Here is a 288,358-nt window from a genome sequence, read left to right on the forward strand (position 1 = left end):
TTTTTGATCATAAGGCAAGTCAGCCCATTTTGACAGAGGTTTAACCGGAAGTGTGATATAGCCAGGTGTTACTGTCTGTGGTTCATGTTGCGTTAGCTTGGCATGCTGTTCCCGTTCTGAGTTGCGTGAACTTTGACTGCCCCACAGCAAAAATGCCTGAGCATCCACGCTTACTTTAATATGTACTTTCTCAAAACGTAACATTTTTATGACATGCTAGGTTTCGTTTGTAGTTAGCACGTGACGTCACATAGCATCTGACAAATTGCTACAGAAACCTGGGATTTGTATTTACAGTTGTCTTGCACTCTGAAATAGTAATCTGGTAGTCTGGTTAGCCATGCAGCTAACCAGACTACCGGAGTAAAGTTGGTGTTTATGGCGTTAGCACAGGAGCTTTTCAGGCCTGGGGCTAGCTGGTTAGCATGCTTTGAGTAGATATCTTTTCAACATAATACATAGACGTCTTTCGCATCACGTCAGAGCTGCTTTTTCTTCACACTCTACTCATAATTTTAGTTAAGTTTTGAATGTTTTAAACTAATATTTTTTTACATATTGCACCTTTAAGGTAACAATAGAGTGAAATCCTTTATGAACCCTGAGGTTATAATCCTATGACCCAAACTCTAACCCATTCTAATTTCCCCCCAACTGTCAGGTTTATATTAAATAAGATAAAACAAGATAACGAGAACTAGAAGATGAAGAAAATTGAGGACAAGAAGGCGACTAATCAACAACAGCAAAAAACAAAAAGCCCTGAGCCAGCTGGCCCAAATCATGTGATCTGCCATTAATCAGGCTGCCTGTTGAGCGTGAACAGATTCGACTGACGCCGGTCCACCTGAACTTCAGTGGGTGACTCAGTCCCACCAGCAGGGGAGTTGATAGAGAACAGATACCATGGACTCTTCCTCGGTGGAGTCAGTTAAGCTGTCAGCGTGTGTGTAATTGGAGCGAGAGCCGCAGTCTTGTGACTCAGGATGCTGCCTGTGAACCAAATGGAAAACCAGCATCATTTCGGGGTTTCGGTCTGTTTTTTGGGGGGCCTCTGTCTGGACTGATGGGAGGAGACGGAAAGATGAAAAGAAAGAGAGAAGGAGGGTTTATTCCCACAACGATGCTGTTTTGCAATTTGACTTTACAGTAAAAAATCTTTTCCTGGCATCGTAGTGGGGGAAAAAAACCTGATAGAGATTTATTACAAACACTCTGCTGTGATTAAACCTGTGGCTTTCTTGATGGGTTTATACATTATGTGTGATTATGTGTGTCACTGTGTGGTTGTGTGTTAAATGTTTAAATGTTCTGACCATTAAAAACAATAATAAAGATAAAACAAAGTATTAAAAGAGTGGTCTCTTCCAGAGCTGACACTACCTATGTGACCTGCAGTTGAACTTAGCAGAAAAAAGAGACGATCACTTTCAAACGAGCCACAGTCAGCGAATGAGTTGTTTAATCAGTGACTGAACAAATAGCAGGGGGTGGGATGAAGGAGGGAGAGCGGCACCATCAACAACATTCGACCGAGGGGACCCACGGAGGTTTAAAGCTCCACGTGGAGACATTCAAAGACGACGCGTCTGAAACTAAAAAGGGCCCGTTTCAAACTGCTCCAGTGACTCACCGCTCCTTCTCCCGGTTTTACGGGAAGTGGAATGTGTTTTTAATTCTTTTTTTCTCTCTCCCCTCCTCCTCCCCCCTCCTTCTCCTTTGGTGGAGTAGAGGAGGGTCAATGTTTGTCTGTCTGTGTGCATGTTGTGGTGTGTCTGTTTGTTCATGTGTTTGTCTCAAGTCTATACTTTGGCAGAGAGCCCAAATGATCTCATTGGTGTCTAGAGAGAGAGTGAGCAAAGCCACTCAGACTGAAAGTGAGGCTTCTGTGGGCCTGCTCCGTCCAAAACAGCAAGCTTAACCAACACTGATAGAAAGGAATATTGTAGTGAATCGGATAATTGATCACAGATAAAAAAAAAAAAAAATACAGGAAGGAAGAAAAGGAAACATTTGCTTTCTTCCAGAGAGTTAGCTGATAAGATCAATATCACTCTTGTGTCTGTCGGTCGGATACAAAGCTCCAGACAAACCTAATTGCTGTTGCGTCGCCTCATGTCGCCTGCGCCTGAGTCAAAAAACTGCACTTGATCACACCGCAAAGTAGCACCTACGTTCGACACCTGAGAATGACGGTTGTCTGTTTATTGTAATTCAAAAGGGAAACCAAAAGGCCTCTCCTGAATCACGCCCGTGCGTTGGTCTTCAGTGGCTTCATCCTGTGTTGGTGTGAAAATATTTGTGTGTGCTCTCATGACATAAGTCTTTTGAATGCTTTCCTCACTATTGTTTCTCTTTACATGCACTGAACAGCCAGTCAGAGCGATTTCTCTCAGCGACGGTCTCTGTCGCCGATTCAACATGCTCAGTCAACTGAAAATGGCTGACTAGTGCCAACAGTGCGGTGCGGGACACACTGCAAAAGCAAGGGCCACAGACGCTCACTGATGGCCACCGATGGGGAACATTAGCCTGGCTCTGTCCAACGGAAACCAAATCCACCTATAAAGCTCACCAATTATATCTCGATTGTTAAATCTGTACAAAAACTTTAGTGTAAAAATGTTTTTTTGTGTTTTTACGGGGGTGTTGTTGTGTGGGACTAATTCTTGGTCTGGATCACTGACTTTCTGAAGTTTTTGCTGGCTCCCTGCAACCTCACAGTGACGACTCAACTTTTACTTTCAGCAAAAACAGTGAGCAAGTAAAGCAGAGGTTTAAAACCACAGCACAAGCAATTAAAAACTTTTTTTTTTTCTGTTATGGCCTTCAGTCCCATCTATCTGTCTCAAGGTCTCGAATTAGCCTCAAATATGGTAAATGGAATATGGAAATTATGGATTCAAATTGGGAAGAGACGATAACAGATTTAAATTGCGGATCGCAATAAAAAAACACTCACAATAACTTGATTGTGGTGAATTTCATTAGCAGGATAATCATGAATATCCTCACATGAGTGACTTGAAAAAGCTGCTTCGCTCGCTGAGGTACAGTCCTACATTGGTTTTCTGATTTATTTCGAATTGGTGAGCATGGCTGAAGGCTCGGCTTGCCTGTTGTATCCCCCACAAAAACAAGTTTAATGTGTGTAAATACGACCTTATCCTTCACTCGTGCAGGAAGAAGTACCCAGGGATCTTTAGAAATGAAGAAATGTTTGATGTGAATAGTTTCATTAAAGAGCGATGAATTATATAAAGGTTTAGTTTTGCCTTGAAAAATTTAATTACAAAAAAGGCTTTTCTCTGAATCAGAAAATGAATCCATCTGAATGAAATCTGTGGTCTTATAACAGCCTCATCATTTAAAAGAGCAAACAAAAAAGAAACAAACATATCGATACGGTGCAACAACAAACACTCAGATTTAACTCCAGTCGAACCATGAGACCAACTGTGTGAATGTGAACGGAATCAAAAGGCCAAAATCAAAGCTGTGAATTTGGGCTGAAATACAAATGCCTCAACTGGACTTATTTCCTCTAATGATCCCTATTATACTATTGTAAATATTGATTATAATAATTTTAAGTTAGGATTACCAGCCTTTAGTCGATGTTACAAATCATCTGACATTACAGGGGATGCACATGAAAAGAAACATCTGTATAATTAGAGTCAATCAAATACATCAGCCCTCCATCAAGAGCTCAAATTGTTCTGTTTTTCTCCTTTAAGTTGCACTGTACAGGTGTACTTTTATTGTTCTTCAGAAGAAGCTCAAGAATAATACGAGCTTTTATTATATCTGCCTCTAACCGTCACCTTGCAGCAGTAAATGCAGTCTCTTGTTCTGTTGCCCCGTGGCTGTTGTCAGTCAAAAGCATCACCTCCGGCCCAGACTGGCTTCCTTGGAAACTCTTGGCCTATTTCTGTTTGGGTTTTTCCAGCCTGAGGTGGCTATTTTGGTCAGATAAATACAATGTTGTTTTGGGAGCGGGGGTTGAGGAGCGAGGTGCAGATGAGATCACCTCTCCTGGCTCCCGAGCTGCAAAACAACAGGCAGCAAGACAAGACAAGAACTGCCACGAACGGAGGCGGAAAATAAAGGCTTGGGAAATTATTGACATCCCGTCCTGGATTCAGGCTGGCCTGAGGCGAGGAATCGAGAGAGAACCTGTCCCGCTGTCTCTCAGAAATATGGGGAGAAAGATCTGGAAAAAATGTTAGAAAAAAGTCCACGGAGAAATACTTGTGATCATAAGACGAGCTGCTTTGTGCAGCTGAAGAGAAGGAAACAGGTTAAATAGCTGCTGAGTGTATTTTAAGGCCTAAACCACAGGGCAGACCAGACACGTCTGAGCTTTGTTAGATGATTAGTTTTGTTTGTGTGTGGCTATGAGGCCATGGGAAAATGAAGCTCACCACTTTTTTTCCTCGATGAGGAGAAAACTCAAACTCTTATTTGTATGGTGAGAGCGTCTGTCGAACTTGCTGCCTCACTGTCTGTCTGTCTGTTCTGTCTGTGTTTTGACAATGGGAATGACTTGTGCCACAGTTATCTTCTGATCAGTGGCTACGAGTGAGTGAGTGACTGACTGTGTGGGTGTGTGTTGCCATGTACACTCATGTCTGTTTGCGTGTGTGTGAGAGAGAAACAGAGAGAGAGAGAGAGAGAGAGAGAGAGAGAGAGAGAGTTTATTGCCATGTGGTTGTCTGCGGTTCCAGCCAGGTGTGGTGGTGGTGGGACGGGTGTTTGGCCTCGCTGCCAGGTACAACACCTGCATGCTCTCAGACAGCAACAGCTGAAAACAGTGTGCCGTGTGTGTGTGCATGTGACCGTGTGCAGCAGTGGAAAGTACATTTAGTGCTGTAGTCAGGTATTTTGAGGTACTTGTGCTTCATTTGAATATCCCATTATTTGTCACTTTTCAGATTATTATTTTAAATGAACACCAAGAATAAGCATACAATACATTGTGTATGTGTGTATTAAACTAGTAATTACCAGTCCTTTAGGCTTGTGACCCCCCAAAATAAGCAGTGAGCTGTTGGGACACTTCTCAGGTTCAGAGAGGAGTGAACACAGATTTGTGTCACAGAAGCTTGTTTTTTCTTCATTACTACCCTGATATTATCTCATGACCTCTTAAATTTACCTTCCTCATGAGCTACATCTCCACCAGTGAAAAAAGGACAATGCCAATAACACATCAATACAATGTAATAATGGAATATGTGATGGTATAGTAGTGTTAGGGGTCTTTTTTTTTTTCAAATTTGGCGATTTACGTCTTCTTCATGAAGTTGTGTAGCCTTGTTTTTTCATCGTTTCCCCCTTTTTTTGGCCTTTTCATGCTTTATTTTGACAGCACATCTTAAGAGGAACAGGGCCACAGGTCAGATCTGAACCCTGGGCCGCTGTGGTGAGGACACAGCATCCAATCATGGAGGACGCGCTCTACCACTTGAGCTGCTGGGGCACCCTTGTCACCTTGTTTCCATTTCATGGGTACTGACTCTCAGCTCTCGCATTACCATGTGATGTATCTGATGTGTGAGGTTGTTGTTTGATCAACCTACTGTACCGGCCACAGCTTCACAACAACTGGTACATTGTATCTTGTTTATTTTATTCGGACAAAAACCAAACAAAAATTACAAAAAAAAGTGCTAAAATGACCAGTTGGAGTGCCTCTGTAGCCGAATGGTTACAGGTCTGCCATATAACTGCAACGTCTCCGGTTTGACTCCAGCTGAAGACATTTGTTGCATGTTATGCCCCTCTCTCTCTCTCTCCACCCATTTCCTGTCTGCTTCTTCATCTCACTCTGCCCAGTAAAGGCGAAAAATGCCCTCCGATAAAATGACAAGTTGGGGTTTTCTTGACTGCGCACAGTCAAAGACATAGTCTGGACCGTAGCCCCCCTGTTGTCATTTTTACTGTTTTTGTGAAGACTATCAAGCAAGATATAACATTGACTTTATGCTAAGCAAAGCTAAGACAACTAGGTGCTGACGGTAGCATCATATCTACTGTAGAGACAAGAGTGGTATAAATTTTCTCATCTAAATCTTGGCAGGAAACCAAAATAAACGTATTTTCCCAAAGTGTCAAGCTAATCCTTTAAGTAAGATTTTGAATGCTTAACTTGCAGTATTTTTACTCTGTTGTGGTGCTACTTAAGTAGAGGAGGGCAAAGATGGCCCTGGTGTAATGCTTGGATTAAAAAGTGTAAAGGGCCACTCCCTGCTATTCATATATTTTATCTGCACTGTCATTTTTACTTGTTTATTCAGATAATGCTCTGAGAGGGAGAGAGAGAGCAGAAGACAAACAGGAGTGTGCACATGTTTCTAAGGTGTGTGTGTGTGTGTGTGTGTGTGTGTGTGTGCGCGTGTAAACCCTCATGCATCTGGAGCTCCTTAAAGAGTGTGTGGGTGGAGGGAGTTATGCGGTAAAATGAGGTCATCATTGCTGTTGATTTATATGACACACGCGATTACTTACACTCCTGTGACTTCACCAACGTCTCCGCTGACAGCATGAATAATACATGTCCCCACCGAAAGATGACATCCTCCACTTTCTCCTCTCTCATCTGCTGCTTTATAAAGTTTACTTCATCATTACTGACCCATGTCAGCACGGACTGTGTGTGTGTGTTTGTCCCAGTTTCATTTCCACGTCTGCTGCTGCGCTGATTACCTGCCATCTTCCATCCAGTTCAACAAGTTCAGCTGCCACATCGGTAGTTTATGAAATTGCACAACAGGAAGCGGGAAGGAGTGTATACGTGTGCGTGTGTGTGTGTGTGTTGTGTTTCATAAACGATGCCACACCTTGGTTTAAAAGAATTGATTGACATGCGGTCATCATTTTACTTGTTTGTGTAACCGATGTCTTAATCCAGGTGTCAAACTGACTCATCCTCGCGCTTGATTTCTTTTGAGTCACGAGACAAGTATTGATACTTGAAAACTCTTTACAGAGACATGCAGAGGTTTGCCTCCAGCAGAGAAACACAACAGAGAGTAATAGTCATGGATGGGTGGTAGATCACGTCCTGGATGTGCTTTTGACAGCCGAGCTCAGACATTTTGCCCCCCAAGAAGCTCTGAGCCGGGCCGCAGGACGACAACTTCCAAAGCGAGGTCACCAGGGTCAGGGCTGAGAAAGGGGGCAGAGCGAAGGAGAGAGGAGGAACGGGGGCGGAGGGGGAGGAGGGGTGTGGGTGATGTGTAGGGGGACGGAGGACAGCCGTTACTGTCAGCATCCATCAGGGAGCCCAGGGGTGACATGGGAGAAGGCAAGACAGAAGGAATAAAGGGATGAGGAAGAGGAGAGGTCAAGGCGAAGAGTCGGCCCTTGACTAGTCACCCCTCAGCCCTTGTTTGCTGTCCCACCACTCCCCTCCCCTCTCCATCTGTTCTCCATGCAGATGTGACACCCTGCAGCTGCTGGATTTCACAACATGTCCTTCTTCTGGGCCGTGCCAGTTGGTTGGCATGTTTTAACTACAAGTTATGAGCCTTCTATATCACTGATGATGACTATTTGCCAAAACATATCATTATGGATGGGAGGAAGAAAAGGAAAAACTTGAATAAATGAGTGGAGGAACACAATGGATACAGATGCTTTCATTCAGGGCCTGGAAGGTCACTGAAGGACACGAACATTTTTGCAATGTTAAAGTGCTCTTTAAATGAAGTTACCTAATTATTTCTCATAATCTGAGCACGGTGGGAGTGAATTTTGCACAGGAAGTCAGTCAGTTAAAGGAAGTTGGGATCCTAGTACCATTTTGCATCCCAACAATACACTCAAATAGATATTTTTTGGCCTGTGGCCCACAGTTTTGTTTTGCCACCCCTGCTTTAAAGGAATTGTTTGACATTTTGGGAAGTAGCCTTGCTCTGCACCATAAAGCTCACTTATTAACAAACGATCTCTAAGCAGGAAGAGTCTCCACTGGTTGCTTGTGTAATCAACCGATCATATATAACTTGCTTATCAGTGAGCTTTAGAGGTGCTGGTAGGTGGATTTCGTTACCGCTGACTGTAGCTTCATATCCACTGCACGGATGTGACAGTGGTATCAATTTCCTCCTCTACGTCTTGGCCTAGTGTATCTTTAGACAATAAGATAAAATATATTGTCTCCTGGGTGCTTTAATGACACAATTATAGTCAATTTAGACAAACACACACTTAATGAGCCTTCAAAACAAGTCTTTTTACTGTCTTCTGTCTTGATAACATTACACTGTAAGATGGTTTGACTTAATTTCTGACATTTCTGTCTAAATGTTCATTTTAATATAATTTAGCTGAAACCAGCTCCTAAAATCTAACACAGTCTAAAACTTACAGCAGTAATGTAGTCAATTTGGAATAAATGTTTTTTAAATGTGATCATAATATCACAAATGATCCTTATTCAACTCTACTTCACTCAGTCGGTGTGGTAGAAATCCTCCCGTCCCTACAGTCTGCTCCACCTTGCCCTCAGAAATAATAACATCTTCAGGTTGACTGAGATAATAACCTGCAGTCTGCCTGTGGAGTCTGCCCAGTTTTCAGATCCTCAGAGGGAAAAAACATGTTTTGCTGCTGTTGGGCACTGCTGAGGGCTGCAGCCCAGACATAAACAGTGTTGTGGCTGGGCAAAGGAGTCTCGTGCTGCAGGTGGCAGCTGGCACTGAAAGAGCCAACATACCCACCACTGCACTGTCACACTCAGGCATAAACTACTTTTCAACTTACTTTTTAGCACATGGCAAACAGAGACACCAGAGGATCCAGCATTTATTTGGCTAATCTGAACTGCTTCTACAATGAGCATGCTGTGTGTCGGGGCTTTCATGCCTTTTCATATCAAAGACTCTTCACCTCCGCCCCCGGCTCACCCCTGCCAAATAAATATCTACGCATTAAACCGTGGAGCCCATTTAATTAGATTTAAATAATGTTATCCTTTGGAACGACATCTGAGGAGACTGTTGTTGGTAAATATAACTTTATAATTATATAACTGTGAATTAATGCCAGCAAAGTAAAGAGTGAACCTATGAGCGGATAAGTCCTAAATTCTACATATTGTGCTGATGATTAGGGAGTTAAACAGAGTTACTTTTAAGCTTTATCCCTAATATTTAACCTGGAGTGGTCCTGGGGCCTCGTTCATAAAACTGTTCTTAGATTTACACTTGAACTTAGTCTTAAGATCGTGGTTTTGGTTCAAGGATTTACAAATAACTACTTATACATAGTTTTCTGCTTAAAGGTGCAACATATAAGAATTTTGTTTGGAAAAATTAAAGACTTTCACCAAAATTATCAAAAGAATGTAGAGGAATAACAGTTTTGACCTAATGATGTCTATGTAGGCCCATTGTGTTGCATTGTTTAACATGCTAACCAGTTAGCCCCAGCCTGTGCGGGTTTAAACACCAACTCTGAGCTCCCAGGCCAGACTGCTAGTTACAGCTACAGCTAACCGAGCTAACTAGCTAATGGCAGCTTCAGTTGGCAGCAGTAAGCCGTTCCTCTGGTGATATGCTGCCCCCTATTTGTTGTGAGTATGTGGCCGATTCTTACATATTGCACCTTTAGGTCACGTTGAACATCGAACATTGATTGTAAGTCTGTCTTGTAAATGAGGTCCCTCGACCTCACTTTGGCAACAACTGTGGAGAACCAGACAGAGACAGGAAATACTGAACACATGTTGAAGTAACTGAGTTTTTTTTTAATGTAAAATGACAAAGGAGACAACTTAGTCGTGAAAAGACAGTTAATTGAACAGTTTTATATTTTGAGAAATACACTGTCAACTCAACATGAGCCTCTGAGCCAGGAGAGGGTTAGCATAGCTTAGCATAAAGAGTGGAAACAGTTAGCCCGGCTCTCTCTGAAGGTAACAAATCCTGCAAACCAGCACCTGATGTTATATATTGCTTCTTTAATTTGTACAAAAATGGAGTAAACAGGGGTTATGTGCTGGACTATTTCTTGGCTGGAGGCGGTGACTTCCCCCCGGACCTATCCCAGCTCACTTCCCACCCCGCAAAACTACAAACGGTTGTTTTTACTCTTTTGTACTGATTAAACAAACAAAATATAATCTGTTAATCAGCGAACTTTAGTTAGCCGACTTTTGTACCTTTGGACAGAGCCAGGCTAACTGTTTCCCCTTGTTTTCAGTCTTAATGCTAAGCTAAGCTACAGTAACCACCTGCTCATGGTAGCTTCATATTTAGAACACAGACATAAGGGTGGTAATGATCTTCTTCTCGTTTTACTTCGGCATGATGTTGAACTTCCTTGAGATAAACATGAAAAGGACAGTACCAAAATATGTTATCTACACAAACACACACACACACACACACACACACACACACACACACACACACACACACACACACTTAAACAGCGCTCATTAAACAAGTCTTTGTTACTGCCATCTATCTTGATAACATAATCTGTCAGACAGACCATTAACAAACAGCTGATTCATTCTGGATCAGACCATACTGATAAGGTGGTCTTGTTTAAACAAAGTCAGAACAGCAGACAGTCAAAGAGGTACTGTATGTGTGTGTGGCAGAGAGGGAGACAGCCAGCCTGTAACAGACACAGCTGACAGACCGACAGATACACACACACACACACACACACATACACACGCACAAAACCGGGAAGAACCAGACAGACGGGTCCTTGTACACAGAGAGTACTTCTTGACGAAGCTGGGTGTGTAAGACAGGGAGTGCCCGAAACACACACACACCAGCACACACACGCACACCAGACAAAAACAAATGTGAAAGTACAGGGTTAGGATTGGTACAATAAACACTGAGTGGAGTCGTGTGTGTGTTTACTCAGTTGAAAAAGCATGTTATTTTTCATGTTTTCGCATGATGTTGAGGTTGTAAACAGTGTGCGTGAGCATGCATTTCACTTCACATTCAAAACAAATATTGTTGCGGTCACATTAATGACTTGTTTTTATGTGTGAGCGTACTGTAAACTGGCATAACTGTGTGTGAGAGCTTCGATTTTTTCCTTCAGGACTCAGGAGACATTTTTTCTTTCCATTTTTAGAAACATAAGATAACAGAAGATAAGACAGGACAGCTATTTGTTTTTTTAATGTTTTTAACAGAGATGTACATTTTTCTGTTTGTCTTTTTGTGCTGTTTTCACTTTTAACTGACCATGTTTGTTTTGGTGTAATTTCCCCTTCCAGTGTTTGTTTCTATCGTATCTAATGTCTATTTTTAACAATCCAACCCTCTTTCAATTTCAAAGTGACCAACTGACACATCATGGTTAAAACATGTATGTCCCTTTTTATAGTACATTTAAGTTAGTTTTAAACCATAATATTACAAGTTATGTGATTAAATGTTTTTAACTGTCTTTTATGTAGCTATATTCTCTGTTATTCTCTGTTATTCTCCATATTATGTGTTTTCCATCAGCACTGATTATCTGTTCGTCTCGACGTCACACTGACAAAGTGACGATTTCAAGGGAAATTCCGGTTTTATACAATAAAATAGGTTTGGCCCTTTTTCCTACTGGTAATAATGACAATTCTCTCACATAGTTAATCGCTCAGGCTTCCGTGACGTCACTAAAGAGTCAGCGATGACCATCCGACAGGTTTTAAACAACCCCTTCAGGTAAGTCTCGGAAGTTGAAGGAGGAAACAGAGAAGAACAATGTTATCACACAAACTGTCTGATCTAATCTACCACAATTTAAAGTCCAACTTCCTGGCTCAACTTTGACCTACTGTACTTACAGCACATGTACACGCACAAGGTTTTACTGTGCCATGAAAGGTTATTACTGATGTTGGGAGTGTGCTCACTTTCAGCTTTACCTCAGAACAAAATGGTTTAGATGATCTTTCTGTCCCTGTTGGACTAGAAAGTTTGCAGTGATCCTGGATCTCAGCAGTTTCTTTTGTAAGTTCAGCATCGTCACAACCTCTAAAAATGATCGTCAAAACTATAAAAGAAGCAAGAAGAAGACCTAAATCTATCTTCCGAGCAAATCTTGCGAGCAAACAGACTGTGATGAAGTGTAAATCTTTAGAATCTGTGAGACTGCAGCTCAGAAACTACAGCAGTAGGAGGAAGCTTTCACAACAGATGTTCAGGCCCTGCGAGCTAACAGGAATCTGCGACGCCTCGAGTGTCTGTGATGTGCGTCTCTTTCATAACAGAGTAAACATTTGCAGGTTTCAGATGAGGCAGATTCCAAGAACCTTCAAAGTTTCTTTCCTTCCCACATTTCCGTCTCTCTGTTTTGTTTCTTTCACTTTTTTTCCGTTTCAGGAGTGAGTGCGTTTCCTTTACACAAAGTCCCGCAAACTGAAAGTACGCACTCGGCACAAGCATACAGGGTGATAAGTGGATTGTGCAAACACATATGTGCACACACTTGCAAACACAGGTGAGCATGTGGTAAATATGGTTAGATCATTTGTGAGGAGCTGCACAGTCGATCTGAGTCTTAAATTAGACAGTTTCGGTAAGCTTGCCTGCTGACCTTAGATCTCCTGGTTCCAGAGAAAAACGTACACAAACACAGTTCTATGAAATCCTCCCCCGCACTTGTGCTTTCACACTTAATGACAAAAACATAAACCACATTTCCCCTGAAGCTGGCGCAAAGACTGGAATGGGTTGACCTTTGTAAAAACTGACTCTGGGAGACAGGAAACAGAGATCCTCAGTAGACAACTGTCCACGTGTGGCCTCACATCTTCTCTGCTGCTTGATCTTGCCTGATATGGCAGCACTGCAGACGCTTTGATGCTGGTCAAGTGACAAGTAGGGGAACTACAGTATTTCTGGGTCACTGAAACTGGTAGTGATTCAGCTAAACAGACAAACAAACATGCAAACTAACTCACAGATCTTTGTGCAAACATCCGTTTTGTGACACAACTGACAGAGGAATTAACAAAAAATTTCATTCTTGCTTTATGGTTTCCTGATTTCTAAATATGATTCTGAGATACGAAACTTTAGGTACTAAATTTCAAAACAGGCTAACTCTACTGTCAAGCTAATTGCATTGTGTTTTGGTGATTACCTTCTAATCCCCAGCCCGATGAATGACTGCCCGACAGCGAATGTGCCCGAGTCAGCAGGATGGCATCTTTGACTGTGGCGAGGATCCAGAGCACTTAAGCCTGCAGCACCTCTCCATATTGTTCTGTCTGCCACACAACAAAACCAGGGCCTCCGCTGCAAAATACAGCCGAGAGCAGCAGCACTGAGCCGCAGACAGACGGGGCAGGTCAGGGGGCTGATGGTGGACAAGCTGGTCAGTCACGCAAACATTCCTTTGGTGATATTCGGGTTGCATTTGTCTCTGTTGTGATATATCTGGAATAATGACCAGCGACCAGGAGGCCAGACCGTTTGATACCATGACCACAGCTGCTCCAGAGGTGAGTTAAGAGTGCATCCAGACCGTAACTTCTCTGAAGTACTTGTATTGTGTTAAAGTGATTTGATAAAAAACTTCATGACTCCAGGACACACAGGATGATAACACAAGGTCCAGAGAGGAACAAGAGGAGAAACTGATCCTGACAGCCTGGCAGAAGATGGTGGGTACACCAGGATCCCTTAACACATTCAGTCGATTAAAGTTAAGTAATGTTTTTATCATTATGACATTAAGGTTAAAAAGATTTGGAGGTGGGAAATAATATCCTGCGTTGTGTCCTTCACTGTAGTGCACAAGTTCAAGATCTGTTTTTGTCACATTACAACTCACCAAACTGTGAGTATTTCACAGGGTTGGCCTGTTTGTTATTGCTACCATCATGATGAAGGTCACCTGACTTTCTCCTTTCCTGCATTCCATATATACGAAGATATGAAGGGCAAAAAACTTCAGGGACAGTGAGAGAGTGTAATTTTGGAACGGGCCTGAGGAGCAGCAGGCTTTTGTTTTCGGGATAACGAGCTGTTGGACAAATGGGCTTTGGGTCCAATGGGACATTCTTTGGACTATTGGGGCATTAAGATAATGGGCCGTCAGAATAATGGGCAGTCCCCTATAAATAAATAAGATAAGTAAGATTTTTTTTTAACCTTTTTAGGCTTACTTTTTGCAAGCCACGTTTTCTCCCTAGTTCAGTATGCTATGGCCAGTCCCTGCATACTGCAGTCTTTGTCCACTTTTGACCACAGGGAAGATGTCAACAGCTTTCTCTGATACGCAAAGTATCCTCTTTTAATCTACAAGCAGACAGCTTCACAGGGAGGTTGGATTGTACACATGATTCACATGATCCCTCACTGGCTTCCCACAAGCAAGCCACATACAGGGATTGTGTAGCGTCTTAAACTGACATTTTATTAGCCGTTTACAAATGCTATTTGTTAAATCCTGGAGCTGATATTGCTGTAAGGGAAGTGTTAGGTGCTGTCTAAACGTTTATGCTGGTATTGTATAGTAATAGTAGCAGTAGTATTCATTGATATTAGTGACAGCAGGTGTCAGGTCTGGTTAAATTGCCTACATTTTAGTACGAACAGCTGACATTTGTTTTTGCCTCTTGCAGTCCTCGGCTCTGCAGCAGCACAGTCTGTGTGAGCACTCCAGAACCCCCGGCCCGGCTCAGTCTTTCCTGTCCAAGCAGAGGCAGTCCACCCAGGCCAGGAGGGCCCTCTCCCCCCGGCTGCAGCCCAGGTAGGAGCCTCCATCTACAGGGAGAAATGGAGGAGTGCAGTCCCTTCATGGGCAGGATGGAAAGCAAGACTGTGGAAGGAGTTTATTTTCTGTCCTTTTTCTTTCTTTGACTGAGGTCTTCACTTTCTGTGCTCAATTTGGTTTGCTGCTATCTCCCCCTGCTGGACAATGTTGGTACTGGAATGATATTTAATGTAAATACTAAATAGTCAGTGTCATAGTTTATATAGTCTATATCTGTATAATACCTAAATGTGTTTTTGCCCATAATCACCACATTGTCTGCTCCATCCCTCGTTGTACAATATCTATACATTTATTTCTGCAGGTAAGATACAACTTCCATTAGAAATGATGCATAACAATGATGTCAATGATGTAGAACTGTAATCTCATTCATTTCAATGTTTAAATTATGTTTTGGAAAATATACAATAAAATTCATTAGAAATGATCTATTTACAGGGATATTTTACTAATCAAAGAAATAAAGTGAACAAAGAAAATTATCACCCATTTTGTCTTAATTTTAGCACCAGTTTCTGCCCAAAATTTGATAAATGCTACAGTACCAGCACCGACATAAGCAGTATAGCATATAACTGGAAAACAAAACAAACAAAAAAAAAATTCATAAAACGCCCAGGTTCACTTCTCTCGTACACAGGTAGCTTTGACATGTCGAGCCTATCTTAACACGAACACTGAAAGTAGAGGAAAACATTTTGCCAAGCTCTGCCAGTGGTATCTTACAACAAGTCTAAAGCTCATTAAGTTGTATCTTCTGAATTTAGGGGAACAAAAAAACACACTGGACTTGTTGTTTGACGAGCAGCTAGCTTAGCCTCATGAAGAAGCTAGCTTAATTACTAGTGAAGTCAGCTCTGTTTTGAAAGCAGGTGATTCTTGAACGCACCGGTGAGTAGTTTGTTAGCATCTATACAACATGTGAAAAGTCCCTTCGTCTTTTTTTATGGAGGTCAATCTCCCCCGTCTCCAGTCTCTGTTCCAAGATGTAGGCTACATATGATGAAACCTGTTTAGCCTAGCTTAGCACAAACATGTAATTCCTGTATTCTCTACTTTCACATTGTTGTGTGACTGATTTTTTTTACAAAAGGCAAGGTAACCTTCACTTCTGACTGTTGTGATTACAGTGATTTTACATCCTTAGACTGGCTTTTTGGCATCTACTTATCATTCTGAAGTGAAAACTGATTGCACAGTGTAATGGCTGTAGAGAAATGACACCACCCACGCATGGATTGGTCCACTATAAACCTGTCTTTCATTATGGTTGACCACCAGGCTAAATGCTCAACCAAAACAGAAAGAGGCATCGTTATCCCCGGTCACTATCCCAGGGTAACGTTGGAACAACTGGAATAACTGGAGACGATACGCTGTAAAGATAAAGAACCCCGCTGATGGAGTAGGAGAGAGCGAAGAGGGAGACTGATAGAAACCGAGTGAAAGATGGCCATTCACTCGATGGTGAGCGTTGATGTGTTTTTTCTCCTCACCAGCAGGACTAAGAGATGGTTCAAAACTGCCATTCTTTCTACTAGATCAGTAGGTCACAAAACCTGTCCACTTTAAATACAACCAGGTGTTTTTATTCTGATTTTCATGCTCGAAAATCAGATTTTTTCTTTTTTTTCTTTCAGATTTGACTTTTTATGGGGTGGTAGCCATGTTGCTGATGCTGTGTAAGAGTCAACAGTTATACCACGGGGAAAGTTGAAAAGTCTATTTCCACTTAAAGTTAGTTACTTCATATTTACAGTTAGCTTTGGCGAACGTTGGTGCTAAACAGTGACTAGCAAACGTTCCTAACGATTATCTGAGACATAACACTATATACAAAAATGAACGCTGATAATATTTGAACAGAGCCGACTGTGAAAAGTGAAGTAACAATCTTAAAGATGAAAAAATCTGTTGGGAGCAATGGATGGGCAAGTTCATTTGTTTGTTAGTTTTTGGTACTCCAGGCAATACCAGTCAAACTGGTGTATTCCTGTCAATCTTTCACAATCTTTTTTTTTGGTTTCAAAAACTGATAACTCTCCAAAAGTGCTGCAGATTCAAAGTAATAGTGGAAGCACAGTTCCACATCTATGACTAATCTCACTCATGACAACGTGCACTGAATCGAGCATTATGGTTTCATACAGTCAAAAGTTCATGGGAACATCACAGCCCATTATCCACCTAAGACCCTGTGAGCTCTGATCCCATGCTCACGCTGCGAAAACGCTGAGGTTCGTTGTAAGATGGTACAGTGAGGAAGGACATTTTGTTTCCACCAAAGGGAGGTTTGAGAATGGAGGGCACAGCTCTGTTCTGGTTGATCGCTGGCTGGGAGCTGCAGTGCTCCAGACTGGAATGGGCAGCCGGGTGAAACAGGAAGGCAGAGGGATGACGAGAGGCGGTGGGGATGGTGGAGGCTGGTCGGGTGGACGTTTCCCTTGAGAACTGGGGGGGAGGAGGAAGCAGAGACACAGCTTGGGTCTCCTCTATCTCTGTTTCCCCTCTTTCCTCGCTCATCTGCCACTCTTCATGGCTTGTCCCCTCCACTCCACTCACCTCCTTGTCATTAACATGCTGCCCACCTCGCCTCTCCTGCTCAGCGGCAAACTGAATCTCCAGCAGAGGTGTCCTGGCGCTCTTCTCCTCCCTGAAACTGCACACGGTGCTCTGCGTTTCCTGCCCCAGCCCTGACGGCAGAGACCCACCTTTACCTATTTTACAACTGTCATCGTCTTCATCATCGCTGGTGCATCGGTCAATGCTGGGGGAATGGCGTAGCCTCTGGAGTTGTGCTGAGGTGCGGCGAAGAGCCCCTCCCATTAGGCCAGTTGGAGAAGGGGCAGCGTTGAGTAGGCGGTTGAAGAGGGCCATGTTGGGGTGACGACTGCCTGACTCCTCCAGGTTCTCAGCAATGTCCTCCAGGGGCTGGAAGTGCATCTCCTCTTTAGGGATCCTGTCAAGAGATGTTGTGGAAAGATATATTATATTGTTCTGAAAATACCATACTTGGACATTTTTACTCTTTCTCAGCCTTGATTTCATCACACTACTTCTTGAATTAAGGCAGAATACTTTCACATTTATTTCACCCAGAATTTCCCACTCAGCAGGGGGATTCAAACTGAAAGTGTCACAGTCAGAATCCAAGCACATGTAGAATGAGAAAGTAAAACCCCGACACTCACGCCATGTCAAAAGTGGACCCTTGGAAGGAGGGTTTGCGGAGGACAAAGAGAGTGGCTGCGGTGTAGGGGGGTCTGGGGTTGGAGTCGTTCCAGTAGCGATCTCTCTCCATTATCGGCAGATCTCCATACATCTCGTCCACCGCCATCATGGACACCTGCAGAGCCAAATGCAGACAATATGGGAAAGCATCGTAACACGGCCTACGATTTCCTATATAGGATTGCGAAATGTCAGTCGAAACAGATGTTTTGAAAAGATTTTTAACACAGACAAACCTGGAAATTTCTGTCAATCAGCCAGTTGGTTTCAAAGTCATCATCATCTTCTCCGAAAGGGTTGATCAGCTGTTCTGCAACCTTCAGGACAAAACAGAAAACATAACAAGCTACATGAATCACTGATATTGTTTGAGCTTTATATTGTGCTACAGTTTTAAATGTGTGACCCTCTTTCTGACCTTCAGCCACCCAGCATAAAAGAAGAACTGCAGCAGGGTGAAGATGGGCACGTAGAGGTCGAGGTCATGACCTGGGTAGCCTTGGGTCGGGTCCAGGAACTGGCGACCGATTAGACAGACGAGGAAAAAACTGTAAACTGCCAAAGTCACCACCTGTGGGAAGGATGGAAGTCATGTTATGCTTGTCCTTCAATGCTTCCTCTGAAATAACTATTTTTCTATATATGTATTTATCTATTCCACAAATTCAGACAAAATAGAAAGTCCCACAGCAGTTTGTGCAGACAGAAAGCAGTCTGATTTCCTTTAATCTAGATGAGACTGACTCATTGTTTTTCAAGCTCAGAACAACCATCATGCGTTGCAGATAAGTTTCAATGTCTAATTTATAACATTTAAAGATAACCCAAGTAAAACGTCTTTCTCACTTTCTGTCCTGCAAACAAACACAAGTGCAAAGGAATAAGATAAATAAGAGCTGTTTTTAGGCGTGCCAGTATCGGGGCTTAGGGGTGTGCAAGCTGTCTCTCGCTGGGACAACTACACAGGAACTGTCGTTATGTCATTAATTACGTCTGTGCCTTTTCCTGCTAGGACAAGTCCAATGCCTGCTGTGATAAAGGTCTATAAATGTGAGAGTCAGCTTTATTAAGTTGATCTGTTGGACAGGAATGCGAAAGGACCGAGACATTAACAGATTTTTCTTAAAGACAATGTGAGTTAGATGAAAAACAATAACTATTTTATTATTTACACCTGCTCTTTTCTTACTGTGACATGTCAAAAAGTCTGTCTCTGAGACTAACATTCAACAGAATTTAAGATATTTGAAGCAGGTAACTTTTTAGCTCTGATATGTACTATACTTTGGGTTAAGGCTCATGGGAACTGTAGTCTAAGTATACATAGATGTATACTTTCATTAAACGATTCAGAAGACGCTTTCTGTGCTTAAAGGTGCAGTATGTAAGATTTTTAGTTGAAAGCGTTGTGAAGCAAGAGAATGTGAAGAGATAACAGTTTTGACATTTTGATATCTTTGTATTGTGTTGCAGAGATATCTACTGAAGCTCGCATGCTAACCAGCGGCTTGCTGGCAGGTCCCGATCCCAAGCTCCTTTGCTAGCGGTGTAAACACCAACACAGATCCTAGAGTTCAGAGTTCACGGTCTTGACTGCTAGCTACACTGCTAACTGAGCCAGCTAGCTAATGGCAAGCTACTGTTAGCAGCAGTTAGCGGCTACTCTGGTCGTATGCTGCCCCCTGTTTGTTTTGGGTATGAATTTGACATGTGGCCAGTTTTTACCTACTGCACCTTTTAGTTTAAGTCATTAACAATTATCACTATCACTGCATAGTCACAAAAAATATAAATTCAAAGGGAATTTATATTTTTTGTGACTATGCAGTGATAATGTCCAACAGCTCCACCCTCTTTACTATGAAACAGTTTCACATTAATGGTGTACATGTTAGTACTAACACTTTTCAGAAGTGTATATCAAAGAGAATCTCCATCACCTGCAAGTTCACGTCTATTTCAATTGTAAATACAAAAACAAGTCACTTCTTTAGGACTGATGTAACAAAAAATGACAAAATGTTCCACAAAAGCCTCAAGAAAAGAGATTTCAACTGAAGTTCTTATCAAAGCAACAAAAAGATTCAAAGCAGCAGAGCAGGTACCTGAGTGTAGACCAGGGGAACACTGATCATGTCGTAATGAAACAGCATGCTGCACTTCCCTCTGAACGCATTCAGCTCCTGCTCACATACAGAGAGTGTTGTAAACATTACTCAAAACTCTTGCTCGAGTAAAAGTATAAATATCATGCTGAAATATTACTTTGGTAAAAGTGAAAGTCGCCCGTGATGAGTATGATATGTGAGTAAAAGTGTGAAAGTAGCTGACATTAAATGTACTTAAGTATCAAGAGTCATTTTCTGGCAATAATTGTATTAAAGTATCAAAAATACAAATAAAAGTAAATTATACATATATCGACATGCATGTATACTGTATAGTGTATACTATGGGTCCACTGGCTGATTATGGGATCCAATATCCAGCATTTTTTGATCATCAGAATCACTGTTTGTTTGTTTCAACCAATTTCTGATCAAATACATTAATTTTAAAATGCACTTCTTTGGCTCTGATACAGCATGTTATCTGCAAAGTAAGTAGTAACTAAAGTTATCAAATAAATGGAATGGAATGGAAGTATAAAGTAGCAGAAAATGGAAATACTCAGGTAAAGTACAAGTGCCTCAAAGTTGTACTTCAAGTGGCAACAGACACCCCCCAGTGTTTCCATGTGGTATTATTGTTGGTGCCACCGTTGTGCAAATAAAACTGGATCATTCTGATTTTCCTCAAAGTCACGAATACATTATTAAAACATTAAATCATTAAGTCTATAATAGAAATGGAACGCCTGTTGACCTTCCTCTTCCTGGGTGACAGTGGCAGACATTGGCAGGCAAAATTGTACAGTGATAGCTAGTTTATAGGGAACCAATGTAAAAGCAGATGGTTTCATTATTCTGTATCCATTAAATTGTGCAATCAATGTTTACTTCATAATGAAACATTGAGGCACAAAATGTGACTGTTGCCACTTTCAATACAGAACCTGAGTGAATGTACTTAGTTACATTCCATCACTGCATTCAAACACTGTGGTCATTGTGCAGCATTTATCCTGATCGCTTTCTTTACGTCTGCGTGAATATACATCTCCAACTGAATCTCTGTCAAAACACTAGAACTGAAGCCTCGTATCATCAGTGGGCCTGTGTAATGATGTGTGTGTGTGTGTGTGTGTGTGTGTTATGCTGCACCTCCAGCAGTAGTTTGAGCGTGTGATCGTCTTTGATTCGGCCCTCGCAGCGGGCCACAGCCGCCAGGTTGGTGAACCAAACACAGGGGATCCAGTATTTGTTATAAGGAGAGTGGAGACCCTCGAACTTCTTCCGTTCATCTCTTGACATGAATCCTGCACAAGCAGCAAGCCAAAAGTCACGGATTAAATTCCTTTATTTCCAGTGCAGTATGTGGCAGAATGAGGGATATACAGTATATTCTGTATGATTTAGCTTGAACTTTAACAGGCTAGTGAGTGAGGAGGAAAAGTGAGGATTGCTACACCAACGTCTCATGATCTTATAACAAACATATGATAAACCTTTTTTTATCACAAGGGAATTTCAGGATGTGCTTGTCCTTGTGATTTCTCCTGCTCTCACTGCTGTAGAGAATGTACAGGAGAGGAAACAAGGCACACTCATGACGTGTGTCTGATCACATCACTCCATCTACAACACTTCCTGAGTGCAGCGTGGGAAAAGTTTCATTCATTTCAAACCTCTTTGGGTTATTGTACAAGATCATCTCTGATTCTCTGCAAACTCATAGTGGGAGTTGTTTGATGAGGATGATTCTTGTGCCCACTCACCAGCCTCCACCACATGGTCCATGGTTGGGAAACGTTTGAACACGGCTGTGCTGACGGAGCGCAGGATGAGCAGGGCTGACAGACTGGCGTAGCGCATCATGGTCCGTCGCAGCAGGCGGCCTCGCTCGTCGCTCCCCTGGAGGCCCCCCGACAGGACGCACATGAGCCTGTCAGGGAGCGGGATGCTGGTGTACTGGCTCCACCACCGGTTCACCACCAGGGTCACGTAGAAACCTGCGAATGGCAGATTAGAGGGGCAGAGACACAGAGGGGGGTTAGTGTGGAAACACAGATCAGACCTGGAAGAGAGCATAAGGTCACCTTAACTGTGACCTCAGGGGCCGCTGGTAAAACAAAAAGGTGTGTTGCATAATGTCTGCCTGGAGCCTGGATAATACGTTGTAATACAGTGGAAATATTTTGATTTATCACATACTGTATATATTAGCATTAGCAACTGTTTTAGCGGATTTACATGCATGAAGAAAAAGAAAAAAATATATAGGAAGAGATAGAATTTCTAAACTTACAATAGTACCTACATAGTAAATAAAATAGTCTTTAAGAATGGTAAGTCGATGTCAAATCTCTTTTGAAATATACTTGTTTAAAGGCATATTCATAGAAATGAAACTTCAGTATTGGCATGAACCCTGTCCACAATCTTTCGCCCAAAAAGTGTCAAAGTCAGATAATAAATATTCTATTAATTCAATCAGAAAGTTACCATCACCTCCATCGCCTACAGTAGATATATCTACATCTACAATGCAGTAACGGTCATGCTTGTTCAGTGGTTCCCAACCTTTCCAAGTTGGGGCCCCCAGAAATATCAGGTTGGCGCTCACAACCCCCACTCCCCCCTCTCTCTCTCTCTCCGGCACTGGGACTTTTAACTTATGACATCCTGAAAGTGCCAAAATTAAAAAAGAGCACACCCACTTAGACTCATATACACACTCAGTAAAATCTGTTTTGAGGCAAATCATTTCACTGATACAGCCAGTGTTATGTAAACCATCTGGCGACCCCTGGAAATGAACTCACAGCCCTCTTGGGGGTCCCAACTCCCAGGTTGAGAACATATGATTTAGCTAACTGTACCCATTTAGAGTCCCAAAACAAAAGATGCAAACATCACACATAACAGAGGTCTGGAACATACAGTAGCTTAATTTCTGCCCCTCTTCTGTTGTCCAAAAGCTGATGAGAACGTCATTAAAGCTTACCCAGTACGAAGGACATGGGGATGAGACTGGCGTAGTGGTTGCAGTAAATTGCCAGCTTTTCAAAATACCTCTTCTGGTCATCATACAGGAAAAATCTAAAGGGATGAAAGTGATACACAAGAATGAGTGAATCAAAGCACAGATGATTATGTCAGCGGCCAACACTCTCCTGAAGCTGTCCACTCTGTCTCACCTGTAAGTGATGCTGATGGCCGTGTACATGGCAAAGAAAGCCAGGAACTCTTTATACAACACCTTGTAGATGCTGCCTTTCCAGGCCAGAAGCAGTTTGGAAAAGCCACAGAAACGGGCATTGGCAACTCTGGCTGTGTAGGTGACAGTCATTGGTGACAGGCAGATTATAGGTCCTCGATGAAAGAGCTGCGTGAGGGAGACAAGCACCTTGGTGATGTTACACCTGCAGCGAGAACAAACGTGCTCATGTAACAAGTTTGCCCAAAAATCTGAACAACTCGACAGCTCATTTTAAACTTCTCTTAATTCACAGATAAGGTGATGTTGTCTTTATCTAATGAAACTAAACAAACACAAATTATTTCTAATGTGTTTTTTTTTATTTCAGAGCATATCTCCTTACCTTTTGTAGTGTTTTTTCTTGATGAACGCGCCAATTGCTCAGCGCATCTCTGTGCGTAATTGGCACCACTGGAGAAGTGAATTCATATTTTCACCTCTGTGTAGTATAGTCCTCTCTGGGCTGCGCTCATAACCCTGATGTCCCCTGGCGTCAGCTCGGTTAACTCGAGGATCGGTCGGCTGCATGGCAGTAATCCTCGGAGCCTCCACGTTGCGTCCAGTGGTCAGTGCGCCCCGGGGTAAATCCCCAAAACGAGGAGGAGGAGCTCGTTAGCGCGGCCCCCGACCGGGAGAGCGCAGCTCGGTGATGGACCACAAGCGACAGGCCGCAGCGCCGGGGCACAAGGAGCGCACAGGACCGTACAGTGCAGTGGGCACTTATGAAACAAGAGCAAGTGGAGCATGGCAAACTGTCGTGTTAAGTGATATGAAAACAACAACCAATTTCCCCTGTTACGGGTTTATAATTATTCTGGTTTCACAACAAAAATAAATATATATTTGTTCCTGCAATATACCAATACAGTGGCACGAAAATGCGTATTGTGCCATTTGGTCACCCATTTCATTTGGGGTGAAATAATCCCACTACACAATTTCCCACCAGGATTTTATTTTGAAAGGAAATCATTTTTAAGACTCAGCAACAATAAACTTAATGACTTGGTGGATAGTTCAGGCAGTGACACTCACTGTGCCTGTGATGCTCATGCAGTGGTGGAAAGTAACTAAGTTACTCAAATACTGTAGATAAGTACAGTTAAGGGTACTTTACAGAGGAAAATATTGTACTTTTCACATACTTCACTACATTTAACAGTTTTAGTTGTCAGCTACTTTGAAAATAAGGATTATGTATAAAAATAAAATACATAATAAAATATAAAATCTGTTATAAATTAACACTGTGGATCCCAGGCTTTTTGAGCAGATGACCATGAGCAGTTATCAGTTTAATTTAAAGATGTGTTGGATAAAAGTGGTTCAAAGAGTAAAATTCTTTAATATTTCACAATAAAAGCCAAGATTCGAGTTCAGTAACAGAAAAAATGGTAACACTTCATAACCTTTATTAATAAATGATACATTTATAGTTAATTAGACTTAGTATACTATAGAATACAACATTCTAATGAATATGTAGTGCAGTTTATCATTTCCCCTCATGAATTTCTTGTCAATAAAAGTCCATTTTGTCCTGTTTGTTGCTCCTAAACTGTCGTGTTGAAGGTTAACTGGTGCTTTATGCTCTGTCAGAGGGAATCTGCAGTCTGGTCAGTTTTTGTCCGTGTGCTTCTGCTTCAGTCTACTTCAATTAACAGAAGCGTTAAATAAACAGTACACAGATCAGAAGAATGACAGAAGTCTCTCGTCTGAGGCAAGTTTGTTTTAATTAACACTCGCAACATAATTTATATAGAAAACAGACTCTTATAGACTCAAAAGCATTCGAGACAGAGAGGGGGTAATTATGCTTTCTCTTGAGTGTTAACCTGTCGTCTATATCCGTCTGTTGGAAAACAATGAAGCATCAGGAGAGCCAATCAGAGTCCAGTATTTGATTACTTTAACAACTCCATTCATTTGTTCAACATTTGATCAAGCAACATTCAATATATTTTAATTAACAATGCACTAAATAAGGCTACTAATGTATCTCAATAGTGTTCCCATATAGTTCTCAGTAAACAGGGTGGACACAAAATGATTGACAGAGAGGAGTGTTGGATGAGCTTTATGAGCACTCTATGGGAACCTGGTACTGGGAGTTCATCCGCATCATAATTAACTCTTTCAGCTGCTCATCACATCACACATTTTGCCTTTGAATCTCATAAACCTGGTGCCGTCTTCAACCACCTGAAGCAACTACAGCGGCCTAAAATATTTAACACAGGCCATTAAGACCGTCTAGTTCAAACAATCACAGCCATATGTGGATATAAAGCTTCCTCAGTAACATTAGATAACTGCTTTAACACCAGGATCGCATGGTGAGGTGAGGTCTGATGATTGGACAAACGGTGAGAGACACTACAGACTGCTCTGGGTTGCTTTATTGCGGTAAGGATGGCCTTGTCCGAGAACAAAAAAAAGACTAAAAAAAACGCAGACCATGTTGGATTTTTTGTTTCGTTTTTTTAAAAGTATGTCTTGTTTCATTGCCCTGCCGTCACACCCTGAATCTGTAGAGATTTTGATGTAAATTCCCGATGTGAGAGATGAATTCGCGTGAAATTTTAGTCAAAGTCAAACTGGAGAACGGACACAGCCACCAAACCACACAAAATTAACAAGGCATAAACATCAACCATCTGAAAGCTGTTTTATCCTGGAATACATAGCACCGTCACTGGAAACACTTTGTTTTCACAACTGAGGCTGGACACTGCACAGGATGGAGGAGGAGGAGGTTTTTGTAGAGAAAAAGTTAAATGCTTTGATTAAGAATAGTACAACTGCCACATAGAGGAAACGAAGGGAAGAGGAGGTGAATGGAGAGTCAGGCAGGACAAATGTGTACCGTCTTATCTCTCTAACAATAAAGCATGTATGTACGTGTGTGATATCATCAGCTCCACTTCAGTAAGGGCGTGTGTCTTGTTGTAGCAGTGCTCTGCTTTGACTGGATGACGGGCTGAGGACTGAGTGGATCAACTTGAGGCTGTTACTGCAGGGTTTAAGGGGGAGAGCTCAGAGGAGGTGAGTTCAGACTGTATGGGTGTGGTCTGTAGGAGGGAGACGGGAGGTCCTGCATGGAGGGAGATCACTTATTTGGGGGTTTGTACGGTTCCAGAAGTTGCTTAGAGAACGTGTTGACCTTGTCGGCACCTCGTACTTCATGGGGCAGCAGCGGTAACTTGACTATGTGGAAATCTTCATACAGGTCCTCCATCTGTACAGAGAAGACAGGTTATTCATGAAAACGATGCGAACAACGCAGCTGGATTGTTACAACCCGAAAACAAACCCCGATCTCTTACCTGGTCTAGATACTTGGACTGAATTTTATGGCGGGCTTCACACATTTTACACGGCCTCTCTGAGTCGGGGAAAACAAGTTGGTTGACGATGATGTTGTGCGTGTCGATGCGGCACTTGGCCAGCTCCTGGATCAGCCGCTCCGTCTCATACAGGGAGAGGAACTCAGCGATGCACACGCAGATGAAGGTGGTCTGTTCCTGATGGATGTGAGGAAGGAAGAAGAGTTACAACACATAAAAAGCTTTCAATACGACTTCTCCAAGTGGTGAGTTGTTCCAAAAGCTAATTTTTTTTTAATTTTATTACCGACAGAATACCTATGTAAAATCATTGGAACATACAGTGCAGTGGAGTCGCATCAGAGGACAAGATGCAACAGAGAATAGGACGTCTGCATAACGCCACAAGTACTCTACTCCAACAGTGCAGTTATTGAAATGCCAACATTTTACAGTGTACTGAAAATTCAAACTGTTGATTCTCTTCAGTCAAAATTAATTGATTAACTGCTTCATGTGATCTTCACTATCAACAACCACAAATGGTACCCAAAGTCTTTCATGAAGGAGCACATAAAGAGCAACAGAGCCTCTGCATGTAGATACAGACACAAACTAAGTACCCTTTGATAAACCTGCATTGCACAAAGCATGTAGTAAGGGTAATGTGCTTGGTTTATAACTGCAACTTACAGGATCTTTGAACTGCTCACTGACGGAGCGGATGACTGGCAGGGTCTCCTCGAGCTTAGAGGCCAGCTGGTCTGCGTTCATGTCACCCAGACCGAGCATGTTACACATCTACAAATAGTGAACGAGAAGAGGAGAGAATATATACATATACGTTTCTGTGAACTTGAACAGAGGAGCAATAGAAAACAACCCTGACTGGAAACATCACAAACTGGTCCAGAATAGGTGGGGTCTCAACGGGTAGGCCTGAACGATATGAGGAAAATCTGCAATGTGTGATTGTTCAGTATTGCAGTGAAAATATGACTTGCATTAAATAAACAGATGTTTGAGTTCCCATATTAGCTCTTCTCTCCTACCTCAGCCATTGTGCTTGCTAACCTCACAGTCACCACCAAACTGATTAACCTGAGGATAGCTGATGGCCAGCTGGGGAGAGGGTTGTGGAGATATACCAGGTTGAAGGTATACTGGCATAAAAACTTATGGTCATCGCACTTTGTACATTTGCTTATATATGGTATTGAGCACTCTACTGTATTGGTGTTATACTGTATGAAAACAATATTGTTCAACCACAACACTTTTGTTTTCATTCTTTTAAGACCAAGTCGTTGTAACTAAATAAAATGATTATATCTTATTTTTGGCAGTCCTTTGCAATACGTTTATCGTGCATGTTCTCATCATCATGACGATGAAAATACAATTTATTAGTCAGCATAGCAACAGGTGATTAAAACCACACATAATACTATTGGTACCCATCTAGGGAGCATCAGTAATATCGCGGAGGTGAGCTGTCTGCAGAGAGCCCAGACAATACTAAAAGACTAACCCAGCCCAGCCACAGCCCGCCCAACCTGCTGCCATCTGGCAAAAGATACAGAAGTATCTGCTGCTGTACCCCCAACAGAGCAGCTTCTTTCCTCAGGCTGTGAGACTTCTTCGACCATAAAATACATATTATTTATTCATATATTAAATAATTAAATAATAAAAGGGGACAACAACTTGCATTCTGTTATACAACCCTGTGTTATGCATGTAAGATTTATTTTATAAAACCAAAAAAGTACTCTGAATGTAAAATATGAACTATTTGCCAGTTGGCTTTATTGCCCTTCTACTATGCATCATCTTTCTAGTTCAGTTTCAACATCAGCTTCGTTGAGCTTTTGTAGACATAAAAATTGACAGAGGACGACTATCAATGAGTGACTGGATCTGCTCGTCCCTCCTCACCTGAGAGATGAAAGGGCTGATCTGGTTCTTTATCTGCATGAGGCGGCCCAGGCCACGCTCCACAATGGTGGGAAAGTTGAGCAGCCGCAGTGTGTGACCGGTGGGGGCAGTGTCAAAGACCACCACTGAGAAGTTCATTCCTTTCACTAACCTGAGGGACAGTAGTGCTGAGTTAGTCAAACACTGGCTACCATTTAAATGCAAATGCAATGCTGGGTCAGAAATACCTTTGTGATCTGTTTATTTATTTTTTTTTAGAGACTACTTCGTCTTACCTCATGACCTCCGCATAGCTCATGGCCTCGTCAATACCAGGGAAAGCGCTCATGGCCTCCTGCATCATCTTCTTACCCATGCTGAGCATGTTGTCCTCCTCGAAGAACTCATCAGGCAGCTCTGCCACACCCAGGCTTGGGTCAATCTCCTGCAAACCCACAAACACAAATAATCAGCACATTACAAACCGAGAGCCTAACTAACTGCAAATGTTTTTAAGGCCTCCAGCTATTCACCCAGATGTGGAACTAACTATCCTCATGACACCGAGGAAATGGTGACCTCATTTACTTTGTGAACAAATGTGGCTGTGTTTCTAAGTTACATCCACACATTTTAGGAGGCATTTTAAATGACCTTTAGTGTTTTCCTGTGCAGGGTTGCTCACGGTTTCTTAATGCAGTGCGACTTACCATTGCAAAGAGGTTGTCATAGCCCTTGACCTTAGTAGGGACCTTTGAGAACTTCTGGTCAAAGGCATCAGAGATATTGTGAGCAGGATCGGTGGAGATGATGAGGACACTCTCCCTGACAGCAGCAAGCTGGACAGCCAAACTACAGCTGGACAAAAGACACAGGACAGGTTTGTACAGCAGGAGGCGACAACCAGGACAGTGTGTTTAAGTGTTAAGTGTTCTGTCCGAGTGTTTGAACAGATGCTTTGGCAACATTGTTGTTAAACTTTCAAGCCAATAAAGCACCTTTGAATTGAATTGAATTGAAAATTGTGTTTAAGTGCTTGACAACAGCACCTCATATCAACAACACTTCTTCCACGTTGGGCTGAGCAGGATGTTTGATTTCTAGTTTGTGTAACAAGAAAAAACATCTGACTGGAACCCACTGAAAGTATGGCTGATGGATCTTGAATGCTCTCTGGTCCTGATCTTAAATGCCACGTTATGTAAACTGTAGTGAGCAAGCTAAGTGAGACATTTTATGGACTTAGACGGTTTTAGTTGCATGTATCGAATGGGTCTGTGATGCTTTACGGTTATATATCTACAGTATTGTATATTCCCTTTGATATCGTAACGTTAAGCATCAATCAATGGCTTCAATGATCGCTACAAGAAGTGTGAGATATCTATCATGCAGATCTGACAGCTAACGCTAGCTAGCCAGTGTATTTGTCGATTAGCTTAATTACAAGCTAACACAAAGTTACCTGTTGAATAAACACACGGAAGAAGGTTCTCCTGTTGATCGAGGGAAACGTGAAAAGAAGCAGTCTGTCGGTGACATCCTGCACCACTTGAGAAAGTCATGAATCCATGTGTCAGCTGGCTAACGTTAGCTGGTGACAGTGCTTGACAGCATTCAACTACCCGGCAAATTGACAACTAGCTTAGCCTAACTGACTTAAAAATGTCACGGTAAAGACATTTTAATGCTAGCGCATCTCAAGCTAACAAGCTAACGCTCATTAGATGAGCTTGTCACGGAATGGGCACATCTTATTCGATAACTGAGATTGACCCACGTCAACTTATGGCTGGTGGCTAATATAAGCTAGCTATGTTAGCTAGCGACGTAGGCTGACTCAATAGCACGGGGCTACTGAGCGTTTCCCTTTAACTTACCTACATGTCGTTTTACCAACACCACCCTTTCCACCCACAAATATCCACTTCAACGACTTCTGCTCGATGATATTCTTCAGTGTCGGTTCTAATGGCTCCACATCAGGAGCATCTTCAAATTCGTCTTCCAATGAAGCTGCCATCTTGTCTGTGTACAATGTAACGCACAGCTCAGGTGGGATGTACCGACACTGCTGCCTTCACGGCCCCTCGGACAAAGTCGATAGCTTTATCAGTATGAATATTGCGCAATTGAAATAGGCCTACTGACAAAAACCGAAAAGTACAGAAAATGGGCAGCTAAGTTAAAAAATGTAAAAGTTGGATGGCAGTAAAATGTGTTATTCTCGAAGAGTATAAGCACAGAAGTACAAACACAAGGGAAAAAGAGTTAAAACTTCAATTAAGTAATTTATTCCAAACACAACTCACACAAGACAAGAATTTTAAACTGTTTTAATAGGACGTCATGCTGATGAAACGTGTATCATCTTTGCTTACTTGAATGATAATATCATAGACACAAAAGAAACCATCCCTGTTGCAAAAATAGTTTTGAAAAAGTCACAGAATGGCCCGCCAGGCAGCAGTTTATCTTGGGAGGTTGCCACTGTGATGTTTCTTTGATGCAAAACATGAAATTGCATGTCAAACTCTAAGTAAACTCATACTGTTGTGAAAAAACAGGTAAAACTTGAGCAGTGTACTGAAACCACTGTTGAAAACACACTGAAACCACTGATCCATGAATTTCCCACATTACGTGAATGTAACACAACCCACAGAGACTATGAGCTGCACCAACAAACAGTTTATTATTACTGACACCAGACATTTACTGGACTTTTAGAGAGGCAGGCCTTTAAAGGGTAAACTAAAGGATTTACACACTGAAGAAAGTGAATAAGCAGCCTATTCAGTAGCCTACTTTATCACTGCACAGGAACCTAACCCTGTAGCTCCTTCCTTCGAGGTGTAACTAGTAAAATATGGACAGAATTCAAAGGTAGCTCCAAAAAAATGTATTAAAGTCAGCCAGTAGCATTAAAGTTATATGAAGTATCTTACTGAGTGATTAATGGTGGCTGTGATTAGGTTTGTAAAATCAGCTGACACAATTTTGATTTCATCAATGACGTCAGCTCAATAACAGTATCATATCTGTAGATGAAGACAGAACATCTCAACATTCATTTACATGAACATGCACATGCTGTGACCACAGGATAAGGCACTTTCTTCCATGTACACCTTTTCACGACTTCACCTGTCCCCATCTCAGTGCGGCCATCAGGCCTGTCAGCTTTATTCCCTCTTGACCCCTCGCCTCCGTCTCTGACTTCCAAGCAGAGCCAAGCCAGAATCTTAATGTAAGTTGTCTCAGCTCGCACACACTCCATCCCACCAGGAAAGGAGCAACTTTGCTCCCCATCTGATTTTTCACAATCAGTGTGCCGCAGCCAACGTGGCCAGAGCCCAGGACCCACATCCACCCACTGGTAGGTCAATCCGCATGTGGCAGAGCGAACTAACCAGTCTCTGACCAAATTGGCAACGTGTGATGGCAAAGAACTGAGGTCCAGATCTGAAGCTTCCTTCTCCAGCTTCTGGCGATGGTTTACCGCAGCCTCTCTCAGCTCTGGAGAGGCGCTCAGGTTAAACTCCTCTCTGGCTGTGGTGTATTCAGGCATTTTTGCAGGCAGTGTGTCACCACGCAACAAAGGTTGACCATCGTTGTGACCCTTAGAGGCTTCAGATGGCTGCTCTATGGACATCCAAAACGGGTCAAAAGAGGATCCCAGAAGACGCAGGAGGCGAGAAGGGCGTTGATGTCTGGGTTTGGGCATGTAGTTGTAGTCCTCAGGGTTTGTCAGCAGGGTGTATGGGTGCATTGGCTGTGAGAAGGACAGCATATTGGCTCTTAGCTGAAGTAAATCCCAGTCTGTGTCCTCCTCCTCAACGGCAGTCACATTTGGAGGCTGATTCTGGGTTGAAATGTTAAATGCTGCAGATCCATAAAGAAGGACTGACACAGGAATGAACAGTCTCAGCATGGTCTCAGATGTGGATGGTAAAAGAGAAGAATGAGAAAATGTCCCTCTTGTCTTCCTTTTCGACTGTTCAGTCCTCCTCTGGGTGCTTCAGGGACTCAGTGTTCCCAACTCCAGACATCCTTGAGCTCTTAATCAATAACATACTGAAATTACTGCCTTATCACACAAACAGTAGGCATATTATTGAGTATGGCCAGAGCACACCTGAGCTCTGGCTTCTTATTCAAGGCTCAGATGTTTTGGCGAACTTCAATGCAAACACACAAGACATTTCTGAGAAGCTTAAGTTTGCTCTCGTGTTTTTATTATCGGAATTACTAGAATTTTAACAGATTCCCATGTGTGCTAAATTCAAGTTAAGACAGGAACTGAGCTGTCATCACGGAGGTATCGGCATGAAAAGAAAAAGTTGCTGTACAGAAAGCATGAAACAAGAATTAAGTATCATTTGACCTCGATTTGGTTGAGCCGTTTCAGAGACCTCAGACACAACATACTCCATACAAAGACTGCACTTAGATCAGTTATAAAACAAATTTCCGGGTAAGTCCTGTCATGGTAGCTTAGATAATGACACAGCGCACAATATTTAAAAAAGGGGACGGATGCAGCATGTTTGTAGGACAATGCAGCATTTATTCTCATCTACACAAAATCAGCTCTCTTGGGTCAAAGGCACATTAAGGCGTAATATCAAATACATTTTTAACATTATACCGAACTGTAAACGTCTTGTTCTCATTTAAGTTTTTGCTTATATCAACATTATAGTAATACAGGTCATAAATATAGTCACAGAAAGTTGCTTATACTTACATAAAGATAACAAACAGCAGAATTAACTAAGATATACAGCAGTTATGCAATGAGTTGATTAGACAGCAGCTCTGTAGTGTCAGGTGTTCCTGTGTGTGTGTGCTTTCAGAGAACACCTGACTTGGCACAGCATGTGAGAGATTGTAGGCATATTTTAATGTGATGTGATGACATGTGTATATTGAACTTTACATCCACGTATTTCTTGTTTGTCCAAAAACTCAAAGTGAAAAAAGCTGGTCATGTGATTTGTCCTGTTGTCGGGTAGATTGAGCCGGCGGTCTGGATGCGGAGGGTTGCGCGCTGCGAACCGGCCCGCTGCTGTGGTCTGCCGCCTTTGCCCGATCTTCCAGAAACTTATCGAACTCTGAAAGAGGCAGGTGGCAGTAGTAGTCAGAACAACAAGGAGCTCACCAAGAAGTATGAACAACTATTTTTTACAGTAAAATGGCAGCAATGAGAGAAGAACATACCTTCACTGGACACTCCCTCACTAACTGAAGACTGCTCTTCCTACATTTCCAAATACAGTAAAAACAAAACTTACTACAAAATAGTTTTTACCTCAAAGAACATCATATGTAGAGAGACATGAGTCCTCTTACCATATCACAAGATAACCATTTGTCAATATTGTTCTGCAGAGAGTTTTTCGATGGTGGCATCTAAGGGGAAAACAAATCAAGAGCGGGAAAAGGTGACAGTGTTTTAGTTATATTTACAAAACCAGCAAACAACTTCTAATTTCACAGGGCATATTTTGCATCAGATATAGTTGGTGTGATAGACATACCCCTCCTGTGACCTGCAACCTCGTATCCAGAGCTCCAGCAAGGCCCTCCACGGCTCCTGGGTCCTCATACCTGACACTGGAAATAGGATGTATTTTAACTAGGGGTGCCATGATTCTCCAAATCATCCACTGAAGTTGATTTTTGATTTTTAAAGTGACAATTCATTTCAATTTTCAATTACAACATTTTTTCCCCCAGCACTTATTTTTATGCTTTTGTTAGACTATCACGTGGTATCAGGTTGATGCTGGTTTTATGCCCTGACAAATCGCATTTACATTTTCAAATTTGTCTTTAAAAAGAAGTAGTGGTATCAAATGTGATATAAATGGCTTTTTTTTTTATGTACCGCTCTGAGGTTATTCAGTCATATTTAAATAATGACTGAATAACCTTAGACAAGAGGTTACTTTACAACAACAGTCTGAGTTTCTGGACCTGTGAAAATCCACCAAGATTAGAAATTATAATCCTGATGGGGTTTTGCTGCAAGTGTTGTTTTTGTACAAGAGAGGGTAGAGAGAAAAAATGTAACGGGAGAATCACTGATCCTGCTTTTGATTATGATACGTGAAAACTTCACTAAGTGAAAGCTTTATTTCCAGCTCTCACAGAGCACACAGAGACATAGTTTAATGAAGATGAAGCGTGTATAAACTGTTAACTATAGATATTCAATTATAGCAGATGTGCAGAGGGACGAGCAGCTGAACTTTCTCTTAAAGATCTTTTTTTGTGTGTGTTTTTTGACTTATTTGACCATCAGAGTTTCATGCACATTAGGCCAAAATGAAACTATAACAAAAGTAACTTGAGGATTGCCACTCAGATTCTAAATTCATTTCACCAAATTCATCTAAACCAGTTACAGCTTGCCCTAGGGCTACTACAGCAGGATAAAGTCCCCACAAGTGACGAGGCACTTTTACTGCTTCGAGTCAGTGCCGCACACACAACAACACATTTTCTAAGATCATCATCTCACCTTTTCCTCTGGTCAGCCAGGGAGCTGCCTCTCGTCTGGGCAAACATGTCAAACTCCTCCTCCTCCTCTGCAAGACAGAGGGTTAACTCACTGAGTCACAACTGAATGAAAAACAAGTTATCTCATCTTGATGTCTAAATTCCTGTGGCATCCCAAATTGGTTATAAAACCACAATCATCAACAAAATACTACTTTTCTGTTTTCATACCAAAATGTCATTACTTGTGATTTATGGAAACCGCGTCTTATTTATTTTTACCAGCAGATTATTAATCACATTAATCTCCACATGATCCAGTGTTCTTAACGTGCATTTTGGGGAATTTCCTCACTTGGTAATGTTTCCTATTCTGAACCCCCTGTTTTTTTTAATCATTTCCTGCCCATGTGCTGTCCACCCACAACATCCTTTTTTCTGCCGCAAATACAAAATCACAAAAACAACACTTCCGTTTTAAGCATGTCATACGTGTGGATTTGGTGTTTCAACACAGTGCAGATATGATGCAGAAGTTATACAAAGTTCACTCACTGTGGTTGGGAGCTGGCTGTTGATTGGCCCAGGCGCTGACTGCTGGTTGGCTGGTTGCTGTGATGACAGCAGGTTGACTGAGAGTTGAAGGCTCGGGGCTGAGGTTGATGAGGCTTGAACTCTGCTGGAGTAAGAATAAATAATTAGTGAAGATAAATAACCTTTGCACCTCACAGTTTCCTGACCCACACAGTACTCAAGATCGTTCTTACCTGCGGAGTATTTGTCGTTTGTGCCTTGTTCAGTCTGTCAAACCTAAAACACAGTTACAACACAATGAATATTAATTACCACACACTGAAAAATAAAATTTTCTTATGAACTTTATCCAGAACACAGAGGTGGGCTTCAGCACACCTCTCATAGCGAATGAAGGAATTGTTGAGGTCATCGTTGACCACGAGCAGCTCCTCAATAAACCCTTCATCTATCAGTTGGGGGATGAGCTCCACCACTCGAGTCTGCATGCTCTTACACACCGAGTACAGCTGCTGCTTGGACACACGAGGAGAAAGAGATTAATTCATTCTCATCACTAATGACACGGATGAAAGGAAAATTGAGAGTAACCAAGAATTATTTCATTATCAAATGTTAATTTACTTTTTTGGTATACCAAAATCTTGGTATGGTGCTTCATCTACTTTTATGTCAATCACTGGTTTCCTTCATTTCACAGAATTTCCTTGACGACAACAGGATACCTGAACTTGCTTTGAGTACACGCAGTACAGTGAAGTCATACAGGCATCTCTGCCTCTTCTGTAACATTTATATCCATGTGAGATGAATTAACATCACTGAACATTATGCACAGCGCATATAGCAAGCTTTCAAAATCAATCAACATACGTTACCAATGTAGCCGATACAGTTAAATATAAAGTCTCATCTCCCAACATTTCCAACAAGGCACAGAGGTCAGTGGTGATATATTTCCATACTTTTGACTTGCCATGTATGACCATAAAAGAATGCAAAATCAGAATAAAACACTCACAAAAACAAGATGGGATCAGACAGATGTGGTGCAACTTCTCACAAGTAATTATTTTAAATAATTTTGAAAATGATGGGGTGATGACACGATTGCTTTATGACTTTGATAATCACAAAAGACAATTGTAGAAAATGCACGCACACACACACACACACACACGCACACACACACACGCACACATACACACACAATAACACCTGAAAAAACTGAGCTGATGAGTTAGACCCTTTTTTTTATTTTTGTTTTTTCACTTGAGTCACACTTAATGTTCAAGGATATCCACTGTTACATTCAATTCCCGGAGGCTTAACCTAACCGTAACCACTATATGCCTCATCTTGCATAGCCAGACCCATTGCCACAGCACTGTGTCAGCACTGGATAAAGGTTGGGCTGCACCACTACTCATTCTGGTACAGGGGAAAAAAACACTCTGGCTTGTTTGGATGTCCTTAAACCAATCACAATCGTCTTGGGCATTTAACCCAGGATGCAGCGACCGTGCCCCTGCAAAATAGTGTTGGGGATTCTTGGTTTGCACGTGTGTTTACTGTTAGTTACAGGTTAATGTTAGAGTAACTTGCCAGTTTCAGCGTGCAGGTTGCTAGCTCAGAGACTGTTGTTGTTGTTTCATGTAGCAATGGGGATGAAAATAGTACACGCAGATAGCAGAAGGATTCTTGGGAATAGGCCCCCAATGACATTTATATCGACAGTCCTTACCCTTCATCTAAGTCTTTACCCTAAAATATAAGGATTTAACTAATGGGAACTTTTTTGTGGGTGTTTTGTCCCCAAAAAGAAAGGAAAGTCCCCACAATGTGCTGTATAAACAGATTTATGTCCCCACAACAGGAGAAATACATGTCTACATACACACACACACACACACACGCACACACAACATACACACCTGTAGCAGCTCTGTATCATCTTGCTGGCTCTGTCCAGGTGTTAGCTCGTTCAGCATTTCTGACATCACAGTGAGATTTCCCTTCACCAGCGCCAGCTCGCTACGTAGCTTCTGTTCCTGGATTAGAGATACATTTGTTACAAAATCAAAAGCAGTTGATAAAACCACAACACAATGAACTTTATTCTTAGTAATTTTGTTGCTAACCGCTTCACATTTTAGTGCGTGTGATACATTGCTGTAATTCTGTATGACGATGCAGACATAGCCTCGAACTCCTGCAGTACCGTTGCCACAGGTCACAGTTAGAACTTATAACATTAATGATGTTGTGTTACTTTATCTCCTTATTTCACCTTATTTGAACTGTACTAGTTTACCTGTTTATCCTTTGTATCTTTTGTCTGTACTTAAATTGTAAATCTTTTACCTTTACAGTATTTCAATGACTCTGTAAACCACTTTGAATTGGCTATAAAACTATTAAAGACCTCTGACCTTTTTGCATTTTATTGTTTTTCAGCACTGAATGGTAATTAGGGGTTTTGACACTGGAGTCTACAAATATCACTAACTTTGAAACATCCATATCATTCAGTCCTTGCTTTTTTTAACAGCTCTATGCAGTCATGGGTTTTTAGGCAGTGTTACCTGTTCTGCAGAGAGGGAGGCTGGTCCCTCACTGGATGGGACTGGAGGTGAAGTATTCTCAGTGGGAACACTGGCGGGAGCTTGTGGTTGTGACTGTTGTGTGGGAGTGACAACAGGGGTCGCCTCAGGAGTCCCGTTTTCGGGAATACTCTACAAGAAAAAACAGCAGTGACATCTGTCACAGAAGTACAGTGTAGAGGTAGATATTTACACGTGCATTTTATATGGCGTGTTACTTTCACTTTGTAGACGGTCTCACCCTATTTGGAGTGTGGATGGGGGACAGAGCATCCAGGTCTGTCATGGGGAACTCCAGACCTCGTCTCCTCAGGTCGTCATATACGTACACCACCCCCGACAGAGAGGGAGAGCTACGAAATGCATCAGCCCATGACTGTGTGCGGGAGAAGGAACATATGATGAGAATGACTTATTCAGAAAACAGTGTTTTGTAACACATTGCACAGGCCAAAACAAAGATTACATGTGAAAAGAACAAGACGACCAGAAAAGCCACATGCCTGACTCCAATGTTATTGTTCCTGCAAGGTATTTAAATCACAAAGAAGTCTAAAGATAACACTATTGAATGAGTCTGTAGCCATAATAGAGTCCAACTTGAGTAAACTTTAAAAGTCATAGGATGTCAATACACCACTGAAGTCTCTCACCATACACCTGTATAAGAATCCCAATGACATAAGAATAAGAAGAAAGAATCCCAATGACATAAGAATAAGAAGAAAGAATCCCAATAAAATAAAAATAGAATTCAGTGCAAAAAGGCCAAAATGTATTGGTCAGACAAAACAAGCAATTGGACATCCTCTTTGGTTTTGGTAAAATATGATGGGTTGATGATTAATTAATTATTTAAGAAAATAACCAGCAGATTAATTGATAATATCTATAATCAGGTATATTTGTATATAAAAGTAAAATCTGAAAGGGACAAGATTTTGGTATCAGATGGGTTCTGGTTTCTATTTAGAGTCCAAGTAGTATTGGCCAATCACATTAGGCAGGCTTTGGTTGCATGCAGGTAAACAGCCTGGTGGAGAGCAAAAGAGGCAGAACTTACTGTGTTAGGAAAAATCCAATCTTGGAACCGATTAGCTTTCTAACCCTATCTATCTGACATAGATTGAGCTTTTCATTAGCTTTTTTAAAAAAAACGTGTTTGCATTCAGATGCAGAAATCTGTTTATAGAGATTAGCCCAAATGTTGTCTCATGTCTGAAGTTATACTAATTGGTTTGTAAACAATGACCTGCACATGCCAGAGGAAGTCTAGGGCTGTAAATCTGTTATACATTATCCAGATTACACATTGGCCGTTGACCCCAGAGGCTAAATCGCTGTCAGACGACAGGCAATGGATTCTGAGATTGAGTAATCGAAAACGTAGATACTTATTTGCAGCACATACCTGTATGAGGCTGAGCACCCTGTCATGAAGGGCAGTGGGGGGATTGTTTTTGGGCAGAATGGAACGAACCAAAACTCCTTCAACAAACTCCTGCGACGCCACCAGAACGTGGAAGCGATGGCCACAGTTCTTCACACAGGCCTCAAGAACCTGTGAGACAGTGAGATGGTCCACAGTATGAAAAAGGTGCAAATGTGATTGAATGCCTGTGATGCAAGTTGCTCCAAAAAAATGCTTTTTTATTCCTTATGCTGTCTCCATACAAATGTTGGTTTAGCCACTTGCGTAAGCATACACAATGAAAACCATCTCCTCTAGGCCAACAGCCAATCGGGACAAGGGTCATTCTGGCCTTCACATTTCACTCTCACACCCAACAATCCTCAACTCATGAAAGAATGAAAACAACTATTACATACAATCTCCTACAGATGATTACTCACAGTGAGAGCCAACATGATCTCTCTGAAGTTCTTGTTTCCTACGATTCTCTTCTTAATAGCTTTGACTGAATCTCTGGGCCTGGAAATACAAAAACACATTTGCATCACATGATCAGTTAGCTTGTTTGTCCATCTTGATATTTAAACATGAAAACAAGCAATGATCATTTATTTTTTTAAAAAGAAAAGAGATGCAGAAGCATTAATGAAGGTAGTTCAGTCAAGATTTCATTTATGGCTCATGTGAGTTACTATAAAGACCTTTTCAGCTTTTCACAATATACTGTACATTGAACTACTACAAACTGCATTTGAGGCATGCGGTGACATTCCTCATAGATTTACAAACCACACACTGCACATCCAATTAAGATAAGTAGGTCATTCAGTCGCATGCAACCAGTTGCATGGAAATGAGAAAACAAAACAACAAAACCAAGGAAGTGACACAGTGAAAAGAAATACAAAAATAAAACATGGAGGCCAACATACAGCACAGTTGACTATTTAAACAGACACCCTACCCCTCATCTGTCTCATTGATGATGTCACATATCTCCATGTTGAGCCCCCAGTCTTCTGACTGCAGACCGCCGCTGGTCGCTCGCTCTGCCAACAGAAAAGGAAGCAGGTGAAGTTTCAGTTATACAGTAAAGCTGATATGGGAATAGATACATTTCTAAGACTGTTTTCCACTCTAATTTCTGCATGAAGTCACAAAAACATCCTTAGTCAGTCAAACACAATTGATTTTGCTCTTCGGGGAAGAGCAATAAGCTGTAATTAACACATTTCCATCTTATATAGTTGTTGTGTCGAACACGTTAGCAAACCGTTGCCTGTTCACGCCTCCAGCCAACATGGAGCATCAGACAAATTTAAAGTCTTTATTTACTCTTTTGGCTCTGGCTTGGTCTCACTCCTAGGAAAACTATTTGAATGTTTAGCTGCTAAATGCTTTACCATGTTCACAAGAAAATAGCATATTCTGGGGCAGCCAAAAATGACATACATTAAATAAGTGACCGTGAATCAAAACAATGAGCTAAAAGATGCTAAAATGCGGCGAAGAGCTGAGGGAACTGTAGAGTTGATCCGTTACTAAAAGGCTTAAGGCAGGCTGTTAAAAATGTGCCCCTTTAATGATTGAATAGCTACTTGAGGACAGTGTGGATGCAGTTGGATTGGATTCACCTGAAAAAGGCACACACCCATAATGTCAGCAGATAACACTTGTGATTGGCTGGTGGAATAACCTGCCATCACCTTTATCAAACAAGGCCTCACTACACTTCAAACCAGCCAGAAGAGAGCAGTGTGAGGTAAGTGGTATCCTCCAGGTGACGGTGTCTCTATAGAAACTCATTGTTTACAGCATTAAGCTGATTGAGAAAATGGGTTTTTTGCTCCAACATGTATTTCCCTCCAAACTATTTAGCAATCAAAGCCAGCTTTCTTTGCACTCCAGCACTCACGGCCTCCTCATCATAAGTCTCTAAATCCCCTTCATTCCTTTCCACCAACACCCCCCACATACACACATCGCCAAACCCTCACCACTGCCTCTCTCAATCCCCTTCTTTTCCTCCCTCCCTCCCTCCCTCCCCATCTCCCACCACTTCATGTGACTGTCAGCTGCTTCTGTTCTCATCCGCCTCAGAAGTGGCTGAAGCCTCTCTGACATTTAATGTGTGAGAAAGTGAGTGGATGAGATAAGAGGAAGGAAGGCTTTGAGATGGGTGTGGGACATTTTCTCAATACTTATGACTGTCCTGATTATTACACATCTTTTCCAGGCATCAGCAGCTGGCCTCAAGCCTTTTTTGTTGGATGTGTTGGCTTTACAGTATTAAGAGTGGTGAACTGCAGCCATTGTGAGGAAATGCAGCTGCCTTATGAGTTGTGCAACATGACATCGGCTCGTTTACGAGCACAAATAACGCTTACGCACAAGGTGTGAAACTGTAACTCGAACAACACATCAGTGATTAAGGAAGTGAGAGCTAACACTCACTGCCTGTTTAGTTCGCCAGATGAGTTGTCGCTTTACTTGCAACAACCAATCACGTGGAAGATGGAGAGGACCAAGTCCCGCCTCTGACGCGTCATTGGCCCCAGACTTCTTTTTATGTTTCTGTCAAATTTGGAGTTCAATATTGAACATTTTAGAAAAAGTAAAGCAAAATTAAAAGTGCTGTGAAGTAGTTTTACATCCCGGGTAGTGCGGTTATGAAATGCAGCAACGTGTTACTGACTATTTCTATTAAATGATGTCAAACTGAATCAAACGGCGAACAAACCCTAGCATAAATAGTTTGAAAAGCAGCGGCGACTTACCGATTCTCTGACCGACGGGCGTTGAAAAGGGGTTACCCATAAGAAACTCCATCTTCTCCCCGAGTGAAAACATCCTCGAAATTATTACAAGCTCCCTCTCTATGCTAAAAGAAATTGTCAACTACAGTGAGCTCAAAACTGCGGTGTTTCCTTTAGCTTTCTGTGTCTGCCGCTGCCTCAGAGGCGCACGGGCTCCAGAGGTCACGTGAAAACACACAGAGGCAGGAAACAGCAGATATCAACAGAGCAGACAGACGATGGTTGATCACATTCTCAGCATTACAGTAAAAACTTTTTAATATTTAACTAAAGACACCCAAGTGGTTCAGCTGCAGCTCCCAGCCCATTAAACATGAGACAAGTCAGGTAGCCTACATTAAGTGGACCACAAGCATCAAGTGGTGGAAGATGGTTACCACTTTTACCAAAAAAAAAAACAACCTTAAAAAAAATTAGGACTGTACAATTAATCGCAAAATAATCAAAATTGCAATATGACTGAGTGCAATATCCAAATCGCAAGAACTGCAGTTATTCTATAAACATAAAATGTGTCACAAAACAGTGTTTTAGTGAAATTGTGAATTGTTCAATATCTGTCAAAAATAATCACAATATCACTTTTTGACCATATTGTGCAGCCCCCCAAAAATGAACTACAATTATTAACAGAATGAGAAGAAATAACAGTTTTTACATTATGACGTCTATCTGAAGTTAGCGTGCTAACCAGCTAGCTCCAGCTAGTCCAAAGATATGTGCCATCATGTAAACCACATAAGCACCAACACTCCCTCAGTGCTCCAAGCTCTCAGCCCTGACCGCTATCTGCACAGCTAACTGAGCTAACTAGCTAACGGTAGCTACAGTAGGCAGCAGTTAGTGGTTATTCAGGTGATACGCTGCTCCATATTTGTTTTGAGAATTATTTCGACAAGGTGCCAATTCTTACTTACTGGTCCTTTAAATAAAGGAGGTAATCACACACTGAAAAGAAATATCTTAGAAGTCCTGCATTCAAAATTTGCATGTATAAAGACTGTATTATGTATATTATACATATATATATATATATATATATATATATATATATATATACACACACACATATATATGTATATTATGTATTATGTATATATATATATATATATATATATATATATATATATATATATATATATATATATATATATATATATATATGTATTATGTATGTATTCACTGTCAGGTAAATGTGTATTCTATAAACTGATCACAATTTTACCTTTGAAATTATGATCTGAAAAGTTACTATGCCTGTGTGTCAGATAAATGTAATGGAGTAAAAAGTACATTTCCCTCTTAAAGTAGAGAAAATAGAAATGCCTCTTGTTAAATTGATGATGAAACTGGGTGTCTCAGTGGAATTATTTTTAAATTGTAAAACTTTAAATCTCTAGCTTAGCTTGGCGGGCCAGGGAACATATGGAAAAGATATTGATAAATAATGAAAGGCATTTGCCTTTATGAACAAAGAACAACCCTGAGTAATAGAACCTAATGGGCCTAATATGGGCCATGAAACACACTGTCTGTAAACATTACCCATTTTATTATCTTACACACTTACACACTTTGATCCTTTTAATTCTCATTAATCTCAATTGAATTCCCCTGTGAATTTGAGGAGGATAAACTCCAGATAATTATTAACACATTTATGTATTTTGGGTCACATATAGCTTCAGGACAGACCCTCTCTGTGAATCAATGTGAGAATAACAGCCCCTGTACACACAGAAGTAGAGGTCAGTATGACTAATATGCATATGAGGGGTATTTGCTGTGGTTAGTATGTTGGAATTCCACCACCACCTTAAATGAATTGTAGGTGAATTGAAGGTCTAGTTTAGTTTCGTCAGACACTCTTATGTCTCCAGCACCACCTGGTGACTTAAATGTAGCCTGCAGCTCAACAGAGAGGAAAACTAGAAATCCCAATTTCAGTAAAAGCTACTTACTTATGTCTTACGACTCTTGTTGACAAAGTGCTTCCCATTTGTTTGTTTCTCATCAACCATGTATCTGTTTCTCTGATGTTCTCGAGACATAGTGTCCTATAAAGATTGTTTATCTTCATCTTGTCCATTTTAATCTGACTCCACAGTAAATATCATAACAGTTATCTGTCACTAGCACTGCTTTCCGTAAAAAATCAGAATAACATTTCCCCACACAAAATGTAGTGGGTGTGGGAACTGACATGAAATCAACCTGTTTTTACTTGAGATGACAAGAAAATGTGCTTAAGTAGCATAAGGAAAAAGAAAAACCTCGATGCAGAAAAATGCTGCTTGTATAACTAATCCTGTATATCTAATGATATATATCATAAAACTGAGTTGTTATTATTACTCATGTATTATTGTTTAAGCATTTTACTGTTGTAATTGGTGGCATAACACAAAGCTACTATCTGCATCTATCTGTTTATGTCATAAAAAATCTGTATTTGTATCTGTATTTGGATTTTACTGGAACTAGAGATACATACTGTAAATCTATGTTTAGCTGTCAAGAAAATGATACAATATGATACAATGTGCCTGAATTAACCTAATGATAAAATAAATGTAAAGTTGATTGTCAAAAAAATTATAGGAAATTAAGGCTAAACTGAGTCTAAATAACAGCTGTGTAGCTTTACCGACATCAGGGATCTGTTGACATCGCTGTAAAGAGTGAATTCTGCTGATAGTAACATGGCATGGATGAAGTCTGCATGTTTTTATTTTTTTTAAAAATGTGAGAAATGCTGTCACAATTACCCAGAGCCCAAAGTGCCACCTTAACAATGCTTGTTTTGTCCAAGCATTAGTCCAAACTGACAAAACTTTTTTTTCAAGGAAACCATTATCAAAACAGCTGGTTAATGATTTTCTGTCAGTTGAAGTCAAACAAAATGTATTATTAGTATTATTAGTATTATTATTGTTATTAATTGCCTGCCTCAGTTCTACTGGCATTAAAAGAAAACTTTCAAGTAAAGTACAAGCACTTCAAGTTTGTACTTAAGTACAGTATTCTAGTAAATGTACTTAGTTATATTCCACCATTATGCTCCACTTGACCATGTTTAGTGATGGTGACACGTTATAGTTTAATTTACACAACACAGGACTGACTTGAAAACTACATTTAATGCAAACGGTATGCTAATGAAATAAAACATATATCCTTGTTGTTATATACTTACATATGAGGATACTTTTTTCAAAACCTTTCAAAAAGATTTGAACATAAAGGCTTTCTGTAGGACTGATGTTTGTCATGTTCTTTTGTATTTATGTATTATCACCACTAGGTGGCAGCATTGACTCTACAGTTGTCAGATCATCTATGATACTATCTACACATGGAACAAAATTGGTTCAGCCCAGTGATGGTCCACACAGAATACTTACACTCAGCCCAAATACAGCACTGAAATACAGTCCACAGGTGATCCAGGTCTGGTAGCCAGAACCAGAAGACCAGCTGTCCTTTAGTCGATCATTCAGTAGAAGGATTGTTGGATGTGTTTGACTGCTGGTTTGGTGACACCTCTACAGAGCTGTCCATTTTAAAGTTGATGTCTCTGTTCTTGTCTTTCTGGTCCAACATATGGCCTGAACAAGACCAACTACAGTCATACAGTTGGCTGAGATATGCCATGTCATAGGCCAAATGTTGCCCGTGTTCTGGCTACCAGACCTGGACCACCTGTGGACTGTAACTTACTGCTGTGTTTGGGCCGACTGTAAGTGTCCTGTCACTGGGCCAGACCAATTTGGCAATGTGGGAAGGTTTTGTTGTTGTTGTTTCAGACAAACACGCCCACAATGACAATGAAGAAAGCATGTACTGGTAGACCATAGACAGTGGTGTAATATTGAAGTGGTGAAACAGTTACAGTCAAGTTGATATATGGTCTCTGTCTCTTTCTTTGGAAATGACCATGATGTAATGAGGAGTTATAGTCAGAGTTATAGCACCTGCTTGTCTAAACTATACATACAAAAAGTGCTTGAATAAAAGTCTTTAAGTATCTGATATTAAATGTAGTTAAGTAAATAAAGCAATGAATGGACACAAGTATCAAAAGTAGGACTAAAAGTAAATTATACATGTATGTATGTAGGTACTTTAAACTATGGGTCACCTGATTACCTGCCTGTTCGGTTATTGGATCTGATATTCAGCATTGTTCTAATTATCAGAATCAATATATATTTATTTATTTTTATCTGATTGTAGAAAACAGATTTGGATTTATTAGTTATTAATTAACACACACAATAAACAATTTGACTCTGATGCAGCATGGAACCTGCAAAGCAACTAGTAACTGCACTTATCAAATAAATGAAGAGTAAAAAGTACAACATTTGCCTCAAGAACCTCAAAATTGCATTTAAGTACAGTACTCAAGTAGATGTACTTAGTTACATTCCATCACTGAGGGTGGTGTGAGAACTGCTGCCAATATTGATTTCATGGCATAGGACACACACACACCTGTTCACAAAAAGTCTTTGTCATTTGTTTAATTCTAATTTCATTTTACAGAACACATATCCAACAGCAAGCATGTATAAGATATTGATTGTTTTTATTGATAAGTAACTCTACACATTATGTGCTAATAAAATCAGCAAAAAGAAGAAAGTTGCTGAACTTTGACCTCAGAGGTCCTCAGCTCCCTGGTCCACAGACACCCTCAGGCCTCGCTCATAATGCGTTTATGACCGTTGTAACAAAGTGAAACTTATTTATTCTCAGTTACTGCATTTAATCTCCGAACCTTTGCAAGAGCAAATTTTACACATAAAGTAACAACAACTACATCATCTCAGCTGGCACCAGACCCTCTCCTTGCAGACTGACACAAGGCTCTTGTCAAAGCACTGTGGGCACACCTGATCCAAAAGCAAGATTAGAAAGCCCAGAGGGTCACAGTGTGGCTGTGAAGATGAGAAAAACCAATGCGTTATCTCTTGTCTCCAGGCTGTGCGACCTGGCATAATGCAACAACTTAAAACCACCACACCATTGTTCACACAATGAGAGCTCTGTCAGGCCTCTGTGGCAAATGGCATTCATGTTTCCTTACAACACATGAGCCAGCAGCACATGAAACAGCTGTAAAGCAGGAAATCATGGAGAGGAAAAGTTTACTTATTAGTACATCCACTCATGTGTGGATATAGAGCAATTTGAGAATGAGTATTTAAAGGAAACATCTCTCTTTCTTTTCTAGATGTTTCCAGTGGGCTTTCTCTTCCTGTGGTTCGGGAGAATATCATGCCTGAGGGGAAACTTGTAGAAAACCACACACATAAGCACGTTTTTTAATCCGACACCGCCACACAATAAATGGCGTAACCGTCCGTAATTTCAGGAGACTAAGCCGAGGAAATGACATGCATGTATGTATGAATGCGCTTGTGTGTGAATGTGTGTGTGGTTGCGCTGGTTGTAAATTGATCCCTCCTACTCTCGCTGCTTCGTTGTGCAGAGGAGGGGCGAGGAGGAGGAGGCGGAGGAGGAGGAGGGAGCCGAAGCAGGAAGGAAGGCAGGCAGAGAGGGAAGGGAGGCAGGCTGTGAATGCTAACAAGCCCCGTCGTAATCATACAGCTCCGTAGGTAGGGTTTGATACAAGAAAAAAAAAACCCCGTCTTGCAATGGAGAGGAACGACGACCACTATTAAACACCTACTATGCGCCAGTGCCGCGTTCGCCCTGTGCGCGTGCAGCAGCCTGACCGTCGTCGGCACGTTTGATCAGAAAAACCGTCTTTTTCCGCTGAGTGAAATGTATCGCGACTGCTCGGGATTCACATTCTGACAATGGAGATTGAAAATATCGTGGCCAACACGGTTCTCCTGAAGGCGAGGGAAGGTAAGCACAGCTGAATGTATTTTTTATTTTTATTTTATTTTTATTATTAAATGAGAAGGAATTAAAATGTATTTTTCTCTCTCTCCCACCTCAATGACTCGGTCATGGACGAGCCTGAGCTCTCGGCTGGCTGTCCTCCTTGGGATTTTCTGCCTTCTCTCTGTCTCCCATCCCTGCGCAGCGCTTTGTCTCCGGGCAAACGCCGAACATATTCCGTTGAAATCAGCTGTTTGTACACTAACAACACACACATTCACCGGGCAGGTTAACATAAGGCCCGAGCAGCGGGCTCCAGATGAACAACGCAGGGAGTGTTTGCAGCATCGCGGCTTTCAGACGGCAGCGTTGCATTAGAGGCTGTCGAGCAAATTTTTTCACACACCGAGCGCCAGTGGTTTAGTGGATAATTACAATTTACTGTGACATAACGAATATTTAATGGTATTCACGTTACATGATATTGAGTGTGGAGCAAAATATAGCTGCGCAGTGGGGCTCTGGGGCTCAGCACGATCGTCTTACCTGTCATTGTAGGTTTCGGTGTGTTTTAGAAACCAATTAGGAATGTAAAGCGAACGTGTGGTATTATTTGACGCAGATAATTGTCACTGCATTGCCGTTTGACTGTTTATTAGGAGCTGCTGGGAGGGAGGAATAACATTACAGTGAAGCTGTTTAGATGCAGTGGGAGGCTGGAAGAAGGCCCAGCATGTACCCCGGCGGCCCAAGCGCTGTAGCCCCGGGTGTGCACGCTGCTCTGTGGGCTCCCGCAGCAGCTCACCTGGAGGTGGCAAAGAGGCGAGTATCCATCTGTTTTCCAGGAGATGGCAGAGCAGAGAGGCTACTTTGTAGCCAGTGTGTGGGCGCAGGGTGGGTGTACAACACTGTATCAGCTGCCAGAGGAGGGTAGAAAGGTGTTATTACTGCTCAACCATTTCCACTTGTGTGTTTTCTCTCTCTCTCTCTCTCTCTCTCTCTCTCTCTCTCTCTCTCTCTCTCTCTCTCTCTCTCGTCCAATCGGATTGGACACCAGCAGAAAGGGCCTGTGGCCTCGGAGGTTGTTGTGCAAGTTGATCCATTTTATTCGACAGCAAAGTCGCTCTCGGTGCGTATGGATGGCTCGGGGGGGTCGCGGTTCAGTGTGCGTATGCAGTGGCCTTCCCGAGCTGCTCATGGTTTGCATTATATTCGGACTGCGTTTCAGTTCAAGACTAAACGCCAACACTGCTGTGAAATGGATTATTCACAGCAGCGGTGAATCCATTTCATAGCAGCAGTTGCTCCTGACGAGGCATCTGGCTTTCCTTTACCTGCCGTTAAATGGTGCTTGGCTTTGCCGTGAGTTACCCCCGTGAGGTTATTGTACACTGATCGGATCTACAGGCTCAGTACCTGTCAGTGTTTCATCCAAAGGAGGCTGGCGTGTCTATATATGTGGTCCATGATATAGGCTACTGGTGGCACATTTGTTGATTTACCAGTGGGTCATTTGGCAGAAAACTAATTTATAACTCTGTAATCATTGTAGTTGTTCATCAAATTCAAAAACCAACCAGATTTTTGGTCTCATAACTTGTGAGAGCAAATAGGTTTTATACAATTAATGGCATCATATGAGTAGACTTTTAATTGCAGTCTTCATCAGGATTTTTGACATGGTATGGACACTCCTTCATCACGTCAAACATGTTGAGTATACAGTCAGTATTTTTTTTGTTTTGTTATATTTCTCCCTGCTATACCATTCAAGGTGTTAATTAGCGCCTAATTAACACAGATTAAAACAGCTAATGGCTCCCAATTTATCCCCTTAAGGTGCATGGGAGACTAATTTGATTTCAATTAGCCTTTCCAGAGGTGGGTGTTTGCAGCTGTCAGAAGTGTTTCAGTATGTCACAACACTGGCAGTGTCACAGGCTGTGGAGCGAACCCCATCTTTTTAAAAACGGCTCTCGTGGATCAGAGGTCGGCGGCCTTTTCGTTCTGGAGTCCCGTCCCCCGATCACCTTCATGCTGCATGGTATCAAAGCCTCTGCACGCAGCAGACAGGGTGCAGGAAGGCAGTCCACCAGCTCCATGAGCTGCAGCCACTGAGTCAGCAAGAGTTTGCCCTGCTGATGTGTCCTTGAGCAAGACATTAAAGCAGTTGCTGTGTAACTCTCTGACCCGACTGTGGAGACGGGAATTGACAAGCAGATTCTGAACATAATGCATAAACAATTGTGTTTAATTTGCCAGTATGGAGCTTTCTTCATTCCAGGTCTGACTCTTTAAAACAATAAGATCCGACATTTGTATGTTTGAAGGTGGTCACAAGATGCTACGTTTGGCATTTTATTCAACTTTCACACACCTGTTGATGTGAAACTGGGTGGCCAGAGTGAGAAGTGTTATGGCAGGGTGTGTCCAGTCTGCCTCAGTTGAAATGACACGTCAAGGGAAGTGGTTTGGTGTTGTAGAGATGACACTGCTCCCGCCTCAGCCTCTGTAAAAATGTATATATACATTCGGTACAAATGTGTGGAAAGGAAATCCAACGTCATTTACAGAATTCAGATGTTTCCCTTTGACTTTAGGGCCGCTCAGACTATGGGAGGTGACAGTTGCATGAGGTGAACGTCTTCTACTTTCAGAGGAAGTCATTGCTACAGCTCCCGTGAGAATATTTTAGATGGTTTTGGAAAGAGTGAAGATGCATCCAACAGTTTACGTTGAGAGAGTTATTTACAACACATGGTCTTATACAGTAAAACATCACGAGTATCTCATCAGTAATTTTATTGACAGTCTAAACTCTTTTCACATCAACTGTCACCCATATTCAGTATTTAAGTACAAGTATTTTACAATCTGATATATTGGAGGGCCTTCGTTGGCAGCTAGTACAGTATTTATCACAGAATATATTGGTGCATACATTAGCTGATAGTCACAGAGAACTTGTCGTACATAATGCAGTTAAAAGCACTTGAGATAATTTAGAAACAGTGTTATCGTAGTTTGTCCCGCAGACTGCACTGTTTACAATACTGTGCAGCACCTGAGTTGGCAGAGCACCCTATCATAGCGGAACAGATGGCGGTGTGAAGTCTGTGGAGAAAAATAATGTTTACTCTTCGGCTGTAACATTACATGAATGTGTCAGAGCTCTTTAATAACCAAATTGAAGAGTCCTTTTGATCAATTTTCACATAACATGACGGTTTGTATAAAATGGGAAGGAATAGTTGATACAAACTGATAAGTCACTTGTAGTTGAATATACACTTGTATCTCAATTAGGAGGTAAGCTGCACTGAATAGCTCCTGAAGACTTAATATGTGACATATTTTCCTCTATCAGACCTGAAAAGTCAACAGATGCAAACCCTAATCTCAACCATCACACCGTAAACACTTGCTGAAGTTGTACTTTTCTTCAAGAAAAATCCACCCCAGTATTCTCTGACATCGTCAGATGTTATATTACATATTTTGTGAAACTGTTGCAGTTTTTTTCTCTGATCAGGCTTGACAGATGTATGTTGTATTTTTTTAACTTGACATTGAGGCTTTTGTAAAACATGTTTGTACTACATGATTTGCTGAAATATAATGCCTGAAACTATCAAAGCATTAGTTCTCACACTGCTTTGTTTTGAGTAAAAATGTACCACATAGTCAAGAGGACAATCTGGGTCTTGTAGTTTTTTATTCTACTGCCCTAGAGCACTGGGATGATTCTTAAATTCGACATACCAATGAAATCAGGTCAGTTGTTTACACTGATTAATGAAATATGATATCTGAGGTTGACTACATTTCCCAGAATGCCTTCTGAGAGCCAGTGTTTACTTGTTGCATTCAGCTGTGAGTTATAAATATAGTGGTTGCAGAGAGCAGTGGTGGGTGCATGCATTGTTGGAGCACGACAGAGAGAGCTTCTCCAGTTGAGGAGAGTTGCTGCACCCTGCATGATCTGATATCACCGTGTTGGTGTTGTTCCTACATCTAACATCAAAATTAATGTTGCTCCAGGACCATCATTGCAACTGACCAATCACACTTCTTTGGTGTCATAGTTTAATCGGAAAGATAAGCACACAGAAGAAGTTATCCTTTCTAACACATTGTGAAAGGGTTTATTTTAACCTAAAACACGATCTTTTCCTAAACCTAACTAAGTAGGCCTAGTTGTTGTTGTTTTAACCGAATCACACTACAACAGAAAACTTGAAATAGAAAAAACAAAACTGAAAATAATAAGTCAACAATATAACAGTCAGTTCCTCCCAGGACAATAACCCTGCTCCTGTGGTGAAAGCCCCGTGCTTAACCCATTCATCCGTCACAACCTACTCCTAATATGGACTTTGTCGCTCTTTGGTCAGTTGCAGTGACGGTCCTGGAGCAACATTAATTATGATGTTCCAGGAACAACACCAGCATTACAATATCTGATAAATTTTGCACCCCTTAGTTAAAATTAGGATTTCAGTGGTAAACAGATTTTAAGGCACACGGTACTATTAAAACAAGCTATTATATTTCAAATTTATATCAAGATCCATGTCTGTTAGGACATAATATTTGGTCAAATTCTATTAAAGCATTTTTTCAACCAAAAAACCCTTCTGCTTTCATTCCTTTAAACGTTACTGTAACTGATGACAAGAGTCAAAATAATGCTCTACCGTGATACCGTTAAACCATGATATTTTATGAAATGGAAAACCTCATAATGTTGCAACCCTTCTTAAAACGCAAAGTGTTCGATGTCTGCAATGTATTCTGCTCTATTGTGGTTTACTGTCACTGAAGAACCTGGCCTCTGCTCGAAGTATATATAAGGGGGAAATCAAAACCTGATGACTGCGCACGTTTCCTTAGTTTAGCCAGTTAAGCTTTATTGTATCTGTACTAGTCAAGTATTGATATTTCTTTAAGTTTTCTACATTTGTGTATAAGGAACATGCGCTATACAAAAGTTCACCATTGTGACAAAAGTGTTGTGGGATGAAATCAAGATTTTTCAAATTCATTAAAAATGGTCAACTATTCAGCAAAATAAACTGGTGTTTCATTGTTTTACAGCCGTCACTGACAGATACTAACTTTGTTAATAAAAAAAGTACGTCTTTGCTAAGATGCAATGGAGATATCCATAAGTCGTGCAGCTGAGTGTCTCTTTAAGGCCAACTTTTATGCAGGAGGAACAAGAACATACGATGTTCACCACATATTTCATTTCAACCCATATTTTCATATTCAAACGTACAGAGTGGCTGAACATAGAAGCATTTTGCCTCTTCCCTCTTCGCTCTCTTCCTGGAATCAGATTTCTCCAAATCTGTGTCTGCTGTGTTTCTTTCATCATTCCTCCTGTCTTCATAAAAAGGAAGGAATGTGGACAGTCCGGTGCTAACTGAAGAGACTTTAATCCTGTTTATGTAACTCATTTCCACCTTACAAGCAAGACACTTTGAAATTTTTTCATCATAGAACATTACAGATGTAACTGGATATATACCTCTGCTGTTGGTGTCACTAACCTCTCTCTGCCCCCTCTCCACCACCCTTCAGACTGTAGGCCTGCAGCAGGTCCTCTCAGACGACTTGTGAGGGTTTTCCTGTGACGTTAGCCAGTGTAGCTTTATTAGTTTTGTGGTCATAGCTGGGCTAACACTTGTTGTCATCACTCTGGGGTGTTTCCTCCAGCTGAGCCTCATAAAACACATTGCTTTGTGACTGTCCCTTGATGTGGGATCCATTTTACAGTTATTACACCCACAAATGGGTTGTGCGGAGAACGAGACGCAGTGTGTTGCGTACACAGGCACTAGTAGCGACACTTAGCTGGGTGGCTACTGGGATGTTCATTAGCACAGTTTCTTGGCAAGCTGACTAAGCATGAACAGGCACTTTTTCAGGTACTTTGTGAACATCATAGGGACGTTGTTCCCGCTGCCTTAAAAAATGTTAAACTGGTGTTCTTTCAATGAGAACCCAGCTGTCAGTCTGATCGTAACAATGTGTACGACTGAGTATATTTACAAGTTCTTACAGTTCAAATAAAGATTTTTTTTTCTAAAAAGAGATTTTAGAGGTCTGGCTAAGTCCTTGGACAAGTGTATTAAATGCCAAAGGTCCTTCACACTTTATCAGTTTGCCTTTTTAAAACTTTTTGGTGTCTTCCCTTGATTACATTTTATATCGTTCCTGCCTTCATATACCTTGAAGGTGTTGTCCTATCAGAGATAATCTTCAAGGAGTAACATGTGTTCCACACCCAAGGACTCAGAGGTGTTTTTGTGTGTGTTCCTGCTCTTTCAGCGTGGCCGTGAAATAAGTCAGTGGGCCCTTCATCTGAGAGACAGCTGGAGATAACATATATGATGATTGACCTTTCAGTTTGTCCTCTTACGCACTAGAACTCTGCGCGTCTGTCTCAAGTTTAGTCTCACCATGTTCCTGCGCTGTCCTTCCCTCCCTCCCTCCCCTCAAGACACTGTGAAAACAAGGGTCAGTTTTCAAGCACGTCTCGGCTCGATTTAATGGAATATCTTGAATGCAGAGAGATGGGAAGGAGGAAGGAAAGGTCTTGCAAAACACCACAGCGTGCTGCTGGAATGAGCGAGATGGCATGTTTGTGTGCAGCGCGTGGACGTGTGTGTATGTGTGTGTCTCTTCTCTGCTCATGTGAATAATGGCATGTCCTACCTCGTGTAGCCCCCCCCCCCCTTTTTTTTTTTGCTGCTTTGCCGTTTGTTGTCATGTCCTGGAATTCACTCTGATGTTGTAATGTTGTTCAGATTATTACACGTGACCCAGGCCTTCTCTCAGGGCCATGTGGAGGGGGAGAGGAAGGTCTGGCCATAAAGAATTAACGAAGGCATAACAAGAGAAGAAAACTGTTTATATGGGGGAGGGGAGGAAGAGGCTGGAGTCAGAGGAAAAAGGGAAGGGGGCATGTGATAGAGGTGAGTGCTGCCTGATGTTCACATGTTTCTCTTTTTTTCCTCCCTCTCTCAGCTGATGTGTGTCTTTCAGTGCGAGTATACAGACGGATTACCTTATGCAAACACTGGGCCTTTGCTTTGAATAGGCAACACAGATACTCGCAGCTAATGTTTTCCTTATCAGGGGCTACTCCAGCCAATCGCACACTGTACGGGAGAGTGACTGGGAAAGCAACCGGCCATTCATTTATCATGACCAGGCCTCCATTGTGCCCATGTGCATGCTCTTGTTACAATGGGCCTAAACTGAGCGTGACCCTCTCTCGTTTCCTACCATTTAAGTCATGTTTTTTGGGAAGGCACTGAAGGCCGTCCGATCCAAACCTCCACCTGTGCTACTGCGGCAGGGTGGGGGTCAGATTTGACAAGGTGTGAGCTGGTACCAAATATTTAGGGTACGATTTCTATGGCCAAAAATATCTTGGTAAACAGTGTTATCAGTGTTTTGAAAGGTAGGAAAAAAGCTTTCGGTGCCAAAATGTAGTGGAGTTACTTCACAGCATGTTTGGATATTGACATTTTCTCCCTTGTTTTTCTTTAACTTCTCTCTTCATTTTAAGCCCAGAGGATTTTTTTTAAGTGCACACTGACCCTGATCTTTGACCCCCATGCTGCATTTTTGATGTCCGTTCAAGGAGTTAAACCTTCTTGTACTGATTATAGGGCCCTAGCCAAACTGCGAGAGGCACATCGTGTGAAGATGTAAATACTAGCTGCTTGCTGCCGCCGTCGGTCTGTCACTGTCACAGACGAGCTGGATTTTCTGGCCTTGTGGCTGTTATTCTGAGTGTCAGCATGTGACATGTGTTCATCAGATGGGCGAGTGGCTTCTCCCATATGGCGATGCAAAATAAAGACGGATTGCGAAGACAGCAGCGCCGCACGGCTCTGTGTTTCACAGTAACATCTGAAAAAGCTGGGAATCACAGCAGAGGAAGTTGCCAGTGATGCTGTTTCCCCTTCCAAGTTTTTCTTTATCCTCTCACCAGTTCTTTCATTTTCGACTGTATTCATTGATTGTGGGAGCAAATAATAGCTTCATATATTCGTATATATGCCCCATATACCACTTTGTTTTCTCAATTAAAACAGAGTAGATTGTAATGTCTCACTTTGAAGAATATCTACATAGTAATTAAGGGTTATAACTGATGATCCTTCTCTCTATTAATTGGTTAATTGTCAATCATGATCATAATCGTGGTGCCTTTTAAAAATGTTTTGTATTGTTTGACCATCAGTCCAAATCCCATTCAGTTTATTATCATGCAGAAGTGTGAGAACCAGAAAATGTTCACATTGTGAAGCTGGAACCATTTCTGGCTGAGCTAGAAAAAAAAACTACTTTAATTTTAAGTCACTTTTCAAGTGCAAGGAGTTGCTGCTTTTCTCTTTATCTCATGTAAAGGTTAACTGAATGTCAAAACAAGACACTTTAGGGGTGGCGATCTACCCTACTACTACGTCCATACAATTTGGTGTTATAATAGACACTAGCCACATTAGCTACAGATTGTGCTTATGTCAAGTTCAACAGGCCAACCTGCAAAGTAAACAGTAAAGCAACATAAAAAATGGCCAAATTTACAGCTTCCAAATTTGAACTTTGTAACGCTGCATCCTTGAGGTTGAGTTTTGAAGCGAGTCCTGCTTTTTATGTTGCTGGCCCTCGTTGAAAAAGCAATCCCAAGTAAAATGGTTACGCAAACATAAAAGAGTTTTCCAGTTGTTGTGGGGACATTTGCATCAAAAATAAAGATAATCTACTGTGTATTCACTTCCTCGGTTGGTGGGAGTAGTTGAAGACACTTGGGTTGGTTCTTTCAGAGCAGACAGCAGAGAAATTGGGGTGCTTCGTTTTTATCTTCCACATGTTTGTGTTACCAACACCAGCATTAGCAGGGAAAACGGTAGTTACTGGGTGTTACTGCAGATCTATAAGTACACGGATGGCCCTCTAGCTGTATGTTATTGCACCCACAAAAACGCGCAGGACTTTTAATACGCTAAAACATTTTAGTATTGCAAAATCCATGTCATATGCCACCGTCTCATAACTGCATAACGCATGCATTTTTTATAAGAATTTATTCCTAGTCATTACCATGTATGTGTGAAAGATTTTACAGTTAGAAATTGGCTTCTCAAACTATGTAAACTATGTAATCACCTCAAACATACAGTACATTTAATGTTTCTGTGTTGCGTATTCTTGTGACTTGTAAACCAATCTGTTTGCTGGTATATCTTTAATGGGCTAATATTGACACAGAAGTTTCCTCTGTCAATTCTATCTTTAAGTCCACATTAACTTTTGGATGCAAAATAAGTTATGAGCTCTATTTGAACTGGCTTCTTAAAAAAATAACAACTCCAGTTTAAATTTAGGATAGCTGCATGAACTCTCAAATGGTGAGGCAGGGTTAACATCTCGCCCTACTTCCACAGTCTACTGTGTTACCTCCAGTCTGGCTCCTTCTTGAGATGAGAGAGGAATGGGAAGACGGGGAGAGGAGCATATTTGGGATGGTGTTGGCCCATTAAGAGCATGTGAAATCTGCAACCGATCACAGGGGAGGAAAGAGGGACAGAAGAGAGTGTACATCCATTAATGCATGGACAGACGTAGACAAACAAACTCTGCATGAAAACGGTTTACTCCCTCTCTTTGTCTTCGTTTTCCATACTCCCCTATGATACGTTAAACCGGTCAGACTTGAAAATGAAAGGAACATACCAAAATTCACCTCAGACACAAAGTAAATGACAATGCTGTTGCTGTCACGATCCCAACTGTAAAATGTGCTCCAAGTTAGATAAAAGTGATGGATGGTGATCGCCAGGGGGCTTTTTGATATGTTGTAATAAGACAGAAATGCTCCATCAGATGTGTTGCATTGATGCCACTTGGCATTAAGTGTCTCCTTAAAGAAATAACAGACTGTTGGATTTTAACAATGAGGAAGACGACAACTTTAGCTAGCTTCAGTTGTTTTAAAGGGGCCGAGTGTGGTGTTTGGTCATCCATTCATTTGTGGCCAGAGCTGTCTGCCAGTTTCTTTTATGGCACTTTTTGTGGTATTTTGCTTTTGTTAGATAGTTCACTACAGAGAGCGACAGGAAACATGTGGAGGTAGATAAACAGGGATGATGTGAGGTAATGTCGGCCAGTCGCTGGTACACGTTTTGGACTGTTGCGTGACCAGGATGACCCCACTGTCTTCAGATCTTTTCAGGAAAAGGAATGTGCATCCTTGTAGTCGAGCACACGCGTCACAAGATTCAAGTCTTTTTCAACATGTTCCAGCTTTTGAATCTTGTCACAGTGGCACATGCGCAGGCCTGTCTCGAGATCCTGCGCGATGATCTCAGCGCTGGCCGCAGCTCGGCTATGAATGAGCGAAACTGCTCTGAAGTCGGTGTTTATGGAGGGCCCCGTTCTCTCGGAGGGGAGAACCAAAGTTAAATAAATACTTGCTCCATCCTGTCTGCATTAAGGGCCTGCACACATGGCTTTGACGTCAGAGTGACATTAAACAGGGTGGGGTGGCCCAGCCAGCTCTGACAGGCACGTGCATACGTGCACGCTCTTCCGTAGCTTGCTATTAAAATCCCTGTCTTTCTTTTCATGTCACATTCTTTGTCTGTTTCCCTCTTTCCGTAAGATTAGGTGACATTTCTCACCCTTGTGTCCTTTGAAAAGTATACCAGCATTGCCATTTTGATTTCTTATTAGTGCTTCATGTCTCAACACTCAAAATTTCCCTCTAACAATATCAGCGTCTTACAGGGATAAAGTAAATCTCTGACAATTTGTTACTTTTTGTTGAGCTGGTTTGACTTTGTTCATCAATCATTCTGTGTTTTTGGCTCGAGTGTGTGTGCAAGGATTTCTCCTGCAAAATAACCAGCCAGGTGCAACTGGTTATCATCAGACAGTGTGTATGATAGCCTATCCAACTTTTAACTCCAACATTAGTCTTTCCTGCTCTTCCTTTTATTTTCATTTTTTCCTTTTCCTGCAATGGAGAGAGTACATTTTTGTGCATGGGCTTGTCCGTCCATATCAGTGTGCGCCCTGCAGCTCTACAACAGGTCTATCAACATGCCTGTCAACATGCCTGTCAACATGTACAACCCGAGAGCTGTGGGATCTTCTTAGCTTGGTAAACATCAACATGTAACTCTCCTTTCAAGCCATGTGACAAAGTAAAGAGATTTATCCCCGTCTTGAATGTGTGTGTTATTACTGCTTGTTTAAATAAATGATGACAGCTTGTAGTGCTGTTATATGACTTGTAAGTGTGTTTTTGGTTGTTATTGTTCACGGGACAAGACTACAAAGTATGATTGTGTAACAAAAGTGACGTGTTGCAGATGAAGTGGAATGGGGATGTTTTTGCAGAGCTGAGAGCATGCACACTGTACAGTACAGACAGTATGTTTGTGTGTGTTGGTGTTTTGCAGGTGTTTGACCATAGTGACCTGCTGTATGCGTTAATGTTGCAGCTGTCACATGTCACTGCCGGACCAGCCGGTGTCTCGTGAACTTGGGGGCAGAGGATTTCCCTCCCTGTCATCCTCAAGCTGTCACAGTCTACATAATTCACTTGAGTTTATTTACTCAGTGTTTTAAAACATGGAATTGAAGTGATGGGATGAAGGGTGAGGGTTTAAATCTACTGACTTTGAAACCAGGTGTGTGCCTGCAGCAGGTGTGTCCCTCAATAATTTTTCTGCAAACCGAAAAAAAAATCACGACTACTGAAGAGGTCAACTTCCTGTCTATTGTGTTCATTTTAAAGGAGCAATTTGTAGGTCTATAGTTTAAAACATTCAAAAAACTAACTGTGAAGAAACAACGTGTATGCCGTGTCTATGTGCTGTGTTGCAGTAGACACTGTAGTTAGCATGCTAACCAGCTAGCCCCAGCCAAATCCAGTTGAGCTGGGCTCCGTCGCTTGTGGCGACTCCCTTTGTGATCCAGAACTCTAGGTCTGCTGGTGCACCAACTAAGTGAGCCATGAGCTAAATAGCTAGCGGTAGCCCGCTACAGCGGAGCTAGCAAAAAGCAGCAGTTGTTGTTTACTCTGGTGACATGCTGCTTGCAATGATTTTGGAGCTACCTTCAAATTCTGGCTGCATTATAATATACCTTTTTTAATGTATTTTTACCTTTTGATTTACAAATTATACTTTTTTGTAATGATAGAAACCAGAAAGAATAGATGCCCTGTGTTATTTTAAAAGGGAAATATGTAGCTTTGACATCAACTGAATACCAAAGATTGGCTTTGAATGCTTTGTATTCATTACTTTCAAATTGAATTAAGATATTGGTATGAATGTGAATGATAATTTTGTCAGCATAAATTGGAATCGCAAGACACCTTACTTTGATCAGACAATCTGTAAATTAAATCATAGGTTTGCCTTGAAACGTATTACAAATCAAAAACTACTACACTATTAAGTGCAATATTGAACTTTTGATTTTGAAAATGGGGTTTGTAGAAAATACTTTTTATTTTGTTCATATCGGACATAAAATAACTGCTTATACTTACTGTTAGCAGTGCAGCAAATCAGATAAAAGCAATGGAAAGGGATGGCATGGTAACATTCATAAATATTCTTACATGATGGTAAGAGTTGACAGCTCCATCAAAGGTGTTGCATTGTGCCATTTGGCACTTTATGTCCCCTATATTGGTTTCAGATTGAGTTTTTGAAAAATGTAAAACAGCCAAATTATATATAGCAACTTTAAGTTTAATATTGTTATCTTTTTAATTAATTATTTAGTCCAAAGTGATTTAATAATTATAAAACTTCCAGAGCCTAATGTTAAATAGTGTGAAATAGTTTTAAACCCCCCCCAAAGGAATTAAAGTTAGTGAGTTTTTAGGAATTACAGTATGAAATAACCATCTCAGTTAAGGCTTTTAACCCTTTTCGACAGAAGACTGCCTTGGATCCTTCTTGTTTGAACTTCCGAGCACACTTTTTCTTACAGATAATGTTTATTGTGTCTTTACCAGAAAAATGATGATCATCAGTTTTGATCATGAGTGCACCAACACACATGCACATTGACACTAGTCAAGCTCTCCTCTTGTCTCTTTAAATGTCTACTGTGTGTGTGTGTGTGTGTGTGTGTGTGTAAAGCTCCTAGTTTGCTAATCAAAGCAGCATCTCTCAGAACACTCCACTCCATGTTCATTACCCTGTCTGTCCTCAAGGAGTAAAATACCTCAGTTCACCCCTGATGAGACTATTTCAAACACACACACACACACACACACACACACACACACACACACACACACACACCCCTGCTGATCCTGGGATGAGCATTTCAGTAAAATATATGGAGTGACCCCAGTCCTCTGAATAGCGCTGTTGTGCCTAGAGATTGTTCACCCCTCACATCAGGGTCATTTGATGTGTCCAGAACCACTGTGTGTGTGTGTGTGTGTATGACATAACTGATAAAATGTCTAAGCTATGTTTGGTTAATGTTTGACAGTGCTTTGGGGAAAGAGCCAACTTTGTGCGTGTGTGTGATGTGATGTGTGTATGCCCCATGATCTTTGAAGCTGTCAACATTCCTCACCACATGCTCTGTCATGATGCATAGAGGCGACTGGTGAAATGAACCAGCTGTCCCTGCCTCTGGTCACTGCAAGGTCAACACACTTGCGCGCGCATGCACTCTGCTGGATGTCTTCCTCTTCATGTGCTGAAAATGCCAACGGATGGATGCGGTTAAGTACTCCGTGCACAACAACAGTGACTTGATTGATGGGCTGATTTGAATCTCTCTCTGTGTGTCTCAGGTGGAGGAGGGAAGAGGAACGGTCGCAGCAAGAAATGGAAGGAGATGCTAAAACTCCCCCACATCAGCCAGTGTGAGGAGCTACGCCGCACTATCGGTAAGAAACTGGGAGTGTGCCTGTGTGTTTGTGTGAGTGAGGCAGAAAGATAACATGCCATGCTGTGTCGTTGGGGTGGGTCTGACTGCGGGAGGAAGTTCAGATTGGACTTCCTTCCTGTTTCTACCCGTCTCCACCCGCAGTTACAGGCAGGGGACAGGAAACCGTGTGTTTATAAGTGTGTGTGTGTGTGTGTCTGACTTAGGGAATCCATTTGAACAGCCGTTTCTTAATCTCAAAGTCTCTCTTAACAACACATGTGTGTCTCACAGACTATCTGTCGCTCACACACCAAATCAAAACGTCTTCACTCCTGCTTCCTTCCTGTTCTCCACATCCAGGTTTGACTTGAAACAGGGACAGGATTCTGTCTTCGTGGCCCAGACGAAGACAGACTCCTAGGCTACACTATCCCCCCCTGGTCCTCTGAATGCCACAGCACTGTGTGTGTGTGTGTGTGTGTGTGTGTGTGTGTGTGTGTGTGTGTGTGATAGTGCGTCACAGCTATCTCTGCCAGAGATTGCAGTGCTACCCTCCCCCACATACTCTCCCTCCCTCTATTCTGTCTCCATGCCTCCCCCTCCCACTATCTCTATCTCTATCTCTCTCCCCTCTTTCCACCACTTCAGAGCAACATAAGAGTGGCAGAACAGGAGAGTTATGGTGAAAGCAAGTGAAAAACAGAAACAAAGAGAAAGAGAGAGGCTTTTACAATGGGAGGACAGGTGAGAGTAAGAGAAAAGTCGGGAGTGAAACATATAGATGAACTCCCTAAAGTGAAATCTCTTACTCGCGTTGATTTTGTACCTTGACGTTTTGTCTTCATATAAGAAATTGTTGCTCACAGTTCTAATTATCATAAACTTGAATGCATCTGTCGTCAACGGTGATGACTTGCCTGCCTAAAAACAGCACATGAACGCCACCTGAAGTGTGAAAAAAAAAAAAAATGCACACGTCATGTCTTGCATATCTATTGTCATTTGAATTATAACTTTGCAGAGGATTCTGAAAATCAGCTACAGTATATGTGCGTGTATGTGTGCACGTACATTCAGCAGCTGTTGAGGGTCACATACGTCACTATTACGTAGACGCTATTGCGTAATTTCCCTATCACACAGAGCGGTGGATTAAAATAATCCCCTTTGCCTACTTAAACACACAGACGTGTAGGCATGTATGTCCATGTACGTACACACACACACCGCCGCTTGAAGAGATGCACACGCATGCCCCGCACACGGTGTAGCTGCAGCAGATAGAAGGACACAGTATAGCGACTGATAGCAGTGTCTTTGTTGTGTCTTGATAATGTCAGGCATTTGACCTTAGCCTTGACAAGTGTGCAGTACTTCTAGGAAGCACAGATTACATTATGTGGGCTGCAGCCACTTTGTCTGCCAGCCTTAGGCCACTCTCCCTCTCTCTTCCTCCCCCCTCTATCTCCCCTTCCCTTTTTCTCTCCTCTGATATCCATCCAATACATACAGGACATGTGCACCCATTACATTTGATCACTGTGGGCTCTTCATTGCACATACTTAAACTTGTGCACCATTCACTGTCTCGCTAACTCACTCAGTGTCTGCCTAAATTGGAGTTTTAATTAAGTTGTAATTGCAGCTTACTTCACTGGCACAGACAGTTACTAGTCCAGGCTAGTCAAGCCTCACAGCTCTCCCTTCAGCCCTTTCATTTTCCTGTCCCATTTTTCAGTGACACCTTGCCGTCGTGTACGTTCTTACTCCGTCTCTCTCTCTGTCGTCTTACTTTCAGAGTTGTTTTCCTTCAGGACACAGGAGAGGCTTCTCTTACGCAAAGAGGAAATTTTTCATTGGTGGAATGCTGGCAGACGCTCTCATATTTAAATGATTTAGAGCCTGGAATCGGCTTGGACACACATACATGCTCTTGCACACTGACCCAGAGCCAGGCCAAAGAAACTGTTTTTTTTTTTTGTTTGTTTTTTCAGGTCTTTGCTCAGCTGCAAAACTCTGGATACTGTTCCCAAATGTGGACTGTGAACATAAAACCATCAATCTGTAAACTTTATCCAAGAAATAGGCAAGATAAAGAGAAGGAATGTGCAAAGACACACATGTGGTTAAGCATTCTTCTATCTTGACATTTGGACTTTACTGTAGTTAATGTTGTTACTCCAACTCACTAAGGCTGCAAAAATGACAAGCATCTCAGGACTAAAGTATTTATTTAGGTGCCACTAGACTCTGCTGTTTTATTTTAAAAAGTGCACATTTATCTTAATTTTACCGATTTTTCTCAGTAGTTTGGCACAAATAGCTTCTGCAGTAGTTGTTGTTCCTACAGAAATATGCTGTGTTTTGAGAACTTTGACTTGTTTAGCATTATGTTACGAAAACATAGATACTAAAATCATTTGTGTGTCCCTGGTTAAAGATTGTTGCCAAGTCCCAGTCCTCTGCGTACCGTTAAATCGTAACAAACTATAACAGAAAATAGCACAGTATGGACCAAACTGCTGAGACAACTCCCCTCTATTTAAAAACCAAGTTAAGGCCTCCCACCACAGTGGACAAAAAATGACCATAGATTGTGTTTTTTGTGTGTCCGGAGTACAGAGACACTCCTCTACCCCTTTTATAAACACCTATTTGTTGTGTGTTTAAAACCTGTGGCCAAACGGAACAAAAAGGGTTCAGTTACATTCATTATTTTAGATTATGCTTGTTGCCAACCGGAGACACATGGATCATTTTGCTGTCACATATGTTGCTCAATAGGTCATTTACTTAAACACATTGAAATCCTTTCAAGAACATTGCTCAATAGTAACTGTGTGATTGTTGTTACGCAAACTGGTGTGTGTCACCTCAGAGCGTGACCATTTGTGTTCCGTGTGTTAGTTCTAATGGCCTCTGAAGTCGCAGGAAACATGAGAATTAGAATAAAACTGCAGCAAAACCTGTTCTCAAGCAAGACGCTGAAACCTTATCAGGAGGCTCATTGTATCGCAATGTATTTAAACCTGCTGATGTAATGATATGTAGGTGATAAGCCAAATTCCCATGAGAAAAAAATGTCGACTGAAATGAAGAATCTGTAATCACCAGCTTTTTGGTTGCTGATGAGCAGCCGCCAATGATTCAAACTAAGAGAGCTAAACTGAGTTCATTTTCTACGGAACCACAGTGGAAAAATTGACTTTGTTGCATTTGGTTTGTTTAGGTTCACGCTGCCCATTTGCAAACAAACCAGCTCATAAACAGAAGTCACGTGTACTCACAAGAAGCTTCTTTATTGAACAGAGTGTCGATAACCTGTCCAGCCAACACATTTATTTGCATGTAACGGAAAAAGTAGTCATTGTGGCGCAGTTATTTCATCATACACAACACAATTGGCATTGTTCTCACCTGGCCAGGTGAATCAGACTAAAGGAGCAAATAAACATTTTTGCTGTACAGATGCCTGAACATTGCCTTTGTGAGGGGCTTTCCCAGCTCCAGCTCACAGCTGAACACAGCTGATAGGGAAACACCAAAGCAGGCGTCTACATACTTGGTGATCAAAGATGAAAGGCAATGTCTGAAGGCTAGTGCAACAGCACAACACAGTTATAGATCTCTCCGTGAGATTTTCTGAAAGGGCTTTTGTTCTTCCGATTTAAAACCCAGCAGTCACACAGTGGAAAGGGAAGCAATAAAAATATCATATCCCTACACTCCACTGTTTGCTCACCAAAGTGATAACTTTGTTTTTGTGGTCGTATAAGTGGTGAGTTTGAATGAGGAGCGCCGGGCTGCAGAGCGGAGGGGAATGCTGTGTAATAAACAGTGCAGCTGGGAGGGCTGTTGTGAAGATTTGATTTACTGTTGGAGGTTGTCCTGTAGCTGTCACCACTCAGAAATGTTCATCCCATGCATCCCTCCTCCTCCTCCTCCTCCTCCTCCTCCTCCTCCTCCCCCCCCCCCCCCCCCCCCCTTCCTCCTCTATTCATAGTGTGCATGTGTACATGAATGTGTGTGGCCTATTTTTGTTTGTATGTTTATCTTGTGTATGTGTGTGTCCGTGCTGTCAACCAGTGATGGAAAACGTCCTGGGTCTTCTTCCTCATTTGGTACCAGAGGAAATATGACTCAAATGGACGCCATTAGTCCTAATAGGCAGGGGCCAGCTGCACAGGAGACGCATACACACACACAGTTTACAGTCATTGAGCAGACAGAGACATGCAATGTGTTGTGTTTTTAGTCTTAGTTGGTAATTTTGCCATCTATACATATGAGATTCAAAGTTTTGGCTTGCTTCTATTCTACTTACGTTAGCTTTTTTAACTGTCTTGGTTTTTATCATTATCATCAATATCATTATAACCATTAATATATACATTTTCAGTTGCAAGAGTATCTTTCATTGTCATGGATAGTAAAAGTTTAGCCCTCGTCTGTTTTGCAATGATTAAACAACTTATTTTGTTAGCATCCACAACTCCAGCTCCCATTAAAAGCTATGGGAAAAGCTTAGTTTTTTGATGGTTTGAACAACAAGTTGTACAAATTTACTGTTGGGTACAGCTGTAAGTATTAATTTAGCTTTAAATAAGGATATAAAATCACATTTTTCAGCTTAAAAAAAAAAAAAAAAACTCCTAGAAAATACTGTGAGGATACTGTGTGAGGCTAACATTAGCTAGTAGAGGTTGAGGACTGTAGCTTGTAATTTTTGTGAAAGCAATATTACAGTTTTTAGGACACAAACTTTTAAAATGATTAATAATCATTCTGATGTGTTTTAGTATTTTAATTTGAAAAGTCAGCGTTAGTAAGAACTAAAGAAGCCTCTTGGATGTGAGGTGAAACGTCTTCAAGAAACTGAAAGTCCAGTTGCCTACAATACAGCACTTAGAATTAACATGACCTGGATGACTGAGAACCTTCATCAACAAACATAAAGATTATTTATGTAGAAGAATTTTTTTTTCATTATTTCTTCAAAGACTTTTAAGACTCATCCTGTGACTGTTTGACATCACTGTTATAGTGTATTTTTGTGTACTGAAGTGTAGTGTATTTTTCTATTTTAATGACCTTTCTCCATCTGTCTCCCCCCTTGTCTCCTCTCCCCTTGTGCTCTCAGAGAGGGACTACACCAGTCTATGTGAGAAGCAGCCCATTGGTCGGCTGTTATTCCGTCAGTACTGTGACACCAGGCCAGAGCTGAAGCGCTGCATCGAGTTTATGGATGCTGTGGTAAGACTTTGAATGGAACTTCACTCTGCTTATTGTCTGATGTTCTATAGTAAACATTCTTCTCGCTGTCTGTCCCTCTGTCTCAGTCTCTCTTACCTGATTTGACTCTCTGGGATTTGTTCCATACGGCTGATCTGAATCAGGCCCCGCAGAGCACAGAGTAGGAGAGGAAAGTCAGTGCTTGGTCCTTTGCCTGCTCTTGGCAGTAGCATGGGGTGGGCGTCGAGGGTGATTAGCGACTTAGACAGGCTGTCAGAGCAGACCCCTCCCCTTCTCCCTGCACTCCTCCATGAGGTCAAGCCCACGTCAGAGGCAGGTCCCCTGGGTGAGCAGGCAAACACAGGCCTGAGCTTGTGTCTTGGCCCCTGGAGGTATGTGAGAAAGAAAAACGGGGGAATCATGCTGGTTCTTTGATAAGAACCTACATTAGTTCTTTTAAATTTAGGCCGACAGGCACGTAGGTACAAGCGCTTGGATTGACACATACTCACACTTACTGACAGAAATGCAAGAAATGAAGCAAAGCAGCATTTTAGTGCGTAACGTGTACTGCTAGTCCCACTGAGGACTTCATGCCTTGGCTGTGATGTGTAGTCGCACGGCTCTATACCATTCCTTTCTGCTGAACATGTTTTCAAACAAAACACAAGGCTTGAACCAGTCAAACTCCAGACCTTCCCCCTGCTTACAGCAATATTTGACTAACAACACAATCTGTGATGGTGCGAAGGGGTAAAAACTGAGGCCTTGTCGGTGACAGATGTAACGGACAAAGCGTGAAGAAGAACATGGATGCCTGTTTGCTGCCTTGAAGATGAGATGTTGTGTCACCAGTAAAATCTCAATCTCTATTTGTCTGCCATCCCAAACTCGCCCTACATTTCTGCTTTAATTTCTTCCTCGCTTTTGTTCATCATTAACCCCTCTACCCCTTTCTCTATATCTCTCCCCCCTGTCCCCGTCCCAACCCTCCTCTCTGCTGTCTGGGGCCCATCTCTTTCTCTCTGACCTTATTTGGAGCGATATTAAAGATGGCTGAATGAGTATGGCTTCCTACGCTGCTGTGGTTGTTCACACTTCTGCTCTTCTCTGACAGGCCATGTACCAGCTCGCTCCTGACGAGAAGAGGAGGGACTGTGGACTGAATGTTTTAGACACATACTTTAATAATGGGGTAAGACGCTGACTTAATAACAGAGCAGGCCAATGTGGACATAGGAAATGATTGTGATATTAGATTAAGATAATATTTGCTCACATTTGCAGAAGTACATCTTGCAGTAAATTTTCCAGTTCATCTCATTGAACAGACTGATTTTATTACAATACAATTGCCATTTTGAAACACTGTTGTATATTTGATCTCTGTATCATTGTATTGCTTTGTTTAATTACAACCCCCGTCTCAAAATGTGGTAATCCAAAGATGGGTAACAACCCCTTGATATTGATGGCTTGTGTACTCTGTGCATCTCTATCTGTAGCAGCATCAGCAGTGTTTACATCTCTGTTTTGGTTCTCTTGGTTGGTTAATTAGCAGTATTGGTTGAGACGAACTAGACTTAATTTCTCATTAAAAAAATAGTGGCGCTCAACTCAAAATGCAGTGAAGGAAATAGGTCATTCTAAAGTGCGAGTATGAGGAAATGGATTGGGTGGATGTACAGTATAGAGTTTAGCTTTTAAATGTATAGGTGTGTTACATATCACACAGTCATGTGGTTTTCCCTTGTTGTCTTCTCACCACAACTACACCACAAGACATTTATTTTTAAACTTGGTGCTCTATTACACTGTCCCCACCCTACATGAACTGGACCAAACTGTAAAAACAAACTGCAGTTTGTTTGAACCTGGACCCAACAGGTGAGGTGTGACCACAGCCGTGATGTCATGCCCCACCAGCCAGACTGTGCACGTTCACACACAGCAATAGAAGAGCCGGTTATATGATAACCTTTTGATCCGTTTCTTAGGCAAGACAGACTGTAGTCATATCACACCATCATCTCACTTTGTTTATGTCCCTGACTGTCTGCTTGTCTCACCCTATGTCTTTCTCTCTGTGACCCTCAAGTCGGCAGCCCATCTGCCAGACATACCCCAGGATGTGGTGGCTGGGTGTCGGGAGAGGCTGGAGCAGAGTCCGTGTAAGGAGCTCTTCAATGACTGCACCAAGTAAGTCTGGGTTATCAGGTCCTCTTTATACTCTTTGTGATGATGATCTGACATGCAGCTCTTCGCTGTGATCAGTCTGTTAATGAAGTGCTTGTTTGGTTGAAGCGTACAGACTGTGTGCATTTGTTTTTATTAATTAATCGAGTCTGGCCGTCAAAGTGAATAGAATCCTGTTCCTTCAGAAAGCGTGTGTGTGCATGTGTGTTTGTACACTGTGCGGACCAGTGCACTCTGTCACTAGTGATGATGAGGCAGCTGGCACCTGGACGCAGTATTACACACACAAAGACACACACGCAGACTTGCAAACACACTCACAGTGGAGGCGAATGAAAAAGAGCAGTGGGCAGAGAGAGCATCCGGATGGCTGGCATGAAAACAACAGCCACCTCAGTGTTCCCCGTACACACACACACACTCTCTCTCCCTCTCTCCCTCTCTCTCTCTCTCTCTCTCTCTCACTCTCACACACACACACACACACACACACACACACACACACACACACACACACACACACACACACACACACACACACACACACTCTTGCAGGTGTTTCTGCTTCCTGCTCCAAGAGCCAGGAGAAGCAAACAGACCAGGGACTATTACCCTGAATGTGTTTCTCATTGCATGCTCACACACACATTCACACACCTCAGCGTAACTTTGTATTAGCCAAATAATTAAACTCAGTCACAGATTCTGCTGCTCACGTCATCAGCTGAGTGATATATTTTGGAATATATATCATGATAAGTTGTCACATTTACCTTGGTAATGATAAACATAATAATTACTAGTATGTATGTCAGTGCATTATATTGTATTTTATTTCCACATTTCCTGTCTCATTTGGGTTTAACTCTGATGCGTTTGTGTTGATTTATTACATTATTAGATGTCATATTATTGATTGCTGAACTGAACTGTGTGCTGATTGGTTGGCTGAAGTTCTGGTTAGATATAATTGGTTGTTGTAGCTTCTCTCAGTTTACAATCTTGTGACTTTACAGAAGATTATATGCAAATTACATTAAAACGAGGTCCTCTGCTACACAACACATTTTATTTTGTCAAAGGAGACATATTACGCTCATTTTCAGGTTAACAGTTTTATTTTGGTTTACTACTAGAATAGGTGTACATGTTTTTATGCTGAAAAAAATCATCAGTTTTCTTATATTGTCTAGTGCAGCAGCCCCATATTTCATCCTGCTGTCTGAGATGCTCTGTTTTTAGCTCCTTTCTCTTTAAGGCCCCCCTCGCGAATACCTTGCTCTGATTGGTCAGCTCACACAAACCTGGGCCAGCACCGCTCACAGTGTCAACGGTTGGCTCTGTTGTGTTTTCAGCATCCAGTTAGCTTCACTTCTACTGTGAATATAGGCATACATTATGCAAATGTGTGACAAGGTGACATATGTGATGTCAAAAAGTCATGGAATTAAAGGCGGGACTACCAATGAGGCGCTTCAGGAACGTCAGGAACAGTATTTTCTTTGGAAGAGAGGAGCTCCTGTTGTCATGGACTTGGTCTTTGTAGCTTTCAAGACCTTTCACATGCACAAGAACCTATATAACACACTGAAGGAAAGGGAAAAAAAGGAAAAAGCAAAATAGGTCTCCGCATAACGCATAAATATGGTGTACGGTACAGTACAGTACAGTCCATCCCTCTACAAGTCGGTAGACTTCAGTAAAACAGACCCATGTTTCCTCAGTCGAGCCAGGAGCTGAGTTGCTGTGAAGTCCTGTATATTAGCCACACAGGAAGACCGACTGGGTTGGAAATGCTGCGTCCAGCCTCTGATTCACTTGAGCCTTCCCTCGGGGGAATACCGGAATCTGCTAGAAGGAACTCAGGAGAAGTGGGAATCATGGTTGGGAAAATACTCAGCTGTGTTCTCAGCCTGCGCTCCTGTTTTGACAAAACACATGTAGAGAACTGTTCAAGAGCTGTTGGATTTATAAAATCAATAATCACATATGGTTCAGAAGCTGGTCACTGGCTGTGGAGGACAGATAATGACGGCGTGATGAATTTGTTTCCCGGGCATGGATAGTTTAGTGAAATGTAGTTATGTGGGTGTGACATCAGTCTGTTAATTTTGTCTGATTAACTTAAAAATGTCTCTTCATTGTTGTGTGTGTTGCTACGGTTTCCTTCAGAGTTTGGAAGGTGATAAAATGAGCAGTGTGCAAACATGGTAAGGGGTTTCTGTGTGTGTGAGAACGAAAGCAAACAATCTGGTAGGGGGAGTTTGAGGTGGGCAAGGTGGTGACTTGTATGTGACTGAAACTGGAAAACATCAGTGGTTGAGGTTAAGATGAACACAACACACACACACACACACACACACACACACACACACACACACACACACACACACACACACACCTGTCTTCTCTCTTTGGCATCTCAGGTCATGGTCTGTTGGCCCTGTTTCCTTCCCTCCTACACGTATCTCTATTTTAACACCTCTGAGTAGTCGAAGGGCCACCGAAGAGGGCAGAGAAATAGTGCGAGAAAGTGAGACGCCACTGAATTATAAAATGAAGTTGCACACTTTGTGCTGTGGGAAGAGCAGCATCCACTCCATTCAAACTTGCCGACCGGACTGAAAACAAACTGAGTGAGGAAGTGATAGGCTGGCAGAAATAAGTTAGAAAAGAGAGTAATCAAAGGAGAGCAAAAGGAAAAGTGTGGAGGAATGGAAAGAAAGTGTTAAGGAGAGCAGAGTGTACAAACACAGAACAACACAGGCACGTGTTTGTGTTACTGAAAGCAGCAACAGCGCTTCAGATGTTTTTGAATGGGATTCCTGTTCAAGTTCGGTCTTCACTTCTTCCACTATCATTATTATTTATATTCCCTTGTGGAATTTTTATTTTCTTTAATTTTCTTATTCCGATATGTAATTCTGACCCTGGGGCTTATTCAGTTTTTCTTCTCGGAGGGAGAGCCTGTAGGAAAGCGTGGTGCTGCACGTGGAAACGTGACTTTTGGCAGAGCCACACACCCACTAGCAGAAATGCATTAGCTCACTCATGGATTTTCTTGTGCTGCAGTGGAACATACGGGTTATGTCATACCAAGAGTAAAGCATGGCCTTCAATGCATGTGTATCATTGGGTTTTGTTTTTCACCCGGCTTGACAACGGTCTGTGTGCTGATCTTTCTCCCCTTTTTCTTTTCTTCTCCCTCTCCCTTCATGTAACAAAAGCCATATTGTAGCTGTGTTTATTTCTACTCCCAGTGGTGTCTGTCTGAGGCTCGACTCCAAGCCAGGCACGGCTAGGCTCCTGCCTTTCTGGAGCCCCTTTCTTAAAGTGTCCCGGACCACTTTTCTGATAAGTGAACATGGATGACAGTCTGAGCTGAAAAGTACTTAAAGGATTAGCTCACCCAAAAAAAGAAAATTCAGTCTTTATCTACTCACCCTCATGCTCGATGGGGAGTCAGGTGAGGATTTGTAGTCCACAAATTATTTCCAGAGCTTCACAGCAAAACAGCATTGTAGCATTCTCCTAAGCAACTGAAGTAGATGGGAAACTCAATAAAGAGGCTCGAAACGGCTCGTCCAGCGTTCTCCAAGTCCCTGGAAGCCCCAAGATCCCAAATTGATTTAAAAAGACAATATTTACAGCCTGAACATGCTGTTGAGCTTGTGCAAAATGCTTCAGTTGGGTTGTGCGCTCATGCTTTTGGCATAGCAGCTGAAGATTTCAGCTTAAAAAAGGGTGTTAAAAAAAACTCAACATATTCTCACATTATTTTGATTTTGTGGCTTCCAGAAAACTTGGATTGCACCAGACGAGCTGTATAGAGCCATATTTTTTTTTGTTTTTTACATTTTAAAACAAGTCACCATCTACAATGGGGACTTGTAAAAACGCTGTTTTGCTGTGAAGCTCCAGAAATGTTTTGTGGGCTATGAAACTTCATGCGACTTTTCATCTGCATGGGGGTGAGTAGATAATTACTGAATTTTCATTTTCTAGGAACTTGTCCTTTAAGTCTTTTAGGAAATGGTTTGATGGAAGATTTGAGACAGAACTTGATACTAGGAAAAATGTGTGCTGTCATTAACATTGTATTGAAAACATGGCATGTTATCTGTCGAGGTTATAGGGCACATCACCACTTTGAGTTTTGATGTACATGCTTTTAATACAAACCCTTTGAACTCAGGAATCGGCAGAGAACAGACTAATAAAATAGTAACGACACTGCACTTTTTCTGTGAATGATAGATGGACGTTCAGCTCATGTACAAGGCAACTGGGTCCCACGATGACATAATTCAGTTTTCTTTTACACAGCCGAGGGTGCTCCCCTTGTGGAAACTCGCTACTCTCGAGCCTTTTGCCAAGAACAGCCACCCCAGGGCTGCTGCAAACCACAGGCAGCTTTCCTCATCCTCCTTAGTGATGAAGTAATTTTAAAATATGGTCAAGGAAAATCTCCTGGCCAAATATGAGCATCTCTTCAACATTTGGGTGGTGGAGGAGGGATGTGTGCTGTAACTTTGGTTTGCAGTCATGTGTTGTAGGCTGGAGTTTGATCACATTGGTCAGTAGGAGAGCAACAGCCTGTCAGCCATGGTTCAGTTGTAGTACAGCTCACATTTACATGTACACTTATAAAGTAATAAATATATAATATAAGTATAAATTGAACAAAATTCCAGACTAATAATATTGTTTTGTTCTTCTAAACCAATATTTCAGTCAACGTTTGGCCTGATATCTTTTTTTTTTTAGAATTCATTTAACTATTGAAGGCTTTAAATCTGTCACAAAAAGTGGTATTATGATTTCAGGAATCTTAGGAATCTTTTGAATCTTAATATCACATGTTGCATCTTAACTAGACATTTCTGTTACACTGAAATGTGCTGAATCACTTGTTTCGTCACTTAATCATCCCTCTTCTTCACCTGGCTCATGAAATGGATGTGTGAGGTATTTTTCTGGCATAGAAAATACCAAAAAAGGGCCAAAATCCAGACCATAAAGAGTCGGACCCACCACTGTGGTGTGATATTCTCAAAGTTTTCCTCTGACATTCCTTGCTCCATTTAAATATGTTGTCTGTCGACAACACTGACAGCAACAACAGTAGATTTTCAAGGCGCTATAATAGTCACAACATTTTTGCTAGCCTGTATTATTTTTTTGTCAAAGCCTTTGAAGTAACTGTAAACCTGCCTCAGTACAGTTCAGTTCATGTATGTTTGGTACGACCGCGTGAAAGAGGACATTTTGTTTAAGTCAAACAACATCTGTAGTCAAAGCAGTGAAAAAAGACACTAATATGAGAGAGGCTGGCAGGGTCATGTCAAAGAGTCATGTTCTTACAACTCTCAGAGGAGTGACTGTTGATGTATGGTCAGGAGACGGTGAGCCTGTGACCTTTCACGACCCACTCTTTTACTCAAAGAACTTTATTTTTGTGTCATCAAGGATGTCGGTTCTCTCAATCCTTCAGCTTACAGCAGGTTTTTCAGTGATTATGTCTGGATGTATGACATAATCGCTTAGATTCGGAGAGACTCGCACGTGAATTTCATGTGTGAGGTGAGGTTAGATGTTCCGCTCATTCTCTTGCTCAGTAAAGACCCGGTTTCCCCCAAAATCCCCCTGTTTCCTGGTCGAGTTGAGTGGAATGTCTCTGTTCAAAGGCATTTTTCATTTTTCATGGTGGTGTATCAGCTTTTTCAGTCTTTCCACTGAGAACGGCTTTGAAACGCAACACAGCCGGCGATGCCTAAACACACACGCAAACACACAGACCCACACAAACATGCACACATGTGTGATTCAGGGGTTAGTCAGATAAAGAGGATGTGTGTGTGTGTTTGTAGTCATTGTGAAGGTTAAAAAGCATTCTCTTGGGAACGCAGGCCAGCTGTGTGTTTGTCTGAAAGATTTGGCAAGAAATCTTGCATACACTTGTGTTTTTTTCTACATTGTTATATCTTTATTATCTTGTTATTAAATGATCATCAACCCTGTTTCTCCCTCCCTCCCTACAGAATAGTTCGTGATTATCTGAGTGGAGCTCCATTTTCCTCCTACCAGGAGTCCATGTACTTCTCTCGCTTCCTGCAGTGGAAATGGTTGGAGAGGTGGGTAGTCACTGCAGATTACACACTAAGTGAAGCAGACATGCAAACCGTCTCTTTGTCTTACATAGAAATGACACCTGCAATCTTATATACAGTACATTCATTCCACTTCTTTGTTTTCTAAGAATAGCAAGGGTTTTTTTGGATGGATCATTATCTCTACAGGAGAGAAACTACAGATAATTAATTATCAATGAATATAGTTAAACAAAGGATCAGGATAACCTAATGTTAATAAATGGCAGAAGAAATGCTTACAACAAAGAAAAAAGTTTGAGAGACTTAGGTGCATGTATGTGGCAGGTGGTTCAGAGGTACCCCTTCAAGAAAAAAGGCAATTTCACATCATTTTGGACTGTTATTAGTACTACCATATCTGTGTACAAACGGATAGTAAATAAACTAAACCCAACAAGCTTAAATTCAAAACTTGCACACTGATGATAATAATCATCATTGATAAATAGTAAATTTAAAGTTAAGTAACATTATGTAGAAATTGGCATATTGTGCAATTTGGCACCCCCCACATTTTCTATCACTGTCATAAATATAAATCCCAGGTCTGTAACAATTTGTCAGATGTTATGTAGGTGCTGACTACAAACAAAACTCATTACGTCATGTTTTGAAAACTTGTATGTTGAAGTTAATATGTATGTAACGCTGTGATCCTACCCTCTCACTGAAGTTACATGCAGTGCAGAAACAAGTGACATTATTTGTTAACAGTTAAATAACTATTAACTAAAGTCTAATTAACAATAAATGTACCATTTATTGATGATGGTTATTATAAAGTGTTACAAACCTGGTTAACGTCGTTTAGCTTTTATGCTCTAAACATTGATACATTGATGTATTACATTCAGGCTAAGGTGGTGCCCAAAATAGCTTGGGTGCTGCGCCCAAGCCGTATAATGGTGGGGAAAACCTAGCAAAAGCACAAAGTGAAAACAAATATTTCTGTATACACTATATACAGACCAGAAGCAGGGAAGGTGCACCGAAACCCAAAGGTGGTACCGCCAACCAGAGTTTGTGTGCGAGTGGTAAATAATTGATGATCCTTTGCATAATGGCTGGGTAACCGAAGCAGGGTGGGAACAGCAGTCATCAGGGTGGATTAATAATATATTAGGGCATTACTCTGTCTGCAACATCACATGGTCTGAGAGAATGGCATAGCAGCTATTTAATGTCTCTTTTTGTCTCTCTCTCTTATCATTTCTCTCTTTCTCTTTCTTCTTTCCATCCCTGCAGGCAACCAGTAACCAAAAATACCTTCAGACATTATAGAGTACTAGGAAAAGGTGGATTTGGCGAGGTGAGTGTCACTGCAGTCCAGATGTAAAGTAGAAATAACTGACGGTGTAGTGTGGTGTTGTGTTTATTAAAGTTTTTATGATGGATACTGACCCAGCATTATGTTCCTTTACATTACAACTTTGGAAATGAGATGTTAGTGTTAATGATTTAAGCTGCTACAGAGGAGCCTTTAACAGTCAGCTAATGCAGCACTGTTAATGTCCCCACTCCTGTAATGTTGGGTGGAGAAATCTGTGGTGTGACACATTAACTACCATTAGATGTACTTTTAAAAGTGTGTGTTTTATGTGCATGTGTGTGTGATCATGTTTCCTTGCTGCTTGTTTTCCAGGTTTGTGCCTGCCAAGTACGTGCCACCGGTAAGATGTACGCCTGTAAAAAGCTGGAAAAGAAACGAGTGAAGAAAAGAAAAGGTGAAGCAATGGCACTAAACGAAAAACGCATTTTAGAAAAAGTTAACAGTAGTTTTGTAGTAAGTACTACCTTTTTCTTATTCAACCTTTCAAGAGAAATGTACCTGTTTTGTGTGTGTGTGTGTGTGTGTGTGTGTGTGTGTGTGTGTGTGTGTGTGTGTGTGTGTGTGTGTGTGTGTGTGTGTGTGTGTGTGTGTGTGTGTGTGTGTGTGTGTGTGTGTGTGTGTGTGTGTGTGGCGTACGTCCTGTGTGCGAGAGAGCGTTGTTTGTTTCGGCTCCAGGATCCTGCAAAAGAAATTGAATGGCGTGTTTGCAAAGGCTGTCGATCAGCTGGTAAAGACAGTTGCTGTGACTCGAGTTCTGTTTGTTTAATGACGTCCGCGCCAGGTGGACGAGCTTGTGAGTCGCAGTGGAAAGAAACGTGATGGGATAAAACCACAAAGGGGATAGAAAAAAATAAGTCACATGATAGTATTAAGCAGCTGCAGGTGACATTTGGACAATCCAAACTCATTTTGTTAATAAATCTAGTTTGCCATGCAAACATGCAAATTTGATTTCATTTGGAGTGTGCTGTAAGCCTTTGATCATCTGTGAATGTATTCTGAAATGTGTTTTGCTGCCATACAATGTTTTTGATGAAGTTATGTGTTTTTGACTCAAATATACAGATTGTTTGTTATATTTGTGTGCTTTTTGACAGGTGCGTGTCATAGGTTGTAAGGAAAAATAGCACACACACCCACACACGTGCCTCTGTGCCTACTTTGGTTTAAAAAAAAAAACTCTGTTTGATTTGACTTGCCTGATTTTATCTTTTTGCTGTAGCCTGAATACTATGATGCATAAATTACTTTTAATTGTCAATCTGAGTCACAGCTCATGTAGATTCCTTTAAGTGTTAAAAAAGACCTTACAACTTGACTGGGGTTCATTTGAGGCCAAATCTAATGTTTAGACATTAATTAGACAAAGGACATCTGTAATCAACTGAGAAGTTGACAGTAGTTTGAGGAAGTGTCAGATTTCAGATACGATTCTGAGAAGCACTGCTCTGTAGAGCATGATGAAAATGTTTTCCAAAGAAATTCATTAAACATCACAGGTTCCATCATGAGGTAACAGTTTAAACCTGCTCTCCCTGTTTTCTTATAGTGCAGTATTAGTAAAATACTGCATGGTGCTTTGGCTAGACACCACAAAATCATCAGTACCTCAATATCTTTATCACTCATTCCTTTAGGTCATTGTCTTGTCTCTTGCATTGAATTGTGTGTCTCAATTCAAGCTATATAATATAGCAACAGCATGTAGAAGAGAGTAGTACAGTGTCCTGCTCAGAGCATGTGTGCTAGTCCAAAAAAAAAAATCATTACCCTGCCACCGTACCACCATGCTTCAAGCTCTTAATGGTGGCGTTGCTCTTGGCTGATTTTCCTATGGAGGATTTTCATAAATCGAGCCATAGTCATGAGTAAGCGGTGGTTTTTGGCCGGCGCTGTAATGCCAAGCTTGAACGCTTTTTAGGGAGTCACCTAGCTTTTCATTTCTTCCATGTTGTACCAAAGTACTGAAGGGCAGAAATTTACAGTTGACAGTCCATTAACATGTAAGATGATACATTATAGGAAGAGTTCAAGACCTTAAAGGGAGATATCATTATGGTCTATGTATGAATATAAAGGAAATATAAGAGAGATGTGACAAGAATGACCTTGAATATGTGACTTCTTTCCATTTAATTTCTATGATAGCAGTGCTTTAATTACACCTGAAATAAGGAAGATTGGCCGTATTAGATGTATTATTACCTTAAAGATGTAGTATTTGTTTAAATAAAATATAGCAAGATAAGAAACATGTAAGTCGCATTTTAGAATATGAACCTACATGTTCCTGGTCTCTGTTTTTTTAATTCTGTAAAAAAGCTTGAATTTTAATCCTGCTTGGCGACACATGTTAACATCAGGAGTCAAACGCAGCTGGAAAACTAGTAAACTGTGCTTCTCTTTCCATTTCATCCAACTGTACGCTCAAAAAACATCTCAGGTGCTCCGGCAGGAAAAGAAAACTTAGCTTTGGCTCACGCTTTTGCTCCTCTAAAAAAAATGATTGTTCCAAAGACAAGAAAATTACAGCAAGTGCTCGTTTAACATTCTTGGAGTGTGGCGAGGAACGGCAGGAGGGATAAGCATGTTAATTTCTGGTCTGAGGTCTGTGTGCAATGTGTACTTTGTATATGTGTACATACTGTAGAACACGGTGTTCTACTGTTAAACTGTACAGAGCTGTGATATTGATCTGCAGTACAGTGAGCCGGACTGTAAGAGAGCAGATCCTCTTGTTCTCCGTTTGAAGCTAATGGTTGTGTTTGAGTTGTACTACGTGTTGGATTAGTCGGTTTCTGATGCAGAGTGAGCTATATTGCGCGTCCTTGTTTTTGAGTGAGTCACGGCAGGAACATGTGTATGGGCATGCATGCATACACGCGCACACATGCGCGCGCGCGCGCACGCACACACACACACACACACACACACACACACACACACACACACACACACACACACACACACACACACACACACACACACACACAGAGGCTGGAGTGGGCTTGTTCCTGAACCTCAGACTTGCAGCTCTTGTCACCTGGGATTGGCACATGATTGTGTGTGTGTGTGTGTGTGTTCGTTCTCTGTGCTGCAGGCAGAACTGATGACTCTTCATGTGCCTCTCTACCTACGAGAGCAGCTCTGTTGCTTAGCAACACTGACCAAACAGCAGTAGCAAGGAGAAGAGTCAAGTGCTCTCTCAAACCCCTCATTTCTCTCTCTCGCTATTCTTCTTTACCTTTTTTTTGATCAGTGCATCATACTATTAGTCAATACATACTGCTCGCTCACTGTATGTTTTAACCAATAAACCGTCCACATATTCAGTGTGTGGGTGTGTGTATATGTGTGAGACACAGGGCAGGGTGACCCTGTTCTAGCAGGTGAGACTGAGGTAGAGCTACCTCTAAGCTCTAATGCAGATTTGGCTGCCTATCATTTGAAATGTTTGAATATAAAGGATTTAAACACAAGAAGAGCTGCAACAATTAATCGATTAGGTGTCAGCTATTAAATTAATTGCCATCTATTTTGAGAATCAGTTTTTTCAGTTTGAGTAATTAAAAAAAAAAAAAAAAGTAAAAAGTCTTTGATTCCCTCTTTTTAAATGAGAATATGTCTTTTTTGGTTTCTTAACTCATCTGTGATGGTTAACTGAATATCTTTGGGCTGTAGACAAAACACGATGTTGGAGGATGTCTTCTTGGATCAACATTTTATGCCACTTTCCGACAATTTATTGACAAAACAACTAAGCGAGAAAATAATCAACAGATCAGTCTGACTTCTCATTTAATATTCTGTTAATACGAATTAAATACGCAATATGTAAGAAGTTTGTTTAAAAACATCCAAAACTAAAATCACCAGCAGAATGTGAAAGAATAACAGTTGTGTATGTAGTCATGTTTAGCATGCTAACCAGCTAGCCCCATCCAGTCCCTGTCCAAATATCCTGTGCTAGCAGTATAAACACCAAAACTCCTCTGGTGCTTGAGCTCCCTGTCTGGATTGCTAGCTGCATGGCCAGCTGAGCCAACTAGCTAATGGCAGCTACAGTTTGCAGCAGTTAGCGCCTATTTTGATATGTTGCCCTCTATTTGTTTTGAATATGAATTCAACAGGTGGCCAATTCTTACATATTGTACCTTTTTTAAAGGTTAATCATGGGATCAAAGATTTTACATAAATAGAGATTTAAATTAGATTTAAATATCTGATAAAAGTTCAAATGAACACCAACTTTCACTGACTCTCCTGTCTGCCACCTGAGCAGACTTAACTCCAGTGGGAGGCATAGCGGATGTGGTGATGTTACGATTCACCTCCTTTGAGTCATTTCCTGTCAACCAACTGCCTTTGGTTTTCTTCATTTCTGTGACTTTTTGCATTATCATATCATTTGACTGCACAATTGAAATACTTTGAGCTTCTTTCATTGTTGGGAGGCTTTTGGATATATTTTTTTAACAATGTTTTATACATTTTTTACATTTATACAGTAAAATAAAATCTGTCTAAGTCTAAGTCTATTTTAAAGAAGATACTGACAGAGAGCCCGGTGTGAGAGGCATTGTTTTGTGATGCCAAGATTTGTCCATTGCTAATGAAAAAACATGGTTTTGGAAGTGTGCGTAAGACTGTTTGCCCTGGCTTTTAGTGCATATTTGTTTAAGTACAGTATGTATATATACGTGTGTGTGTGTGTGTGTGTGTGTGTGTGTGTGTGTGTGTGTGTTTTCACTTGGCCCATACGATTTTTCCCATCCCCTCTTGTGGTCTGTCTCTGACAACATAGTCCAGAGCAGATGGGATTCCTCCTGATGGCAGTAACATCCTGCTTGTACACAACGGCACATGCACACACACCATACCCTGCGTGTCACTGACCCACCAGGGGAGAGAGCAGAGGGGAGGCTGGTGGGAATGAAGGGAGAAAAGAGAGATAGATGGTGGGATTAGAGGGAAGGGACATGAAGCAATGGAGTCAGGAGTGGAGAAGAAGCTTCTGGTTTTCCATGTCTGTGATATATCTCTCTTTTGTTTCTCTGTGTATACATTCCTGACATTCCATCGGGGATAATGGATGATTATTTGGGGCATTGAACAAACCAAATGAAACCATCATGTTCTTCTAGCCATCCTGTCTCTTACCGCTCCTCTTCCCTCTTCCTCCTCCTCCCCCCATGCCCTCCTCTTCACCAACTCCTTGACTGGTCCCTCACCTCCCTCATTACCACTTCCCCAAAATTTGCCTCCCTCTCCAGGTTAGTCTAGCATATGCCTATGAGACCAAGGATGCGCTGTGCCTGGTGTTGACCATAATGAATGGCGGTGACTTAAAGTTCCACATCTACAACATGGGCAACTCGGGCTTCGACGAGCAGAGGGCCATCTTCTACGCTGCTGAGATCTGCTGTGGCCTTGAGGACCTGCATCGTGAGAGGATAGTCTACAGGTTAGGTCACATGAGGGTTGGACACAATGAAGGAGCTAGAACATAGAAAAAGATACTGTAGGCAAGCCATCCTCACTGTAATATCACTGGGTATTTTGAGGATCTTTGTCCCTGAAGACTATTATTGTGAGCTTTACATCCCTGAACCACATTATGTAAGCTTGTTGTACAAGAGAATTTGCCTACAACTGGCTAAATGTCCCTCACTGCAAAAACTAGAAGTCTTAACAAGTTTATTTGTCTAATTTCTAGTCAAAAATATCTCAATTATCTTAATATAAGACAAAATCACCTAGAAAGTAGCATTTCAGTGAGATAAAAGGATTGTATTTATTGTTTTTTTTTGTAAACTTATTTTAGAAATGTCATTTTTTCCAGTGTTTAAAGGGACACTCCACTGATTTTGCACTTGAAGTTCGGTTTACTTGTCATGACACGCACTACCAGTAAAAACAGTTGTCTGATGTCTTTTTGTGGCTTTGAAGGGAGCTCTTTAAAACAACTTTGATGATGTCGTAGTGATGTCATCAGGGTTATCTCAGATTAGGCTTTGGAAATAAGGCTTTGGAGGAAAAAAATAGATTAGGCTTGGGATGTGACGTTTTATTGACAGAAAGCCTGTGCTACATACGGGAGTTGTGGAGTGGGGTTTTTTAGGGTCTAATGAAAGATGCTTCCCAGTTACATAATGGAAAATGTGAGATTTTGAAGCTACAAGTCAAGATTTCTCAGCCACTGCTCCTTTTTTAATCTGTCTCTCCCAAGTTCTCAAATTTATTTACTAACTGTATGCCTGATTATTTGTCCCAGCTCTGGTGTTATGTTCAATCGGAGTGTTTGCAGTCATGTAAAATTGGAACAAGTACAAGTAGAAAGTTCTAGATGATGAATAGTTGCTATTTGAATGTTGTGCGGGTTTCACTGAGGCGCCATATACCTGTCACACTCAATTAAGCCTTAGAGTAATGCTAACATAAACACTGATGCACCCACATACACATGGCCCATGTAGTCATATAAACACAGTGTTCCTTGATCGCTGCATGTGTTACAGTAGAGTCCACAATTGTGTTTGAGCTTTCCGTTGGTTAGTATAGTTCCATGTAAAGCTTTTACTATAAATAATACACTTTCTGGGGTATTACACTTATAAAGTTGAGTAAGACAATGATTTGGCTTGAAAGAAGGTTGACAATAAGCCATCTATTTATTCACGTGAAATATTGTCGAGGCTCAAGAACAGAAAACACAGGGGCAATAAACGATGTTCAATTTTCATACAAGCACAGTATCAACAGAATGGCTCCATAATGTATTATTTTTTCCTCCCAGGGATTTGAAACCTGAAAACATCCTCCTGGATGATCGCGGTATGTTCACATTTTTTTCTTTCTTCTTATTATTCGATTTATGTCAGAGTGGGCTAATATGTGGGCACACTTCTTGGCTGCAGAATATTACTTGTTTTCCACAGTTCTTTTGATGTAACCCATACCACAGAGACAAACAGGCAGTTTGTAACTAGTCCATTTTGTAATGTGCAAGCACATTATCTCCTCGTTTTTCTAAATGTGTACATTCTGCAGGATCTCAGTCAGGTAATTAATCTGTGGTTCTTGTTTAGGACACATCCGAATTTCAGACCTGGGTCTTGCTGTTCAAATCCCTGAAGGAGAGACGATACGAGGGCGAGTGGGCACTGTTGGATACATGGGTAAGAGTTTGGGTACTCCTCTTCTACCTCTGCAACCATTCCTTTTCCTTCTCTGTACAAATCCCAGCTCTCTACCCCTCCGTATAAACTTCACTAAATGTCTCTGATTCACTTGATTCAAGTTGTAACTCCTTTGAACCTGACCTCTCCTTTCTCACTTCTCAGCTCCCGAGGTGATCCAGAATGAGAGCTACACTGTCAGCCCGGACTGGTGGGGGCTTGGCTGCCTGATCTTTGAGATGATACAGGGCCAGTCGCCTTTCCGCAAGCGCAAGGAGCGCGTCAAGCGGGAGGAGGTGGACCGAAGAGTGCGCGAGGACCAGGAGGAGTATTCTGATAAGTTCTCAGAGGAGGCGAAGGATATCTGCAGACAGGTGAGAGACAATAGATGGAGGTGACAGGTGGCTGTGGCTTTAGGAAAAGGGTGGAAGAGGAGAAAAAAGGGGGATATAAAGAAGAAAAAATTAACAAGGTTCTTTGAGGTTATTGGCAAATGAGGACATGGATGGATAAGGCTTATGGGATGGTGGATTGAGAGGCCTTCAACAGCTATTTCAAGATTAGATTAGAAATACTGTATTGGGGAGTTAATCCCAGTTTGCACTGGGTGAGAGGCAGTCTAAGATTAATCATACAGCAGTATACATGTTTTGCATTTATTTGGAGTTGGAATATTTGTGACCTAATGAATGCAATTCCAATTATACCTTCCCGTTGCTCTGATTTTGATCTGTTTATCAGCTAAATGCTCTGCTATATCCACCAGCTAGTTGCTAACTTGGTCTGTCTGTCATTTGGTGCTGGACATGTACCATACGGTGGATTTATCAGAGGCTTTTTTGCGGAAAACAGCTGCCTGTTGTGGCTGAAAACAACAATGATTAGTGCAATGAGAGTGAATCCAAACAGTACATTTTCACGTCATAAAACCAAAAAAATGAGCTGAAAGATGCTACATTGCTCTGAGGGGACGTGCAGAGCTGGCTGATCATTCTGTGAACTCATTACGGTTAGCGACTCCTTTTAAAGGATAGTTATTTCACCCAATGTTAACATAAAAATATTGGTATGTGCAAGATTAAAGGTGTAATATGTAAAAAAAAATTGTATTGAAAACATTAAAAAATTAACGAACATTATCAACAGAATGTAAAGAAACAATAGTGAATACTGACGTTAGCATGCTAACCAGTTAGCCTCGGGCCTTTCTCCCAGCAGTCTAAAGCTAGCACCATAAACACTAACGCTCCCCTGGTAGTTACAGTCATGGATGTATAAACAGAATACAGTTTGTTGGGAGTATGAACTCAAGGTGGCCAATTCTTATGTATTGCACCTTTAAGGAGATCAGTTAGCTAACTTTAACTAGCTTGAAACATTCTCATCTGCCTGAGGGAGCCACCGAGCTGCTCTGCCTCTGAGCAGGACTGGACGGGACGGGACTGGACGGGACGGGACGTTTATTTGCGTGACGTGGTGGAACATTCTGACCCGAGGTTCAGCGGATTCAAAGACTCCCCAGGGAGAGGAGGAGTGGGGGGATGGGAGAAAGAAAGGTTTCAGCAAGAAATGGGAGAAAGATAATAAGGAAGGAGGGAGGGAAACAGAGAGAGATGGCTTCTACCACAGCCCGAAATAGACAAGTGATCTGAGTTGTCAAGAGCAGAAAGTGAGAGTCTGCTTTGAACCCTGCGTGTAAATTGGGCAAGAGTTGTGAAAGGAAGAGAGAAACATAGGGAAATGAAGTGAGAGTGGGTGATGTGGTGAAACAAAAAGCAAGAAGCCATTGCTTTGTTGATTGTGAAAGCCACCAGCTTTCGGGTGACAACAGGGCCAGTGAGAGTGTCCGCTAGTAAGCCAAACCACTAAACAGCACTCATCCACTTCATAAGCCTGCTGTACTGTAGGTGGTGTGGTGGTAATATTATCCAGAGGCTCTCATAGAGACAGCAGCAGAGCTCTCTAATTCTGTCCATGATGGTGGTGGTGCATTAACCCCTCAGTGTATGGATATGTATTGGTCTTTATTAGATTACACAGGGTCATATACATAAGTCAAGAGGATTAAATGTAAACTACATCCATGTGTGTGCTTTGTAGAAATTGAACTAGAGGGATTAGTCATAAAACTGTCAGCGGAGGAGCCCCCTCCTCTCCATCTTTGTGTGTTTGATTCATGATAGAGAACCGGGCTCAAATAGAAATTTGTTTGAGGAGAAATTTGTAACATGTTAAGCTATAATTTACCTGCCAAAGCCATTTGGGCTAACAGTGTTTAAATCTCCTCTCCCTCTTCCTCTTCCTCTTCCTCCTGCTGCGTGTCAGCTCCTGGCCAAGGACCCCAAGGAGCGACTGGGTTGCCAGGGTCGAGGGGCCATTGAGGTCAAGCAGCATCCCATCTTCAGAAACATCAACTTCAAACGGCTGGAAGCCAACATGCTGGACCCTCCCTTCAGCCCAGATGTAAGAACAGCACACACACACACAAACTCGAACGGGACATACAGGCTCTGTTCACAGCTTGCAGCCTGAGCCTGGCGAGCAGCAAATCAGCATACAGGAAATACCATTGTCACAAGTAAACAAACACATCCAGTATAAGCTAGTTATCATGGTAGGAGCTGGCGTGTGATTTCAGTGTCATCGTTCAAAATTCCAAACTGGCTGATAAAATGGAGACCTTGCTATTTATAACAGAGTTGTCCTGTTTTATGGTAATCATCACTAACACATCCAGTGTAGCTTTAATGGTGGACAGTAAATGTCATATTAGAAACTCTCAGGTGTGAATATGTGTAACTATGGACTGTAAATACAAACCACTACCTTGCCTGGATAAATACTCTGTATGCTTTTATTGTTTGCTGCACTCATAGATTGTTTCCCTCTACGATTAAACAAAGCTGTTCACAGAGAGAATCGTGACATTTTCAGTGTCATAAATAGAGCGAGTGAGGCAGAGTGACTGACCCGTGAGGTTAAATCAATAGCTGAAAGCAGATAGTGTTATCTGTGTTTTCTATTTGGGGTTATTCAGGTCACTAGGGCCTCGCTGCAGAAAACAAGGCAGCAAGGAGTCCTCAGGCGTGTTAAGATTTCCATGTCAAGTATTTCAGCTTTAGTATTCCCACTTTCTCCCAAAATACACAGATTTTTCACAGTGGCCTCCTTTCTCTCTGTTCTTCTTTCTTTCTCTCTCTCTCAGCCTCGCGCCGTGTACTGTAAAGACGTCCTGGACATCGAGCAGTTCTCTACAGTCAAAGGCGTGAACCTTGACCCCACAGACGATGACTTCTACCACAAGTTTGTCACAGGCAGTGTCTCCATCCCGTGGCAGAACGAGGTACTGCACGCTCAGTCTGCTGAGATGATGTCATTGTTCAGTCCCACAACAGGCAGAAACAACGCAGTTCACCACTGGTGACATAGTAATACCTCTGTTAATGGAGAAAACCTCCTTTTAGTATAATGCAAAGAGATTTATTGTGTTTTAAATGTGAATATACCATTGTCTGCTCCCTGTAGAGAGGTTTGTGCTAAAATAAATGGCACCCACCTTATGTTGACCCAGAGGCCTTTTGTAAATCTAGACCCCTAAAGAACTAATAAGTGGACCTGTCCTCCTTTGCAGATGATTGAGATGGAGTGCTTCAAAGAAATCAACGTCTACGAGACTGACGGGACGCTGTGCTCGGACCTGGACGTGAACCGACCGAACCCTCCACCAAAGAGAGGCTTCTTCTACCGCCTGTTCAGAAGAGAGGCAAGTGCTAGTGCTCCGCCAACTGTCCGAGGGGGTGGGGGCTAAGGTACTTCCTCTCTTCCTTCTTTTCCTTCCTTCCTTTTTTTTCTCCCCAGGCCTTGTCCAAACGCAACATGTGAAAACTTCACTCCTGTGAAATTTGTTGTTTCCAGTTATGTCATTCATAGTTTAAGTTGCTTGGAATAAGGCCTCCCTTTTCCTTTTCTCTGGGGTGAAACATTCAGACCCTTGTTAATCTCTTTGCATATTGTTTGCTGTATTTGTTGCTCTGCTACTTTGTCTCAGAAGGTCTAATATGAGGAATCTTTTCTTGAGCTGGTGTGTGGGAAGATAAAGTGACACATCAGTAAATGTTTGTCAGTTTGTCAGTCATCTTTTATTTGTTGCAGGATCTACTCAACTCACAGACTATTTCCACTATCTTTCACCTGTTCTGTATAACAGAGGACCTTTAATTTTGTTCTACACTTCTCTGAACTGCCACTGGGGGCAGCAGTGGACATTTCACTCTCACTTTACAAAAACCTGCCGTTTGTCTGCTGCATTTCTTGTAGTTTGACTTTATTTTTCTTATTAAAAGAAAGGGGATTCCTTACTTACAAAATGCAGATAAGATTAGCGAGGAGTTGATTCAAATTCAAAGTATTCAGCTCACCACTGCCTCTGCATCTTTTTAAGGTAATGTTTTATATTTGCTCAGCTGGGTTATATAGGAGGCCAAGTCTTCTTACAGAGGATTCTTTTTGGCACAATTAAATCTGATACAATGTGATGTTTTGAGTATATAAATATGTATTTTACCACAGATGTAAGTTGCCAGAAAATCTTGAAAATGCACCTTCAAAAGGCTTGAAAAGTGCTTGAATGAAAAAGGAACATGAATCAACGATAAAGCATAAAGCTCTTCGCAGTAAAGAAGCAAATACAACATTAGAACGTCTCTCTCAAGAATGTTTAACATAATTTGTAGGTTTTTTTGTCATGCTTATGACAAATTATTGAAAGTACAATAACCAATTTCACTACAGTGTGCTGTTTTCTACCAAAGCTACACCTTTGCTTGTCTTGTGTTTTCTTCAAACTTCGAAGGTCAGTGTTTCAGCAGAGTGTGACATCCTCTTGCACATGCGAGCTGGTGTAGTGATGAAAGTTGCTAATGTCAGTGATATATCCTCATTTTCTGGTCCTCCCCAGGTCTGTTTTAAGAGCGGTTACAGTGACGACGAGATCGAAGAGCCCTCACGACTTTAAACCACTCCCTCCACCTGCCTCCTCCTCCCCGCCCTTCGCCGCTGAACTTCACCACAAACTCCAACCGAGCGCAAATCTTAGGAACTCAGTGAATGTTGACCTGTATTTATGAGCTGTATTAAAAGTGTATTATAATTAAAGAAAAAAGTATGAGTTTAAAGATTTTGTACATTTGTACTTGAATTTATGTCTAGATGTATATTTTCACTAAAGGTTGTATTGTACAAAAAGCCATAAAAGTACCACTTGAATGCATACATTACATTTTTATTTCCTGTTTATTTTTCTTTTGGAATGAGTATGGATAATGTGTCTTGGGGAGTTTTTTTAAGAAGCACAGTACCAGTAGTCTTTTTATTTTTCTCAATGTAGCATAAGGCCTTTTTTGTTTTTATATGTGCTGTATGTTTGTCATTGATTTGGCCAATGTGACGTGTTGTTAGCACATCAGATCCACCCGGTCCCAAATTAACCCTTAGCCTCCGCACCCCTCAAGGCTCAGGTAGATCTGAACAAAGCGTGTAGATCCAAATGACATGGGGGAAAATAAATCCAGTCTAATTTTGCTATGTTGATGCCATGCTGCTAAAGCCTTCCCATTTGTTTTCCCACCTGCCCCCTTTTGACTTAAGTTGGTTTTGGAAGTGATAATCCACGTCCCTCCCTGAGCCCCTGACTAGATGGCATGTGTAGTAAATGGTATTCTTGGTGCCTGTACCAACTCGATTCTAGCAGAGATGGCATGGATTTGTTTCTGACAATCTTTTAGTCAGCATGTGCAACAATAAGAATCTTTTAGAATAAGATGGAAATATTACAGAGGCTTTTTCCCCATTTAAAAAAAAAAAAGGCCTGATAATTATCATTCCTAGAGCTCTCCAAAAATCTCTCATTAGCTTTCAAAAGGCTCAGAACATTAATTTCAAATGCCAGACTGCGTTTCCTACTGGAGCACAGCTGGTAAGTCTGTTACATTATTTACTCAGGCAAATTTTGGTGATTTATCTCTATTTCTCATCTCCTTTTCCTGCTTTTTTGTTCTACTACCTGGCTTTTCTTTGTTTTATTTTTCCCTGATGTGTCCAGTTATTATATCATGTGCTGAGCTTAAATCCTTTCCTTTTAAATACCCAAATGATTTACCACCCATGTTTTTTAGTAAACCAGAAAGCCTAGGACAGGTTGACTGGAAAATTATTTGGAACATAGAGACTGATGATGATAATGATGATGGGACTGTATCAGAGATCTGACCTGCAGCTGACAAGGGCTTCATCTAGATAACAAATTGCTGTTGCATCGAGCTAACTTCCATTGATTCAGCTGTCAGCAGTTATTAGCCTCTGCGCTGAGTCAAGATACAGCCTGCTTTGGCCTCTGTGCCTGTTGATCATAGATAGTGCGGTGCCTGACGGCCACACAGTCTGCTAGTAGACCTTCAGTTTAGATCCCGTGGCTTTAGCTGTTTGTACTAGATGAAAATAACATTTCTTAATCGTATCAGCGCCCAACTTTAACTCTGACTTGAGACAATTGCTTGTGTGTGTGTGTAGACGGGGAGAAATGTGAGGAATTGTGATTAAAATTCCCGCCTGCAGAGTTCCCATCATCTGTGTACGGTCTGTGTACAGCGTACACTCGACCATTTTCAGAACCGCAGTTGTTGTGCACTTTTTGTTTCATCGTAGAAGTGTTTCCTTCCAAGTTAACCGATCATGAACAAATACATTTTCTGTTACGTGTTCTCATCAGAATTCATCATGTTCAATGTTTGTTTGTTCTCATGAGCATTCAGAGGCATTTGAAGCCATTTTGCTTTTGAGGCAGTTGCTGTTTACTCCCCAACACCTGTTTTAATGCTGTGAATACCCAATCTGGACATGTTAGCTTTGTGTGTGTGTGCGTGTATATTACACTGTATGCAAATGCAGCTTTTGTTCAACCTAATGCATTGAAGTACAATAATACAGTAGTTCTAAATCATGTCAGGACTTGAATGTCAACTGAATTTCAAACTTATTTGAGACATTTGAAATGGTACGCATTAATATAATTCCCCATCTCGTTAACTAACCCTCTCTTGGAGAGGAGGCTTGTTTAAAAAATGTTGTCCCCTTTTGCACATTCCATTATCAAAAATCAGGAATCGAGCGTGTGCATCTTGCTGTTGCTGGCTTGTCGTCACTTGAGTTTCTGAGTGTCTTTGTTTTTTTTAGATTTTTTTTTTTGTTGCTCTCAGGCACATTTTGAAGCTGATTTCTCTTGCCTATGTAGATTTTAGCCTTTTAGCTCTTTAGCCTCAAAAAACCTTGTAAATGATGTATTTCTAACATGTAACTAAGCTCTAACACACATTCACTCACTCTCACAGGGAAACTAAACTGTGTTTGCCACCCATGCCTCTGTCATTGTTTGAACTTTACTCTTATACCATCCATATAGCAGTAAAGAAAATTCTGTTTAGTTTCATTGCACTATGGTGTGTTTTGACAATGACTAAAGGAAGTGTCTTTAACTTTTTTGCCAATGATACCAAAAGCAACATTAAGTAAATCCAACTTGTTTTGTTATCCAAACAATTTACTGAAGAAAGACTGTCAGCCTTTATCGTATGTGCCAATTACCAACTTAAGTTGTGACATCCCGCCTTTTTTCAACCTCTTTATCATTCCGTCCATTCTGAGAGAAATTCCTTCACATAAAGGAACTTTAAACAGCTCAACAGTTTTGAATGTCCGCACTAAGTGCATTGTAATGCCTGTTTTAAAAAGAAATACATATGTTTTATTACTCAAGCATGTATCGGTTTGTAATACTTCAGGTTCCTTGTATATGTAAATGATGACCTTCTAGTGCCAACATATCTCACTGGTATCTGAGGACAACTTTATAAATGGCAAGGTGACCAGCTGAGTTGGCCCCGTCTGAATACACGACAAGCATTCCTTCTCTCCTGCCTTCCTCCAAGGCGGTGATGGTGAGTCCTCCCCTGAAAAGTGGGATGGCGCTCACCAGCAACGTTTAGAAGTGAGAGATCCTCAGTTCCTTGATGTCACTTGAGTTTTGTTTGGGAATAAATGACTGGAGGTTCTCCGGGGTTTCACGCTCCTCAGTCCAGATGTGTCAGATAGGTGATATTTTCAAGGAAGGGAGGAATGACAAATGCATTATTGGTATTCAAACGGTGCCTGGGACTTCTTGATTTTTCTTCTTTTTTGTATCTGTACAGTCATGTCGTTCAACCACTGCAGTCATTGTTAATTCTTGTACAAGTTGTATCACTGGTTGTTGTACCATATCTGACATTTGTAATTATGAAATAATACACTGCCATTTGTATAAAAATACTTGTGTCTTGAATTATTTGTGTCATATTAATTGTGTTTGTTATAAATAAATGGGCATGGAAGGGAGAAAATACATCGGAAAACAAAAATAGAAAATAGTGTCATGCTGCTAAGACCTATAACATGACCAAGCCATAATATGTATCTGCACTGGTGGCATTTGAGGATATTTGCTGCAGGTAGGACTTTATTAAAGTTCTCATCACTGCCTCCTGCACCCATCATGAAGGAATATATTACAAAAAGTTATAGATTTCTTCCTATTAGACGGTTGTCTTTTTCCCCATTCATTCTCTGCCTCCCCCACCGAGTCAGAGATGATGGATATTATAAACTACAGTGTAATTGTGCATGTCAGGGTGATAACCCGATAAATTAGATCTCCAACCACGTGTTTTTATTTTTGATTTGACTCACAGGAAGCTCTCTTATCCTCCCCGCTGTCACACCTCCCCTTCATCTTCCGTGGCGCATGCTAAAAAGGCACAGCTACAGCATCGGTGTTGCTCAAATATGTTTTTACAATCTGGATTTCAGAGGTCCCGTGACAGCAACAATAACAACAAAAGAAAAAAAGCCGCAGCCACTCATTGGATCTTTCTCGTGTCACTCAACATGAACCCGCCATCTGATTGGCCGCTGACTTCGCACCCCTGCCCTTTCTGTCAAGCTCTCACATATGCCACTTCCTGGTTTGATTTGTCGGGGGAACGCAACGCTGCATCAAAGATGGCTTATTATCAACCGACAATTTCTTCATTTAGTAATAGCATTGTGAAAGACTAGGAGATATCTTGCACGAAAAGAAGGCGGAGAGCCGGTGGTAGTTGTCGCGAGCAGTGTTAGCACTCTCGTCGCACTACGCACCGCTTGCTCTCTCCGTGCGCTAACTTGTCCCCACTGTGCTAGCTAGTTAGCTCCTATAGTAAATATTAGCTAGCAAAGCTAGCTTGCTTACTGTTGATTGCTAAAATGGCCACCATGGAGAAACTGATGAAGGCCTTTGAGTCTCTGAAGTCATTCCAGCAGCAACAGGGACCACCGACCGCCGAGGAGCTTGTCCAGAGGCAGTAAGTAGATTTCTGTCTAATGTAGATTGCACGGCAGGCTAACAGGCGCTGAGCTAAACGGGTAGCTAAGCTAGCCAGCTAACGTTCGTGCCCGTTAAGGTGACCAAGGTTTAATAGCTGGCTTGAAGCTAATAACGCTAACATGCGAGCCAGGAGGGTCTAAGCTGTTATTTAAACTTCTCTGCTATTGTACATTTATTACGACATTGCACCAATGCTCGGCGAGGCTTGTTCGCCTGACATTATCCATATTTGAGTGTCAGCCAGGAATATTTTTTAGGGTCAGTCAAGCTGAATGATGGCTAACGTTCAAGACATCCGCAATTGAAGCCCACGCACCTGCTAAAGGGGTCAGGGAGCAATTAAGGGGTTCAGAGAGATAAATAAAGATGATCTCGAAAGAGCAATTCTTCGTGGAAAGCCAGGTCGCCATTTAAGCATAACATTATGTAGTTATTTGCACAAACAAGTAGACATCACAACTACTTTTGCTGATGACCAGGTGCATTAGTGTAGTAGCCTCCTGGACTGACGTAGTTTACACCTGTCCTTCGCACCCCATCCTGATCCATGGAGCAAGAGGTGCTGTTGCGACTGGGGCTCTGCATACATGCCTCGTTTTTATGTGCTCCTGCGCAAGGAACCGAGCTTTGTCATTTAAGAAACACCTTCACCAATGACAGTGCCATCTTTTCAGATGTATTATTCAGCCTAGTCAATCATTTACAAAAAAAAGATCAGTCAAGTTCTATAGTTATTATGGTGTTAAAATGTTTCAGAGGTCCCTAAAAATGTCTGTGTTTTCACCTGTTGTCAGCAATAGACTCTGTAATGGATTGTTTCTTCTGATTAACATACATTATAACCAATTGATAAGGTCTTTATATTGTAAGGCAGGTTACTCTAATGTCAAAAATAAAAATGTCATTAATCATGTTTTTATTGTATCTAATGAGTATCAACTTCTAGTCCATGAAACCATTGAAACCTCTAGATGTTGAAACGCTATGTTTAAGTTTGGTGAGCCAATAAGGACTTAAAGTAGCTTAGGGGAAAGCCAGCTCTCTCCCAGAATGCTCCTGGAAAGCAGCTGAGGTGCCTGGCTCCAAAAACTGAACCTGCTTTGCTCTGATATAATTATCAGGCTTAATATATACAGAAAGTCATGTGAAAGTTGGATAAAATCCTAACTGGCATGCACTGTGTTATGATCACAGGAGATCGTTATATTTCTGAGGAGTGTGCCATGTTAAGAACTTGCGCTGTTATGCTTGCATGATGTTTGTAATGTTAAGAAGGTTCATACAAGGAGGTCACAAGTTTTTTTATCAATTATGTAGCATAGAGAACATTGCTACTTATCTTAAAGGACATAATTTGAGTAAGCTACACAACAAGTACTGATCTTTCGACTCTCCGTCCTCTGCTTGTTATGATGGCATAATGGTGATTACATATGTTTTGCAAATGTCATCACTGATGGAGTAAATGATGGAATATATATGCAGTCCCCCTGAGGTATTTCATAAAGATGCAGAGAAAATAGGCCTGAAGTTGTGGTCTTGTGAGTCTCCATTGAAGTGCCATGACACTTGAAATGGACATTTCTCTTTCCCTTTTGATCAAGAAAGATTTATCTGGACTTTAAGTTTACACTGTCATTCTTTTCATGTCCTCATGGAGATCTTTTTAGTTGATGTCTTTTAAGTGATATCTACAGAAGTGACCAGTGTTGCAGTGTTTTATGTGGTGGCACTATTATTAAGTCTTCCATCCACTGTGCTGTTTGGCTATTAAGAGATTTAACATAATTGAGATCCTGTTTGGAGATAGAATGAAATCAGGCAGTTGAATTTGACAGAGGTGCTACCTCAGTGTCTGAACACAATTGTCTGTCCGTCTCTTTTCTTTTATTTTGCTGCTTCTTGCCATCTGTCCCTTCTCTTAATCATCATCTTTCCTCTTTCACAGGAAAAAGGAACAGGCTACCACAAAGAAGGACAGGGTCACCCACTGCCTGACAATATGTGAAAACATTGTGGCTCAGTCTCTAAGGTAGGCCTTGCTGATAACTTCACATTTAGCAAAGTGTGTGATAAAATGACCAGTGATTAATACCGTTTGACTTGGGTTGCATTGAGAGGGCATAACATTTAACCAGTTCTGATTTATTTATTTATTTTTGTATTGCCTAGGCTGAACAGCAGGTTTTTGTTATCAAACATGATAGAGTGGATGCCATATTTTAATAGTTTATAATTGGAATTGTGCATATTTTGCTAGAATAGCCTGATCTCGTGCATTCATTCTGTTCCACGACAAGCTATTATAAAGTCTAGCCACTCCAGGACTAATCTCTGTGTGTGAGTGAGTGTGTGTGTATGTTTGCGTGAGAGAGCGAGAGGGAAATGCAGGAGTTCAGGATAGCCTGTGGAAAGCGTGTAATACAGCTGAACGGAAGAATGTCAGTTCTGTGGGCATGTTCCTTTCAGTGTTTCATGTCCAAACAATTCAGAATAATGTGATTAAAATATTTTAAAATAATAATAATAATACAAATAATCTGTTGAATTTAATATTTATATGTGTAATGACATTTGCCTCATTTTCTTCTCTATGGTCCTGGGAATAGAACATCTCCAGAGTTTCAGAAACTGCTTGGCATCGCCATGGAGATGTTCCTGCTCTGCAGTGATGACAGCGAATCAGATGTCCGGATGGTGGCGGACGAGTGCCTGAACAAAATCATCAAAGTGAGCAGGACCCTGTATTCCTCATGTTGTCCTTCCTTCGGCTTAAATGATAGGCCAAGGAGTTGATCATCAGTTAACTTTCAGTTGGTACACAATGAGCATATGGTACATTTACAGAATAATGAGCATAGATTTGGGTTTGCTTGATGTGACCAGATGTGTTCTCACCTTATCAACAAAAATCCAAGATTATAAGTAAGCTTATAAAAATATACTGTGCATCAAACCATTATTTCTGTTGTTTAATTTTAAATCAGTTTTAGTTCTTGAATCAGCCACGTTGTCCAGCATGATGATGAAATAAGCCAATATTTATTTTCAGGCGCTGATGGACTCCAACCTGCCCAGACTTCAGCTGGAGCTGTACAAAGAAATTAAAAAGGTAATTACATATACAGTACACCTGTATTGATAGTGTCTTATGGTAGTACAAATGGTGATGTTAATGAGTGTGTGTGTGTGTGTGTGTGTGTGTGTGTGTGTATCTCTGTAGAACGGTGCCTCTCGGAGTCTAAGGGCAGCTTTGTGGAGGTTTGCTGAGCTTGCCCACCTCATCAGACCACAGAAATGCAGGTATACACACTAAAGCCTGAACATTCTGGTGTGCATTGTAAACGTACTGACTAAGAAGCAGTTAAACTTATCCACATATAGTTGCTTCCAAAATATGATTAATAATTTTTGAAGTATTTAACATTGCATGCTTTATAGTCAGGAATGTTTTTTTTAAGTGCCTCTTCCTAATTTGTTCTGTTTGCATTCTTATACTTCCCTCCACAACTTGTGGTCCAGACCCTACCTGGTCAACCTGTTACCATGCCTCGCCAGAATAACCAAGCGACAGGAGGAGACCGTACAGGAGACGCTGGCCGCTGCAATGCCCAAAATCATGGCCGCCTTGGGACACTTTGCCAATGACGGCGAGATCAAGGTACCCATACAGGGCAGAAACATTGAAATTGTGGAGTATGTTAATTTGGGCTCAGATAATTTTTGTATTCAAATAGTTGTTTTGCCTTTTGTCTTTTGTCTTGGGGAATCTGATGTTTCTTCTCCTAAGTTTGAGTTAGTTTACCTGGAAGTCATTACTAGAACAAGCTGAAGGGAGGTTTCCTTTTTCAAATGTTTGTAATTCCCATCTTGGCTCCATAAGCATTTCATTCTCGAGGCCTGCTCCTTTTCAGCACTGTCAGTAATCTGCACAGGATACCACTTGTACGAGTTTGCTTTCATTGTAGTCCAACTGTTTCGGTCCCAGGTGCTGCTGAAGTCATTTGTGGCCAACCTGAAGTCCAGCTCCCCCACCATCAGACGGACAGCAGCCAGCTCAGCCGTCAGCGTGTGCCAACACTCGAGACGCACCAGCTACTTCTACACCTGGCTACTTAATGTGCTGCTGGGTAGGACACACAAAGACCCACACATACTGGATATGCACCTTCTTACCTTTGTATTTTTTAACTAGCATTAATGTAACAGTTAAAATGCTAGTTTGGTATCAAACTGCCTTTAGCTCCAGTACCCTGAACAAAGGAACATACACCCTGACCTTCTGCCCTTCCTTTAGGTCTGCTGGTTCCAGTGGATGAGGAGCACCCCAGCCACCTAATTCTGGGGGTGCTATTAACCCTCCGCTATCTGATGCCTCTGCTGCAGCAGCAAGTCAACACCACCAGCCTCAAAGGAAGCTTTGGAGTCATGAGGAAGGAGGCTGACGTACAGCCAACACCTGAGCAACTGCTACAGGTGGAGAGAAGAAAGGGACTTTTCATGGGTGTTTTGTATATTAATTAAAGATCTTGCGCTAAATTGTTTTTATGTGTGTGTCTGAAGGTGTACGAGCTGACCCTACACTACACTCAGCATTGGGATCACAATGTGGTCACAGCAGCTCTGGAGCTCCTGCAGCAGATGTTCAGGACTCCCCCTCCAGAGCTCCTGCACATGCTCATCACTGCTGGCAGCATTCAGCACGCCGCAGTTTTTCGCCAGGACACTGAGAGCCGCGCACGCTCCAGTAGCATCCTCGAGCTAATCGGTAAACATCCCTTTTGTACCATGTACAGTGAGCTCTACAGTGCTGTAAATAGTCACTTGGCACTTAGGATGCCAGTCTATGTTCTTCAGGTAGCTTTTTAACTCATTAACCCTTACTGACTGACTTTGCCAGGTTAGTAGTCGACCAAACTGTCGTTGCTCTGCTCTAGTTTCTGCTTTGGTCTGTGTTTGTGGCCTTTTTCTTTGCTTGCTAACTCATTCTCTGTGTGTAAATTACCGTTGCGTTTCCTACGAGTCTTTCTGAGCTTTTGCGGCTTTTCTCCGCCTCACCTCCTGTTTCTACTTCCTGTTTCCTGCCATTTGCAGCGGGGGGAGGGTCTTCCTGCAGTCCACTCCTTCTCAGGAAACAGAGAGGTGACTAGTCTATTTATCTCCTCTGCTCACCTCTACCCTCTTACTGACGTTGTCAGGGTTTGGGCAAATGTACCTCCGACTGAGTCACTCTTGGTGATTGATTATCTTCTAAATGTATAATATATCATTAAGAATGCACAGTATTTAGTATTGAATATACATATTAAAGAAAATAATCTGTTGTCTTTTATGCACTCAGTTAGAGGTGAATTTGCACCACCCAGGTTTAAATCTCTTTCCCTCTCTTTAGTTAGTGTTAGTGCTGATGGTTGTTGACACTAAACCTGTTGTTTCCAGGTAAAATGCTTTCTGGGGAGGAAGATGGGTTAGAGGATGATGCTGAGAGAACAGAGGTCACTACTGGTGCTTTCACAGGTGAGATGCGACCCACCAGAAGGCAGAATGTAATGTGTGGCAGATTTGCGACGATACTTCGCTTTTAAAACTACATAGCAAAGCCTGATTCAGGCGTATTAAAATCTGCTTTTCATCAGCGTCTGTGGTTGGTGCAGATGGCTCCACTGCAGCCCAGGTGGACATCATCACCGAGCAGCCCCGCTCCTCCCAGCACACCCTGCAACCCGGCGACTCTGTGGACCTCAGTGCCTCCTCAGAGCAGGGCGCTGGTGGAGGTGGGACATCTGCATCAGACACTCCCGAGTCACCCAACGACAACGAGGAGGAAATGCTGAGTCGGAGCTCCAGTGGCGGGGCCAACATTACTCCAGAGACGGCTGACTACACCACGCCTGAGAACGCCACGCCGGAGGGAGGGCCCTTAGGAGAAGGCGGGACTCTGCTCAGCACTAATGATCGCTCGTTTCCACCGAGTGACTCCTCCCAGACCACCACTGAGGGACCGGACTCAGCTGTCACCCCTTCGGACGTAGCAGAACTGGTCAGTGTGTCTGTGTGGGCATGCGAGTGAGATTTAATTTGGTTGGAGAGCTTGAACATACAGTATTTTACTATGTGTATGTGTGTTGGTGTGAAATACAGTGTGCTTCCCTAGACACTGAAAGACTTAATTACTACGTAATGCTTTAATTAACTATGAACCCTAACGTCCCTAATGGCATAGTTCCTGGTTTGTGAATGATGCTACACTTCGTAGAACTAGGATTTGAAGAATCGGCAGCATTTTCATTCGTGCTTCCATTATCCACATTTTGAAAGGGACAGATCCCCCCCCAAAATCCAAAATACTTATTATGGTTAGTGTCGTCTTTTGGATATATCGGTCGCAGAGATGTCTGCCTTCTCTGGAATATAATGGAACTAGATGGCACTTGCTTTGTGGTGCTCAAAGCTGCAAAACAAATACATTTGAAAAACTCAACGGCAATGTCTCTTTACAGAAATTGTGACCCAGATACTCAAGATAATCAGCAGACCTTGTTGTTAGCAGTTTCATGTAAGAACTATTGTATTTCTTCTGAACTACACCCAACAACCAAATCACCATGCAGATGGACGTGCATCTACTTATGAATGAGAGGCTCGTGCTCGTGTCAGCGTGGGATGTAACATGAATGCCGTCTGTGCATGGATACAGTTGGTGGGTGTAGTTCGGCAGAAAGAAAATAGCTCACAAACATTTTGTGACAGTAGGGTGCTTTAGAAAAAGAATGACGGTCCCTTTTGGGTATAATATGAAATGAAAATATAGTGCTCATATCAGAACTTGTACATCGATGAATATTATATGTAAGTATCAGCATTCACAGAGAGAGGTTACTTGTCTTGTTATGGCTGTTCACTACAGGCCCAGTGTACCGTGTGATCCAAAAAGCTTTGGGAACTTGTTGGCAATTGATGTTTAATATTCAATATATTAATTCAAACCGTAATTAATGGAGTACACAATACTGATATGGGCAGTGTTCACATCTTGCATGTGTTGATGAATTTCTGTTCATCTGATTACCCCAGGTGAGATAGGTGATTCAGCATACGTGATGCATAGCTCAACGGTACATGTAGTAACACAGTGCAATGCTGCCAGTTCTGAATGACACTTCCCGGTCTGTGATTATTCAACCTGCCACGGAATACTCTGTGGAAACATGCTTACCTAAGTCATGTTGCATTTGATGGGAGAATATGGAGTTTGGTCTATCTCGTGTCTCTCCTATGAAGGTTTAGATGCTGGAGGAACAGAATGTGACCTTGGTTGTCTGGGAGGCAGTACCTTATCTCTACAGCTGCTCAAAACAATCTTCCAGTCTGCACACACAAAAGCCTAAAGCCAGAAGCCTTAATAATTATAAAATGTATAGACACAATTATGACTAGGAGTCTATGAGACATAACATATGGAAATTCCTTGACAGTGTGGTGCACATGCAGTGTATTATCTGCTCATTGAATTACATTAGAAAAGATGTGATATCACTGACGATATCATTTCGGTTTTGGGGAGGCAGCTCATGTTATCCTGCTCAGCTCCAGAGACCTTTTGGTGCGAGTCTGTCCATTCTAATAGTTCTACCTCTATGGTCTCGCCCCCTCTCCTTCATCCTTCTCCTCACTTCATCACAGTCACGCACTCCATTGACGCGGGTGATTGAGCTGCCCCCACCCTCGCCAACACCCACTGAGGGTCCCGATGCCACAGACAGCGACTACACCGCTTCTTCTTCGTCCTCTTCTTTCTCTTTCTCCTCTTCTTCCTCTTTCTATGCCACCTCCTCCTCTAGCACTAGTGAAAAGGTCAGCCAATTGGAGACTTTGAACAGAGTGGGGGAGGGGCTTGCTTGTCTGGAAACGTTTGGCTTTCCTCATTCTTTCTCCTTTCGTTCGCTTGTTCATCACAACCCAGAATGCACAGAATTTGCCCTGCTTCTGCTACTTTGCCCCTCTTGTTGTCATTGAAAGTACATTATGCTCCTTCCTCTTTTCCTCATTTCCAGTGATTCCCTCTCAAAAATAAGATGTTTTTGAAAGACCTTTGTAACAACAAGCAACCCCAACATCCCTTGTTGATGGCTTGAAGTGAAGAGTTCAAAGTAGAAGCATGAAGGAGATCTGTACCTTCAGATTTGGTTCCGTCTACCTTTGAAAAGGGAATTTGACAGGCTTTTGTTCCAGCAGAGGCCAAACCTGGAGAAATCATTATTTCAGATTCCTGGTTTAATAGTTTTCATCTGTTGAGAAGAAACTAGTTCTTTATAAAATGTTGTGTGTATCTAATATAGATAACTAGTGACAAATTACTTCAAAGATGAGTGATTTGGATCAAAAGCTTGCTCTTCCCCTGGTGGATTATGGCATCCACAGTTGTTGAGTTCTCAAGCCTGTGCTTTTTCTTGTGTATGTGTGTAGTTGATTTGCTGTAAATTGCGTAGACCCAAGCATGCAAAATGGGTAGAGCTCAAAGGGGAATGTTTGTTTGACTTGCAGTTTTAGTCGTGGTTGTTATGCTCTCTGTTTGTCCTTGATCCAGCAAATCTAACTAAAAAATGAATGAGTCGGGACTCTTCAGGTATCCTTTGCATGCAGATTGTTGCACTTAGTGTTTCTGCTCAGTCCGTTTAGTTCCCCTCTTGAGATGTTTGCTCTGTGTTTCTGTGCATAAGGTGCTGGATGGCAGTGAGAGCCAGTACTCTGGGATGCAGATCGGAACACTACAGGATGAGGAAGATGAAGGAGCAGCACCTCCCTCCCAAGAAGAACCCCCAGAACCATTCCTGCAGTCAGCACTGGGTATGTTTGTGTACACACAAGCACATAAACACTGGTTTAGACTGGAGACAGTGCTCTGTTTATTGATATAAAACTTTGATCATGCGCATTGTTTCTGTGTGCAGCTCTGAGCAAGCCTCATCTCTTTGAAGGCCGAGGTCACAACCGGCAGGGTTCAGACAGCAGTGTGGACCGCTTCATACCAAAGGACGAACCTGCTGAACCCGAACCTGACAACAAGGTAAAGACACTTACATGCAAAAACAGCCATGCTGGTATTTTGGACCTGAAGCTAAAGGGAGCAAAATATAGCATGTTTCTGTGTCTAACTCAACTGCCTGCATTTTAGCCATCGCGGATAAAGGGTCCAATTGGACACTACACAGACCAGGGGGTGGAGCCGCTGGTGCACTGTGTACGGCTTCTTGCTGCTTCCTTCCTGCTGACAGGACAAAAGCATGGTGAGTATTACCAAATGATCATAATATACCAAAGATGTGGTTAAAAATATGTTATCCTACTAGACACAAGACCAGTGTCTGAGATGCCAATATTTCAGTAGTTACAGATGCTTATTGGTTGGTTTGATCCATGCAAGAAACTTTTAAGTTAATTTAAGTTAATTTATCTAACACTTTCATCATGAAAGTGTTAGATAAATTAACTTAAAAGTGACAGATGTTCATAAGGGTAACTCCATGGTTATAACCTTGATCTTTGTTGATCTTGTGACATTTTTTTTTTACAAGATTTAGAGGCACAACCTCAATACAATATTTTTAATTGTTTATCTGGTGTCTTTCTTGTTGTAGCTGACATCATTATATAGTATATCAATCTTTCCTATGCTATTTTTTTCCAGGTCTGATCCCTGACAAAGAGGTGCGAGTGAGTGTGAAGGCTCTGGCGGTCAGCTGTGTTGGGGCGGCAGCAGCGCTGCATCCAGAAGCCTTCTTTAATTCCCTCTACCTGGAGCCGCTGGACGGCATTCCAGTAGAAGGTAGCGACATGAAAGAAAAAGGGGTCATTCTATTCCAACTTACCTCAGACCTCCCAGTTCTTGTCATTGGATTTACAAGTTTTTACAATAATTTTTTCAAGAAAATCCGTGACACAAACTGGGAGAAGTTCTGAATGATGGGTGAGAGGATTGTGTTTTATCTTTGAGTCAGTCAATAACTATTTAGATGCGAAAAGAGGTCAGTACTTACAAAGGGGCTTATATGAAGGAAGGCTTTATTAACAAAACTAATATTGCAATAATCATCACTCACATCACTTCATGCCACTGAGTTAAATGGTTTTATAAGAAGTGTAATGTAACAGTGCTCCAACACACCTGATTCAAATGATAAGCTTGTCATTAAGCTCTGCTTAAGCCTGATAATGACCCCTTCATTTGAATCAGGTGTGTAGGGGCAGGGAAACATTGGAAACATGCAGGGCAGGGGGCCACCAGGACCAGGATTTAAAAACACTGTTCTGGAGCAACAAAAAAAGTTTCAGAGGGGATAAACCATCAACCCTTCACACCCACACAGGTGTTTCTGCTTAGTGTGCTAATTAAACTTCTGCTCAGGTTAAAGGTGAGTGGAGCCATGTTGAGATTCATGGGACGTCAGTTGACTGGATCATCAGTGAACTAAGAGGAGAATGAGAGAGTTATCCTGAGAGGAGGTTGAATTAGACAATAATTGAAAACACCTGTGTGGGTATACAGAAGCTCTGTAAGATCTCACATAGTGACTTACATTTAAATGTGAACCATTGTAGTAAGAATTTGTCATGATATGACACTATGTATAGATGATAATACTGAAGGTTGAAGCCTGAGGGCTAACAGACTGTAGCTGTTGAGTACTGCAGTGGAATTACCAGTCCGTTCCAAAATGCATTAATTGACGACTTTGACCGTGCTGTCTTTGTTTGTCCCCTTGCAGAGCAGCAGTATATCAGTGACATTCTGGGCCTCATCGAACATGGGGACCCCCAGATTAGAGGGGCCACAGCCATCCTCTGTGGAGCCATCATACAGGCAGCACTCACCAAAACGCGTTTCAACATACACACCTGGCTGGCCAGTGTGCAGAGTGCAACAGGTTGGTGTACAGGTGCTAGTCCCAGTGCTGACTTGTAGAAAGCTTGGATCGTATTTAATGGTTGTCTAATCTGTCTGCCCTGCTGCTCTTCAGGTAATCCTCTGTCCCTGGTGGACTTGGTGCCTTTGCTCCGGAAAACTCTGAAAGATGAATCCTCTGTCACCTGTAAGATGGCCTGCTCTGCAGTGAGGGTAAGACAGATCTGGACGAGTGTGTCAGTAATCTGTGCTCCATGTGGGTTTGTGAGTCTGACTTTTTTGTGTGTTTCAGCACTGTATCATGACGGTGTGCAGCAGCACCCTGAGTGAGCTTGGCCTGCAGTTGGTGATAGACCTGCTTGCTCTGAGGGACTCCTCCTATTGGCTTGTCCGTACTGAGCTCTTGGAGACCCTGGCTGAGATGGACTTCCGGTAGGATTACTTTTCACTTTTTCTTGTCTCCTTTTTTTTTCTTTTTACTAGAGCTAATTTTTTTAGAGTGCAGTTGTAGGTGGACATGAATGCAACATAACTCAACTTAATGTTTTACCCGTGATTGCCAATAAAGAGATTAACTCTTTTCAACTCTTAGGTTAGTTAATTTTCTGGAGAGGAAAACGGAGGCTTTGCACAAAGGGGATCATCACTACACTGGGGTAAGTTCTCCGTGCTGTGGCAATGTCAGTCTTTGTTTTCAGCTGGAGTTGCTGAGACTGTGGTACCTAATTCTTCCAAAATCCTCTCTATCTAGCGACTGCGGCTGCAGGAACGAGTCCTGAATGATGTGGTCATCCAGCTGTTGGGAGATGATGACCCCAGAGTCCGCCACGTGGCAGCCTCTGCAGTCAGCAGGTACACTTTCTCTTCTCATACACTGTTGTCAGTGTCACATCTTGTGTATATACTTGACTTTACTGTAGAAAAGCACACTTGGATTAAATTTAAGTGAAATTTATTAAAACGGTATTTTCATTCTCAAACTATCTACTTTCTAATGTCTCCCTTCTCACTGGCCCCTAACCTGTCCCTGTGCCTCTCTCACAGGCTGGTTTCCAGGTTGTTCTTTGACTGTGACCAGGGTCAAGTGGACCCAGTAGTGGCTATTGCCAGGGACCAGAGCTCAGTGTACTTGCAGCTGCTGATGCATGAGACACAACCCCCCTCCCAGTTCACAGTCAGCACAATCACAAGGTACAGACACACTCTTTTGATGTTGCATACCATTTGTTCTCAGTTCCATTCTTTTGCAAAGAAATCATGCTGAAGATCAATGGTCAGCTCTTACCTACCTACTGTATGTTGTATTGTACATACTTTTGTATCAGAGCTTTGGTGCTGGCCATCTTAGCCTTGCTACCAAGACTTCTTTTCCATCTGATCAAAACTTTTTTATTTTAAAGTTCAAGTGGTTACAGTTACAAAAGCTCCTTACAAAATCACAGTTTTGCTCTTTTCTGTCTGCCAGGACGTACAGAGGCTTCAACTTGTCCAACACTGTGGCTGATGTCACATTGGAGAACAATTTGTCCCGAGTCGTTACTGCCGTCTCCCATGCTTTCACCTCCTCTACCTCCAGAGCACTGACTGTGAGCTATCAGACCTGCATAACTCTCTTTTAGCTTATTTTTTCTTTTTTTTTCATCATATGTTTAAATGCCTTTCTTTTTCTCTGCAGTTTGGCTGCTGCGAGGCTTTGTGCCTCCTGGCTTTAAATTTTCCAGTTTGCACTTGGAGCACAGGCTGGCACTGTGGCTACATTAGCTCAAATAGCAGCTTTTCTTCCCGCTCGAGTCTCAACCGCAGCAGGGGCAGGACCCTCAGGTTTGTGTACTTTGTCTTTTGTGAATTAATCCTTTACCTGGACATTTAATGCCATCCTAGGTGCATAATCTGCCACAGAATTTCATGCCAGACATTAAGTACTCTTGCTCCTCATTTCAATTCCTCTTTATCTTCACACGCAGCCCCCTGATTATCTTCTGTCCTTGTCCCTCTGTTCTGTAGTATGTCACAACCCAGCAGCACTGCAGCCTCTTCAACCACTTCCTCATCTGCACCAGACACTGAGCGGAGAACTCTGACAGTGGGAATGGCCAACATGGTCCTCTCCTTACTCTCCTCCGCCTGGTTTCCACTGGACCTCTCTGCACACCAGGATGCACTTTTGCTTTCTGGCAATCTGCTTTCTGGTGAGTAAAATGTATACTAATGTTACCTGAGCATGCTGTTCATTTTCCAACATTCCAACCATTCACTCAAACAGTTATTCAGTGACCAGTTTCTTAATCATGTTCCCAGCTGTGGCTCCTAAATGCATGCGGAACCCCTGGACCGGAGAGGAAGAAGGCAGCGGCAACACGAACACCAGTGGAAGCACAAATAAAATGGAGGAACCCTGGGCAGGACTGTCAGAGCGCACTTTAGTGACCATGGTGGAGCAGCTCTTCTCTCACCTGCTGAAGGTCCTCAACATCTGTGCCCATGTGCTGGATGATACACCCCCTGGACCAGCGGTTAAGGTCACTGTTCAGTCTTTGTGGTGTTTAGTTTGGTCAGCTCATTATTTGTTAGCCACATTTTACTGTCATTCATCTTTTTATTGTACCAAGTTCACTTTTTGTACTTGTTCCCTACATTTTAGGCCACCCTCCCCTCTCTGAGCAACACCCCCTCCCTCAGTCCCATCCGGCGAAAAGGCAAGGAGAAGGACGCTGCTGAGCCCAGTGTTGCCCCTATGAGCCCAAAGAAAGGCAATGAGGTCAACACAGGTATGTACAAACCTGACCATGCCTTAGCACAGGTGTGCATATAATCTCCCTGAGGATATTTAATGAGTTTAATGTTATTTTTTGGGAGCAGGCAGACCAGCAGACAGCACAGGGTCAACGGCCATTAACAAATCGACCACCCTTGGCAGCTTCTACCACCTGCCACCCTACCTCAAGCTCTACGATGTCCTCAAAGCTACACATGCCAACTACAAGGTCAGAACATCCAAATAGTTTAAACTTCTTCCTGTCAGAACAGAAAAGTGAAAGTTTTAATAGCCTAAATGATTGTTGGCAGTGGTTGGTGGTGGTATTAATTGTGTTGATCTCCTAGGTGACACTGGACCTCCACAGCAGCCAGGAGAAGTTTGGAGGTTTCCTGCGTTCCACTCTAGATGTTCTGTCTCAGCTCCTGGAGCTGGCCACACTACATGACATAAGCAAGGTAAAGATGAGGTTCTTGATAACTTGACTGGCTGGACACAAATGAAGTTGATTTGTTTCATTCATGTAAATCAATGTATAACCATTCTTTACACTGACTGTAGTCAGTCGATAGAATAAATTATGTGCTGTATTTTCTGCCAGTGTGTGGAGGAAATCTTGGGCTACCTGAAGTCCTGCTTCTCCAGAGAACCGACCATGGCTACGGTTTGTGTACAACAGGTGAGTAACCTGTGTTCGTGTGTCTCATTATATATAATTTTTGGTTTGTCAGATTTATTTGTGTGGGTGTGGGTGGGTGTGGCAGTCTTAATGGTTCCAGCACTGAGCAGTGTGCTGCAACAGGTGCGACTCCACACAGAGTGAGGCTGGTTCCTGCCGACAGGGCCTGTAAAGGCATCGGGCTCCCTGTGCGATGGTCCCATACATCTTTATATACGCGTATAGTAATATACTAGTTGGATAGCATCTTGCATGTGCTAAATTCCCAAACTGTAAGAGAAGCTGGATAGAATCACCACTGCAAAACAAAGGATGATACAATCCTCTGCATTGCATAACGGTGAATATGGTTTGCACTGAATTAATTTAATACAGAAACGCCTCCTAGAAACAGAAATTGGAGGCATTTGTTTTGCTAAAAAAAATGATGAGCATTAGGTTGCTGAAAATGCAAAATATCGTACAAGACACCTTGAAACTTGGCAGACTATTCGAAAATACTATACATCTAAACAAACATGGACTCCAAACTTGACCGAAGACTTCTTTCTTTAGCTGTTGAAGACCCTGTTTGGCACCAACCTGGCCTCCCAGTACGAGGGCGTCCTGAGCGGACCCAGCCGTTCCCAGGGCAAGGCTCTCCGTCTCGGCTCATCCAGCCTGCGACCCGGCCTCTACCACTACTGCTTCATGGCGCCATACACTCACTTCACCCAGGCTCTCGCCGATGCTAGTCTGCGTAACATGGTGCAGGCAGAACAGGAGCAGGACACTTCTGGGTGAGTTGTAGCCACAGCAGGCAGACACTATTGTTTCTGTGCATGAATAGAAATGCTTCTAGATAAATTCACAGAAATAAACCTGTAACATTACATAACCTGCCTTCATTTTCCACATCTAGATGGTTTGATGTAATGCAAAAAGCTTCGAACCAGCTGAGGTCCAACATTGCAAATGCAACACGAAATAGAGGAGACAAGGTAAGCTTCAATTACTCTGCTGCTTTCTTGAGTTAAAAAATATGCTGATGATCGAGAAATGGAAAATGTTTTTCATAAAATGTGATTTTTTTGTTGATTATTTGCTTGAATGAGGTGCTGCTGTACTAAAACCAGTGGTCTCATCTTTGTTTCTCCAGAACGCCATCCACAACCACATTCGTCTGTTTGAGCCACTGGTGATCAAAGCTTTAAAGCAGTACACGACCAGCACCTCTGTGGCCCTGCAAAGACAAGTCCTGGACCTGCTCGCCCAGCTTGTGCAGCTCAGAGTCAACTACTGCCTGCTGGACTCGGATCAAGTAAAAATGAATCTCTACATACAAGCGTTTGCATGAGCTCATCTTCAGCTTCTGGAATTTGGCTCAATCAAAAATATATATTCTGTGTTTCAGGTGTTCATTGGATTTGTCCTGAAGCAATTTGAGTACATTGAAGTAGGACAGTTCAGGTAAGTTTTCTTCAACATATTATGCCTCAGGCCTTTCTGAAGTGCAAGTGTTTTTTACGTGTTGGCTACATAAATGATAGCCAAATATGGGTAGCTCAGTTGGTAGAGCAGGCATCCCATGTACAGAGGCTTTGTCCTCGCTCCAGGGTACGATTCTGACACTTGGCCCTTGGCTGCATGTCATCCTCCCTCTCTCTCATCCCGTTTCCTGTAGCCTCTCTATGCTGTCCTATCAGTGAAGCCATGAAAAGGAAGAAAAAAAAGATGAGCTCAGATATTCCACTGCCATCATATGAAATTAAAAAATGCCTGTGTACTCCCACAGAGATTCGGAGGCCATCATTCCCAACATCTTCTTCTTCCTGGTGCTGTTGTCTTATGAGCGTTACCACTCCAAGCAGATAATCAGCATTCCCAAGATCATCCAGCTGTGTGACGGCATCATGGCGAGCGGCAGGAAGGCTGTCACACACGGTGAGAGGAACACGAGCAAAACACACTACCACTTGTACATGTTTCACTTATGTTTTCTCTCCATTAAATTCCAAAGTTTTCCTTCAACCTAACACGTGACCTCAAAAGCTCATCATTACTGTAGCTAGAGGACCAACACGCCTGTTTCCTAATGTTTGTGTTTGGGAGGAACACTGATTATATCCATGTCTGTTCTTATGCTTCTGGTAATGGAAATTGAGTCCGAAGTAATTATATTTGACTCTCCTCCTTCCTCTGCAGCCATCCCAGCCCTGCAGCCAATAGTTCATGACCTGTTTGTGTTGAGAGGCTCAAACAAAGCAGATGCAGGCAAAGAGCTGGATACACAGAAAGAAGTGGTTGTGTCCATGCTGCTCAGACTTGTGCAATACCATCAGGTAGTCATAAATGGATTCAAACAGACACAACATGCAAATGTCAAAGTATTCCAGTCAGTCTCTTCTCTGCCTGACATTTGTTTTTACATGTGTGCTGCAGGTGTTGGAGATGTTCATCCTTGTACTGCAGCAGTGTCACAAAGAGAATGAGGACAAGTGGAAGAGATTGTCCAGACAGATTGCTGATGTCATTCTTCCCATGATTGCCAAGCAGCAGGTAGGAAAATGCATGCAGGTCTATTGTTTGTAATTAGCTGCCTCCTTTCATCTGAAAATTCAAATCGCTGCAATGTAACGCAAGATCAAACATGTTGTCACACATTGACAAACTACACACATTTGTATGTTGTGTCCTCACAGATGCACTTGGACTCCCCAGAGGCGTTGGGAGTGTTGAACACTCTGTTTGAGACCGTGGCTCCCTCCTCTCTTAGACCTGTCGACATGCTGCTCAAGAGCATGTTCACCACCCCGGTAACCATGGTGAGACATCTTATCTGATATCTCAACATGTGCAAAGATCAGGGTTTCTGTAGGTCCTTGAAGTCTTAAAAGATCTAAAATCCAATTATCTGAACTTTAGATAGTAAAATTACTTCAATATGATTTTTGCCTAATCTTAAAAATGGATTGGGTTATAAAGTGTACATTATAGGTTGTGAGGTTCCATTAACTTAGGGCTAGCTTTTAAATCTGTTTTTTGGGAAAAAAACTGTACAAAACGAAACCAATAACCACTAAACTACTGGAGCACACCCAGCTAGTTTTATGATTTGGTGTGTGGGCAAACGTGGTATCTCCTCATTTAAAAAAAAAAAAAAAAAAAAAAAAAAAAGAGAAGAATTTAAATTAAACAACCAAATTAAATTGTTTCTGCTGCTTTCATCTAATATTGGTTAGTGCAACACGATCTGGCTCGAGAACAGCATATTTAGTGCTTGGTAGAGGCCTGTTGAAAATAACTAATGCGAAGCCTGATTGGGTTTCAAACAACCTGCCGCACATTGTGCAAGAAAGCGGACAAATTAGGAACTTGGGTATAAAGGCATTAGTGTCGCATGTGAAGTCAGACAAACCTAAAGCCACCAGCAAATGCCTGCCTTCACCCAGTACTGGTTTAATTCTGAGACTCCGATGTTCCTTCACTATCTTTTGTACTTGTTGTTTTTTGGCCAGTGTGGGCATGAAATGCGTCTCAAATTGTATCCATAGGGTTTTAGACTTTTGACTTGCTACGCTGGTGTACCTTAACACATATTTTTGATAAGTGATTGTAATATATAGATTTCTTGACTTGACATCAAGCATGTGCTCCTTCAGGCATCAGTAGCTACAGTCCAGCTGTGGGTGTCCGGTATCCTGGCGGTGCTCAGGGTACTCGTCTCCCAGTCCACTGAGGATATTGTCCTGTCCCGGGTCCATGAACTCTCCCTTTCCCCGCATCTCCTCTCCTGCCACACAATCCGCCGCCTCCATCAGCAGAGCCCCTCCTCAAATGACCCGCCCACTGCTGACACGCTTGGTAACCAGGAGCCTAATGGTGAGGCACAAAAAGCCCTGCCTGAGGAAACCTTTGCCAGGTTAGTGAATAATATAGTTGTAGAATGCGTTTGATAAAAGGATTGAGCAATGTTTCCACTTGGTCCTTGATTTGTGTTTTAAGCGACCTCTACTTTGCCTTTTCCTTCTCACTTTAACAATAAATTTGCCCCCTATCCCCTTGTTCCAGGTTCCTGCTCCAGCTGGTAGGAGTGTTACTGGATGACATTTCCTCCAGACAGGTTAAAGTGGACATTACAGAACAACAGCACACCTTCTACTGTCAGCAGCTGGGCACACTGCTCATGTGTCTCATACATGTTTTCAAAAGTGGTGAGCTTAAATCGTTATAGTCATTTATGTTTCCCAAGTGTGCAGTGGATAAGCTTTACGCTGAAATTCATTAAATACACTGTACCAGTTGCATTTTTATCTTTTGGTTTTCCTTTCTGTTTCAGGAATGTTTCGTAGGATCACAGCCGCAGCCAGCCGTCTCCTGAAGGGTGAGAGTGGAGGTGGACAGACTGGCACAGAGTCTGGCCTGTTTTACCCCTTAGAGGGGCTGAACAGCATGGTGCAGTGCCTGATCACCACCCACCCCTCTCTGGTGCTGCTGTGGTGCCAGGTCCTCCTCATAATTAATTACACCAACTACTCCTGGTGGGCTGAGGTGCACCAGACACCCAGGTAAGAACGGATAGTCTAAGAAACTGATCAATGTCAAGTTCGTTTGTGTATGTGTGTGTGTAAGCAAACACCCTCACATGGACAGGGAAGCTTCTCCCAAAAAGGAAGATAATGTAGATAAGAATAAAGTGACCTTCCTCTTACAGTAATGTGCCAAGTGATGTTTTATGGGGATGGGGGGATGGGGATATAGAGATATATCTATCTATAGAGATAGATAGATATTAATTAATTCGTACAATCAGTTTGTACAGCAACAAATGGTTGAAAATCAACCTTTTCTCCATCCCTCTCTCAGGAGACAAAGCCTCTCCTGCACAAAGCTGCTGAGCCCTCACTCCTCCGGGGAAGGGGAAGAGGACAAGCCTGAGACCCGGTTAGCCATGGTCAACCGAGAGATCGTCCGCAGGGGAGCCCTTATTCTCTTCTGTGATTATGTGGTGAGACTCTAAAGCATGTTGTACAGTGCCAAATATTTTAACACTGTTGGAATCGATCGAAAATGATTGTGTAAATGATATTTTTCGCGTGTCCACAGTGCCAGAACCTCCATGACTCGGAGCATCTGACCTGGCTGATTGTCAACCACGTGCGTGACCTCATCAACCTTTCCCATGAGCCTCCAGTGCAGGATTTCATCAGCGCTGTGCACCGTAACTCAGCTGCCAGCGGTCTCTTCATCCAGGCCATCCAGTCCCGCTGTGACAACCTCACTACTGTGAGTTTACTGTTTGTGTTTCCATTACTGCTCATTAGTCATTTTATTAATAAAGCACATTTGAAAACAACCAATATAGACCAAAGTGTTTCACATAATAACTTCTTCCTACTCTACCATGTGTCAAACTAACATGACAGAATAGAAAAAGCGGAACATTTTTAGTAATGAGAGCGTAATATAAACTCATCTTATTTGGGCCTAGTTTATCATGACCAGTGTGATTTCAACTTTTCCCTTTTTTCCTCTCCTCTTCTTTCATTGCCCTTCCTCTTCACCTCCCCCTCTCACTCTGTCATCTCTTTTCTGCCTGACTAACTGAATCTTGTCGTCCTTTGCAGCCTACCATGCTGAAGAAGACTCTGCAGTGTTTGGAAGGCATCCACCTGAGTCAGTCCGGCTCCCTGCTGATGTTGTATGTAGACAAGCTGCTCAGTACACCCTTCAGGGTACTGGCTCGCATGGTGGACACACTAGCATGTCGCAGGGTGGAGATGCTGTTAGCAGAGACGCTGCAGGTATGGCTTAGTTTGCTTGCAAATTAATGTGATAAATTTTAGGTTCATACAGATATGGAGCTTTTACAAGGCTTTTACAAAACATATTCGAAAGCTAAGGTTGTCTCTTTCTGTGAAACTCTTATCCCTTTCACACTGGACAACAAAACCACTAACGCCCAATAACATCTGGCTTTTGTCTTTAATGTTAATGGGTACAGTTGGCATTCAATCCCACGTCAAATGACTCGGCAGTAGTCAGTGGTGTTTATCGCTCTATCGGTGTTGACTGTTCTTGTGTTTTACGGGGTGTTTGTGGTGACAATTGTAACACACAGGGAAACAAAAACAAACAAAACAGGAAGTTGTGAGCTTGTTGTCCTTTTCATGTAGCTTACTTGTGATTTCCCTCAAGTTGATCATGTGTTGTTTTGTCCCTCCACCTTGCAGAACAGTGTAGCTCAGCTGCCTGTGGAGGAGCTGGACAGGATCCAAGAATACCTCCAGACCAGTGGCCTGGCTCAGAGGTAACACTCTTCTGCATTGCAGCAAACTTCAGTAAATGTTATGGCATTCTGTTGCACATTTTACTTGTGATTGTAAAGTAATAAGTAAGGATGCACCTGATACTGATGTCTTTTTTTTTTTTTTAAACAAATTACTTGTTTGTTCTACTTGTGTGAATTGTGATTTTTTTTTTTTTTTTTTTTCCTCTCAATTTTGTTTGCACTAGTTTACCTAATTTTGATTTAATTACCAAGTTGCTGGTGCACTATTATTTCAGTAATAAAAAACAATTCAGTAAATTTGACTACATTTTGTTTTACAAAGTCAGGAAAACAATCTTAAGTCAAACCTAAGTTGACTTAAAATGATGATCCTTGTCTGTTTCATACAATAGTACAGCTTATTAAACACTTGTATCGCATTAGTACGTGGTATCGGCATGTATCTAAATTCAGGTATCCTAATCGGATCGGAACCGACAATAAATGGACCGGTGCATCCCTTGTTTAAATGAACGAACATTAGCTAGAAATACAACACACCACTTAACAAAGCAAAAAACAAGATGCCAAAGACAAATTAAACAACCTAAATTACAAGAAAACAAGACACATTTTACTTACGTTTACCAAGACTTAGCTTTTATCATATTAAGCAGCCACACACTGACTGTTGTGTACACTTAACACCTAGCCTGAGCTGGGACTCATTGCCAACAAAGTACATGCAGGTTTTAATTAATTGCCAAAATGATGCATAATCTACTTCCATGTAAAATGTCATTAGTCCTTCGATTTACATGTGGATTGTACCAAATGTGGTATCTCAGACCAAGGTAATTTGTCCTCCTGTGCTCTCGGTGGGCTTTTCAGGGGGCCATCTCTGCAAGGGTTGAAGTATCCATCAGCAGGACAGGTGTTTGTCACACTGAATAGATAAATGTGTGATATCCTTTGTTCATCTTTTGTCATCACAGGCATCAGAGGTTCTACTCCCTGCTGGACAGGTTCAGAGCCACTGTAGCTGATACCAGCAGCCCCACGCCTCCTGTGACATCACACCCCTTGGATGGGGATCCACCACCCGCCCCTGAACTTGTCATTGCAGATAAGGTGAGGGATTATAGAATTAGTCTGGTATTACGCATCTGTTTTGACCCTGCAAAGTAAGGACAAATTTAATATGTACATAATTACATTTTGTTTATAGGAGTGGTACGTGGCCCTGGTGAAGTCTCAGTGTTGTCTTCGTGGAGATGTTTCCCTGTTGGAGACGACAGAACTCCTAACCAAACTACCTCCCGCTGACCTCTTAAACATCATGAGCTGCAAGGTGACACAGGCCCACATATCAGACCTCGGGGATAAACATTCTCAAACATATTGATTAATTAAAACTGGAACATATTGCATCTGAACCTGAAACTTTATTTTTCTTCCGTAGGACTTCAACCTAAGCCTGCTGTGTCCATGCCTGAGTATGGGGGTGCAGCGGTTAGCACGGGGTCAGGGGTCACTCCTGTTGGAGACGGCCTTGCAGGTGACCCTAGAGCAGCTGGCAGGGGTCACCAGTTCACTTCCTGTCCCACACCAGTCCTTCCTGCCGCCCTCCCAGCCACAGCCCTACTGGGACCAAATAGCTCAAGTGTATGGTGAGTCATGAAGTACAGGAGTCAGAGTTTTGTGATGTCTTGCACTGTCTCTAGTCTCTTAAATTTTGACCTGTTGTACAACTTGAAGGGACTTTGAGCTTGACTTGTTCTATAAAGCTTTGAGTTTCAAGAGGTTAAATCAGGATAAATGTTCTCCCTCTGCAGTATTCTGTGTATTTATTATTTATTCTGTGTTGGCTGTCTGTTTTTCAGGTGAGCCAGGTTTCTACCCCAAGGTTTTGTCGCTCTGTAGAGCTCTGTCCCAGTACCTGCTGAGTGTGAGCCAGCTGCCTTCCTCACTACACATCCCTTCTGACAAGGAGCACCTCATCACCACTTTCACCTGCACTGCCACTGAGGTAAAAGACCACACTTTTCAAGCATTTTAAAAACACTTTGAAAATAGAATCTTGTAAAAGTGATTTTTCTTCACATTCATCTTCCACCCTATGTCTCTCTTGACCCAGGTGGTCGTGTGGCATCTCCTTCAGGACCACTTGCCCCTGAGTGTGGACCTGCAGTGGGCTCTGTCCTGCCTGTGTCTTTCCCTGCAGCAGCCCTGCGTCTGGAACAAACTGTCCACCCACGAGTACATCACACACACCTGTTCCCTCATCTACTGCCTACGCCTCATCATTGTTGCAGGTGAGGAGGTCACCAGGACATGTGCATACCCCATAATTTAGTATGGCCACATAACACTAGTGCCTTTAGGACTGAAAGTTTGAGTGTCATTTTAATACTGGTCAAACCTTTTGTCTTCCAAGTGGCTGTGAGTCCTGGTGACCAGCTTCTGCATCCAGAGAAGAAAAAGACAAGGGCAGAGAGAGACGCTGAAGGAGACCAAGTGGACTCGCATGCCGACCGTGAGTACTCAGAGATTCAGTAAAACTGCTGGATGTTTTATGTTAAGTATTTCAGGGTTTTCATGGTTCATCACCCTATTTGATGTCCAATGGTGGCATTCTCCTGAATAGACCTAAGATGGAAAGCATTAGGGGATATATGACAGAATTCCCTCTGTGTTGCAGACATGTTCGAGTGGCAAGCATGTGAGATCATGGCGGAGCTGGTGGAAGGCCTGCAGAGCGTCCTTGCCCTGGGTCACCATAGAAACAGTGCATTCCCCGCTTTCCTCACACCAACCTTGCGCAACATCGTTATCAGTCTGTCTCGACTGCCTCTGGTCAACAGCTACACCCGAGTACCTCCACTGGTCAGTGTGTGAAACATATTAAGCCTTGAGTTTGTGTAGATGAATGTGTTGGTCCATTAAAATTATGTGTGTGTAGGTTTGGAAACTGGGCTGGTCCCCTCAGCCAGGAGGAGAGTATGGCACAACGCTGCCTGAGATCCCTGTGGACTTCCTGCAGGAAAAGGATGTCTTCAGAGAGTTCCTCTACCGCATCAACACACTGGGTACAGTCAAGAAATGGGCTTTCCCTTTTTATTTCATTCTTATTCATTGGATTAAACTTAAACATTACGTCAGCAACAGGTCCATCCTCTATTATGTCATCTGATTGTTTTTTTGTTCCGTTTAGGCTGGAGCAGCAGGACACAGTTTGAGGAGACCTGGGCCACTCTGCTGGGGGTGCTGGTCACCCAACCCATCACTATGGACCAGGAGGAGGAGACGCAGCAAGAGGTGTATATACACAATTTTGTTCACATCCATAAACGTACTGCTAGTTAGTCAAATGCTGATTTGACTACAGAACGCGTCATTCCTACATGCCTGCATAAGCACTCACACGGTTGTTTACGTCAATGAGAGATGTGCAAGAATTTCTGTGTGTTCAGAGAAATACACATGCAGAGCCACATGAGAATAAACAGTGGGAAACAGTCCTACAGCCCTCTGTTCCTAGTCACAGTCTGTCCCATCTGCCTCAATGTATCCTTTCATCTATAGGAGGACTTGGAGCGGACCCAGTTGAATGTGTTAGCAGTGCAGGCCATCACTAGCCTGGTGCTGAGTGCCATGACCCTGCCCACTGCTGGCAACCCTGCAGTCAGCTGTCTGGAACAGCAGCCCCGCAACAAGAGCCTCAAAGCCCTGGAAACACGGTAGCTATTCAGCCATTTTCGTTTCCCACTATAGTACTGTCCAAAATAAGCATGCAATGATATTTGGATTATTTATTTTTGGTCTGTCTGTGTTCCCAGGTTTGGAAGGAAACTGGCAGTGATCAGGGGAGAGGTGGAGAGAGAGATTCAGGCTCTTGTTTCAAAGAGAGACAATGTCCACACACACCATCCGTACCACGCCTGGGACCCTGTGCCCTCACTGTCTGCAGCCTCAGCTGGTAACACAATCGTCATTGACAAATTGTCTGTCTCCCAACGGCTGCACTTCCACTCATTTCTTGTTTCATTTTGTTTCAGCAGGCACCCTAATCAGCCATGAGAAGCTGCTGCTTCAGATCAACACAGAGAGGGAGATGGGCAACATGGACTACAAACTGGGACAGGTGAGGGATGCATGGAAAGAGGATGAGGTGGATAACATGAAGCTCGAGGAATCTGCGTTTTAAATTCTTAATGTTAAGATTTTCAGTAGCACAAAGTCAAATGCATTTTTTTTTTTTAAAAAAATCTTTCTTCAGGTGTCCATCCACTCAGTGTGGCTAGGAAACAACATCACCCCACTGAGAGAGGAAGAATGGGGTGAGGATGAAGAGGATGAAGCTGACACTCCAGCCCCCACGTCCCCACCGATATCCCCCATCAACTCTAGGTCAGACAAAAAAATGCAGTAATGTGCTCTCACACATTTCTTCAGTCTCAACACGGGTCATGTTGTACATTCTTGTTTCAATACTAACACTCTTTTTGTGTGCTTTCAGGAAGCATCGTGCAGGTGTGGACATTCACTCATGTTCCCAGTTTCTCCTGGAGCTCTACAGCCAGTGGCTCATCCCTGGCTCCCCGAGTAACAGGAGGACCCCGACCATCCTCATCAGTGAAGTGGTCCGATCGGTGAGTTGAGTTGCGTTGCACATACTCGTTTAAAGGACTGTCTGCTGTTCCCTGCAGAATAAAATGGAAGTTCTTGGAACAGGTTGGGACCCTAGTTTTCCTAACACTCTCCACTGTCATCCTCCTCTTGTTCTCTGTAGCTGCTGGCGGTGTCGGACCTGTTCACAGAGAGGAACCAGTTTGACATGATGTTCTCCACCCTGATGGAACTGCAGAAGCTCCACCCACCAGAGGATGAGATCCTCAATCAATATCTGGTGCCTGCCATTTGCAAGGCTGCTGCTGTCCTGGGCATGGTGAGCATGGCTGTGTGGGTGGAACGATGTAATTAGATGTAGTGATGAATTATCAACCTCCGATGTTCTACAGTTTATGAAAACTCTGAATGTTTATCTCTAGGATAAGGCCATAGCGGAGCCTGTGTGCCGTCTGTTGGAGACAACCCTACGTAGTACCCACCTGCCTAGCCGTATGGGGGCTCTGCATGGAGTGCTTTATGTGTTGGAGTGTGACCTGCTGGATGACACAGCCAAACAGCTTATCCCCACCGTCTCCGAGTACCTGCTGTCCAACCTCAGGGCTATTGCTCAGTGAGTATCGCTTGCATTCTCTCTTTCTCCAAAACCAAACACATTGACCTAATTCAACATTTGATGAGCTGATGATGGCTAAAACCCTCAAGTCAGCAAAGAATCTGCTCATGCCCTTAAGGAAAGGCCCTTTAGCGTCTTGTTTTTCACCTCATCTCAGGCTTACTAAAATGCTAACACAGTTCTCAAACACGCTTGATTTTCTCTTTGCCAAAAATGGATCAATTGTAGTTGGGGTGCCTTGGAAATAGGACAGTCTGAGTCAAGAAAAGGGGAGTATCCAATGAGGGCACACAGAAACATAAGGAGAAAGTGAGGGAGGCACTGGACACACAGCATTATAATAACACAGGAGTCATAAAATGAGCTTCATGTTATTGATATTCCTGTAGATTGAGTTCAAATTTCTTTTATTAATTTACCCTTCTTGATGGCTCATATATCCATTCTGTGCTAGGTTTATGCCCTCTTTTAATACGTACTGTAAACCACATGTTAGGGGAAGAATGCATCACAGTTGCACAAGCTACTGATATCGACCCCACATGACATCATGTTTTCTGTAATATTGCGATAATTTAATCCAGTCCCTAAATGAACAATCTTGTTAATCAGTATAACTGGTCTGAGATCACATCAAAATGACAACAGTCTGGGTCAAATTGTCTTGTGGTGTGAGAGCACAGTGATGTAGTGTGTTTGGTCTCAATACGGTGAAAGGACCAAGTGTGCAGTGCAAGACTTGGCCACTAGGTGCTGCCCTTCACATTTCAACAAATGCCTACTGGCCTTTCTGTTTTGTTTCAATTTTAATTTAGTTCCACTAACTGTGTATGTCTCCTGTCTTCGTATCCTGCAGCTGTGTTAACCTGCATAACCAGCAGCATGTGCTGGTAATGTGCGCAGTGGCCTTCTACATGATGGAGAACTACCCTCTGGATGTAGGCGCTGAGTTTATGGCCGGAATTATACAGGTAAACAGTCGGGAGTGTAAAAATAAAACATTCAAAGATGAAGAAAAACACAATTTCACAGTATTTTCTGACTTTTACATCAGAATCAGTCATGTATTGAAGTAACAAATTTGAATTTTATTAAATTAGCATTTAGTGAATTTAACTACATGTATTCATTAAATGTAAAGAGTTAATGTGCTGGTGTTAGCTATTCACCTCATCTAATATGCATCCTGGTTTCCTCTTTGTCTCTCTTTATCCCTTTATTTTCTGTCCCTGTCTGTCAGTTGTGTGGCGTGATGGTGTCTGCCAGCGAGGACTCCACTCCCTCTGTCATCTATCACTGCGTGCTGCGTGGTCTGGAGCGCCTCCTACTGTCAGAGCAGTTGTCCCGTGTGGACGGAGAAGCGCTGGTCAAACTCAGTGTAGACAGAGTCAACATGCCGTCGCCACACAGAGCCATGGCTGCCCTCGGCCTCATGCTCACCTGCATGTACACAGGTAAGAAAGGCACTAACAAGACTGATGCACTTAAAATCCACCACAATGTAGCATCCTGCATTCTGGCTAAATCATCAGCATGGACTGTATTAGGACTGGTGCTTTCATTACTGCTGTTGTGACTTTCTCACTGCAAACTCATGGGATTTAGCGAGCTGGCTAACTCACCTGCATGGACATTCAAAATAGTAGTGGGCTACATTATCATCAGTTGTCCTCACAGAAGCTGATGCTGCACTGATATTAGTTAAGCTTGCAGACCTGCATCCTTTCTTTTACTTAACAATGCCACAGTGTCGTGGCAAGGTTGTGTCCTATTTCTTTCCTGTGCTCTGATCCCCTTCCTTCCTTCCTTCCTAGTAGTGTGTATACTAAAATATAATGGTGTCCCTGCTGCAACATAACCCCTCCACCTCTGCCACACAAGTGATTTGCACTTGCTATCATAAATGGTTAAAAAACTGGAGTTAGTTGGACAAAAAAAACCATTTGAAAACGTCACTTTGGCCTCAGGGAAATTGTTACGAGCATTTTTCACATTTTGTTTTTGACATTTTATGGATTAAACGATTCATTGATTTAGTGATGAACTGGAGCAATCCTGACTAAAACATGAACTAGTAATAAATTGTAGCCTGTAAGTAACTCATTAGCTTACACCTGATTGTGCATGTCACTATTGCATGCAGCTCACAGCTCAGCACATACAGCAAATTATTTACATTAAGCGATGCATGGACAGTGTCATAAAAATAAATCTCTGCGGTCTCCATCTTTGATTATCATCACTGTTTAAAGAAATTACAGTAACCACTGTAATTTCTTTAAGTGTTATTACCCTTTCAGTGCACAGAGATAACTGAATAATTCATGTTAGAGACACAATTATTGAAACTGTGTACAATGGCCAAGTTTACATATTGGCCCTCATAACACCCACTGCTTCTAACGCCTACGTGTAGGCTACTTACTGTGAACCTTATTATGGTGACTAATACAACCGACTAGTTTTTTTTTTTTTTTGTTTTTTTTTAACTCCTAACCAACCCTTTCATGCTTGCTTCCTGCATGTGATACATGTATTATATGCATACCTCTGTTATACCCTACCTCTAATCCCTGCGTCGGCCCCTACTAACTCTAGCGACTCTAGGCATGCTCTCGTCCATATGGTGACTGGCTAAATAACACTTATTTGTTGCCAAGAGCTAGCCAGCAACCTCTGTAGGTAAACCCCAGCTCCGACTTCCAACTTCCTGCATACTTCCCTTTAGTACAGCAAAGCAAGCTGGAGCAGATTCGGGTCACAGGAGAGGTTAATCTAGTATGTTATGTACCCAGGAAAAATCTAATGCGTTAAGCACCAGTCACTTACAGAAAACCTGCTTCTTAGCTCCAAGAACTTCACCAATTTTCAGTTTGAGGTCACCAAAATTCTGATCTGACTCTTGTGATATCAGTGTCCCCACTCCCACTCTAACCTCTCCCCCACTGGTCCAACCCCCCTCTCGTCCTCTCAGCGGTGCTTGCGTCGGGTTCAGACGTGACAGGGGTTAGAGGTCAGGTTGACTCTGGCTCTGCCGTAGCAGAGGCGGTGGGCGTCACGGCGGGTCATGTTGGTTTCTCCTCAGGCAAGGAGAAAGCCAGCCCTGCCAGCCGCCCCGCCCACTCTGACCCTCAGGCCCCAGACAGCGAGTCGATCATTGTTGCCATGGAGAGGGTCTCTGTGCTCTTTGACAGGTACGCACACACATGCCATCCATTATGCAAGGGTTTATATAGTTGTATGATTTTTAAAAAAACAAGCTTGACTCTTAAATTTGCAGCTTTCTTCATCATCTTTGACCTCCATGGGTTTGTAGTTTCCAAGATAATTTGATGGTGGCAACTTTTTGACATATAGTTGTGGCACTTGTCGTATTTCCCATCATCATTTGCTCTTCCGGGGTTTCCTGTTTGCAGGATCCGGAAGGGTTTACCCAGCGAAGCCCGGGTGGTGGCTAGGATACTGCCGCAGTTTCTGGATGACTTCTTCCCGCCACAGGACGTCATGAACAAGGTCATCGGAGAGTTCCTGTCCAATCAGCAGCCTTACCCACAGTTCATGGCCACTGTCGTCTACAAGGTCAGCAGCAGCACAAGTCCATGCAAATGGGATAAAAAAATCACTCAACCATTTGAATGCATTTTATGCCAAATAATGGGATTGAAATTTTGAGTACATTCGGTTCACAGTACCAAATGGGGTCTTATTTTTCATTCATTAATATGTAATCACATTGTTTGACCATAGAAGAGCTGCAATGCTCAAAAGCTTTTTTTTCTTCTTTTGTACCCATACTTGCAGTTTGCTTGTTGTAGGGAGCATTAGAGAATTTCAATGAAGTCCAGTCTCAGTAAAGTTACTTGGTCCCCTCTGTTTTTACCACCCCAGCCAGCTCATTTGTTTTTCAACCAGACAATAAGTTGTCAAGGCAACATCAAGCTGGAGCACAGACAGTGGATTCCTGTTATACAGGGATGTTAAAAATAAAGAAAAACTGACATCAACTTAGATGGAATTTGGAGTAGAAGAAAATGTGAAGCAGCATAGTTCAGCCATGCTTATATTGAAATAGAAGTCATCCATAAACATGTCTATGGAAAGCTAGTTTTTTGTTTTGAGGTAAAATGCCAACTGAGAATCTGCAAATGTGTGGCCTTTCTAGCCTGGAAATGCCAATATTGGCTGCTAATTCAACAGATATTTACATTTTCCAGAATAGTAGCCTTGTTTTTCCTTTTTTTTTGAAAATTGGAATCAAAACACTGACCATAGTTGAGTTTCTCTGACAGTCTAATTTCTCTCCTTTTCCTGCCTGTCCCTCGGCTCTGCACACACCTCCAGGTTTTCCAGACACTCCATGCCACAGGCCAGTCTTCTATGGTGCGAGACTGGGTACTGCTGTCCTTGTCCAACTTCACTCAGAGGACACCAGTGGCCATGGCCATGTGGAGCCTCTCCTGTTTCTTTGTTTCTGCTTCCACCTCCCAGTGGATCTCAGCATTGTATCCTTACATGATAAAAGCCACATGAACAGGACTGTGATTGGGTTGTCGGTATCTATAATGCATGTTATACCAAACATTGTGGTATGTTGCCCTTAACCCCTGCTCTCTACCAGACTGCCACATGTGATCAGCCGAATGGGCTCCAGCGAGGTGGTGGATGTCAACCTGTTCTGCCTGGTGGCCATGGATTTCTACCGGCACCAGATTGACGAGGAACTGGACCGCAGGGCTTTCCAGTCCGTCTTTGAGACCGTGGCCTCACCAGGCAGCCCTTATTATCAGCTGCTGGGCTGCCTGCAGTCAATCCACCAGGACACATCACTCTGAGGGCAGTAGACTGAGATGGACACGAAGGCGCCCGGGGGGGGGGGGGAACTGAAGCATGGGGAGAAAAGTGGATTAGAGAGAGGAAATGTGGTAGGGCGAGAAATTAGATCTCCATGTACACCTCCCCCTTGAGTTGTGATGGAGGGGAAGCAAAGAATGTTTCATTAGAAAAAATCTACTGTAGCCTCATCCTTTCCCCCTCCGTTAAATGAGTAGAACTACTGAAGTCACCATGATGAATTCAGTGGAGTGAGCATAAAATACCAAGGGGAGCGTCGACTAAGTTTTAGGATGTATGTTAGATGTAGAAGGACTGTCTGAAGAGGGCACCTATATGAAGGACTCTGGCTGCAAAATCCTTAAACTGTGGCTCTGCCTACAACCACACAACCCCTCCCCCAACAGACCATTCCTCGAGACGAATGACAGCACCTTGAATACTTCCTCCTACCCAGCACCTTGATTTAAAAACATAAAATGACATTAATCAAACACAAAATTGGATTTATATTTTCCTGTGAGGACTTGCTTGAGTATTGTGATGTCAGTAAAGTAAATAGAGAAAAAGAAATTAGAAAATGCAAAGTATTTACTATATTTAAAGTTTTGATGCGTCTATTTTTCAGTGCGTTTTTGTTGAGTGCTTAAGGTCTGGTTAGGACACTGACAATGGGCTGACACATGGGTCAGAAATGCCTGCTTAATGTTGTCAATAATTAGTATCTTTGAAGACGTTTTTTTTTATATTTAAGTTGTGGTCATTCTGACACACGTTAAATATTGTATGTGTATGAATGATCACTAATAGCCATAGTGTTATTTTTTTCTTTCCAACGACTGAGAAGCAGGGGATGGGTGATGCAATTGTCGCTGCAGAAAGGACAACTTGTTTGCACCTATTTCAGCAAGTTGCTACAATTTTTGTCTGTGCAGTGGCCTCTTCTGGATGTTGTAATGACGTGACAAAGAACTGAACGGGTATATACTTTGAAGTATTTAAAAATATCCCATTTTCCTCTGAGTTTTCAAACTGAAGCATAGTTTTAACTGTGTAAGGGCCCATATACTGACACTTAAGCAAGAAAAATACCAAAATTGCAGTGATTTCGTCTTTTCTTTTTTAACCAGTAGCAGGGAGGAAAGCACTTCCTCTTATGATTTTTATCATTGCTTATATTTGTCGTCTTTTTTTTTTTTAAACTGCATTCAAGTCTTGTATGCTCCCCAGTGCACCTGAATGATTCCACCTGTCCGTTTCTTGTACTTTTTTAATTCTCAGGATGTAAGATGTAACTATTGTTGTTGTAATAAGACTGGAAGTGATTTGCAGTCATCTTTAAATGGAGTTACCTTCGTATCTTGTAAAAAGTCATTGTAAAGTAATATGAAAAGCCATGGTGCATGATACAAATAAGAACTGTGTAAAGATGAGAGCTCTTGGAATAGACGGTAAGATAATGTGATGTCATTTTCTTTTCTGTCTGTCTTAACACAAACACACACACGATGAGAAGATGAAAAGTCAGTGAATCAGCAGAATGCAGAAAGCTCTGAGCTTATAGTATTTTATTGAAGACTTGACCTTGAGTTGCCTGGGAGCGTGCTGGGCGTCGTTACTCTGTACATACACTTGCCTTAGATAAAGACTGAATATATGTATGTCCTGTACACTGAAAGCTTGAAAGCATGCTTAGCATTACTGCTATTTTCTTGCATAGTCCTTAATACTGTATTTCCGTGGGAACGGTTGCCATGACTGTTGTGTGGAAGAGATGCAACACAATCCAAAGGGAGCCTTGTGACCTTAGTGACCAACAGCAGCTTTGACAAATCAACAGACGAGGACGTGTAGCCTAACGTGACGCCAGGAGGTCTCTGTTTTTGTTGAGCTTTAAATATTGTTTTGTCTCTGTTAAAGATTGGTATATATTTCATCATTCATTGTCATTGTGCAGAATATTAAATACACCTAGCACTTAAAAACTTGAAGTTCCTCTCATGTTGATGTTAGGCGCTTTTTTTTAATATGCAATGAGTCCTACAGTACATTAAAGTAAAACATCAGTGATTTGTATGCTAAGTAACTTTCCAACCTTTAAAGCAATGTGACTGGCTTCCTTTTGATCATGTTAATGTATTCACACAATAAATGACTGAGTCCTCAGTAGCTGTTATTTAAATTCCATTGAGAGGCCTCCCTGAAGTGGATTAAATGAGTCCTCCCCTTTTTTTTTCTCAGAAGATCGACAGTCTCTTCAAAGTCACTTTGGATTTTTGTGGTGAGGAAACAAATGGAGGATGACAGAAATCTATTTTTCTTCACAACTTATGAAGTTAAAGGCAGTAATTCAAACTGGATAGAATGTTCTTTTCATCTTGTCCTTCAGGCTTTAGATGAGCAAAAGACCGACTGGAGACCCCTGCAGGGGGTGGTAATACGATTACCCAGAAATCTTTTGTGGTTTTTGGGAGGTGGGCTGGGAGGTCTCCACAAAGGTCATGTTCAACTGATTTAACATGCTTCCCTTTAAGACTATTTTTCTTCCACTTGTAGAATCTACAACTCAAGTTAAAAAGCTGAGATTTACTATCGTTAAACCTCTACTCTGCCAAGTTCTTTACATGCCCCATAATGACTGTCTTTACCATTAGCATGTTGGTGCTTGGCTTTAAAAGAATACCTCTTATTCCCCTTTCCAGAAAAATACAGTCTGGTGACACAACTGTGATTTATCCAATGATTCTCTGAAGGTGGTAGTAGAAGAACAGACCATGAATGATGTGATTCCCCTTTAGTTTCATCAGTCTGGATCCTCACCAGAACCCTGGAGCCTCCTTCACTTTTATTTTTTTTTCCCAATTGCCTGTGAAAAATATCTTAAGGAGATTGTGTATTTCTGTTGATTTTAATACTTTAAAGAGATGAATCACTGCATATGGTCTGTTGTAGAAATGAATAAATTATTTAAAGATGTTATCTTGTGTGATGTTTGAGAATTGTATGACTTCCTAAAAAAAATGGCAAACCAGTAGGTGTTTTATGTTTGATATTACAAACATGACTGTTTGGCACACACAGGATTCACTGACTGTGTGTGTGAAGCTACAACCATTACAATGATCTGTCACGCGCGCTCTGTCAGAGAGAAAAACCTGTTGCCTGCCAACTCCGACCAGCCTGATGGGCAACAAATGGTCAAGCTTAGCTGGGCAGAAACCACAGGGAGAAAACACACAATTTTACCAACAGTTGCTTATGTACAAGTCTACTATTGCTTACTGAATTTTAATAATGTTGTCAGACCTCTAACTGAGCTCTTTCATGATCCAGTTATCACATTTTGTACAATTTCCTTTTCTCAGCCCGGCTGTGATTCCCTTTAATAGACCTCCGCAGTATGAAAGCATATGTTGCTTGTTTTACAGCACCCATTAAGATGGGAGGTTCATGATTAAAAGGTATTAACAAGATTAGCAGACAGCTGCCATATGGTTCATGAAGCGCTGAGCTGAAATCATGATGGCACAGGTATTAAGCAACTGTACGTGGCTAACTATGTGGCTCAACATTACAAAGGGCTTATCATGTCTGATTGTATGATGTATGATTTACACTAAGCATTGCACTTTACATATAAAACTGACCATCACAAAAAGCTGAACAGTGCATTTTTCAAAATAAAATTAATAGTTTTATTTTAATTAGCAATGTTTTAGATCTTTTTATAGACATGTTTCATATCTATATTCCACAATTACAATAACTTTTTAAAAGCCAATAATTAACTATTATCATCAGGTTTGTGTTGGACTCTATTCTGCACATTGCAAATATTTTTTAAACTTAACACTGAACTTTTGCACATTCCTGCGTTGACTTGCGGTACTTGCTTTCATTTTTTGCATATTTTGTCAAACTGTGTTTATTGTAATGCACCAATACACCAAAGCAAATTGTACTTGTATGTGAAATCCCTACTTGCAAATAAATTCTGCTGTTCTGGGCTGTAACTGGGTTCTTTATTCTTTTTACAGACATTGTTTTTACAGAAATTCAGCTATAAAAGTGTCACTACTTTATTGATTCTTTGCACATTGCTGATTTGACACATGACATGCAGATTTCTCATTAAAGTAGACTTTTTTCTAAGTTTAATTCAATGGCGCGAAGGAACAACTGTTTCATCTTGCAATGTTAACTTGATGTTGATGCTTGTTAAAGTGTACAGTAGTGTGAGCTGTAGTTAAAGGACCTTTACCACAAAAAATAAAATACAGACTTGCACCACTGTTCAAGCAGCCTACATAAACTTCTGTCCCAGACACACTATAATAAGAGATAATGGGGTTTATAACAAGTTAATGAACTTTATAAAACCTCTAGTGTATTTTCTTGTCTTACTCAGTCAGTTTGAAGTTTCCCCCCGTCCTCCCCCTCCGCTGCCCGCTCTAAGCACACCTCCCTCTCCTCCAGTCCTCCTCCTCTTAAGGCTACTTCGCCAGATGGTGCAGCCTTTTCTTTTGTTTACCCATCGTCCCTGAGTTTACCTTACTAACCTTAGCTACCAAACTATGGAAACAGCCCGAGCAGCATCACCGTCGGACACCGACAAGTAAGTCATTTTTCCAATGTCCCGCTGATTGCACCCGCTAGACCAAACATCTTTGTCGGAACATTAATAAAAAATAAAAAAATAAAAAAGAAAGGACCTGCATCCACCTTTTACTTTGCTATCCCTGCTTTACAACTCAGACGTATTGTGGCCAGCTGTTGTCGTTTGCTTGACTTAGCTGCGTGAGGGTATAAGACATGTCGATATGTGCACTCTGCTTCCAATAACACTCCTAATAATTATAGCAGCGGACTCAAACGGACCCTATTGTGACACTGAGTTTTGACACCTGTGGAATGAGCTACTGTTCTTACTTTTATTTGTGATTTCTCAAACTAACTTTTGTCAATTTGTCCGCATAACTGTTCGCTGTCTGACTGACAACTGGGAAAACCAATGACAGGATATAAAAGTCTGTGTACACCGCCGTTGCCATAGATACAGACCGACATTCCAAAGAAGTGGAACTCGGGGGGCGGGACTAGAGTTTGAGCATGGGTGGATGCACTTTTGAACAGCAAAGTAACGGCAAGAAACTTTTTTTTTTGTGGCTAACTCTCAAGAATTGACTGAAAAAAGCATGCCCTTCTGAGTGTAAAGTGACAAACACATAGTTGTTTTTGTCTTTCAACAGCGACCACTGTGAGCAGCGCGAATGTGTAGCTTTACTAGCATGTACGGCTAACTAAGCTAACGGATACTGTTAACGCGTCAGCTAACTTCAGCTAATGTTAACATCTTCCTTCGCTTGTTTCACTTTGTGTGAGCAAAGAGTTGTTTTAACACAAGCGAAGGCAGCAGTCTGCGTTTGTAATGAGCGATAAGCCAATTTAAATCTCAACATGAAGTTACCATGAAGTTGTTGTAGGCTGGGTCAGTCTAGATTTACCTGCATGCCTGTCAGGTGTGAAAACGCTTCTGGTTTGTAACATTCTCCCCATTGGACGGAGCTGTACAGACTCCACCCTGCACAGGTGTGGCTGTGTGTAGTCTCTTCCCCTTAACGTGCGCTATTAACTGTCAATATGGCCATTTATAAAGTTGTTATGATAGCTATAGCTTTTTTTTTAAATAACTTTATTATAGATCAGACAGACAGACATGTTTGATGTATGTATGGATAAAAGTATTATAGAAGCTCAGGGAGAGAGAGCAAAAGCATCTAAAAGAGGCTCAAGTGACTGACTTGGTTGTGTTCTGTTGTTCTGCAGGTAACTGGGCTTGTGAATTGGGAGAGGGAGTAACACCAGGATGGGAATGCTACAGTAGCAAGGCCGTGCCACAACTGAGGCCAAACTTTCACCCCTCTGCTGCATTTAGGACTGCTGTTCACATTTTCGTAGAAGCTCGACAGCATCTCGGTTTGACGTTGGATATGCCCTGTGTTGCTGCTTGAGCAAACCTATAATGACTGATTGACACCTGCAGGATCAATGGACAAGAGGAAGTTCCCTGGCACAATGTTCAGGCAAGCGGACGCATCATCCAAAAGACGCCAATGTGGTGGGAGTGGGCTCAACCTGCCCCAGCCCCCTCCAACCTCCTCTTCGAACCAGCAGGGTCGTATCCGAGCTGTGGAGGTGGCGAGGGGAAGAACGGGGTACGGCTTTACGCTGTCAGGTCAAAGTCCATGTGTCCTCAGCTGCATCCTGAAAGGGAGCCCTGCAGACTATGTAGGTTTGCGCTCAGGAGACCACATCCTATCTGTTAATGACATCAACGTCTCAAAGGCGTCCCATGAGGATGTGGTCAAACTGATTGGACGCTGCTCTGGCGTCTTGAAGCTGGTCATCGCTGAGGGAGAGCGTCCCCGGCGGCACCATCACCACCAGCGCACCGCTGGGAGTCGTCACCACAGCAGCAACGCAATGGCAGCATCTTACCTGGACTCGTGCTCTAGTGACGATGAGTTGGATGGTTTCTATGACAACAGTGTTAACAACAACAATAACAGCAGGTCAGGAGGTGGAGCCCGTGGGGGCTGGTACAAACCCAAAATGGATTCTAAGCAACTTGGCATCAACAGGGCGGAGAAAGTTGTAGCAGAGCTGCAGTCTGGAGGGATCTTTAACATGATCTTTGAGAACTCCAGCCACTCCTCCAGCAGCTCAGACAAGGACAGGCCTGGGGTCAGCTCATCATCTAAGCCACGTCCGCTGTCTGATCCGGAGTTCCCACCGTATCGGAACCCCTCCCGTTCTCAGAGCAACCCCAACCTGCTCTCCGAGGAGGAGATGGCCCAAGTTCTGAATGACGACTCAGTCTTCCTGGACTCAGACTTCCGTCATCTCCACCTTCACCACCATGAAGAGCAAGACTTGGATGTGGGAGATGGGGGCGACTTGGTCCTAGAGCCTAGTGAGGGCATCCTCAATGTGGGCATGATTGTTGGCTATCTGGGCTCCATCGAGCTGGCCTCCATAGGGACGAGCTTAGAGAATGACAGCCTGCAAGCCATCAGATGCAGCATGAGGCGCCTCCGGGCTGAGCAAAAGATCCATTCACTGGTCCTAATGAAGGTGTGATTGAATGATTTGTGAATCATCTTTTGATAACAAATTTTTAATCTTTTGATTTAGTAAAAAAAAAGCAGCAATACCTTAACCATGACAGCCTTGACAACTTTATATTGTTGAGTAAAAGCCCCAGATAAGTCAAGAATTGATCATACTGTATTTACTCTTTAAAGTGCTGAAAAAACAGGAAAAATAATCAACATGATTACTTTATTTCCACTGTATAAACACAGTATATTGACATGGAAAGTGTGTCATGTTGTTATTAATGACACCTGCTCACTGTTACTGTCTCATTGTCATGTCCTACCAGGTCATGCATGACAGTGTGCGTCTGTGCAGTGACAGAGGTCAGGTCCTGGCCACCTATCCTGCAGAAAAATTAGCCTTCAGCGCCTGTTGTCCCGACGACCGTCGATTCTTCGGACTGGTCACAATGCAGGCAACTGACGACCTCGATGACTGTCACTTCAGCAACGGACGAGATGAAGAGGGCGGCTTGAGGACTTCCTGTCACGTGTTCATTGTGGACCCAGAACTCTGTCACCACCAGGTATGAATAAAGAGAAAGTGATAAGATATAATGAGGTGTTACAAATCACAATGAAAGGGAGATAACGCTGTTCCATTCATAACAACAATAAACCTAACATTATTAAGGATTGGGTATTTTGTTTTTCACTATTTTGCAATAACAGCTGGTAATTCCAAATACAACTCCAAATGCAGCAGCCAGGTGCTCAGTCACGGACTGCCAGGCGCTCTTTAAGATGAAAAAACTGATCACAGAAGATGCATATTTTATTCAGGCAGGGTAAAACCCCAAATAATAATATAAAGTATTGAATAAGTAATAGTATAAAATAAAGAATACATGGAGATGGATAGAAATAAAGAAGAAGGTTATAATAAAAATTTTAAAAAAAGAAAAGAAAAGAAAAGCCTTTATTTATTCAGCCTTATTCGTTTAAAATCCAGACTGGTTCCAACCTCACAAGGTCGTCCTCAGGGGTGGAAATGGTGGAAAATTGTTCAGGGAATTGTTGAACTTTCTTTTTGAGTACCACTGCCAAAACAATATTGTAGTTTCTATACTTTTTTCCCAGTGACTTTGATGGAAGAATATGAAAAATGTTGAACAAACTAAGCCACACTTCTCAAATGTGATTGTGTTCAATTTTGTCTTGACACAAAACAGCTGTTAATGACACAAATAAATAAATATAGTCTGAAATGCCAAAATTATGTTTTGAATGAGGAAATACCTGATACTCAGCCATGTTGCTAAATTAATTAATGCTGATTATTTTAACAGATAATCTTAATGTTATTTTAATCTAGTGTCAATTATGTAAATGAGCTACATTTTATTTTACAGTTTGAAACAAATAGCAACAATTCAAATATTTTCCTATGCAATTTTGTTGCTGTCTCCCCATCGACTGACACAGTCTCATGATGACTGTTGTTTCTTAAGGTACATTTAGGTGTAGCTCGGAGGTTTGGCTTTGAGTGTACCCCGGACCCAGACACAGGAGGCTGCCTGGAATTCCCGCCCAGTTCTCAGCCTCTCCTCCAGTTTGTCTCTGTCCTCTACCGGGACATGGGAGACAACATTGAGGGGGTCAGGGCCCGGGCCTTCCACGATCCAGACAATGATGCCCAGCAGAACCACAGCACCAGCAGTAACAGTGACAGTGGGATTGGCAACTTTCTGCCAGAAGAGAAAAGCAACAGGGTGCTTCTAGTCGACCTCGGAGGTCCTCCTAACCACAACCACACCTCTGGGCCACGCCACTGGGACAGCCCACCTTCGTCCCAGCAGGCCTGGAGCCCCACCCTAGGAGCCGCGGCCTCCCACCCACCTCCTCCTCCTCCGCCAGCTCTGAGGAATGGCCACTACCGTCACGATCCACACCTGGCTGACCTCCCTCACCCTCTCCCCTTGGCTCACCCTGATGTCCCTGGCAGGCACTCTCGAGGGGTCCACCCACACCACTACTCACAGGGGAAGCGGGGAGGAGCTGTGGGGGGAGGAGAAAAGAGAGGGGGTGGAGGAGTAGGAGTAGGGATTGAGCAGCAGCGGTGGCTCCCAGTCCATGTGCTGAGAGACTGGCGTCAGCAGCACCACCACAGCCACCTCCAGGGCCTGAGCAGCGACCAGGAGTCATACGCCGAATCCACCGACGGATGGTCATCAGCTAACTGCAGCACCCTGCCCCCACCTATGAATAAGATCCCTGCCGACCGCTACCGGGCCCCGCTGGCCCCCGGAGACCACCTGCCACCACCTGGAGGGAGCCAGCCTCCTCCTCCTTCACATCCCCACTCACACACCCACCGGCTGGCTGTTCAGAAAGATGAGTGGGCCAAGAAGCTGTTTGGAGACAGGGAGAGAGCCGGAGCAGAGAGGAGTGACAGAGAGAAGAAACGAGGGAATGCAAAGGAGGGAGAGAAAAAGGTACGTTTTAGATAAAGTTATAAATGTATTTTAATTAGAAATAGCCTTGAATTTCTACAATACGTTTTTGAAAAGTTACGTATTATATTCATTTCTATTCAAAATTCAACCTAATAGATCAGTCTTACTACAGTGCTGCTTTCAGCTAATTTGTGGGCTTTTGGAAGAGTTGTGTTAAAACTGACCATGAGATGAGAAGCGCGGGCAGCAGGTATCATCCCCCATCACATACCCCTGCTGTGGAAATTTACTCTGACCAGAGTGTGTCTAAGTTTATTGAGGCTATAAATCCATCTGTGCTCATCCCACTGCTCTCCATCGCATTCTCACGCTCTCCCTTACGAGAGACCCAGCACTTAACCTATTCAGTCCTCGAACAAAGTTACTTTCTCACTCAGATGTAAAACTTTCCAGTGGTTCTGAAAGTTGTGAGGAACCTTCTTCACTCCACCAAACATCCATGTATTATAACTGAATAATGACAGCACTCAAGTTGGCTCTCTCCCCAGACTTAGTACAAGTGGATTGATAAGTTATTTATCCCCACTGCTCCAGTATCAGATCATCTATTATGCACCAGCCAGGCATCTGCCTTCACCTGAAAACCACCTGTTTCCCATCGTAATGAGACTCAAAGCAAGCAGAGTAGGCTTTAGACTTATTTTAATGAAGTAAGTGTGAAGTGTTTTTTTGTTTCGTACATATGGATATTATGGCGATTCAAATATGGTTACATAAGAAATGTGACAAACAGTAGATGAAAACTGTCCTTTTCCAATTAAGATGACGCTACACTTGAATACATTGGCTGCATTACTTTGTGAGAATACATTTCCTTTTGTGTTGAGATACAGCACATTATTCACTGGCTGTTTATTGTTTCCAGACAATAGATAGGAAGAGATTTAGACAAAGCTGAAAGATATATCCAGCCTGACTGGATTCCCTCTGCATTAACGTCTCTACAGCGCGTCTTGTGAAATACTCATACAGAATCCTAAGAACAATGTAGGAAACAGTTGCAATGCCTCTGTCTACATTTACATATTAGGAAGCTACCAGGGATAGACTCTTGTTTCCTTAATATTTAAGGAGGCTGGGGCTTCCCCCATCAAAACTTGCAGCGGACAGGCTCCCAGCGACCCCCAGGGAACAATCAGAGGAAGTGTTTACAAGGCCAGTGGCAGGGTAGAGGCTGATGGTGACAGGAAGGTGGATGTTAACCCCTCTGAACAATGACCTCTGACTGGAGACACTCAGCTTTTAAAGCTGTGGCTGTCATGGTAAGCCACCACTACTGGTAGGCAAAATAAAATCTGATTCTGCTGGGATGAATGAAGCCTTGCTGTATCGATGTAGAAATTCTTCTGTCTCTCATAAGTCATACTTTATTATAAGTATACTGTATAAGTGTTAGAACTGACTTGTTACCTATTGTATAGGTGATACAGTTTATTATGCATTATCCTTAATTGATTTTTAGTGTTTGCCACATGGTGGCACTGTTTCACTATTTACACTTCGATAAGCCTCCTGCACGCTCATGAACATCCATGGGAAACATCATTTTCATCAGAAAAAAACTGTAAATCCATTTTGGTACCCTATGTTCACTGTCCACAGAACGCAGACACGATTGGTCTCCTTACACGACGGAAGTTTGACGAACATGTTTGTGTCTGTAATGAATACAGAGTCTTGACCCTCGAGATGTGATGAAGTGATTGTTATGATTTTCCATGAGTTGTAGAATCAAAGAGAACCATTTGATTATGATGACTTTGTCTGTTAGGATTTGGTAGATTTCAGCCCCTGTTTTTAGAATATATTTAGAGATGTTGTGTGTTTTTTTTTTTTTTATGTTGACAGCTGTGTTGTTGTAAACAGGAAGGATGCCTCTTTTCTGTGACAATGATAGTTTGTGTAGTGTGTATGTGTGTGTGTGTGTGGGGGGGGTGGGATCAACTGCAAAGATAAGAGCAGTGAGTTTTCCACTCAATGTAGTGTTTCTCTGAAAAAGCTCAGCCACACCCAAAACAACTGCAGCACCACTGAGTCAGATCAAGACTTCATCATTTCCTTTTTAATCCAAGTCTCAGCTTCTCTCCTAAAACCTTTTTGTTTACTATCAGCTTCATTGCCATCACAAATACGTTTTAAAATGACCAGGTTAAACAGGGGTCATGTGGGAATGTTTGTATCCACGTAATCGAGTGTTCAAATTTGTGTTATCTGACGCACACACTCACACACACATGGACACATACACACACATACAGACGCAGGGTTGAGGCAGTATCCAGGCAACACCACTGGTCATCTCCTGATGAAATGCCGACAAGACCTCCTCCTAATCAGCCAGTCAGATTCAACATGTGTCACAGTTTGGCCTCTGGAGCCTGTCAGCATTGATTAATCACTCATTAGTATCACTCGTTATTCGCTCGCTCCCACAGTTTGAGGACATCCGAAAAATGTCATTTGTGAGAGTAGAGAGCGGAGCAGAATATTTCTGTTGTTCTCTAAGGACAAAAGGACAGCAGTTTTTAAAAAGGCGAATTGTAAACTTGTTCAGGCAACGCAAGACTAAGCTTTCTCTCCTCTTTGGTTTACAGCACTACTCAGTGGGGTTACATCACTGTCAGATGGCTTTGGACAATAAATCTTGATGACCCGATGACTAAGTACCTTGTGTGCTCAATTTTAGGCAGCAGTTTATGGCTTCGTGTAACAGCTGGCCAGTTTAAAGTTCATACCAGCGACTGGCTTTGCACTGCTGTAGTTCATGCAAAATTGTCATACCATCTAGAATATTCCTTGTATATACTGTTATTATTCAATGTAAACAAAATATGGTCATTAAAACCACCTGTACCATGTCATGCAAATCAACACAACAGAGCCTGATCGATTTTGGGCCGATGCCAATATTAGGGAGAACATTTTTGATATTGATATGCTGATATGCACACATTTCCCTCAAATGTGGTCATCCAGCACTTATAACAAAGAAATGTAATGGTGGCAGAATATTAACAATAAACTTTATCATCTAAAAAGACACCAGTGCATTGAAACAGTAAACTTCACTGGGAATTTAATCAATATAAATTACCCCAAGCATCTGTTTCTTCATTATAATCTTTAAAAAAGTTTTCATATTGTCACATATTGGACAGCATATACACCGATTTGATAAATCTGTGATAGGCCAATATTGGTTGATAATATAAGCCAATTGATATATTGGTCAGGCTCTACAATACAAGAGAACAACATATACTTCTTCACATAAAGTGTTGATTCCATTTGTGCGTCTCTGTGCTATGGCTGAGGTTGAGGGGTTGACTGGAGTACTATCTGTCACTGCGGGCAGAATCACAGGACCATACATGCCTGTGTCTAACATGTGGAATTTAACATTTAAGTGGAAAAAAAGAAACCTGTCTTACATGGACACGCATGTGTAAGCTTCTGGCAAAGCTGCACAAATCTCTTCATGTAAGCTTCCATGTATTACTGTCTATGTTGTGTCTTTATTGAATCCATACATAGATATTCAAACTTCTGTAACATCTGTTCCACCAAACACACACTCACAGGCACCAGTCATAGGGTGTTAAAGATAGTAGTGCGCTGTTTATTTATGGGCTATTTATCAAAACCTGTTTGGATTGTATCCTTATTTTGATCATGTATCTTTGGATAGTGCAAACAATTATAAACAAATGCATTATTATTCCATTGGAAGTTTTAATGTAAAGCCTGTATGAATACATTGACATTACATCCCATTAATGCACAAGGGCATTGTTAACTAATTTAATTTCAAATAGTCCAGAGTTCACCAACAGTATAAACACTGTAAAGCTTCTTTGCAATAATAATGAAAATGTGATTGAATATGGATTAATTAGATATTTACCAGTCTGAAAATAAAACTTGTCAGTACTGTCTGGTGGACAAACTATGCAATGACTTCAAAGAACTCAAACTAGTTTTTAAAATTATTTAGACCAATCAACTAGTCTAAAAGTAAGAAAAGACCCAGAAAACAGTCTCAGTTTAGCACAATTTAATATATAAGGTTATACCCAAATTGTATTCTAAAGGGCGCAGAAATGGGCGGTAGAGCCCGACCGATAAAGGATTTTTAAGGCCGATACCGATACAAATATTTGGTGATTTAAAAATCCGATTTTCCGATATATCGGCCGATATATATATATATATATATATATATATATATATATATATATATATATATATATATATATATATATATATATGTATGTATGTATGTATATAAAAAATAAATCCAGAAACGCGCAACAAAACATACAACAGATTTCCGTAACATTAGTTATTTGTAGTTATTTATGAGTCCTCATTGAAATAATATGAAAATGCAGTTTAAAGATAAACTTGTTTGTTTTATTGTCACAACAGAACAGAGGAACATCAAAATTACTAGCTGATTCCGTTTCACTCTCGGCTTACACGTACAGGCAGCAAAACTGGATATGGTAGTCACAAATTTGAGTTAAGAGAACTGATGAGGATGTTCTTTTAATTGTTATTCAAGCAATGTATTTCTCGTGACAGTTGCCAACTTACCATGAACACACTTCACCGATGATCTCAGTCGTGGATAACTGGTTCGCTTTGCCCGACTCTGGCTGGATCAGCTGGTTGTCAGGTTTGTGGTGTTCTAAACACGAGTGTTGCCAACAGGGATGTTGTAGAGTGTCCTCTGGTGGACAAACTATGCAACGCCAACACTCATAACATGGTTGAAGGGTGTTTCGTCCGTTCTTATTTTATTTTTTAAATATTAATTTATAAATGCCGATACCGATAGTTTGGAAAATGCCTAACATCGGCCGATAATATCGGCCAGCCGATATATCGGTCGGGCTCTAATGTGCGGTACTTTGCGCTATGCATTACAGACATCGCACATCATTATTATTAAAGAATAGTGACGGGTGGCTGCATGACATCTTCGACATAACAATTAACCAACACTACTGTTAATGATGGATGCTCGTTTTTATAAATAGCCAACAAATTGCGCACATCCCTACCTTAAACACATATTTAGTATTTTGTACAGATATACAGTAAGGTCCAACAGTCTGAGACATTGACAATCTTTAATATTTTTATGTAAACCTGGAAATAATAACAAAGCCTGAGGATTCAGAAAATAAGTGAAAGTGTCAGAAGCCAAAACAAATCTAAGCAAAGAGGAGCTTTCTCAGCGTCAAGTCATAGCTAGACTCAGGGTTTCTATGGGGGCAGTGCGTGTCACTCTAAAACACTTCTCAGATACGGGATCAGTTGTAACCAAAGCACGATCAGGCAGACCCAACATGACCACACCATCAGAAAGAAAATACATCAAGCTTAGTTCTCTGAAAGATAGAAAAGTAACTTAATCACAGATACAGAATTTGCTAAATAAACAATGCAAGACTCCAATTTGTAAGTAAAGTAAAATACTGTTGAAATAAGATTGTGGTTGTCTTAGAGGACGAGTAGCTGTTTCTTAACTATTTCTCAGGGGGAATGAAACAAAGACAAACACTTGAGGTTTGATGATGACTGGAAAAACATTTTTTATTTACTGATGAATTCAAGTTAGAGATTTATGGCAGTAACCGAAGGGTGTATGTAAAGAGGCTGACAGGAGAAAGAATGGTACCATAGTGCTTCAGACCCACAGTGAAACATGTTGGAGGGAATGTTGCACACAGCCAATTCATGCACATGATTTTTTTTTCAAAGATACAACTTTTCACCTAAACTTTGAAGCCTATATTATCATTTGTATTGAAAAAGTGGTGTTGCATTCGAAATAAATGCAAAATAATAGTTTTTTTGAGTAGTGATCTCGGTGGTCTTGGTTTCGGACTCTACTTTATCTACCACTAGCTAATATTGGCTGATATATTGGTCATGCTCTAATTTCTATATTCATTTGTTTATTTTCATGAAATTGATGGCCAGTTAAGAGTGACAGAGAGTATGAGGAGAGGGATGACACATGATATAAGACCTTGGCCAGACTGAGACCCAAGACATTTGTTGATCTATATTAAGCTTCTCAGACCACCAAGGAGAGCTCTGCATCCATCAATGTCATGTCATTATTTTCACTGGAATTATTCAGACTCATTCAGTTTCACACATTTACTCCTGGGAGCTTCCTATGAGTCTTTTTTGCTGGTGGTCCCTGAGGTTGGAATGAAGTGCTCGGTAGTAACTGTTTAAGTAAACGCTTTCTCACCTGGTCGGTTGATTAGACCCAGCATCATCAGCACCAGCTTGCTTCTCTGACTTTTAGGCTACTGCCACCCTCACCTGTATCTGTATGTACTGTATTACATCGAGCATGTTAAGTAAACTGTGTGTATTTTCTGTCCTCAGGGGGGTCGGTTCCGTGGTCTGACCATGGGCTTCCCTCCTCTCCCCCAGCGCTCCTCAGCCAGACGCTCCTTTGGACGCTCCAAACGTCTCAGCCTGGCCCGCTCTCTGGATGACCTTGAGGTAGAAGTGTACACCTGCACACACACACGCACACACATATACAGTACTTACATCTGCCAGCAAGTGTCAAGTTTTACTGCAGTACTCGAGCTTGTTCTGACCACTGTGTTATTTGTCACATTTGATCCGCACGTGCACCATCCATCTCTAATAATAGCAGCTCATGCGCATAATACATCCTCACATGACACATCAAGCCTTTTTCTCGAATCACCGTGGCAACATACACACAGTGGAGGACAGAGCCATTTTATGGAAAGTGGCGATACACGATTACAGGCTGGTATTTCTGGATGCAGACTCATCACTTGGGTTACGGCTTGATGTACTGCATGCAGCCATACATTTAGCTGCAGAGGTGTTTAAGTGCAGTATCAATACACAGCTGCAAGAATTCTACTTTTGCACTCATTTTTAGCTGCAAGAAATGACCTGGCATCCAGTCATTTGAGAGCCATGAGTTTTGAAGAACAATATGCCTATTTAGTTCTACTTTAGAGCATCTCTAAAGAGAAAATCTGCGGCAGCTGCTTTTTATCTTTGAGTGAAAAAACAGGTATCTAAGTACAGAATTGAACTGTACATTAAAGGTAGACTAAAGTAGAAAATACTGAGTGTCATTCTCATTATGGACTGCCTGCTTTAATGTATGCATGTGTGTGTCTGAAGGCTGGCGAGACCAAAGCAGAATCCTGCTGTCTGTGAACACTCAGTAACAGTAGATTTGGTCCTGAGATAGCGATCAGAAGAAGCTAAATGTTTCCGCCGTTTAGTGGCTACTGAGGCACCCAGGGAGCAGATAAGTAGATTCCACACTGTCGCTTCACTAGTGCATTTTTTCAATACACATTTTTGGCATTTTTCCTTTACTGGGCAGTGCAGTACAGACAGACAGGAAGTATGGGGAGCGAGAGACTGAGACTGGGACTGGATTCAAACTGGAGATGTTTTTTTCTAAGCTGATTGGCTCAAAACTAATTAAAATGCAGTTACGCCTTCTGTATATAGTTTTTATGAGACAAATCTTTCGTTCTTTCTTTCAAATCACTTTGAGTCTCAAATTAGCTTTCCTAACCACAAATTCTCATTGCTGTTTGGTTTCACTTTAAACTATAATTATTTTCTATTCATACTGTTATTGGAGGGAGGTTACACTGTACTCACTCACTGTATTCATTTTTCTTTTGAACATGAAACATATTATGAGGGAAAAAAGATTCATCATCAGGTGATTTTAGAAGCAGCAGTGCATTTGAATTGCCCACCATTTTGAGTGTTTCAAACAGGGGTTAGCTCTTTCTCTCTCTTTGCCAGACCATCCCATGCCAGGGTTTCTCTCTTCTTCGCTCCTCATCACCCTCCCCCCAACCCTCCACCCCCCTCTATTCTACCTTTTTCTTCCGGTCGTTAGGCCTTTTTCTCTTGCTGCACATGCGGTAATGTCCACAAACAGAGAGGGCTTTGTGTTGTGAGAGGGGGGGAGGAGAGAGAGATTGGTGTGTATGTGTGTGTTCGTGTGGTGATGGTGGTGGGGGGTAATGGGGTTCGAAGTGTTAGCCTGCACTTCTAATGAGCTCTGATGAGCAACAAGCTGACATTCCCCTCGTTAGTGAGGCCTCAACACAAAAGCACAAACAGTATATAGACACACACACACAAACACACAGAGCACCGATACACACACACACACATATAAATGAAGAGTCATGCATGCACACACACACACACACAACTAACTGTAAGTCAATAACACACAAACAGCAATGCACAGAAGCATTATTGCACTATGATCACACACACACACACACACACACACACACACACACACACACACACACACACACACAGAGAGAGAGAGAGTTCTCAGCCATCTTGATAGCTGTGCCATCCCAGCTCCTCCAGCAGCTTTCAGACTTTATGCTGCAGTTAAAGTGCATGTAAGTGTGTGTTTGTGCACAGTACTGTATGTTTACAGCGTGTGTGAATGTCTGCCAGAACTTGAGGCTTGCAGCTTATCTTGTGATGGGTCTGATTGTCAAGCTTACCCATTACACACTCGCACACACACGCAAACAACAAAACAAACAAACAGACAATGTCTTATGACAGCAATAAGGGGAAGGAAGTCGGGCTGTCGGGCTCTGCTCTCCTCCAGCTGTGTCTGTCTGGATGTCAGCTGTCTGATGAACTTTTTGACCATATCATTTTCCATTTAGTCGCATATGAATGCAGGCTAAGAGACACTGTTAGCACTGAGACACAAAAAATACATGCGCGACTTTGTTTGAAAGCATTAATGTTTGAAACCACAGAGAGCTATTTTGGAGACAACCATGAACAAGATGGAAAAAACAGCCCCACATGCAGGACACAAACAAGGAGCACAAACAAGGGGTCTTCCAAGGTTAAAATCTGAACAACAAGCTCACTATGAGTGCAATTGGTCGTACCTGTGTGAGCCATCTATTAAGTATTAAGTGAGACTGACAAATTAACAGACACAAATAAGCCTTCAGAGGTCGAATGCTCACATATAACTACATACTAACCATGCACACCACAGGCTGATTGCCATGCTGATTGCTGCTGTTTCCTCCATGAGCTGCAACATAATGATAGGTGGAGGAAGATGCAGTTTCACTCCAGTAGAGCTCAAGTGTTGGTGGGAGAGACACTTCCACCGACAGCTCTGCAGCACAACAGAGATGTTTTACCAGGGCAGGCTGTGTTCTCTATATATTTTAGTCTGGGCATCAAATTCTAACAAAGGAACAGTTTTACTCTGGTTGTAGCCAAGTTGTTAAACCTTTTATGGATGGATGTCGTAAATTGAATTCTAGCAAACTTGACTTTGAATGATTTGTTAAATAATACAGATTTTGTGGGGAATTTGATATAATTTACAAACAGCTTCATGTGAGCTTCTACTGTTTCAGGAGTCTTCTGCTAATTTTAAAACAAGTAAAAAAAATGGTTTTTGAGTGAAAAATTGGTGCCATGGTCAGTTTTAATCTTATTTGACACATTTTTAAAGATTTGTTAGTAAACAGGGTTAAAATTCAGATCATTTTTGACTGCAGCAGAGGGATGTAACAGGTGAAACACAAAATGATTCTTCCAGTGAACATGTGCGTGGACATCTCTGGACTTTTATTTAAGTATTTTCTAGTTCACATTAGATCAACATGTTTGTTTAAAGTTGAAGTATTTGCATTTTGTACCTCTCTATACATACAGTAGATTTTGATGCTGGTGGAGGACTCACGTGGTACCCCAACTTTGTACCGGCATATATGGGATCTACAGGAAATGATCTACTTACTACTCGAGATGCCAAAGACAAAAGCAGATCACGATAGAATTGCTCATGATAAGTTGATCGTGGTGAATTTCCATTATTGGGATAATCATGAATATCCTTACAAGATTAACTTGAAAAAGCTGCTAGCTTGATAACATACAGTCCTTTATTGTTTTTTCCTGATTTATTTTGAATTGTGGGGGAGACAGCATCTTTCCAGTTATTCCAAAATAAAAAATATTTGTTTTTTAACAAAATGTAAGGTAAAGTGATTCCAGTCGGTAGTATCATTTTAAGAGTTTGATGCTATTTTGATGATTATCTGCATAATATTGTGTATCGCAATTATTTCTGCCAGAATAATCGTGATATGACATTTTCATATCGTCCCATGCCAACCTCTGATCATAGGTGTTGCCAAATCAATCTAATCTTAATCTTTTAAACTATAAGTACTAATTCTTAATAGTGATAGTCATGAAAGGAAAAAGTGCAGCAAAAAGAAGAAAGTTAGGAAATTCTTTCCACACTGGATCTATAGATTTACTTGGCTCTTCAGCCAACTGTGCAGTTTCTCTTGATTGCAGATGTTTTGTTTGTTTTTTATTTTTTTGCATTGTATACTATTACATTACACTTGGGGTTATCTCAGTTTGCATCATTTTTACACATCAAAGCCAGGCAGTTACCTAATTTATCAATATCACCAACTATGTAGAATTGACCCTGTGTGTGGTGTTTTTATGTGTATCTGCTTGTTTTTGCCTAACCATTTGCACATGATTTTCCAAAAGCTAATTGATTTAGAAGTCTTATTTTGGCTTCTTTTCCACTGAGACAAATGTAGTCTGATTTTGGGAAGGATGGAAACTTTCAACTGATCTCGCACGCAAGCAGGTATCAGGGCCGTAACCCCAAGACATGCACCTGACTGTAGCTCTGAGGTTAAGCCACCTTAAAGCAGTATTTGAACTTTGTTGGAACATTTTCGGTTCAGGATCAGTCAGTCTCCCAAAAACCCTCCATGTGATCTAATGTCACCATTAGTATTCAGGATGTGTTTTCCCAGAACTCACCATATTATTATATTAATAAAGGTCAAAGAAATCTTAACTCTTAAGGATCTGGTCAAATTTTTTCCAGTCTATCTTAATTCAATCGCTGATCACAGTAATGGTTCTATATCAGCTGTTAACAGATCCTTTTCCTAATGCAATTTCATACTGTAAAAGAGATGGAAGACAACATCCACAGTCCTAGCTCTGTGCAAAAATGCATTCTAAAGTTCATCCAACGCTAATACAGTATGTGGATTCAGACGTCTAGGTTGATCTAAAATCTTTCTCCAATGTCATGGAAATTTAAGTTCAAAGTTTCCTCTTTCTGTTTCGACAGAGTGTTTCCTTTCTGAGCCGCCTGGGAGACACAGTGACAAAAAAGAGTAAATGTTGTACTAAAAAGACCGTTGGAATGCATTTTTTGCACAGAATGTGGACTGTGTCCCCCGTGACAGACATTATTGTATTAGGAGGCGATCGCTCATTCTTTCAGTATGAACAGAGGCAATTGTAAAAGCAACCAAAAATTATTTGTTTTGTCCGTGGGCATATGAGTATTGTTTTAAAACATACGTACTTGAAAAATTGTACATTTACTGGCCTATTTGTTTAGCAAACTCCATCTGCTGTGGAAGATTGAGATATGTTTGAAAGCTCTAGAAAGTGAGTAAAGCCTTGTTTTTTTTGTTTTTTTGATAATTATTAATAAGTCAAGGACCAGGCGGTGGTGATGGATAAATATAATTTTATGTTATAAAGGTCCAGTGTGTAGGATTTAGGGAGAATTATTGGAAGAAATTGAATATAATATTTATAATAATAAAAAAAAAGCTTCATCACCTGAAAATAAGAACTGTGTTTTCGTTACCCTAGAATGAGCCTTTTGTATCTACAGAAGGAATAAGCCCTCTTCCACAAAGTCTGTCATGTTTCTACTGTAGCCCTGATTGGACAAAGCCAAACACTGGCTCTAGCTGGGGCCTTTTGTGTTTTTAACATTTTAATTGGCCTTCGTAGTTTCTTTTATACGCTTGGTAAGACGAGGTATATTATGTTCGCTGCAGTCTGTGACCCCACTGCCAAATGCCACTAATTCCTACATGCTTGACCTTTAAAGGGGTTCACTTCCAATTTAGTATTGCGGTTTCATCAAGTGTGGGGACATGTAAGGGAAAGAATAATCAAAGAATGGTCAAATGGAAGCAGCAGAGGCAGCGATATGTACAATATGTAATGCAATAGCATCTTTTATCAGGCCCAACAGAGGTTTATTGTCAAATGTTTGAAGTCTCAAGTCTCAAACTAACATAACCCTAATGACATTGGGGGACAATGTACTGCTGGTTACAGTACATTATTCTTACTTGAAAACAAGTTCTGGATATCCTTTGAGAGTACTTCAAAACACTTTCTGAAGCTGTTTCAACGTGACACTGTGATTAGCTCTGTTGTGCAAAACATCGTGTTCCTGTGGGCTGATTTTGAATGCGGTGGCCTCCTGTCTTTATAATGTGCTCTTGGTTATTTATCAGTGCTGAGTGCGAGTGAGGTGGTGCTTCACCCGCTGTCCTCACCCCTGGGCCATGTGGAGGACGGGCAGGAGGGGTGTGTGTGTGTGTGTGTGTGTGTGTGTGTGTGTGTGCGCGGGGGTGTTAGGGTGTTAGAGTGAGTACCTCCACTGTGTGTCAAGGCATGTTGAGGAATGCAGCTTCTTCTTAGTTCAGTCATACACAGCCTTATTATTGCTACAAATATCAATCCTCGCTGTCAACTGGAGGATCTCCCTGTTTTCCACACATATCTGTTTCTCTGTCTTCCTGTCTGCTCTGCTTTTGCCCCCACCCATCATGAATGTCAGTTTACTCTCTGTGCTCCAGACATGCACGGGGCATACTAAGCAGATGACATAGGAGGTCTGAGGGTAACGCATTCAACTCAGCGCTGATTTTATGTGTGGGTGTGTGTTCCTTAATAGCAAGGGGTCTCCCTCTGCAGCCGTGCCTCCGCATTCGTCCAAGTGTGTGTGTGTGTGTTTGTGTATGTCTCAGCCCACAGCAGTGTGGGTGGAATAGAAATTATCCGAGGGTGGGTGGAAAAGCAGAAAAGGAGGAGGGGGAGAGCGGAGAGGCAGGGCGAGGGAGAGGCGATAGAGAGTGAGGAGGAGGGGGGATGAGGGAGAGAGGGCGAGAGGGAAGGGGGAATCTAGCGACAGCGACATTCTGTAGCGGTTTGGACATTTGAAAGCCGTCAAGCTTTGCCGCTTCGTCTCTCTGCGCGCACGCACGCACACACACACACACACACACACACACCCACACACATTCAACAGCTGATGACAATGTGTACTGAGGGAAGGTCTCACATGCAGTGCTGAGGATTACTTGTCTCTTCCTTCATGGAGCAGCAAACTTTGAGCGTGGATTCTGAAACGGCTGCTGATCCAGTGAGTTAACGAGCTGTGTGTGTGCGTGTGCGTGCTTGAGAATTTGTGTGTCTGTGTGTGCGTGTTTGCTCTCCCTATATTTGATGCAGCCTATATATGATCCCACTGATGACTCCCTTGCTTCTGTCACATATAGCATGCAGGCTGTGTTACACAATCGTGATTGTTTTAGACCTACAGTGCTCGAACAGATGATTCTACAGCTAATAGCCGAACAAATTCTACAAATAGATTTATTGTCATCTCAAATTTAAAACCTTTTAAAGCTTTATATGTCAAACAAAATCTCATCAAAATCTCCTGTTTAATGCCAGGGCTCTCTTGTTTTCATTGCTGTACCTGCGGAGCTGTCAAGTCATGCTGGTCATCCAGTACATATTTATTTTGGGTTAAAATGAATGAAATGTCCTGAAACTTTTTTGCAAAGCCTATCTCTGGAATGACAGTGTCATGTGACACGTGCAGGCCAATCAACAGGGTCTTTTTTTTTTTAGCTCTGTTGAGTTAAAGGGAAACCTGTTGATTCTTTGGTTATAAAAGTGTTTTTGTTTGAGTATTATTTTGAAGACGATGTTTGTCCGATGTGTAAATGTAATTTTTAAAAAAAATGTATATTAGTGTATGTCTAATTGCACTGTGAAAATACTTAAAATCGATTAGTTGTCAAGTGTTAAGTTATTTGCCAACTATTTTGACAATCAAAATAGAAAAAAGAGTCAGAATTCTCTGATTTCAGCATGTCTAATATGAACATTTTCTGTTTTTTTTACTCCTATGACAATAAACTGAATATTTTTGGGTTGTGGACAAAACGAGACATTTGAGGAGGCCATCTTGAGGTTTGAGAAACACTGATGGACATTAACAACCCTTTCCTGACATTTTATAGAACAAAAACCGAATTGATTTATCAAGGAAATAATCAACAAATTAATTGACGGTGAAAATAATCGTTAGTTGCAGCACTTCCTCTAATAGGTCAGTAGTGGTGTGTGTGAATGTATGCAATTCTGCAGGTTTTTTAACACTCTGGTGGAAAGCAGCACAGGACATTATTTCACTAAACACAGCAGTGAGAAAAGAGCAGCCTGCGAGCCCTTTGACCTAACACAGACACTAACACACACACACACACACACACACACACACACACACACACACACACACACACACACACATAAAAAACACTCATTCACATACTGAATAAGCACACCCAAAGATAAGAACCTGCAGACACATTTACTCCTCTGTATGTGTGTGTGTATTCTCACTGTGTGTGTTCCTCGTGATATACCCTGGGAGCAGAGAGCGTTGGGGAAGGAAAATCAGATGATGAGACAGGATCAACGCTGCTCCTGTACACGAAAACACCTCAGGAGGCCAGGAGTCATATCAGACGTAACTCCGATTTTAAACAAACACAAGCGCTTCTTTTTATCTCCGTCGAGTGCCAGATGGGTGCAGTTTACCACATCAGCACAATCAAACTATGTCATGTGATAAGTCAGTTGCAGCACTGTGTATCAACTTAAAAAGTGGAGACAAAATGGGAGAAAAAACTTACTAGTCTGAGGCTGTAGTTTGCAGCAGCTGTTAAGCAGACATCCTGTGAAGTGTTTTTCATCCAGTCTGTGGGTGAAGGTCTGCTTCTGACCACTGTTCCTCTTTACTGCTGCAGTTTTCCTGTTTGGCATGAGTCATCATGATTTTCAAGATTTCTCCTCTTTTCTTCTTTGCATAATTCTGCAGTTTGTGGCTGGTGCAACCCCTGTAAATCACCACTTTTAAAAGGCACTTACACATGCAAGTCATCTTCAGTTGAATATCAAGTAGCAGCATGTGTCATCTTTGATGATGATCTGACAGTCACCAGTTTTATAAATGAGCAGACATGAGACAGCATACACAGAGAGGCCAGATGTTCACTGCTTGAGTTAAAGGTCTTATTTGTTGACCTTTTAAATAAAATTACAGGTGTGCGTGTGTGTGTGTGTGTGTGTGTATGTGTGTGTGTGTGTGTGTGTGTGTGTGTGTGTGTGTTTGTTTGTGTGTCAGCCCGGGTTCAACTCCAAGCCGGGGCCCTTTGCATGCATGTCTGCATGCCTGTCTTTCCCCCATTTCTTGCCACTCTTACCCTGTCCTATCAAATAAGGAAGGGACAAAAAGCTATTTACGCTAAAGCACAGTGTGGATCATTGTTAAGGCAGATCATCTAACCCATTATTGGTTAACTATCTCATGATGATTCGTGGGTCTATAGCAGTAATAGAAAATGAAATCAGAAGTTTTCTCCTTCTCTGCTCTATTCAGTGCCTTACCTCCATCCTGACAGCAGAGCGCAGTGTCGAGTTTTGTTGAATTACAGTGGTTGCGTGCAAGGCAGAGAAACGGAGAGATGATAAACTATTTTCTACACAGAAAATATGGTTCTTTTGACAGAGCTGGTTTGAAAGTGCGTTAATACAAGCCCCTCAGTTTCATGTATGTATTTATTTATTTAACTGTTGGTTAAACCTTTAAGGTAAACCACCTGTTGATTCCTCCTGTGCTCTCTCATATACTTTATTGAAGACCTTGTGTTCAGTTCACTCTTTCCAAACATCTGAACTCTTGAATTATTCCACATTGTGATAATGATTTGCAAAAGTTAAAAAACAAATTCAAAATCGGTCATATACATAGGTTGGACAATATGTTGATACAATGAGATCAAAGGAGTTTTAATTGTTGGGAATTTTGCTAACTGTTTATAGCAAGGTAGCTAAGCCTTTTATCTCTGGTTGTATTAGTCTATGGCGAGCAATGTTACATATAAATGAGCAGGACTGCTTTATGCTAAAATTGGATTTACAGGATTTATGTATGAGTGTAATGAAGCCCCTGCATTTGTCAGATGTTTGGTTATTTTACAATAACTGGTGCAGTGCCTGCTGCTTAGCTTCTGGTATTCTGGTCTGCTTGCAGCTTCCTTAAGAACCGCTCATCCACTTCATACTGACTGTGTAGAGTTATCAAAACCTTAACATTAAAACTCAAATTAGCTGACGCCTCGTTAGGGATAGCCAGTGCAGAGGGTTAACCCCAACCCTCTGCCCACATTGTTCCGGGTATAACCTAGTCTGGGGTTGCACCAATAACAATTTATTTTTACTAATTAATTGATTAATTAATTAATCAGCTAAGTTGCAGGAACTATTGACAGGCTCCACGATTCACCATTGCTTTAAAAAAATAATAAAAAATGGTCAGTTGGAGTAAATGGAGATGACGCAGCTCAAGAGCTCTGGTTCTGCGTGCATCCTTTGTCCCTCTCAGTCAGTCAGAGCCCCGAAGCCCTGCCCTGCTGTGATGTGACAATGTATACAGTACATCAAACAGCCCCTGCTACACTGTCAGTTGAGCGGCTTGCTGTTCGCTTGTTTGTTTAAAGTTTATTAAAAGTGCTGTGTGCCCAAACAACTTAACACTCGACATTGCACTTCCTTGGGTCCTCAGCAGTACACTTGCCAAGTGTGACATAGATAGGATTAATGGTTCTCGAGATATGTGAAGGACATACAGAAAGATAGACGGACAGAGATTTATTGCTTTATGGTAAGATAATGGTAATAATAAACTTAACTTATATAGCACATTTCTTAACAAAGCTACAAAGTGCTTAACAAGAAACAAAACCAATGGTTTTAAGATGAGATTTTAAAAGAGCCTAGGGACTCTTAAAGCGTGTCTCAGTTCATTAGGCAGAGAGTTCCATAGTTAAGGGCCTCTAATAGCAAAAACCCAATCATCCTCTAACACTAATTGCGACCAAGTGTAACCAGCAGGACTCCATCCGCAGATCTCAGTGGTCTACTCCAGAGGGAACATACAAGATCAATAAATCAGAAATGTACATAGGGGCGATGAAATTTAAGGCCTTAAAAGTGAGCAATCAAATTTTATAATCAATTTGAAATCTAACAGGGAGCCAGTGGAGCAAGGCAAGCACAAGGGTGATGTGTTTATACCTCTATGATTAAACCGCTTATACCTTGTCCCAGTAATAAGTCTGGCAGCAGTGTTCTGTACAGTTAGAGTATAGTTATTTTATCTATTAACAGTTTGAAAAAAAGTGAATTTCAAGAAAATGTACTACCAGTACCAGGGTGTCAGCATGTTCCCAACACAGACGAATGGCATCTGCAAAGACAGCAAAACAGTCACAGGTTAGAAATAGCCATCCGAGACATGCTAATACAGGGCTGACAAATACGATATAGTAAACCCACTGAGAATACATGTGGCTAGATGACCATGTACATTTTAACTGTGTAAATATTTCTGGTTTGCTTAAAATGGCGGTAGAGAAATGCACTCCAGGAGTACAAAAAATGTGCTCAGTGTTAACTTTTAACATGTGTCATACATGTGTGTGTCTGTTTCTGTGTGTAGTCCTGTTGGATTACTGTCATCTGATATCTGCAGAAGAGAATATTTCCCTTTTATGTTGAACTGCCCTAGAAAGGGCCATGATCTTATGTACACCCACACACACACACACACACACACACGCACACACACGCACACACACACAAAGGAAACAGAGCTGCTTGGCTAGACCACAGGAATGAGGCTAGAGAGAGGAGTGAGATATTAGAAATCTCCTCTCCTCTTTTTTCTTCTTTTTTCTCCTCCTCTGCTCTCTTCCTCTTCTCAGCAGGATGTGGATTTAGCCAACTTAAACTTTGTCACATCCTTCTCATCCTGTGTTGGCGCCCGGTACCTCTCTCTTCCCCTCTGCCGACTGATGTGTTTTGGGCTGATCTTGAGCGCAGGTTACTCATACACCACTCATTGTTCTTCCTGGCCTGTCAAAGATGTGTAAAAAAGACCAGTGAGCTGCTCTAAAATTAAGAACCCGAAGTTTGAACAATGTGGCTCTTGAGGTGCATTTGATAAAATTAGCTAAACCAGGCAAACTTTAATGTGTTAAGGCTCCACTGGGCGGCCTCTTTAGCATTAGAAGCCCTGGTAATTAGGGCTTTGGCAGCACTTTCAGACTCACTGTGTGTGTGTGTGTTGTGTTAGTGGTCGGGGGGACTTAGTGCTGGATCCATCCCCGATGTTGCTATGATACGGCGACGTGGAAGGTTAACATTAACTTTAACAACAATATGGCACTGCATTTGAGGTCTGTGGCCTCAAATGGTGCTTGTGGTGGGCAGTGAAAATGTCATGTTTTGTTATCAAAGTGACACTTTTCATTAGAAATACTGGGAGAAAATAGTAGGAGACATACTGCAGCTAACATAGGTCTTAATGTTTACTGGTTGTCTCGTGTTTTTAGAGGTTCTATGATGTTTTTGATTCTTCTGGAATAAAAATTCAATACACTGTTTATGCGCAATTGAAAAACATTCATTACAAGTCCAACTCAGAGAATAAAGGCAAGTGGAAATGATCATAAACAGTTTGCAATGGTCTGTAAGGAGTCTCGCACACGTACAACCTTGATTCTTAAAATGTTGGGACCTGCGTTGCCAAATTGTAAATGTTAAAATGGTCAAAATGTGTAGTTTTAAAAGGTCATAAGCTAACCTTAAATAAATAACTGGACATAGTTTAGCATTACAAACCACTCGACTTGAACACTGCATACCTTAGTGAGAAAGTTCAAGCTTCACTTGCGAGTCGCTTCAAATGAGTGTTGGGCAGCAGGATGGAGACAGAACAACAGCCGAGCTCAAGAATCACGTTCATCAGCCGAGCCTACACCAAGCATTATTGGCTGGAAAGAGGTCTTGTGAAACATAGGATCTACATTTTGCATCCTGATCATGTCAGGAAATTATTTGAAATGAGACGGTGTGTAGACTAAAACCAACAATTAATATATGCGTCACAAAGTGATCAAATTATCGTACATTATGGCAATTTTGGTTCATTGTACAGAGGGCAAAATTATCCTACAAATGCAAAAGTTATGGTACATCTGACCACGCTGTTTGGTACGCTGTGTTAAACATGAATAATACAGAATGTGGCTATTTGCTAATCCTTTTTGACCTGAACAGCACTCAGTCAGCACAAAGACAATATATTTGATGTTTTACCTCATCAACTTTATTGATTTATGTAAATATATGCTAATTGTGAATTTGATACCACAAACAACAATGGGGAGAGGTTCACCACTTTGTGAAACACATGATATAAAGGATCAAGGGTAAAATAGATTACTATAGGGCTCGGGAACACTTTGTACAACCGCTGTCAGTAAACGCAGCTCTACACAAACACAAACACAAACACAAACATACAAATGCTACTAGTGCAGAGTCCAGCTCAGAGTTGGCACCTATCTGCTGGCCCCAGACCAGATCAAACATCATTACTGGATGTGTTTTCTTGTCACTGTACAGTAAATACCCGTGACCTCATCAGAGTCATAGACAGTGGCATCAAAAATACAGACTGTGGAGGTACTGTATCGGAGAAGGTGTAACAGAAACTCTTACTCTTTTTTGCCAAAACAGGAAATTAGGGGGAGCTAGGTGTAGGCTCAAGGCCATATGCACAAATTCAATTGCAGCCTTTGTGTATGTGAGTGTATGTGTGCTGAAGTACGCAGCTCTGTCCTGTGAAGTGCCTTTGTTAGCTTCAGTTGACCTTTTAACAAACCTGCAGACATTTCATTAATGTTTTCAAAGCTGACACTTAAACCCTCTCGTCTTCCTCTTCATTTCTCGTTTTATCCTCCTCCTTTGCTAATATAGTACACAAAGCAAGGAAGGCAGTTTATTTCATAAATCATTGGAAAACATTTGATCAAACCTAAACCTGCCTAACTATGATTTGAACAGGGAGGAGTAGGAGGTGGGTGGAGAGGTAAAGGCTGTGCTGCAGCCTGATTGGCAGACTCACCTCTGTTCCCTCCCCTTCTCTGTGACTGCTAGCCGATGGGGGCGTGTCACTATGGAAACAGAGTATGTGTGTGTGTGTGTGTGTCTGCGAGAGAATGGAACTTCCTACTCAGTCTGTCAGCTAAGTGTGTGGAGGAGTGTGTGTGAGAAAGAGAGGGAGAGATATATGATATAGTCAGAGAGAAGAGTTTTAATTTACTGAATGCAACCGTTGCACATCATTCTTTGATGTGTGTGTGACAGACGTGCTGAGGCATGGCTCCGTGCAAGTCAGCTGTCTGTGTGAATTTCCTGCCTTAAATAGCTCTGTCAGCGAGAGCACATGCGAGGGTGACTGTTTTCATGTGTGTTTGCGTGGTCCAGATATGTAGAGTGAGCAGTCAGTGGGTTTCCTCCTGTGTGAGAGGAGAGCAGGATGAGCCTGAGGAAGAGGCTCTCCTTCAAGCGGGTCTGGAACTTCAATACAGTGAGTAGTATCCACACACACACTTGCCAGAGAGTGAGAGTGCACAACCTGCTGTACTTTTTTGAAGCAGGAGAGACTTACTTACTCATTTATGTACGTCTAACTAATGCTGGGTTTGAAATATTCAAACTTTTTCTGATTGAGTCTGGCTGTGATGCTGCCAGAGTGCCACAAGTGGAAAAAGTTAGCAGCCACATCAAAAATTCAGCAGCGCTTTTCCTGACATTAATTTCCTATCCCGGCTTTCCCTCTGTGCAGTTAATGACAAAAAAATCAGAGGATGAAATGGCAAAGAGAGAGAGAAGTAAAGTGTAGTGAGAACGCCATTCTTTGCAGGCGACAGTGCATACCAGTGTTGTTGTACTCACTGCAAACGAATAAGACAGGGACAGATGGAGGAAAGAGAGGACTATTACCTACAGCAAAGTACACAGAGAGAGAGGAATCCATTACCTCCAGACCATCCAAGAGGGAAATACAGAGATGGGAGAAGAGCATGTAAGACAAATGGAGACTAATGAAGACAAAATAAAAGAAGCAGAGAGGAAAAGGGGAAAGAAACCATCCGAAAAGTTATAATGAACAAGTCTCCCTGAAAGAAAGGACATGGTGGTGGTGGTGGTGGTGGTGGCAGACGGGGAAAGTGTGTGTAAAGGTGAGAGAGAAGGAAAATGAAAAATGAAAGACTAACAGGAGTTTGAGACGGCTCTGGGCTGTTTCCCTTCCTCTCAAAGCCAGATGTGTTTTGGGTCAGAGTGAGAGATGTAGAGAGAGAGAGAGAGAGAGAGAGGGGAAGAGAAACAGAGGTAGAGACAGGGGCCATAGATTGAGACAAATGGAGGCAAAGAGAGAACAGACCTCTTTTTTCTTGCCTCTGTGAGTCATATGGTTTGTACATTTAACCTCAAAGCTTGTCTGGTGTGTGTGTTTGTGTTCAAGAAAGTGAGAAAAAAAACAGCTGTGAGACAATGGAGAGGTGATCTGACTAAGCTGTCTCCTTTTATTGTGAAATTTCACTTAATTTAGTGCGTCGGCCAGCAGATGTGAGTGTTTGCAAACGGAGGTATTTGATCAGATTTGTATTGTGTTTACATCTTGTTCTCCCTCCTCTGTGTCTGTGTGCGTTGAAGGCAAGGAGCCAACTAAAGCAAACATTTATCACCGGCTCAGCCTCTGAGTCACATCTCCTGTGTGGCTCTATTGTACGGAAACAAACATTATCTGCATTCCTTCCTTTCATAGAGAGTGGATATTGATTCCTGAAAGCACTGCAGGGATTTAGGGCCTTTATCCCAGAATTCCAAGGATGGTCACAGAGGGTTTCACTTTGGAAGGAAATTAAGTTTTTAAATGTCTCTGGGAACGTTGAGACGGTGGACACACAGGGTCCATTGACACAGAGTTTGTTGATCAATGTATGTTTGTTTATTCCTTGATTTTAGTCAGTTATGTTTTTAAAAATCTTCCTGAAAATCTCTTTTTTGCCAGGAACTGATTAGATCTGTCTTCATCTAAGGGTGGCATGCAGGCACCGTCACCCATGCTTTCACCTTGCGTAGCCTTATTTGCCTCACTTTTGGATCGTTTAACTTAATCAGCTTGTTCTCCTCATCCCATCCTCTCCGAGTTAAGCTAACGCTAAGCGGTTTCATGGTTGCCAATCCTGGCAGGGTGACTCCACTCTTCTCAATGGCAGCCACTATTCACCTCATATTCAAAAGTAAACACACAGGCACGCACACATTGAGACTGCTGGCGCAACAGCTTCCTCCTCAGCTGGAAGTGTGTGCGTGCGTGCACTAACCTGTGTTGTGAATTCTAAGTCACCTTTTAAGGATAGCATGTGTGTGCCGGTTGTTCAGTTATAGGTGTGGTCTGTCTCTAGTCATGCCACTGTTCACAGGCACACATGGAAGGAATGTTCGGTGTCCCTCCATATTTCACTTCATATTCATCTTTTACTTACACACATAAGATGTGAAGCTCATTCCTTACCAAAGGTGGCAGTTACAGCTGCAGTGATGGAGCCAGGAATAAGGTTCCTGTGGTACAAACAGTCTTGTCTTTGTGTGTGTGAGTGCATATGTTATCCCTGACGGTTTCTACCACAGATAGACAGTTTTTATTCACCCTGTTGAAGTGTTACTGGCTGCTCTGTGTCTCATCCCATGAAACAGAGTGTCATTTTCCTGGAAATGTCGTCTGCCTGGACGCACAAAAACAGTGAAGGAACATCTTGGAAACTTGAGATCGTAAGGGAGACTTTTTTATGGCTTTTAAAGTATTAATATTATGATAACGGTGAGGACACACGGCTGTAAATTGCACCTTGTGTTTTGCCATATTTTGAACCCGACGTCCAGGCTTCATAACAGATGATGTAAGCCACCCCTCTCCCACTTGTCACAGCTAATAAAGCATTTGGGACCTGTACTCCCAGTGACCAACCCCTCTGTACACACACACATAAACACGACATGAACAGGCCAGGCATGTGGCTACAAGGTGATGTTTAATGTTCAGGGAGCTGAAGGGAGAATGATGTAGGTGTACAAACATGTTGTGACCTGTAAGCCAAAAAATCCTGTTTTTAAACTGCACAGAATCCAACAGGTCACTACTGATCAACAAAGTCATAATTCAGTACAACACCCAGGCCCCACTGACACCTCTATCTTGTTCTTTTAATGTAGAGATCCACATGTACCAGCAGCAGTGATGAACTAAGCATGAAAAATGAGCCCGAAAGATTGATTCACACAGTGTGTGACGACATGTGATTCAACCGTCTTATCTTCTGTTAAAGTGGGTGTGATTGGTTTGTGTTCATTGTATAACTGTCCACAACACTTCCACTGTTTCACTGGTCACGGCACAGGATTTCTCAGAAGACAGAAAATATTCCAATGAAGTTCTTCACAGACTTGATTGTATTATTGTGAATATAAAAGATGTGATTCAAGATGTGCCAGCATCCACAGACTAACTGAAGCTCAAAAATTAGGCAACCGGTCGAGTAGGGCATCAGATATGGTTTGACGGTAACACTTTATAGTGACCATCATTAACAAACAATGAAATGCTTTACAAACCATTTATTAGCAATTGTTTAGGGTTTATAAACATCAGTTTCAACTTCATGACAGCCATTCAAATAAAGTTTATAGATGAACTACACAGTATTTATTAAGCATTTACAAAGTATTCTAAACATCAGTTGCAACTTTATAATAAACAATTGTCTAAATAAATGGTTTATAAAGCATTTAATTGTTTCTCAACAGTGAAATAACTGTTAACTAAAGTTTGATTAACTATTAATTTAATGATAGTTATTTAAAAAGTGTTACTGATTTTACATTGCTTATAAAAATATACAGTATCAGTGTATCTGATCAGTTGAGTCATGGTATGTAGTGGTGCAAATATCGTTATGCACAGCCAGACTTTGACTATATGGACTGGAATACCATAACTTTATTAATTTTGCTGGGCCAACCTGAAATGGCAGACCACTGCAGTAACAACTGAACACCTAAACCAGAAAAACATCCCAGCTGAGCATTTTTATTTACGTCAGAGCAATAGAAAGTCAATTATGTGACTGAAGTTAACCTCCTAGTGAGGTAGTACTCTGACATCATTACACCTTTGCAGTCGTTTCTTATATAGGACCAAACTGCTATTCTACTTGATAGCTGAAAAAACTTCATTTTGAGTGCGAAATTTTCTGTAATGCAGATTCTTAGGTTTGCATCTTTTGTTTTGCCCGAAAATTCATCACCAATTCGGCCAATCCTGTACACCGAAGTGTAATTAAAATATTCCTCCCAGAAATGGCTGTCATGCACCATCACAACCGACAGTTTGAGTGCCAAACAAATAATGTGCTGACATGTTAACTGATGAGAAAAAGCCATTATCTACAGCTCTGTTTGACTTTAAAACAGATTGTAACCACACACACATTCTGAGGTTTTACTTGGAACTTTTCTACCAACCTTAATCACAGCCATCAGTCATGTGCTGCTGTGTCACTTTTTTCTGCTGATCTTATCAGTGCATATACTGTCTGATGAGGACATAAAAGCCTCATTAATATGTGTCATCAAACTGTGGACAATAACCGCAGACAATATCGGGGCTTTAATATATCGGAAAATCTCTACTTTCAGCTACAATGAGGTTACTTAATTTAAAAACAATTGAGCGGAAAGTATCACACTTGGGTGTATAAAGTGGGAGGACTTCTTTGTAACATACTGTGCTGGATATTTTTGATAATATGATTCCCTATCATCTAGAAATTTTCCAGCTGCATGCTTCAATGTGGACAGGGGCCTTGGGAGACAATCTTGTGGAGGGAAAGTCTGGAAAACCCCAGTCATTCCCTGTGGGTTGTCAGGAATGACCAGGATCTGCCAGGAGAGGAGGGGGAACACTGCTGGAATGACTGAGGAAGGGTTGAAGGAGGGAGGGAGTGAAACTTGGTAATGAGGGACAGAGGAAGAAAGAGTTGGATGACTGCATAGGAGGAGAAGAACAAACAGAAGGAGGGAGATTGAAAATGGGTTAGAGGGAAGCAAAGAGAGGGAAAGAGAGAGGGGACTTGGGGCCTCGACCAGGGGCCAAACCACTCCACCACAGAGTACGTCTGGAAGTGATCACACCAGAGCTGAATGGGGATGGGAGGGGGGTGAACACACACATACATTCACAAATGCAAAAGAACGCACTCTACATACAAAAACATCTCTAACAGATGTCGACCACATGCATACAAAGGCTATAAAACACACATAAAGCACACACTCACATTAGAGAAAGAATACATGCTGCTGAGATGTGTGACATGTGAAATGTGTGGGGCTCTAATGGATGTACGGATCAGGTAACCAGTTTCCACTGGTGAGGTTTCTGCCTCTGTCATCTTCTCTTGTCCTCTGCGGCGGTTCGACCACAATCAGCTGCTATAAAGTCACATCAAATCTCTTTTCACACGCCGGTGCCAACCTCTGCTCTTCCAGGGACAGTCTGAAATAGCTAATCCCAGTGATTACGTTTGCTGTGCCATCTGGCCAGGACAGCCGGGCTCGTGTGAGGAAATGGCCAAGATGCACATGAATCAAAGCAGCACATATGCTGCATCGGGAGGGTCAACTTCATTAGATTTGATGAGTTTAAAATGTACATTGAATCTGAGTCAGGATATTGCAGGATTTGCTTAACCACAATGTATATATGAGTGGAGAGTCACTTTGTAAATGTGCACTAAAAAAACAAGTAATTGGAAGAAATCAGGTTATGATGGGGAATCTGAGTGGACTTTAACATCACATTGAGTTACAAGTTTTTGGTCTGAGCATTTGGACTGAAGGCAGTTCAGTTTTTCCCTTGCAGTTTGACATTGTGAATATATCTGATTGTACAGCCTACTGTGCAGCTGTGGAAACTGATTATTTTAAACCTATAAGGAAGCTTCTATTTTTATATTACTGTCAGTTTCAGTTCAAGTCATTAACACAAAGATGTACTCCCACAAGTAATGATCTTTCCTTTAGATGTGCTTTCAGTCTCGTTCCAGTCAAAAATGTATTTTTCTTGGTTCTTGGTCTTGGTTGAATGTTTGAGCTTCACTGTGAAGAATGATGTATGTGCAGAGTTTGACAGGCGACGGCTATTTTCACATTTGTTGTGGAAATGTCCATTTTCTCTGTGTTCGTGGATCTCTGATTTTAAGAGGCGGGCCTACGAGCATGATTTGTGACATCACAAATAGTTTGGAAGCCAGTCCAGGCAGGCCAGTCAGTATGGCCAGTATGACTTTCATATTGGGAGGTGGAGGGGAAGGTGTTGGAGTTACAGGCAGGAGAGGCTGGCAAGCCAGTCACAGCAGTTCGAGGCTGTGTTTCAACATGTTTAAGGAGACCGCTTGACAATTTACAGCCATGTCAGTGGCGAGAGAAACCATATATTTTTTATGATAAGTTGGGGCATCTCTAGCCATTTTTGTGGTGACCAAAACAAGTGGTTTTTGTGCCTAAACTTAACCAAACCATAAGCACAGTGCCGTCACAACATAAAATAGAAAACTGAGCCGAAAGAAATTTAAGGTTGCAACATAAAGAAATACAAAGTTACAACACTTCATGGTATGCAGAAACATGCATTGCCAACATTTGTGCTAGAGGTTGGGTTGATCCTGAACCAATATTCAGCATACACAAGTGTGATGTGAGTAATTTAAGCCACATACACTGAAAATGACCTTTTCAGTGAAGTAGGATACGTCTTGTGTCCAGCAGTTTAATCGCATACATTCATATAACCTGTAATGGTAATGAGGGAAAAGCCATCTTGATTTGGTTTCATTTTGATAAGATATTGAAGATATTTATGTATATACACATGGCTGAGAAATTAGCTTTTCCCTGCAGAAATCTGCCTATCTTACCTGGGTTTCTCTAATGTTTTACTTCTACACTGTGTGTAAACTGGGTGTTGTATATTTATCGCATTTTATTAATCAGGTTACTGCAGAAAGCTGAAAGTGAACATGTTTCTTAGGTTCATAGGTTCAGGCTCTGCATATAGACTGGCTCTATCTACAGTATAGTGAGGTGAAGGTAGTTGCCGTGACACCTCTGTCTGATTTCACCCTGTGGGTAAAGACAGGGTGTGTGTCATCATGAGCACCTGTGCAAAATGCTGCTCAGTGTTTGGTTTGAATAAAATAGCTTTATCTATCTATTTTTCTGTTAAGAGTTTGTAACAACAAAGCACACAAAAACTCTTATTTAATGACTGGTTAGAGCCTCTCGCATTGCAATGATAATCAGTCACTGTATTAAGTGTCATTCAACATACCAAACTGAGGGAGAAACTATTTGTTTCCTTAGAAATCAAGTTGAACCATTTATAACTGATGACCATAAGATAACCCCATAGAAACATCAAGTCATCCAGCTGACTCCCATGTGCCCGTGCTGAGTAACAATGAGATCATTCAAAGTTCCAAGTGCAAATGACACAATGAAAATACCTTCACCTAGTCTTTACGCCTGTCATATGGGTGAGCATAAAGCCTGACTTGAGCAACATTAGTGGTCAGTTTTAAAGGATCACAAGCCTGAGACAGATCCACAGTGTGGCTGGTGTTAGTTTTGTATTCTGTCTTTGATGAACAGTTCTGTCTTTAATTGCTGATCAGCCCTCCTTTCTCATCTCTCCCCCATCTCTCTTTTCTTTCTCTCTCCCCGTCTCTGCTTTGTCTGCTCCTCTCCTTTTGCTCTTTCTGAGTCACAGAGTGTTTCAACTATGTTCCAGAGTTAGCTACATTACTGATGTCTGTGTTGAATGATCTCATCCCAGCTCAGCATGTCTGGGATAAAAATCACTGCATTGTGTGTGCAGTGTGTGTGTGTGTATCTGTGTGCTGTGTTGTGTCTATGTTGGGGAAATAGGACACTCATCACTCTCATCTTGACTGGGTTGAATACGTGTCTGTATAAGTATCTGTGTCTGTTTGTGATTAGATTAGACAACACAGAACATTGCAAACACTTCACTGTGAAACTGGGTGCAGGTAGGCCTTAAAAGTTCTTCTCTTCACCTCTTCACACACTGTAAGCCCCACCCCTGTGAGGAGGTTTTCTTGCAGAGCCAGCACAGCCAGTTCACAGATGATTCAACCCACACACAAGACAATGAGTGTGGGCGCTAACCTGACTGTGTTATGATGTGAAAGTGTATGTGACGATGGGTCAGGTCCTGTGAGAAAATACAGTCAGTCTGTGTCTGTGTCTCCATGTGGCCTAAAGTGCGTGTCTGGGCAGCTGCCTCTTGGCTCTGGTGTGCCGTGTGAGTGCGGATGTGTCATCTGTGTGATGAGGGAAATCCTAATCCATGTTTTTCTGTGTTCCTTTACAGTCCGCTGCAGTCTCCGATGGAGGTGAGTAGATTTGTCCTTATAACGTCTGACATTCTCAATATTTTTTTTATTAATATGACTTCATATGACTATGTCTCTCTTTTTATATTTCTGGTTCCTGACTTTACACCCTTGACTACTCTTTAATTGGCTTCCCTAATCCTTCAGTTGCAATGGTCCACTTTTTAGTAGCATTTAATGGGATGAAATGATTGATTTACATTGTTGTCCTCACCTGAAGTACATGGCCATGTTCATGTAGTGGACCCCTCATTGATGTCTGCTTTCACTTCATTCACACAAACAACAGACAGTCTGGTTTGACCTGCTCAACTCCTGCCCCACCTCTGCCTGCTCTGCTGAGGTTTGCAGGCTCTAATCCTAACATAGTTCCAGATTTGTAAACATTAAAGCTGCTAGCTGTGGCAAATCATGGATAGAATCACAGCAGTGTGGTTCAGACCACATAGTAAAAGGTTAACTGTATGGTTTCGCATTTACTCTGCTAATTTATACCAGTGTGTGTATGAAATAGCAGTGATTGTATGCAATTATCAATTGATGCAGTTGATAACAAGACTAAATGTCTATATCCTCTTGTGTTCTGCTGGTTCTGTAGATTAAATTAGTGTGTCAAACCTTTCAGGCATTGATTTTTAATTGGACTGTGTCATGTTGTGTTGTATTTGAGGTGAGGTGCTGTTGGTGTCATTTACGTAATTAGCACGTGCCAACAATAACGAAAGGTCTCCCATTTAGGAGACTTCTAATGGTGCTTTAACGCCTTGCAAATGCACATGAAAGACAATCTGTGGCAGATGGGAGATAAAGGGAGGAAGAGGAGGTGAGAAACAGGACAAAAGGGCGTAGAATCCACGGCAGACGGGTTTACAATCAGCTCCAAAGTAGAAGTGTTTATGGCCACTTATTCACACCACTGGATGAGAGGATGTGTTGTTAGTGAGTGGACTGTAGAGCGTGCTCACCTTGCTCACATTTATGTGCATGTGATGTAGGGAGCATGGTGGCATAGACAGTAGTGGAAGTGTATAGTAAATGAAATGAAGCCTACAGACAGCAAGCTTAACATGTCGGTCTGTATTTTACTGATTTTAAGCTTCATAATGAGGATTAAAGCTGTGCATTTCCATAAATCCTTTGCTGCTTTGTTATTGTCTCTAATTTTAACATCATTCCTAGATAACATAAGTATATGTTAGAGAAAAGGGACGGTAGTCTGACAGTTTATTCATACTGCACACTGAGTTCAAGAGTCGAGGAACTCATTAACTCAGTGAAGGGTACATGATGAATGTTATCTTAGCATGTAAAGGGACCCCATGCTCAACTAACCTAACAATTTTATGAGAAAGTAGCTCTGATGTGCTTGAGAGTGAGACACACAAATACAAAACAATGTGATGAAGGAGTGTTTTAGCTTTAATAATCAAAGATTAAAATCAACACTTGTAAAGTTATGATTCTTACAAAATGTTCCCATTTTATGCTACTGTATATTTCTACCCCACTTTCTACTTTTGGAATAATACTTATGTACTTTAATTAACTTCTGAATGCAGGTAGTTTCCTTGAAATATGTTTTACACTGTGGTATAGCTACTTTTATTAAGTCATAAAACTACATGCTACATTTTTATGTATAATACAACTTGCTCTGCCTCATAGACGCATGAAAACTAATGGAATCAGCCATTGAAAGTTACATATTTTATTCAGTGTTAATTTATTCATTGAATAAAAAATGTTCCTTAAGAGCAAGAATATTTGTATTGTGCCTAATGCGAACCTATCTCACCGATTTTTATTTATTTTGAACCTTCAGAAAAGTCAAGTCAGGAAGAGACTGACAGATATCTGTCTTGTTCTTTGCTTCTGTCAATTTGTGCATATAGCTGTTTGGGGGCTGCAGGCCTCATTAGTCTCAGCAGTGGCCTTCCTTTAACAAGCTCCTCATCAATACTGCAGTTTATGAGTGTGTGCGTGTGTGTGTCATGCTGTGAATAATTTATCATCTCAAGGCCTGTGTGTGCTTGTATCACTTACCTACCTGGAGGCCAATAGAGGTGTGTGTGTGTGTGTGTGTGTGTGTGTGTGTGTTTGTGACAACGTCCATGCAGGTGCATGTGCGTGTTGTGACCTGACTCTCTGTGGTCTCTCTGGTTGTCAGCCAGGTTGCTCACAACCAACAGCCTCTCTCTTTCTCTCTTCTCCCTTTTATCCCTGTCTCTCTCTCGCTTCCTTCCTGTGATGTTGTCAGATGTGAGTCTGTGTGTGTGCCCCGTCTTGGACTGTGTGTTCGGCTTGGTGTGTTTGAGTTTGCGAGGGGCCCTGATAGGGTGAGTATGGATGGAGGGGCTTGGTTACCTCTCAGGATTCGCTACTTGCCCCGCTGGCACCACACAGGCTCGTACCAACTCTACACAGGTAACTGCTCGACCAAAGAAAATGTAGATTTTAGGGCACAGAGGAGCAGTAAATCTCACATATTGACTGTGGAGGCTCCGATGTTGAATATTATTTTAGCTTGAGTTTCATTTAGTCACTGAATTTTTTTTAAAGAGTTCAAAATGAGTCAGCCGATCATAAGATCACATGGTTTGTTAAATAAATGGTTTTGTAACTCCCAACTGCAGGGTGTGCGGGTGTGTTAGGACAGCTGTTGTGCTCAAAAGGCTTGATAGTTAAGTGTTGTTCCTTTGAATTGAATGTCAGCTAAGAACTCCTCTTGCATGTTTAGCAAAATGTGCTCTTTGTGAAATGTAGATATCAACATGTACTAAATAATACTGTAATCCTACTTAAAACATCCAAAAAATTGGCTTTAAATCTTAAATATTAAAAACATTAAATATTCATGATTCGATAAGCGCAGAACACAGAAGCGTGAGGCATTTTCAATTTAAAATGTAGCTCTTTGAATATTTCCATTTAATTCCAGTAATGAAGGTGGCAGGAACTTACAACTCTAACTGTGAATATCAACCTCAACCTTTTTTACGGTCTATACTAGCAAGAATTTTAATTGTTAGTGTCTTGGATGAGTTGTAAAAAACTGGAAAGATCATTTACTATTAATTAAACACAGTGTCAGCTATTGTGTCATTCACAAAATGAATATTGGCCTTGTCTCTGTGATAGACTTGTCATCTGCAGTATATAAGGTGTGCGTTGTAATAGACTCCAGTCCCTGTGACAGTACACAGGATAAGTGCATAGGAGAAAGGATGGACTGTTGTTTGCTTCTCATTCACAGTAATAGATTCACCACTAATGACCAGTGTTTGATTCATTACTCAAAAAAGTAATTATTACACATAACTTTTTACTTTGTATACAGTACTGCATTACTTTACTTACTCACTCCATGTATAAAGTCATTTGTTACATTCATACAGTCATTTGTCCTCTTTAAAGGGCAATTTGTAAGATGTGGCTGGACTTTTGGTTTCACATTTTAAAAAAATCAACTAACATTATCAAGAGTGTGAAGAAACAACAGTGTTGATCATCTTTGACATAACGTCAACACTGTTTTTTTTACTGTCTATGTATTGTGTCTACCTAAGTTAGAATGCTAACCAGCTAGCCCCGGTCTCCTAATACCACTGTGTTTGTTAACGACAAATGTAATGTGATTACATTTATGCATTATTTTGTCACACGTTACCCCCAACACTGTTAAAATTTTAGTTTGCAATGCAGTTTGAAACTGAGTGAGAGTGAATGAGATGAACAGTTTGGAAAAACTGATAACAACTTTAGTGTGAAAATTGTCATTAAATTATGAAACGGAGAAAAAAAAAGGAAATGACACTGGAGCAAACCATTAATAGCCAAGGACTTTAGCTTTGGGCAGCATACTGCTCTTTGAGTCTATTTACGGGATTTGCGTCGTCTCGGGCACCTGACCGGTGATGCCTTCCCTCTGGCTGTTTTTGTATTCTGTTTTATCTCAACTGAGCTCCATTCTTCTGGTTATTCTCAGCCTCTCTCTGAGCCTTTGCTCTGCTGGGCTTTCTAAACATTAGGAACATAGAGCTCTAGTGGTGGGGAAAGTAATTGATTCTTAAATCCACTCTGTCTATGGATTCTCTGTGGACCCTCTATAGAACGATGAAGCATCCATCCACAAAACTCCTTAATTAAAATGTGAAATTAGTGCTTAAAGGGTAAGACTTACTTTTAATTGAGTGTTCAATATGTTAGGAAAATAGTTTAATACTGTTGGGAGTTGTTTGAGATTAAACTAAATAGGCTCTGAAACATGAATGTGTTCAGTGGAGCATGTTGTTAACACACTTTCATCAGTGTGGAGCTGCAGGCTTTACCTGCAGCTACTGACAACAGCTAAACTATTTTTTGTTTCACACAAGTTTTGTCTGATATAATGATTGAAAGTGGAACACTGAACCCTCTATTGAACCACAGTTTTATAATTGTATAAGGGATTTTGTGTATATTTCCTATTTTGTGTATCCAGTATATATTTATAGTACTTTTTTCTACAGCAATGATTTGAAAACAAATGGGGAGATTAATCTGTATGAGTGAAGGTGTGCTGAACAAAGACCTATAGCAGGGACATTTGTTGGTAGAGGAGGTCTCACTGGACTGGGTGCTGCTCTGTCCTTATTATCCACATGGGACACACCTGGGACACACTGGGCCCAGGTGTACAGCATGTCACTGATAGTGCTGCCTTCAGGTGAAGCATGCAGACAGAGAAAAACAAAGCAACAAACAGGGCAAGCAAGCAAAAGGGGAATATATATATGCTTTAATCATTCCACCCTGAATCAAATCAGATTGGGAGATACCTATAGATCCTCAGCCCTACAACAACTATTTGATGTGCATATTTGTGTGTGTGTGTGTTTGTGTGTGAGCAGAACTCAACAGCGTGGAGCTGCAGGGCTGCAGCAGCGACAACAGTCTGAACAGTAATGCCAGCCTGCCCAGCGTTCAGAGCCACCGGCGCCACACAGAGAGGAGAGTGGCCAGCTGGGCTGTGAGCTTCGAGAGGCTGCTGCAGGACCCCGTGGGAGTCCGCTACTTCTCGGTACTAGAGCAGCACATGACTGGTGTTTGCCAGCAACATTCACATAATAGATAACAGGCTTCGTTTTCTTTCAACTATCTAAGGACTTTTTATCTAAGGACCTTTTCAAATAGCAAATTTATACGCTATAGCAGCTCTGCTTCTGTATAAAATGTTAGGACTTGGGGGTTTATTGTTGTTTTGTGCCAACAAGTGTTGACCATATCTCACACTGTCACAGAAATGGCTTTATGTACTCAAAAATCATGTAAAATCATTATTTTGTTGGCCTTTCTGTAGAGACAAGTTACAAGTACATTTACTCAAGTACAATTTTAAGGTGCTTGTACGGTACTTTAGTATTTCTATTTTCTGCTACTTGATACTTCCACTCAACTACATTTTGGAGGCAAATATTATATTTTTGACTCCACTACATTAATTCAATAATTTAAATTACCTTGAAAAAATGCTGAATATCGAATAATTGGTCGACCCATAGTTTACAGTATATACATACATTCATATGTATGTGTGTTTTTTATTTAAAACTGTACCTGTGATAATTAAGTTAATTTATTACCAGAAAAAGACTTTTACTGAAGTACTATTCGTTTGGCTGACTTTCACTTTTACCAGAGAAATATGTATATCTTTGATGATGTATGACTTTGGAGTAATATTAACACTGGTTAAAAGCCACCTTTTAATTGTTAATTTCTGTGGTCATATCAATTGTTATTTGACCTTTTTTCCCTTTCTTTTTTCTGTACAGTTATAGTTGTCATAGAAATGACAAATTAAGAAAAAAAAAGTAAAACATATTAAAATCTCAAAAATTGCCTCTGTTATTGTGAAGACACTTTTGTCTTCTGACTGCGTGTCTTAGTTTGCCTGATATGTCAAATTTTTGATCCACATTTAATTATTGTGCCTCAGGAGTTCCTTAAGAAAGAGTTCAGTGAGGAGAATATCCGGTTCTGGCAGGCCTGTGATGTCTTCAGTCAGGTCCCTGAAAATGACAAGAAACAGGTAGCAGACTCTTTGATCACACACGTGCATCCATTTACACTCCTTCAGCAATAATGAGGGACAATTTTATGTGTTAATAAGCTCTCTTCATTTCTGATCTCTTTCTCCTCTCTTTCAACGCTTTCTCTCCATCTGATCACTGTCTTTTTATCTGTACCTCGACCACTCCTCTGCCCCTCCATCCTACCTCCCCTGCCGCCACTCATTCTACCCTCCCATCTCTTCCAGCTCTCTCAGCAAGCCAGGGAGATCTACAACAGCTTCCTGTCCAGTAAAGCCACAACACCGGTCAACATAGACAGTCAGGCTCAGCTCGCTGACGACGTACTCAATGCCCCTCGACCTGACATGTTCAAGGAGCAGCAGCTGCAGGTAGAGTATACACCAAAACACCACCTATTTCTTGAAATCTTAATGAGATTAGCAGCTACTGCATCTGCTTCAGAAGCTGTATTTAGATGACACTGACCTATGATCTTCATCGTGAATGGAGCCTTCCCTTGAAGGACTCAGTTATTTTACATAAAATTGAATCACATCAGACCCCATTAAAAATAGCCTAGTATTTCAGTGCTGGGTGCTCACACAACATAGGGTCAACTATTCATCTTCTCCTGCTGTTGAGCGTTATGGATGTGAATGGCTTCTTAGATGTGCATGTTGTGAAGGGGTGGAGAGTTACTGAACAGCTCCATTGATTTCAACAGCTGAGCTCAGATGTTCAAAGTCTGATAAGAGTCACAAGGCAAGAAGGATATCCTCATCATCACCTTCCATGTTTTTACACATCAAACACACACGCACGCACACACACACACGCACGCACACACACACACACACACACACACACACACGCACACACACTTCAAAGCCTGAGATGAGCTTTTGCAAAATACCCCTTCCTTATTTTCTGCCCCACTAGCTATACTTTTACACAAAAAATATCTGAATCTAACTGGCAGATTCCTATAAAATTTAGACATATTTGATTTGTATAACCTTTATACCATTCAATGGATAAATGTTAGATTTTAGGGGCTTCGAGGAAACAAAACCATTTGTATGCTGGTAGTCATCCGTGAACATGGAAAACCTCAAGGGGCTGCTAGTGGGAAATCAGACTTTTTCTTTAAATTTGACCTTTCTCTCATGTGCTTTCAGCGTCTATGAACTTCTGCTGGTCATCTGTTTTTTTCAGTCTTTCCCTCTGATTTTCTTTAGTTTGCCATTCTAAATCCTTCCAAAAAAAATAATTTCATCTTCTGTCTTTCCAAAGTTTTGTTTGTCCTTTCCTTCCTTTTGTTTCTTTTTTCTTACCTTTCTTCCTTTCTGCTCGTTCATTCCCCCTGCATTTTCTGTCACCCACTGATTACTACTTTCCTACCTTTTCCCCCCTTTAGATCTTCAACCTGATGAAGTTCGACAGCTACACACGGTTCCTCAAGTCTCTGCTCTACCAGGAGTGTATGCTGGCGGAGGTGGAGGGGAGGCCCCTGCCTGACCCCTACCACATCCCCAGCAGCCCCACCTCCAAACACAGCACCACTGGCTCTGACCGCTCCAACCTCTCCACACCCAAGAAGGTAAACACAAACACTTCTGCGTAGCTGTGTCTCATCACTAATCACTGACACGGTCACAGTTAATTATGGCAGAATGAAAATGGTCTATTAGTTGTGATTGGATGAGAATTAATGAGTTGCTTGTTCTAATACTTAGACCCTTGAAATCCTAATTATTCAAGAGCTGGAATGATTCTGGCTATTGCCATCTAGTAGACACATTTCTGTGTGTGTACTCCAACGGTGTTGCATTCATCTTGTTTGTGTCTTATAGGAGGACAAAAAGAGCAAGTCTGGCAGATCTTTAAATGAGGACAGTCGTGATGATTCAGGAGACCGGAAGAAAGGCATGTTTTTCTCCTGGTCTCGCAACAGGAGCTTCGGCAAAGGCCCGAAGAAACGAGAGCTGACCGACTTCAACTACAGTCAGTAGTTTTGACTATTGTATGAGTTCCTTCTGTTGAACTTTAATTCTTAACCAGAAAAAGCTTCTTCCTGATGAATAAGATGATAACAATATTGTTGCTATTTCAGTAACACAGATGATTAAACAATGATTCTTTAAAGTTGTTATACTATTTTTAAACTGCTTTGCTAATGGCAGTAATCGTGGAATTCAGTTTAAACAGAATTCTTCATGTTGCTCTTCTAGACACTGCTGACGAGTTTCTTGTTTTCAGATTTCTCAGGCAGCAATGGTCGCCGTGAGTCCCAGGGTTCTCTGTCTTCAGGAGCCAGTCTGGAGCTTGGGACGTCGGGGAGGAATGAGGTCAGTCTGAGAGGAAGCATCATCACATGATTAGTTTAGACATGAAAGTAATGGGCACGTGGACATTAATTTCATCATAGAGCAGCTTTATCTTCACCCTCTCCCTCTCAATTTATCGGCTTTAAAAGAAACTCAAACAAAAACACTGTCTGTTTTCCCTCCTCTCTTCCTCAATTTTCATTGTCTGTGTTATTTTTTAAACTCTCCCCTCACTATCTCCTCTTCCCCTCCCTGTCTCTGTTTTCTTCCGTCAGGGTGATGTTTCCCGTGGCGCAGTATCAGTGTCAGCGTCAGCAGAGCGCGGAGGGGGCAGCGCCCCCTTGAGGCAGTGTAACATAAGCTTGCCGGATGGCTCATGTTGCTCTGTGCCACTGAGGGCTGGTGTGTCCATTAGGGACCTGCTGCTTGGGCTCTGTGAGAAGCTCTGCATCAACCTGGCAGCTATAGACCTCTTCCTGGTCGGAGGGGAGAAGGTACAGTACAACACAAACTGATGTGATGCTGTTCTAAATGCCTTTTAATTTGGGCTTCATAGCTCTTATACAAAATATCAACAACCACATGAATCACATTTAACCAAAATAAGCAAACTAAATTAAGGCTGGGTTGGTTGTTAGTAGTTTGTGAACCAGATAAACCTACCGAGGTCATTAGCTCTGGCAGATGCGTCTCCCATTTAGACAGATTTCCATCAAATACGGTCAGTATCGGGCCTATCACAACCGTTTCTCTCAGATGGGGCGGATGTAATCGATGACTGACATAGTCACATGTCAAATATTTCACAGTTCTAATTTGTTGTCCATCTAATAGCATCCAGTCTGCAAGTTCGTCCAGCGCAGCAACAGACTCACAAAACTCTGCTCAAACTGTCAAACTAAGCAGTCCGGATCAAACTTGAATAAAGAATCTGTTATTGTGCCTGTTTGTCACCTTAAATATTTTCAGCAATGACTTTAAAGAAGCACTAATCAATATTTTGATATAAACAATAGGTCAAAGGTTCATTGTTTTGGTTTCATAACTTTTGTTTCAGTGTCACCACTCAAACAGGTCACAATGTGTGTGACCTGTTTGATTTTCAGCTTCTCGCATAGTACTGAACTCAGTCCCCCGAAAAAGTGGGTGCAGCTTTAATAAATGATGATTCCAGTTTTCCATAAACATGCATTTCATATCAACCTGGGGGCCAGAGAGCAGAAACTTTCACAGCTTTATGTTATTCTGTTTTATATAACATTCAGTGATGGCACATTAGGTTTGGGCAACTTTCTAGCGGGATGTCATTCATGATGACTTCTCTCCTCTATCTTTCGCTCTCTCAGCCACTTGTTTTGGACCAGGACTGTATGACATTGTGCTCTCGGGATCTTCGACTAGAAAAACGCACTCTGTTCAGGTACAGTAAAATACAGCATGCAGTCAAATATTTCAATAGTAAAACAGAGTAAATGCTGGTCTTGAAACCCTATATGAACACTCATGCTGCTGCTTCAAAAATCCTACAGAAAACACAATTTCTTTTCTCTCATTTTCCAGACTTGACTTGGTTCCTATTAACCGTTCGGTTGGCCTAAAAGCAAAGCCCACCAAGCCAGTGACTGAGGTCCTCAGGCCTGTGGTGGCCAAATACGGCCTGCACCTCTCTGAATTGGTGGCACGCATAGTAAGTCTCCCTTCATTCAGGCCTCCTTTAGATGGACAGAAATAGACAGACGGACAGTGTGTGTGATGATGAACTCATTTCACATGTGTGTGTCTGTGTGATGCAGAGTGGGGAGGTGGAGCCATTAGATCTAGGTCTTCCTATATCCAACCTGGATGGGCTGCGTGTGGTATTGGATATAGCAGAACACACTCCTGGAAAAGGTAGGAAACATGCACACTGAACAAGAAAACATACTGTATATTGCTTCTCAGTTATTATCATTATTCATCTGTATCTCTACATGTGCTCCTTTCAGCAGACAAACAGAAGGTAGTAGTCCCTTCGACAAGCAGAAACCAATCAACAACAGTAAGACCTCTTCCAGCTTTTTATTTTCATTTTCCTTTTGCTCTGGAATGTTCCATAACCCACCGAATGTCTCAACTTCCTGTTTGATGATGTCACGCTACTAAGTGTCTCTCTCGCTCGTCTTCAATCACCCATGTCTGTTTGCAATGTGTTAAAAATGTGTGCAGGTGTCTGATCTATGTCTCTGGCAGCATTCAGGCTGTATGCGACTGTATATATGTGCACTGTTGCTGTGTGGCCGAGAGCCCCGTCACACTCTTGAGGCTCCTAATGTTCCATTATTGTGGTCTGCCTGTTGGCCGAATGCATCATCGACTTCTCTCTCTGGTTTGCTGGTTCTCTTTCTTCCAAAACAAAACCAGTGGCTGGGCGATCGTAGCCCAGCCTAGCGGAGAGTTTGCTGGGTCTCACAACTTTTAAACCTCCCTCTGTGCACCGGGAAAGGACTGAGTTGGTGGTGGCAGTAGCACTTTAGATTGCTTTCTGGGTTTTCTTGTTATTATTGAGGATTTAACCTGAATTGGTAATTTACTGCTTTCTTGGTTGATTCTAGAAGAATCTTTTATTTTCCCACTTCATGTGCAGTATTGTGGCTTTAAGTAGTACTAGAAAGTTGCTCCCTCTGGTGTTGTGGTGTGTGTTACTGTTACTCTACATGTTAGTAATGCTTAGTACAAACAGTGTTGGTTGTCTGAATGGAACATCCCACTTGTCTTTTAATTAGAATAATCAACCATATATATCTTCCTAGAATTATTTTTAGTGCATGTTAGGGCTGGGCAATATATCGATATTATATCATAACCGTCGTAAATTTTGGATATCATTAAATTGTGATAGAAGAAGAGTTTTCCTGGTTTTAAAGGCTGCATTACAGTAAACTGATGCAATTTTCTGAATTTACCAGACTGTTCTACTTGTTTTGATAATTGCCATTACCTAATTAGTCATTATATACACATGATTATTGATCAAAAATGTCATTGTGTTAATATTTTATGAAAGCTCCAATAGTCCTCCCTACAACATTGTCACAATATCAATATCAGGGTATTTGGTCAAAAATATTGTAATATTTGATTTTGTCGCCCAGCCAAGCATTCATCATCATCATCATCATTGAAATTTGTCCCATTTTACAATAGTCCACCCTCCTCACCATCAGTAGCTCTAGTCCCCACGTGTTCCCATCACCTCTGCCCCATACGTGCACCGTCATGACTCAACAGGGCTCTAATGCCCCGCTCCGCTCTCCTTGTGGCCCCCAGGGGGAGGACAGGCCGTCAGGGAAAGCCGGTTCAGCCCACCCCCATGGGGAAAACGGCAAGGCTGGGCCCAGCCCTGACACAAGCAGCCAGCCCTTACCCAACCACTCTGTCTCTCTCCATAAGGCTCCGGAGAAAAGAAAGCAGAAAAAGATTAATATAGACGAAGCTGAAGGTAAAGACTGAACGACCTCCCTCTCTCTCTGTCGTTTCTGTAGCTTTGTTGCCTGAACACACTAACCCTTATTGCCTGTCTGCAGTATTGCAGAAGCAGCACCAAATGCTTTCAAAGCTAGCTAGCTACATGTAGCACAGTCAGCCTCTGCTCACACTGTATGTAGCTTTGACTTGTCTAACTGATTAATACACCCTCTGCTGCATGTTTTCTGAATTACAGTGAATGTGTCTCATGTCATTTTGGACAATTATTCATTTGCGTGTGTGTGTGTGTGTGTGTTTGTGCGTGCGTGCGTGTGTGCACGTGTATATACGCGTGCTTATGTGTATACACCTGCTACTGTGTGTGTGTGTGTGTGTGTGTGTGTGTGTGTGTGTGTGTGTGTGTGTGTGTGTGTGTGTGTGTGTGTGCCTGCAGAGTTCTTCGACCTCATATCCAAAGCTCAGAGCAACCGAGCAGACGACCAGCGAGGCCTGCTAAACAAAAGCGACCTGCAGCTCCCAGACTTTCTGCGCCTGTCGCCAGTGGAAACCAACCAGGCCGTGCCTCCTTCCTACGACCCCGAGCCCAGCTGCTCCACCCCGAATTCCCGTAACCCAAACAACGGCAGCTTCCCTAGCAGCGGTCGCCGGGGCAATAAGGCGAACAGCAGTGACAGGGGAGGGGGAGGAGGCAGCGGCCACTTGCTCAACGCGAGCCATCAGTCCCAGAGCTTGGACTCTGCACTGGGCACTGAGAGTGGAGGGGGGAGGAAAACCAGACCGCCTCCTCCGTTTCCTGGCACCATCTCCCCCATCCACCCGTCCCAGGGTGGCCAGCGTTGTCTCCTCCAGGACTCTGTCAGGGGAGAATCGATCCAGATGCTGGAGGAGGACACCCTGTCTGATCTGACTCTTGTGGGTGAGGGGGACATTAACAGCCCCAGCCTCAACTACGTCACTCCCTCAGCCCTGCAGTGCAAACGCCAGCCCCGACCCCAACAACAAGCACATGATGGTCGGCCTAGCTCAGGTACCTTCCCCGTGTGAACTCTTGAACTTTTGAATTTTCCCCTCTTCCTTCACCTGACTGCAAGCGGGACCGGAGGCCTAATAAAGTCCTTGTTGGTCGGTCTTTGGTCTGTGGCCCAGAATGCATCCAGATCTCCTCCCTCAATTCCATAAACCACTTTCTACTCTCCAATTAGAATTACATGACATTTTATTCCACATTCAAGAGTAAAATACAGTAAAAACTGAGCCGAGACGCATCACGTGTGTTAATTTAGTCAAACAAAGGATATAGTGGATGATATAGTGACGTGTACAGTATGCACTCCCCTGCGCCCAGCATTTACTGTAAGTCAATAACGTAAAATAATAAAGTAGGTCAGACGCACGCAGAGAGGAGAAATGGATGCATCAGGCTCAGACAGAAACTGTCCTTGGAATTTCCCTGCGTGGTGTGTATCTGTGTGAACCTTTGAGCCGACTTGCTGTGGATTTCTTTCTGGAACTCGAGGACGAGCGCAGGATGATTTGGTGATGACCAGTGCCAAACTCCCTCCTCCACCCACCCTACCCGCACCCCCTCCCAGTGTACAGAATCTAACAATGCACTTTAGCCAATTACAAACAAGACTTTACACATCTTTAAAAATCTCTTTTCTCCCCACTTTTTTTTTTACTTTAACATTTCATGCTGCAGGTGGTTGCCATACGTTCACAAAACAGTTAGCTAACAATCACTAGCTTTTCCAAACCCTCAGTGCTCTTGAAGCTACATTCTGCACGTCTAACTGGACCGTGTATTATTTTCAGCTTGTTACATGCTTTTGAGCACACCGCATGCTGACACGTCGCTTCTGACCCCATAAATACAAACACATGCGACAATACCATGAACACACGCATTCGCTCAGCTGTTCTGCATCGACTCGGAGCACAGTACATTCTGTGTTTCCACCGCTGTCCTCTCACCTCAGGCATTTCTCGTGTCACTCATGAAGACAAGGCTGTAGAGAGCACGCACACATGTAACCACGCTCTCCGACCAAATGATTCAGAAACCTGTGCACTGACTGTACATGAGCAGTTTTTCATTTCATTCGTTGCACTACATCAAACAGCAGCATCTGTTTTTTATTCTTCCCACAGTCCTGGCAATTAAACAGTGTTTTCAACAGTCTGTCCCTGCAGGGTTTTAGCTGGAAAAAATTGGTTCTCACAAGCCAAAACAGTTTCACTTTTTAAAGGTTTTACTCTTACTTTATCCCGTGCTATTAATTTATCCCACCTCCTTTTCATTTTTACAATCTATCAGTTAAAAGTATTAATTTGTATATAGTCAACTTTGTGAGATCACCGTATTGCTGTAGTCATTGTTGGAATGCAACGCAGTCATGCTGTTTCTTCAGTTGTATCACAATAGAAATCAATTCTCCTCTGTTCTGTTCAGTTGACTGTACTGTCTGTAAATAGATCAAATAAATGTTTTAAAGGTTGAACTCTCTCTGCAGAGCCTCATGTAAGCAGCCTCCTTTCTTTTGCCTCTTTCTCTTGTTTCTCTTTCTTTGTTATGAGTGTGTCTTAATTTTATCCGTAGCAGGCACTGAGCTTGGATCAGTGTTTGCATGTAGTGTTTCATTTTATACACATCTTCAAACCCTGAATACAAGAATACAGAATATCACCATGGGATACCATTCGAGGAGTGTAACTCTACTTCAGTAAATGTAAGCACACACAAGACATTTTTAATGTTCTTACAGACAACAGTTTTACAAAGTGTTCCTGAGCCCATGCAGTAATATCCTTTTTATACAATCATGTATTTCACAAAGTGGTGAACCTCGCCCCATCCTTGCTTGTGAACGACTGAGCGTGTCAAGGATGCCCCTTCCAACAGTCAACAAAAATATAAACAGGCTTTTGTTTTTTTTTCTCATTTTTTACAGGTTGAAGTAAAAGACTTAAGACTTTTTGTATGCACACAAGAATTATTTAACAGATTTTGGGCACAAATGTGTTAAAATCCATGTTAGTGAGCACTTGTGAGCAGTTATTTAATCTAATCTTTTAATTTATCTAATCCATCTATCTGACAGGTGTGGCAAATCAAGATGCTGATTTAACAGCAGGATTATTGCACAGGTTTGCTTTGGATTAGTCACAACAAAAGGGTAAACTAAAATTTGCAGTCTTATCTTGAGAAAAGACGTTTACTAGGCACTGAAATGTGGACTTCACATGACTAGTGTTACAGATATTTTCTGCAACATGAGGTGAAGGTGGCAGACAGATGGCAGAACATTGAGTCTCGGTCTTGTCGCAGTATCTCTGAGCTTTCAAATTGCCATCAATAAAATGCAAGTGTGTTCTGGTGGACATTTCTGCAGTCAGCATGCCAACTGTGCACTCCCTCAAAACTTGCAACATCTTTGGTATTTGTGTTCTGTGATAAAAATGCACATTTTGGAGAGGCCGAAGCCCACCTGTGCACTAATCATGCTGCTTAATCAGCATCTTGATGTGCCACACCTGTTGGGTGGATGGATTGTATTGGCAAAGAAGTAGTGCTCATTAACATGGATTGAAGAGAAAAAAATATTTTCTGTGCATAAATAAGTAAATGTTTCACTTCAACTAACTACGTTTATATTTTTGTTTAGTGTATAGCCTGTCACCAATGAACCTGTTTTCCTGTAGAATGTTCCAAACAAGTGTTTTTGGAGACTTACGAGACTTTCCACAACTTTCCCAGTCTTTTGTTGCTTAGCGAAGTATCACATTGTGGGGTTTTTTTGTGTTACACAGCGTCTCAACTTTTTTGTGATCGGAGTTGTACAATACGTCTTTCTGCTGCACAATGAATGCTTTTACTTTCCAATAGTACATTGGCTGATAGATTTCTGCACTTTTACTTGAGAAGGATCTTCAATTCTTGACATTTACTTGTAATGGAGTAATTGAGTTCTGTTTTCACCACAAGGAATAACTATAACTGACACAATCTTAGATTATCACACTTATATTTCTTATGCTTAAATTGATCAGCAGCTATCACGGCTATAACCTTTTTCAATACCATCTTAGAAAATGTGTTCGTCATGTTTTTGCTGTTTTTGACCTGTGACCAACTCACTCCATCTGTACAACCTCTCTCCTATTTATCTTACTTGATATTCCTCTCCTCTCGCTGTTGCCTCTTCTCCGTGTGTGTGTGTGTGTGTGTGTGTGTGTTTGTCTGCAGGACAGGGCTTTTGTTTTGGGGTACAAAGGCTTTTGGGGGTACTGGGCTATTAGCTATGCATGGGTTCCCCTCTGCTCAATGCCTTATTAGGAAATCTTTGTCATGCTGGGCTCTTTGGTAGCCACAAACAAGACTAGGTTCTGTTTCCTCCTCATCCTAACACACACACACACACACACACACACACACACACACAGTTACTCATTTCCCACTTTGCACATAAATTCTCGTGCTCACATTGAACCACAGAGCATTTACATCTCTGTATCTCTTTTGCATCACATGATGATGTTATTCTGTAGCGGTTTACATTAGAATAATTCTTCAGTGTTGTTTGTTGTATTATTTGTATTATATAATTAAGCAAAACAGAAAGCGAGATAGAATATCTTTGCCTTTCGCTCTTTTTCACACACAGACACACAAAAAGCTTCCTGTCTGGCTGGGATGTATGAGTCTGTTTCTGTCTGTTCATTTTTTAAGGGTTCACCAGAAGGCCCTGTCAGGGACAATGTCGAAAACATAGATCGGAAAGGACAGTGGAGTTCTCCTTTGTAGTATGGTACATTTTTCAGAAGAGGATCAAATAAGTGCTTTATGGTGACCATAGCTAACGATTATTTGAATATCAAGTGCTGAGATTTCCTCAAACTAAACCAGTCTCTGGGTGTGACTGTTGTTTCCATGCTGCAGGACCCGGTGAGTTATCTTATTGTTGCTGTAATTGCATGGGAAAACCTCGCTCACAGAAGCTGTTATATGAATACAGTTTTGGCCCGGTGTTCCAATTCACCGGCTCTCGCCGGGGCCATTGCCCATCTCCGCTGGCCAACAAAATAATTAGAGCATCAGCACAATTTATCTTCTCATCTCAAATAGCCCCCTCTGCTGGAGAGAGAAGGAACTAAAGGATGGTGGACAGAGGGAGGGAAAGCGTATACTTAGCTGAGTAAAGGCAAACTGGACTGCAGTGTATTATATTAAGGGTTAAAGGTACTGTAGGCTAGTTACTGAATTAAGAACCGATTTTTGTTTTAATATATATGTAATTGCATCATTACACTTTAAAATCAGTAATTCTACATAAATATATTTTAAGTATATATATTAATATTTTTTTTACTGTGGCTCTACTATGTTTGAGAAGTCAACAATTGCACAATTAAAGGCTCTGCACACCCACGCAGGTGTTTCCAATAAAAATGGTTATGATTTAATTTGTCTTAAGAGAGATGCCAATCAAGTGCACCCACACAGTCCTGAGGAGATCAAGTCTAATCAGGCAGTTAGTGGAAACACCTGGAGACCAGAGCGCGAGATGTTTCTTATTCCTTTTCTCCAGAGAAGCTAATCCTGAAACACCATTGTAGTCTTCTCGAAACAAGTCGTTTTACTTGCAGTTGAGTACAGTCGAGCAGCAGCACTTCTGCTTCAGTAGGGCAGTCAGTATTTTATACCACACTGGATATAATGTAGCCTAAATTCACCAGGGAATATAGCTGTGCTACTGTAGCAGCTCGATGCTTTGAGCTTAATGCTAACATCAACATGCTAGCATCACAAAGCATTTATAATGTTAACCACCTTCATTATTTTAGCCAGTCTGTTCACCCTGCTGCCGTCTGACAAAAGATACAGAAGTATCCACTGCCGTACCACCAGAGAACGGAGCAGCTTCTCTCCTCATTCTGTGAGACTCCTTAACTAATCCTCCGCACTCCACCATAAAACAACATTTCTTGTGTAGCACAAAGGGACTAGAACTTTTATTTCATTGTACAACTGTGTTCTTGAATGACAAATAAACCTTGAACCTTTAGAGTGTTAGCATGCTAACATTTGCTAATTCGCCTAGCACCAAGGCTGACGGGAATATAAACGTTAAGGGATAACCAGAGTTTTTACAATTCTTCCTGAGGGGAACATGAATGTCTGAACCTAATTTCTTGGAGGTCCATCCAATATTGTTGAGACAATTCACTCAAAAACCACAAATGTTGGCAGAGTGACATTACAAATGATACAGCCACACAAACACAATGTCAACACCAGGAAATAAGGGTCAGATTGTAATCTCCATCTCTCCTTCCATTATTCCTTATTTTATGTCTTTGTTTGAGATAAGCGTCACAGCAGCCATTTTGACTTGTCATGGCAGGAAGAGCCCAGGTGATACCAATCACATAACGATGGCTGGAGTCCACTATTGTCCTTAATTGCACCTGTGCTTTTCCTGCTTCAGCGTGTCACATGTCTGCAAAACAAGACGATGAAATCTAAAAGAAAAATAAGACAGCAGATGCAGCCTGAAGTCAGTCACATAATAAATAATAATTAAGAATAACGCAGCTGTGTGAGGAACTACACAAGGAAAGACAGAATGCATTTCTCTTTCTCTCAGCCAGTAGATGGCAGCAGTCTGTATAAAGATGTAGAGACACACAGTTTCTTTTCATACACACACACACACAGACGCACACACACACACACACTGAGTACCAGCTATCCCTGTTTCCCATGATGTCATAGCCAAGAGCCAGCATGGGAATATCTGTCACATCCACTTAGTTTCCTGCTGTGCGTATGTGTGTGTGTGTGTGTGTGTGTGTGTGTGTGTGCTGCTGTATCCATGGTGTTGGAACAGTTTGCTACTGTATATGCTGGCCATGGCTGTCAGAGTGTTATGTCTGAAAGAATTTGACAGAATACAATTAATCTTCCCTAAATTTCTCCCTCACCTCTTCACACAGACGTACAAAGGGATGAAGATATCTTCTGGCTTCACTTCATAATCTGTATTCTTGTATTTTTTTTCTGTGATTTGTCACTGCATCACAGACTTTTGCCAACAATTGCAGAACATTTTGCTCTTATTTTGTGCTTTTCTCCGAGTGTTCCTTGCATGTGGATTTTTTGCAGTGATGGTGAGTGCTTTGTCATTTCTTTTGTCTCCTCCATCTCTCTCTTTTGTCGTCTGCCTTTGTAAAGCCGCCTCTTCCTCCTCAGGTAAGGACAGAGACAGGAGAGGGAGGGAAAAAGGAGGAGGAGGTTTCAAAATGCCCAGCAGAAGAACAACATCTTCCAACCCAGTCCTTCCCTCTCCTCCTCCTCCTCCTCTTCCTCCACCACGGCCTCCTCTTCGCTCACGTCGCAAATCCAAGTCACCTTCATCCCGCTCCAACCACCCGACCCCAAAACGAGCCTTGGATTTGGACAAGATCGGGGTCACCTCTGACCCAGACAACAGCAGGCCAACCCGAAGAGGGTCCAGAGACCTCCGGGTTTCTCAGGGTTCAGATCTGGACAGGAAGTGGGAGGGCGTGGCCTTGGAGCTGCGTTGCCGTGGCAGCAGGATGAGGTCGGCAGTGTACCAGAATTCAGACTTGCCATCCATGGTCAAAGCCAAGAGACAATCGGAGCAGAGTGAGGGCAAAGGGCAGATAGACCGGAGTAAATTGAAAGCAACATTTGTTTGAGGAGGCCAGTGTTCAGCTGACTCACGCTGTCTGGCCTGCTGATGTCGTCTGTGTGACTCTGACCACAGCGATGGTCTCTGCAGCAGCTGAAACATTTTCTGGGTTCCAAGTTGAGATGAAGGGCCCGGTGTCAACAAGTGTGCAGCTGCTCCCAGACTCTCCACAGAGGGCTGCTATTACAATGTGGCAGGCTGAGATTAATCAAACACTGTGCCCCAATTCCACACTGCATACTCACTCTCAGTCTTCACTGTGCAGTACATTCATTCAAGTACTGTACCTAAGTGCAGTTTTGGGGGACTTGTGCTTCACCTGAGTATTCCAGTTAATGCTACTTTGTACTTTGTACATTTGAGAGGGAAATATTGTACTGTTTATTCAGTTACATTTATTTTTTTACAGCTAAACATGATGACTGCTCAGATGAAAATGTCTAACAATAATCAATAACAATATAAATAAATATGTAATTTAAAGGGGCAGTCCAGCGTTTTAGTATAGATCGTCCATGAAGTTGTGGTACTTGCGAATAGGTAAAAACTCGAAGCAGAAGCTGAATTATTCTGACTTTCAGCCCTCAGTTTAAAACATCTAATAATATTAGCAACTCTCTTTTCCTTTCATAAACGATGGTTCAGTATACCCTCTGCTAAAGGTGATAAGAAAAGAAGCAGCGAAGCATCTTTCCTTGGCATTTAGAAAAATCCACCAGCTCTGACCTGCTATTATGTCTGGCTCATTTCACACAGTTTGGAGCGACTGTTTAACCACATCACCAGTTTGCAACTCAGACTGGTGACATCATTGGGGTTTGCCAGACTTAATGACCTCCTCCAGAGAAAAGATGAAATGATACAGCTGTTTTCACAGGCGTAGTAGTAATCGTAGCAAGTAAACTCATCTTCATGTGTAAAATCTGTGGAGTGCTGTGGAGTAAGTGTTGAAGTTAGTTATTTTTTTAATACCACCTGAAATACCATTAGAATATGTCAGCTGTCTGCAACGTTTAGGCCAGCTGGTGAAGGAAAGATAAGTGTTTGTCATTCTGTTTCCCTGCACTTTATCAGACCAGCTGGGTCACTGATTTAACCTGTCTATCCAGGAATAATTGCTCTTGAACTACAGAGGCCCTGGAAGAAATTTAACCCCCAAGTGGCCTGTTGAAGAGTTGAGCAATGCAAGGACTCATATCACTGTGAGACAAGTGGATCAGTAAACAGCAGCCAGACTGCTGTGTTGCTCAGACACATCATGCTCACACAATAAAGTATTTTCTTGACAAGTAATCTTGTATAATCGTTTATTAACTGTTGCGGTTCTGCTCATTTTGCATCTCTTAATTGGCATTATTCTCCAGGCAGCTTTTCCAGATTAAACCGGCTTTCCACAGACAGAGCCGAGGCTCCACTGATCAGCACTAAGGCAACATGAATCCCTGTCTGACACCCGGCTGAGAGCCAGACTCGCGACTTAAGTGAAAGGTGCGCGAGTTATGCGCTTTTAATCGAGTTAGCTCCATTGTAAACAATCGGCACTTGACGCAGGATGACAACTGTACTAACTTGGCAGGAGCTCGCGCTGGCAGGCCGGTGTCTCCGCCCGGCACGGTGGTCCGACTGTCCGGGAGAGAGTGCAGTCTGCCGGCGGGGCCTCGGCTCTGAAGGCTATTTTGAAATGTGACCTCCTCTCTCTCTCTCTCTCTCTCTCTCTCTCTCTCTCTCTCTGACTGGGGGAGAGAGGTGCACGCACACACACACACACACACACACACACACACACACACACACACACACACACACAGCTGCTACGGAACCATGACAGAAGATGACGGATACAGTTGTCGCGGAGGGACAAGTCAAGTTTAGAGATGGAAAAAAGGTGATTTTTTTCAATATTCCTCTAATTGTCTTAGCTTTAAAATGTATTTCCACACTTCGGGACAAGGTACAGGAATATACTTTGTTATTTACTGATTCTTTACACACTTCTCCACAGTGGAAGACTCGGTGGGTCGTTCTTCGGAAGCCCTCTCCGGTCGCAGGTATGTGGCACACCGCGTCTATGTTTCTCAGCGTTTGCCGCCTCCACTCAGATTGTGCGCATTTTCACGTGGACAGAGACATGCTCAGCTCATTAGGCACTAATCTCATCTGATTTTCTGCACTTAAACTAATCACAACTTGTCAATTGGTCGCTTGGCCGTGCGCCACGGGAGCGCGTAAAACGCAACATGTCCGCGTAAACACGTGAAAATGTCACGCGGCACAGCGGCGGCTGAATTGATCGAATCCAGCTTTAAAGTGCGCTGATTAAACACGAGTGCTGCCTGTGCCCTTCAAGTAGAGTCTGGATATCAAATCTTAACGGAGGATTATGTTGCAAGGTGGATTTAAGGTTCATTATTTAAAAGCCTTTTAGCTAAACACATAAAGAATGACATTGTCGTAGTCTGACAGAGGTTTCTCTCTGCAAGACTGGCTGAAAAAGAAAGCAACCTTTCTTTATTGAGCTTCACTGAGATGCTGTGAGGACAGACACTGTGCCTCTCAGCAGAATACATAAACATGTGGCTCAAGCTGCACTCCACTGCTGCATACTTGAAGGAACTGGGTAGAGTGATGGGAATAATGTTGGCTACTCTGAATGTATGTGTGTGTGTGTCCATGTGTGTATTTGTGTCTTGACTTTCATCATCAGCTGTGCCAGCAGATCACTTCTTTGTCTCATGGTTTGTTATGACAGCTGTGCCAGAAACACAGGAAGGAGCGCAGTAGAGATTACCAAAAAAGTGACCATTGTTATTCTGAATTCTGCTTTTAATCACCAATTTGACTTTTAACCCTGTCGCCCTGTGTGTCTGCATCAGACTGTCTGTCTCTGGTGGTGTATAAGGAGAAGAAGAAAGGGAAGGAGAAGAGCGGCGGGCACAAGGAGAGGCTCAGTGTGACACTGGAGGTAGGTCCAGCTGCAGGAGACCAAAAGCTCTCTGCGTCTCATCTCGAGTACAAGTGAACCGCACTGATGGCAGCTTTATTACAGCTCTTTAGTGGTGTTGCATCACACAACCAGCCAGGCTGTCTACTGCTGTCATTAGACTGCACTCACATGTCCCAAAGGTTAGAGCATTGGTCAAAAAAGACACAGAAAAACAGAATTAAATAAAGAGGAACACAAAACCTGTCTGGGGTTGACCACATGTGTGATCCAGGATATCATAATCATCTTTATCTGTATGAACTCATTCCAAGAAACCATGTGATCGACTCTCAGTGCTGCACCAGACCAAAAGGAGCCAGAGTCACAAGGTCTACTGCAACATTAATGAGCCTCGCTGATATTTGAGATAGTTTTGTGTCTTGCTCTCAAGTTTTCAAAAACAGACAAATCCACCTGACCTCAATCAGGAAAGACAAAATGTTTGATTTAGGCTGATAGGACGCTGTCTAAGTAATATTTTGTCCTTCCTTTGTGATAATAAAAAGACTATCAGTGGCACTATCAGTGACAGACAGTGATCAGCTCTCCTCCTTCAGGGGATCTGTGGCGTGGAGCCAGGGCCCGGCTACGATGGGGTATCCTACACACTCTGCATCCTCTGCCTGGCGCACACGCTGGTCCTCGGCTTCAACAGCCGAGACGCCCTGCTGGCCTGGGATGCCCGCGTCCGCTACAGCCTGGGAGAAGGTCAGTGGTTTGGCCTCGTGCAAATGCTGCAGTCCTTGTTCGAGAATGTGAAGTGTAAATGAGAAATGTGCTGATGGGGGATCTGCAGTTGGGTAACACACATCAAAGAATTCAGCGAGTTGTTTGAATATCAAAGCTGAGGATTGGGTTCTTTTTTGTGGATCAGCAGTACTCTCATAGAGAGTTATTTATCTAAAGAGGGGATAGATTTGGTATTAGTATCTAAAATATTGCTTAATAAAGCCTGAGGATGAATTCAGATTCTCCATGACCCAAGATCAACCTGCCTTCCCTGTCAATCTTGGGACTTATGGTGGCATGTAATCAGAGTTTTTACTCCTGACTGAATCACCCTCCTACATTGAAACTGTAAGTGTGACTAGTAAGAAGAGAGTAGTCTTGTAGTTTATTGATTCTAAAACAGTGTGCAAATTAGAAGATGATTTGGAGAGCCAGAAATCTAAACCCCTGCTAAAAGACTTAGTGAAATTAACCCAATCTCACCTGCAGAAAATGGATAATATCACAATCTTTTCGCAATCGAGAAGAAAAATCTGATTTCTCGCACTGATATACAGTACAGTGTCTTCAGAACATGTTTAGTCAGTTGTTATTGGCCTTAAAGGATAAGTTCACCCAGAAATGAAAATGCATTATCATTATCTGCTTCATGCTGATGGAAAGTTGGGTGAAGTAGTCCACAAAACATTTCTGGAGCTTCACAGCAAAACAGTGTCGCAGTGTTCTCCTGAACGACTGAAGGGGATGGGGACTAGTTTAAAAAGATTTTAAAATAACTGGTAAAAATAAAAAAGGGTTAAATAAATTAAAGGGCTCCATACAGCTCATTGGGTCTCAGCCCCATGATGTCAAAATTCATTTGAAAAGACGTTATTTACACCCCAAAATCTTTACAGTAGATGCTAAGCTAAAAACGTTAGCACTTAACTATGCGTCGAGGGTGTACATAATGTCTTTTCAAATCAATTTGAGATCTCGGGCTTCTCGAGACATGGATTATGCAAGACGAGCTGTATTGAGCCATTTTATGCTGTTTTTTGCTACAACGCTGTTTTGCTGTTTTCAACTTTGAGGTTGAAGTTCAATTGTTGACTTAATATTTTATTCTAATGTGTCCTGAAGGAAAGTTTTTTGGATATATTGTAACTGAAGGTCAGTGCTGGTGTAGTAATTTATTTTCCCCCTCCTCTAGTCATCCTTTAGAGGTTTGCCCTGCCCAGAATAAAGTGTTTGCAAGCTCCCATGACACAACTACAGCCAAACAACCCTCAGAATTAATATACGCAAGCATTTTATCTATCGCTATGAACTCAATTATAGGTGTGCAGCAGTTCACCTAAGAATTCTAACTCAGACCCCTCATAAATAACTTTTTACCAACTCTGTCCAAACTTTTTTTTGTCATGCAGAAATGTATCTATACCACTATGAATTTCAATAACATACTGAATAACTTTGGGCTGATTTAAACAGTACTTCAGAGCCAGGCTGTGAGCTGAATTGACATATTTTGGGCAGCATTAGGCAGTCCTGTCAGTACTTAAAGTATATTTCTTCTTCCTGCATCCCATGCATAATATTTAAATCTTAATCATATAATCCACAAGCATTCTGTTCCTCCGTCACCTTGAGAATGTCACGTCATTTTATCTCCCCCTCAAACCCTAAAAACCCTTGATAATAATAGATATTGTTAAGAGAACTTTTTCCAGTTTTATAACAGCAGCTTCAAATAAAACCGACAGCACGCTAAATATTTAACTAATGTAAAACCCAGGAATCTTTTGATTTAAATATTGAAACACAGGTTTTGTAGTCGTGCTTTCTGTCGCTGAGAACATTTTGAATACATCCACCATCTGACTTTACTGATTTCTTAACACTTTCTTGAGCTCAGTAAACCAACACAGTGCATGATGTAGTCCTCAGCTACATCTTAGACGTTTTAGCTCCCTGCAGTCCTCCAGTCTGTTCCAGTCTGAGCCGTGAAGAGAAATCTATTAATAAGTCTCTACATGAAACTCATCAAACTCAAATTTTAGCTCTTAGATGTCACCATGAAACGTATCCCTACTTACAGACAACAGTAATCAACAGAAATAATCTGAACTAAGATAAACATCTGGATGGTGGTTTTTTTTGGCTGTTTTTTTCCACTAATCTGAAAGAGGACATGTTATGGACGTAAAATACTGGGCCAAAATCACTAAATTGACCAGTGCACGAAAAAAAAATGTTTTCGCCAGCCTTGCCTGGCCTTATGTCCTGTTTTTGTCTTGTAGCATCTTCAACTTTGTTTAAAAAAGCTGCAAATACTTTAATATTAATGATTATTATAAATTCCACTAATAGTGTTCTATGGGCACATGCTGTGTATATAGTATGTACAGTATATACTATTGGCTGTGAGAGGGAGCCACAGACCTTGGCAGTGAAAAAGTGCCATCTGCACCCACTGAGCGATGACAAATTGCAGCCAGCAGAGCTTAAAGAACTGCTTCATCCCCATTCCCACAGCCATCAGTTAAACTGTACGTGTGTTCATGTGCTTGTGTGTGTGATACGCGCTGTTTGTATTTATGTTTCACTACATTTGCAGTGGGATTGATGCACTGTGTGATCAGTGATTCTTCAATAAAGGCGTTCTGACAAACTTTTTCTCTCCTCACTGTGTTGTTCTCTCCTTCAGTCCACAGGTTCAGTGTCAATGTCGAGCCAGGTACCAAACTGGAAAGCGGCCCCGCTTCCCTCCACTTGTGCAACAACCTTTTGGTCCTCACCAGAGGCGTACCTCCTGTTGTCATTGGACACTGGAAGTTGTCAGCGCTGCGTCGATACGGTGCTGTGCCAAATGGCTTTGTGTTCGAGGGGGGGACTCGCTGCGGATACTGTAAGTAACTCGTGGACTGAGAAAGTCTTTCTGTAGTGGGAATTTAAACACTGTGGCCTGCCGAACTCAATAACATGAATAGCTGAAAAACAGCCATGGATAACAGCACCTCACATGCCTGGCTCTGTTCTCTTGTTGTTGGTGGTGTATTTGTCTTTTTTCTGGGTAACTGCCGAAACGTATATAATGTACAGCCAGGGTTATCTTTACCAGAGCTACAGTTGCCTTTTGTGGCTTAATTTGCAGAAAAATCAATTGGTCATTATCATATTTTGATGTCAGTCCTTTAGAATCTCTGAAGATCTTCTTTTGGGTTTTTTACACCAATTTTCAACAATCAGACAGCAAGAAATCCATTATTGGAAGCACCAAGACAGTTGCATTTTGTCCCTCAATCCTCAGTTTCCCATATACTGTAAATATTATACCTCAAAGCGACACAAGGTATCTTTGTGTTGGTGGCTCGGGTCCCTCGACAACCCAAAGTGTCAGTACTTGATGACCTGGGGATGTAAGTCAACAATCAGCTGCCTTCCTCCAGAAAGTTACATGTTGAGAAAGTGATTGTAACGAAAGAAAAAAGGTTTATTTATTAGTTGTTCTGTGGCTTTCGATCACATTAGTTGTTGTTCTGGACCTTTCAATCATATCACGTGGCCTTCAATCATGATTCAAGACAAAAGAAGATAAGATTGTATTCCCAAATGCTGTTTCCAAATTGTATACTTGTCTTTTTCTTACAGAAAGCACAAATACTGTATACTTATTTAATTTCTATAGCTATAAGTCAGTGAAGGTGGGACGTTATATGACCACAGAAATGTCCATTTAACTCTTGCCATATGCATATGTGCAATTAAATGACATGCCTGTCAGCGACTGTCCTCAGATGTTGTGTGAAATGCAGGACATCACTAATTGAAGTACAAGTTGCAGGTTAAACAAATGAGCCACAATATCCATGAGAATGTATTCAACCATCAGACGCTGCTGCTCAGTGTGAGAGTAACTTATGGTGAACTTTTAAGTCTAACAAACCAAGAACTTATTGGAGCAGTTACTATGTCAGTGATATACAGTCACTGCAGCACAGTTTGTCTACTGGCTCTCTTAGATAAAGAAATGTTCCCTCTCATTTCTCTCTGGTGCCTCCAGCCTGAAAGAACTGTCATTTAACACTAACAGACCCGCATTAAAACCTGTGATTTATTGCAGGTGTTTATAGAGTAACTTTATCCAGGTAAGAAATTACTTTCTGTGTTTGAACCCAGCACACTGTACGACTGCCCACCAAATAATGTGTGTGTGTGTGTGTGGTTGCCAGGGTTTAGGTATCCTCTGAATGCCCAGTTGACGTGGGCATGAATGCGAAGAATGAGAGGCAGTTTTATGATTTTGGGTGGGGATGTATGATGATTTGCCCAAACTCACTGCGTTCCTTACTTCATTAAAATACCTTAATATATACTTTTGCTAGTTCTCCTGTTTACTTGATCTCCTCACTGTTATTTTGTTTTTGAGAAGTGTGAAGAGATGCACTTATGTGACGTCTGTCTGAGTCCGTGTCTTCAAACGGTCTCATGGCTCCTACAGGAATAACCATGAGGTCTGCAGGCTCTGGTTTCACTGTTCTGTTGGGCAGTGTCTATAAATACCAGCATCCCCTGTAGTGGTCACTCAGCCACTCACATAGTGCCTGCTGGCTAGACCACCAATCACATTTGCCTCCTTCACCTCCATCTACATATTACCCAGCAGCCACCGGGGCAGTAGCGAGAGGCCCACTTGGCTAGAGAAACAGACAGTGAGAGTCAAATGTGACATTCCTTGCGTGAGTGCAAGGTAAAGCAGCGTGTTAGTTTACATTTTTACATGTTTATTAGTATTCGGTGAGGACACTAGACACATACCAGTGTTCAGTCATTTTCGGTTCTTTCACATTTCAAAGCATTTATACACAAATCATACTTCGACTTGTTTCAACCATTCGCACATTACCCAGAAATCAATGCAAACATTTCGATCTCTCAGAACATCGATTACCCAGATACAGTCAGAGGAGTTGGGAGTGTTTCTGTGCACTTGTCTTCAATCAAATGCAGTGCAGCATGGCTAATTTGCTAAATTTTTCATGTTTATTGCTAATACCATGATACAACATGGCTACTTCTTCATGTTTTTTAAGGAGTTAGTCCAAGTAAAAAGAACATAAAAAGCTCTGCTCCAGCTAGAAGCTTCATTAAGCATTTTCATTAAGCATAAGCAGAGCAAATGACACTGTTTATCATTACACTTCTAATCTTTTACAAAACATTATTAACTGACCCTGTCGGTGATAAACAGCTCTATGTTCTTGGTAGTTTTACTTTACTTTTCTCCTTATCTTTGAAAAACTTTAAGCACTTTTCTGCCTCACACATCACCAGCCTTGTGTTATGCTGTCGGCAACAGAAACAAACAACAACCGCACAACTTACAGAATGAAATCCACAGCAACATGGAGTTTACCACAATGCTGTTTCTGCAAATCTGTCTATAATAGATCTTTTCGAATGCAGACATTATGGTTTGTCATAGCAGGAAAAGCACAGGAATAACTGATAACATTGGTCTAATCTGACAGAAAAGCTTCTTATATAATAGCAAGAAAATATGATGTTTTTATTTCAAGAGAAGCTGTCTTGTAACTGAACTCTGCATATTTGTGAGAAATAAATGAGGACTAGGTCCAACAAGGCCCCTTGGTGTTCAAAACAAATGAAAAATAGGAATATGACTGCCAAAAAATGTGAGAAAATTACAGAAAATAGAGAAATACTGCTGATGACTTCCAAACAGATCCTAGTTTTTCTCTCCGTAACCATGGAACATGTCTATTTTGTTTAAAAGGCTGATGACATTGCCCCATAAAAAGAGAAAAATGTTCCACAATTGCTTGCATGCAAAGAAAGCTTCAACTACAAAACTTACATAATGAAATCCACAGCAGCATAGACACTCCCACAGTGCTGTTTTGGCTTCTGGTCAGATCAGTCCACAATATGTGTTTTACAGAAGACATTTTGGCTAGGTTGTTATTGATCACATTAAAAACTCATTCCATGTAGTTCATACTCGCTCACTGTGGCTCACTTGTTAGGACTTAGCTGCAGTGAATGTCATTTGTAAAAACAAATATTTTAAAAAGTTTTGCTTTGTGACTTAATAATTCTTAATGTACAAAATGGCCATCATGATCATAGATGTGCTATGGTACAGAATACTTGTAATAGTAGAAACAAATGGTTCTCATTAGGCTGCACTTTTTGAACACTGTTCTTTGAACTGATGTCTTATAAAATGACTCCTTCGGCCTCTCAGCTTTCTAATTTCCCTCGAGGCCTTTTTGTTCGAGCAAATCAGTAAGCGGGTCTCTTGGTCATCTAATGCTGCTGTGTAAAAATATTTTACCCTTGACTGCCACAGTGCTCTCTGCTGCAGCTGCACTTTTAAAGTCAGCTGCGCCACGGACGATACGATTCCTGGCTGCAGAGCTGAAGACGTACACCACAGTGACACGACAAGCCTTTTTTACTGCCGTGCACACACACACACACACACACACACACACACACACAGTGAGCCGACCAGTCCTGTGGGATAGTGGGCAGTCGTGTGTGCAAAGCCTTTTATCGGCAGTAATCAGTGGAGCTGGGGTCTTCGTGGATGTCTGTTGGAAACATGCACGCACTGTAGCCGTGTGAATCAGTGATATCAGCACTCCAGCTTCCATTTGCAATGATAATGAGGCCACGGTGTTCTGTAATCGATGATGTTTGGAGCAGAGCCTGCGTCTTAGTTGGACAGGTGTTCATGTTGACCCTCTAGTGAACACACACGCACACTTACATGCAGACACAGTAATAAACAATCCTCTTCAGAGTTTGGACGGCCTGTCAAGCCTTGTGATCTAGATAAAAGCAATTTTAAGCTCACATACTATGTCAGCAATCTTTCCATGTCCCTCAGCGGGCATAAACACACACACACACACACGCCTCATATCATAGTACAGTAGTACATCAATGCACGTGTGGGCGTTTTGTGGTGTTTATTACATGGTATAAAGTATTACGCAGCAGTTATCTGAAGGTTCCAAGGAATCAGAGGCAACTTCTGCTACCCTGACGTCATGCGACATTAAGGTGTGAATGAGCCACAGAGGTTAAAATGTTGCTGAGTCTCCACCTGTCATTAGAAGTGTTGAAGCCTCTTGGATGAGCGTTGTAACTTCTTCAACACAAAGTGGCTGTTGTTTGACAGTATACATGTCATTATAACACAGACTGGTTAAGAGAAACATTGCCTGCTAACTTATGTCAACCAGTGTGGAGGATGGAAGTTACCTGTGTGAATGAAGAAGATGAAGATCGGTCTCAAGCAGACAGAAAGTTGGTTTATAACGTGAAAGAAAAGAGACTTTGTTTTTTGTCCAATATTATGCACAACTGCTTCAATTAAAAAAATAAGATTTAATCACTATGCAAATATGAATGTGGTTGAACTACCAGCATGTTGATGCGTAGCTGACTGATTGTTCATTCCCTCAACTGACCGTCAGAAACAACAGTCTCCTTCAGCACCTGAGCTCTGACAGATCCTCTGCAGGAAATCTGTTGAAGAGGAATTGTTGCTTTTTCTGTTTATGAGCCAACAGTGGCAGCAGAAAGTCATGATGCAGTCATAGTGAAACCGTTCCAAACCCTGGTTAAATTAAAACTCTGAAGAAGGCCCTTTGTGTCAGTTTGTTCACCATTCATTTTCAATGTTTTGAAGAATTTCACCATGAAATAGCTCCCTAAGTTTAACAGTGCCTTGGGATTTTTATGTTCTGTTTTGAACTTCTGCCTTCGTTATCAAAGAGCACCTTCATCACATTTTTGTTTGAACTTCCAGATTCTTTCCTTTCCCCAAAATAAAAACAGTTTTATTATGTGACTCAGATTTAAGTTATATCTATTACACCTCTCAGAGGACCGTTAACTATTTAACCATTTAGGGGCAACAGCATGTAGTGCAGAGGTCACTTTATCATATTTAATATACCATAGGGGCATCAGAGGGGGCAAGTTTTACTCAGTTAAGAGTAGGAATTAAAGCTTTGTAAAAACTTTTTACCTTTTGCACCATTTAAGCTTAAGTTAAGTTAAAACCTGGTGCCTATATTACCCACAATGCAACTCTGGGGCTAATTTTTCAGATTAAATGCAGCTCCCCTGCAGCCACAGAAGATTTCATATAGTTTTTGTCACATATTTCAGTGTTCAGTGTTCAGTGTTCTCATCTCTCAGTGTTGAGAGATAAGGACTACAATTAAGTTGACCCACAGTTTACCTCCTCAAGCACTGAATAAGCCAATAGCAGACCTCCAGATCAAACATGTCACAGCTCTGTCACATCATCATATCATCACAGTTCATTTATCTGATTAAGATCAGTGCCTCAAAATATTGTAGCATGCAAGAGAAACGCTTAATTATTAGTTTCATTGTTCATAATTAATTAGTTACTGATATAATCAAATTTGAATTCATTATTTTAAAAGCTGAGATATTTTAATTATATTATGTGGGCTGTATAAAAAAAATGAAAAAAATTGATGAAAAAATTCTCAAAGTCACTCTTGTCACAATAATGTCTTCAAGTTCAAGGAGCACCAAAACACACTAAATCATAATTTGCACATCTTACTTAAGATGTCACACATCATCACAATGATGAATTATACACGAAAAATTTTAATATAGTTGGATAATATAAAAAAATATTTAGAAACAGACTAAATACTTTTAACTTGTTACAGTTAATTTGTTTTTTATTCAGCATGAACGGCTCTTTCTTGACCATCTTGATGCAAAGAGGTGGTGACAGCTTCCTGTGTGTACGTGTGAGGAGCGTCCCAAACCCACCAGCACAGAAGAAGAAGAAGCAGATGGTAATAACATCGTCCTCTGTGTTGGTCGGGCCGGGGCGCTCCTCATCGTCTTGGCTGGCTGATGAAGAGGGTGGTGTCGGGGGGGTCGGGGTGGAGCGGCAGGGGCCGGGCAGGGTCGTGACTGTATTCACTGGGTCTCCAGTGCTTGGGAGCACAGACAGTATGGTGCTGAGAGTGAGTCAGTGGTCTGCTGGGTCCTCATGGGATGTTTGGCTGGTCACGTCACTCTCAGCTGCTCCAGGAACACCACAAACACAGAGTGGTCCTGCCCTGTGACACAGAGAAACAAGTCAGGAATACATGTTGGACACAAATACACAACCTTTTAGTTTTGTATACATGTAACAATGGAGTCATATTCAAGAAGGCTCCTATAATGAATATAATCTACGTCTTCATGAGGGGATCACTCAGTTAGCCCACTGACAGAAAGGTGCCCACCACCAGCTGCCCCTGTCGTCCTCCATCCTTCTCATCTGGTCTGTATCTTTTCTGTCATCATGGAAATTTGGGATGTCTCAGTCTCCCAAATCTTTGCCTCTTGCGGGCAGGTTGGTGCAGTGTCTGTAAAGACAGAAAGTGAACAGAGTGAGTAAATAAACATTAATTGAGTTACTGGTGAATGAGATTAAGACGTAATTGAACTTAACTTTGTTTGGTGTATCCATCTGTACCCTCTAAAGAAAGACACATAAATCTGTGCTGCATTCATGGGACACTTGATGATAATCATGTTGACTCTGAATAGTTGCTTGGGAAAACTTGGCGCTTTTAATTTGTTGACCTTGGAAGAAACTTTCTCATGACGGAAATTTTGACTATACAAATAACATGTGCATTCACATATATGACTGAAGAGTTTAAGTTATAAAAATATCAACAATTTAGTTTTTGGAAACTCAGCAGGGTTGAAAATAGAATATAAGCCTGTGTCACTGGTCAATTAAAAAGTGGATGCCCACTGAAAGTACAATGATAATGATAATGATAATGATAATGATAATGATAATAATAATTTCAGATACACTGTAGGGCATTTAGTTAAAAGTTTTTAATCATAAGGTGCTCATCATCAATGCTTTATAAGCGCTGGAATAGGATGAAGCTCCATCACTACGCACCACTCGCTTTTATGCACGGCTCTATCCACTTTTCATTCAGAGATTATGCAAGTAAACTGCAAAACGTAGACGGATCCAGGCAAACATCTTACAACTACCATATAAGCCTGCGTTGCACCACATGCATCATTACGCAGTGAACCACGGCTACATTGATTAATTAGTGCGCAAACAACAACAGAGCTTCTCCAAAATAACCACAATAACCTCTGTGCAGACCAAACTAGTAGTTTATATCTCTTTATTCTGACAGCTTATGAGCTGCACTGCATGACAAACATCTGTTCTCCGTCCTAATTAAAACTGGTACCAGCGAGCAAGGAGCATTTTAATGTTGGTAAAATACCAACATGCTAAGAACAAGGTGTGTGATGATGAACACAACAGATCAGACTGAAGGTCCAGAAACAGTCAGACATGGTTCACTTTATCTCCTTCACGTCTTAACACATTGATCTGTTGGTTAGAAAATAATAAGTTAATTTAAGGTGATAAAATTTGAAACTTAAATGACTAAATGTTTCAGCATCAGCACCGGAAACAATAAATCTTCAACAATCCTAACAAGCTGAACTCAGAGGAACGTGCCCTGCTGTGATCACCTGTGTGTCCCGACAGTCCCATCGCCTCATTGGTGCAGACACTTGATGAGTCGCAATCTTTTTCCAATATTTTCGATGCAAAATTTGGACAATTTGATGCCCTCAAACCAAAATAACAGTGTTTTCATATCAGTAATTATGAATATACCCCACACCTGTCCTGTGATATTTGAGACATTCTGTCCAACCTAATAACATGATGTCAACAGACCACATTTATAATCAACTAGTTAGACTGATGTCTGCTCTGATAAAGCTTTTGATGAGATGAATCAGAGAATCAGTCATAAATAAAATGATAAACATAAAAGCTGTCTTACCTGCACGGTCATGGCCCAGCTCACGGGCGACTCCCAGCAGCCGGTGTCCCTAGTTGATCAGTCCACCAATGGTCATTTTCAACCTTTTCAGTTTCCCACAACAAATCAGCTGATCCAAAAGTTTTCCAGTAGTTTTCTTTGAAGCGCTTTATTTCTCCAAAAACCCAAACTTTCCACAGTTTGGGTTTGCAACAGGTCAATTCGTGCCAAGCTCCAAGCGTAAAAAGGGGAATAAGGAAGGTCAGCGGCTCTTATACACCCTCTGACCTGGTCACCATTCTGTTGCTAAGAAAATCAATCAAATCAATCACTGCCATGCCTGCTCTGTGACAACAAACCATCAGATGTGTTTCTTTTTTCTTACATTCTGAGGTGTAATCACATTTTAAACCTTTAGTGTTGGAGAAGCTACTAATTACTTCACACTGTAAAAAGTTTAACTACAGCAAAGCTACCCTATAGGGAGAAATCTGGTTTGGTTAACTGAAGCTAGTTCACTGCAGCAAGTTCCCTCTCGTCACAGCTCATACATAAACCAACAGAATAAAATGTCCATTGACTGATATAAACAGCTGCCTTCCAGAAACTAGAGTCCAGGTGGGGGTATTGCACCAGGCAGGATTACTCAGTTATCCAGGTAACTCCTAAAACAACATGCAAAACCTGCTCTGAACATTTAAGAGGAGCTGTCACACAGCTGAGCTAACCCTAACCCTGAGAAATAAATGAGGACCAGGTCTAACAAGGTGTCCATAACAACTAAAAAGAAATATGAATATGATGCCAAAAAATGTGAGAAGATTACAGAGAAATACATCTTATTTCATCCCCACAGATTCTAATATCTTTCTGTCTAATGTGTGAACATGTCTCCTTTGTTTAAAGGTAATGATGAGACTGATGCATGAAGGCTGAAAAATGTTCCAAAGTTGCTTGCACACAGAAAAAGCTTCCCAACGCCTCTGAAGAGGTTTTTTTTGTTCACACCAGATAAAAATAAATGACTGACTCAACAACAACAGGTGTTGATTCAACCTCATGACAATTATTGAAAATGTAGTGTGTGGTGCAGCTGCTCATACTGAACGCATTAGTTGATATTTAATCTATGCTTATTTATATAAATGGGGCAGACAATATATTAGAAACACCAACAGTGTGTTTTCACATAAATGATCATTCTACATTGAAGCATGATTGTGTGCAAAGAGAGTCGAAAGTGAGGTAGAATTTCATTTGGGACACTGAATGTTTGTCAGCCTGGAGATCCATCTGGGACTCATGCTCTCTTGAGCCTGTAGTTGTCGGTGCTCTAATTTAATCGAAAGTGGTTACAGTGCTTAGTAAGCAACTTACTATATAATGCAGTCCAAACCACAGCTTAAGAAATGTCCATAGAGAATTGTTTAAACCTTGATTTTGTTGTGAAGCCACATTTCAGTGTTCACTTTCAAGGACTTTTGAAAGTGAACAGTTTTCTTTACGTCTGATTCTGTTGTCTGAATAACTTCAACATGGTTTGTAGCCTTGTGACCTTTCTGGCATTCTGTTCAAACCTGTAGATTAACAAAGGTGGCATTAATTCATTGACTCACTGTGATTCTGTTAAAGGTTTCAAATCATCTAGATTAATCGTTAGGATTAAAAAGCAGAGCATCTTTGGCTTTTGTTATTTTCATTTTTCACATTAAGCATCATCTCAGCTACCCTTACACTGATATTATCCATGAGTGTAGTTTCTGACTTCATCTCCTCCCGTTGTGAGTTGATATGCAGGCCAAGCATTTCCACTGACTCAGGAAAGTCTGATAATATACAACGGCCAATGAAGCTAATAGGCTTCCATTACACTTAATGCTCAGTGATGATTCAAGCAAGAAACTCTTTAATTATTCAGCTTGAAGAACTAAATGGTGCTCCAAAGCATACTGCAATAGTATTAAAACACAAACTTAAGAGTAAGTTAAAAGTTAAAAGTAAGTTAAATGTTAAGTAAACGTTAGTGAGTAAAATGTAGCATTCAAGGCTGATGGAAAAGATACTGTAGACATTTACCATCATCCAAGTATTAAATGTTGTTTTGTGACTATGAATGCAAACAGAATTTTCCGTACTTTAATGAAACAGCAGCAGTTTTTAAAATCTGTTGCATGAAATCACATTTTAAACAAAGCAACTTTGCTAACTGGCGTTCGTCCATACTGACTTCTATGCTCCACTTTCTTATTTTTTTATTATTCATAGCAAACTCAGTTCCATGAGAACAAAGATGACTTGTTTTTGACCCAACCCCTGAGTAAGGGCTCACTTTGTGGCTGCCTTTTCAATACCTCTGAGATGGGAGATTTTGATGTTTCATGATTTTTTTTGCTTGTCTTGTGTTTCCACAGACTCCCACCTCTGTGTGGGCTTGATAGGGCAGTGGGGGCTGAGAGACGTTTTATGTAACCTTTAGAAAAAAGAGCAGCCTTGCCTTTACAACAGCCTTTTCAGCCTCACTGAATATTGGTTGGCCTTGCTCAATTTTTTTTTCTTACTCTATATTTCATCATTTACTACAGTTCAATAGTAGTAGTACAACAGTTTTTCTTACCTCTGCGTCATGTTATTTAATTTAGCAATCCATCATATACGTTTGTCTCTTTCCCCTTCCATCATCCAGGGGCTGGTGTTTTCTTCTTGTCCTGTTCAGAAGGAGAGCAGATCAGTTTCATGTTTGACTGCATTGTCAGGGGCATCACCCCCAGCAGGACCCCTCATGGCCTACGACCTTCCTTGCCAGGTGAACACACATGCATGCATGAATATAAGCATTTTAAACAAAGTACCTACAGAATATGCCCACAAACATAAAGGATGAATTGTAATATTAAATACTAATATTTGTAGTAATAATATCTCCAAAAGAGACCCACTGTTCTGAACTAAAACAATCACGTCGGTATGTGACTCTGTGACTTCCATTGTAAAGGTTTACTGCCTGTTTAGTGAGCATGTTTAGCATTTGTGCCAGGCGCCATATGCTAACGGAAACACCACATGCTTCAAGCCCCAAGGGTCAGGCTGTGGATTAAGGGGTCATGCCGTTGTGTGTGACTTGTGCGCTATTGTTATGTACTGCTAATTTTCACAAGCACAGAGACATGCTGAGGATCTGACGACTCTGTCATACCTCTGAATAGACAGAGACACAGGGCTGAGACATGTCTCAGGACCTGATTTTGGTTTTGGACAGAGTATGCACAAATGATTTTCTAAAGAGAAACTTTGGCGATGCTTTAGATTGACGGAGAATTGATGCCAATGTGGAGAAAAGTCTATAGTAACTCCTTATATTTTATACTGTGCTGACTATTTTGACCTGGACCCAGTTTTCCCATCTATCTCCATCATACTGAAAGGTTTCTACTTCCCTGTCAATAGGTCTCTGTAGAATAATTTATGTCTTGGTCGTCAGGGAGTTCTCTACGTGCAGAAAGAAAAAGCTTTAGGAGGAAAAATAAACCCAAAAACTTGTCTTCCTCAACACATCCTGTAAGCCACGCCTTAGGCACCTCTAAAAACTTGGACTGCAGTGATGGAACATACCTAGATTTACTTAATCCCTTGGGGTTTTTTCTTGTAAACAAACAAAGTTTCTGTTCACATTCAGTATTTCTCACTAAAATAATCGAGTGCCTCCCTGAGGTCTCACGAATGTGGTAAAGCGTTTTCTTCCTCCACAGATATTTCCAAAGACGACTTTTGAACATTTTGTGACCTGCTTTGTCGACATCCATGTTGACATGCTGGCACACTTCTTGGCTGCCTTTTCCTGGTGCACAACCACCACCTATAGATTGGTCGAGTAACGTGAAATCATTAGCAGGAATGTACATGTGCATGTGGGTGCATGAGATACAAAAAAAAATGTGCCCACACATAAAAACATTGCTCCATAGCGCTGCTAGTGGTCAAATACAACAGGAGGTTGCTTTAAGTACCATTCTGAGCTACTTTACTTTATTTTGCTTTGCTGCTTCCTGTTCTTATGTTCAGCTTCATTTCAGAGGGAAATATCCATCACAGCCATCTGACAGCTATTGGTACAAGTTACACTGCAGGTGAAAAATAAAGGAAAATAGAAAATATATATGCATATATATAATACACTGATACAGATGACACTGCCAAACAGCATATGAAGTAGTTAACATTACCAATTGACCAACTTATATTACAATGCACATTAGTATTAATAACCCAATATTATATTTGATTATGTTACACAGACGGAGCATTCTGCTATGAATACTTTTACTTTTCATACTTAATACTGTGGTTGCTAATACATTTGTACTGTATTAGATTTGAATTGACATTTATACTGTATTTGAAAATTGTGTGATTGCCTCTTTTGCCTCAGTAAAAGCTCAGAGAAATATAACTTAAGAGTGGAAAACAGACAACTTCCCCCCTCCCCTAATATTTCCAGGTATTATCGTCAGTGGCGCTGTCACAAAGACAACCAGATCACTTTAATATTTTCCTCAGAGAAGCAACTACCATCAACACAGGGCAAAACATGAGTTTATTCAGTTATTTAGTTGAGAATGGAGACATGAAAGCAGATAGAAATGGTGCCCGGCTGCCTGACTGGATCAGCAGTCAGTCTTCATTTTCCTGGTAGATTTCGTGCCTGGTGTCAGACAAAATAGCAGTGAAAGTGAAAGAACTAATCTAAATGTCTATATCCATTACACTGTGCAATCAACATTTACTTCATACGTTTTTAAAGCAAATAACATCTATTTCCACTCTAAGAATATGAGGTATGTACATATATTGCAGAGTACATGTAGCAAAGTCAGCATTAATATGCATGTTCATATACGCCTGTAGGACTGGATTAGACAGACAAAAACATGGCCTAACAAAATGATGTGTGGAGCTGTATAGGTGGAGAGAGTCTGGTCGCAATCAATCAGATTGATGGAAAAATATGGAAAAAAAGAGCATTCAGCTTGAAAATGTCGGGAGTTTAACTTCTGCCTCCCTGCAACATTAATTCCAGCGTGAGCCAACCTGCGTCAGCGTGCTCTCTGTAACCCCACGACATTCAGCGCTGTGAAGCGGCTATAATTAACTTAGAGCAGCAACGTTAGCATATGTTAGCTGACACCTCACATAGCGTAGTGAAGAAACTTGGCATCTGCACGTTAGCTGCTGCAGGCCAGCCGCAGAGATCCAGGGGTTAGGTTGTTGACACCTATACACACAAACACCTTGAGTCCCCATGTGGCAAACACACACACACATACAGACACACACACACATACAGTATGTATATATAGCAGGCATTAAGTGCGTAATTGGCAGGGTTTTACACTAAATTGATAGTCCAACAGATAGTCCAGGCGCCTATAACCTCCTCAGGGAGATGTTAAATTTACAGTGTAACAGTTGGAGACACATTCACACACGGGAGACATCTTAAAGAGGAGGCTGATGCATACAGTAGCAGTCTTACCTTTCCATTTATGTTGAGATACAAAACTGTTTTCTGGCCTGGTTTTAATTTACACCTTTTTAAACGTAGGTCATTTGTGCATTACCATATTCACCTATTCAGATTTGATTTACATCCAATCAAAACAGATGTGGATTCATTCACTCCGGAGACTATTTAGGCTACAGGCAAAAGGATGATGTACAGCTAAAATGTGTTTTCAGCTGTTTTGTCTTCATTCTCTTTGTTCACACACTCTGAGGGCCTTTTTGTGTTTGCATGTACTGAATGAACTGCAGATCTCAATGCTGACCCAGCGTCAGCAGAGGAGCGAATAAGCCAGGAGGCATCAGAGCTGGAGAAACGACTCAGCATGTTGTCTCAGTGCAGCTTGGCGAGCAGCACGGGTACGTCATTCTGTTAACTTCACCTCCGGCTGTTTATCCAATATGTAACTCATGAGCGCTTTGTAATGTATCAGAGGGATAGTATGCATCATCTCAGGACCTTCAAGTGATTATGTAGTCTGTCATGACCTTCGGAGATTTGCGATGCTTCTTGAGCCTCTTACTCACCTTGTATGCTGGCTTGGCCTTTGTCCAAACGAAGGCTGAATCACTGCTCTATATTTATAGGGCCAGTCTGGGAGAAGTTTGTATTATAATTACGTTTGTGTGTTAGTCGGAAATGTGAAGTTCAGTGTAGTCAAAGCTCCAATGATTCATTTTTGCTGACTACCTCTAAAGATCAGCAAAAGTTTGAAAAATCATGATTTCTGCCCTCACTGCAGAAAATGTCTGCTAATGCTTGAACCGTGGCTTAAAGAGGAGAGTTAATTCTGATAACTGATTTCACTGGGTCGTAACATTTTGCAGCCAGAGCCCAATTAAAGACATGATTTATATAAAAATTATTAAATGCATTAGTGAGCAGATTGGTTAATAAATCACTTCATCAGGCTCTAACAACTTTCTCTCCCTCCTCAGCTTCCACTTACAGCTGCAGCACATCTGTTGCCGGGGACGACCAAAGCAGCATCTCCAGCTCCTCCTCCAGCCAATCGGACACGAGCTACGGAAGCAGACTCCCATTCTGGGTGGAGCCATTAGCTAGGCCGCACCTCTCCAATGAGACAGCGTCCAGCTCCTCCACGCTGAAGGTGTTGACCAGTTCAGATGACCGACTCTACGCTGCTGTGATGGGGAGCTCCGGGACTCGCCCATCCTCCGCCCAGCTCCACCCTCGTGGTCTCCATGACAGCGGGCGGCAGAGCTCGTTAGACAGTGGGATTGGGATAGCGACAGGCAGTCAGTCGTCTTATTCAGGGAGCTGCTCCTCCTACACGGGGAGTTTGGACACAGCCAGCCAGGGAGGGGTGGAGGAGTTTGGCTCCGTGGCAAGCCTACCTGCTCCTCCTTCTTCACCTCCTTCTGTTCCTCCCCCCACTCCTCCCCCCCCTCCTCCATCTCCTTTTCAGCCCACACCTACCCCAGAGCACAGTTCTGCTACCTCCTCCTCCTGCCCTTGTTCCTCCAGGTCTAGCTCCTCTGCGTCCCGGAGGCACAGCGAGGAGTATCAAACCCCCAGCCTGCTCAGACTGCGGTACGACACCCCCAGAAGTCTGCTCCAGACCCTGTCCCTGAGGGAACCCTCCACCCAAGAAGGCCAGCCTGAGCTGGGCAGGGACAGTAGGAGCAGTTCTGATGGCGGAGGAAGTCAGGGACAAACGTTGAGCATCAGCCCTGTAAGACTTGCTCAGCATCAGGCCATGATGCAGCGCTCGCTCTCCTGGGGCAGTGAGAGGGCGCCCTCTGTGGACAGTGAGGGGAGGTCCACACCCAGACCCCTACTGGTGCCTGGAGAAACACAGGTACTGGCAGTCTCACACTCTTTCAATACACCAATAAACCAGTAAACCAAGCAACCATAGGCGACGATTTCAGGGTGGATGGAGGAGATAAGCCCCCCTCAATATTTGGAACGCATGCAATAAAAACATCAGCTGCTTGCCTGAGAGTCTAACTACATTATTTTATGTTATATTTTGAATTGTCACCTTTCACCTAAATCTTGTTTTCCTTGACATAGAAAAAGATTAATTTCGTCCATAAACTGTTGCAGAAAAGGGACAAATTGGTGCATTAACCCTCAAAGACCAAGAACATTTTTTGGGGTGCCTGACTCTCCTATATAAATTTTGTTTAGAACAATAGTTTGTAATAATCAACCACCTGTCGAATTCAAAACTGTACAGGAGCTTTAGACTGGGACTGTTTGGGGCTAGCTGGTTAGCATGCTAACTAAGTTGATATGTTTGCAACAAAATAGATGTCAAAACTGTTATTCCAATTCTGTTGCTAATTTTTAATTTCTGAATGTTTTCCACTAAAATATTTACATATTGCACCCTTAAAAATCCCCATAATGCAGAAAATGAAGTGTTTGACACTTTCCTGGGAGAGGACCCTCTCTTCATATGTGTTCACCTCCAATGATGAAACAAAACCTACGCCCTATCCGAGGGAGTGTCATTAAATTATGTTAGTGCCTCTTTTAGTAACTATGAGTTAAAACCCCTGTTCAGGAACTTGATCACATCAGTCACACAGGCTGTATTAATGGGACCAGAGAACATATGCTTTCATACAGATTTCCATAATACTAGAGTCTAATCACCCTAAAGAGATTTGGGTAATCACATTATAATATAGTTCAAACCAGGAAAATAAAAACAGCTTTTCATCATTATGTAATTGGAGCTCAGTGCTATACATAAATTCCCTGTCTTAGAGTTCTCTTTGGGAGTTTTGTTTCCATGCTAACGTTTGCATTTAGTATGGAGTCTTAATGAAATGTTTGCAAATCATCATGCTAATCACTCTCTCCAGCTCTTGGGCTTGCTCCCACAGATGCTAATCTCTCCTTAATGTTCCTGCTGGCATTTATTGAGCCCACAGTGATATTTCTTTATTGTTGTGCTCATAAATGGGATCTTATATAACTACCCCTTGTGCTAATATGAGCTCCTTGGTAGAATTGTGGTTGGATGTTGAGGGATGAGAAGAGAGGCAGAGGGAATACGTACAAGTGATATCACTGAGGTTAACACGTTGGCACCTGCTGTCACAGATGTTGAGCTGTATTAGAGTGGAGGTGCTTCAGTGAGACACTGCTGGAGAGTGATGTAAAGTATCGGTGTCTTGTTTTGCTCTCACCAGGCAACAAAGTTAAAGACCTGGCTCATATATCTCTGCAGCAGTAGATTTGGGAAGTTCTCCAACTCCTGGGGACCTGTGGTGCTCAGTTGTTCTAGTAAACAAGATGTGTCTTATCCTTTCCGGAAAAGATCGGAAAAATGTGCACATGGGTAAATTTATCTTTTCAAACATTTGTTTAACGTTGTGAAAGGACAGATTTTAACCCAAACTATGTTTTCCTAAACCTAGCCAAGTATTTATGTGGCTTACACCTAACTGAACTGAAAACTGAAAAGAAATGCAAAATAAGTGAACTTAGTGTAAAAACTGAAAACATACAGTAAAGTAAACAATGAGAGTCCTGTATTTAACAGATTTAGCCTCAACAGCTTGCTCCAGAGATGCAATTTTTTTTTGTTGAAATCTAAAACATTTAACTGTGATCTACAATAGCACTGCTGGTGGCAATTGGATGAAGCTTGCAATTTTCTTTTTTTTTCTTCTTTTGAATGTATACTATATGAGATGTTGATTCAAGTTAATGGTGGCCACGGGATGGAATGTTGTTCAGCAAATTGCCCATTAAGTGTCTCCAGTCTTGGTGAGGGTCCTCTTTCTAATGTACTCTTCCTCTGTTTGGCCTTTGTAATTCTTGACTTTTGCCCTTGGAATATTATGTAATTTTGCAGCTTTTGCGACTGATGGACCATCAGTTCAAGTAGCAATTACCTGGCCTCTTCACACACACACACACACACACACTGCTACTTGCTATTCACCCTAATGACTCACTTGGGTGGCTGCCTTTGTAATTGTGATTTACAGCAGTCAATGGTTTAAGGGCTCATGGAGAAGCTGGAAGTGCTGAGTAGTGCTTGCCCTGGGAGCGGAAAAGCCGCTAAATGTAATAATTTCTGTATAAAATATACATGCTATAATTAGGTTCAAACTGGGGATCACCAGCATCATTAACCATTACCGCCAAACAAGAGCACAGAAAGAACTTCCCAAATCATTTGTTAGCTCTCTTTCTTACGCCAGCTCATTTTCAACTGCAGTGTATCCTGCGATCACAGCACGCCTCCTCAGCTTCTTCCATATGGGCAGTTTAGTCTGCAGTCCGAGTGACTTTGCATGTCTTTGGTCTGAAAACCACAGGGTGTGATAAGATTCAAACACCGAACCAAGGCAAGTGTGAATCAAAGCCAGGTTCCTCTCAGTGTGAGGCGACAGTGCCACCCGCCGAGGCTCCAAACAGCTAAAATAGAAAAAACGCTAATTGTGAAAAATTAGGTGTGGGTTTCCGTCAAAAACCTGTCTATAGCCGCTTGTTTTCCCTTTGATACCTTTGTCTGAAACCTCGAAAGCCCTCGGAAGAGACTTCTCCACATTGTCTAATTAATTTTCTGATGGGTTGTGAAAGCGCCTACCGCCTTGTAGCGAGCAAATTATCATCGGAGCAGGAGAGGAAGCAGCATGTCTTGTGATTTCTGACAGCTTGTGTAGGAGTGTGTGTGTTCATTATACATCATGTGTATGGTGGAGAGAGAGAGAGGGAGAGCAAGAGGGGACCGAGTAAGTTAATGAGTAGTGATGAAACCGGCAGAAAGCCTCAGAGAGGACAATCCTGTTGTATGAAACACAAATGAGTTTTCTTTATTCATCATTCCTCGACTCAGGTGTGTCAGCGGTTCAATGTGGCGCAAACCACACGTCCTTCATGTTGGGTAATGAGACGATGGCTGATTCTGCAACTTGTGTTATGTCTGCTGAAACAAACTGTAAGACGGATAATATTCTCGAAGCTTGAGCCAGCTACTAGTTATTAGCTGCTGTGGGCAGGAGAAAATGGTAAATTGGGATCCTTGTCAGAGATTTCTCACGTCTGAGTTGGTTCTCTCTTGTCTGCCACCTCCTACAGATGTCTGCTCTGTCCTCGCAGCTCTGTATCTCTTCACCTCATGCCCTCACACCTCCCCTCTTTGTTCTTTTTTCCTAATCAATGTTGTTCAAAGCCTGTCTCACAGCTGCTTACAACATCTCCCCTCTCCATATCTCATTTCTTACTAACAACTAAGCCCGTGTCTTCAATAAGCTCTCTTGCTCTCTCTCTCCCCACCCAGTGCGGCCATGGTTTGGACAACTACATTACACCAGAACAGTGGCGGTCAGCGAGGAACAGATTGACTCAGGTAAGATTTTATCTGCCCATTTTGAGTCTGGGAGTTTGTGTATGCTCAAAGCAAGACATTCAGAAGAAGAAACAACACAAATGTCAAATGAAAAGTTGGGCCCTTGCACCTACCACTCTGTTTTGCGTGTTTACAACAGGGAGATTTCAACCACTACTCTTTGTAACTCTGCTCTGAAGGGCAAGGACACTTTAAAATGAGGGGTAGGGATAAAAATTAGAAATGGCATTGATCCTTGAATTAATAAGCAATTAAACACATCGTTGCTCATTTCAATACAATCAGAGGCTCCTTACTAATTATTATGCTTACTAACAACTAGTTATTGTTGCACTACATTCTAACTCATTAGATGAGCATGATATCTTTGACTCAAGAGAATATTGGGGAAATAAATGGAAATTTGAAGTGCAATTATCATGTAATTACATGATACATGATTACTTGCAGCTACGATGACTGCAGTTCAACAAAAGTAAAATAGTATTTCTTTAAATCAAACATGGCAAAATCTCATTTCTTAAAACTGATACAGTGAATAAGTATGCTTTGTGTATTTTAGCCAAATCTACAGTGCTTGGAGATAAAATCATTAAATGTACTTTTTCATTATTTGTTTTCCAGGTTGCCAACTCACCATCAAGCCTGTCACCATCTGCAGATACACAAGGTGTGTTTGGGAATGCAATTAGTGTACTTGGGTCGTGGAAAGTAATTAAGTACTGTACATGTGTACACTTTTGATGTTTACATTGTACATTCCCCTCCACCACAGTTTATAAAATATGATACATTTCATAGATTAAACTACCCAACAGCATAAAAAGCTGTCAGAATTAGCTCTACCTCGTCCAGCTTCAACATCAAAATGCTGCTTACATGTTTTTCTTGTCAGTAATGCAATCAAATAAGTTTTTTGTTTTGTTTATATTGTTTATTATCTAGCACTGATGTCACCCTTTCTGCTCCAGAATGAGTAATATAACTTTTGACAATTTTAGTATATTTTGATGATGCCACTTATACTAATACATACTTTCACAGATTATAGATTTTAAATAAAAAACGTACCTGTAATGAAGTATTTTGCATTGCAAGCTCAACATTTTATTATAATTTTAAGTATATTTGTCTAATTTCTATCATTCGGTAATCTCATTACACAATCACCTAGAAAGTAATATTTCACTGAGATAAATGGGACATTTTTTTAGTTGTTCCATTGTCAGGGTTTTTTTTACTTATTGCAAGCAAGTAACACTGTGTATTCTTATTTAAAACTTATTCTTGAAGTGTAATTTTTTCCAGTTTACTATATAATCTGAATACTTCCATCAAAGCCATGTGAACTAGACTATCAGTATAAAACACTATTGTGCTAAACATGTGTTCCCAGATCCTCCTCTCTGTGTGACAGAGAAACATGATGACACTGGGGATGTTGGTGATGAATTGGCAGGTCTGAAGAGGTCATTGCTCTCTCAGCGACCCTCTGCCCCGCCACCTCTGCCTGCTGCGCTGAGCATGTTCAGACCAACATCAGCCAGTGGTGAGAAAATTACACAATTTCTGATAAGTGATAAGTGAATAGTCATGTGTGATGTTTTCCAGATATAACCCATTTATGTTGGTGTTTGTGTATTGACACTTTATCCTGCTGGTCCAGGATCAGATCTGAACTCAGCTTAACAACATTCTTTTTGAATTTTTCCCTCAGGTATGTTTCAGTCTGTCAATCCGTCGGTGTCCCTGGACACTAGGCTCCAAAGTGACAGCACAGTTAATTATGTTAACATCCCCATCAGCCCCCTGTCAGCTAGACCTAACAGGGAGCTGCTCTACACGGAGCTGGACCTGCAGGAGCCCGGCTCAGCTCCAGTCTGCAGTTCGAACAGTGCTGTCAGAGATAACACTCTGCTGCTCTGCAGACCCAGTAAGAACACTGAGCCTCAGACGGCCATTTTAAATCTCTATTTGTCTTTTCCCGCTGCTGCTTTCTTCTTTCCTATCTGGCTTCTGCGGGAATGGTTTCAGCTTTTGCATCACGTCTCCAACACCCATAGGCCCAGTGTCTTATTAGCATGCACTAGTGTCACATTACTGGAATTTCTCATTCTGATACAACACATTCAAAATATTGATATTCAATACCATACTGATATACAATACAAAGGGGAAACATTTTAAACATTTATGGATTTTTATAAAAATATAACGAGGCTTGCGTAGTGTCTGTTAGGAACAACAGCTCTTAATTTAATTTACTTCTAGACAAGGTGGGGGTATATGGGCACTTAATAAAGTGAAAAAACACTAGTACTGGTGTATCGATACACTCTCGATAATGTGTACTGATTATTACAAATGTACAACCAAAGAAAGATATAACACTGCTGCCATTATGACGGACTAACAAAACTATAAACAGTTTTTTTTTTTTTACATAGTTGGTTTGGTGAGAGCGGTGTGCTGCTGTTGCTTATTTTCCTGCCTCTCTGTATTTATTGGTGATATTTGAAAAAGTGCACAAGGATGTTTTCTGTGCCATTCGGTGTAAAGCAGTGACAAATCAGTGCACTGGGTAGAACCAATTTATTTATGTAAAACAGACATATGAATTAGATTTTTAGTGCAGGTTAGAACTTCATTTATGTGGTTTAATCACACATTTTTGACTTATGACAAAGCAGTTTACAAACAATCTAAATGTATTAAAATTCTCAGCTATGAATTGGCAAATTATAGAGTACATCTTGAAATAATTGTATGCATATTTACAGTCAGATGAAATTAATGGTTTAGAGTTCAATTCAGCACCAACAATGAAGAAAATGTCAGAAAATACTGTGTATGCTTCATTTAATACAGGGTCATTTGAGAGATCACTGCGTGTTTGTCCTTTTTAAATTAAAGAACACAAAGCAGAAATGTTTTCTCTTTTCTTCCCCTCGACCACCGATTTCCCAACCAGAAGAGGGCTCCATCAGGTATGCCCACCTCGACATCACTGCCATGGAAACGGCTCAGAGAGTGGGGGCGGAGCATGTTCAGGGCAGGGAGGACAGACTGACTCAGCTGGAGAGCAGGCGGCGAGGGCCACCAAACTGACTCTGCAACGCCCAACTCCATGACACTTCAAAATAGTTTTCACTGCCGACTCTCTCCATCTCTCTGAATAAGCTGAAGCGCTCCACTGCAGTTGTTGGTCATACCAATCATTGTTGTACTTCAAACACACCCACAGTTGTCCCAGTGTACAGCAATTTCCCAACAACAATCCATTCCACTAAGAAGAAAATATGAAAAGTCTGGTAGAGTCTCTTATGCAACTGCCATCTTGGTTTTGTTTTGTGTTCTGTTGTAATTTCTCACATAATTGTACTTAAATTAGTGATTTCCTGTGTCTCTCGATGACTTTTACCCCAGAAATGTTACTTTTTTTGGCTGCATGGCACATGTCTGCTGAGGTCGGAGGAAAAGCTATCTGCCTCTTCAAAGATTCTCTCAGGAAGACTGTTGAGCATTCATATAAACGGCCTTAATTATGCATGAATGGCACCAAACAATAATGTTTACTACTTATATTACAGAGACAAAGATTTGCTTTGCTTGGCAACAAGTTGTGTTTTATTAAGCTTTACTTCTTCAGACTATCTGGGCGTGGCTCTATTTATTGTTACTTCTCTTACCAAGAGGTCACAGACTGCCATTATTTAAATTGAAATGATTTATTGTAGCGTTGAAGCAGAATATTATCAAATAATGAGATCGAGCCCCCTCTCATCGCACTGACACCTTACAATCGACTGTTAAGAGTCCCAGCTTGCTTGGCTATCATTCCACATCAGAGCTTAAATGCATTCGATTGAAATAAGCAGCTTAGAGTTATATCTCAGGTGCAAATTACATTAATCCAGGCCCATGTGGCCCGAGCAGGACATGACTGAGTAATCAGCTTGCCAGTAACATTATTCATCACGGTAATCAATGTCTCTGCTTCTGCTCTGTGAGAGGGCAGGAATTGATGAATGGTAAAGCACAGCCTGTGTGTGTTCCAATTTCTCACCTCCCTCTTGATATCATCAGGACAAATTGTTCAATATTTGACGCTAATTTATTTTTATGGTGGCGGCTCCCCACCGCTGTGTCTGAAGTGAAGACCACGAGAGAGAAACAACTTGAGGAAGAGTTAGAAAAACTTTCAGCTGAGAATAGCTTGCTAATGTCACTACAGGGACTGCTGTCCTCTACCCGACTTGTAAATACTAACTGCTTTTATTTATGCTAAGACAGTATGAATGATATGAAACTATATTTTTAAAGTATTACTGTTTGTATGTTGTTGGCACCTGTATCTTACTGAATATTAAAGATTGCTGTTACATTTTCATGTTTCTGGGTTTCAGTGCTTCTATCCTGAATTCTTAATTTAATGCTGATTAGACAATAGCAGTAACATGACAATATTTCAGCCGATCAAACCACGACTTACTACAGTAGTAACAGCCAATCTGATGTAGCATTTATTACTTGCACAGCTAAAGACAGACGGGTGTGGACAAATTGTCTGGCCGCCACTGCGCCAATATTCTCATGCAGTCAGTTGGCTGCTCCCCAAGACTGGAACCATCCCTCGGCAGCTTAACTACATCATCTGGTTTAGAGTGACTCAACTGCTGCTCCATCCCTCTCCTCCCACCCACACAGTATTTGGCTTTCTTAGAGTACTGCCACATTCTGAGCCAGACTTTTCCTCTACACCTGCCTGCCATTAGTTCTGCAAATAAATGTTGCTACAGAGTATCAGAATATTTCATGAACTGTTCCACCTTCATTTTATCTGTACTGTGACTGATAATCCGATCAGTTATTTATCACAAAAAGTCCAGCTGATTTATAAGAAATATCTCATGAATAATATGTACAAACAACCCACAATTCATTCATTCAGCTGTTTTTCGACAAATCAACAACTAATAACGCTAGAAAAGTAGAAAACATTGATTTTTTTGTACAGTAGTTGAAGGGGAATAGAGGAACGTTGTGTGTGGTTGAGGAAGGAATTTTTTGAGTTCATTCAACCTTCACTGATGTGATGATCCGAGGCTCTCAGAGCTCATTGTGGTCAAGTCCTTGACGAGAGATCTTGTTGGACAAGTCCTGCATGTGTTTCTTCATCTGGATTCAAACAATAAAAGACAGTAGTTCAGTTTGTGTGGTGGCAGAGAAATTTACAACAAAACATGCTGTACTATGGTGCTGATACAAATAATCAATGCCAATTCAGTCAATCTCCTGCAATGTTCATGTTACAGAAAAGGAATCTGTAACTCCCCTTGGGCTGATTTCATTTATACCATAATGTTATTGTTTGTTGTACTGTATATAATTGTCTGGAGTTGCAGTCACAACGTAAGTTAATACCTTGTGGTACTTTATGAAATATTATGCTCCATCCAAAAAATTTATAAAAATTAGACAGACTTATCAATTAAAAAGAAATTTGACATAGCTGAAACATTAATTGGCGTATCAAATAATAGATTATCAGCTGCATTGTTGCCAGTGCTGAGCTTGTTTGTTCCAGGACATCAGTTTTATACATTAATGTAAAATAAGATGTTGTGCTTACTGCTGTAAAGTGCATGCACAAGTTCTTAGAGCGTTACAGCTTTGACTGCTCCGCACCATGACTTGTGAGACAAACTTGCTGAAGAAGACATTTCACCAAATGTTGTCATGGTATGTTCACTTTTGAACCAGTTGGGAACATCTTTTCAACAGTGACGACAGATGTTTTTTAAACGTCTTTTCAGCTCTGTGTTGCATCTCCAGAAATAAGAGACTCAATTCTTCTAAGACAGGAACAATATAAGATGTTGTTAAACTGTAACCGCTCAGCTCTAAAGCAATGTTTTATTTCTTGCCTTTTGTGACAAAATGACTTTTTACTGCAGAAGTCAGCTATTGGACGGTGTTGGACAATATAGAGGACGAGCTAACAGACGACCTTTTTGTTTTTCGTCCTTCCTTACCTTGTAACTTATCTCTCTGGTCTTCTCAGCGAGTGTGTTGTATTTCTCCTGTGTCTTCTTGATGTGCTCTTTGTCCCCTAAAGCCTCCACGTGTTGCAGCTTCTGGTGGGAAAGCTCCAGCTGCTCCTGGTAGTGGCTGTGCTTCTCCACCTTGGTCTCAAAGTGTCGCAGCTCCTCCTAAGTGAACAAGGAAAGGAGGGCACGCACGCAGAGGGGTGCAAGTTCAGTTCACCTTCAATTACATGCACAGCTGCACAGGGACAGCTGATATGCATCTCGAGCAGTGAGTGGAGTGGAAATGTCACAGAGAAGAGACTTGCTGAATGTTTCCCCACTGATACATCTTATCTTGAAGCCAGATAACTTTAAAAAGAATTGAAATTTAAATTGAGTTGTTCGCTGTGAATCTCTGCTCGTGGGACAAAAGGTGAAAGGATCACAATGAGAGATAGGAGAGGGGAATACTTGTGCATTGGAAATGTGTAATGCATAAAATGTGATCATCATTATGTGTGTTCTAGGCTTTAAGGCTTACCATACACAAGGAGTACTTAGCTACCAAGTACACTATATAAATTAATACAGCTGTTCACAAAAGAGCACTTGATTAAAAAGTTTCTAAGAGTTCAGCAGTAGCTGAACAATATGTGTTGTCTAGAAATAAAGCAGAAGCGCCCAAACACTGTCATAATGATGTAAGAGCTACCTTGAGAGAGTCCAGCTCATCTTCACTGAGGTTGGCTCTCTTGGCAGCCTCCCACAGTTCAATCACACGGGGCTCCCGAAACTCTGTGGAGGGATAATCAAAAGGGAGGGAAAGATGAAGAGATAAACGGCCCAATAGTCAATCTGGAGCCGCATCCAATACGTGCACACTCAAGAGGGACAAAGCTTAAAAGAGGAGCAGTCACAGCAGATGTTTTATGATACAATCACAACAACAAGCTTTCCTTGCTCAGTCATTTGGTAAACACACAATATTAAAAGGGAAGGAATTCACAGCTCAGATTTAGGTGCTGTCACAGATTTTCTACAGACCTGCACTTATAGGAAAAACCTGGCAGAGAAAACCGGGAGGAGGAGATTAGGACTGTTTTGAGCAAATTGAGGCAGGAAGTTAGGGGAAGATGAGAACAAGTGGCTGAGAGAGAAACAACCTGGAGGGGAATTAGGAGAGCGGAAGGAGCCAGTTTGAATCAGCAGCAGGAACATCACCTTAGCTAAACTCCCTGACAGACTCCCGCTGAAACCTTCACAATTGAAACCGAAAAACAAACTCTGCAGTACACTCCAGCAAAAGAAGCAGGGTATGAGGGATAAAAGACTGTGAACTATTCAAAAATTAAATAACAAGAGAGTACTGGGTGAGTTAAATAGCACAAGGACAAGCTGGTTTACGTCAGAGGATTGATGCAGCGATGTGCGCTTCTTTAAATAACTCCTTTCTAATACTTTCTCTTTTTCAATTTAGAGACATATTCAATTTAAAACTAAAAGCACAAAACACTTGAGCTAAGCTGTTAGCATATCAATGCCTGCTAACTGTGACGCGACAGAGTGAGTGTGTTATTATGATTACAAATCCCAGTGATTAAGCTGATGAGATAAATGCGGAGTGAGGCTGAGATGCAGAAAGAGACTAACTGTGTGTGTGTGTGTGTGTGTGTGTGTGTGTGCCTGCGCTTTCTCCCTCTCACCGCTGTCTTCACTGAAGCCCTCGTGGCTGAGCTTTCGGAGGCGATCGAAGCCCTGGTTCAGGTCTCTCATTTTATGCTTCAGGTCCGTGTGCTTCTGGTGCAGCACATGCTCTTTGACGTCGCCCTCCAGGGGAGAGATCACATTCTTGTGTATCTCTGTTGAGGCGAATGGACAGAGGGAAAGAAGAGGAGGAGACAGTTAGGAGTCAAAAGCCGATGGGGTTGGGTGGGTTGTTCAGACGGGAGCACAAAATAAAGAGAAAGAAAAAGCAATAAAAGGAGAAGGAAAAGCAGCATTTAATAAGGAGAGTTTAGTAGAAGCTATAAAATAACCTGTGAAACTTTTATGACAGGACTGGTTTTTTCTTCATATATCACATTTAGATTCTCATGAGAACCCTGAGTAGCAATTGAGCCTACTGGTTAATACAATAAGTGTGCTTATGAAATACCTGCCTGCCTCACCCTAGAAAAAGGTTAGGAGGTTAAGTGCGGACAAAGGGCAACTGGACAGCGCCTCACGGACTCAGTGATAATGGCTGACATTTGGATTGAAAGTAAAAAGGCAACACCATGATAAAAAGAAGACTAGGGAACCTTGATGGGCAGTAAAAGCTTGCATGGATGGAGGTGGTGGTATTGTGGGGGTGTATGGAGTGTCCCCTTAAGGCAACATGTGATTGGCTCAATATTTAAATGCATCAGACAAGCAGAAAAACACCCCCGGCTCGCTCGGTAGAGATGTAGCTCTGTGGAGCGCTAACGGAAAGTTCTGGCATAAAACAGCTGCAGAGTGTCAGTCACGTCCGAGGCAGACGTGGCTGTCCTCCCCGAGTTGATCTGAAAACACAGCTCAGCTGTGTGTGTGTCAGCTCAGCTTAAAACTCACAGCTTGATGTGATGTGACAAGCACTGATAAGAGAACAGAGTGGTGGGTGGCAACATGTGCGGTCTGATACCTGCCACTTACGTACATGACCACAAGACTGAACAGAAAGACAGAGAGCACCTCACACTGATTTTTAGGTGACTGACTTGAGCAACAGCAGAACTGTAACAGCCAAAAAAGGGTGAAAAGGGTGAGAAGGTTTTTTGCTTTGCATTCATTTACTTGCCCAGTCATATAATGTGGTAGTGAACAGTAGAGAGGATGACAGAGCTTAAAAGGTTCATAAACTTGGCCTTGAAGATTCCAAGCAGATGTGGTGCGACACTTCTGCTTGGCAGCAGAGCAACAGGACTGATTCATGCAACTCACCCTCCGTCCTGCTGACGGTGTCCATGAGGATGTTGTACTCGTGAATCTTGTCCTTGTGATGCTGGAACTCCCTCTTCAGGCTCAGCAACTCCTCATTGGAGAACTTCCCTGAGCTCTTGGCCTGGTGGGAGGGGAGTCATCAGAGACAGAACGGAGTTAGTCTCAAAAGAAGCTGGAGACCATTAAGCCATAATTTGGATGAAGGAGAAAGGCAGTGGCTTTCCTAATAGGATCACTACATGTTGTAGTTCCATCCCCCGACTACATTTTTGTGAAGGTTTAGGTGGCATCAAATATGGCAATACCTGTAATATACACATTTGATCATCTATAAACTCAATGGACAAGAAAAATGTTCATATCGGCACGAGTTGGACAACATATGTGTCACGATATATCTGTCGGGCTCTAGTTTTAAGAGACAGTTGTTGCTCTGGTCCTTTAGACATAATTTCTGACAGAGCCTGATTAAACTTTTTTTTCACTTGCTGCATACTTTCTGTCAAAGTATGCAGCAGTGTGTCATACTTTCTGTTTTTAGGTACAAGAGTGCAGTTACTGTGACGAATGTAAAGCTGCTTTGAAAGATTACTGGTAGTGCTGAGTGAGAACCTTGTAACTGTGACCTAAAAAGCTTTTACCTTGGTAAGACATTGGGTGCACCTGATCTCTTTTATGTGAAACTGGTGACAATTCTTTGTAGCCGATTTGAGGTGTGTGCCTTTCTTATCTAACAGCCGTGGTAGAGTTTCATCCACCAGCTGCAATGTATTTCAATATTTTTCCTCCTCCATTCTCTGTACACATACACACCTTGTTCCAGAGTTTGTCCAGTCTGGGATCATCAAATATGTCACCCTCTTTGGTGTCGTGATCCTTCAGGTAGTTGTTCTCCATTGGTCGAGTGTCTCTTTTCCCATCCATTCCGTACTTGGCCAGGATCACTGCACAACATAACAAACAAATGATCCTGACATGAGCATGGAAGGAGTAACAACTGGAGCTGTCGTGAGAGGAAGCTGTTTGATACACAAGAGAATCTAAAGTGACTAAGACACGGATAAATTCATCATTTAAGCAAGACTAAAAGATTTCACATCAAAAATGACCCAGAGGACCCACAACCTTTGACAGCAACTCATCAATTCTAAAGTCACCACCCATTTTTAAAAGGAACAGCAAAGGGAGTAGCATCTCTACATGAATGAATGAGCCTCTGAAAATAGCAGAAGGGGCCAACAAACAGAGTTTACAGTCTGGGAATCTGACGAGAGCTTATCAAAGCAAACTAACTTCACTTTTTTCTCGACATAAGTAGCACACGGTAGGTGAAATCCACGTGGTCTTTGTCATGCTGCTCCTAACCTGAAAAACTGAAGACGAGATAGTGAGAGGAAGAGAAAATGCTTATTTAGCCTCCCACTCACTCACTTAACAGAACCCAAAATTGAACATACAAAGAAAACAAATGAAGACAAAAGATTTGAAATGCACCCAAATACTTGTTTGCTAGGACAAATAATGTATTATGTTACCACATATTTGGCATTACTGTGACTCAAATTGTTAGTTACATGCAAAATATACTGAGCAGAACAATATATAATAGTAATCCAGTCCTGTCTCAACATTTCAGGCTGCAGCATAACAATACAAAGCTGGACTTAGCTCTGAAGAAGCTTGGGGCTCATTATTCTGCTCTAGTAAAACTGTTACTGCAGCAGCTGATTCAGCACCATCTCAACATATTGGTGAACCATCAGTGTCAGTTATTAACTACTGATGCCTTGTTAGGAGTGTCTACATGCAGAAGGTGAGTTTAAAATCCTCATAAACAGCATGCAAGACCTTGTAGACAACCCCTGCAGCACTTTCGGGCTCGTATACTACACATTTTACGGGTTTAGCTGAGGCTCTTGACCCAGGTGATCTACAATGCGCAAACAGTAAAACAAGCTCCAAGATCAACAACAAGCAATGTGACAGGATTCGTCTCTCGGCATATTAAACTGAGAGTGTCAAGGGACTGTGCTATGAAAAGAAAAACAAGGAGAGAGACAGAAATGATTTTTGAGCCCAATTAAAATGACTCAAGAACATGATACAGTGGGGAGAAGGTGACTTGAGGTCCTCCTTGAAGAATTATATTTAGCCTACAAAAGGAGCAGGGAGTGTCTGTAGTTGGAAGATCACTCTGCCACTATAGTGTGTGAGAAAAGAGGAGTCCGGGGGGGTGAAGTGACCACTGTGAGTGGCAGAGTGCTAACCAGACTGCTGTGTGTGGTGGGGTCACTGACTGCAGGCACTGGGGCAAACATCTCCCTGCACACTCATCCCCCAGCTCCAGGTTTAATCTGGATAGGATTAAGCATTTGATTGTCAAAATATGCTAGTTCTGTCTTCTTGAACATCTCAGGGCCCAGACACAAACAGCTGAGATGGCTAGTGGTGACTGTTGCACTGCCCTAAATTGCCTGTGTCTCTGTCAAAAAGGTGGACCATGCAACACACTCAGCCAATGGACAGCTGTGTGAAAAGAAATACCTCTCCATTAAAAATGGGTAGTGGTAGTTTGTCTTCGTCGTTAAAAAAGGGAAAACCGGAAGTCTCAGGACTGCAGATAAAAAAACTGCTGTGAAGATAAAGCAGCATTGTTGACACCTCTCTGTAATATAGCCACTTGTAAACAAGAATATGTCTGTTGAAAGTTGCAAATGGCACTGGTGAAGAGGGAGAGGCAAAAAATAAGGAGAAATCATGTATACTACAGCGACAGGCTCAAGGGGCTTTCACTTTCTTGTTCTGTTTTACTTTTTGTGCAGTGATTCACCTATTATGATGGAAATGGTATCATAACATTGCCAAAGAAAGAGATAAAGAGATAGAGCTATGTAGATGCTTAGTGCTGTTGATCCTGCTTCATTCCCCATCATAATGTTTACTCAATGAGCCCTGACTGCAAAGAATCATGGGATGTTTTAATCCTCTACTGACCACGAGTTCCATAATTATAAAAAATATTTCTTTGCCAGTGTTTCATATATACTCGTAGCTTTCTTTGACATGCTAAAGCTGCATGCTGTCACTGCACATTATGAAATTTGCATGCTTTTTAGTGTGACAGCTACAGTCTTAATTTCATTTATGGTTTATGGCGATGTTGGCAACAGTCTAAGCCTTGATAGAGATGAGGAATTATATTTCCTTTGAGACTTGGCCAATGCCGTGGAAAGCAACCCATTAGTTATTCTACCAGCCAAAGGGCAGAGTTTATTATGTAAACTATCATATCTGCAGAAATGTATTCCTGGGCATTTGCATTTAGTACATGATCCTGATAGGTTCCAGTATTATTCACTCTTTACCAAAAAAACCTTATGACATTTAATTACACAAACTGTGAAAAAATACAACTATTGATTGACTAAATTTAAACTCACCTTGCTGTCTTAACTGATCTCTTTAAACCACTGGCAACATGTAAAGTTTGACACCTGATACGATCTACACTGGATTAACCTTCAATCTGTCAGGAAGGTGCTAGAGGCCACAGTAGCCTCTGAATACAATGTGGAAGACACAAGGTTTTGAAAAAGTCCAAAAAATGTTGATGGAGACATCAGCATAACTGTCTCATTGCCAGCACAGATTCTGATTTCTTAAAAGTACAGCTGGCCAGTTATTCAACTACGTAACTTGGTCATATCCTTGTAAACCACCTGGAGTATCATTTCTGAACAATTTCTGACATTCTGTTGGTGAAACACGCACAGAACTATAGCCAACATTTCAAGCATATGTATTTGTCAAAATCATTAAATTTCCAGCACAGAGTGGCACTGACTTCAAATTTAGGGCAGAGTAACTCTACAGTTGACTTCAGGTCAAAGTGAGGAAATAGTTCAACCTATCCCTCACTGCACCTGCAGGCATCGATAGTCTCACCATTGAAGTTACGTCGCAGCTGGGCCTCCTTCTCCCCGTTCTCATCCAGCCCCTCCACCTTTAACTTCTTCCACTGCATCTCATCTTTCTCCTGGATCTTCAGGTCACTGTGCAGCTCCGCCTGCCGCACAGGGGACAGCTGCATCTGTCAAAACCACAAACAAGAGACAAGGCAACATTAGTTAGGGAGAAAGTTTGAGGACACAGTGACAGAGGATACACACCGTATGGTAGCTGCAAATTTAGAATGGTTAATCTTAGGTTATTTGATAAATTAATATGGAAAATCTCAGTTCCTGGATAAACGTCCTGTAAATACTCATTTGCAGCTGCACATGAAAAATAGTTATCTTAGGTCATTTGATAAATGACTATGAAAAATCTCGAAAAAGCTTTTACTCAGGTCTAATCCCCAGTTGACCACGATGGCAGATGTCAAGATCAGTCTCCACTACTCAACTTCTCAAGTGCTGTTCTTAGGTACAAATTTCACGTACTTTACTGAAGTATTTCCATTTTTTCCTACTTCATACTCTCAAATACATGTGAGACGTTTAGTAACTAGTTACCTTGCAGATTCAGATTTTCAGTGTTAATAGGCTGTTAATTGTGACGTGTTGCTGTGAGAGGATTTTGCATCAGAGCCAAATTAGCACATTTTACAATTAATTTACAATAATCGGTCGGTCTACCCGTACATGACATACCATGAATGATTAGGTTGTGTCTTCATTTGCTACTGAATATTCAGACTGTAACGTTACTTTACTAAGTAAACTGCAGTGGCCAAACTGGGACTGTAACGTTACTTGGTTCACCTCACTGACCACTGGCTGTGTGGTCGTGCTAATGACAGCTATTTACAACTGCGTCACATCAACAGTACATTACAGTTTGTCTCATATAATATACGTACCCTTTTAGCTTTCTCCCACACCTGGTTCAGCTTAGCTATCCTGAACTCCACAGTCAGTCCATCACTGCTGCTCGGCTTCTGCTCGTTCATTTCACGAGAGTATCTTCCGGCCATTACACCCACGCTGAAGCACACAGCTACGACTAAACACTGAAGCTTCATTTTGAATAACTACAAACAACCAACGACAGGAAAAGGCGCTTGAAAAGATACCAGCTAGACTAACATTTAGCTGGACAACACTACAGAAATTTCTGTTGTTGTGGCTCACACAAAGTACCACAAGTCATGTGCTTAAAATGGGCGGGCACTTCCTATAAATATGCATTATGGGATATGTAGTTTTTTGGCCCAGTCAAAAATTGCTAGTAGAGAGGATACGACCTTTTTTGAACTACACTTCCTGAAATGCCGCTCTGCGCTGTTGCCTGGCAACGATGGCTGAGCAAATAGAAAGCCTCCACGCGTTTTAGCCGACTAGATGCTGCTCACATCTATGATGGTACAATGATGATGAAGGGATGTGTGCCACACACATGAATGTACACTGGTTATACAGCAGAAGCTAAAAGGCAGTTCCTGGAGTTCTCCTTTAGAAGTGGGAGAGGTGTTTATTTTTATGTACTTATTACTATTTTTACTATTATCATACTATTTTTACATATAATAGCATAAACTGTATGTTAGCTTGTTGCCTGCATTATTTTGTTTTCTCTATTATTTTCTTAATGTGCACTTAATTAAATGTAAATAAAACAAACAAAACTGAACTATATGTTTTCATTTGTTTGTGTTTGTTTTATCATATGTTAATGACCACATCAATGTACGCAAACTATTGGAAATTCACAATTGACATTGAAAACAAAGGTTTTTAATTACAACGCATTGTTATAATAATGCCTGATTCCAATCCTGTCAGCCTATATATGTATATGATATTTAACATGCTAATATTACTAAATATTTACCAGATGCACCATCTATCTAACTGTTGTAAGGATGTAAAACATTCATAATGTGTGACACATAAAAGTTATAGACCAAAGAGTTAGAAGGAGTTACAGTGAAAACACTCACATCACAACCCCATTTTGGAGAATGCATAATAATCCATAATGTACACACACACACACACACACACACACACACACACGCACTTTATAAAGTGCCGATTGATATTGTTCATCACATATTCATGCCAACCAAGCTAATTCAATTTAGTAGGAGACTGAATGAGAGCAGGCATTCTAATATTGATCTGCTGAATGTCGCTTCGACAAAATTTATTCATACAGCATTCATGCCAATACACAACAATGACTGAACTGAAGTCATTAAACAATATTAAACTGGGAGATAGAGAGGGAAAGTGAGACAGACAGTCAGACAGAAATACATTATACTCTGTGAGGGAGTCAATATTGTTCTAGAACTTTATGTCAATAAATATAATTCGGAAATAGAAATATATTCGGCTAAAACTAAACTAAAATAAAGCGAGAGAAAGAGAGAGGATGAATAATAGACTTGCGGGTGAGTGTCATGCAACAATTTACATCTACTCAACAAAAGACCAAAACCACAAAGCTCCAAAAATGCTTCATTATTTACCTGACAATAGGAATCAATTTGTTATTTAGTGTTACTTACTGGATTTTAATTAGGATATTATGACATTTGGACACACAGTAGACAGAACGCAAATAACCAAGGTGTTTTATATTCTATAAATGAGTGCTATGTTCATTTACCTTGGAGCTCTATATACTGACTTTACCTGTGGCAGTTATTGGCTCTGACAGAAATTTACGATGACTGGATCAAAGACAAATGAGGATGGGAGACGGGTTAGCATTTGAATCTCTACCAACTGGTTAGATTACTATTCTACTACACTTTAACTCCAATACTAACAAGTTCACAGATATTTCAGGGTCTGACAGTTATATTGAGTCATCCTGACTCTGAACAGTCACCCTGAATTAGTGTATCAGTTGGATAGAGTGTGCGACCCATTCACAGAGGCTGCAGCGGCTCAGGGTTCGAATCCAATCTGTGGCTCTTTGCTTTATGTCATCCCCTCTGTTTCCTGTCATTCTTAAGCTGTCATGTCAAATAGAGCCATGACAGGCCGGATAAATGGTCAAGCTAAGTCTTTACTTTTTCCACAGGGGGAAGACACAAACTACCCAACTGTATTTAAAATGAACAGCATCAGTACATGAGGATACTCTCTACCAGCTGGGCTACCAAGGCTCACAAGTGGTATCATTGTTGGCACTGCTGTCGCAAAGACAAAAAGATCACTTTCTGCTTTCCTCAGAGTAGCAACAACCAACAACACAGGAAAAAATGTTAGATTATTCATTAATTTAGGATGATGATCTGATGGAGCAGTGAAAGCAGATGATGGTGCCAGGCTGCCTGTCTTGGTGGCAGACAAAATAGCATAGCCAAGATGAGGGTTATATGGAACACATCTAAATGCAGATGATGTCATTATTCTCTAGCCATTACATTGTGCAATCAACATTTACTGCATAATGATATGTTAAAGCTAAAAACTTGTCTATTGCCAGTTTAAATAAAATAACTGAGTACCTCTTCAAATACTGTTGAATACTTACACTACAGTAGGCCTTTACCTAATAATATCAGACTTTGTTAGCACCCCACAGTTTTGTTTGTTCAGTTTTTACTTTGGATATTTTTAAGTCCCTGACTTACTAAAGAAGAAGCTACACCATGATCAGATATCACACATGGGGTTATTTGAGGCACTATAAGCTGGATCACTTACAGTATGTAAATTCTTGATCTTTATCTCTACCTCTCCCCCCCTTATTATTTGTTGTGTTGCATCACTATATACTGCAGCTCCACATAACAAGTTCTTGCTATAACAAGCAAGAAAGTCTGTCAGAGATCTGCTTTTGACAGAGTCATGCTTAATGAACCTGTCTGCCTATAAAGACCGCAGGCTCAGCAGGTCAACAAGAACCAAAGGATCTGAGATTTTGTCAGGAAACAGTTTTCACCGTCACGTCTGTCTCAGCTTCTGACACACCTGCAGCATCCCTGTACGCATGTATGCACGCAAACGCCAAGTCATGCGCAATGAATAAACACTGAAATGTGAGTGAGTGACCTCATGAATGAATATATTTGCTTATGTGTATCTAAACTGTGAAAAAATGTAATGAATAGTTAATTTTCATAAAAGACTCATATTTGATATATTTGTACATAAATCAAGGGGATTTTATTGTAATATCATAGATCACAAAGGGATAGAAGAAAGTGTTGGGTGTTGATGATAGTCTGGTTATGATTGGGTGTGAGCCTGCACAAATATGTGAGAGTCTCTGGAGTGGGAAGCCAAGAAGGAGAGAGAGAGACATTAGACCAGTAGGAGGTTGCAGCACAGCAAATAGCCCACAGTACCATGACTCTTACATAAACCATGTGTGATGATGGCATCATTTCGCCTGCCTTTGGCTTCCATTAGGTGTATAAAGAGAAACTGAGTCAGGTGGGGTATGAGCGCAGTGAGACATGGAGCAAAGACAAAGTGAAAGAAAGCAGGAAGGAAAGAGAAACAACGAGGTTGAGATAGCAGGTGTGTCATCAGCAGGTTGTGTTGTCCTGCGGGTGTTAGGTAGGGAGAGACAGTCATAATGAAATAAAGGATATATTCAATCACTGACCACGAACAAACACACTCATTAAGACTAAGTGAATGCAATAAACAGGCTTAGATCATCTTATTACTTGTGTTATTTAACTGCAGGGAACAACAGGAGCAGACATCGTATTAACTTGGCTCGAATTAGCTCCTCACTGATAAAACTTTCATCATTACAAAACTTCTAACTCATATTTCACAGTACTGGGAATAGTTTCAAGCGCATGTTTTTTAAAACTAATGCATATTTAACAACAGCAGATATACATAAGCAACTATTTTTGCTGATAAAGCGAAAGACGAAAATTTGTTTTCCTTGCTTTTTATTTTTAATTACATTTCTCCTTTTAATTATCACTTTGCATCAAACAGATGAGCCCTCTGACCTCTGAGTTAGAAACATAAGAGTTAATATTCTTTCCATGTTTTGTAAAACAAATATATTTGGCCTACAGATTCTGGCAGAGTGAAAATGTATCGGAGAGATGGACATTATATACAAAATATACAGAACTTCAGTGAATACAGTTGTATAAGAAGTACTCAGTTGATTTAGGAAATGTCTCTTTGGTTGACCTTTTAATAACTCATTGACATTTGTTTGTTTTATTTTGTAAGGGTAACTGGTTTAATCTTTGGATATGCATTGAATTTTATGAGCTTTCATATGTTTTCTTTTTAATTCAAAATCTTAATGTGAAAGTAACTAGTAATTATAGCTGTCAGATTAATGTATTTGAAGATTAAATGTAGTAGAAGTATAAAAAGCAGCACAAATATAAATACTAACAAAAAAGTTCAAGTACCTAAAAAGTAAGTGCTTGAGTAAATGTACTTTAATTTCCACCACTGAATGAATGTAATTTGGATGAGCTATAAATGACAAACCTATATGACTTATTTGGTTCATGTTAAATTCAGACTAAACGCTTTCTAAAATCGTACTCATCTACAAATCTGGCAGAGTGAAATGAGCATATGTATACATGGACTTTATGACAGTTACAATCATAACAAATAGTAAGAGATGGTTTTTGCAGCTGTATGATGTTATATGACACAGTAGAAGCAGATTTGCTGTATAATTTTAAATTCAGTGTCTGTCCCTTCCCTGACTCCTTTATCTGTGTGTGTGTGTGTGTGTGTGTGTGTGTGTGTGTGTGTGTGTGTGTGTGTGTATGTGTGTGTGTGTGTGTGTGTGTGTATCAGTCCAACCTGGGCCTTTGAAAAACATGAAGAAATCCCAGAAGGAAGGAAAAAAGAGCAAAAAAATAAAAATAAAAAAATAAGCCAATCTTGGTTAACATTTGCTGCAGCTAGTGAGCTGCACTATGAGTCACAATTGGACCCAATGTGCCAGATGTCCAGGTACTGGAATGGACTCATCCTCAGGCTCATGTTCGGCATAGTGTTTACATGACTGGCTCTGCTTTATCTGCACTGCTCAGAAGGGCTCACGATTCTCCTGGGAAAGACCATAATATATCCCTAATTATAGTGAGTCAGAACACATATTTGGACCACAAAATTTTGTACTTAGGTTTTTCTCATATTTGTTGTTTTATTCACCACCCCCTGCTTCTCTTACTGATCCTTTCAGTATGAATATATCAAGTTGCTTGTGGTTAGGTCAGCAGTTGGTATCCAGGTATTATTTACAATAATAGAATATCCAATGATTGAAAGGTGCTTATTTTAGAGCCTGGTTTAAAAATAAATGAGCTTCTATTTTTGCATACCTACAGCAGGGAGTTTTCCCTGATGTCCACAGTGTGCAGATTCGTTTGTCCTCATTTTGAGTATTAGAAAATTTTCTTTTCATTATTTTTTTCAGTCTGTCAACAGAGGGGACCTTTAACTTATGACATCTTTGATGCAGTTTCCTGTCTGAAATGTCAGCCTGAAATTGAGTTTTTTTTTTCAACAGGCAAATGATATGGTGTTTTTGAAGAGCTATAAATTGCCATATTTACTCATAGAGGTACATTATATATAATGTGAACATCATTCAAGAAATGTAAATATAACATATATAAGGTTATTAAAGACATCTGACATCAAAGTTCAGCGACTAATATATTACTTCAATATGTTTTCATTCTTATACCATGTGCTATTTATAACCAGGATCATTATTATGGGATGCTATTTTTGGTTTAAAGAGGACAACCAGGGACTTTTTTAAAGAAGCACTACAAATACTTTTTTTAAAGTTTGAGACCCAGACTCCACATCAGTCTTTCAGCTAAGATCTCTATTTTAAAACTTACTGGCATGGAAAGGCTGTACATTTTTAATGAAAAATGGATATGGCTGATGTGTCAATAATAGTATGTGTAAATAATATGCAGTGCTGCCAGTTACCTGTCCTTCTGCCTCGCTCAGCTTCACAGGAGTCGAAGAAAATTATTCAATTCACTCACACCAGCAGACACATTAATGATAGCTATACTTCTCCTTTTTGAATTTATTTCACAGGTCCACATTCCTATCTGCCAGCAGTTTTTATATAACTTTGAAGTCAATCTAGTCTGAATACTCACTGTTCACACTTTAAAACCTGACGCCTATCATCCCATTATGCTTTGCACAAGGGATTTGTTGCTTCTAATTAATTAATGAATAACACAGCTGCCGCCTTGCTCACTGAGTTGGATGAGCACTGTGATTAGTTCTTCGCTGTGTTTACCATCCAGTGTTCAGTGACTGCAAACTAACAGTTTCAAAGTGACAGTAGAGTGCAGCACAGACAGACAGATGTTGGACAGCCATTCAAATAGTCTGATTTTAATTTATTTGCTGTGTTTATCTATTTATTCATCCATATATTCTTGGCAAACAAATGTTGCCCCTTCAGTATTACAATTAGCATTATTTCGCTTTAAGTAAGCGTCACGTTTTTGACATGCAAGCAGCGAGAGGCAGCTTAAACATTGAAATGCAGTTGAATTGTTGTGGGTATGTGATGATTACTGCCCAGAAACGGATTACATGCGAATGACATTAATTTCATGTTTGTTGTGAAAGCTTTTTTTAGTGGTTAACTTTAAGTTGATTTCAGTCACAAAGTTTATAATGGAATAAGAAAGTGAAAACTTCAGGTAACTGCGGATGAAATCATTGAGGAAAGGTCACAGTAAAGTTTTAGTCAAGGTAAATAAGCAAAACATCGGAAGGGAACTGGACATAGCTGGCTACAAGGTCAACCTGGCCTTTTGTTACATTGTGCTATTTAAATGTCAAAATATGGCCTGTTGTTGGTCATGTCTCCTCCTCTTAATGCCTTTGTGGCCAGGAAATGTATTTTGCTCGCTGACTGTCTTACTTACTGTGCACAGAGAACATTACTGATAATTACAGACATCAGGGTTATTCTATTAAATTTCAAGGACAATGTGAAGTTCAGTTGCTCTCTCTGTTGTAATACGTAGAGGGACAGAAAATGGCCAGACTCAATAGAGATCTCAGACATTTCAAGTTTCTTATGTGTGTCTTATGTGAAATACCCATGTACAAGGTGAATGAGTGAGCAAACAGCTGCAAGAAACTAACAAAGCAACATCAGCCTTCACATGAATGTACATCTAATACTCTTTTTGCTTTTAGCTCTATTTTTGGTTTCTACCAACTCCTGAGGAAGATATCCATCTCTTTAGCTGCTTGCTGTGTCTATCTGCCATTTGGGTGCTGACTAAGTAAGTGTAAGTGGGTTTTATAGCTATTTTTTTAAAGCTAATAGTCCACCATATTAACATCTTTTGCTGCTCACTTCCGTAGACACTCACTTCTGTCATTACGTTGTGACTTTTTGCATTTTAGACACTTCTGGGCCACCATACTAACCAAAGCAATGAGCTGAAAGATACTAAAACACTGTGTATAGCTGATATGAACAGCAGAGTCATGAGGCAATTCTCTGTGAGTTCATCACTATACCGTAAATGTTCCCTTTTGCACACAAGTAGTCTTTAGATCCATTATTGATTAAAAACATTGGTTATTGGAGCTTTAAGACCCACTGAAATGTAAAAAAAGAAAAGAAAAAAAGACACAAAACAGTATCATGACATGTTTAATAAATCTCCCTCTCCAGTCAAGTCCTGTCACAGCTTGAAAGTCACTAAGAAATAATAATTTCCTTTCAGCAAGACAGAAATATCCACAATGGATTCACATGACGCATTCAGCTAAAACAGATCATAATTCTGTACAGGTGAAAGAAACACAAAAACAGCAACAACACAAAAAGCAGCTACTCTTTGTATGGTCTCAAAAGAAATCAATACTTCCACCTTCTGCTGCACCAAAACAATAGTTGTAAATATTCCACTTTTTTTTTACCTGTTAAAACCTGACCTGCACAATCCCAGTGGAAAATTGTGCAAATACATTTCTAATTGTTTTTATGCTTATATATTTACAGACATACTCATAGAATACGGGGGAATTTCTTATGATAGAAACATCTGCTTATCTGCAAGTGTGTGTGTGTGTGTGTGTGAAAGAGGGAGAGTGGTGTCGGTGGTGGATTCAATATTCATTAAATGTTCTCAGTCTGCTGACCTTTTCCTCCCTCCCTCCCTGAGTCCATGCTTCATTTGATTCAATAAGAGACGTTAATTTTCAAAGCAAACCTTCCCTTACAGATTTATTCCCTGGGGAAATTGCTTTGTGTACAGCGAAGAGAGGACAGAAGAAGAACAACAACATGGATCAGCTGAGGAGACTGATGATGGCAGAGTGGGGAAAGGAAAGAAGAAAGGCGTGGCTGAACAACTTGTTCGATGCAGCAGGACCATCTTTAGCTTGTCATTTGGAGAGTGGGGAAAAGCACCTATAATCTGTCCGTCAATCTGACATGATCCTTGACACTATGCAGGTGTACAGATGTATTTTTACTCTACTGAAGAAGATATTTATAGTAAAGAACTGTAAAGTAGGCCAGGATAAGTTTCCATTAGATCCTTATATAACAAGAATATAGACAAGGATTATGATATAGTTGTTGAATTGAGAACAGTGCATACATGCACAGCATGTAGCTGCTAACATTCACCTTTCAGCTCACCTGGGGTGGCAAAATAAAAGAGCAACAACAGCTGTCATCGATGTTTACCATCAGGAATGATGTATATACTCTTTTGGCAGGTTTCTGTCAAAGTAGATGCTCCTTCTTATATTAATATGAGACTTCAATTCACTCATGCATTAAGAAATCAGTTGAAATGCTGTGAGTGAAATGAGTGAAATCTGTAACTTGACTGAGGATGTTATCGCAGTGATAGACTTTCATGGTTTAAACAACAACTTTAACAGTTTAGTTGATGTTTGGAAGAGAAAACGAAACGTTGTGCTGTGTGTGTGTGTGTGTGTGTGTGTGTGTGTGTGTGTGTGTGTGTGTGTGTGTACTTTGCTCATAGCGAAAGGCTGAGATGCTCACTGACCACGGCCAAATGTCTTGACTGCAGTGGGTAGAGGGCTGTATTCGGAGCTGACACAACAAAGGAGGCAGGACAATACAAACACAGACTGACTGTTTCTCCAAAAGAGCATCTTTGTCCACAAAAATCTTTTTCTCAAAAGGCCAGCCGAGGCCCGGGGCTGGCTCCACAGACCCAACAGCGAAAATCTGGTTTCTCTTGTTACCTTGCAGACCCTGCTGCTTGTGTTGACCTGAACCAGCAGGGTTGCAGGCAGGCAGCAGGGATTCGTTTCTGTGGATCAGTGTGTTTCTGTTGCAGTCCGACTGTTATACTCACTGGAAAACAGACACTTATTGCGACATACATGGGTTGGCCATCATGAATAATCAAATGCAATCCAATTACTTGAGCTGTATAACAATTAGAACAACCCTGTGATAAATGCTGCTCTTGGGTAAGTCAACTCAACACTGAGTTTTGTTAGAAAAAGATAATGTTTTGGCTTTAAACACCTGTTTTGGCCACAACAAACACTGCTGGAAATTGTGCCAAGGCCTCTCCAAAAATATGCAGTGGTGTCACAGGTGCTTACAAATGTTGAAACCCAGTCTCAAACTGCACTGTCACTTGCTTGGCACTCTTCTCGCTTAACTCCATCTCCTGATATGAAAGTTAGGTCATACAATTGTAATATGAACATGATATGACGCTCACTGTAGAAATGTCGATATGGTACGTAGGCCTGTGACATGTACAAATGTGAAAGTATCCGTTAAAAATAATAATGTTGTAAATAATTGGCCTATTCCCATCAAGTCATAAGCACCCACAAGCTGATTTCAGGCCTTCAACTAGCTGTGAAATATTGAAAAAGTGCAACCTGATTCCTGATGAATGTTTAGCACTGGAATGATTTTGATGTTAAGCAGCAGCAGCAGGAAATGTTTGGTTTCCATTAGCAGTTCATTGGCTCTGATACGGCAGTGGGAGCATTAAACATCAAGGCTGATATCAGTGAGATAAAACTGAGAGGGGATGACGTGCTCACATTGTGTTCTGTGTATCGCCCTAATGTTTGTGAAGGCTATTTGAATCGCTGGAGAGGTGATCGCTGGAGAAGGTGTAATGGATGTTTTAACCAAATCTACGATGAGTTTTGTGGCTGTGCTGTAAAGTTATGTTGTTTTGTAAGTTTATTGAGACTGACCCAGGTTCATTTGATTTCTCTGGTCTTGCCTCTCCTTTCTCTGCTTCATATCCCCTCCCTTCATTCTTCCTCATCTCGTTTGCACCCATAGTCAGCTCTTCCTTCCAGCTCAAGACTCCTGACTAGGGCAGGCTCAGATATCCTCCTGCAGCGCACTCTGCACCACGGAGTCAGGCTCTGCACCAACACTTCCTTAATAAATCATGTTCATCCTGTATTCATGTGATGAGGTCTCTTTGAGTTGAAGTTGGTTTTATCCTCCACCCAACACATTAGTGAACCACCACAACAACTCACAATATAAATGATGCCGTTAGACAGGTGTTATTATACTGTGTCGTCTCCCCAGACTTTCACTTTGGCTGTTACATGCTGAAGGTTTCTCTGCTCACATTCACTTGCTGCAGGTGTGAACTTCCTCCTTCATGAAAGATTTAAGTGTTGTAAATGTTCTGTAGTAAATTCAGGGATAATCAAATTTATTTTTTTTTTTTTGCCAAATGAAACTGGTATGCCAGTAGAAGGTAATAAAACGGGTGATTTGTTCAACACGATTTTCAATTACAAATTGGCCTTCTGAGGTTTACCTGAAACCTTTTTAGCATGTTTGAATAATTCATAATTACTCGTAGCCTGGAGGTAACAAGTCGCATAATTTCCCTGTGATATCTCTTGCTTCAGAATTGTAGGTGGATAAATGTTTAGTTTCATAAACTACTTAAAGAGTGCCATTGGAAATTTACATAAATTAGACAAAAAAGGCCAAGCCAAATATGAATAAAACAATAATGAATGAATAATTGAACATGCTCCTCTTAAGCCTGCTTCCAAGTGCTTGGGGCACCTGTGAGATGTTTTTCTAACGACATGTTCAGCAAACAGGAGCCATGTAGAATATCAAAATATTGATTTAATGTCTAATATCGTGACCAAAATTTAAATCAGCCACATCTCTGAAATTGGAATGGCATTTTGTCAGATAAATGATGAAGGTTGTCAAAAAAATACATGGGGCAATCCTCTCTGAATTACTGTTGGGATGTGATCCCAGCATGGTGCCACCTGCACACACGCTTCCTTTTACATTTTTCTGACAGCAAAAGCTCCAGGTATCATGATAAACCACGGATCTCATGTGCGGAGGCATACCACTCTATTTACCCAAGTAATGCATGTGAATAAATAGTGCTGTGCCATACACCTGCCCTTGGAATTCAAAAACAAAAGAATAAAGAATGAAAGCCCCCGGGTCCCGGTGAGCCACCAGGTTCCAGATAAGCAAAGGACTGAAGCTGTGGAGTGTTTCTCTGGGGAGTCTGTCACTGAGAACCAAAGACTGTGAGATCCAACGTGGGTTTGGAATGAAAAAAAAATTGCTTTTTACTACCACGCAAAATGTGCTGCCTATGCCATACAGCTACAGAACAAGATACTTGCGAGTATTAGGTAGGGATAGCATTTCATTTGAAACCACTTTCTGGATAGATGAAGAGAAGATCATACAGAGAGAAGTCTCTTCTCTCTCTCTACATTTATCATGAGTTGCTGTTGAGTTGTAATCTCATGATGAATGAGATAAAAGTCTCTGGAAAACCCGAGGATGGACAGGATGAAGGAAAAATTGAAGGAGGTTTAAAAAGCAAGACGAGAAAGAGAGATAGTGTTGTCTGTTTGGAAGGAATCCAATCCATTTTCATGCAGCAGCGGAGCTTCGGTCTGAAAACAGATCTTATTGAAAAACTTATCACGCCATTTAATTTCAAAGACGAGCTTGAAGCATTCGTCTACCTCATTCATTTGCTCTACTGTGCAAATATGCGCGCTGCTGTTGAAAAAACTCAACTCTTTCAAAAGCTCACACAATTCAATTTCCCTGTTTATTTCTTATAGATGTCGTCTCAATGAACATTAGATGCTATTTCAGTTACCCATCTACTCACAGCGATAGAGGAAATTATCATTTAGATGCTAAGGTGTCGAGAGAATTGCATTTTGATTGTGTGTGGGAAAGTTCTTGTATAAAGTGTGTGGGAAATGTCAAAGAGCGTGCGGACTACAGTTGGAGTGAGGAGAATGTGCCATCTTTAATTCATAAGCAGCATGGCCATCACTGAACATAATGTCTGAAAGAGACAGAAACTGAGAGAGACGAACAACAAGGGCGAAGGAGGTAAAGGACGAGAAAATGAAAGCAGCTCAGCAGTGGGTGACCTTGTTCAAAGAGAGGACAGGTAGACCTGTCACATGCTGGGCTTCCTACAGGGTGAGGTTGTTTCTGTGAGTATACACAACATTCTTCCTGTTACATCAGGATATACTGTATGGTTTCCTGGTTTTAAATGGGCACTCTCTTGAAGTTACATAGAAATATCAGTTTACTCGTCATGAGGAGTACTACCAAACCTGTAAAAACAATTGTATAACGTCTTGAATGGCTCTGGAAGAGCTTAATCAAGCCCCTTATGATGTCATCATGATCAGGGGTGGTTCAAAAGAAATATTTACAGTGTGGTAAGAGGGTAACATGGGACTGATTTAATCACAAAACAGTAACATAGATCATTATTACCAATATTATCATAATATTATCAATATCATCTTGGAAAAGCAGGTGAAGATATTTTAACTCAAAAACATTACATTATTGTGGCACAAGTAGAGCAATGACAAGAAATATCTAAAGGTGGCATTTGAAATCAATAAAATGTTTTATTTCCAAATCAGACATTTTCCTTCAGACACTCTTTTTCCATTGAACATAAGCAGGCAATCTGGAGACACTTGTAAGCACCTGTGAATATTTAGGTTTAGTCAGGTTTTTAATCTGTCCCTCACACAATCAAACACAATTACAGTTACTTTTAAAGCATGCTTCAAAACAACCCTTCCACTATCCATCTGTGGCCATTCAGCATTTCTACTAGTGGAAGGTGGCAACTCTATACACACAACAAAGCCATTGGCAGTCATTCTGTGCGTCTGAGACCGGCAGAGGCTGCACAGAAATCTACTAGGGCCGAGAGAAAATGGAGCTGCATGCCCAATGCAGTGACAGCTAGCGGCTGCAGGGTGAAATCGGCCTGAAATTGGTCTGAAATTGGTGTCCTATGGGAGGAACCTCGTCTCTTGCTGCATTAGCTTGCACTTGTTCACAATATAAAAACCTTGCATTACAAACTGGTGGCGTGGAGTTCGACAAAAGCTTGATTCACCTCGGGAATTAAATTCAGAATATGTCAGCCTTTGCTACATCCATTTCAATTTTGTTCTCAAAGGCAGAATGAGTAGGATGTGCGAGTAATGATGCACGGATCACAGTAATTTGGGCTTGGTAATAAAAATTACTGATCTGATTAATAGCAGATAGGTTGCGGATGGGTGAAATAATACATCATAAATTAAGAAATTATGAATTACATACAGTTGTTTTGAGGAAAGCAGCCATCCTCCTGATAAATCTTGAGCTCTATCATAAAAAAGATTTTTAGAGGATAAAAGTTAAATTCTGTGTCCTCTGGACAGTTTCCTCTGTCCTATTTTTAGTTTTGCTGCTTAAATGTTCCACAAAAAATGCAGCAATGACATTATTGCATGCATGGGAATATTTAAAACTATTATAAGCAGCCTCTCTAATCATTAAAGAAAACACTCATACATCAACACGATACACAATAAAGAAATCACCTGGTGAGCTCGAACTGCTTGACATTATTTAAAAGACAATATAGCCTACAGGGACCTGTAGAGGTGGAGTGAAACATCCATGCAGATGTGGATCTCTAAATAGGAGAAGATAATTGATTCAGATAGGTGGCATCAGAGATGATCTGTGCAGCAGTGCTGTACGCTGTTATTGGCAGGGGGCTGGACAAAGGCTGATGCCTAGAGACCTCATGAACACAGCAAAATAAGGAAATACAGGCAGAGGGCAGGACCTCTGCAAATACATACGCCACCACACATTTATAGTTGGTAATAAGTGAAGATTGTCCATACATTGTTGTTTTTTTAGGAATATTGTACTCATTGTATTCTTTAAGCCCCCCAACTTAAAGTGCAATACCAAAGTGCTGGCGTACCCTTTGAGTAACATGCATACACATGGAAAATCTCTCGATATTTTGGGGTTTCTAATCGCGTAATTAAGAATCATAGAATACTCTAAATGTATTTTTAATAGTGGTGGTTGATCATTGACCAGATTTGCAGTCACTTTGTTGACAAACACAGCCAAATGTTTAGCTGGATACATGTGTCTGCATTTACATATTTACTGCAGTGCAATAAGAGACAACAACATGATATTCCACCCACAACCTGTTTCTGTAATCATTTGCGTTCTTTCTTGTTAAATCTCGGCGAGTTTGCATGCTGAGCATAACTAACACGGCACTGTGACTCTGTCACCGATGTGCTGTAATGTAGCCATGTGTTAGCCCTGAAGCTATGAGCAGCCTTCTGCACATAACATAAAAGCACACAGCACACAGGCAAACTGATATATGCAACAATAAAAGCAGACAATACCCAATTTGTTCTCTTTCAGTTTCACCCATAATGTCTCATTATTGTACTTTTGTTCTTGTTCTATTTTATACAACATTTGTCTCAGCAGGTGACTAGTTCACATTTTGTCCCCCAAAGTCTTAGACCCTTGGAAAAACACACTGTTGAAGATATATATAGACAATTTGTATTACACACAATGCTATATGTTGCATGAAAGAAGATTTGCTGTGGACCAAAACAATATAGTGACATTAAATCATAGAAAGACATTTATATTTACATCTATATTCATGACAGTTGGCAGACACTCAGTTTCCAATGCTGCTGAGTATTTATAAGTTGGAGAACAGCATTAAAATAACTGAGTACCGATGCTTGGCAGCAATTATTCATTCATCACTGCAAGAAGTAAAATACAACCAGGACATCTGAACACATTTATCTTTGATAACTGTCAAACGAAAATGCTACAATTAAACATCTGATCATTAGTAATGTTGTAGATCTCTCTATCTAAACAACTACTAAGCTTTTCTCTATTATTGGCTACAACAAAACCGTGCTCATTGTTAAATCACACAACAGTGTAAGTCACCTACAGTATGTAAAAACAATTATTTAACTCAGTGCTTCTCAAAGTGTAGTCCCAGCGGTCCCTGAGGATGCCCCTGAGGAGGTCTCCCGCAAAAAGGGGAATAATTAATTTTAAATTAAATTCCATCCATAAGTAACACAATGACATAATATATGACAGTTGTGGTAATAGGTTTCATACATCTGATCCAAGAATTGGTTAATCTGTTAATCCGTAAAACATATTCCTGATGTAACTGAAACTGTGCAGGTACTGGTTACCTTTTTAAATTTGCACCAGAAAAAGAGATTTAACACAAGTTCAAATACGGCTGCTAAGTTCTTTGGAGATTTTCAAAAAGTTTCAGAAACTTCTTTGGTATCAATAATTAACAAATGCTGTCATTATGGTAAAAAAAAAAAGTGAAACTGTCCACTTCAGTTTAGGATGTTACGCTTGTAGCCACTTTATGTTTTTAGGCACATTCAACTTTCTTTAAAATAAAAGCAGAAATCATGACTAAAGGCATCATTTTAGAGCATACACTGCACTACACAATAATTAGGGCATGGAAACTGCCTTTGTTGTTGTGTCGCTGGTGGTAAAATGGTTGCTCTGGGGGCTTGGGGTGTTTTTGATGTTTTCTATAAGCAGCAGTATGACCTGATTGTAGATGGATAGAGACAGCTATAAACTAGGAAGATACAGTAAATGCAGTGCCTGTGTATGTATGTATGTATCCAGGCTGCACACATGGATCTTCTTGGACTTCACATGAATATAAGCTATTAGGATGTTCTGTGTTCACAGTTTTGCTTCGAGTTATCCCAGCAGTGTATCAGCGTGTAAATGGGTTAACGCAAAAAGACAAAGAGCTCAGATACACACAAAACACCCATCCATGATGTCAAACATTAAAATGCATGATAGGAAGAGAATGAAATGGTTCAGTTCATGTTTCACTACCTTGATTGTGGTTCTATGGAGGGCATGAAGAGTCTCATAGTTACAGTTATTGTAAGATATGTTGTAGTTATGGTACTTTAGTTGTTTTGCTGCTGCACCCACTTACTGTTGATGGAGGTTCTCAGTCATCCAGGTCATTGTAATTCTGCTGTATCGTAGGCAACTGGACTTGTTTCAGTTTCTTGAAGATGTTGCACCTCTAATCCAAGATGCTTCTTCAGTTCTGAATAACTGGAGGGGAGTTTGCAGGCTTACTGCTTACTGTTTGCACAAGGACAAAACCTGTTTAATTACCTTCAGTATACAATGGACTGTGGGTCCAGTCATCACCCAGAATGTCAGACTGCGATCATGTCCTTCAGGATTAATTCCAGTTATAATCACGGAGAAAGAGAAAAAGTGATTCTGTTATTCATTTTGCATCTAATGAAAGGTTGTTTTTTTATATGTATTGTGCAAGGATACAGAGTCTCATTCTGTACCATTTGAAACATCCTTCTTTTGACTATATGATTAGCAGTGTCGAGGTGAGGGACGCTTCAGGTACACAAGTCATTTCAAAAGCACAATATGTAACAATTCCACATCGAAATGTCCTAAAAGGACCAGAACTATGTTATATATATTTTAGAGTTGTGTACTTACATCATTCCAAACATCTCCAACAATGTTCCAACCCAGAAAAATCTGCACATTTATCCACGGTAAAGGTGTGTTTCATTTGGTTGTCTGTCGATGGTGTCAAATCCCCTTTAACCCTCCAGTTGCTACAACCTCCGGGAAAACACTGGAAACACCGGATGATATGTCAGAGAGTCGGGAAGGAATCTGGCAAACTAGCCAGCTATCCACTCTATTGTTTCTGTTGTTTGGAGTGATAGAGCAGAATTATTATATTTAATCTGCAATGGTGGTTGTTCAACAATGCAAACAACAACTTCCATGATCCCACACTATTTCACAACCGTTGAAAAACCATCTTTTCATATGGTTTTGATTGAGAGACCACCAGGGCTGTAAATTACATAGTATGTGTTCAGGATCTATTGAAAAGGAGAGTGATGCTTTATAAAGACAAACATTTTTTTTAAATTAAATGCTAACTGATGTATGAAGTTGATGTGTTTGTGTATTTGCATTTTTGCAGGTGTGAATGCTGCACATACAGTTCAATGTACTATAAATCTGAATGTGTTCTTGTGTGTTAATGGACAGAGGTTCTACTCATAGATACATGCAGTGATTGCAATTTTTAAGTTCATATCAGTTAATAACATACACTTGTTATTATGATGCATACTGCAGGAGGTTTATGGGTTAGCCCACTGTATGTTTCCAGTAAATGAAAACATACCTTTGGCTCAGAATCAATATGACCCATTAGTGGACATAGATACTTTTCATATCCATTTCACAAGTGCAGCACAGATGCATCTGTTCCATGTTTTCCATCATGGTTATTACACATAAAATTATCGAAGAGGGCTACAGCTCCTGTGGTTTCCCTGACTTTGACCAGCTTTAAACAGTCTGGTGTGTTCATTTCAGCACATGTAGTAGTTTGAAGAGACGGCAAAAAGCAGCATCTTTTTCTGTTTAAAGCAACAGAGCAAGAACAAATATTATTTATCATCTTTTGATACAAAAGAGTTTGTGACTGATCGAGAGATGTGTTTCTTTATGCACTGTAACATGCAAACTGACAGTGTAATAAACAAAGTTACAGAGAAGGAGGGAAGGAAGAGTGAAGGACAGAGTTAAAGAGAGAGGACATGTGGACTTGCCTGCACTGATAATGAGGTTGTGAGAGGTAGAAGGGTATTTCAGATTTACATGAATTGAATTTTTCCCGATTCTCTGAAGCTCATGAATATAAGACAGCCTGAAGAAGAGAGGATACTCTGTCAAAGGTCAGAGTACAAAATTGTCCATGTAACAGATTGAGGAAGTAAACAAGGGAGCATTGCAGAGATTGAATATTGTGAAAGCATCGGCTCATTCTAGTGTCCCTGCTGTCCTTCATCTTAATAACTGTGTTTACTGTAAATAAATGCCCATTAAACCGATTCCGGTATAATTGCTGCACCAAATAATGACTGTAGCTGCTGCCAAAAGTGATTCAGTTTCTCTCTCAGGGATCAAACTAAAGCAGATTAAAGCAGCCTGATCTTGAGATCAGACAACAGGAGACCTCATTAGCATCTAATAAAGGCTAAATAATCCAACAGAATCAAATGGCAGCTCACATTACTAAACAACCATGTCAAATTAGTTCACCAAATGTCACCCCAGAGTAATTCATTAAGTGATCTCATGTGGCCACTTTTTGATTAAGCGGTCTAATGGTCACAGGGGAAAATAATTGAAAATAATAATTAATAATTATGGTAATTAAGGGAGGGAGTCTTCACAATACATGGTTCAGCTTTTATACTGAGCATATTCAGTGCTTTACCTCTGACAGACTAATAGATTTTTTAGTCAAATCACCAAAGGTGCAGCCTTGGTCTCAGAGTTGGAGGCACACAATTAGGAGATGAGGATAAAAATAAACAATGTAAACATAGTTTTCTGCATTTGTATGGAGCACAGTTGCTAGTTTCCAATAATAACTGAGTAATGCCTGCAGATGTTCCTCTTGGGCTGCATATGGCTGCAACAAACTCAACCAATCAGAGGGTTAGGACAGCTTGTATTTATCCCGAGAGTCAAAAGAAAAAAAGCCCAGTAAAGCACTCACTGTTTTTGGAGTTTTCCTATGAGTAAACTGAAACAACTAAAGACCACTCTGAACTTTTATGACATTTGAGCAGGACACTGTTTAGAGAGACTTTAAAGAAAGAATCATGGTGAATCTGTAAAGGTGGGATGCTGGGCAACTTTCCCAGTTACATTACACCCTCGGCATTAATTTTATACCAAAAACGTGAGTAGTACTCCAACCAACTTAGTGTTGTACTCCGACAGTATAAAATGGTTGAACTCATGATGGGCAGTTTAATCAAAGTATGGTTGCAACAGAGATAATGTCTTTTTCATTGCACATATTCCTCCTCTTTCTTCCACAATGCAATTTGACGGACGACATTCTGGTGTGTAATGTAGCCTCAAGTCTCTAGCTTCAAGCAGAGATGAGGAGCAGGCCACAGAGGTCTGTTAAGGTCTTCTCTTCATCCATTTCCACACCAATCAGTGCAAGAAGGCTCGATGCAGTGCAGCTCCCCCCATTTACATGATTTCTTGGCACAGTGTGTGTGTGGCTTCATAGTGCCTTCCCCTTTGATGAGTCCTAAAAAATTCACTTGAGTGAGATGATGAAGTTGATGATGTGGGTGGGTGGAGACTGCCTGTGTGTAAAAGCTTAGCCTCGAGCAACCCTTTCTCCTTAAAATGACGTTCGTGTCTTACTAAATTGTTTTCATAATCACATTGTGGTTGAGGACTTTAGGTCATTATGATTCTCTTTTCACATGCATGCAATGTTAATGACACCCGTTATTATGTTGTAATTTTTGTTCATTTTATATCAGGAAATTGATGCTGCTCGGCACGTTGTGAGGGCATGTAAAGAAACTAGGGAACTTATATTAACTTCTGTCACAATCTGCACTCTATATTAAAAAGGACACGCTATGATTTACATGTTTATTACCTTTAGCTCCAAGCGTCCCTGTTAATAATGGAATTATTGAGCTGGGATCTGAGGATAAATCTAAGAAAATGATTGTCTGGAGCTTATCGCCTGAATCAGCCCTATGGTTTGTGTGCATGTGTGTGTATGTGCAGCACAGTGCCATGTACTCCCACTGGCCATCTGTACCTGCTGTTCTCTCCCTCTTAACCATACAGGTAGAACGCAGCAAGCACCATGACGCTTGCCAACCCAACATGGTTACCTGGCTGAGTTGTGCTTGTCCTCAGAAACGCACATGCTCACAAACATGTTTTAGGTGAGCATTTAAGATTCATATTTAGATCTTATAAACAACAAATGCTGTTTTCTGAATGTGCATTTCATGGCTTGACTATATTTCAGTCTCCTCACAAAACCAGCCAACATTTTCACCTTGTTCACTGTGGTCTGTTAAGGCACAAGGGGGTTTTTGCTTGAGGCAGGTGTCATGTCAGGTTGTACAGATGACAGTGGCTCTACGTTGATATGACTAAAATGTCATCCACCTGTCAGGACCGATGCACCGCTCACTGGACTGTCACTGGTCTTTTTGGTCCAAGTTTTATACATCGAGGTGAGAGTGGAAATGTGCACAAATCGGAGGTGAGACACAGGTCATGCTGATGCAGAATCAATGGTTACTTTATGTCGATACTTGGTTTAAATATAATAGAACTTTAAATATATAGCATAATAACCTGCAATTAGTTATTTTTTGCCAATGGGGGTCAGCAGAAACAAGCTGTGAATGCAACACCGACAAATGAACCCTTTTTTAGCAGACATTGATGACAGCAAACAGCTGCCTATTTACACATCCCGCAGATACAGTACGAGGCAACATTAGCATTCATTTGAAGTCATGTCTCTGGTCACCTGATGAGTTTAAGATAAAATAAGAGAGGTGTTTATTGATCCCTAGAGGGGTAATTCAATTGTTGAAGCAGCACAAGGACAGAAGGAGGTACCAATTGACAGTGAAATAAAAAATAAAGATCGGAGGTATATAGAACTGAAATAAGAACAGGAATAAAAATAGAAACTATACAAGTAATTAAAGACACAGGGTGTGAGGGCCCCGTGTTCAGAAAAACACTGCAAAAGTTCCCTCTTGGATGCCCCTTCGGTAGATAAAACTCGCTACAGTGCCCTCTGGGGTGCCCTTCCAGTGGAAAAGTGCCCTCTCTTCACTATAACTGTATCACAACTTTCTGCACTGGTGCCCCACGGCATACAGCTGGCGCCCTTTTAATTTTTTTCACCCCTGCCCCTCAAACTCCTAAGTCTGCCACTGCCTTTCACATACAAGAAGTCATGATCAGTCACTTATATATAAAAACATTGATTGTCACTTTAATTGGAACCACTGTCCAGTCTTTCAGCCGCTGGGCTCAATCAATTGTCAGTGGACGTTTTCCAGACCAAAATCTAATTTCTGACAACCGATTTAGGATTGTTCTGCGAGCATAAGATCGCACTGATAAATATAACAACCATGATAAGAGGGAAAATGAAAGTGTGCCTCAGTGTGCCTCTCACTCATTTCTCAGCTCAGAGTTCTCTTCTTCCACTCCCCCCAGTCTCGCAACACGGGGGTCTCTGCTGAGCTTTATTCGTGCTGAGTACACATAAAGCGTATGCTGATCTGCTACAGTTATGTGGTTTGTGTGTGTAATTGTGCATATGTGAGCGATGGATGAATGGATCTCTAACACAGAGACATCATAAAGGGTGAAAACAAATAACTGCAAAATTTGATGAAATTTAAAGATGGAGAAAAGGAGGAATGGATTCAGAATGAAAAAGAAAATAAACAGCAAGAGAAACAAAACAGCAAGAGAGGCAGAAAGAGACATTTTTGATTGCTGCAGCTCCTCTCTTAACCAAATTTCTCTGCCCTTGCCGACTCTCTCATTCCCTTCCCTTGGGTGTAGATGATGCAAAATTAATTTAACGCTTTTCATTCTCAGCTCATTTACAGCAATCAACCCCAGCTTGTTTTGTCAACTCTCGGATGAATCCAACACTAATTCATTATGTATGCACATTTGTGTGTGTGTGTGTGTGTGTGTGTGTGTGTGTGTGTGTATGTATTCCCCCACAAGTCACCTTGCAATCAAGTCACTCTCTTTTATTGTCTTTTGTCGTTTCATATAAGGCATGTAATATCCTTTGTGGGTTTCTGTGTGTGTGAGTCTGGAAGGAAATTTGCAAGTGCAGCATATCAAACAGCTCCACTGTGTATTGTACTTTGCACGTTCCCATCCTCGCTATTCCCTGACCAAATTATGTAATCATATGCATCAGACACTTGCAATGAAAGCATCTCAACAGGATCACATCACAGGGCTGAACCCTGGACTTCAAATAAAGATATTATTGGAAAAACAACAAAACTAAAGAATTCACTGCAGTCACAACTTTTTACTCAGTTAAATGATAATATATTAGAAGAAAACGGTGTTTTATCTCCCCCTTATTTTTACATAATACATTTTCCCTCAGAGGAAATGCTCAGTCGGAGAAATGCTAAGCCCCTGTGTGGCTTCTTCAAAGAAAACACCAATACCTTTATTTCCCCCGTGACCCAGTATTATCAACAGCCGTGCACTCCATTAGCTTCATGTGAGAATAAAAGACAAATGGTTTGCAGGCTGCGCTTTTCAAAAAACTCCACGCTGTAAAATATTCATCCACAAACGCAGGGTTATTCCGGCCGTTTCTGGAGTGCCACTCCAGCTTTGAATGTGGCTGCAAAAGGAAGAGGAAGAGGAGGAGGAAGCCGATGGGGGATTGGAGGAGGAAGGCTTTGATTGAGTGAAAAGGTCGATGTGTGCGACCGTGCTCAGAAATGGAGGGTCACTGATGGGTTAGTGAGTGTCAGCCATTCACTGAGGCTCAGTGAATAACTCTGACGCACATACTGTAAAGAGGGATTTGTGTTCAGTTACTGTACATTAGCCTACAGGCAGCAGGAATTTATCTCTCTGCTGTCCACGTACTTAAATTGCAAAATGTGATGATCCCCCTTTTTCTGTTGAGAAGCCCTTTACTGCAGGCTGGAGCTTAAGGTGGAGCCTGGCTGCATGATAGCCAGGGGAAGGTGATTGTTGGCAACTACGAGCTACAGTGACTGATGGCTTCAAATCACATATAACTCATACACTCATAACATGTAATTTGTTCAGATTAATTCAGATTAGCCTATCATGATATTCTTAGTAGAATTAACAATATATTAATTTGCAATGCCTCCATTGCCTCACCTGAGTGACAGGATAATATTTCTGTAAGGCAGTTACATTTTAGACCTACAATTTAAGAGAACAACCTTCTTAACTCTAGGATTATTGGACTCTTGGCCACACCTCAGGGCAGTACACAAGTCTGAGTCAAATGTTTAAAAAAATGTTCAGTGACTTTGCCCCAAAAGCATTTGAAATGCCTCTCCCACAAGTTGTACTGTACTTCTTTTACAGCTCAATACAGCGTAGAGTGCTGCGCTGTGACGCTGTCAGCTCATCTCTCCAGAGCACTTGAACAAATGCAAGTTTAATGTCTAATCTCTGAATAACCCCTATTTGCTTGGTATTCAGTGTGATATCCTCTTCTTTCATGCTTAGTAGAAGTCACCAAATCAGTTGAAACTGTTGTGAATCTCAACTGAGGGCTCCCATCAGTGCAACAATGCGGTTGGCTGATATCTGTCCTCCTGGCAAAGGACGGGATACAGTGTGTGTTATACAACCGCCATCTCTAGCGTTACAGTCTTTTCTATTCAAAATTCTCTAAGAGGTCTGTCTGTTTCTTATGTGACAATTTGTAGCAATTTACATTAATTTCACTATTTTTATTGGCCATATGTGAGCGGGTTGCAACTTGACATGAAAAGTCAGACTTTCTGGTTCTCTTGGTCGTCTACAAGCTTGTGGATGACTTGTTGAAGTTGTTTAATGCTGCTGGACTGTGGATTTCTTTGTGAAGGACAGATTTTCCGCGACAGTCCAAATGATGTGACTTTATGCACGTTCTCTTGTCTCAGTGCCTCTCTCCGCTCTCCTAACAGAGCAACAGTAGCATTGAAATGGAGTTAAAATAACAACTGGCTGTTCCACAGAGAACCTTGAAATTACCCCTCAGATTGTTTGGTGTCATGATCATCCGTTTAGCATTGCTTGCAAGGTTTCTCCATTTTGCGTTAGCAAAGAGAACAACACTGGCCTACTATCATTGATAGGGCAACAGGGCATGCAATGGGTCAGACATTTTAGGAATGCCTCTGCTGGTGTACAAGTCACAGCTTTCTTACAGTCTTGTACTCCACAGCCCACATAATTTGAATTCAAACAGATCTTTACAGATTAAATATTAAATCTTTTTACATGAATAGTACTTTGAATTTCTAATAAAAAGCGACAACCCTTGAGGGAGAAGTGCGGGGGAGAAGATTTCAATAGAATGATTAATATTTTAATGTTATGCAGTTTTTACCCAACATACAGTTTAATTAACAAATGCATTTCCTATGGCTATGAATAGTTTAACCTTTTTGGAAATACTTTTATTGCCTTCTCGCTCTCACACACAATAAATATGAAACTACAGCCAGAAGCTTAGCCAGCTTGGTTTAGCACAAAGACAGGAAACAGAGGGAAACAATGGTTTCACCTAGCTTCCAGTCTTTATGCTAAGCTAGCCTGCTGCTTGCTGTAGCTTCATAATTAATGAACGGAGTTTTTTTTACAGTCACCTAACTCTCTGCAAGAAAACAAAAAAGTTTATATTTCTCAGAATGTTAAACTATTCCAACATAAAACTTTGAGTAAAAACTTGGAAGACTTGAAAAAGAAAATAGAAGCGAGCTCAGGAAGAGCAACCCACACTTGTGATAGTCCTGACCTGTACTTGTAAGGTTTAGATGCATTAGCTGCATGTGTTCAAACTTGTTAACAGAGTAGATTTAGTCTATGATTAATGCCCAGAAATCATTTGAGGCTGTAATGATGAGTTTACAGCAGCTGTGGGGACGTGGGGGGGCTGAACTGCACATGTACTCCAGCCCTGAATGTGGTCGTGCACAAGCTTCCAGAACTGTGTGATTTAGGATCACTGCTGTCAGCCTTCAGATTCTGCTGACAGCAACAAAACTAGATCGCTGCCAAAAGGAACATATAAGGAATGAAGTGAGAGGAGACAGTTTGGGTTGCAGGGTGGCTGAGAGGCCTGAGAGATTTGTTAAGCATCAGTGAGGTCACAGAGGGACCTGCAACTGAAACTACCACAAGGTGATCCTTAAACACTGATAAAAGCTTAGTAAAGGATGCCATGTAATGAGAACCAGTGTTGGGCAAGTTACTTCAAAATAGTGAAGAATTACATATTACCAGTTACTATCATTTGAAAGTAGTATGTTTCTTAACAATATTACTGTATGTGCAGAGTGTGTTACAATATGTTTGTGTTACTTTCACCAAAATAATCCCAAAAGCAGGACTTTGCCTTATAAGATGGAAGACAGTCATATTGTTTCACTACTATAGCCTTGGATTAACCAGGTCTCTATTGACTATAAAACATTTTACTATGAAACCGTATCGATTATCATAATTGTGGCTATGTTCTGCATTAAGCTGGGTTTAGAAAAAAAATTGGAAAAGGAATTCACTGCAAAAACTGTGCTCTGTCTGACCTGACAGTGCCAATTGGCCTGTCAAACTGGGAGCCAGGGGACAATTTCATGTTGTGGGCACCAACATAACAGAAACAAACATACCCAACAACAGCCTGCAGGAAGAATGCAATATATGTCTCCTGTTAAAGATGTTATGTTTTTGTTTGACAACCGAAGCAGGTAGACAGTGAGCGATGGACTTCACAGGACAACATTCACAACTCTTTTGATCAGTCAACCCTTATGTACAAAAATAATTCACATTATGGAGGAATGGGCACAAATCAGGACTTTATGACTGCTTCAAATGTCCTCCAATGTTCATAAGCTTGAAACATGTCTAGGAACAGAAGCTAGGAGTAAGACATGTTATCAAGAAAGCAAACTCAGAATTAGGTTCTTCAAACAGAAACACAAGTGAAGTGCCTGAGTTCTTGAGAAAGTTAATCAGTTTCCTAGATTAAGTACTCACAGTCAGAAATAAAGTGTTTTTTAGTTGCTCTGGATAAGCACCATTTAAATGCATGACATGTAAATGGAAGAGGAAGAGGATTATAAAAAAGAGCTTTGTGGAGTTCAGCTGGTGAGATTTTTAACATGTCGAAGGGGATTTAAATCCTTTCTTCACTTTTTAAACTGCAAATTAAATTGTACGGAAAACACATAAATCGCAAAATCGTACCTCCCCGGTGCTGTCAGTTTTAAACAAGGCCGAGTATGATCCTCAGAAGCACAACATGAGTTTCACATTCGCTCCCTCATTACGTCGACCATTATGATAGACAGTCCCATGTGTAAGCAGCCCTTTTTCATGACGTGGTGTGATTAATAATACCATGTGATGGCTGGTCAGTGTCATATTTATGAGTTCTTTATTTCCCCAAATCATCTTGCTTACATGAAAACTGCACACATCTATCACTGTCTCTCTCTTACACACACACACACGCACACACACACACACACACACACACACACACACACACACACACACACACACACACACACACACACACACACATACACACACCTCAGGACACATCATTTGTCTTGTTCACCACACCTTATACACCGTATTATCGGTGAGTGTGTGTATGTTTGTGAGTGTGTTTTTGTGAGTGTGTGTGTGCACTCATGTTGTAAGGCTTGTGTACAGTGTTTGCCTTGGCAATGCATTATTCCAGTATAATCTCTTGCTTTAGGACATACAGTGCGGGGCGGCGTGTAAGCTTTAAATTAGCTGACGGAGGTTAGAGAGGGAGATTCCCACCTCAGTTGGAATTAACATTTACAGTACAGTGTAGCTTGTTCAACATATGTCTAATTAGCACACAGGCAAGTGTCGACTGCTGACATCCTGATGATTTGATGATTTGAGTGTGTGCATGTGTGAGAACAGGAATTGATAATGTCAAGTGAAGGTGAACTGCTTACTTTAAAATCCAATTATCTTAATAGAGAAAAATAATAAGAAAATGGAGAGGAGATTAAAAGCCTTCCAAACATTGTCACTGCCATCAACTGCCTGGAAAAGCTGACACAATTAAGGAACTTGGCTTAAGTCTAAAATCTAAGTTATTAACTACATTTGTTTAAGGGCCCAATTTTTCAGAGCCAGACTTTCAAATTCAAAAAACGTATTTAAGCGATGTACAGATGCCAGAAGCCGCAGTGTGAACCGTCTCATCTGACTGACTCTTCAAAGCTACATTTCTGGCAACTAAGGCCTTTCTCTTATTTATTTATATCCATCTTCTTCAGTTGACACACAAGGCTGGCATTTGCCATGCTCTTTTGTTTCTTAAGCATGACAGTTTAACCAATTTTGTTTTTGTTTTTGTGACTGAGAAGTTTAGGGTGTTAAAAGTGACCATTATAGAGTGCATTAGGGATGACGTAGTAGGTCAACGTGGATGTTAGCTATGGGATTTTTGATTGTGATTTTGGATTATGGCTGAAAATGAGCTCTGTGGCAAACACAGGTTTATGATACTTACATGTTTTGTTCCGCAATATAATCTTCACAGATGAACACCACTTTTGCGATTTTCAAAGCTTAAATAATTTCGCTAGATGTAAAAAGCTAATGTTTGGCCCTAATACTAAGATGACAGGTGTATTTATAATTTCTTTAGAACCCATAAGTAGAACACACATACAGTATCTGGGGACGGTAGATCAATTCTAACAAAATTATTTGCATCAGTTGTTTTAGGGGTTGCTTCAATCTAGGGAGAAAAAAAAACACTATATACCCTGAATACTGGAACACATTTTTTTTCCTCCCGACATTTTTTCTTTAATTACTCTGTAGGCTGGATGGAAAGCTTCTTTGGCTGGATGTGGCCCCTTTGCCACCACTTGACATCATTGCTCTAAAAGTTAGTCCTGCAATTTAAAAAATCTTTCACTTTTGTCATGAACCAGCATGGCATGTAATTTAATTTTGGAGGCAAACTGGTACCATGCTCTGCGAAGACTCAAGGTCCCTACCCTAATTATCATAATTATTTATATTTCCAATGATTTCCTCCTGTGACCATTAAACAGTTTAATCAAAGCATAGCCCTGCAAATTCGCTTAATGAATTACTCGGGGGTGACATTTGGTGAACTAATTTGACATGGATGTTTTGCCATGTGAGCTGCCATTTGATTCTGTTGCCCTATTTAACTTTGATAAGATGTTAATGAGGTCTCCTGTTGTCTGATATAAAGATCAGGCTGCTTTAATCTGCTTTAGTTTGATCTCTGAGAGAGAATCTGAATCACTTCAGGTTTCAGGTACAGTCATTATGGATTTGTCTCTTGGACACTGTTGCAGTTAATACATTTCTCATTAGGGTTAATGACCGAGGACCTTATTAATAGAATGAGCCATTGCAAATGCTTTTAAACCATATATATAAGAGAGATTAGCAGAACATGCAAAAGAAGTGAAGACAAATAAACAATGGGTGAGGAAAGAGAGTGGGCAAAGGGTTAAGTCATGATAATTCCATGAGACCGAGAGGAGCTGCAGGTCCTTGACCTCGAAATGCTCTTTACTTTCCTCCCTGGAGATTTGAGTCAGTGTCCTGTAAGTTGGAATGCTGGAGCACATCGGTTGTGACAGAAAAGGCCATCGGTTCGATTCCCTCGAGGCATTAAACCCTAATGCTTTATTAATAAATGCTAAAGGGTAGCTGAGAGCATTGTAGCAGCTGCTAGACAGGAGCACTGTTGTGCATTTCCAAGTGAAAATACAGTTTCATTTAGACATGTTGTTCTATGTTATGTTCTCATGCAGTTGGCTTTACCAATACTCCTAAAATGTTAAGCCTTAATGTCAGCATAAAATGTGACATTACGACTGTAAGAGTCACACTGAGTCTACAGCCATGCTAGCAGCTCTGAGCCTGTGCTTTGAGCTGTACTTGAACTTTAAACTGCCCGTGGGAATAAGCACCATGTCAATTCTTGATTAAAAACTCTTCTCCGTCTGTGTGTGTGTATCTGTTGGACTCGGGTCACAATCCTTATTGGGAGTGCACCAATTAGACTGACTGCGTAGTGACACATCACACGCATGAAGTTTTCTCACAGTGCCATAAAGTAGAAATGCTGCGCCAGTTAAAATTGAAACGCCTCGTCAAAATTTGAACATTCTCTATCAGTTAAAGGTCAGCGTCTGGATAGGAAAGTGACCGCAGGAGTGTTAACAAGGGGGATGGCCTACTGGTGTGAGCATGCTAACATTTGGTAATTGGCACTAACAATGTACACAATGTCAGTGGGATTCATCTTGTAGGGACCTAAACCTTAGTCATGGGTTGAGTGACAAACTAACTGACATTGCCATCCTACAGTCATGCTGCTAGCAAGGCTAAAAATGTGTCACCTTCTAAAAACCTTATTGCAGTTTGACATGAAACTATTCAGAAGTTTTTCTGATTAGCTTTTTAGGGTTGTAGAATACAGCAGAATACAGTGACAAAATACAATTACTGTACATAATAAGACGCTGAATATAAAAACAATTTAACTGAAAACATTAAGCATCTGCTGGGTGCATTCACAACATAGAAAAGGAAAGAAAAATAAAACAAACCCCATACAGAAAACAAGGTGACAATACTGCTGTTGTGCAGCTGACTGCACAAACAGATATAGAAACCATTCAGGTGTAAAGGTGTTTTTTCCCTGTTTGTTGAAGCATAAAAACAACAGAAGCAAATTGCAGATCGCTGCAATTTGGCAGAACCCTTTCCCCAGTTTGATGTGCTGCAACAAGAGAAGCAGAGGTGTAATTAAGAATGCTAATGATGCTGGAATTCATTTTGATCCAGCAACCTGCACATGCTGACTCACTGGTATGGACAGTGTAATTAGTAACACCTGTGCTTTCCCTCCTATGGAAGGTAAAAATGTCTGCCTGGATATTAGTGTGACAGGTACAGTATGGGACATTTTTCAGTAAAACCTGTAAACAGAGACTCCCATTTCTGCCCACATTTCATCACCTGCCATTCACTGATGTGTACTTCATATAATCACAGCTCTCCTCATCATCGCAGCCTTCGCAGGTTTGTTTTGTCACTCAGGGGGTGTGAGGAAGGCTGTATCATGTGAAAATGTGACATCAATACCTCAAGCAGACAAAGACGGATCAGGACATTGCTGCACAACCTGCAGACAGATGTGTAGTTATTCATCTGTTGTATTCCTACAGTGTGTTAGCGTGTTAGACTTTGAAATGAGCCTCAGCAGAATAAAAATGCTTGTAATGTTATCTAACTAGATCATTTCATTGAATCTGATTTTTTCAATTTCATACTTGTGAGAACAACTTATTCATGAGGGTCCCCTTTCTCATGCATGTACAAATGCAAGTACACACGAACATGGTGTTGCGGTGCACATTCCTGCCGGTGATTTAATTCTTTTCCACAGATCTACGCAGCAATGTGCCAGAAAGGCAGTGAATAAGAGGAAGACAGCGACGAAGTAAACATGCATCACCACAGTCAGAAAGTGAATCATTAAGTAGAGTAACAAGCATTATAATCCTTACAAATGCTTATACTTCAGGGCTATTGCGTTGCATTACATGACTTGTTTTTCAAGCAACAGCTGACTGAGAGTAAGAGGGCAAGATTAGATTTAACAACTAAATTTAAAGCCCCTCAGCCAAAATGGAACAGTTTAAAGTCAGGCTGTATTCAATATCATTTTAGTAAAAGCAGTGAAGATTTCATATGAAATGTTTTTAAAGATTTGAACAGTTCAATACATGTTCAAAACTGAATCAGCTCTTCAAGGCCATTAACACTTTTCAAAACAAAAGCAATCTAAAAGCAATCTGTGAGTGAATAAGTGAGAGACAGGTGGAGGGAGGGAGGGAGGGAGGGAGGGAGAAACTGAGGGTGAGGGAGGCCACAGGAGAGACAATAAGAGAAGTTCACTGCCAAACAGAAAAATAATAGAGACTTAGAAGCTTTCCCAAACACCAATATCATACAACTTATTGAAAAAATGATTGACAGCCCTGTTTTTTAATATAAGTACTGACTCATCCTGTTGTCACACATAAAATTCACCTGAAATGCCCACACATAAACACACTGCTCATTATCAAAAATAACAATTGAGTAAAAATTTGTTCGCAAATAAGGTGCTCTCTATTTTAGAGGTCAGAAATGTCAATTTACAGCCTGTTTTTCATTACACCTGAAATAATTAATTGCAGTAATGCTGATTTGCATACAAATGCCCAACAGTGAGCAGTGCCTCTGCTTACATTTACAGGCAAATGTAGTCTGACTCCTGTTCAATCAAATGCACGTTATACAGAGAGAGATAATGCTGTAGACATGCATACATGGGCAAATATGCTCAAAATAAAATACACATGTGATCTGACATGTAAACACACACTCAGCGCTCCAACCATGTCCCAGTGGTAGTTGTTTTCTTATCTCTCTCCATCCCTCTTGTTTATTTAGTCATTACGGTTCCCCTGTGGGCGACTTTTCTCTCGCCTGTACCGCTGTTTTCTTATTATTTACAGTGATGCTCGTTATTGCTGTTTTTGTCAGAACGACAAGGGGAATGCAGCCACATCTGCTTCCCTGTGTTGACTTGGTAGTTTGCAGTGCTGTTTTCTCATTCTGTTAAGCTGTTGTGTTGTAATTGAGAGCGCTCACAGAGTAATGACCCACTGAACCGAGACAAACAAAACATTCTGTTCGTTTGTCTTGTATGGACTGTTGACTACAGACGTCCTCTATTGGTAATACCACGCTTCTTCAAAAATATGTTTTCCTGTGCTTGTACATTTTGTAATTAAAAACATCATTAGGATTGATGACTGGGTTGTTTCCTTTTATGCTGATAAAAGGATTGGATACAGCGGGTTAAGACCTGCAGTATGTGAAACACTTCAGTCCTTACAATGTATCTGTTGTGAGGAAAAAGGAGAAGAAAGATGTCTTGTTCTAGCTATAGAATTAAAATAATGTCTTTATAATTTAAGAGTAACTTTATATAAATCAGTCAGAGTATATGTGCTTTATTTTGTTCCTATTATGTTTGATATAATATGCTAGAGCTCAGGAAAATATCCAATTCAGATTTGATTTCTGAAATATTAAACCACATGTAAGCTGTGATACTAATTTAATCAGTTATTTCATTGAATTCGATTAGATAATGGGCCAGGAAAGAAAATCTCTGTACATTTTACACAAAGAAAAGTAACTGAGTCAACTATTTTGAAGCTGAACTGTGTTATTTAGCTTTAGGTTAACTTAAATGTGTTGTGGCACAACACATTTCCTTGAGATATCAACAGCATATCTGACTTTTCTCAAGACATTGAGAACATTGAAACTTCAGACCATTATTACACCTACATTGTTTAGGACTCGACCAGCCTACTCTGCAACATCACTTTTATTTATGTGCATGCACACAGGCAGTGTATTTAGGGCTCTGCTGCCTAAAAATAGCTGCAAGATTCCTTTAGTGTAGTCCAAGACCAATGAATTACACATACACACAGATGACTCGACATTTGGAAAATTGCCAGTTTGTCACAACACAGCATGGCCAAATGTGACCTGACAGACTTTGGAGACACTTTAGAAATATGTATGGGATGTTGAGTGCTGTAATATTAAATGTTGCATCTTTGCTCTCTGTTTGTGAGATTTTATTATTGATTATTCATGTTGTTCCTCTGGAATACTTATGATGTTAGACGTTAACTTTGGGGTTACATTTAATGGTGACTCAGACTCCTGTGCAGGAGTGTACTGTCATCTACATCGCCCAAAACGAACAATTAAGTGAAGTTTAGTTGTTGTGTAGTAGTGAAACTTTCAACTAAACTGCTCTAATCTACTGGTTTAGTAATTATGTCCTTCATCAGAATCTGCAACTTTGTGTTTGCATTAAAATTAAACAGAACCTTTAGGAGTCGGAACTCTGCAAAAGCAGACATTTCTGACATTTTCTGCGAATAGATTTAACTCAGTAAGTGATTTAACACTAAGTTGCCAGGTTGCCCTCTGGAGCAAGTCCAATTACAGTATAGTGTGAGGTACTTCACAACCAGTAGATTTAATCAACTGTGTGAAAAAAGTAAAAAAAAAGGGGATGTATAAACTGTAATAGAGTAAATAACAAAGAAACCCTTATATTCAGTGCAACTGAGTCCCCAAATAAAATGTTGGTATTATACATTTCTGCAAAGTGATGCGAGACACCACTGTGTGAGGCAGCGCTTTTAACATTTATAGCTTGAAACCACTGACGTCAGGACAATATCTAGCTGTGCCGAGACAGGACAAGGTAAGCCTAAACGTGATCTTTTCCAAACGTTAACCAAGTGTTATGTCTAAACCTCACTAGATCGGCATTGCCACTACATAAAATTGAAACTAAAGAGATGTCAAGTTGCATCATAAAGAAATGTAATGTTTCAACCTATCTGTGTTTTGCAGAAATGTACATTGCCAACATTTATTTGAGCCATTTGGTTGTTCTGTACCATATGGGTCAAGAGTGATCACCTAAAACTAAGTTGTTAGAACCACCATCTGGCTGATTGGTGCAGTTGTGCTCTTTTGGCTGAGTTGTGGTGGAAATGTGACATCGATCCACTGAATTTGGTGGCTCAGGCTCTTTGATGTCTCTTTATGGTGATGAGGCAGGGGGAGAAAAGCTGTAAAAAAGCCTGAAGAAAACAATTGCAGTGTTATTTGGAACCCTAATGGACATCTGTAATGTGCCATCCTCAAAAGAAACAGTGGGTTTGCGTGCTTGGTAACAGCAGGCAGAAATCCACAGTCTGAATGTGTGGTATCATCAAGACTCTGGTGCTTAGATCTGCATTCGCGTCTCCAAACAGTGTGGGTGCATGCTATTATGGGATGGGGCTGTGATCGTGGAGGTGTGAGGAGAAAACTAACATTGCACCAACTTCACAGTAAACACCCAATAACTCTAAATTAGTAGCTCCATAGTTTGCCTTTATTTTAAATATAAACCAACTTCGGAAAAAGTTAACTTCATACTGTGTGATGTGTTCTGGGCTCAAAGTAAACTCCTAATTGTGTAAAGCAGCCAAGTCTGACTTTAATCTACCCACCCTCTTCTCTTTCTGTCACCCAAACCTTATCTGAGGACCTTTATCTACAGCCACCCTATCTATTTGGGTGTTTTAAAGCCTGATTATGGTTGTGCAGCATGGTGCATAGTTTTTATGCTTCTGCACAGAATCTAGTTACATAATCCTTACACAGGAGACAGTAATGCACAATAACAGTACAGGGAGTATTGCTTTTTTGACATTTATGGCTGCTGAGGTTGCATTTTACACTCTTAAAGATAATCATTAGAATGCTCTCACAGTGTGCAGAAACTCTAAGAGTAATTTTGCCATTTCTCCTAAAATTTAGATGAGAAGCACAAATGTTTACCATGGCTTAAGTTCTGAACCAATATTTTTATTATTGGCTCTAAATTTGTGCAATGCATTTTCAAACCAGGAAGAAAGACTGACTCAAAACACTGCCCTGATCGCTGGCAATCAATTAATTTGTTAATAGAATGAATGCACAGTAACACACAATCTGTCTACACACTTTGACACTTTGTAGGATCAAGTCGGTACAAACTTGGTTTGAGTCAGTTGCCTGTGAAGTCACAAGGGTGTACTGAAAAGTGTGAGCAAAAAAAAGTCTTGGGTGATTATGAGTAATTACTGGGCCAGTTGAGGGAGGCCACAGGCAAAAAGCTTGGTCAAAAGGGCCTTTATGAGATTGGCAGGTGATGCCATTAGGTCAGCCAAACACACAATGGGAATTAGAAAATGGTGAATAGACCGCTGCCTTTCACGAAGTGTTTGTACCACAAATTGGTATCAAAGGCATCATCATAAACCAAGGAATATGGTTTTAAAACTATTTTCCCTTTAAATAACAGCTTCATCAAAAAATAAAATGGATCGGAAATCAAATGGATCAAGGTTGTGCTCAGAAGGAGAACTTGTTTTACCAGGACTCCTTTGTGAGACTCTGATTAGCACCGTAAAACCAAGTAGGAAGGAGCTCAACAAAGTGGGTAAACTTTGTTGAGCTCCTTCCTACTTGGTTTTACGGTGCTAATAACCTTTACTTCCAACTTTTCTTCCAGTCAGACAGCAGCAAAGAACGAGACATGAATAAAATGTAAACATATGTGATTTTTAAGGATTTAATAAAGCAGTTATTAACTAGAGTTTGGAAGTGGGAGAAGCTACTTTTTCCCATATACAATGTTACGTGATTCTCAGATGGAGCACATCTACAGCTTGGATTGGCATTAAATCTTCATTACAAAACATGAATGACTGCTTTAAATGTCAGGTTCATTGGCAAAAAGTAAAAAGTTCAAACCTGTGGATATTAAAACTTTGTGGGAAGTTAACTAAAATCTGAAGGATTGCATTTCTGCTGGAGAATTACACTCACCAAGCTTAAAACTGTGTGTTGTGCGCTGCTATCAGCAGGTGAAGGCTGAAGCTAATGGTGTTCAGAAATAGAGTTCTCTAGGGAGGAGGTGTTTTTGTCGGCTAACCTGAAAACCGACAAAACCCTGGTTCCCTTGAAAAAAAGCCAGAGGGATTTTTGAATTGGATATTGGATATTGCCAGGTCTCTGGCAAACATAAGTTTGTAATACTTACAAGTGTTGTTCAGCAAGATAATCTCTGCAAGTTAATACCCCTTTTATACCACTTTTACTTCACCACCGGAAGTAAAAAGCTAACGTTAGGCTACAAACAAACTACATCCATCGCGGTTGCATGACTTCAATTTGACTGCATGAGAGACCCATGTGACACTCATTGAGCCACTTTTTTTAAAATATGTAAACAATTCTTAATTTTAAACATGGGGTATTTCCTGACGTATTTTATGTAAATGAACAAAACCTGAAATTATCTTAAGTTTGTGTTAACCCCAGATCTTATTTAATCGAAAAACCCATTCAAATAACCTGTTGACTTCAAGGAACTGGAAGCACAAAAAAGGCTAACTTATTTCCAGGTTTGAGGACTTATTCCCTCAATACTCTATGCTAACAACAAGTAGAAGCTAAAGCATACATTTTTACTTTGAGTCATTTTATGATAAACGTTTCATTTATAATTTTGACTGATTTCTTTTCCATGGCAACCATGACCAATACTGTATTGTTTTGAGCTATTCGCCACGCCAAACTGACGGCTGACAGGTCATTTGTCAGAAATGAAGTTAAAATAATTTAACTGGTGTTCATAATGTAAGTCTATATGATCATCAATGGTCCAGGAGTCCTGTGTTTCGATGTTTTCTAACATTGAGGATAATGAACACCAAAGAAACCCTAACACAGAGTTGTCCAGTGGTCACAATAGAGCCCAGAGCATGTATGATCAGGAGAATATCTTGTGGCAGCTCAGCTTTCAATCTTGTTATAAAGTGTACACACTGCTGCACCATTTAAACTAAGAGAAAGAAACACCCAGTTAAGGTTTTCAGTGATTTGTGTGCCCAGGAACTGAAAATGCTAAATCTTTCCGGAGCTTTGCTGCAGTGCTGTTTCCTTTGTTTTGCTGACAGTGAAGGCAGGTGGTTATCAGAACCGCTTATTACAACTTGTTCAACAGTACCTCCTCCCTGTACCATGACTCATGTCTAACAGATATCTGCCCCCCTCTCTGGGGGCTTGACAGTTTGTGATTGGTTGCTGAGTCAGAGATCCAGTTATACAGGGAGGTGTTATGAAATTCATCACAGACTCAGTGGATGTTCTTGTCTTTGAGCCCAGCTGTAGTGCTGAGCACAAGGTCATCTTCGCTTGTTCTAGACAGACAAATGGCTCAAGTGTTGCACAAAAGTAGTGCAGAGAAGTAACTTTATCACTTGATCTTCCTGTATATGTCACATGGACACACCTCTCTGTTCTTTTTGCATGTCAGCCTGTGCACCCAGTCCGGGCTCTCTTCTCGTTGGTGTCCTCCTATTGCAAGTCTCAACCTGCATTTACTCCACTACATGGCATTCAGTAGAGCTCATGCCTCTGAGAATATTTGGCATTTGTCAGGGTACAGGTCCAATTGTGAGTTCATTGTATTTTCAAGCCCCGTTCCAACTTTTATGACATCAGGTGAGGCACACATCTAAAATACCATACCATAGTACCACAGAGACAGCTACAAATGGCAGGGAAGTTTTGATACCCCTCCCACACTCTTGGAGGCTCTCCTGGCCAACCTGAACTGCAGGCAACAGAAATTGGAGGGTTGTCAGCTGATTAAGCTCACCTGGGCCCTTTGGGCTTTAAAAGCTGGCCCATGTGCTCACTCTGCTTCGATCTTCTCACAGCTTTCATCCAAGCTGCATCACTATCTTTTCATTTGCGCCTTCAACACATCCACACACCGCTTTCATTGATGACATTGCCCATCGACAATTTTCATCCCTAATTTCAATAAATCACTCTTGTGAGGATTGCATTTCTTGAATGAACTGAGGTGCGAGGTGATTATTTTTTAATCATGTGGTCGGGTAGACTCACCAAACCTTCCAATAATGTGTTATAATTAAACTCAACTTTCATATCCACCATCACTCAAATTTCCCATCCTATTTTTAATAAATATCGTGGTGTTGGCTGATTGAGGCTTGAAAAGTCTGCTGAGATTCTTATTTGAATAGCGAACAGTCTTCCTCTATATTTTCTCAAGTGGCAGGCAAACTGTGCCAACTCTGCAGTTGAGAGCAATCGTGAAACCTAACCTGGCTCTGCACTAACAGCAAAGTAGGAGGAAAATTGGAATTCAGTTGAATGATCTACAGTACACATACACATACTCAGCAAAGCAGTTGTGAATATTGTTGTGCAGGACCTGTAACAATACACCCCAGCAGTGTAGCACTATTTTAAATAATAATGACCAGATAACATTCAGCTCTGCATTTGCACTTGAAGCTATTGCATGTGTTTTCATCTTGTGCTGTTTTGTAATAGTTGTCAAAAATACTATCACATTCTTCCAGACCTCAAGGTGAGGTCTTCAAACATTTTGTTCCATTTTACAGTATTTACAAACCAAAGTATTCAATTTAAAATGATATAAAAAATTATATATATAAAATAAGTGGCACATTCTTCAATCTGAGAAGTTAAAATGAGGAAATATTTGTTCATTCTCATATGATGGGCATGTATGTATAGACACACAGCTCCTGTTATTTTAGCGCCCGCTCTCTCTTCCTGTGTTTCTCACCCCCCCTCTCTGCCTTCATCTGTCCACTCTGACCAGCTTGAACTCTTTGAGCTGTGCTTACTGTGTTGAAATTCTGCTGTGTTGGCGAGGAACACCGGTTCATCGGAATGCTCCCTTTGAATCCCCTCCAAGCTCATTTATGCTGAGTACACTGGCAGCAGGCGTGCACGCACACACACAAACAAACAAACAGCGAGAAACCCTGTTGACAGGTGATCCCTCACAGTGCAGGAGAGGGTGTTTTTTCTTGACTGGACAGATCCATCAAAGACTGGAAGGTGAAGAAACTGTCAGAAAGAGGGAGGGCTGAGAATAGATGCATGTTTGGGAAAGTTGGCGTAGAGGTAATCAAGAGAGCTTAGCTCGGGCAGGGAGGCTGTTAGAGTTCAGAGCCTAACTTATTATCGCTCATAACATTAAACAGTACCCTGCCAGAGCCTATGATTTGGTGATTCAGTGTAATTACTCTGCGTAGCTTTAGTTTTGTGTCTGCTTCCACAGTGTCAGCACAATCTTAAATCACCTGAAAGTCTTTCTTGTTAAGTTATTGGCCTATTTCTTATCTGGTTTCACAAAGCTTCAACTGCAGTGCTATCAGCAGAGTGAACTAATTAAGAGTGAAACCAAAGCGTTTTCCCTCAATGTGTGGTGCGCCTGTGTGCGGTCAGTGAGTCATGACAAATTGCTACTGCCCCTATGAGGCCAATGCTTTCTTGTCTTTTCCAAACGCCAGTTTCGGCATTTAGACACATACAGTACATTTCTTAAGGAGACAGACTTCATCAATATACATGCCACGGAATCAAATGCAACACCTTTACAGTTGAAAAGGAGTGCGTGTGTGAATTACCTTGATACAGCAGCTATCTATCATGCTGAGGGGCTCTCAGGCCAATGTTTGAGAGACATTGACATTGAAACATCTCTCCTCAAGACCCAAGAATCAATGAGCTCTGTTACATACTAGGGATATTACACAGCCAATTACACATACAGTGCACCTGACCTACAGTATATTGCTACTCATTTGTGTTCACAGGGTGAATTACAGAGTAGGTTTTCAATTCAAGCCCTCGTGTAAAGGAAACTGAGCAATACACACACCTCTCATGGCTACAAGAATCATTATAATCATGACTTCATTATGAGTGTGCAACAAGCTGAGCAATCGTTAAATGCTTTGGATCCACTGAAGAAAAAATGATTCACTCTCACACCATTTTATTCACCAGATAAAATGCCAATGTCATTCTCAGCTGCAAGCGTCACTGTTACTCCAGAGCAGGCGCCCTCTTGTACTCCGTCACTGCTTGGAAGTTGAAGGATAAATATAATTAATATTCTTCACAGCTTCTCGTGGTGATATAATTCTGAGTCAAACACAGAGATGATTTGTAGCCTGGTTGTTGATGAACGAACACATGCACTCATGCAAGTGTACACACAGTCCAATGATGCTTCTGTGATTTAAGTGCAATTAAATCATAATAACCTCCCTCTTCTGCCCCTGTCCCCAGTCTGTCCTGTTAAAATGGCGCCATGTCAGGGTTGGGCTTGATCTTTCAGCCTCTGTTGTCTTCCAGCAGAGGGACTGAGTGGGTGTCCAGAGAGTCCAGACCACTTTTACAGAGAGGAATATTAATAGTCTTGTTTGAAGGTCAGGATACAGAATACAGCCACCAGAATATGCATCTACATACAGTGTTAATTTTGATACCTGATTTTGATTCAGTTTTATGGGGCTTTTCCATACACATGTGGATCGACTTGACTTGGTTTGACTCTGCATGTCAGCCCAACGTGGCAGGGATTCGCATTTCCATTACAACAGAGCTACCCACTTGAAGGTCTTTAACAGACGATATATATACTCGCCCTCCCGACAGTATTATCAAAGAAAAGCCAGTAACAAAGCTCTGCTGATTCATTGACAAACACGTTTCATGTCCTGTAAATTCTTCACAATAAAAGTTACCCGTTATTTAGTGATTTAAAAGCTTTAACTTTAAAGCAGCGAAATCAGGAAATGTTGGGTTTTCACTTCCAAAACAGCTCAAAGTGAACATGATGAAACTGTAAAATGAAGCAGATGTCTGAGAGTACAAACAAGGACTCAAACTAAAGAGATTCATAGAAGCTACAGCAACCGACTACTCTGCTTCAACTCTGGACAGATAGCTTTACTTGTTGATAAAGTAACTGTTCACTACCAGCAGCCTCCCAATGAACACATCTGGACAGGGCCATATGCATTCTTTTTTTTCTGACCACCTCTGTCTTGCCAAATGGAGTGAACTGCGTGAAATGCTGTTGAGCACAATCATGTTGAGGGGCTCAGTTTTCTGTATTTTTCATTCTTTACAAATGTCACTGTGATTTTGAATGAGTACTTCTTTTGGAAAAGAAAAGTTTCAGTTGAGCTACAAGAGTATATCAACTGAAAGTAAGCAGGCAGTTATAGATGACAGATGCTGCTAAGAATCAAATATTACCTTTTGACAGTCATGCTGGCATTATTGCCGTATTTAGAATATAATTTTAATCCTGCTGTTTATTTTTGTATTCATCTTTGCCTCCAAAGTGTCTGCTTTGAATTATTTATGGAATGCACAAAGGACCGTCTGTAACTGGTTGTTTGTTTAGAAGTTATGTAGAAGTTTCTCTTCTCTGCTTACTGGATAGAAATGTCAAACCCTATTAGGATTCATCAGGATCAGAGTCGGAGATCACAGATGTACTGCGGCTATAAAAATGGTCTGCGTGAGATTGGCTCACGTAAAAACCCTTAAACAAATTGAATAACAAACAAAACCTTTAACCTTACAACTCTCCCTAGGCCCAGCAGAGGCTGAATGGGAAAGACAGGATGTCTGCAGAAAGACGAGACACGAAAATGAATATTGTATTTCTTTAAAGATTGTTACTGTTATTACTGACTGTCTCATCACAGTGACCCCTGATGGGAAATGATACATCGAGGAAGATTTGATGTATTTTGCAGTATTGCAGAGTGTAGATCAATCTAAACTCTAAACCACTTTCATGTGAAAAGTTTTTCTCTTCCCATTAGCCTGGTTTATGACGGAAGTCATTATAACTAAATATATAATTGATCAAAATGATTTCCTGACTTTATATGAGGTTAACTATATAAAATATATGAAAAAATATAAAATTGTGATTGACTTTTTCCTCAAATTGTCAAAAAGTTTGAAGCATTACCTGCAAACAACCATTCCGTAACTTTAAAAACTTGAAATTGAAAATTGATTCTCCAATTATTATTATTATTTTCTCATTACCCGTTTTTTAATTATGAGGGTGCTGGTAACACCTTCCTGCCCCGGCACATACACATTGTCTCCATCTGTTTTTCAGACTCTCTCTCTCTCTCTCTCTCTCTCTCTCTCTCTCTCTCACACACACACACAAACACGTACATCTGTCACAGGGGAATGACGCAACAGCCTTTGTCTCACAGAGGAGACGGTGTGTTTTAGGCGGGTCAGGGTTCAGTGTGGAGGAGGAACAGGAGAAAGATTTAACAAAGCTCACTCTGAATGATAAACAGCCTCCATAACTTGGCAGGATGATAAGTCAAAAGACACTAACTTGTAAAAAACATTTTACTCTTCAACAACGCTTTCTGAAAAATATGATGCTCTGCAGACTCAGGAACAGATTTATTAAGCCCTGTGCACTTTGCTTCTTATATCGCCTGGAGAAATGCTTGTTATTTAGTTCAATTTGTCATCTGAGGCGCCGGTGAGAAAGATCAATCAAATAACAACATCTGCATATTTAAGCATCTTTGTCAAGCTGTCCAAAAGTCAAATACCTACAGTAAACATTCTCAAGCTTTCATAAATCAAACCCTTCCTGAGACTGTGAGAACAAAAACAATGAGATACAACAATGCATACAATGTCATATATTGTATGCAAATCTGAACTTAAATTTCTAATAGTGTAACCCACTATCTTGACATTGGATAGAGACTGATCATGTGGTCAATAATTGGGTGTCAATATTCTCCTTCTCAGGCTCCTCCTCAACTGACATGTCCTCCTCTGAGCATTCAACATCCTCCTCTCATGCCTGGTTCTCACCTCCTCATCTCCTGACAGCTCAATGTCTAACTCTCCCTCAAGTCATTTTCAACTAAATCTTTCCTGCCTCGCTCAATGCTCTGTATCCTGTAGTGAGGAAAGAGGTTGAAAACGAGAAGAGGCTGACCTCCACACAGGACATGGGTTAAAATGTGAAGATTGAAAGGCTTAAAATTAGCATATATTAGCAATATTTCTTTATAAATTCCAAAGCCCAGGATATGTCTTCTACACTACATTAGTACTCAAATAGACCGGATGTCTGGTGATTGAAAATCTTGATAGTTTCACTGCGATGAAACATTTATTAAAAAGTGGATTCTTCTCTTACAAATGGGATAAAAATGCTTAGAAATAAATGATGCCACTTATGGCACAAGATGGAATCTAAGCGCTGGGTTGATGAACCGATACTTTTACACATGTAGACCATTCATTACACACACAGGTACATACAGTACACACACACTGAGACAGTATCTGTTTATAGCAGTCATGTCAGCTAATCAATAGTCTGTAATTGAAGGATTGTTGGCTGGATTGATTGCAGCTTGGTAGAGAGGACAGTGGAAAGCACTAATGAGTCAGAGAAAAATATTGATTCACTGCTTAAGCCTCACATCGTGAAGGTATATACATACGTGTCCTTGCTTGTTACATAAGGCTCATATTGTCTCAGACAACTTCAGCATAAGATGAACTGAAAGTGGCAGTAAAAGTTGGTTGTATAAAGTATATAATCATTTATAATTCACATATTGTTTGATTACTTTGCTCTTTTCAGATTCAATCGTTTGTACCACATGTTAGCAAGTGTAAAGGACAACCTGCTGACAAGAGCTAGTCTGTCAATATGGATGTCTCACGGCAGTAACACCCAAGAGGCAACATATAATGGCGTCGTGGCAACAGTAGTGAATTGATGTACCTGTAAATACAGTAAAGAAATCCCAGAGATAGAAACCCACAGGGGCGACTGTTCCTATTACCATGGTTATTAGAAAGGTTGACGTAGAAACCAGTTATTATGGCAGTTGAGCTTGGTTTAATGTGCTTTTGCTGATCAGATTGCTTGGGCAAAAACTGTCATTGGGTCAAGTGGTAATAACAACTATCTAATATATTCCAATAGAAAATATAACAATTTAATCCAAGGGCCATGCTATAATTGCCTGTTAAGTCAACAAGACATTAAATATCATCCAGGAATACATTTAATTACTGAAACACTGGGCAATGAGTTTAAGCGATGGGATTTTTTTTAACACTGTGATTTAAGAGATCAACTGTCATGATCCTGGTTTTGTGATTCTGTTATTTCCTGTTTTATTTTGAAATTGTGCCCTCATGTGTCCTGTGTTGCTTTTCAGTTCCTCCCATTGTGTGATTTCCTGCCCTTTTTCTGTGTTCACCTGTGTCTTGTTTGTCAAACAGCACTGTGTGTATTTAGTCTGTGTGCTCCCTGATGTTTTTGTCAGATCATTCCATTTTTTCCTGTGTTTCCCATGTTTCACCTGAGCCATGTTTCCTCCAGTGTGTCCCCGTTTCTCCCCATGGTATGTTTTCTGGTTTTTGTTCCTGGCTTTATGTCTCCATTTAGCTCTTGTGATATCTGGTTTGAACTTTGCTTTTGACTTGTACTTTGCTCTTGTTTTGTACTTTGTTTAGCCTTTTGTGTTGCTGCTTTGTTTTCTTGGTATTTGCTCTTCTTGTTTTTCTGGTTATTTTAGCTTGAGTAATTAAAGCTCGCCTTTTGTTTCTCAAATCCTGCCTGTCTCCTGTGTGTTTCTGCGTTTGGGTCCTCACCTTCTCAAAACTGTGAAATCAACTCTCTTTCCCATGTTCAGTAGAGACGCAGGTCCCTTGTTTAAATACTTTTTAATTGTCACATGGAAATAAAAATGAGATCTTCATTTCTGAAAAAAATAGTTTTTTGCTGCCACAAATGAAATCCACTCATTAAGAGTGGAGTGGTAAGTATCTCCTCTGACTTCAGGTACAGATCAGGGAGTCATCTGTCAAGAAGCTAAAAATTTAAAATCCTAACAAACCAACTGCTGCAAAGAGCCTGACAAAGGGGTGCCTGAGTATGTGAGTGAAAAGCAGAGTGAAGGAATGCCTATTACGAGCTGCACTCGCTGACATACTTGAACTCACAGCGGTCAGATTTTATGTTTTATTGATTATATATTTATTAGCAGGGGAAAAGTTTTAAATATGAGGACTAATGAATGAGTTTGGAACCTTTGGTAACCTGACCTCTAGCCTTTTATGAGAGCTATCATTTAACTGAAACCTCTGGAAATTATCAAACAGCTGAATACTCTGATTATCACTGTTTGCCCTGAAATGGTAAAATGGAAAATGACACCACTGCCTCTAGGCTATATTTGCTTATGGTTTCGTGATGGTGAACTAATCACACACTATCAAGTGTCAGCAAGAATTTTGAAGAGTGAGGCTGAATCACATGCTTTTTTACTTTTAGTACGTACTGCAGCTTTAGTAAATACATGAAACATACTACTACGTCACGACAGTGCCAGTGACATATATTCCGCTTCGCAGAGGATTGTGGGTCAGAATAGCCAGAAAAGCATTCTGGCTTGCATACTGCATAATGCGACCAGATGTAGTAGGACATCCTGGTATTTTTGGCTTACTGCATTTCACATACTTCTTATTGGGACATACTAAATCTTTTTCTGTCATACTAAATAGTATGGTTGTATGGTTATTGGAACGCAGGGACAATGTGGTGTAGCAGTGGCGCTATCCATGGTACTGAAAAGCAGTCATGACTATTTCATGCTTTATTCAGAAATGCAAGTAACGGCCAGGGCGCCACACATCACATGAAACAACTCAGTTTAGAAATTGCTGAACATACTTCTCACTGAATGTTGCGTTGACGCTGGATTTTTTTAAGCACATACATGGAGCAGTTTGATTACCTCATTATCTAATTGGTGTGTAAATAGGAATTAAGATTAAGTGTGTATTAAGGAGACTTATTAGAGAGCATGTTGTATGTGAATATATGTGCACATCATGTGCGTGCTCTGTATGTGAGTGTGTCTGTAGGGGTTTGGCCATGAAGAGGCTGAGAGAGACACAGAGAGAGCGGACTGCAGTACACCTGCTCTGATGAAACAGTAACCAGAGGCTCTAGTTGTTATCTTTCAATCGCTCCCCTCATGGAAACAAATCTATTATATTACATTTTCTCTCTCCTGCACGCACACACACACACACACACACACACACACACACACACACACACACACACACACACACACGCCGCACACACGCGCACAGTGAAACAGATAATATCATCTGTGACTGTCTTACTTCCCCTCTACACACAGACTGCCATTAACCCAGGAGAAATGGTGGTTCCCCAGTTTGTGTGTGTAAGCATGTTGCGGCCATGTGTGTTTGTGTGTGTGTTCTTGTGTGTCAATCCCTGGTATTTTCACTCTTAAACAGACCCTCAGTATGATATCAATAGTAATCTTGTGTTGAGTGTTTGAGAACATGCACATACAGTATAGTTGTATAAAGTCTTCATCTTCCACAGCTTTGTCTGAAATCACACCCTATCTATTATACGTGTTGTACACATGCTTACATTTACCCTCCACTCGGTTTGCAAGCTGTCAATCAATCACAGTCATCAGCACACTCTACAGAGTCTGAGATAATAAGGGACATTTCTAATATTTTCCATTCTTAAAATATCTTTCCAAACATTTACAAACACTCTTTGACCATATTTTTGCAATACAAGGATAACTGATTTTAATTTCAGATGGACTTCCAGATGAAGTACCGCTATGTTTGGCATGTTTCTTTAAGTTTTAAGAGGAGTAGGTGTCTCAGTTTTTTTACAGTCAGTTCTCTCAGTCAGACCTCCTCTGACAGTACTTCCCATTTGTCCAATCTTGAATGATGAGATGCAAATCTCAGCTTAACAATATCTCTTGAGTTATGTCACCAGCAGTCTTTCACAATCCATACTCAGATCCCTGGAAACCACAGCTCAACATTACAGATTTTAGAGTGTATAAGCAACCTCAGTTCTCTTGTATAACCATGGACAAAAGGCTTTTCAGCATGCATATCATCTGTCTGTTTAAATACGTAAGCTGTCATTCTTTGTTGTGCTTTCAGCAGTGTTAAGATAAAAGATGAGTATGACAAGCCTCGCTCTTTCACCCTGTGTTCTCATCTCATGTCAACTCAATGTATTCATCTTTGAAAGCAGAGTTGCCAAGGTCTGGATTAAGCGTATTCAATTGAAATGTTTCACCCGGTATACAATAGGACACTTACTGAAAAACAAAGAAGATTACAGAGTCCCTCCCATACACTGAATTAGTCTAAACATACTTTAAAGGCAGAACATGGCACAAAAAGAGAGACAGACAGGTGAACAACTACACATAATGGGCGGGTTTCCTCTCAGACTGTGCAGTCTGGCAGAGATTTCCCTGACAGCCACTGCCAGTCAGTCTCTCTCAGGTCTTTATTGGGTTAGAGCTATCGCAAAGGACCAGGTGGCCAACGAGCTGCAGGCAGTCTACTTCTGGGAAGGGCGCACACACACACACACACACACACACACACACACACACACACACACACACACACACACACACACACACACACACACACACACACACACACACACACACACACACACACACACACACACACACACACACACACACACACACACACACACACACACTTTTTGCATACATTCATGCACACAAACAGTCACCGACTCTAGTGCACTTTTGAAAAGGAGGCAATTTGTGGTTCGATCTCGCTCCACTCGCTCTCTGTGCACATCAGAATATATCAGAGATGCAGTGAATGAGATGAAAATGAGGACCGACCCGTGTCAATTTAGCTGAATGACGACAGCCCCGTTGAATGATTCTCCCAAACAGCTTCGTTTGATTAAACTAATATGTCACCGAGGCAGTCCTTCTTCCCTTGTAATCAGAGACACTCCTCCTGTCTCTCTCTGTGTGTGTTTCTCACTCTCGGGTCATTTCACTATTTTTCTCCATCTGTCTTGACGTCTCCTTCCAGTTTTTATGTCCTGCTCCCTTATGCCTTTTAACGCCTCTTTCCCTTGGCGGCTTGCTCTCTCCTCTGCTCTCTTCTGCAGTCCCCTGTTTCTCACTCTTCATGAATTTAACAAGCAACAGTCTTAACAGTATAATTCACTTAGTTTATTGCATTATTCAACAACGATAGCCATAAACTCCCTAAATCTCTTAGTAGGTCTTCTTAGTAGGATCTCTTCATTTTTCTGCTACTTTAAAAGAATCATCTTTTAAACAGTGAGAAGTTGCAGCAGGGCAAACACAGTGTTGGGGTAATGTAATCAGTTATCCAATAGGAATATTTCTCAGTTTCTTCAATTGCATGTTTGTTGAAACCTGATGTACTGTAGGCTATATGAGCTGTGCCTACATGCCTCTGCCCACTTCTCTGTCAGATTGTTAGTAGCCAAAAGGCTCTACAGGTGCCACCTGTCAGGTAGGCTGCTAGAGTTGGTCCACCCAATCGCCAGAGTAAATGTCAGCAAAGTATGTTTCTGCAAACCACAGACATGTTGGCACTTTATATTTGTTTAGATTCATTTTTCAAATTTATCTTGTGCCAACGATGTGCTTATGCTCCGGTTTAGACACAAAAAACACCTGGTTAGGGTGAGAAAAAAATCATTTTTGGGCTTCAAATACCTGTCCTGGTCGCCACAAACATGGCTGGAAATTGTCCCTAGGTCTCCTCAAATGATCATGTGGTGTCAAGCTTACAAATGATGAAAATCATCATGAAAACAACTATCCAGTGGTTTCACATTTAAAAATGTTGAACACATGGTCTCTAACTGTGGTCCCCGGCTGGACCACTGAAGGGACCGTCCACTTCCTCATGTGTCATGTATGGACAATGTGGTACCTAACCTATGACACACATACATGTGAACCTTTCAGTGGTTTACAGAAACGTAACTGGGCTGGGTTGATTATTTTTCTCTATGCTGTGACATTACATTTACTTCAGTGACAGTAATATTGTAATGTAACGGGTTTATTTTAAAGTAATGTTACTGAACACTGCATAAACATTCACTGCATCTTTACACTATGAACATGAGTATACTAGAGGTCATACAATGAACCACACAGACATACCCATTGTATATCCAAGCCTACAATAATCTCATGAATGAAAGAATCTTAGGTTTCTCTGTCTTTCTATCAAAATACAGTAAAGCACATTATAATCCTTCCTTGAGTCATTTGTTAAGAATTCAGAGGAATTGCATGCCAGAAAAACAATGATAGGAGCACAATAAATAATTCAAAAACAAAGTAGACATGACTGAAATGTCTTAATGTTGCATGAGTCCTGAATGGGCCCCTGAGGAGATGCACTGTACGACTGAGCAGTGGTATCTTGTTTCCTGTTTAACGGCACTCTTCTCAACTCTGAATTGCTTTGATTTCTGCTGCTCTTTTATGTCTTTCCATACTGTACTTCTGTTTCTCTGTCTCTCTCTTCCTCTTCCTCCTTTAATGGCAGAACTGAGTACCTAATCACAGGATTGTGACTGGGCAGGAAATATCTATCTCCAGCTCAACCTCTGGCCACAGTGGTATAACAAAAGGATTAGAGCAAAGAATTGGAACAGAAATATAGGGGAGAAAAGTCCAATTTATGTAGAATACAATGTTTGTGTGTTCACATATGATCCTGGAAGCATCACCATCGTACAACCTCCGCCAGGTGAATCAGCCAAGGTCAGATCCCAATTTGTGTCCAGATGGCCAACTCAGTCCACCCTGGTGCTTCCCTCTTGAGCTAAAGCCATTTAAACCTATTCACCACTTCACTGCTGCTGCTGATGGCCCTTCTGCTCCTCTTCCCCCAACAAGATTGTCACACAGACATCAGGAAGTAAAGCCCCTGAATCCAACCTATGCTGGAAAGCTCCTTGATCTCAAGCCACCCTTCCCACATTGAGTAACCAGCCCCTTGTTCTTGGCACATTTCCTTTTATGGCTTCTTTCATGTGATCTTCCCAAGGGACTGGCAGCACCTGCAGGACAGCAGTGTTTGGTGGATTAAGACAAGGGGACCATTCCTGATTGCAACATGCCGAAAGGATTTCAGTTGTTTCTTCAGATCCACCAGCAGGTCTTTGTTGCTCCCTGGCTCTCATAAAGGTTAGTCTGTTTTAGGGGAATCTTCCAATCATAGCCTGCGCAGATGGCTTTTACCAGTGACCTTCAAGACTTGATCATGTCTCCATCTTTATCTTCACAGTGCTGTGGAGCTACTCATAATGTGCTCCAGGGCTTCACTTTCAACAAGCAGGAAACTACATTTGATCATTCAAGGACGGTCTTACTCTCTGTAATTAGTTGGTATCGACCTAGCTCAGTTGCTATCCATTAACACCTGGTATTAACATGTGATCTGTATGTAAATACATCATTGGGATAATGACATCTGGTCATGTGCTTTGGCATCTTCACACGGTATTATAGTGCATTCACATGGTCTGAATTCTTGAGTTGGGAAGTCCTTCTTCCAACTTTGGTGTGCTCATGAGCCTTAAAGTCATTATGTGGAAACAATTTTGAAGCTACAGGGGAAACATGATTGCTCTTCAAATATTCCCACCATCCTCCTGGATTTTTGCTTTTTTTTTTTACATTGTCAACAGCTGTTTTTGCCTCTCTTTTCCATCATCATCTTTTCCATCATCAATTTCAATGTCCGTTTGTGTCTTGTGACAATGTAACATCCAGTCAGTCAATGTACAAACTCTAATACTTCAATATCATAACGCATTCTATGAGCTCACCTTTGCCAATGACGCTACATTGCCCGATAAGGCCCAATTAAGAAGCAAACATGGGTGTCATTGTTTACAAAATCTCTGTTTTGGCTCGTCCAGATAAAGACTGAAAACTGAGTTTCTGAACATCTTCACCCTGGAAAGAGTGTTCTAATAGGTCCATTTTCAATGATTTAAAATGTCATTTATGTGTGTAGGTAGGCTAAAACTCATAGAAAAAGCTTCATTTTAAAATATATCAGCACTGTCCACATATATATCAGTGTACATATGGACAGTGCCTCAGAAGATAGTAGAGGGAAATGACAGGGACAAAGATTCAGCAGTCAGCTATGGTAGCAACGTGTTCTACTTGCAGATTTACTTGTGGAAGTGGTCTGGCAGTCTGATTGCAATATGTTCAGTGTGCTTTAACACCTTGGATTAACATGTACAGTATTCTCCTCTTCCAGATAAGATATCCAGTTAAGTATAACATGGTATTACAAGAGCAAGTAGCTATTCTATTCAAGTGTCTATCTAAGAAGCATTAAATTTATTGAAATCTGTGTGTGTCTGAGTGTTAAAACCACATCCTGGAAGTGGGTTTAGACTAATTGAAAGCAAATGGTGGGGATGTCAAAATGCATCAATCATAAACACTTCAGCAAGCCATTGTTAACGCAAGCCACTTACAGCCTCTGTGCCCATCATAATGGAGCTGAAATTATGCAGAAATTAGCCTTCATTCTCTGTCTAATTAACACATTGGGATTTCAACACTTACAATACAGAGGTGGCAGTTGTTGCATTTATCTGATCCCTGATCAGTTTAACCACTGTATGATTGGTGTGGGTGAGACAGCACTGATCTGTACAGGTGAAGGAGAAGTGGAAGTGAGAGCCTGTAAGAACTTAAACTTTTGTATCATTCATGGTTCATACATACAGTACATCAATCTGTTTGTGTTAGTTCACGTACCGCAGTGGTGCTTTTAACTTAACTGCTTAAGTGCATAAATTATCATTCGTTTGGTTTTGCAGCTACCAAACAGCCTCATCTTCATAACTATAAGAATACAAGACAGACTGGAGTCAGATCTGGCTAAGTGTAAACAAAACAGTCTTAAATCTCATCTGGATTTGGTCTTGATACAAGACAATTGAAATGACATGAATAAATGGGGCCTATGTCTCTGAGGAGCACTGACATGACACCTATTTTTGTATTCACATAATCTTTTGATTTCATGACCTCTCAGCTTGATATCTAACCCTGTGCAGGGTCAGCGTAAACTCCTGTATATGCTTTATAAGCAGAGCGATCAGAGCGGATCTTGAACCAAGGGTGGTATTTAATCAGAAAGATGAGAAGCAGACACATGCAGGGCGGACAGAAGTGGCTGCATGCCAGCTGACTGGCAGCCTCCATTTGTCTGTGCTGACATGAAAGTATGTCTTTTTCTACTCTCCTTTTTTCTTCTTCCTCCTCCTCTGTGCTGTCCTCCCTCCCACAGGACGTGGGACATGGGACCAGTTAACTAGACAGTGTATTGACCCACTGTCACTAAAGCAGAACACCCACAGGTCGAGCAGCATTTGGAGAGAATACACAGCTCTCCTTTCTGTCCTGGCTGGCTCTGCTGCTGCCAATCTGATTTAAAAGACTGGTCTGAGCTCACAGTAAATGTGTGGTCACGTCTGCCATTGTGCAATAACAGATTAGACTGTGGTGGTCAATGCTGCAATTTAGGCAATTGACAAAAGAGAGGAGGGGAAGAATTAAAGACAAGGAGGAGATGAGGAAGGTTCACCTCTTCTTCTGTGCAAGTATGACACAGCATAAATCACCAAGGCATAAATCAGTAATGTAAGAATCTGTTTCTGTCAAATATTTTGTATAAAAAATATAAATAATGTTGACTTCTTTAGGTGAAGGGACGTGTAGTGATTTATTCATCATCTGATAAAGAACTACGATAAAGGGAAAGTGGAGCAGGGACTGCTGGGGACAAACACCCTTGAAACAGATTGTTGAAACATTGTCTCATTACTCTGCCGGCATGGATTTGGAAAAATATGTAGAAACTGCATATATACACATATAGTTTCTAAAGTGGACTGTAGTTTTGCCAAAATGTGTAATCACCTCAGGGAAATCAGTCTCTGTGTATTGGCAGCTCAAACTGGGGGGAGCAGGTGGAGGGGAGGGTGGAGATAGACAGAGGAGGGAAGGGTGAAGTGGTGGATAAATGCCAAGAGGAAAGAGATGAGAGGAGGGATAAAGAAATGTGACAGGGAAGTTAAATACAGATTCATGGACAAGAGCTGGCCAATAAAAGTTTCCTCAGAACAGAGGATCTGTGAAGTCAAGTAAGAGCTTCAGTCTCTTCTCTATTTCATGGACACACAAGCCAAAGAAATAACAGAAGCATACAATAAATGATAGCCCTTGTAGAAATGTACTGGTTTGCTTCATTATAAGGATATACTGGTGTTAGTTTTAAATGTAAAAGTCTGCAGGTTGAAGTAGCCCACATTTTTCCTTTTACTCATCATTGTCTGGCATGGCTATGGACGGATTAGCTTGAGACAGATTCACACTGTACTTGGAGATTGACATGAATTCTTCCAGCAGTGGATTGGACGAACACAACAATCACTGGGCCATCACTGGTCTTAGCTTCTCACTTTTAAATGGGAAAAAGATGGCTGCTGTTCTGGAAAGAGAGTAGGTTTAAACAAAAAAAAAAAAAAAACAGGTTGACAACACACTGTTGCTATGTTTAGTTAGTTACTAGATATTCAATTTATTGGCTAGAGTCAATTATTTTTATAGTTACTATATATCAAATGACAATGTTATTAACAGGGCTGGGAAGGGTAATGAAAACAACTTTTGGGTTGTTAGCTTGTGAAAAGTCCCTATAGATTGGATCATTTAGCTACTTGGAAAAGATGTCCAAATTAATGAATATCTGCACATTTTTATTATTACTAAATAAAAAATAAACACCAGTCAAGTGAAGTTTTCCTGACCTGGCAACCCAAAAATTCGTATTAATTGCTTTTGACTGATTACTGAAAGTAATGGTGTGATTTTTTTTTAACATGAGTATGACTTATAAACCCTTTATAACAGGTGCCTCTATAGAAAATGGTACTATATAAGTATTATTCAATTTACTGAAATTAAGTACACAACTTGCTTTTGTTGGCTGATAAAAAAATAATATGAATAATCGCTGCTTTTGTAGGTATTAGCATACAGGATGTGCTAACATATACAGAAGTCTATGAAATATTAATTTGGCAAAATGTTAGGTGTAAATTAGCTAACTTTTACATAACTACTTTTGCTATGAACCAAGACAAACTTTCTCCAACTACCACAGAGAGACAATTTACACACACCAGGCGAGTAGAACTTAGTAGATCTGGATACTCGGTAATAGAGGCCAGTGAGGGAGCATGTTCTTGTTGCTGCATGAGTAACTAGTTTTTAGTCTGGGTGCCTGTTATTAATTTCATGGGTAGCAGAGTTATTTGCAATGGTTAAAAGTTTTGTATTTTTACATTACAAATATACATCAGTGTCTAAATCCCTCATGTGACATTTCATCTGTTGATAAAAACAATTACATCAAAATGACAACAGAAGGCTCTGACAAAGAATTAAGCGGCCACCACAGTCTCAATCAGAGTCTCAGAGTCTCACAACTCTGATGCCTTCCGGCGTTAAATCTAAATCAAAAACACGCTCTGAAAATAGACAAAATGAGGCATCTTTACCTGGGGAAATGCTTAAAATTCCTCAATTTCATTATACATGAAAGGCCTAATGTCCCTGAAGAGCTTGCATCATAGAGGAGATGCTGCTGGCTGAGGAGCTATCCCCAGCTGATTCCCCTTGGTGAGCACTAACCTTGAGGCAGCCTCCTTGACAGGCACATCTGCATTCATCGCACACAGTTCCTTTCCACAGCATACCATCTCACTGTTTTTGTATGTCTTTTGACCAGTCAGCAGTCCGTCTTTGTGGTGACAGAAAGCTTTCACGCAATCAGTGTGGAAAGTTAACATATACTGTAAGCTTGTGTGTGTGTGTGTGTATGTGTATGTGTGTGCCGCTGCTACGATGATGACCTGTGAGTAAAGAAAAAGTAAATAAAAATTATCTGGCTACAAAAATTACACACCTGTCATTCTCCTTCTCCCCCATATCAAACATACAGTATGTACCCACAAATACACACAGTCCATTTCCTTCTTTCATCGCTATATGGAGGAATTAAAATCCATAGAAAGGATAACTAAATTTAATGATGTTAGACCATGAGAGGATAAAGTCCATATGTGGACATACTGAACTTTCAACAAAGAGGCTTCCAACTGTGGGCAGCTATGGCTTTCATATGATTTAGCCGCTGGGCTGTCTCGGAGTTACTGAGTAAAAGAATGTGAGCTATATGGTCTTTGAACACGGCCACATTGAAGGAGAGGTGATTGAAACAATACCAAATACACTGATAAAAATAAAGTGCTTGATCTACTTAAAAAAAGTAAGGCAACTTTTTGCATCATTTTATCCTGTAGATCAAACAAGAGTAGTCTTTGTATGTGCAACATTCATTTTGCAAGTACAGTCAACTTACTTTTGCAGGTGATGTCAACTTACTTTTGCAAATAAAGTCAACTCAATGGTATTAAGTTGTCTTCACTTGCAAAAGTAAGTTGGTGTTACTAGCAAAAGTAAGTTGATGTTACTAGCAAAAGTAATGTTGTACATACAAAGACTACTCTTGTTTGATCTATGTGATAAAATGATGCAAAAAGTTGCCTTACTTTTTTAAAGTAGATAAAACATGATATATTTTTGTTATGGTGATCTACTTAAATTAAGCATGAAGCATCAATCATCTATGTGTTGGTCAATCTGCCCAATATAATAATTGACATTTTGGCCTTATGGTGCTAGGAAAAAAAATACATAAGAACAAAATTAAGAGGGTGAATTCCCTTTAAATCATAAGTACACTCAGCAAATTGTGTGAGAGTTCCACTAGAGGAAAGGTCAAAAGTTCACCACAATCAAGAGGTCATAAGTCACCAAAATTGACATGTTTTATTGCTGACAAATTCTCACAAACAAGCAAACTCATGTCAATATATACTGCCAATGAACTGGGCAATAAATGAGTTTACTGTATAGAGCTGCAACTATTAGTTGTTTAATTTCTAAGTTTCCTATTACTCAATTTAAGGATTTTTAATTGTCAATTAATCTTTGAGTCATAAAAAAAAAAATCCAAATTCAGCTTCTCACATGAGAATATATTAATATTGGTAGGGATAAAACAAGACATTCTAAGTTGCATCTTGGGCTTCCGGAAACAGTGATAACACATTTTTCACCATTTCCCACATTCCATAGATCAAAGTATTCATTGGAAAAAAACAAGACAGATTGTACAATAATGACAATTACTGTTAGTTGCAGCCCTAATACTGTATACTCTGGAAAAATGTCCACATTATTCAAACAACATCTGGTATTAATTATCAAACTTAACAAAGGGGCTTGTTTACCTTGTTTAACAATAGTTACAGTGTTGCAACATTTTAGTGTATTCATGACATGGAACATAGTATATACCAAAGACACTTTGATAAGAAAATAAGACCATAAACTCCATTATACTGACAACATTGGAAACACTTAAGATGCTAGCGCCAGATGCGCCATAAGACAATGCCAATGACCCAACACATAACTCATGGGATTCACATCCTATTACATAATGGTTCTTCAAATGAACTTTGGCAATGTCCTCCAAAACAAACATTAATTCTGTCTACCCTGAGGAAGCACTTTCAGGGATGAAACCCCACCGACAGCCTGACCTTAAAGGTTTGAACATCCTAAGCAAATGACAGTTACATTCAAAATCTGACCAATACATTGATAATGCAGAAAACACAGTACCTCACAAAATATAAAACTGTACAGAGTTTTCTGTGTAGATCTGCCTCCGGTAGCAGTACCTGAAAAGCTGCTTGAAAAATACACCTAAGGTCACTTACAATGACTCCCTTGAGCTGAACTGAATTCTATCAGCCATTTAAAGTGCAGACATCTGACAAACATCTGACCCGAGTTTACACAAAACTTAAAAATGTAACCCGAGGAAGTGCTTTTGGAAAACCTGTGAAAGTGCAATGTATAACCAACAACTGTAAACCTTGACAAGAGGGAGCTTCAGCAATGTCTGTATGGCTTTTAGGCATGTAAACTGACCTTCAGATCGTGGACCTTGGAGGACACCTTTTGGTTGACATCCTCCAGCTCTAGAAAGATCTTCTGAAAAACCTCAAAGGTGTATTTCAGTTTGTTAGGGTACCTTAGTTCCAAGGCGTAGATGAGGCCCATCAGGTAGGTACAAGCATGTGCAACATCATGGATACCAAAAAGGACCTCTGCTCCCTCGATGGCTATTCCAGCCTGCTTCTGGAGATCTCCATCTCTGGCTTTGCTGACCACAAAGATGTTGAGGACTTGTGTAGTAAGGGCCTCTTGTACAGTCACAACATCATCATCATCAAAAACCTGTAAAATACACCAGAAAAAATAAAACCCTCTTGTATATTAATGTGAAGGATGCATACAGTATAGCTCTCTTGGTGCTCTTTCTTTCTTTTGAAACAGTTTTCTTTACCTTGTAGTCCTTGATTAGCTCCTCCGTCTTTTCACCAAGGTAGAGAATGAGGCCTCTGATCACAGCTTCTCTTCTGGACTCAATGCTGTTGTCCTACAAAAACAGAAATGAGATCATGTTAAGCACAGACATCAGACTGCTACTACATATAACTAACTGTTTAACTGTTGTACACAGGGTTCAAAATTTTCAATTGATTCAAAGATTTCAAAACAAAAAGGGCACTCAGGCCAGTTAGGTGTCTATCGCTCCCGTTCGGAAATGTGGAGTATTTATACCTCCACAACGAACCCTCATTCTACATTACATTTCAGACGAGCTAGCTAACTAGCAGTGTTTTTCGAGCTTGAATGTATTCTTTGTGTTTCGTTTGGGTGGCATTGCTTGGTACAGGTATTTAGCTGAGTTTCTCCCCGTCATTTTGGTATGCTCCATGTTATGGCTAGTGAAGGGGGCTCGGCGCTGTCTATCACCTGCGGCTGTGCTCGCTGCGTTTCAGCGGCTAACAAGCAGAGCTAACTGCCTACAGCCACCGCTGCGACCAAAAACCTCCACAAATTAACTCAAAAGCGCGACCACCCACACGCAGACACACACGGGTGTTTATTTACGGCCGACTTGCATCTTAAACCCCTCGCTAATGGCTAACCCAGCACAGGTGTGTTCTATATGCTGCCGATAACACGGCACGCGGCGCCGTCTACATCCCTGCTTACTTCAAATTACAGCTTACGGTTATTTTACTTATACATTTCTAAAATAATATAAAACCTGAAGGACTTTAGTGTTTAACCAACTATATCACCAACATTAACTTTATTCTTACCGTAAACTTCAGTCTCCACGTTCTGGAACTTCTCCCCTCAGCGGTCCTGAGACATGTGGTTTGCTACCCAGAATGCACCACACGGGGCGCAGTCGGAGCAGCGTAAATATAACGAACAAATTGTATGTTGTGTGGGTCTGCATAACAAGATTTGTTGAGCCACTTAGATAAAGCTTGTTAAGAAAAAAAATCAAAATGACTTGTATTTTGAACGAATGTAGACTAATTCACAACTTGATATATTCATGTTAAGAGACTAACTTTGTTTTTTTTTGTTAATATCACTTACTTAATTATGTTACAATTACATACTCCCAGATTTACTTTTTTCAGTGTAGAGTCGACATTGCACAACAGAATTTAATCAATTCACACACTGGAGAATGATATACACAAAGTCATGTAAATGCATAGAATGTGTACTTAACCTATAGAAGCACACACTATGGGCCAGAATGAAGGCTATTATTTCAGCAGTGTAAATGCAATTACTCATTGACAGTGTAGTGAAGCAGTGATTCAGCTCAGCCTTTTCCATTTAGTTCAAATTGAACGCATTCATTGTTTGTCAGCTCGGAAAGAGCTCAGGCTGGCATTCCACACTGACACACTCCGACTTAACTTAAATAAGTGAAATAAAATAATGCTCCAGATACCTGCACACAGTGATAGCTTTCTGATTTATTGGAAAGCTGCATTGCAAGGAAAGAAACTCATTAAAAAACTAATCTAGTCGTTCCTTTGCTGAAAAATTGGAGTGCCCGCGTTTTGGAATGGAAATGACAGCTGTGAGGAGGTTCACAAGTCTGGATTTGAACTTTTGCTGTGTTACAAACCCTGTAGTTGTGACAATGTAAAAGATGGATCCTTGATGTCTGTTGTTTAGAAGATATTGTTCATTAAAGATTAAAGAAGCTCGAATCAAAAATGTTGTATGAAAAATAGATGGAATGACAATGTGTTATATGAAAGGTGTTGCTTATAGGGACTTTACTTCTCAGCTCTGTGAAGTTTGAGCCTTATTTTAAATTATTGATTTGATTTCACATCCCACAACTTAACTGCACTCTCACTGTTTTCATCATCTTTACCTCCAGAAGCAGCAGGCAGCTCTTCTCTGCTAAAAACCCATTGTAGATTGCTACTGGCCCATCACCAATGGCAGACACACAAAATCAGGGACTAGCTGGTGAGCACAGTGAAGCACATTAAGTATAAAAACAACCAGACATTTCCCTCAGGAGTTGGTGACTCCAAAGGAATGATCACGTTGCTCGATGTGTAAAGAAGACACAGTTTGGAAACATGTTAATCCATAGCAGCTTTATACCCAAAGTGGCCCAAAAAAATCAAACAACAGTTATGTAAAGACATCAAATCCAAGTTCTTGTCACGATTTAAGGAGCCTTCCTGTGGAAGGAGCCGGGAAAAAAGTTCTTGGCAGTATAAGTGAAGGCAATGCACAGGAGGAAATACCTAGAAGATTTGTACAGTGAGAGATGTGTCAAGTATTGCATCTTCATCTAACTACGAATTACATTATGTAACCATGAGCCCAACTCTTTCCGCAACCTTGATTTATTGCTCAGAAAACAATAGTCTTTAAACAATCTGCCTTTTATTAAGAGTGATTTTGGCATATTAGACACTGTGGGCCGCAGTCACTCACTTGAGATGATTCACGCCTGCACAGTTTCTTCTTTGCGCTTATAACTCAAGTCAGGAATTTTTTTTTTCTAAAAATCACACTTGCTCTTCACAGAACAAGAAATTAAGTTAAAGAGATGAAGCTGCATCGCTCTAAAAATGGTGGCAAACTTGACAGAAATACAGTTTCTTTTTAACACCGTTTAAGTCTTACATGTCATTTGAAGTCTCACATGTTCAGAAGGACAAAACACTTTGACCAGTATCTCTTTGTAATATTACTTTGATCATGCAGAAAATTTCAGTTCCTTCATATCACAGTTAAACTCTTATGTTTTAACTTCAAAAAGATCTGATTGGTGTGACAAGTCTGTCGCCTGAAAAGCTTTCAACTATAATTAAAGTTTAATTAGAATTGTAGCATTTTGTTCATAAAAGTTAATAAAATCCCTTGAATACAAAGAAAGTGCTCATTTAACCCATGTACATCCAATATTTAATATCAGTCAGAGAATGAGGCTGTTCATTTTACACTTTACAGGTTTTTTACTCAACACAAATGAGTTTAAAAATGAGTCAAAACAATATAATTCTTCTGCAGTGAGGATCAAAGCCGTTATTACAACCAATCTCTGTCTGTGTTTGAAAACTGTGGGCAGTCCACCAGCTCCAGACTCTCGTCACCTTTAGTGCAGCAGCCATTAAAAGCAGGTGGAGAAAGAATTGTGGCTGCATGGCGAAAATAACCGGAACTGGATCACATCAGAGAGCATTTTATCAAGCTACACACGGCGCTCCATTATAAAGATCTATCTGTTGTCTCAGAGTGAACAGCATGGCCTACAGCCATTTGAACCCCTCTCATGATAAAGAATACCCTGGCCAAGGTTAAGTCTGTCATCACCGTAGATAAGTGTGAGGGCTTTGGAGAATGACTCCAGCTTTCAGCACGGTCACCTCTGATAGTTTTCCTGCCCTCACATCTTTTTTATCTCTTTTTCTATACTGTTAAGGTGAACGTGATTTCATAATAACCATCATTAAAAAATGGTACATGTTTTTAATTAAACAGTTGCAACTTTATAATGGCCATCCAAATAATCTTATATGAACTACACAGTATTTATTAACCATTTACAAAGTATTATAAACATCAGTTGGAACTTTACAATGAACACTTGCTTGATAAATGGTTTATAAAGCATTTCATTATTTGTTGACAATGACATGACTATTGACTAAAGGTCAATGAACTATACATTTTTATTAATGATTGTTATTCTATGTTGCCAAGGTGAAAAGTGTATATGTGTGCTTGTCCTTATTTTTAGAATATGACATACAAATAGTATTGTAATACATTAAATCAAATGATCTCAAACAAATACCAGAGAAAGTGTTTTCTTCACACAGTATGTCTAAAGTGGCTTAGAACTAATAAGAAATAACATTCCTCTATGTGTGTCTCATAATAGTAATGAGAACTATATGATGCTGTAAATAGCATTGATATTACAGCTCAGTCTCCAGGATAAAATGTTGGCAGCAATGTTTCTGCACACCACTGATATGTTCACATCTGTATAGGCCACGTACCATATCGACATTTCTATGAAACTTGTTATATCACGTTCACTTTGCATGTTTGCAACCTGACTGTCATATCAGGAGGTGACGGGGGTCAAGTTGCAGGTGAAAAGACTGCCTAGCCAGTGACTGCCCTTTGACATGGTGCTGTAACATTTGAAAGTGTGAAACCACTGGATACTTTTAAGGAATGCCCAGGATTTCAGCCATGGCAGTTTGTGGCGACAAAAACACAATATTTTCAATGAAAAGTTGAGACATCTCCAGGTGTGTTTGTGGTGACCAAAACAGGTATCTTAAGTCAAAACAGAATCTTTTTCCTACCTTAACAAAGAGGTTTTGTGCCTAAACCTAACCAGAGCATAAGAACAGCGGTGTTACAAGATAAAATTGAAAATTGAACAAAGAAATGTAAAGTTTTATCCCTGGTTTGCAGAGACATACATTGACAACATTTATTCTGGTGACTGGGTTGGAAAATATCATTCAGATCAAAGCAGCACAGCGGGAAAAAGACACAGCAAGTCAACATTTTCCCCTTGATTGTTTTCAGCAATATGCTATATTTCCCCTCAAAGAACAGGTGGACAAACTCCAGAGAGGAAGCAGCGTGGCAAACAGCTGTTGATAAGATATCCCACAGGCACGTCGTTAAAGAGCGTTAAAACACATTTGGACTCCTCATTTTTTCACTGTTTTTTATGCTGGTGTGAGTTTTCCTCACACATTTCACTACTCTTTCAGAAAATGCAAACATCGGTGCATTCATTACAAGTGCTCACAGTCAAACTGACTCCAAAAAAAATTCAAGCCCATGTTTCTATAATCATAATCAAACATTTCAAAAAGCTCACTCAGGAGGCATCCGGGTGGAGGATGTTTATGGGTGTTTACTGTTACTTGTCAGGAAACATCTGGATTTGATTACAGGCTCATACTGTTTACTATTCTCAAGCCCCTCTTGTGCCTTGTGTTCGTGTCTAACTTCAATACACTGTTTGTAAACCTGATGAATTGCTGTGGAAACTAATCTTCATTTACAAATTCATGAGAAACCTGATTTTAATTGTAAATATCTCTCTTGATGAATTCAGACAGAATAATCTGACTCAGAGGGTGTGCTCTACTGACTGTTCACAACAAACACCTTGAAATAAGATGATTTTTTTGACTGCAAATTGTATCTTTAGCCATACCAGAGACACAGCTCAAGGGGCTTCGGTGTAGGTCAGTAGGGCAGTCAGTATACCTGTCTGCCAGTTGATCGGCCCACCACTATGGACTAAAATATCTCAACAACATGAATTGCCATTCATAGTCCCGTCAGGACAAATTCTACAGACTTTGGTGTTCCTCTAGCACCACCAGCAGATTGGCACTCATGAATCGTCTTGACAACAATTGGATGGATTGCTGTGGAATTTGGTCCATATATCAATGGCACCCAGAGGATCGATGTAATGAATGGCCGTAATGACTTCAGTGATCCCCCTTTTGCACAAGCGCCATCATAAGGTCAACATTTAAATTTGTCCAGTACTTCAGTCCATGACTTAGCACTTTCAAAACTTGTGACAGTCCCATCATCCTCAGCTGTATTTTGTTAACGCTAATAGCAAACATTAGCAAACCAACATGTAAACTATGATTATGATCATGGTAGCAATGACACCAGTTTATGTTAGCAGTTTGCACAAAGCACTTCTGTTCGTAATGTAAGTACAGCCTCATGGAGCCACTAGTATGTCCGTAGACTCTTCAAAAACAAAAACACATTAGAATGTTGTTTATCACATATTGAACATTATAATGCACTACAGGCTTATAAATAGATTTAATGCAGTTTCTGTATCCATTCAGTTACACTGTAGCCAAAGAGTGACAGCTCGTTATTATACAACTTTAATACAATTCATAAAGAGTTGAATTGCTAAATATTTGTGAGTTGAATTCTTTGTTAAAATGTTTTCTCCGTTTTACTTATTGTTCTTTATATACCCAAACGTGCCATTAGCACATATCACAGATTTTTCTTCAGCTCAACAACTTTTGGTTCTCCCTCCCACATGGACCAACATTAATAATGGCAGAAAGAGTTGTCGGCTTCATAAAGACCAACCTGTTCTCATTCATGCGGACGTACAGATATGCACACAGACATTCTACCGAAATGATCTGTACAGGAGAAAATATTTTCACTCTAAGTTTACATAAGAGCAGGTCAGAGAGCTCTTTGTATCCAGGGGACTTTGTGTTGTTCCAGCCTTGAACAACACAAAGCCTCACAAAAATCTTTGTGGGTGTATTTGTGCGACAGTGGCAGGCTTATCTACCATTCATCCATTCATCATCATCATCATCATCATCATCATCATCTCTTCTTTTTTTACTTCTTTCCTTTGAATTATTGATCTACCTTCAGTATCTGGGGAGTGATGACAAGCAAAACGCCCTGAAAAACAATTTTCTTCAACATTTTTAGTAATTGTACAAAAGCAATTTCAGTATTTTTTTTGCAACCCAGTTGATGAAATAAATGTTGGCGTTGGTGTGAAGTGGGCATGGCTCAGGTGGGAAAGGGATGTGTTTTACATCACAATTTGAATCAAAGTCTGGATGACAGAAGTATTTTTTTATTTTTTTTTGCTAACGTTGTCAGTTCCCTTCCAATCAAATCTGATCATGTCACCCAAGCCTGTTTGAGTGTTGACTGTTAACAATTCAGATGTATGTTTTTCCCCTTACTTTAAACTCAACGGTTGCTTATACAGCTTTGACTATTTAATGTCAAAGAAAAGCACTTAAGACAAAAGCTACACAAAGTGTCTAAATAAGTTGTTTGACTACAGAGCAGCAACTCTCCATGGTTTCAAGTCTAAGTCTACTGAAGGCATGAAAATCATTCATTTATAAAGGGCAAACTTCTTCCTACGTTGGTGCTGAACATTGCAATGGACGCTCTATTCTCGCTGAGACCGTGTAAACAGATGGAGTATTACACTCCTATTGCATGTACCATACTGCCTCTGATTCAGCACCACGGACAGCGCCTGAGGCTGTGCTTGCTCCACAATAACAGGCAACGCCACAGAAAAGTTGCCTTGAGAAGAGGGCTTTTAGACGGTTAACACACACACACACACACACACACACACACACACACACACACACACACACACACACACACACACAGGCACTGAGATACTTAACCCTGCCACTTTCCATCTATCTTCTCTGTTGTTCACTCCAGTACTTTCCCTCCATCTCGTAAATAGAGGCGTGGGATAAGCGTTTCAATCCATTCCTCTTCCATCCCATACACCTCTCAGTCCTTTCTGCCTAAATTCCCCATTTATATCTCGATAACTTGATTTACTGCACCATCTCCACCTACAGAACTCAAGAGGACCCTTTTCTCGCCATCTCTCTATTCCTCTGTCCCTCTCCCACCACTCGGTTTCCCTTAAGTACCGCAAGCTAATACTGGGAGATGGATGATCCCTCTGTTTCTGTGCAATCTCCTGCCATTCCTTCCATCTCAGTGTTTGAGCTGATTCACTTTCACTGGTGTCTCCCTTCCTGTATGAGACCTTTACAGGGATCACGTTTCACTTTCCTACTACTCTCCCCCTTTCAGTCAATCCCTCCACCTCCACCTGCCCTCTCACTTTCCATCAATTGGTGTCCCCCCTATCATATGCTCTGGTGGTCTATGCCCATTGATAACACCTGACGGATAGGGAAGGAATCAAAATATGCCAAACCCTGGTCTCTCTGCTTTGCACCTTTCCTTGCATTAAGTCCTGTCTTCTCTCATCCCGGCTTATCACTCGCTCTGGTGGTCCATACTGTAGGACCAGAGGGACAGATGTGGTAATGCCACTGAGGTGTATGTCTGTGTGTGTGTGTGAGCTACCCAGGTGAGCTCAGGCCATAAATTAGCAACTCAGGATGCAGGCAGAGCGAGGAAGCAGCTCATCTTGATCCAGTTTTTTTCTGCTAGAGCATGGTTAACCCCGTGATTAAAGGATGCGTGTGCATGTGTGTGTCTGATGGGGATGGAGTGGACAGGGATGGCCATTCATGGGTGTCTGCTGTGAGAGACGGTGCGAGTTCTGTGTTTGCCTGCATTACAGCGATAGTTAAAGGACTAGTCTGTGATTGACAGGGGAGGGTGGGACTCTGTCTCTCCTCTCCTTCATCTTCTGCTTCATCACTCAGACAACCTCTTCCTCCCTCCCTGGTTTATAGAATTGCATTTCATCTCGCCTTTGCTTTCTTTCTCAGCCAAGCAGCCTGAACTTTGCTTGAATAAAAAGAATGAATCAACTGCGCAAATGTGGAAACACTACTTGACATTCTCACACATACTCCCTATATATTTCTACAAATGAGAACAACAACAAAACATTTCTGTTAAATTTGTCTGACCTAATATAGAAAATAAAATATGATTTGGAGAGATCGAGGTTGGAAGCCCTGGGGAAAAAAAGAGGGTGGGAAAGTTAAATAAAGAGATGTGTGCGGCTATGAGTGTTTCTACTTTAATCGTGTAAAGAGGAGAAAGAAGCCTGGGAGACAAGAATGAACCAGGACAGAATGAGATGGAGAGATAGAGAGATGTGGGTGGATGTTGGAGAAAGGACAATAGTAACTACATTAGAAGCCCTGTGGCCCAAGGCAGTCGCAATATTGCATTTCCTGCTGAGAAAAACAACGTGAAAACAGGCCCACGAAGGAGAGGGAATTCACAGCTCTGCCGATACGGAGCTGCTATTCACCGTTAACACATCAAGACAAACCTGCAGCCAAGCACACGCCCACGAGTATGCAACCACATGGCTGCACGTGCAAGATCAGAGACAGACCAACACTCACTGTTTACAGAAACTAAATCTGCAGATCCTGAGTTCCACTTGAAGTGTACAGCCATGCTAATAGCTCTGTGAGACTGCACTGGTCATTTTAAAGAAGAGCTGTTGTAAGATGGATAAAAGTTGACGTCCAAAATTTGATCTTTGGAGGTCATGGTGTAGTACTGAAGGTCGGTGTCAAAGTAAACATAGACAATTGCTGTGTTAAATTAAATGTGTTTCAATCACATGCCCATATGAACATTGTTTTTGGTCAATGTAATTGTCCCTTCTCTCTCTACTGGCCGTAAAGAGATCCCATCATAACGTGATTACAATGTAAGTGATGGGGGGACAAAATCCAATTCTTTGTTCTATGTAAAAACATGCTCCAACTTCAGGAGAAGCTAATATGAGGCACCAGAGGTCTGAGTTAAACAACTAAAGTGGGTATCTTACAAAGTTTTCTTGCCTTTAGTACCTAATTCTACCTTTGTGTTTCCCCTGGTTATCATTTCCTTTTAGGGCTGCAGCATGGAGACCATAAGAAGAAAAGGGAACTTGCTATTAAAAAGACACAGATTGTTGAACCTCAAA

General features: G+C 41.1%; 9 protein-coding genes and 1 non-coding gene across 22 annotated transcripts; 5 read left to right on the forward strand and 5 right to left on the reverse strand.

Annotated features, from left to right (window-relative positions):
- Nucleotides 1–16,953: 16,953 nt before the first annotated feature.
- On the reverse strand, nt 16,954–23,448 carry LOC141000298 (bestrophin-2a-like). Its single transcript, XM_073471024.1, has 9 exons — nt 23,297–23,448; nt 23,104–23,198; nt 21,875–22,108; nt 21,261–21,415; nt 20,103–20,180; nt 18,416–18,568; nt 18,234–18,314; nt 17,958–18,112; nt 16,954–17,725 (listed from the first exon to the last, which is right to left on the reverse strand). The coding sequence occupies exons 1-9, from the start codon at nt 23,446–23,448 to the stop codon at nt 16,954–16,956; spliced, it is 1,875 nt and encodes a 624-aa protein (XP_073327125.1).
- Nucleotides 23,449–25,072: 1,624 nt separating this feature from the next.
- Nucleotides 25,073–30,659, reverse strand: get3 (guided entry of tail-anchored proteins factor 3, ATPase). Its single transcript, XM_073476755.1, has 7 exons — nt 30,482–30,659; nt 29,312–29,459; nt 28,898–29,046; nt 28,623–28,773; nt 27,378–27,485; nt 26,685–26,882; nt 25,073–26,596 (listed from the first exon to the last, which is right to left on the reverse strand). The coding sequence occupies exons 1-7, from the start codon at nt 30,622–30,624 to the stop codon at nt 26,468–26,470; spliced, it is 1,026 nt and encodes a 341-aa protein (XP_073332856.1). The 5' UTR covers nt 30,625–30,659; the 3' UTR covers nt 25,073–26,467.
- A 1,012-nt stretch (nt 30,660–31,671) lies between these two features.
- On the reverse strand, nt 31,672–32,535 carry LOC141000384 (noggin-2-like). Its single transcript, XM_073471144.1, has 2 exons — nt 32,211–32,535; nt 31,672–32,147 (listed from the first exon to the last, which is right to left on the reverse strand). Exons 1-2 carry the CDS (start codon nt 32,533–32,535, stop codon nt 31,672–31,674), a joined length of 801 nt encoding a protein of 266 aa, XP_073327245.1.
- Nucleotides 32,536–32,817: 282 nt separating this feature from the next.
- LOC141004819 (target of Myb1 membrane trafficking protein-like) lies at nt 32,818–42,647 on the reverse strand. 2 transcript variants are annotated; one of them, XM_073476496.1, is made up of 15 exons: nt 42,437–42,647; nt 40,624–40,708; nt 40,100–40,178; nt 39,657–39,806; nt 38,487–38,621; nt 38,228–38,377; nt 37,577–37,693; nt 36,021–36,154; nt 35,876–35,918; nt 35,664–35,784; nt 35,131–35,197; nt 34,145–34,220; nt 33,957–34,016; nt 33,825–33,864; nt 32,818–33,718 (listed from the first exon to the last, which is right to left on the reverse strand). In XM_073476496.1, exons 1-15 carry the CDS (start codon nt 42,507–42,509, stop codon nt 33,573–33,575), a joined length of 1,476 nt encoding a protein of 491 aa, XP_073332597.1. In that variant the 5' UTR covers nt 42,510–42,647; the 3' UTR covers nt 32,818–33,572. The 2 variants fall into 2 exon arrangements, with proteins under 2 accessions (XP_073332597.1, XP_073332589.1); XM_073476488.1 differs by having other exon boundaries at nt 35,664–35,787.
- A 5,438-nt stretch (nt 42,648–48,085) lies between these two features.
- On the forward strand, nt 48,086–89,527 carry grk4 (G protein-coupled receptor kinase 4). Of its 2 annotated transcripts, none has more exons than XM_073473464.1 (16): nt 48,086–48,355; nt 62,193–62,288; nt 67,410–67,522; nt 68,619–68,696; nt 69,600–69,700; nt 75,739–75,831; nt 77,095–77,158; nt 77,492–77,632; nt 82,453–82,643; nt 83,976–84,013; nt 84,268–84,357; nt 84,523–84,731; nt 86,683–86,820; nt 87,563–87,700; nt 87,989–88,120; nt 89,315–89,527. In XM_073473464.1, exons 1-16 carry the CDS (start codon nt 48,304–48,306, stop codon nt 89,369–89,371), a joined length of 1,731 nt encoding a protein of 576 aa, XP_073329565.1. In that variant the 5' UTR covers nt 48,086–48,303; the 3' UTR covers nt 89,372–89,527. The 2 variants fall into 2 exon arrangements, with proteins under 2 accessions (XP_073329565.1, XP_073329574.1); XM_073473473.1 differs by having other exon boundaries at nt 48,230–48,355; nt 87,989–88,166; nt 89,315–89,402.
- Nucleotides 89,528–93,435: 3,908 nt separating this feature from the next.
- htt (huntingtin) lies at nt 93,436–127,452 on the forward strand. 7 transcript variants are annotated; one of them, XM_073473495.1, is made up of 67 exons: nt 93,436–93,788; nt 95,760–95,843; nt 96,421–96,541; nt 96,864–96,923; nt 97,035–97,114; nt 97,334–97,472; nt 97,800–97,941; nt 98,109–98,287; nt 98,375–98,579; nt 98,906–98,953; nt 99,251–99,328; nt 99,448–99,851; nt 102,532–102,658; nt 102,763–102,878; nt 102,987–103,098; nt 103,500–103,637; nt 104,578–104,736; nt 104,830–104,927; nt 105,007–105,146; nt 105,307–105,370; nt 105,466–105,566; nt 105,759–105,905; nt 106,180–106,300; nt 106,390–106,535; nt 106,719–106,903; nt 107,013–107,233; nt 107,356–107,482; nt 107,574–107,698; nt 107,817–107,927; nt 108,071–108,148; nt 108,704–108,927; nt 109,050–109,128; nt 109,287–109,448; nt 109,542–109,597; nt 109,923–110,071; nt 110,333–110,469; nt 110,570–110,686; nt 110,830–110,952; nt 111,790–112,049; nt 112,199–112,341; nt 112,467–112,695; nt 112,994–113,135; nt 113,234–113,413; nt 113,755–113,931; nt 114,361–114,437; nt 115,394–115,529; nt 115,627–115,749; nt 115,861–116,068; nt 116,282–116,427; nt 116,536–116,713; nt 116,836–116,934; nt 117,100–117,284; nt 117,361–117,487; nt 117,613–117,716; nt 117,984–118,138; nt 118,238–118,377; nt 118,457–118,542; nt 118,678–118,808; nt 118,918–119,050; nt 119,191–119,346; nt 119,450–119,640; nt 120,500–120,614; nt 120,884–121,097; nt 122,618–122,837; nt 123,060–123,222; nt 123,985–124,145; nt 124,262–127,452. In XM_073473495.1, exons 1-67 carry the CDS (start codon nt 93,691–93,693, stop codon nt 124,473–124,475), a joined length of 9,594 nt encoding a protein of 3,197 aa, XP_073329596.1. In that variant the 5' UTR covers nt 93,436–93,690; the 3' UTR covers nt 124,476–127,452. The 7 variants fall into 7 exon arrangements, with proteins under 7 accessions (XP_073329596.1, XP_073329640.1, XP_073329605.1 ...); XM_073473539.1 differs by having other exon boundaries at nt 122,729–122,837; XM_073473504.1 differs by having other exon boundaries at nt 118,460–118,542.
- On the forward strand, nt 108,227–108,356 carry LOC141007022 (small Cajal body-specific RNA 14). The gene has a single exon (XR_012179994.1).
- Nucleotides 127,453–129,036: 1,584 nt separating the features above from the next.
- rgs12b (regulator of G protein signaling 12b) lies at nt 129,037–177,108 on the forward strand. 5 transcript variants are annotated; one of them, XM_073473577.1, is made up of 19 exons: nt 129,048–129,088; nt 130,300–131,607; nt 131,918–132,157; nt 133,082–134,065; nt 140,498–140,617; nt 162,717–162,738; nt 167,628–167,797; nt 168,716–168,808; nt 169,037–169,180; nt 170,209–170,391; nt 170,645–170,795; nt 171,051–171,139; nt 171,394–171,612; nt 172,465–172,538; nt 172,679–172,805; nt 172,912–173,008; nt 173,104–173,156; nt 174,548–174,596; nt 175,017–177,108. In XM_073473577.1, the coding sequence occupies exons 2-19, from the start codon at nt 130,522–130,524 to the stop codon at nt 175,625–175,627; spliced, it is 4,512 nt and encodes a 1,503-aa protein (XP_073329678.1). In that variant the 5' UTR covers nt 129,048–129,088; nt 130,300–130,521; the 3' UTR covers nt 175,628–177,108. The 5 variants fall into 5 exon arrangements, with proteins under 5 accessions (XP_073329686.1, XP_073329694.1, XP_073329678.1 ...); XM_073473569.1 differs by having other exon boundaries at nt 129,049–129,088; nt 173,107–173,156; nt 174,425–174,596; XM_073473560.1 differs by having other exon boundaries at nt 129,050–129,088; nt 174,425–174,596.
- Nucleotides 177,109–184,129: 7,021 nt separating this feature from the next.
- On the forward strand, nt 184,130–210,902 carry LOC141000479 (protein Dok-7-like). The gene is made up of 13 exons (XM_073471230.1): nt 184,130–184,183; nt 184,301–184,346; nt 185,172–185,260; nt 185,839–185,989; nt 188,700–188,900; nt 199,580–199,699; nt 202,705–202,812; nt 203,392–204,275; nt 207,726–207,794; nt 208,419–208,464; nt 209,191–209,343; nt 209,512–209,727; nt 210,766–210,902. The coding sequence occupies exons 1-13, from the start codon at nt 184,130–184,132 to the stop codon at nt 210,900–210,902; spliced, it is 2,274 nt and encodes a 757-aa protein (XP_073327331.1).
- Nucleotides 210,368–221,937, reverse strand: lrpap1 (low density lipoprotein receptor-related protein associated protein 1). Its single transcript, XM_073473622.1, has 8 exons — nt 221,646–221,937; nt 220,730–220,874; nt 217,598–217,728; nt 216,785–216,905; nt 215,527–215,682; nt 214,536–214,618; nt 213,830–214,006; nt 210,368–212,972 (listed from the first exon to the last, which is right to left on the reverse strand). The coding sequence occupies exons 1-8, from the start codon at nt 221,805–221,807 to the stop codon at nt 212,904–212,906; spliced, it is 1,044 nt and encodes a 347-aa protein (XP_073329723.1). The 5' UTR covers nt 221,808–221,937; the 3' UTR covers nt 210,368–212,903.
- Between the last annotated feature and the right edge of the window lie 66,421 nt (nt 221,938–288,358).

Source organism: Pagrus major, chromosome 1, assembly GCF_040436345.1.
Source record: "Pagrus major chromosome 1, Pma_NU_1.0".
Taxonomy (NCBI): Eukaryota; Metazoa; Chordata; class Actinopteri; order Spariformes; family Sparidae; genus Pagrus; species Pagrus major.

What these genes read in the sequence shown, in the direction of transcription:
- LOC141000298 (XM_073471024.1), bottom strand. Translation starts at nt 23,448, where the DNA reads ATGACTGTCACCTACACAGCCAGAGTTGCCAATGCCCGTTTCTGTGGC. An exon ending in CCCCATGTCCTTCGTACTGG is followed by an intron (nt 22,109 to 23,103) that starts GTAAGCTTTAAT and finishes TGCCATTCGCAG; the next exon opens with GTTTCTACGTGACCCTGGTG. An exon ending in GGACCATGTGGTGGAGGCTG is followed by an intron (nt 21,416 to 21,874) that starts GTGAGTGGGCAC and finishes CTGCTTGTGCAG; the next exon opens with GATTCATGTCAAGAGATGAA.
- get3 (XM_073476755.1), bottom strand. Translation starts at nt 30,624, where the DNA reads ATGGCAGCTTCATTGGAAGACGAATTTGAAGATGCTCCTGATGTGGAG. An exon ending in GTTGGTAAAACGACATGTAG is followed by an intron (nt 29,460 to 30,481) that starts GTAAGTTAAAGG and finishes TCTTTTGTCCAG; the next exon opens with CTGTAGTTTGGCTGTCCAGC. An exon ending in ATGACAACCTCTTTGCAATG is followed by an intron (nt 29,047 to 29,311) that starts GTAAGTCGCACT and finishes GTGGGTTTGCAG; the next exon opens with GAGATTGACCCAAGCCTGGG.
- LOC141000384 (XM_073471144.1), bottom strand. Translation starts at nt 32,535, where the DNA reads ATGCTGAGACTGTTCATTCCTGTGTCAGTCCTTCTTTATGGATCTGCA. An exon ending in CTCTAAGGGTCACAACGATG is followed by an intron (nt 32,148 to 32,210) that starts GTCAACCTTTGT and finishes CCACAGCCAGAG; the next exon opens with AGGAGTTTAACCTGAGCGCC.
- LOC141004819 (XM_073476488.1), bottom strand. Translation starts at nt 42,509, where the DNA reads ATGTTTTCACTCGGGGAGAAGATGGAGTTTCTTATGGGTAACCCCTTT. An exon ending in GCCCGTCGGTCAGAGAATCG is followed by an intron (nt 40,709 to 42,436) that starts GTAAGTCGCCGC and finishes TTCTGTTGGCAG; the next exon opens with AGCGAGCGACCAGCGGCGGT. An exon ending in AAACGACAAATACTCCGCAG is followed by an intron (nt 35,788 to 35,875) that starts GTAAGAACGATC and finishes TTCTTACTCCAG; the next exon opens with CAGAGTTCAAGCCTCATCAA.
- grk4 (XM_073473464.1), top strand. Translation starts at nt 48,304, where the DNA reads ATGGAGATTGAAAATATCGTGGCCAACACGGTTCTCCTGAAGGCGAGG. An exon ending in TCTCCTGAAGGCGAGGGAAG is followed by an intron (nt 48,356 to 62,192) that starts GTAAGCACAGCT and finishes TGTGTGTCTCAG; the next exon opens with GTGGAGGAGGGAAGAGGAAC. An exon ending in CGTGAGAGGATAGTCTACAG is followed by an intron (nt 82,644 to 83,975) that starts GTTAGGTCACAT and finishes TTTTCCTCCCAG; the next exon opens with GGATTTGAAACCTGAAAACA.
- htt (XM_073473495.1), top strand. Translation starts at nt 93,691, where the DNA reads ATGGCCACCATGGAGAAACTGATGAAGGCCTTTGAGTCTCTGAAGTCA. An exon ending in CAGGAAGGCTGTCACACACG is followed by an intron (nt 110,072 to 110,332) that starts GTGAGAGGAACA and finishes CTTCCTCTGCAG; the next exon opens with CCATCCCAGCCCTGCAGCCA. An exon ending in CCAAATAGCTCAAGTGTATG is followed by an intron (nt 116,069 to 116,281) that starts GTGAGTCATGAA and finishes TCTGTTTTTCAG; the next exon opens with GTGAGCCAGGTTTCTACCCC.
- rgs12b (XM_073473560.1), top strand. Translation starts at nt 130,522, where the DNA reads ATGGACAAGAGGAAGTTCCCTGGCACAATGTTCAGGCAAGCGGACGCA. An exon ending in GCTGACCGACTTCAACTACA is followed by an intron (nt 170,796 to 171,050) that starts GTCAGTAGTTTT and finishes TCTTGTTTTCAG; the next exon opens with ATTTCTCAGGCAGCAATGGT. An exon ending in GGACGTCGGGGAGGAATGAG is followed by an intron (nt 171,140 to 171,393) that starts GTCAGTCTGAGA and finishes TTCTTCCGTCAG; the next exon opens with GGTGATGTTTCCCGTGGCGC.
- LOC141000479 (XM_073471230.1), top strand. Translation starts at nt 184,130, where the DNA reads ATGACGGATACAGTTGTCGCGGAGGGACAAGTCAAGTTTAGAGATGGA. An exon ending in AGTTTAGAGATGGAAAAAAG is followed by an intron (nt 184,184 to 184,300) that starts GTGATTTTTTTC and finishes ACTTCTCCACAG; the next exon opens with TGGAAGACTCGGTGGGTCGT. An exon ending in CAGACCAACATCAGCCAGTG is followed by an intron (nt 209,344 to 209,511) that starts GTGAGAAAATTA and finishes TTTTTCCCTCAG; the next exon opens with GTATGTTTCAGTCTGTCAAT.
- lrpap1 (XM_073473622.1), bottom strand. Translation starts at nt 221,807, where the DNA reads ATGAAGCTTCAGTGTTTAGTCGTAGCTGTGTGCTTCAGCGTGGGTGTA. An exon ending in GCTGCGACGTAACTTCAATG is followed by an intron (nt 217,729 to 220,729) that starts GTGAGACTATCG and finishes TATGTTGTGCAG; the next exon opens with TGATCCTGGCCAAGTACGGA. An exon ending in TGGACAAACTCTGGAACAAG is followed by an intron (nt 216,906 to 217,597) that starts GTGTGTATGTGT and finishes CCCTCCCACCAG; the next exon opens with GCCAAGAGCTCAGGGAAGTT.